Source organism: Hyperolius riggenbachi, chromosome 12 (assembly GCF_040937935.1).
Source record: "Hyperolius riggenbachi isolate aHypRig1 chromosome 12, aHypRig1.pri, whole genome shotgun sequence".
NCBI lineage: Eukaryota > Metazoa > Chordata > Amphibia > Anura > Hyperoliidae > Hyperolius > Hyperolius riggenbachi.
This window is the reverse complement of record NC_090657.1, coordinates 36,839,942-37,083,734: the sequence shown is the minus strand read 5'-3', so window position 1 is coordinate 37,083,734 and position 243,793 is coordinate 36,839,942. Positions and strand designations below refer to the sequence as shown.

Sequence of the window (243,793 nt, the reverse complement as noted above, 5' to 3'; positions counted from 1 at the left end):
ATATATATATATATATATATATATATATATATATATATATATATATATATATATATATATATATATAGCTATCTCATGTTACAGTACACTACAAGTTTTTATTACATAGTGAATTATCTGCACTCCACTCTGGGATTCATCACAGTTTCTCGACATGTGACAGGCAGCTCCCTCCCCCCTCAGCCTCACAAACTGCATCACAGACAAGCTGAAACAGAGCAGGGACGCTGTCTGTGAGGAATAAACAAAGCACACAGAGCCTGGAGGGGGCGTGCATAACTTGTCCCTATTACAACAGAGGCAGCCCATTCCTCTCTGGATCCACAAAGCTTGACAAAGAAAAGAAGATTAGATATATTACAGAGACAGTGCAACTAGAAAAGGCTGCAGTAAGCCAGACCACATTAGAAGAGGTATAGGAACGTATAGGATAGAAGAAATAAGGCTAAACATGTTGTCTCTTTAAGTTTCTTGGAAGTTCATCTAAACTATGGTCATTTAATAAAATGTTAAGAAAGACTAATAGGCAGATTCAGAGGGACTAGAATGAACACCTAAAGGGATGCTTCTTACTATTGTAATGCCCTCACTGCACAGAAGTCAGATGTAACAAAAGAGAGACCACTCCGTAGCTGCTGTTCTGTTACGGCACAAGTCTCTGTGAATTGAAGCCTATATCTCTATTTGCAATATTCCAGTTTTACATGAGGTAGCTGAAAATAATAGCCGCAACCCCCCTCTAAGCCGAGGACACTGTTCTCCCACTCCTTAACCACTGAGCCAGCAGTCCTCCCGACAGTGACTAGGGATGGTCAGAGAAAAACCAATGCCGAGTTGATGCAGAATTATACAAATTGTGCATGCAGCTTGAAAATCGGGAGTCTCAAAAGAATATTTTACTTACCGTACCTTGTAAGGTCAGCTATGCATCATTATAAAGAAACCAAGCTGCATATAACAGTACAGAGGAAAGAACGAGATCACATCCAAACAAAATTCAATGTTTTAATCACAATTTGTGACATGAGAACATCATAACACACAGAGGAAAAACACACATGAAAAATAAAACCAGTATCTCAGCTTGGTAGAGAGACAAGTCCTAACACACGGATCAAAGAACGGGATGGATGGAGACTGAGAGGGTGGTATCGCTCTACATTGTACTGGTGGGAGGTTGGAAATAGTGTGGACAGTGCAGTCTGGTAACGGCTCTTACCAAGCAAATAACTGATGTTATACTCCAGAACAGAATATAAATCTGACCAAACATTCAATGCAAGGTTCCACCAGTGTGCCCCAAAAGCAAGCATCATAAGAACAAAGGACAGCAAAGGTGACATATGCTGCATTCCACCAGAAGAATTTAAGTGTCCCATCTGCTCTTTTTCCGCTTAGGAGGTTCTGGAACTGCAAAACTTTCACCTTTCGATTCTTTGCGGCTTTCACCATCTTCTCGCGGTTCCTTGCGACTATCCCCATCACGGGAGCTCTCTCTACGGCTTTCACCATCTTCTCGCGGTTCCTTGCGACTATCCCCATCACGGGAGCTCTCTCTACGGCTTTCACCTTCTTCTCGCGGTTCCTTACGACTATCCCCATCACGGGAGCTCTCTCTACGGCTTTCACCTTCTTCTCGCGGTTCCTTACGACTATCCCCATCACGGGAGCTCTCTCTACGGCTTTCACCTTCTTCTCGCGGTTCCTTACGACTATCCCCATCACGGGAGCTCTCTCTACGGCTTTCATGAGAGCTTTCTTTTCGACTGTCTCCGTAGCTGTCTCTCCGACTCTCGTCCCGATCACGGGAACCCTCACGTCGCCCTTCGACATCTCGTGAGGTCTCCCTTCGACCGTCACCTTCTCTCCTCCCCTCCCCATTTCGACTGTCCCCATGCCGCCCACCACCGGAATGCCGGTGTCCATCTCCATGACGGTGGCTCTCCCTGTCACCATGGCGATGACCATCCCCGTGCTTTCCTCTTCCATCACTGTGCTTGTCTCGCTCTCTGCTTCCACTTCCTTCCCTGTTACTCTCTTTGGCACTGTATTGGCTGGTAGGGGAGAAACTGGGAGAAACAGGTGCCATGGGAGGATACTGAGGAGCAGGGATGCTGCTGAGTGTTCCACTGCTGGTGAAGCCTAGCATGGTTTTAGAAGAGGATAGAGCAGTCTCCTCTGGTTTTGCTACGCTCGGAGCTGGGGTGGTAGGAACGGAGTTTAAGCTGCCAGCACTTGTCCATGCACCAGAGTTGAGATTAGAGGTTGCCGTTTTCTGTGAACTTGAACTGGCAGCTACAAAATGATTTTTGTATTGAGACTGGAAGTAGGATAAAGAGAGAATGAAATTATTGTATGAACTTGTTATCCTTACTGCACACTGAAAAATAAATGTTGTACTGCTCACCTGAAAAGCAGCCTTCATAGCAGACAATCTGTCTCCCATCGCTCCACCAGTGGGTTTGAATGCTTCATAGTTGCTCATCACACCCCCAGCCGCACGCTCCTACAAGAAAGTGAAGTATGATCATCAATGAAAGGGTCAGTAGGAACAAGAGGGCTTAGCCATACCGCTATACACCCAATGTTTGACAGCCCATGGCAGAAGTAGCAATGAGCAGAAGATCTCCTAACACACATTTTCACTGACCAAGGGAGGGGAAAAAAATAAGGGTTGGACAGGATATAGTGCTGACATCTTCTGCAATACTTCCCATAGTGTATATAGTCGTGTCACTAACTGTACCTCAGAGGAGCTCACAATCTTCTCTACCAGAGTCAGTCATTATCATATGTTCCTGTTGTCTAACACCAATATGGAAGAAAAACCAAGAAAACATGGGGAGAACATGCAAACTCCATGCGGATGGTGTATTGGCTTAGATTTGAACCAGGGACCCAGTACTGCAAAGTAAGAGTGCTAAATTTGTGACAGACAGAAAAGGTACGTTTTTAGCCATAACATGATCTGGTTGGGTGGTCTCACAGACTTTCCCAGGTAGTGTATGGTATAAAGACAGTAAATGGAGAAGCCTCTAAAGGTAACCACATACATCTAGAGATGTATGGGCAGATTCGACCAAGAGACAAATCTCTCTCATCGAATCTGATAAGAGAGAGATCTGTCAGTTGCCCATACACCACAGGTCGATTCCCGATAAATGTTATGCTGAATCGATCCAAAATCGGCCTTATGCTCCGCTACGCTGTTCCTTGCCTCCCTAATGTATGTCCCCCCATGCCCTGTGTGTATACATTACCTCTCCACGGCCTCTGCTTGTCCCCTGCTGGCTTCCGGAATTCCATCTCTGCATAGACACGCCCCACGTAGCCTCCTAGTAAGGGCGCGCATATGTGATGTCACACGTACGCGCTTACTAGGAAGCCACGTGGGGCGTGCGTGTATGCAGAAACTGAATCCCAGCAGCCAGCGGGGGACAAGGGGAGGTCGCAGAGAGGTAATGTATACATTTACACTGGGGATCATTCATTACAGGGGACAGCGTCGGGAGTTTCGTCGCGCTCGTCGGGAAATTGCAGGCCTACCGCTGGGCACCAGATCAAGAAACATCTTGCAATTTTCGTTCCAAAATCGGTCTCACTGTCAGTCGGGCATACACTTGGCAGCACCGAATTTTCGTCCAATTAGATTATATCAAATTGGATAGTCGATTGGCTACCAAGTCGCCTGCTGTGTGGCCACTTTAACTCTGCTTGGTAGGTGACAGATTCTGGCAACCCCACTCAGGTATGATCTAGTATACTGTGGCCTGGGTGGTCCACCCAGCAGAGTCATTCTAAATTGCTCTCTCATGACAAATTTACTTTGACAAAATTTGAGCAGATCATTAATATGTTAAATGTCAAGGTATCGCACCACACAGACTGGCTTTACAAACTTGATCACATTTGCCTTAAAGAGAACCAGAGACGAAGCACCCTCATGTATTTTACCATATATATCAATGGAAACATGACAGTAAACACCTACCCTGCTCTGTGTTTCATTCTTCACTGGTTAGTCTGCCTGTTACCAGCTCTGATAACAATCCCCGACTGAGCATTCAGTCTAGCTTTGCCCCGGAATGATTATACCAGAGTCAATCTTCTGTGATGTCTTTTCAAGCCCAAGCCTGCCCCATTGTGGGTCTGCGTTCCTGCTAGGAAGATACATAGCAGGAAAGCAGAGCCACAAGGGGCAGACTTGCCTTGTCTCTGGTTTTCTTAAAATTGCCTATAAAATTAGATTACAAAAAAGATCTGTAGGTGGGTAAAGAAAGCTGTCCATGTCACACTGACCGAGTGGTCTGCTCCAAGTCCCGGACGTTCTCTATAGCCGAGGCCTCCTCCACCAACATTCAGCTTCTTCCCCTTCCCAGACTTAAAGCGAGACTTCCGGAACCAGGCATTCTGGGTAGCAAAGGAAGAACAGTGGCATCACTTACACAGAAGACATTATTAGATCCAGTTCCCCCTGCCTGGAAGTGACACCTACATATCTGCATTTCTGACAGCTCTACAGGGAATTACGGTCAATAGAAAGGTTACTGCTTGAACTGGGACTGAAAGCAAGATGTGAGCTATCTAGATCGAGTTGCCACCTGGGTCTAGTGGGGCAGAGATAGCTGATCTGTCACAGTCCTCTACCACAAACTATAGTGATATAGCCTGACTGTTAAACCCCAACATATATTCAGGTTCATCTGGCAAAATAATACATTTGGGATGGTTTTGGCTGACAGGCAGCACACCCAGCATGTACTGTCCTGGAAAAGGGGTGGGGTGGGAGGAGGGGCATACATAAGTCTGCAGGCCAACTAAAAGTGTATTGTATATCCAGCTAAATTGAGGCATGAAAACTGCATGGAGTGCTAAAATTAATCTGAAATTACAGACATATGAGGTACAACAATCTGAATGTATCCGTAAATGGCAGTAGCACAGGTAAAGTACAACTGAAGTGAGAGGGATATGGGGGCTACTTTAATTATTTAGGGCAGCACGGTGGCGTAGTGGTTAGCTCTCTCGCCTTGCAGCGCTGGGTCCCTGGTTTGAATCCCCTCCGGCGGTTATATCCGCCAAGGAGGTTAAAAGGAAATAAAAATAGCAGCCTCCATATCCCTCTCACTTCAGTTGTCCTTAAAGAGACTCTGAAGTCTCCTAAAAATGAGGTTTTTACTTTAAAAACCTCTTTAACACCATTACCCCTATTAAAACGATGCATCCCAGCAGCGGAATAAGTAATAAATCACCACAAACTCCCCTGGCAAAATCCACAACTTCCTTGGTCGTGGGTTTTGCTGCTGGAGGAGGCAGAGCTTTGAGCTGTAGCTCTGCCTCCATGTGTGTCAATCAGCGCGCATCTCCGCCTCTTCCCCGCCCCTCTCAGTGAAAGAAGACAGAGGGGCGGGGAGAGGCAGCGATCCACGCATGTAGAGGCAGAGCTGCAGCCCAAAGCTCTGCCTCTATGCGGAAGGAACCCTGCGATGTGCCCCAGGGAGTTTGGGGTGATTTATTGTTTTTTCAGCCGCTGAGATACAGCGTTTTAATAGGTGCAATTATGTTACAGAAGTTTTTAAAGTAAAAACCTAATTTTTAGGACACTTCAGACTCTCTTCAAAGGACTAGTCAGCGTTAAAGGAGTTATCAGGGAAACATGGATAAAGTAAGTGCTACTTACCCGGGGCTTCCTCCAGCCCCAAGCTCCCAGCATGTCCCTTGCCGCAGCTCTCCCAGCAGCCGTTCGCCGCAGCTCGCTCCTAGTCCCCGGCGATGACGTCAGGCCAACCTCCAGGTCGCCGCCACGTGGGCTGGAGCAGAACTACTGTGCCTGCGCAGTCCGCTCCGACGCATGTGGCGGTGATTGAAACAGGCCGACCTGGAGGTCGCCCTTACGTCATCGCCGAGGACTGGGACGGAGCTGCGGCGAGGGACATGCTGGGAGCTTGGGGCTGGAGGAAGCTCCGGGTAAGTAGCACTTGTTTTATTCATTTTCCCTGATAACTCCTTTAAGTATTAAAACTGAAAGAAGCGAACTAATGATTCCATATTGGACAAAGCTGGTTGCAAATGATCTGGTTTTAGTCCATGAACGGATCCGGGGATACTAAACTAACGTAAACATTCGATTGATTATGGGAAATTACTCCAGATGAAATTGGCATAGATTACCTGCATGGCCAAGTCCAGAAGATCCTTGGATACAAACTGGTTGGCTCCTTCAAGATTCCTCACCAAGTCCCCAGCAAAATTGCTGTCTTTCGGCGTCAACAGCGTGTAGGCCACACCCTTCTCCCCTGCTCTACCTGTGCGGCCAATACGATGGGTGTGAGTGTCAATGTCTCGTGCCACATCATAGTTTATCACCGTCTTGATGGATGGAATGTCCAGACCTCGAGCTGTGAAAAGATAGATAAGAGTTCATGGAGAAGCACTCAATGAAATGATAGAACCATCTTTCCCCTAAAATAAGACCTATCTTATAGTTTAAGCATGCTTTAAATATGGCATTCCCTGAAAACCTAGCTGCGCTCCCCCATCTGAAAACCATCTCTCCCCCCCTCCCCCCACCGCTGCTGTGGCCGGTTTACCTCTCCTCTGCTCCATAAACATACATTCGGATCCCCCTGTGGGCTGTGGCTAACACTGTGCATAATTCAGATGCATCAGCAGTGAAGGCAGCTAAACGTGACCACTACAGCAACAGAGCCCGTGTACAGGAAGTGATCTGTTTACTTCCTGTAGAGTCAATGAAAACCAGATGTCAGCCGGCCTCAGGTAAATCTTCTTCCCGGGGAGTCCTAGTGAGATGAGGGGTCCATCAAGCCTCTCTCAAAAGTCCAAGCACAGTAGAAATATTCACACCGGACTCAACCCAATCACGGATAAAAAGCACTTGAGAAAGGGCGTTGGGCCCGAAACGTTGTGCTCCTTGTATGCTGGATCTGCACTTATATGCATTAAAGAAGTTGGATTTTTATCCGTGATTGGGTTGAGTCCGGTGTGAATATTTCTACTGTACTTCCTGTAGAGGGCAGCATTGTTACTGTATAACTTTAGCTGCATTCACGCTGATCGGAGCCCAGGCTGAATTATGCACAGCGCTAGCTGCAGCCTGCAGGGGGATCCGAGTTTCTGGAGAGAGCAAGAAGCAGGGGAGGTAATTCGGTTGCAGCAGCGGCTGCGTGGTGAAGGGGGAAGGTTGTCTGCTACCAGTACTACTACCTGGGGGATCGGGCTATATACTTGGGGAGAGGAGGATCAGGCTATATACTGGGGGATCTGGCTACTGTATGTACTGGGGGGGGGGGGGGGGGGATTCTTGCTATATACTGGAGGGATATGGCTACCGTACGTAATGGGGGGGGGGGGGGGATCTTGCTATATACTGGGGGATCTGACTAAAGGGGGATCTGGCTACTCCCACAAATATCCCCGAAAATAAGCCCTAGCATATATTTTTTAATGAAAAATTAAAATAAGACAGTGTCTTTTTGGGGGGAAACACGGTATAAGCCTAAAATTTGGTAGATGGCCAGGTACCCTCTATGTTTAAGGGCCCTTTTCCGCTAGCAATCACAATCGTTAAACGCCAGCAATTGTCTTTTTACATAATCGCGTTTTTTGCATACGCAATGCACTTGCCTTTTTAAACTCGCTTTAAAGCCGCTCCAGAACGCGATCGCGCTTTGGACAAAAATCGAATCACGTTAGTGGAATATATCTACCGCAATTCCAATAAATAACCTAGCGATTTAAAAATTGCTAGCTGTTTTACGATTCAGCAGTGCGGTGGAAAAGGGCTCTGACACCACATTTACCATGAATTTGATGATATAAATAATCACAGTTATAAATTAAATCTTGTAATTTGTATTTAAAGGACACCCGAAGTGACATGTGACATGAGATAGACGTGTATGTACAGTGCCTAGCACACAAATAACTAGGCTTTGTTCCTTTTTTTTTCTTTCTCTGCCTGAAAGAGTTAAATACCAGGTATGTAAGTGGCTGACTCAGTCCTGACTCAGACAGGAAGTGACTACAGTGTGACACTCACTGATAAGAAATTCCAACTATACGTAAAACACTTTCCTAGCAGAAAATGGCTTCTTAGAGCAGGAAAGAGATAAAACGGGTCAATAGTTTATAGATTTTAGACATACTTCAATGAAGGTTTCATTGAGCAAAAACAATAAAACAATTAAAACTTAAAGTAGATTAAAACGTAAAATAAAACTGTTGAGTATCTTAAAAAGTCATGCTAGGAGAAGGAAGATAGATACAATCGTTTATTTCATTAGTTTATTTTCGCTTCGGGTGTCCTTTAATATTCTTGTTCAGTTTTGTTCACAAAATGTTTCCCAGATGTCTGTTAACATTCCCTGTGCCTCTGATCCTATTTCACCACTTAGCAGCACATTAAGTCAGGCTCGGTTACTTCTAGCAGTTTATATTTGGAATAAAGCTATACATATGAGAGCGCTTAACACTGGGTTAAAAATAACAAATTTGGATCCTACCCATTGCTGTCAACCATAAAGGCTATCTGTATGTCTGTAACACATCTAAGATCTGACATGCCTTTGCCGTTCTTGACTTGTTTCTGGCAAGTTATATCAAGGTATTCTAATAATAGCATCAACTAAGGCTATCGTTATAATTAGGTTTATGACTGCAATAACTACCGGTACTTACATGAATACATTTATCTGCCTCCTTGAAAGAAACGCACCAAAAAACTACACTTAAAGGACAACTGTAGCAAAAGGAATATGCAGGCTGCCATATTTATTTCCTTTTAAGCAATACCAGTTGCCTGGCTACCCTGCCATAGCCCCTGAACAAGCATGCAGCAGATCAGGTGTTTTTGACATTATTGTCAGATCTGACAAAATTAGCTGCGTGCTTGTTTCTGGTGTTAATCAGACACTACTGCAGCCAAATTGATCAGCAGGGCTGCCAGGGAACTGGTATTGTTTAAAAGGAAATAAATATGGCAGCCTCCGTATACCTCTTACTTCAGTTGTCCTTTAACCATGACTAAATGTAGCCATATGCCACCTAATGTGGAAAATGGGTCAATCCATCTCTGATCTGTATCTGATCAGAGAGGGAACAAATCCATCCATACACCGCACATGGATCTTCAATAGATTCCCCCATTAAAGGTATTTTTACTCTATGTTGCACTGCACATTTATTACACAACCACCAAATATATACAAATAAATACTCTGAAGGTACATACACACGTCTGATTTTTCCAAAGGACCGGTCGTCGGACATCAAATCAGGCGTGTAAAAACGGTCGTTTGGCTGATAAGGCTCAAAACCAGCCTTAGCAGCCGAACGACTGTTTGTACACGCCCGATCTGACGTCGAAACGACTGGTCCGAACAATGGCAGTGAACCTGTAGGTCAACAGGGCATTCCACAAATCTCTATATGTCATTTTGGTCCCTTACCAGCTACATCTGTGGCCACCATAACGGGGATGGCTTTCTTCTTGAAGTCTGTGATGACTTTGTTTCGTTCACTCTGGTCCATATCTCCATGAAGAAGTCCCACAGGATGATCCTCTACACGAAGGTTGTTGGCCAGCTCTTCTGCGTTGGCCTTCTTGGTAACAAAAACAAGGACACTGCCTGCTGAGGTGAACTCTACCAGCCTACGGGTCACCCAAGCCCACTTTTCTGGGCCAGATGGGAAAATGTCAACAACTTGTGTGATGTCCTCATTAGCCTGAAGTGTAAAAAGGGGAAAAAAAAGTCATATTGGACCTAAATCAAAGTAGACATGACAAGATGCAGAACATTTACATTGGGATGTGAAAGTTTGGGCAACGTTGTTAATCGTCATGATTTTCCTTTGTAAATCGTTGGTTGTTATGATAAAAAATGTCAGTTAATTCCAGTTAAAGTACGGATGCAGCAATCCGCTCCATAAGTCCCCTACTTTAACTTAAACTACCTTATATCCCTTTCTCTCCCTTTGACCCGTTGTAATAAATGTCATCTCCTAGGTTTAGATTGGAAAACTATGCAATAAATGACACGGCCGACCTCACTGGAGCTTTGGTCACATTTGCAATTGTCAGAAGGTTCGATAAGAGTGGTCTCCATCCAACCATAATTGGTGTAATGAAAGGATGGAGGACTTTCTCTACAGAGTTATGTTAATGTGGATTTCTCCTCTCTCTCCCCCCCCCCCCCCCCCATCTTTCAACTATATCCTTGTATATTATCTAGTTGGTTTGTCATGTTAACAGGTAGTAAACATCGACCTCTTCTGTTATATTTATGAATCATATGCTTACATGTTCTCTGTTGATTGCAAACAACATGTACTTTATTGTCAATCTTATAGGTGAAGTTTGATGCTTAATCTTGTCGCTGTACCTGTACTTTTATATGATGTTTATTCTGATATAAGCTGTTCATTTCTTTTTTGAAAAATTCAATAAAAACAATTGAAAATAAAAAATGTCAGTTAAATATATCATATAGGAGACACACACAGTGATATTTGAGGAGTGAAATGAAGTTTATTGGACTTACATATAGTGTGCAAGAACGGTTTCAATTTGCTCTCAAGAGTAGCAACATGGGGGTCTCAATACAAATCTCAAATGACCTGAAGATAAAGATTGTTCACTATCATGATTTATGGGAAGGATACAGAAAGCTGTCTCAGAGATTTCAGCTGTCTGTTTCCACAGTTAGGAACATATTGAGGAAATGGAAGACCACAGGCTCAGTTCAAGTTAAGGCTCGAAGTGGCAGAGCAAGAACAATCTCAGATAAACAGAAGAGACAAATGGTGAGAACAGTCAGAGTCAGCCCACAGACCAGCACCAAAGACCTACAACATCATCTTGCTGCAGGTGGAGTCACTGTGAATCGTTCAACCTTTTGATGCACCTTACACAAGGAGATGCTGTATGCAGAGGAAGCCTTTTCTCCACCCACAGCACAAACAGAGTTATGCTAAAGCACATTTAGACAAGCCAGCTTCATTTAGGAGTAAGGTGCTGTGGACTACTGAAACTAAAATTGAGTTATTTGGGCATAACAAGGGGCTTTATGTATGGAGGAAAAACAACACAGCATTTCAAGAAAAACACCTGCTACCTACAGTAAAATATGGTGGTGGTACCATCATGCTGTGGGGCTGTGTGGCCAGTGCAGGGACTGGGAATCTTGTCAAAGTTGAGAGATGCATGGATTCCACTCAGTAGCAGCAGATTCTGGAGAACAATGTCCAGGAATGAGTGACAAAGCTAAAGCTGTGCCGGGGCTGCATCTTTCAACAAGACAACGACCCTAAATACTGCTCAAAATCCACTAAGGCATTCACACAGAGGAACAAGTACAACGTTCTGGAATGGCCATCTCAGTCCCCAGACCTCAATACAAATGAAAATCTATGGTGTGAGTTAAAGAGAGCTGTCCATGCTCAGAAACCATCAAACCTGAATGAACTAGAGATGTGTTGTAAAGATGAATGGTCCAAAATACCTTCAACCAGAATCCAGACTCTCATTGAAACCTACAGGAAGCGTTTAGAGGCTGTAATTTCTGTAAAAGGAGGATCTACTAAATATTGATTTCATTTCATTTTTGTGATGCCCAAATTTATGCACCTGCCTAATTTTGTTTCAACAATTATTGCGCAATTTCTGTAAATCTAATAAACTTAATTTCACTTCTCAAATATCACTGTGTGTGTCTCCTATATGATATATTTAACTGACATTTTTTATCATAACGATTTATACAGGAAAATCATGCCGATTAACAATGTTGCCCAAACTTTCGCATCCTACTGTATATCACGCTTTTCTCCTGGCTGACTCAAAGCGCCAGAGCTGCAGACACTAGGGGGCGCTCTATAGGCAGTAGCAGTATTAGGCCGGAGCTGCAGCCACTAGGACGCGCTCTATAGGCAGTAGCAGTGTTAGGCCAGAGCTGCAGCCACTAGGACGCGCTCTGTAGGTAGTAGCAGTGTTAGGCCAGAGCTGCAGCCACTAGGGCAGTAGCAGTGTTAGGCCAGAGCTGCAGCCACTAGGACGCGCTCTATAGGGAGTAGCAGTGTTAGGCCAGAGCTGCAGACACTAGGACGCGCTCTATAGGCAGTAGCAGTGTTAGGGAGTCTTGCCCAAGGTCTCAAGGCTGCTAAACACAAAACTGTTTAGAAAAACATATCTGCCTAGCTGCCATTCTAGTATTCTGGACTGCTAGTCTAGAAAAAAAAAAAAAAGACTATTGTGTCCAGTTTTACAGTTGCAGTTTTTCCTTATAAGGAGCACAGACAAAGGACTCACCTCCCCAATATCTCCCTGCACAATTCGGATGGGGTCAATGAGAATATCTCTGGCCAGTCTCTCAATCTTCTTCCGGAAAGTAGCGCTGAACAGCAGAGCTGTGGAGAGGAAACAGTTCTGAGATCTTTCATATTTATATCACATAACAGGACCGTATCAGCCACTGCATGACCGAGGACTCTCTGCTCTGTGACAGGAGAAATGGCGGTCAAAGCTTCCCCAGGCCTCATCATTTAGGGAACATTTTTTATCGATGTAGAAACATTTTTCTGTTTCTCTATAGAAACATGCAAGCAGGCAGATTAGGAGCAAATAAAGCTTTGCTCTCTAATCAGTATTCTTTTGACGGTGATCAGTGGCTGATAATAATCACAGTACAATGAAGAAAAGAAATCTCTGTAGGGTTTTATAGGTCATTGATCACAATAATATATAAAATATAACACTGCTAAAAAAAAATCAGGTACATAAACAATAAAATATGGATTCCATAATCATGCGAGTACACTTTATACAATGTGCAGCCTAACGCACGTTTCATGGCTATTCTGCTACTTCTTCAGAGGCATAGAATTGTGAGTAGATATCCATGGAGAAAAAAAAAAAGTAATTGTAAGATCTCGTCGCCTATGGCGGCAGAACGCCAATATCCAGGCTGAAGTGCAAGCCTCCAGATCTTGGCAAGGCTCTGATGTCAGTGGAGCGCAGAGCGCTCAACTCCCATTGGCTAGACCGTGGATGCATCCTCAGTACGTGCTCCGCCGCTGTAAACAGTGACAGCGTGGGTGCATGCCGTGTCAACTAACCTGCTGACACGCCGCTTAACTATTGGTTACTTTGGATTCCCTTTATGTTGATTGGTTAGTCCTGGTATAAAAGTAAGGTGAGCGCCCTCAGTCATCGTCCGTGATAGTCTATGCTGAGACTGCGCTCACACCAAGTTGCCTGTCTTGCTGCCGACTTGTGTCTGTCTCTTGACTAGCTTCTTTCAGATTGCCTCATCTTTGCCGACCTCTGCCAGTCTCTGACCACGCTTCTCTATTGTATTATCCATTGCCGACTAAGCTAGCACCTGGATTTCCCCGATTGCCGCCTGGATCGACCTCTGCTTGTTAAAGGATTTGCATGAACTCTGCCTGGACTGACTCTGGCCTGTTATCAACTACGCATCTGTTTAGTGATTGAATACCACAGCCTGCTATCTTTTCCATCATCTGGACTGCCTCAGCCTATAGGCCTAAGGTGACTATCAAGTATACTGTGTTTGCATTGCTCATTGCTGTGTTTGCTGATTGCTGTCTGTCAGATTGTATGCTACATCTGCCTGCAGGGTTTTGTAGTTTATATTAGGCAGGAGTCTTCGCAGGTGTTAGGGCTGGGTTATAGGTCAGTCATATGGGCATACAGCCCTACTCACAGCAGGTGACCAGACAAGCGTGACAGTAATCATAGAAACATTGTTCCAAGGTATTCTCCCTGATGCTCAAAGTATCCACCTAGGGTAGGGCAGAAAACATCTGTGTCAGTCAGCAGCAACTGCTAGTAAATGTGGCAAACTTGTTGATGTCCTAGAGATGGTAGTTGTCCATGTGTACTGGAATGGCGTGCAGTATGGTCTGCATTCATACTGCACACCGTCCTAGTACACATGGACAACTAGAGTTCACTACATTTACTAGCAGTTGCTGCTGACTGTCTCAGACGGAGACGTTTTCTGCCCTACCCTACGTGGATACTTTGAGTACCAGGGAGAATATCTTGGAGCAATGTTTCAATGTTTTTTTTCCTCCATGGATATCTACCCGCAATTCTTTGCCTCTGAAGAAGTAGCAGAATAGCTACGAAACGTGCGTTAGGCTGCACATTGTATACAGTGTACTTGCAGGATTATGGAATCCATATTGTATTGTTGTTTAGGCACCAGATTTGTTAACGGTGTTAAATAAAAGTTATATTTTATACATTATTGTGATCTCTGACCTATAAAATCCTAGAGATTTATTTTTCTTTATTGTACTAGTTGCATATTTCAGGGGAGGCCCATCTCTTGGAGACTCTGAACTTGTCATATATGATCATCGCAGTTACCATAATCTCCAGCTTCTTCTAGACATCATCTAATGCTAGTTACACATAATGCAATTTCCTGCCAGATCCACGGGTTGATCATTTCCGACATCTCCGCTCTACCTACGATTGGTAACGGTATCGTTTTTGTCAGGGCTGTGGAGTCGGTCCAAAAATCCACCGACTCCGACTCCTCAGTTTAGGATTCCACCGACTCAGACTCCTCGACTCCTCTAATTTGCATATTACAATTTTGTTGATTAAAAGTATGTAACATGAAGTTCGTCTCTTAACTGCCAACGCTTAGGAATTTTACAAGACAACTGAAGTGAGAAGGATATGTAGACTACTATATTTATTCCCTTTAGACTAAAACTAGTCCTTGGTAAGAGTACTTGTAAAAGGTACAAACCGGAACAAAGAACATCTATCAGGCCCTAGGCAATGTAAGTGTGGGTACATGTAAGAATGATGTGCAGGTACTCTGCAGGGGAATGAGGAGATTGTAAACAGACAACACCTCTGTGTTCAATGTGCACAGCATTCTCAGTGGATTCCCTGCAGCTCTGTGGAGAGTGCATATGTAGAGTATAGTACTACTGTGTAACAAAGTAAACCTGAGACAGATGAAATTAAAGTTTTATACATACCTGAGGCTTCCTCCAGCCGCCTTCAGGATAATCAGTCCCTCGTTGTCCTCCTCCACCATCTGGATCTTCTGCTATGAGTCCAGGTACTTGAGCCAGTCGGGCGTAGTACGCATGCACACACTCCGCCGCCAGGAGCGTACTACACCTGTGCAGCATTATTGCGCAGATGCAGAATGTTCCTGGCTGTGGGAGCGGCATGCGGCCGGACAGCGCTGACTGGCTGAATTACCAGGACTCATAGCAGAAGATCCGGGTGGTGGAGGACAGCGAGGGACTGATTAGCCTGAAGGGGGCTGGAATAAGCCCCAGGTATGTATAAAACTTTACTTTTCATCCGGCTCAGTTACCCTTTAATTTGTAGTCACCAAACCAAATTTTAACAACATATCAAATTATTTGATTTCATCAGCAAAGGGAGTGCATACATTTGCATAAATCAGCATCAGTGCAGAATTATTTCCATCTCATTGACCATCTCTATTAGTGACACAGCTACACATCAGGCTTTATTCTTACAGCATAGATGTTATTTAGTATATATAAGAGATTCCTGTGTACACATCATATATACAGTCACAATCAGATATGTATATCTGACCTTAAAAATACGGGGACTGCTTTATTGAAGCAGCACAAGTAACTAATTTTGATTGGTTTATTTCATTTTTGTGGACTAAGCACAGCTATTACTGTATATATACTGTATATATATACATTATTTTTAAAAACTATTATCTGAGAAATAGAACATTTTATCATATTTTCTATTTTAATTACAGTTACAAATTCATTAGGAGTCGGAGTCGGTGCATTTTTTCCCGACTCCGACTCCAGGCACCCAAAATTGCCCGACTCCACGACTCCGACTCCACAGCCCGGGTTTTTGTACAGTACTGATCTGTAAATCGATCCCATTATTGAATGGTTGGAGATCGGGCATGTCTGAAATAATCAAAATCGACCCATCGATCTGTCGGAAAATGACATTGTGTGTACCTAGCATAAGGCTTTATTATTAGAATTACTTATATGTGCAGTGACCATTTTAATGCCTGGTACACACCATGCAATTTTCTGTCAGATGGGTCGAATGGATCATTATCTGATTTACGCTCGTTTTTCTTAACGATTTTGCATAGAAACGATTGGAAAACCCATCAGAAAAACAATAGGAAATCAAATCGGACTTGTTAGAAACAATCAATTTGACTCATCTGATGGAAATTGTGCGGCGTGTACCAGGCATAACTGCTAGTGACTTCCTAAATACCATAGGACTCTGTCTCTGATATCCACTGATATAGCACAGCAAACAGTACAAATAAACTCAACAAGCTGCAACAACAATATTTGTATGCTAGCCCGTGTGGTCACATTACACAAGAGTGACAGCTGTTACTGCCTGATCAGTTCTTTCCCACTATGTCACTCAGCTGGAGATCTGCAATGACTGAGGCGCCAGGTGTTACCCGGACCTAATGCTGTTGTGTACTCCAATTAACTAGTGCCTGATGAAGCGAGTTTAAGCCTGCGAAACGCGTTGCGAACCCCCTGGAGTGTACCAATAAATGTATCTTATCTTGAACACACAGTTTGTGTCTGCTTACAGGAGGCAAGTCCACCACTGCCTCCAAAGCACTTTTAATATTTGTTTTTACTCTTTTGGCGCCTCTGGTCCTTATAAAGTTCTATAAATAACCACCCCTGGTGGAGGGGATTACCCCTTTTTCTTCCTGTCTACAGAGAGCGACTTCTTAATCCTGAGTGAGGACAGGACAATCTCCTCACCTGTCCATATAGTGATTGCCTGGAGGTAACCCTGGTTTGTGAGTATAAAATTTGTACTCTTTTCATATATCCATTACCAATACGTACTACACTATATTGGGCTCTCGGGTCCTCTCTTTTCTTATATACCAATCTCCTTCTGGCAGTAATACTTCCAGGCCTACTATCAGTGTCCTTGCTCTGGCTCAGTCAGAGCTGGGGGACCCTCTAGCCACCAATCCTTCCATCTTTAAGAGACAAAACAGCCTCATCTTTTATATTGAGTAAAATGACCTGGTGCTCTTGCATAATAAGCTCAACCTTCTTATAAAAAGGTACCCTTGTGAAAAAAAGCAAGAAGTTTTGAACCAAGAAGGCACTATTTATACTGGCCAACTTAAAAGAATAAAAGTAAGCTTTCGGCTGTGCAACCTTCGTCGGGCTTCAAACCTGTTTGACAAAGACGAAGTCTGACAAAGGTTGCACAGCCGAAAGGTTGCTTACTCTCATTCTTTTAGGCTGCTTTCACAGTGGGACGTTACAGGCGCACGTTGTAGCAGCCTGTAACACATCCCAACTCACAGTAATGAAAAACCAATGGTCTGTTCACAGTGCCCACGTTGCGTTACATAGTAACGCTACACCTTGAATGAAAGTGCAGCATGTTGTGCGTTATAGCGGTTTTAGCCGTGTTAGACTGTTTGCACATGCTCAGTAATGTGGTTTTTTTTTTATTTACTCGTGCAGGAGAGGAGGAGGGGCGAGTCCGCTATTGTGGCCAGCCACATGGCTAATTAATATGCAGTGTAGTGATGGGAAGTTCGGCTCTTTTCAATGAATCGATTCATTGAAAAGAGCCGCACTTCCCATCACTACTGCAGTGTTTACTTCCTGGAGCGGCCGCTTATTGGCTGGCGGGACCACGTGATGCGGAGTGTTCCGATCACGTGGTCTCCACAGTCATTTTAACGGTGCACCGAGAGCGGCATAACGCGGCTTTATATAGTGTCCACCTTTGCCACCAGCAAGCGTTGCGTTAGGGGACGTTATGCGACCTTAACGTCTAAGTTTGAAAGAGCCCTTAAAGAGAGACTGAAGCAACATAAAATGCTTGCTTTTACCTTTTATTTATATTAAGCACTATGGCTAGTGCTAAAACGCTGCATCCCCGCGGCAGAACAAGGTGTTTATAGCCCCCAAATCCCCTGTGCTAATTGCGGGGAGCGCTTACTCAGAGGCAGAGCTTTGGGATGTAGCTCTGCCTCTACGTGCGTCGATCGCCACCTCTCCACGCCCCCCAATCTTCCTTCACTGAGAGGGGCGGGGAGAGGTGGAGATCCGCGGTGGATTGACGCGAATGGAGGCAGAGCTACAGCTCAAAGTTCTGCCTACCTGAGCAGCAACATCCACGATCAAGATAGTTGTGGGTTTTGCACTGTGATTTGGGGGGTATAAACCCCTCGTTTTGCCGCGGGGATGCAGCATTTTAGCACTAGCCATAGTGCTTAACATAAATAAAAGGTAAAAGCGAGGATTTTATCTCGCTTCAGTGTCTCTAAGTTAGCCATTTAATGGTATCACCATGATTCAAAACTTCTTGCTTTTACTGATGGCTAACACGGTACAACACTTGTTGGAAAAAAACAAAAAAAACAAAAACACTGCAAAATAGTTTTGCTTTCTTAGTCGCAATGACTCACCACTAATTATAATGTCAGATGTATCATTTATATCAGTTGTCTACTTATTATTTGTATCATCCAGAACCCGAAGTTGCCCACTTCAGGATCTAGCTGGCCAATACCTGAACTGGCCAACTGACGCGGCCAGTATGCAAAAAAAAAGAAAAAAGCCCTTTATTGCTGACTTTAACTGGCCAGAACGCGATCTAACCAAAGCAAGCCGGCCAGGTCATGAATATCAGTGCAGCGGCAGCTGCGGTGGTGTCTGACATCCCCAGGCTCCTCTGTCCTCCCCATACTGTGTCTCAACTTCCGCTTGCCGTGTTCTCTCTCAGTGACAGCAAAAGAGATGGGGCAGCCCCTCCTAGCAGCAGGCGTGCGTGTGTGTGTGGCCTCTTATTGCAGCCACTTGCTTTGCCGGCATTAGTTGTCCAATTTCTACTTCACAGGGATACACACACACAGCTGAGAGGTGCTGACCCTCTAAAGGCGCATACACACGCCATACTTTAGCAAGAGACAGGTCCGTCAGACGCTCCCGCTGGTCGGCCGTTCTGCCGACAGTAGCACGTGTGTACGTGCTGCCGGCAGACTGATAAGACTGATAAGACTGTTTCAGAACTGTCACAAACAGTCTTACCAGTCTGCCGACAGACTGTAAACACGTCCTACTGTTGGCAAACCGTCCGCCCAGCGGGACGGTCTGACGGACTTATCTCTTGCTAAAGTATGGCGTGTGTATGCGATTTATGTCACAGACACTGTGAAGTGACACAGCGAGTGGAAGTTGGCACTCAGCGTGGAGAGGTTAGAGGAGTCTTGGGAAGTCAGACATCCACATTGCAGCTGCTGCACTTTACTGATTTTTCAGGACTTGGCTGGCCAGCTCTGTCAGGACACATTCTGGCAGGCCAAAGTCCGATTATGCACAGCTATTTGAAAACATTTCCTGTATTAGCCACAGTAGCTGGCTACTTCTAACATTGGCCGGCCAGTTCCCTAAGTGGCCAGACTTCTGGTTTCGGCCACAACATGTAAACTCTGTACATAATAATGATAATACATGCTTTCTGAAATATGTAGACTGAATTCATTGTCTTATTTTTATAGAGGAATATAATAATGAAATGAGTGGCTATTGATGAGACATCACGGTTCCCACAAAAGGTTTAAACGCCCCCAAGGTGAGTTAGATTTTCACTAACAGGTAGATTCACTAATGTGGAAATTGACAATAGCATCTAGTTGCCTATGCGGCATTGTCCTTATAGTGGAAGTCAACTGCAGATAGTCCATGTGCCCAAAAGGCAAGCCCACTTCTTAATGCCAGATGCCCATCCTGATCCCCAGCCTATTTATTTTACAGGTCATATAATCCAACCTGCAGACAGCTGTAGCAAAACTAAAGAGAAGGTTGTCCAAACCCCAGAAAGTGGAAGATAATCCTTCAATGCAAGTTCAATGCTTACTGGTAACTTGAAACTTACTCTGTCGGTCTGGTCTCACATGGTTGGCGATGGATCTCACTTGGTATTCTGTAAAAAAAATCAAAACAGTTTTTTACAACAGTAGAATAAAATGTATCATTCATGCTTTATGACCCGGGATTCCTGTACCTTTCTGACCAAACTGATGACCGTTGCACACATTCTTACAGTTATTTGATTTCCCCTCATAATATGTCAAAAACTTAAAACTGAACTTCTTATCTAGGATGCCTGGATGCAACACCAATAACATCCAACATTTGTGGAGTGCTTTTCTCCCGTAGGACTCAAAGTGCATAAGCATGGCTCAGACCAGTAATTGGTTGACTGGTAAATTGTGGAACAGCAGAAGAATTACCGTATTTGCCGCTGTATAAGACTCACCTAGGTTTAGAGGGTAAAAATCAGGGGGGAAAAAAAAGAAAGGATATACTAAACCTGGTGTGCCCATATTCCAAGAGCGTCTTATAATGTTCTCCCCCAACTGGTGTCCTCTTCTGTCCTCTCATCTGTCTCTTGCGTGTCCCCAGATGTCTCCTCCTGTCCCCTGTTTATCACCAGGTGTCTTCTGTTGCCAAGTGTCCCTGTTCTGTCCTCTGTGTGGCCGCTCTGCCCAGACCCTTGCCTCCTTGTGTCTCCTTTCCCTGTGTATTAGGTGTGTGTCCCCTTCTAACCCGTGTGGCTGCGCTGTCCAGCCCCCTACGTCCAGCTTGACATCACACAAGCGCGGGTCACTAGAGGGGGAAATCAGGACATCGGCGATCCCAGGCGGCATGGATTCGGTACGCGCTGTCTGACACTTCATTTAACATTCAGGGGAACGGAGACACGGACCAGCGGGCGGGACCGAGCGGCCAGCTACACAAGCACGGGTCGCTAGAGAGGGATGCCAGGACATCGGCGATCCCAGGCGGCATGGATTCGGTACGCGCTGGCTGACACTTCATTTAACATTCAGGGGAACTGAGACACGGACCAGCGGGCGGGACCGAGCGGCCAGCTACACAAGCGTGGGTCGCTACAGGGGGATGCCAGGACATCGGCGATCCCAGGCGGCATGGATTTAGTAAGACGCTGGCTGCCACAACATTCACGGGAGCGGAGACACAGAACAGCAGGTGGGACAAAGCAGACACTCAGTGGTCAGAAGGAGGGGGACACATCGCAGTAGAGCAGAGACACTGACAAGGGGGATGGACAGAGCAGAGACACAGACACACGCGGCAGGGAATCCCCAATGTTGCGGCGGGTCGGCGGTTTGCATCAGCGTGCGATCATCAGTTTGGGATTCCCTGCCTTTGCCGTATAAGACGCAGGGACTTTTTCTCCCCATTTTTTGGGGAGAAAAAGTGCGTCTTATACGGCAAAAAATACGGTATACAAGTCTGCGAATGCCAGGCTTTACGGGTGGCTGGATTTGAATAGCTCCAGGGATGGGGCGGTCTGTAGGGAGTTCCAAAGAGTAGGGGCAGCATGACAGAAATCTCCTAGCTCCAAATGGTTTGAGGTGCACTCTGGGAGAGAACAAGTTTATGGAACCTGCTGATCTGAGGTTGTGAGAGGTGTAGTGCAGCTTCAGCAAGTCCTTCATGTATCCAGGGCCCAGATTGTGCAGGGATTTGAATGTCAGCAGTCCAATGTTGAAGAGTATTCTTCATTCTACTGGTAGCCAGTGCAGTGAGCGAAGGATCGGTGTAATGCGACAGTGGCAAGGTTGGTTTGTGAATTCTGCACTAATTGCAGGTGGTACAGGTCCTTGTTTGGAGCATTGTCTCAATGCTATTCGGGGGCCAGGGATGAATGGTGATTATTTTTAATTGAATAGTTCATGCAGAATGGATTTGAAACAATAAAGGCCAACTCCACCCACACATTTTAGTTCTAGGAATGGTTGAAAAGGATTACTATATATTTTAAATGTATTAATCCTGCGGCCTGCTAGATAATTTGTTTTCCCTTCCTGTACAGGGATGGATTCTTTTCACCATAGACAGAGACAACAAGTTAGCTCCCAGCACAGACTGGTCACCTTACCAAAGCCCATGTCAAACATCCGGTCCGCCTCATCAAACACGAGGTAGGTGACACGCTGCAGGTTGGTGGCCTTCTTCTTCACATGATCAATCAGACGCCCCTAAGGAGAAAATACATTTCTAGTCTGGAATGCAGAGAAACTAGCATCAATTGCTCTAAACTAGAACAGCTGTTAAATATTTATTAACAGAAAGTTTCTGATCAGCTGATATTTGCCTGTAGCTCCCATTCTAGTACATAAGGCTCCAATATTATAGCACCGCCAGCCACGACAGTATTGCCAATGGCTAGGCCTTCTGGCAATATAATTCCCGTTTTGTAGTCCCGCAGTTGGCTGCTTGCTTATACTCACCGGAGTGCAGACTACAATCTCCGCTCCTTCCTGCAGAGCCTTGGCCTGTTCCCACATGCTGCCTCCTCCATACACAGCCACAGAGCGCAGATTATATGCCTTGCCAAACCGCTTACATTCACTGTGAATCTGAAACATACAACATGCACCGTAGTTACCATACTGTTGTTTTCATATACCAAGATATCACCAGTGCTTTACAGACTATACCAGAATCATTTATTTCGCCAAGTACAGTGCAGGTTGTACCCGGAATTATTTTTGGCACATAGAGGGTCGGTGATGGTACAGTAGCAGCAATATAGTAAAAGTATACAAGGTAGTCACAGCAATAGCAGAGATATACAAAGAGGTTGTCATATACCTTGCACATTCCGAATTACATATTATATTAGTACAGTGGAGGAGGACCAGCGGGTCCATCTGAGTGCTATGTCGAGCGGAGCTGCCACACTATTCACAGCTTAATATCTGTAACACAATCTTCACCCTCCTGGCGGTCTATTAAAAACCGCCAGTGGGCAGCGCAGCAGGTTTTTTTTTTAAAATCATGTAGCGAGCCTAGGGCTCGCTACATGACAGCAGCTGTGCAGCGGCAACTCCCCCACCCTCTTCGATCGTCCCCGGCGATCAAGCCCGTTCAGAAATCCCGTTCTGAACGGGATTTCCATTAGGGCTTCCCCCGTCGCCATGACGTCAAAGGGAGTCCTGAACCACCCCGCAGTGCTGCTTTGCACTGATTGGCCAGGCAGCACATGGGGTCTGGGGAGGGGGGAGGGCGGCGCGGCGGGTAGTGGTGAATCGGCACCGATCGGTGTGCACGCGCAGCTAGCAAAGTGCTAGCTGCGTGTAGCAAAAAAAAAAAAATTATGCAAATCGGCCCGGCAGGGCCTGAGAAATCTACGTGCGGCGTTACCGCCAGGAGGGTTAATGATCTGTTGACACCTTACTCAGTCACAAATTAACCTGGCAATGTATAATAAAAAAACAGTTGTAATGGAAGGAATTTACTCTATCATTGCCAATTGCGATCAGAGTAGAGACCAGGCCTAACACATTTTCCTGTGTCCAAAGCCTGGCTCCATGGTAAATACTTTTTTTATTTTTAATATTCATCCTGGGTCAGCTCAGTATCCATCTTGAGCTTACTTCTGCATGAAAAACACAATTGTTTCAAGATCACTCTAAAATCTGTCCAAAAACTGCAATCACTCCAAAACCGCTTATGGAATGACTGTAGGTTCAAACAGGTGCATGCTCCTAAGGCCACATACACACATCAGACCATAGTCTTTTGAAAATGAAAGATCACAGACCAATCTTACCACCCTTCATGTAGTATGAGAGCCATACCTACACAGTCTATTCTATGGAGCTGAACTCCCCATCAGACAGAAATCTTTGCAAGATGCTGCACACACAGATGCTGTACAGACACAAAAGATCAGTATCTGCAAAAGATCTGTTCCTGCCAAAGATCCGTTCCTGCAAATTGCATTCATAGTCGGTGAGATCTGCAGATCATCATACACACCTTGTTTAACTGACATTCATCTGCAGATCAGACATTCATCTGCAGATCTGAAAATCCATCCTGGTGGATCTGATCTGCAGATGAATGTCTGTTAAACAAGGTGTGTATGATGATCTGCAGATATCATAGACTATGAATGCATTTTGCAGGAACGGATCTTTGGCAGGAACAGATCTTTTGCAGATACTGATCTTTTGAATGTGTGCAGCATCTTGCAAAGATTTCTGTCTGATGGGGAGTTCAGCTCAATAGAATAGACTGTGCAGGTATGGCTCTCATACTACATGGAAGGGGGTAAAATTGGTCTGTGATCTTTCATTTTCCAAAGACTATGGTCTGATGTGTGTATGAATTTTAAAGAGACTCTGAAGCGAGAATAAATCTCGCTTCAGAGCTCATGGTTATAGCTATAGCGCCGCTAAACGGGGGTCCCTTCACCCCCAAACCCCCCACTGCGACACTTGGTCGCAGACTTGGTCGTTCCTGGAGGCAGGGCTAACGGCTGCAGCCCTGCCTCCAGTCGCGTCTGTCAGCGGCGCATCGCCGCCTCTCCCCCGCCCCTCTCAGTGAAGGAAGACTGAGAGGGGCGGGGGAGAGGCGGAGATACGCGCTGACAGACACGCGTGGGGCAGGGCTGCGGCGGTTAGCCCTGACCCAACCAGGAAGCGCTCCCCCGCATTACGGAGGGGATTTGGAGGATCAGGGACCCCCGTTAAGCCGCGGGATAGCGGCGGTTTAGCAGGGGCACACGTACCCCTGCTATTTATGAGGTCTGAAGCGAGATTTATTCTCGCTTCAGACTCTCTTTAAGTGTGGTCAATAAGACTGAAATTCTGACTTGCTGCATAATTATGCAAATTCTGTATGCAAACATATGTGCCTTGAAAATGGACCAATCAAATTAAACCTTGGTGGGACCTGATTGGTCCATTTGCAAGCTGCATCATTTTGCATTCAAAATATGCATAATCCTGCAACAATTTGGAATTATTTGCATCTCATTGATCATCCCTACTCCTGACTGCTAATTATTTAGGGGGTGGGGCTGGGGCAATGATTTATATACACTTACACGAATGCTGAATTTATGACACACTTAAAGTAGCCTGAAATTCCGACATAACATTCAATAAAAATGTGTTTTCCTGCTTTTTATTACTCATACAGTTATCATATTTGCTTTTGTGCACACGTAATATTGTCTGTCTACAAATTACAAGTTTCCAAAGTGTAGTTCATCATACACTGAAAGCTGGCATTGCATTTTATTCAAACTGCTTTTTATTATATATTAACATCTTCTAATAAGCTTTTCTGAACTGTGTGTGTGTCTGAAGCACAGAGAACTCCTTTTCACTTGTTAGACTGTGTTTACACACATTGTAACAACATTGGAATGTAAACAAAGATACTGTTATCTACAGTTTGGATGCAGAATTGAAGCTGAATAGCAGGACAAAGTGCTTTTGTTTAACCATTTCAGTGATGTTCTGCTTAAAATTTTTTGGGGGGGATAGTAGCTTTCAAGCTGCGAGGAATCTTTTAGAGCCAAGTAGAAATGCTGGCTTTCAGGCCACTTTAATCCATGGCAACGTGTTGATCTAGTGCGGAACTAACAATATGCAATCTCTGAAAAACACTGGAAGAGAATCCATATATGGTTATCCCCCCCGTCAATTCCTAGATCAGTGATGTGCAGCCCGTGTGTCATAGTAACACAGGTAATGTGCCCCATATTATTTTATCAGGAATGTATTCAGTTAGGATACAGATCTCTCATAAGATAGTAGCTAGTCCAAGGATCACAGATACAGCCATTTACATACATTATTATTTAGTATTTATATAGACAAACACAGAACATTTATATCACGCTTTTCTCCTGGCGGACTCAAAGCGCCAGAGCTGCAGCCACTAGGACGTGCTCTATAGGCAGTAGCAGTGTTAGGGAGACTTGCCCAATGTCTCCTACTGAATAGGTGCTGGCTTACTGAACAGGCAGAGCTGAGATATAGCGCCGACATATTCCGCAGCGCTGTACAGAGTATATTGTCTTGTCACTTAACTGTCACCCAGATGGGCTCACAATCTAATCCCTACCATAGTCCTATGTCTATGTATGTATCATGTAGTGTATGTATCAGAGTCTAGGGCCAATTTAGGGGGAAGCCAATTAACTTATCTGTATGTTTTTGGGATGTGGGATGAAACCGGAGAGCCCGGAGGAAACCCACACAGACACAGGGAGAACAAACTCCTTGCAGATGTTGACCTAGCTGGGATTCAAACCGGGGACCCAGCGTTGCAAGGCGAGAGCGCTAACCACTACGCCACCATGAAGAAGACCTATCATGCTCCTTCATGCAAAATCGACCAGAAACTCAACCTGTCCATGTCAGAGGCCAGCAGAGTTCCTGATGATATCAAACTGCTTTGTTCCTAAACTCATAACTGTAATATGAATTTTTGGTGATTTGACAACTGGTAGATAAAAAAAAAAAAAACACCTCAAGAGATATCAAATTCCCTGAATAAGAATCCTGCTTCATTAGTAGTACCTGCTGGCACAGCTCACGTGTAGGACACACAATGACTGCAATGGGCCCATCACCCGGCTGTAGCTCCTTCTGGTCCATAATATGCACCAGTATTGGCCAGATAAATGCAGCAGTTTTACCACTTCCAGTTTTGGCAATGCCAATGAGGTCACGACCACTTAGCGCCACCGGGATGCCCTAGAAACAAAAGGGGAAAAAATAGAAAATATATTAAGTAAATAATGACCTGTTAGTTATGAAAGACCTTAAAGAGAAACTCTGACCAAGAATTGAACGTTATCCCAATCAGTAGCTGATACCCCCTTTTACATGAGAAATCGATTCCTTTTCATAAACAGACCATCAGGGGGCGCTGTATGGCTGATATTGTGATGAAACCCCTCCCACAAAGAAATTCTAAGTACTCCTGGCAGTTTCCTGTCTGTGAACCCTGTTGCATTGTGGGAAATAGCTGTTTACAGCTGTTTCCAACTGCCAAAACAGCAAGCAGCAGCTACATCACTTGCCAGCAGTAAAAATGTCACCATGTGACACCATGACTAAATCATTTATACATAATTATTGTAAAAATGAAGAACTTTTTTATTACATTATTTTCAATGGAGTTCCTCTTTAAAGAAAATCTGTAACAAAAAAAGCCTCCCCTGGGGGGTACTCACCTCGGGTGGGGGAAGCCTCCGGATCCTATTGAGGCTTCCCCTGTTCTCCTCGGTCCCACGACGGCGGCGATAAAGCTCACCGAACAGCGGGGATGTAAATATTTACCTTCCCGGCTCCAGCGCAGGCGCAGTATCGGCTCTTCGCCTCGGAGTTAGGCGGAACTAGACGATCGCTGCCATCCCGCTCTACTGCGCAAGTCTCCTGCACCTGCACAGTAGAGCAGACCCTATCTCCATGCGGAGAGACGCAACAGCGCCGCCGCTGGAGCCAGTAAAGGTAAATGAATCAGAGCTTATCGAGGGAGGGGATTGCCGGAGACTACGGAGGAGCCAGCATTGGACTGCCTGCAGCTACAGGGATGGGGGGGGGGGGGCGAGCCTCATTGGGACCCTGAGGCTTCCCCCTCCCGAGGTGCCTGGGGAACTTTTTTTTTGTTACAGGTTCTCTTTAAAAAACAGCCATCTAGTGAGCTGAACTGGTGCTCAACTTATCAACTCTTAAGCAATATAAAAAACTCAATACATTTTCATGTGCGATTGCCTTGAGAAAAACTCTAGTGAGTACAGGTGTCCTTTACCTCAGAGTTCCCCAGCCCTGTCCTCAAGGCCCACCAACAGTGCATGTTTTGCAGAAAACCACACACATGCACAGGTGGGGTAATTAGTGTCTCAGCAGAGCTGATTAACTACCTCTGTGGATTTTGACAAAACATGCAGTGTTGGTGGGCCTTGAGGATAGGGTTGGGGAACACTGCTTTACCTGGCTTCTTGTACAACAATCCAACATGTTGGAAAGTTCTTGCCCAACACTTATTGCTTATTCTGAAACGGTCACCACAAACAACCACTAATGATCATTTCTGAGTTACATTTCTTGAGTATGTTTATTTATTGTATTTATAAAGCGCCAACATATTATGTTTAAATGGCTCTATGGGTCGCAGTAATATCTGTAGCTTATATAAAAACAGCTAGCTTTTGTATTCCAGAAATCCCAGAAAGAGCAATCACAAATCACAACTTCCTCTGGCTGATGAGTACACGGTTAGGACTCCTAAATGCTACATCTCATGGTGTAGGCTAAAGTCTGAAGTCCCCTCATGCTTGTACATGCTCTAATCATATCGTGTCTTGACTACTGTAACACCCTACTCTGTGGCCTACCAAAAACCAGACTGGCATCTCTCCAGGCATGCATGTAATTAAAGATACTCTAAAGCAGCCTTTCTCAACCTTTCTACCATGGAGGAACCCTGCAAATAACTTTTGGATCTCAAGGAACCCCTGCAAACAATTTTTTGGTCTCGAGGAACCCCTGCATTTATTTTGCAGGAGGCGTGGTCTTTAAAAGTATGTGTGGCTGTTTATTTCACTACCCCCATTACACTGCCACTCATTATACTGTCTCCTGATGCCCCAATTTAGTGCTTCTTGTTACAGTACTACCTATTATAATGTGCCCTATTATACTTCCCCCACGATGAGGGAAAATGCCAAGGAACCCCTGCAGAGTCCTCAAGGAACCCTGGTTGAGAAAGCCTGCTCTAAAGTCTCCTTTCTTACCTTCTTTTGTTTAAAAATTCTCTTCAGCTTTAATGCCAGAGTTAAATCGACGCATCCCTGCACCAGAGGCGTGATTACCTAGAAAACGACCTGCAAAGTTCTACAACTTTGCAGGTCGCAGATCATGCTGCCCTGAAAAGGCAGAGCTTTTCTTCCTGGAGAGGCTGAGCTTTGAGCTGTAGCTCTGCCTCTCCATAATCAATCATTGCGGATCTCCGCCTCCTCTCCGCCCCTCTCAGTGAAAGAAAATTGAGAGGGTCGGGGAGAGGCGGCGATCAGCAGAGATTGACTGCGGAGGAGGCAGAGCTACAGTGTAAAGCTCTGCCTCTTTGAGGAAGTGAAGCCGTGCGTGCTTTGCAGGGCTTATCTTGGGTAAGAAATCACTCCTCTGCTGCGGGGATGCGGCGATTTAACTCTGGTATTAAAGCTGAAGAGGATTGTTAAAACAAAAGAAGGTAAAAAAAAGAGAGACTTCAGAGTCTCTTTAAGGCACCAGGAAATTTGAGCACAGAGCAAACTCAAAAACTGCTCACCCTGCTCTTGCAAACGTCCCGGCGGCGTTAACTACTATTCCCTCTCCAGGCCGCCGTGGGCTTAGGGGTAAACTGTAATGCGGCTGCCGGCTATTGGCAGCAGCTGAACCACACTGGTTTTTATAGTAATTTGGTCTCCGTCTTGATGGGGATGACTATTCAGTGCGATGACTCTTCAGTCACAAGATGACAACTGCCAGATACGGTTCCCTCTGTTTCCTTCATTTATTCCTCTAGATTTTTAGTTTTTTCAATTTCATTTTTAACACATTACACCAGGGGTCTCAAACTCAATTTACCTGGGGGGCCGCAGGAGGCAAAGTCAGGATGAGGCTGGGCCACATAAGGAATTTCACAATCGCGGCGCATCGCCGCCTCTGCCCGCCCCTCTCACTCTTCCTTCACAGAGAGGGGCGGGGAGAGGCGGCGATCTGTGCGGCGATTGACGTCAGGAGGGGCAGAGCTGAAGCTGAAAGCTCTGCCCCTTCCAGGAAATGCCGACGGATTGCCCCCCGGGGCGATTTGGGGGCTCTGCAGCCCTCGTTTAGCGGCAGGGATTCGGCGGATTACTTGGGAGCACTGAAGCGAACTATAAGGAAGCTTTTGCCGGCGAGGGCCACGAAATATTGTATCGAGGGCCGCAAATAGCCCGCGGGCCGCGAGTTTGAGACCCCTGCATTACACCATCTAATAATAATCCTCTATAAACACTTCTTTGAAGATATTGTTTATTTTTGCTTTAGTTCCTTGTATTCTTACAGAACTGACAATAAAAAAAACACAGTTGGGTCACCTGGCACTGGATGGGTGTTGGCTGTGTGTATTCAGACTTCCTGATCTGGTGCATGAGCTGTTCATCAAATCCAAAGTGGGCAAAGCTGCTGGCGGGCCGTGGTGGGGCGGCTCCGGAGACCTGTGTATATTCAGAGGAAAGGATTACACTACTGAGTAATCCTACACGTGCAGCAGACAACACAACCCGCACTAGGCATCCATAATTCTCACCCGCAGATTCAGCTTGTGCTGAAGCTCCACCACCTGTTGGGGAGTCAGAGCTGTGATCTCTTCATGTTCCTCATAAAAGTTCTTCTCGAAAGGGTGATATTCTATCTGTAAGGAAAAGACCGGCATCCACAGTTTAGTTACTCGGAAGAGGATCTTCGACAGGAAACAGCACAAGCTTGTACTCTTTTTTTTTTTCTTTGCAAACAGTCAGCAACTCAACAAAAGCCATGTCCCAACCTGTTAACTTGGCTTCATCAGAGACCTCCTATAGTTGGGAGTAATTTGCATCATAGTTTGCGTTATTTATCTTTATTATATGATAAGACAAAAATAAAAAAAAACAAATACTAAATCCTCAGATTCCAATCCCACCCTCCCTCTACCGTCCCAAGTCCTTTCTAGGCCCCCCCTCCACTTCCTATCTATACCTCATTACTGGCTACAAGGGCCTATTGCTTCCTTTACCATAACAAATAAATTCATAAGGCGGTAGATAACTTCCACCCCTTCTTTCACCTCCCACTTCATTCCTCTTAACACCTCCATTCATCCCTTTACTCATACATTCCCCCCATCCAACCATCCATTCATTCCGAGACTGGCCTCTTCCACCATTAATTTCAAGTTATGACCTACTATTCCATAATGTGCACATTTCTCTCCCTATTCTACAGGTAGGTTGTGTTCTATCTTCTACTTCCTCTGCCACCTCATTGTCTATTCCGTCCTCTAAAATTGTTGTCATCTCAGTTACCCATTCCTGAACAGATGGTGCTCCTTGTGTTTTCCATAATTTTATAATAAGTTTCCTCGCAATCGCTGTTCCTAAGATCAACAGTGACTCCCACACCTGACCCAATCCCTGAGTCACATCCAGTACACCAAACAGGGCCCCCATAATATCGATAGTTAATTGCTTCGTAAACTTAGTTTTTAAAAAACATTCTACTTCCACCCAAAACTTCCTCACTATAGGACACTCCCACATCATATGTACCAAAGTACCACATTGATTTCTACACTTCCAACATGTATCATTTGCTATTAGGCCACTACTTGCCATCCTTACTGGTGTAAAATACCATCTTGTTATGAGTTTGTATTGTATTAATTGAATACTTGTATCCGAAATAATCCAAATTGAATGGAAGATCTTATCCCATAACCTCTTATCCAGTTTTAAGCCCACCTCTTTTTCCCATTTGGCCACATATGCGGGCAATGACCTATGTGAGAACTCATCTAATAAATTATTGATCTTTGATAGTGCCTTTGATGGTCTGAATTTACTCAAAAACCACTGTTCGTATGTGTTTATATCGTGCCTTAACGTTACATTTTTCCTTATATACCCTCTCCAGAAACTACTGAGTTGTACTTTGCTAAAGGTTGTTAACTCCCCTCTATCCAAGACCGATATGATATTTGGTTTTTTACAACCCATGATGTGGATAAGTCTCGTATCTGTATCTAATTTATTGGCTCTACACCAAGCTCTATCTCTGGCTGGAGCAAAATCTGGGTCAGCTGCGAGAGTCACCATTGGAGAGGAACCTTCAGTTAAGTTCCATTGCTTAATTATCCCAGAAAAAATTTCTAATGACGGAGTCAGCAATGGGTGCGGAGTGGATAGAACAGCTCGTTTAATTTTTTGTGGTACCCATGATTCAAATGACTCACGGTGCAGATCGTCTCCCTCCAGTCTTACCCAAGTTCTACTATTATCATCAATTCTCAATTCCAATACCCGTAGTAAGTGAACCCCCACATAATATCTATATATATCCGGAGCAGCCAAACCCCCGTACTTCTTTCCTCTCGAGATCATGGAGTACGACAATCTACGCCGTGTCCTGGACCAAATGAATTTTTGTAATATGGCACCACATTCCTTAAACCACCTACCCGGGAGGGATATAGGCACACACTGCAATCGGAACAGTATCTTAGGTAGAATCATCATTTTAATAATCGCAATTCTTCCCAATATATTAAAAATTGAGCGGTCCCAGTTTTGTAATGTCCCTTTACTTTCCCTCAAAATATTCCCATAGTTACAGTTGTACAGATCCTGCGAGTGTGCGCATACATTCACCCCCAGGTATCTGATCGATTTTTTTTCCCATTGGAACCCGGAGTACTCCTTAATAGCTTCTTTTGTCTGTGACGAACAGCCCAGATCTAAAACATATGTTTTTTGTCGATTTAGTTTGTAGTTAGTTTCTTTACTATATTCGGAAAACAAGTTCAGACATTTTTCCAATGAGTTTCTAGGCTCAGACAGAGTTAAGAGTATGTCGTCCGCGTAAGCTATTATCTTAACCTCTTCATTTCCCACTTTAATTCCTTTTATCTGAGAGTCCAATTGTATGTTCCTAATTAATGACTCTAGACAGAGATTGAACAGCACCGGGGAGAGGGGACAGCCCTGTCGCACCCCATTTGTTATCCCAAATGGTTCTGAGATATAACCATTTACTTTTATTCTGGCTGATTGATTACTATATAATTGAGCTATTCTAGATATAAATAATGGCCCTAGACCAATCTTCTTTAATGTGTTTATCAAAAAGGACCTTAACACTCTATCAAATGCTTTCTCTGCATCTATTGCTACAAGTATTGCTTCTTTTTTACTGGTTCTAAATCTATGTGCGACATCAATGGCTGTATAAATGTTGTCTTTCATATGCTTATTTTTCCTAAATCCTGACTGTTGTTCCCCCAGGACCAACTCCGCCGCCTCTTCCAATCTATTTGTTAATATCTTAGAGTAGATCTTAATATCACAGTTAATGATGGAAATCGGGCGAAAGTCTGAACAATTCAAGAGTGATTTGCCCTCCTTTGGTATTAAAGAGATTATGGCTTCGTTAGTTCTTTCAGAAAATAGCATCTCGCAATCATCTTCATTAACCATTGCACAAAAGAAAGGAGCCAAGGACTCTGAAAATTGTTCAAAGAATTCCAGTGGGAATCCGTCTTGCCCCGGGCATTTCCCCTTAGCAGAGGACTTAATTGCTCTCAGAAATTCTTCTTTCTCTATTGGGGCCTCTAGTGACTCTTTTAGCTCTTTAGTGATATGTGGTATGTCAGTTTTATCTAAAAAAGGACACTCATTTTCTGTTCCCAGACTACTGTTTAGATTATATAGCTTTTGATAATAATGTACAAATGCTGTACCTATCCTTTGCGTTGAAATTTGAAGATCACCACTCTCATCCTCTATTTTTTCAATAAACACTATGCTTTTTTCTTTTTTTAATAAGGATGCCATAATTTTTCCTGATCTATTCCTTCCAATTCGGTATTTTCTCCTAATATCTTTATAATATTTTAGGCATTGATCATCTAATAACTTATTAATCTGAGTTCTGATAGTATTCCATTTTGACCAGACAGGTTCTCCCGGACTTTGTTTAAGAATTCTCTCCAATTTACTATACTCCTCCAATAACTTATTAAGCTCACTTTTTTTTTCTCTTGTTTTCCTTGAGTTTATTTTAATAAATATGCCTCTTAATACGCATTTTAGTGTGTCCCATAGTAACCTATGTGATATATTGGGGGAGCAATTAAATTCAAAAAACTCTTTTATAGCATCATGGATCTCTCCTATAACCTCTTTATCCTTTAGTAATTCTGTCTGTAAACGCCAGCTTTTAGGGCTGTGAATTTCACTAAAACCGTTTATGGACAGTCTCACTGGGGCGTGGTCTGAAAAGGATCTATTACCAATACTTATGTCTACTATGTCTTGGAGTTGGTCCTGGGGGATCAAAAAATAGTCAAGTCGCGAGAACATATTATGCGTTTCAGAGTAATAGGTATAATCCTTAATTCCCAGATTAAATATACGCCAGGCATCAACCAACTTATGGGATTTTATTAAATCCAGGCATACATCCTTCTCTTTTTTTGAAATATTCCCACCCCCCCCAGTGCTGTCCACACCCATATCCATAGCCATATTAAAGTCGCCTCCTATAATTATTTTCCCTTTTCCCCTCTGTTTTACTACACCCAAAATTTTTTTTATAAATTTAGTTTGTCCTTTATTCGGGGCATAAATATTGGCCAATGTCACTGTATGACCTTCGATTTTACCCAATACTATCAGATATCTAGCTTCCCCATCTTTATATATCTCCTCTGTCATAAAATTTAATTTCTTATGGAAGATAATCGAGACTCCTCTACTTTTTTTAACTGGATTTGCATTGTTTATGCAGGTCGTGTATTTTTTATTTAATAGGGATGGGATCTTCCCTTCTCTAAAATGTGTCTCTTGTAAGAAGCCTATATCAATATTGTTTCTATTTAATTCTTCTCAAATTCTTCTAAAATTCTATTCCTCTTTAATGGTGAGTTTGCGCCTCTCACATTCAGTGTTTCAATTCTTAGTGTTTCAATTCTTAGAACATTCATTTTTATTTATTATAGAAAAATTAGAGATCGGTGAGATAGGGGCCAGACCCACTTCATACATACTACCCATTCATTCCTCATGCAGCCAACAGCAAAGTCATTATCAAATGGTCGACCACACCAGATTTCTTTAAGTGGTCGACGTGTGTCTCTTAGACACTCTTGCCCACGCATTGATCTTACAGATCTCAATGCGTTGGCGATAGCTAGGATTGGTACTACCATGGAAGCTTGTACTCTTACCTCTGTGTGGTCTACAGGAGGAAGGGGATCAATGATACGCTTGGTGGTGCTGGCAATTGGGTTGCCATCACTGTCATACTCCAGATTATCTTCCTCTTCCTCAGGGATAAGCCCGGCAGTGGGGTTCTCAGCCATGTACCGGAAGTACGCTTCCTGCAGGGGACAAAATTACCTATAAATGAGTCATCAGACAAACCATTTACATTTTCATATATCTAATTCCTTCTTTCCCAATATCCTTTCAACGTAAACTAGCGCCACCTTACGACTATGCTGCTTATGACATGACAAATACAATCAACATAACAACTGGGGAAATGTCACATGACAGGTATACCGCCTGGGGATGTTAAAGGATACCCGAAGTGACATGATGAGATAGACATGTGTATGTACAGCGCCTAGCACACAAATAACTATGCAGTGTTCCTTTTTTTCCCTTTCTCTGCCTGAAGTTAAATATCAGGTATGTAAGTGGCTGTCTCAGTCCTGACTCAGACAGGAAGTGACTACAGTGTGACCCTCACTGATAAGACATTCCAAGTATAAAGCACTTTCCTAGCAGAAAATGGCTTCTGCGAGCAGGAAAGAGATAAAAAAGGGGAATTTCTTATCAGTGAGGGTCACACTGTAGTCACTTCCTGTCTGAGTCAGGACTGAGTCAGCCACTTACATACCTGTTATTGAACTCTTTCAGGCAGAGAAAGGAAAAATGGAACACAGCATAGTTATTTGTGTGCTAGGCACTGTATATACCCATGTCTATCTCATCATGTCACTTCGGGTATCCTTTAAAGTCAATGATCTCTGGTTCATGCACACGAGTGAAGGCCTGCATCTGGCAGATGATGCTCAAAGTTCCCCAACTATTACATAATTAGATGGGCTTACTGTAGGAACAATAGCAGTTCTTCACCCACAAAGTAGAACTATACTCATACAATCCTGTACAATCCTCCTTTGTTTTGTGTACATCTAGGAAGGTGGCCACTTCCCACCAGAAATAACGGGTCATTGTCAATTGCACAGATGACCACCACCTTGCAGCAGTCTATATAAATGCCGCCTTTTGGACATATCCTTGGGGGGGTGACCATCTGTCTTCTGGAAATCGAATGCCGAAATCAATCTGAGCGATAGGTCAGGTGGCCATGTTGAAGCATTGATATTTGCCAGATGTGATCATTATGATCGAATTGATGGATATTGATGAGCAGTAACGTATGGGCAACCCTTACCGTCGCTTTTTGTATCCCTCATTGTTGGTGCCCAACCCTAAATCTGCTTATCCGCCAAGCGGATCACATAAGTCCAGTCTTATCAGCTGAACGACAGACTGTACACACGCACGATTTGATGTCCAAACGACAGGTCGTTTGCGCAAATCCGACGTGTGTATGAGCCTTTACCCTAGCCCCCTTATCTATCTTTAGTGGCAGTTTTCCTCATTGACATCTAACTTACACCCTCCCTCTCAGAGCCTGACACTAACCATGAAATCCTTGCTGATACTGATGCTCAAACTCTGGAGCAAGAAACTAAGCTGAAATTTCAAAATAAAAACTTATCCGAAACTGCAAAACCCATGCCAGAAATACATGCCACCCCCTCTGAGTATACAGGCTGCTGAACCCACAAAGAGGTCCTGCTGCAAGTTCTGTGCATCAGACAGGAAAGGCCCCTGATGTCACATAGAAGAGCATCATCCCCACTTCAGGCACAAAGGGCTCCCATGTGACACTTCCCTGTGACACAATGTCCTCAGACAGATATGGAATGGAGTGAATCTGCACTGATGAAGTGGCTGTGATTTGTTGTTTTATGGATTATATCTAAGTTTTCCTGCTGTGAGATTGTTTTCTGTTTAAAGAGAACCCGAGGTGGGTTCTAAGAACACTATCAGCACAGAGGCTGGGTCTGCATATAATGCCCAGTCTCTGTTACTGTATTGTCCTCCCCAGACCCCCTGCGCTCTGCTGTCCCCCCCCCCCCCCAAAAGAAACCGCCGTGCTAGCGACATGCAGTGTGGCACTAGCAGGCTGTTTACATCTCCACTCTCGCAGCTTCCCCACCGCCTCTATATCTCGGCTCCCCACCTGCACCCCTTACCTCCAATCAGCGGGGAGGGACGGGATGTAGACGGGGAGCAGCGATATAGAGGAGGCGGGGGAGCGGCGGAGAGTGACAGTGTGGATGTAAACAGCCTGCTATTGACACACTGCGTGTCGCTAGCACGGCGGTTTGATTTATGGGGGACAGCAGAGCGTGGGGGGGAGGGGCCTAGGGGGAGACAGTATAGCAACAGAGGGTGGGCATTATGTGCAGACCCCGCCTCTGTGTGCTAATAGGATTATTAAAACCCACCTCGGGTTCTCTTTAACAATGCGTGAGCAGTATACTAACACTCAGCTAATGGCGGAGACTGTTTCTACAACCAACATAACATGACAGACATTCCACTCAACAACTAATTATTATGCAAGGAAACTCTACAGCTAAGATGCAGGCATGCATAATAGAAACTTGTAGTGAAAGGGTTATGGAGGCTGCCATATTTAAATTCCCTTTAAAAAATGCTCCTTGCCTGGCTGCTGTGTTGATCCCATAATTTCTGAATCACTGACCAAGAATAAAGGGGCCTATACACTGGTCAATTTCAGCCATCGATTGATTATCGATTCTATAGGATCGATCAGAAATCAATTCTATCAAATTCCCCATTCCATCGATTTGCGGATGATTTCGATTTGATCTGGCAGGATGGAAAATCTAGGTCTATCTGCTGCTGGCAGCAGATCGATGGGCCATAGAGTTGCATTGGATCTAATAGTCTAATAAAGCCTCATCTACACGCGTAGATGAGGCTGCGATCCGGCGGCTCAATTAGCCGCCGGATCGCCTCTTCCGCGTCCCCGCGCATACCCGCCGCGTCCCTGCTCGCCACGCGTGCGCCAGATTAGATTCTCCGCTCGTCCCTCCCGGCGCCGCTTATCTTCCGCTCGATTCCTAGCCATTGTCCCCTCGCGGGGAACGAGCAGGGAACCGGCGGAAGATCCGTCCTGTCGGCGCGCTCCCTACCCGCGGGCGATCGACGGTAATTTTCCGCACGGAGCGATCGACGAGATCGGACGAAATGGATCGAAATTCGGCGTGTAGCGGGAACGATGTGACATTCGATCTGGCGGGAATCGGCCTAGTGTATGGCCAGCTTTAAGATGCCCATATACTCGTCAGATTAGCAGCAGATAGATCATCAGATGGATTTCTTATCTATCTGATGTGTTTTTAGAACATTTTTTACTAGGATAGAATTCTAATAGATTTCAGTTTGAAATCTATTGAAATTTGATCTGATGGCATTTTTTTGCCATCAGATTTCCATTAGGGCCAATGCAAACTGATAAGCAATCTCATCAGATCGACCTAGATTTTCCACCCTGCTAGTTCGATGGAAATCCATCAAAATCAGCCGTCGATCTGTCAACGGATTTGCAATTGATTTTGATCGATCGGCCCGAAAATCGGCTGAGTGTATGGGCCCCTTAAGACTGCATGCAGTGAGCTAATCACATTCAGATTTCGATCATAACTCCCTTAGCATTTAATTTTTGCTAGAAAAATATGCAAAAAGTGTTGCATTTTTTTTTCCGACAAGAAAAAAATATGTTTGACAAAATAAAATTATTAAATGAAACAAAGCAAAGACAAATATTTTATGCATATATTTACATTAAAGTGTACCTAAGATGGTTGTAACCGCAGCATTTCTACTTACCTGGGGCTTCCTCCAGCCCCATGTATTCCATGGGCTTCCTCGCCATTCTCCCGGGCTTCTCCCCGCATGTGCGGTCTGGCCACGCCCCTATTGCGCTCCCGTGGCCACGAACGTTCTGCTCTGGCCAATTTACTGGAGCTTACCGCAGGTCAACAGAGCAGCCCCGGAGGACGGAGAAGGAGCCCATGGTGCGCATGGGGCTGGAGGAAGCTCTAGGCAAGTAGAAATGCAGCAGTTTTAAATGTCTCAGATTTCCTTTAAAAATGTACTGCCTGATAGGGATGATCGGAAAGAGCAAATTCCGTTCCGTCGGAATTGCGGAATCCCGCCAGCGCTAAATTCCGTCGCCATTACATTTCCGCGGAATTTTGCAAATTTCCATTCCGGCGGAAAAATTAAAGTAATCGCAAATGAAACCTCGTTTATGCTAAATGGTAGCCCATGAGACCTAGTGGCTGTTCCCCCGGTCATTTTTTTTCTTTTCCTTGTTTTGCAGCAGGAGGCGTCGCTTAAGCCATGGGACCTAACGGTGGTCCCATGGCGGTCGTTTTGGCACCGCAGGAGGTGTCGCTTACAACATGGGATCTTGCGGTGGTCCCATGGCGGTCATTTTGGCGCCGCAGGTGGTGTCGCGTAAGCTTTGGGACCTGGCGGTGGTTTTGGTGCCGCAGGAGGGGTCGCGTAAGCTATGGGACCTGGCGGTGGTTTTGGTGCCGCAGGAAGTGTCTCGTAAGCTTTGCGACTTGGCGGTGGTTCCATGGCGGTGGTTTTGGCGCTGCAGGAGGTGTCGTGTAAGCTATGGTACCTGGCGGTGGTTCCATGGCGGTGGTTTTGGCGCCGCAGGAGGTGTCACGTAAGCTATGGTACCTGGCGGTGGTTCCATGGCGGTGGTTTTGGCGCCGCAGGAGGTGTCGCGTAAGCTATGGGACCTATACAAAATGGTTGGGATAGGGGAGATAGCTAGGGAGCTGGTTGCTAACATAGGATTGATTGGTTTTTGTTAACACTGTAATTGGTACTGAAATAATTCCGATTTTCATGCAGAAATCCGTTTGGGTGGTTTTTGTAAGCCTCTGATTGGTGCAGGAATTCCGATTTTCATTAAGAAATCCTGTTTTCACTTTAAGCTTCTTCTAGGGGCTTTCTTGTGATTGGCTTACAAAATTCCACATTCCGCTGGAATTACGCATCGTTCCGTGGAATTTCCACTATGGCAATTCCGTTCCGATGCGACGGAACCACCAAATTCAGAATGCGGTGAGCATCCCTACTGCCTGATGTGCAGCTGCTGTATGATAGTGTTGCCACTAGATGGCAGCAGAACACTACCCAAGCTGTAATATTCTGTTGCACAGATTTCACTTTCAAATAATAACGGTTTATCAAGTGTACCAAACAAACGGAACGGTTTCTGTATGGCATTCTAAGCTCAAGTAATACTTGAGTTGGGAGGTTTATAAAAAACAAAACAAAACTATAAACAGGTGTTCTGTGCCTTTTACGGAAAAGCTCCCCGCTTATCACTAGTAGAGACAGCCTATGGCTATTCCCTTTGCTGTGGAAGCAACGGTCTGAGAAACCTACAATGGATAAAAGAAAACTACAAGCTTACCTGGTCATCTTCCTCCTCAATGTCATCCCTGATACCCCTGCAAAAAACAAGAGGAGAAACAAACTTCCCTGCACTCAGTCCCAACACCCATTCTTATAACAGCCTACATGTGTGTTCAATGCAATCTATATATCAACAGATGAGTGTGTGCCATGAGCAGGTCCTCAGCATTGTACAGAACCTGGGCCAAGACAATTCATACATACAGGATAACAGGCCATGGCTGTCCTGCAGCTCTTCAGTGCCACATGAATGACAAGCGCACTTGCAGACCAAGGTCACAAAGCTGAAGGTTGCCCTAGCAGTGTTCCCCAACCCTGTCCTCAGGGCCCACCAACAGTGCATGTTTTGTGGTAATCCACAGAGGTAGTTAATCAGCTCTGCTGAGACACTAATTACCTCACCTGTGCATGTTTGTGGTTTCCTGCAAAACATGCACTGTTGGTGGGCCTTGAGGACAGGGTTGGAGAACTCTGCCCTAATGCACTAATAACAGGTGTGCCAAGAAGAATTTGTATGCACACATGCAATCTGATGTGAAAACTCTGTGCAGAACATGGACAACACATTGCTGCTTCCCAATAATATATATTTCTAAGTCACTCGCTTGGGACCAGCAGGTTGACTGGGTTTTCTGACATCTCTCCTCCTATCCTGCATGTAATCCAGATGAGCAATAGAGGGATGGTGTAATTCAGTAGGGCGCACAAGGGATATCCTCTGGTAACCAAGAACCCAGCTCAGTAGGACCTGAAGCAAATACTACACTTTCTTACCCAAGCTGTGGGGGGAGGGGTGGGGCTGGGTTTGGGCTATAAAGCCAGAAGCAGAAGCCACTCCCTCTTTTTCCTTACACCCCAAAGCACAAGGATATTTAAAGGCAGTCAGTGAGGAAATGTGTCCTTTTTCTCACAGTACCCAGATAGAAGATGCTGGAAGTCAGTTCAGTCAAAAAAGACGACATATGGATGGGTCGATTCTAATTTTTTTTACTGGTATTCTAGAGTAACCAATGAGCTACCAGCTCAGCCCACCCGCTACACCAATTATCACAAATAAAGAATCTATGGTGGGGAGGCGGAGCCTGATCATCTAACTCACATACCTCACTCCTAAAGCTCCCTAAAATGTAAGAAAGCAGCCTCCACACCTCATAATCACACATGAATTTTGCCTTTATTGCAGGCGTCTGTGAACTTATACTGTATGGGTTCCTGAAAAACACGGGTACTTTGCACCTTTTAAAAGTGCTTATCTAGGGTAGTTTGTTTGTGCTTTAACCAGCTCCCAGTATATCGGTCAACTGTCTTCTTCACCTTCGTTAGCGTGAATTAGTCAGAGAGCAACCTACGGAATATTATAAAAAGGTTGTCACTGATAACACTTAAAGAGAAACCGTAACCAAGAATTGAACTTCATCCCAATCAGTAGCGGACACCCCCTTTCCCATGAGAAATCTATTCCTTTTCACAAACGGATCATCAGCATGGCTAATATCGTGGTGAAACTCCTCCAACAGTGTAATGTCAGGACCAGGGCCCTGACAGTTTCCTGTCTGTGAACCTCATTGCATTGTGGGAAATAACAGCTGTTTACAACTGCCATAAAAGCAAGCAGCAGCTACTTCCAGTGACATCACCTGCCAGCAGTAAAAATGTCACCACGTGATAAATGTCAGAATGTAAATCAGGGAGAGGAAAGATTTTACAATGGGCAAACACTGACTAAATCATTTATACGCAAATGATTTTACATAATTATAAAAATAAAACACTGTTTTATTACATTATTTTCACTGGAGTTCCTCTTTAAGTATATAAATGACAAAATGTGAAATGGTTATCTCATCCGATGAGACTTCATGGGGTTCTGCTGTCCAGAATGCAGCAGAGTCGTCACACCAGTCAGTATGTGGCATCTGGCACAACTTGTCACACTGACAGCTTGACCAATGAGTGTAATCAGAAGTCCTGTATGACCACCCCTCCTCCGTACCTGGCGTTTTTCTTCTCTTTGTCTTTCTCTTCCAGCTTCTTCAGGTCTCTGGCAGCCTGATCCTACACAAAGCAAAACCAAGGCTTGTGATTCTGATGAGGAGAACAATATCATTTGATCAGAGTGCTGTAGATGCACGCAGAGCTGGACTCTGACAACGCACAGCCCCATTGTCATTATTAAGGGGCCCATACACTCAGCCGATTTTCTGGCCGACCGATCGATCCCGATCGATCGATCGGTTGCAAATCAGTTGGCCAATCGACCGATCGATGGCCGATTTCGATCGATTTCGATGGATTTCCATCGAACTGGCAGGATGGAAAATTTGGGTCGATCTGATGAGATTGCTTATCAGTTTGCATTGGCCTTAATGGAAATCTGATGGCAAAAAAATGCCATCAGATCGAATTTCAATAGATTTCAAACTGAAATCTATTGGAATTCTATCCTGGTAAAAAATGTTCTAAAAACGCATCAGATAGATCATCAGATGCATTTCTTATCTATCTGCTGCCAATCTGACGAGTGTATGGGCACCTTTAAGCAGGAGTGGAATGAAGGTAATGAAAGAGGCCTATCAGTTTGGGTAAGGCATTGGCCAGGAGAGTGTGGTGGAGGGAGTGTTAAGGTGCCCATACACTCGTCAGATTGGCAGCAGATAGATAAGAAATGCATCTGATGATCTATCTGATGCGTTTTTAGAACATTTTTTACCAGGATAGAATTCCAATAGATTTCAGTTTGAAATCTATTGAAATTCGATCTGATGGCATTTTTTTGCCATCAGATTTCCATTAAAGGGAAGGTTCAGGGAGGGTGGGTAAAAAATAAAAATCAATTTCCACTTACCTGGGGCTTCCTCCAGCCCGTGGCAGGCAGGAGGTGCCCTCGCCGCCGCTCCGCAGGCTCCCGGTGGTCTCCGGTGGCCGACCCGACCTGGCCAGGCCGGCCTCTTCTGCGCTCCAAGGCCCGGAACTTCTGCGTCCCACGCCGGCGTGCTGACGTCATCGGACGTCCTCCGGGCTCTACTGCACAGGTCGGGTCGGCCACCGGGAGCCTGCAGAGCGGCGGCGAGGGCACCTCCTGCCTGCCACGGGCTGGAGGAAGCCCTAGGTAAGTGGAAATTGATTTTTATTTTTTACCCACCCTCCCTGAACCTTCCCTTTAAAGAGAATCTGTATTGTTAAAATCGCACAAAAGTAAACATACCAGTGCGTTAGGGGACATCTCCTATTACCCTCTGTCACAATTTCACCGCTCCCCGCCGCATTAAAAGTAGTCAAAAACTGGTTTAAAAAGTTTGTTTATAAACAAACAAAATGGCCACCAAAACAGGAAGTAGGTTGATGTACAGCATGTCCACACATAGAAAATACATCCATACACAAGCAGGCCTGTATACAGCCTTAAGCAGCCCATACACTCAGCCGATTTTCTGGCCGACCGATCGATCCCGATCGATTGCAAATCGGTTGGCCAATCGACCGATCGACGGCCGATTTCGATCGATTTCGATGGATTTCCATCGAACTTGCAGGGTGGAAAATTTAGGTCGATCTGATGAGATTGCTTATCAGTTTGCATTGGCCTTAATGGAAATCTGATGGCAAAAATATGCCATCAGATCGAATTTCAATAGATTTCAAACTGAAATCTATTGGAATTCTATCCTGGTAAAAAATGTTCTAAAAACGCATCAGATAGATCATCAGATGCATTTCTTATCTATCTGCTGCCAATCTGACGAGTGTATGGGCACCTTTACTTCTGAATCTCAAGAGATCACTTGTGTGTGTTTACCTTCTGTCCCCAGCTTCTCTCATGCACTGAACATTACAGGCTTCCTGCAGACAGCTCTGCCTATGTCGTTAATTCCTTAGTATGTGACAGACCAGCTCCTTTCACAGCCTCCAGAGGAGGATTTTTATCCAGCTCTCTTCTATCACTGATAAGATAGCAGAGAAGCTGCTGGCTTATGTAAATAAAACACACACTGGAGTGTGCATAGAGGAACAGTTCAACACTGAAGAACTTGGCAGCCTTCCAGACACAGGCCGACAAGTCTGACAGGGGAAAGATACATTGATTTATTACAGAGATGGTTATAGTAGAAAGAGCTGCAGCAAGCCAGATCACATTAGAATAGGTTTAGGAACTTGTAGGATGGTAGAAAAAACGTTGTAATTTTTGTTACAGAGTCACTTTAAGGCCAATGCAAACTGATAAGCAATCTCATCAGATCGACCTAAATTTTCCACCCTGCCAGTTCGATGGAAATCCATCGAAATCGGCCATCGATCGGTCGATTGGCCAACCGATTTGCAATCGATCGATCGGCCAGAAAATCGGCTGAGTGTATGGGCCCCTTTAGCATTACTACTAAAAAAAATAAAGCTGGATTGGGAAGCTGGATTTTCTTAATGGAGAGGGTAATCTCCGGTGTCGGAGAGTGAGGTTTCATCCCTTAGCAGCTTCAGTAGAGTTATCTCGTTCGAGATCAGGGTGCTGCTTTTGACCTCAGCTGGGAGAACTCATATTGCTGTCAATTCTTGGAATGCTAATAGAAAGTATAGAAACTGAAAACAGTGTTATTGGCTCACACTGCCCCCTAGTGACAAGTGGCCATAAATAACCATTACAGTAGTACTAATTAGAAGCAAGAAAATGTAACAAATAAGAAAAAAGAATGTGCTGAAATAAATTGGCCTGGCGCACTTGCAAGCCTCAATTGGCTGCTTTAAGAGACTGTGAAGCCCCCCCCCCCCCCTTTTTTTTACACGTTTTTGTCATAAAATCCTGTTAAGCATGAATGCCCCTGTTGAATCGCTGCATCCCCGCAGCAGATGTGTGATTTATTACAATACAATAGCCCTGCAGAGCTCCGTAGCTCGCAGGGCTTTACTTCCTCGAAGAGGCAGAGCTATATAGGCTGTAGCTCTGCTTCCTCCGCAGTCAATCTCTGCTGATCGCCGCCTCTCCCCGCCCCTCTCAGTCTTCTTTCACTGAGAGGGGCGGGGAGGAGGCGGAGATCCGCTGAGATTGATTGCGGAGAGGCAGAGCTACAGCCTAAAGCTCTGCCTCTCCAGAGCAGCAGAATCTACGACCCGCAAAGTTGTAGAACTTCGCAGGTCAATTACACAGCAATAAATCCTTTATCTGCCGTGGGGATGCGGCGAATCAAGGGGGGGTACTCATGCTTAACAGTATTTTATGACAAAAACATGTAAAAAAAGAGGCTTCAGAGTTTCTTTAAGGGTTAAAGGAAGGGGCATAGCGCAGAAGTTGCTGCAATGGCCAGGCCTACAGGAAGCACATCACACACAATGGGCTGGGAAGAGGAGGAGCAACGGAGCTCCGCACCATGAGTCAGCAGGCAGGATCTTGAGAACTTTGAGTCTGTCCAGATGCAGCCTTACTGTACTCACAGCTTGGATGGTGGGGATTTTATTAAGAAAAAAGGATGGTAAAGTTAGGTGTGAGAAAGCGTAGATGCAGGTGTCTCCCTGATGCTAGCAAGACAACCAATTAGCAATGGCTAATTAAAATCTTGTTAGTTCCTACCTACCCAAAATTTGTTGGGTAGAGAAAAAAAAAAAAAAGACATGGCTGTACAGACAATTGGCTGACACAATCACAAACAGCTGCTTCAACTTAATATCTGATTGAGGCTTGAAAGGTGGGATTGCTGAGGCTGATAAAGACAGAAACATGCAATACCTCCACTTCTGCCATAAAGGCCTCAAGAGGATCCTCCTCACTGTCAGACTCTGTCTTCTTGGCCAGCATCTGCTGTCTGGTCGGGGAGTTCTCTGCAGGAATGTATGGCAGGTCCATGTTATTGGAGTCCTCTTCCTCATCATCGAAGTATCTACGAAACAACATCATGAAGTGATTTAAAGAAGAACTTCAGCCTAAGCAAACATACTGTCATTAAGTTACATTAGTTATGTTAATTAAAATAGATAGGTAATATAATCTCTTGCCCACCCTGTTTTAAAAGAACAGGCAAATGTTTGTGATTTCATGGGGGCAGTTATCTTTTTGGTTGAAAGGAGGTGACAGGGAGCATGAGACACAGTTCCAACTGTGCTGTGCGCTGATCACCCCTCCCAGCTGATAGGCAACAAGAACAACATCATCAGAAATCCCATCATGCTTTGCACAGCATCAGGAGAAAAATGCCCCGGGCAAATTTTTTTCATGGGGCAGAGATTAGCTCCTGTGCAGTTAAAAATGAGGCTTGGGTAAGAAAAACAAAGTTCTGATGCTGTGAAACTGTTAAAGAAACACCAAGCTTTTTCAGTGCTACTGAGTAGATTTTTAGTCCGGAGGTTCACTTTAAGGTGCTTATGCACACAATTCGGTCGCCTGCAGGGATCGGGACATGCAGCCTAATGACATCATAGGCCTCTATAGGAGCCAATGGCTGAGGTATGCAATTACGGTACAGCGCCGATCATTTCAGCACCAGCACCGCATAGCTACTTTGGGCACTCAGAGTTTCACCTGGGATGCAGCACAAATTAGCTATTAAAAGAAAAAGTAATTTGCCTGCTGGCAATAGCCATCATTCGGTTTCACCCTGCGCCAAAATTGCCAGCGGCGGTAATTAATGTACCCCCAGTAGCAGCTGAACAGCAGAGGTGTAGGTAGGCTTGAACGCTGCAGTGGCAAAAATGATTATACATCACTTTTTTAACGGGAGCCTTATTCTCCAGTGCAGACCAGAAAGGATGAAATGCAGCATGAGATGTTGCTTATGGGCAACAAGGGCAGTGTTCCCTAATACACTTTGACACATGAAGCCCACAGTCACCAATCCTTTCTATAAACGTCATCCCTATCCCTTACGCATTCTCCTCGTCAAAGTTAGCCCTCTTGGATCCAATCTTGTAGAAGGAGGGCAGCTGGGACGTGCCGGACCCGAAGGCAGAAGGCGGACCCTTGAAAGCGCTGTGAGACGTCTGGGGGAGTTTTGGCTCCTCCTTCTTCCCAGTAGAGATGGCAAAACCACCAAATCCAAAACCACGCTTCCCGCTTGGCCCCCCTTTATTCCAGTTCATGGACATGGTGACGCTGCAAAAAAAGAAAAAGATCATCATAATAAAATGACGGCCTTGGCAGTAACCTATCCAGTACACTACCCACATCCACAGCCCCCTGCTGTGCTAATGCCCAGCAAAATAGCAGTCAGCTAGCCTCAATTTCCAGAGACATTGTCTGATGTTGAAGACTACTCATAAACAGATCCTTGGATTTCAAAACCGACTTAAAGGGGCACTACAGAGAAAAATTGTAAAATTTAAAATATGTGCTAACATAGACAAATGAGAAGTACATTTTTTTTCCAGAGTAAAATGAGCCATACATTACTTTTCTCCTATGTTGCTGTCACTTAAAGTAGGCAGTAGAAATCTGACATAAGTGACAGTTTTTGGGCTAGTCCATCTCTTCATAGGGGATTCTCAGCAAGGCTTTTATTCTTTATAAAGATATTCCCTAAAAAGTATTCATACAAAGATACTGGCCGGCTTCCCTGCTCCCTACACCGTTTTTTTGGTAGTTGGACAGAGTAACTGCCATTCACTAAGTGTTTTTGAAAATAAATATATCCCTGAGAATCCCCTATAATGAGATGGACTAGTCCAAAACCTGTCACTTCTGTCAGATTTCTACAACCTACTGTAAGTGACAGCAACATAGTAGAAGAGTAATTTATGGCTCCTTTTACTCTGAAAAAAAATGTGCTTCTTATTTGTATATATTTTAAATTTTACACTTTTTCGCTGTAGTGCCCCTTTAAGGTGGCCATACATTAGATCTGGCCACCAGATCTAACATCTCTATAATCGAAATCTGATTAGAGAGCTTCTAGCTGCCCACACACCCACAGCCAGATTTATGCTGACATCTATTGGAAATACAGTGTTCTCCCCAGCATGCCGGGTCAATTTGGCCAAAAATCGTTTGAAATAATCGATGGGGTGGCCAAGTTGCAGTATCCATCTTTACCAGATTTGATAATTATGATCGAATCGGTCAGATATTGATGCTGAAAATTGTGCCATGTGTGGGCTCAATTAGCATAAACCTCTGAGATGTTTCAATGTACTAATCAATCTTTAACTCTTTTAATCAATAGTTTGTTCAGAGGAATAATAGCAGCTTTTTTTTCCCCATTAAATCAACATTCTTTAACAATATATATATATATATATATATATATATATATATATATATATATATATACACACACACACACACACACACACACACACACAATGAACAGTGTATGATAAAAACTGATGGTCAATGAGAAAGAAGTTTATGCAAATTTATGAAGTTTGAAAATGTACCAATTAAATTCCACCTCAGCAGGATTCCATTGGTCCATTCTCAAGCTGTATACAATTATATAACAATGCAACAACTCTACCACTGATCATCCCCAGTGATAGATACAAGAGAAGTACTGGGAATTTTTGTACTTTGCTTTAAACAAGTGTGTCTCCAGTCACATAAATAGGACAGTACTGCTTTGCATGTGACGAGGATTAAAGAGAAACCGTGACCAAGAATTGAACTTCATCCCAATCAGTAGCCGATACCCCCTTTCAATGAGAAATCTTTTTCTTTTCACAAACGGATCATCAGGGGGTGCTGTATGGCTGATATTGTGGTTAAACCTCTCCCACAGTGTGATGTCAGCGCCTCACAGCACTGAGGTACTGACATCACACCTTGTTGCATTGTGGGAAATAAAAGCTGTTCCCAACTGCTAAAAAAAAGCAGGCAGCATCTCCTTCCAGTGACATCACCTACCAGCAGTAAAAATGTCACCATGTGATAAATGTCAGAATGTAAACCAGGGAGAGGAAAAATTTTACGAGCAAACACTGGCTAAATCATTTATATATAATTATTGTAAAAATGAAGCACTCTTTTTATTACATTATTTTCACCGGAGTTTCTCTTTAAATCCTATAGCCCTAAGCCTACCAATAAAAAAGTAATGCGTGTCCCTAAAGCTAAATACGTTATAGAAATATCCAGGGCTATGGAGTCTGTACAAAAATCCACCGACTCCGACTCCTCAGTTTAGGATTCCACCGACTCCTCTAATTTGCATATTATAATCTTGTTGATTGAAAGTATGTAACAGGACATTCGTCTCTTAACTGCCAACGCTTAGGAATTTTAAAAGACAACTGCAGTGAGAAGGATATGGAGACTGCCATATTTATTCCCTTCAGTCATAGACTAAAACTAGTCCTTGGTAAGAGTACTTGTAAAAGGTACAGGCCGGAACAAAGAACATCTGTCAGGCCCTAGGCAATGTAAGTGTGGGTACATGTAAGAATGATGTGCAGGTACTCTGCAGGGGAATGAGGAGATTCTTCCTCTATTACACATTCTTCATGCACAATCTGAACCAGGTTTATGGGTGATAAACACCTCTGTATTCAATGTGCACAACATTCTCAGTGGATTCCCTGCAGCTCTGTGGACAGTGCATATGTATAATACTACTGTGTAACAAAGTAAACCTGAGACAGATTAAATTAAAGTTTTATACATACCTGGGGCTTCCTCCAGCCCCCTTCCGGCTAATCAGTCCCTCGCTGTCCTCCTCCGCCACCTGGATCTTCTGCTGAGTCCAGGTACTTGAGCCAGTTGGGCGTAGTGCGCATGTACACACTCCGCTGCCGGGAGCGTACTACACCTGCCCAGCACTGTTGCGCAGGTGCAGAATGCTCCTGGCTGTGGAAGCGGCATGCAGCCAGACTGCACTGACTGGCTGAATTACCAGGACTCATAGCAGAAGATCCAGGTGGTGGAGGAGGACAGCGAGGGACTGATTAGCCTGAAGGGGGCTGGAGGAAGCCCCAGGTATGTATAAAAAAAAACGTTCCTTTTCATCCTTCTCAGGTACCATTTAATTAGTAGTCACCAAACCAAATTTTAACATCATATCAAATTATTTGATTTCATGAGCAAAGAGTACATTTACATAAATCAGAATCAATGCAGAATTATTTCCATCTCGTTGACCATCTCTATTAGTGACACAGCTACACATCAGGCTTTATACTTACAGCATAGATGTTATTTAGTATATATAAGAGATTCCTGTGTACACTTCATATTATATACAGTCACAATCAGATGTGTATATCTGACTTTAAAATTACGGGGACTGCTTTACTGAAGCAGCACAAGTAACTAATTTTGATTGGTTTATTTCATTTTTGTGGATTAAGCACAGCTATTACTGTATGTGTAAATTATTTGACGACTATTATCTGAGAAATAAAACATTTTATCATATTTTCTATTTTAATTACAGTTTAAATTCATTAGGAGTCGGAGTCAGTGCATTTTTTCCCGACTTCAGGCACCCAAAATTGCCCCGACTCCGACTCCACAGCCCTGGAAATATCAGTGTACAAAAACATGCAGGATTTGTTGCATCCACACAGACTGCGCAGGAGGTCCTCCATTTAACAAAGAGGCCTCTATGTGGTTGTGCAAGCACACAGCCATGCATATTTCTATAAACTGCTATCCCTGCCTTGTTATTATGTTTTGGGATTGATGCTGTATTTTGAATGGACTACATTGTATTGTTGGTATGCACTGAATCCATGTACAGTATGAAGGACTGGTCACAAAAATGAGGCAGTGCTGTCTAGGCAATGCCAGAGGTCCCTGCACATCTCCATCACGTGGCTGAATAATGCCACTTATTTCTGTTTGTGCCATTTCTAAAATAGCAGTTACAGCAGTAATAAGGGCTACTACATAGCCGGTATTAGTGGGTTATATCTGTGATTGTATTTTCCAAACGCAGCATAAGGGTTTTCAGCAGGGCCGTGGAGTCGGAGCAATTTTGGGTACCCGGAGTCTGAGCTGGAGTCGTCGGAGTCGGGAGATTTTTGTAGCAAATCTGCAGCCCTGGTAAGTATTACACTAAGGAGTCGAGGAGTCTGAGCCATTTTGGGTACCTGGAGTCGGAGTTGGAGAAAGTCATTTCATAAACTGAGGAGTCGGATGATTTTTGTACCGACTCCACAGCCCTGGTTTTCAGCTTCGTTTAGAAAAAGCAAATATATAGAAGCTTATGGCGGAAACATCATGGCTAAAACAGAAACGCAAAGATGCAGTGCGTTGTAGCTGCAGCTTATGGAGGTTTCCTAAACATCATAATAAACATAAGAAGCACAGTGATAACGCTTGTAAAAATGGGACTAAATAACTGCTACATTTGTCGTCATCTTATTTAACTAGCCTTTTAGTACAAATGAACACTTGCTGATTTGAACTCGGCTGTGGCGGATGATACAGACCACCTCAGCAGAGAATCTTGAATGAAACCAGTATGTGTACAGTGGCCACACGACATCTGCTAAAGATCTGGCATACCGGATCTATAGCAACCCCCCGAGCACTGCATCTGTACAGCATTGGCACTGCACTGGTGCCCAAAGGATCAAGTACCCGAACAAGTAGCAATTTTACACTGGGGGGGGGGGGGAGGGACAGCGTCACAAGGACAATACCAGAGAGATTTCATGCTGAAATCGATCGGGAATTCGCCTCTGGTGTATGTGCAGACCACATATCTCTCCCTGATTAGATTTGATCAGTGAGAGATCTGTCTCTTGGTCGATCTGCCCATACATCTTCTGATGTATGGGCATCATTAGGGTGGCAACACACATCATTAAATATTGATTGAATTACCTCCTCACATCTCTTCAGTACACGGGCTACATGGTTCTCAGCCGAGGCAGCCAGTCGGGGCAACCTCTGCCGAATTTAGCTTGTGTACAACAGCCCTATTCCTCTCTGAGAGATCTGGAATGCAATGTTCACCTCCCACTCGCGTGCTGCACGTCGATCATCCTGCCAGCCTTGTGGCAATAACACGTCATTAGTCTGAAGGCTAACAGATTGTCAACACAACAACTTTATTGTTCCACTCTCTGCATCACTCTAAGGTGGCCATACACTGGTCGATTTGCCATCAGATCCGACCAATAGATAGATCCCTCTCTGATCGAATCTGATCAGAGAGGGATCGTATGGCTGCCTTTACTGCAAACAGATTGTGAATCGATTACAGCATGAAACCGATCACAGTCTGTGAAGCTGCCGCCGCCCCCCCCCCCCATACATTACCTGCTCCAGCCGGCGCATGTCCCCTGGTCTCCGCTGTCTTCTTCTCCATGTTCGGCTCGTCCAACTTCACTGAACTTCTTACCGGGGAATTTTAAACAGTAGAGGGCGCTCTACTGCTTAAACTTCCTGCCGGGACAGGAAGTTCAGTGAAGCTGGAGTAGCCGAGAACGGAAAAGGGACATCGGAGACCAGGGGACACGTGCCGGCCGGAGCAGGTAATGTATTGCGTCGGTCGTCGAGCATTCGAACGCCGCTATCGACGCACTCCCGACCCGCCGGCGATCGAGCAAAATCTTCCGCACGGACAGATCGACGGGAACAATTGATTTCGGATGGAAATCGATCGTTCTGTCAGCGTTTTCGCAACAATTTCACAGCAGATTCGATCACCGTGATCGAATCTGCTGTATATTGGCGGGAAAATCGTGAGGTGTATGGGCCCCTTTACAATTGTTTAAAAAGTCATGCAGGGTCCACCTTTATCAAGGCATGTAGACATACAGTGTACGTCTGCATTACCTGATGAATAGAGACCCTGCGAGGCTCCCAAAACAACTGTTGGTGTTATGCAGACAACGGCACAATAAAGTTGATGTGCTGAAGAGTTCATAAGCTCACAAAATCTATCATTGCATATACAGTAAAACCCCCATCATCCATACTCTTCTATGCTTCTTGCAATAGCCAGCAGTTCTGCTGAATCCTCCAAAGGCACCCAATGTGTGTAATGGGAGCTTATGGGGGCTGCAGCAGCACAGCCAGCGGCTGAAAGAGGAAGGAAAAGGATGGCGCCCGGTTCTCTGATAAGCCGCTCCACTGCTCTGCATGGCTGGCAGGGCGGCTTTCTCATGCAACCATACTGTACAGTTATCCAGTATAAGAAAGTCTCCACCTGAGCTGGATAACAGGAACTTGACAGTGTTCTTTTCCGTTAGCCGGGCGCAACCACTAGGTGGCGATAAAACTCCAGCAGTGTTGCATCTTTCCCTACTATCCATGGCGGCCTGGAGGAGGGGGGGGGATAGTAATTAACGCCACCTAGAGGTTGTGCCCGGCTAACGGAATAGTACCCTTTACTGTATCATGACGACAGCCTATCACATTTGTCAGGCACCTGCTGAATATACTGAATACAAACATGCAGTGATTGATAAATTGTAGCCAGTAGGCAAGTGATCCATCTGTACTGAACTGTCCATGTGTACGCACCCACAGGGTCAGCAGAATGAGAATACTTTCAAACAGAATACTTATTTAAGCTCTCATAACAGATGAAAATGGTTTGTACAGGGTGGCACATATAAAGTCAGACCTGGCTGCCTGACAATAATGCAAACAAATAACTAGATGCCGGCCGGTCCCTGCGCACCTGTTACTCGCTCTGAGCATGTGTGGTCTCTGGCTTCATTGAAGCCTATATTTGCTGCCATCTCAACAGACAGAGGTGGGGAGAAAATTCATACTTACCTGGTGGCTTCCTCCAGACCTTTGGCTCCCTGGCCGTGCGCACAGCCAAAGTGTACATGCGCCGACTAGAGAAACTTCAGAGGGCCCTATTGGCAGATCGAGGAGGCCCGGGAGAACGGCAAGGGAGCCAAAGATCTGAAGGGGAGCGGAGGAAGCCCCAGGTTTGTATGAAATCCCCCCCTACCCCATCTCAGGTACACTTTAAAGGGGTTCCGTGGCATGTTAATAAAAAAACAGACTAAAACTTACCTGGGGCTTCTATCAGCCCCTTGTATCTGCCATGTCCCACGCTGTCCTATGCTCATCCGTTCCCCACCGCTGGTCCAACTATTCTAACGCTACTGTGCAGCCGTGGCCGCTCTTCATCAGGACCTTACTGTGCAGGCGCAGTACAAGAAAACCTCGTACTGCGCCTGCGCAGTAAGCTCCCGGAGACATGAGCGTGCACTATTCGTCTTGTTAGAGAAATAATTGACTGCTGGCAGCGGCGAGGAACGGAGGACCGCAGGAGGACGGCGAGGGACATGACAGCTAAAGGGGGCAGATACCAGCCCCAGGTGTCAGTTTGTTTTGATTTTAACACGCCACAGAACCCCTTAAGGTGGCCATACATCAATCGATTTTGGCGGCTGACCGACCAGAGACAGATCTCTCTCTCTCTGATCAGAGAGAGATCTGTTGGCTGCCATACAGTGCAATTCACGATCATTTTCCGCATGAAATCATTTGGGAATCGTCCTTGTGACGCTGCCTCCATCAAATGTTTTCGGTGCCCGTGCTTTACCTGTCCGCCGTACATCTGCATTGGCGCCCCACATTATGTCACATATGCGCATCACGTGGTATATGTCAGTAGTCACGTGGGAACCGAATACGGGAGAATGGCGGACACCGACGGGCGTCGTGAAAGTTAAAGTATTTTAATGCATTGGCACCGGTGGACACATAACATTTGGGATGAACAGTGGGCAAGGGTTTCATCGCTCACAAGATCGCACACCGCGCTCCTGATAGAGTACGGTGGAATAGACTTTCGAGCATGTTTCGAAAAGAGACATTCAACCAGTTTAAGCATGCTTGTGCTGGCACCGATTTTCATCTGATCGCTATATGTATGGCCTCCTTTTAGGGGCCCATACACCTAACGATTTTTCCACCGATATACAGCAGATTCGATCACTGTGATCGAATCTGTTGTGAAATCGTTGCGCAAACGCTGACCGAACGATGGATTTTCATCCGAAATTGATCGTTGATCATTCCTGTCGATCCGTCCATGCGCAAGATTTCGCTAGATCGTCGGCGGGTCGGGAGTGCGTCGATAGCGGCGTTCGAATGTCCGACAACCGACGCTAGCGGCAATACATTACCTGCTCCGCCGGCGCGTGTCCCCGCCGTCACCGCTGCTCCTTCTGCGCTGGGCTCCGGCAGACTTCACTTCTTCCTGTCCCGGCAGGAAGTTTAAACACTAGAGCACCCTCTATGGTTTAAACTTCCCCGGACAGGAAGTACAGTGAAGCTAGAGCCGAGCGCGGAGAAGAAGACAGTGGAGACCGGGGGACTCGCACCGGCCGGATCAGGTGATGTATGCAGGGGGAAGGGCGGCGGCAGCTCCACAGATTGTGATCGGTTTCATAGTGAAATCGATTCACAATCTGTTTGCAGTAAAAGCAGCCATACGATCCCTCTCTGATCAGATTCGATCAGAGAGGTATCTATCTGTTGGTCGATCTGATGGTAAATCGACCAGTGTATGGCCACCTAGTCTTCCTTACAATTCACGTGCACTCCCCCAACTCTTCCCATTCATAATACAGAGCTCCGTTCTGGTAATCGCCTGATCTCCGCCCTCCCCCCGCACATACACAACACGGGCACTCACCGCGCTGCACACGTACCGTGTACCACCCGCAGCCCCCAGCGCCTCCTCACACCTCACCACACTGCGCAGGTCGCACTCCTGACGTCACTTCCGGATTTCCGTTCTCCTGGCTGTGCAGGCTGCACGTCCACGTCACTTCCGGATATCTTTCCCTTAGCTATGCGGTCCGCAGGAGCCATAGTGCTGTTGACGCCTCTGCAAGTTGTCTTCGAGAAAATGGCGCCCAAAACAGAAAAAAACAAAAAAAACAAAAGAGAGAGAAAAGCCGAAATGTATAGAAAATGTGAGAGCCGAGCAGAAATGGCTGCTGCTAGGTGACACAGCTGCGAACATGCTTCTGTACCATAGAGCCTAGGTTCTCAACATGTGGTACGTGTACCACAGGGGGTACTTGTGAGGGCCCTAGGGGGTACTTGTGATGGTTCCAGGGGGTACTTTTCATGGTTCCAGTGGGTACTTCTCATGGTTCCAGTGGGTACTTCTCATGGTTCCAGGAGGTACTTCTGAGGGTTCCAGGGGGTACTTCTGAGGGTTCCAGAGGGTACTTCTGAGGCCAGGGGGTACTTCTGAGGGTTCCAGAGGGTACTTCTGAGGGTTCCAGGGGGTACTTCTGAGGGTTCCAGGGGGTACTCGGCTTGATGAACTTAAAGTGAACCTAAAGCCACACAAAAAAAATGAGATGAACTCTCCCCATCCTGCACCTTCCGTGTCCTTACCCCTCCCCCGTCTCTTTACTTTACCTCCTTTGAGGCCCATGTTATCCGCCTCTATCGTCCCCTCCCAGCCATTATTGCAGTCCTATACCGCCCCCCCCTCCAGTACAATATCGCACTTCCTAGAAAACCTTGCCTCCTGGCTCCCACACATCCTGTCCTCCGACCTCCCAACAATCATCCTCGGAGACTTTAACATTCCAATTGATGAGCCTACCACCTCTGCTGCCACTCAGCTTCTCTCACTCACCAACTCCCTTGGCCTCACTCAGCATACTAATGCCACAACCCACAGTGCTGGTAATACTTTGGACCTAATTTTCTCCAAAGCCATCGCACTTACCAACCTGGACATTACACCATTCCCCATCTCCGACCACCACCTCATCACCTTCACCCTCACTCCATCCAGCACCCCCTGTCTCCCTCCCCAAACTGGACGGTGGCAGAGAGATCTACGCAACCTTGACCCCAATGTACTAGCCACACCCCTCCACTCTCTCTCCTCCTCCCTCCCCAGCCTAACCTGCCCCAACGAAGCAGCAGCTCAATACAACAGTAACTTCTCCGCAGCCTTAGACCATGCGGCTCCCCTGACCTTTCGTACCAACAGTCGCCCCAACCCCCAACCTTGGCACACTGCCCTCACAAAAAAACTACAAAATGAGACACGAGCTGCAGAACGCAAATGGAGGAAATCCCGCCACAACAATGATTTCCTGGGATACAAGACCAAGTTGCAGACGTACCATACTGCCCTCGCTGATAGTAAACAGATATACTTCACTCACTTGATCGCTACCCAAGCCTCCAACCCACGTCGTCTTTTTGCCACCTTCAATGCCCTACTTAACCCCACACCTCCCCCCCCAACCTCCACCCTCTCAGCCACTGACCTATCAAACTACTTTATCAACAAAATTACAACAATCCGGAGGGATATTTCTCTCCTCCACTCTATCGCCCCCGCCTCCCCACCACATCCGACTCCTGCCTCTTTCTCCTCCCTTACCTCCTTCAATCCTGTCACGGTGGAGGAAGTCAACCAGCTGCTGGCAACTTCACCTGCCACTTCCTGCCCCCTAGATCCGGTCCCATCTGATTCTCTGCGCCCACATTTTTCTGATCTGGCCCCTGTCCTCACCCATCTGTTCAACCTCTCCTTCTCCACCGGCATCTTCCCCTCCATATTCAAACAGGCCACTGTGCTTCCCCTGCTAAAGAAATCTTCACTTGACCCTGCTCTGCCATCCAACTACCGCCCAATCTCTCTCCTCCCTTTTGCCTCAAAAATTCTTGAACGCCTGGCCCAACAACGCCTGACCAACTTCCTTAACTCCAACTCCCTTCTCGATCCCCTGCAGTCTGGTTTTCGCACAGCCCATTCTACAGAAACAGCCCTCACCAAAGTGGTAAACGACCTTGCCCTTGCCAAAGCCGAAGGTAAATACTCCATCCTGCTCCTCCTGGACCTCTCCTCGGCATTTGACACTGTCGACCACTCCCTCCTCCTCCACTCCCTGCAGCTAATGGGCATTCAGGACCTAGCCTTAGCCTGGATCTCCTCCTACCTCTCCAACCGCTCCTTCACAACATTTTTCAATGGCTCCTCATCCGCTCCTACACCCCTCTCAGTTGGTGTTCCTCAAGGTTCCGTCCTAGGACCACTCCTGTTCTCACTCTATACTGCCTCAATTGGTAAAATCATCTCCTCCATGGGTTTCAATTATCACCTGTATGCCGACGACACCCAGATATATCTCCACACCCCAGATCTCTCCTCCTCTACCATGGACAAAGTCTCTGCCTGCCTCACATCCATTTCCTCCTGGATGGCTGCCAGGTACCTGAAGCTTAATTTGGACAAGACTGAGCTTCTAATATTCCCACCCCGCACAGCTGCACCCCTCCCAGATCTGCACGTCACTTTTGAAAATACTACTATCCACCCTACCTCCCAAGCCCGCTGTCTAGGCGTTACTCTGGACTCTGAACTTTCCTTTACAGCCCACATCCAAGGTATTGTCAGATCCTGCAACTTCCACCTCCGCAACATCTCCAAGATCCGCTCCTACCTGTCACTTGACACCACTAAACTCCTTATCCATGCCCTTGTCATCTCCCGCCTAGACTACTGCAATTCTCTTTTATCTGGCCTCCCCTCTAACCGTACTGACCCACTTAAATTGGTAATGAATGCGGCAGCCAGACTGATACATTCTTCTCACCGCAGTGCCTCTACAACTCCGCTCTGTAAAGCACTACACTGGCTCCCCATCAGCTTTAGGATCAATTTCAAAATCCTGTGCTTGGCCTACAAATCAGTGCACAAGACCTGCCCGACCTACATCTCTGATCTGGTCCACAGGCACATACCAGCCCGCCCCCTCCGATCCTCCAATGACCTGCGCCTAGTCGCACCACGCATAACTCAGTCACACGCACGATTGCAGGACTTCACCAGGGCTGCCCCTACTCTCTGGAACTCTCTCCCACCAGCCGTCAGACTCGCCCCCACCTTTAATACCTTCAAACAAGCTCTCAAGACTCACCTCTTCACGCTCGCATACCCCCCTACACCAGTATCATAATATGTTCTGTTAGACCCCCTCTCAAAAGACGCACCTATTGTCTCCACCCCACCCTTTAGATTGTAAGCCTCTGGCAGGGCCATCCTCCCTAATGTATCCATCTTGATTATGCAATCTTACTCACAACCACCCTTCTTGTAGACTCGAACAGTCTCTATCTTGACCTATGACACTGTATTGTTATCAAATCATTTGCATGATCTTGTTTTGTTGTGAGTTTCCGTATGTTCTACCTGTATGTTAACCCATTTATCTATTGTGCAGCGCTGCGTAATATGTTGGCGCTTTATAAATACAATAAATAATAATAATAATAACTCACCTGGGGCTTCCCTCAGCCCCCTGCAGCCGATCGGTGCCCTCGCAGCTCCGCTCCGATGCCTCTGCACCCGCCGGGGAACACTTCCGATTTGGCCGTCACCGGCCGACAGGCATGGGAAACCGAGTGATTGTTCGCGTTTCCAGCCTGTATATCGCCCCCTATGCCGCAATAGCAGCATAGGGGGCAATATACAGGCTGGGAACATGAACAATCACTTGCGTTCCCATGCCTGTCGGCCGGTGACGGCCAAATCGGAAGTGTTCGCAGGCGGGTGCAGAGGCATCGGAGCGGAGCTGCGAGGGCACCGATCGGCTGCAGGGGGCTGAGGGAAGCCCCAGGTGAGTTCACCTCATTTTTTTGTGTGTGGCTTTAGGTTCACTTTAACCAAGAATAACAAATTTAGAGTTTTAGAAAATGATAAATCTTATTTAAACAACACCAAATTAGTATTGAAGCTAATTAGAAGCGATAGTAAATGCTTGGAAATTGTTTAGAACCAATTTTCATGTATTACAATAAATAAATATTTGTCAAGGGATACTTGTGATAATGTTTACTATGCATAGCTCCCAAGTGCCCCTCTTTGGGAGCTCTGTCCCTCTTTCCTCCTCATTTGTCCCTCTTTCTGGACTTTGTCCCTCTTTCTATGGAAATATATATATTTATCTACTAAAAAATGTACTTAATTGACTCTAAACTTTATTCCCATCCTATAATTTGATATATTTCCAATTTTCAAATGTTAATATGAAGGAAAATTAACCTGGATAGAAAGGACCAGTGTGGTTTGAGTTATAAAACAACAAATATTTCTTATGAAATCTTTATGGTATTCGTGACTAGAGTTGTGGTGGGGGTCGTGATCAGGGGTGTGGCAGGGGCGTGGCTTAACTGTCCCTCTTTCTCATCTGAAAAAGAGAAGAGGTATGTGACTGCTGCTAGGTGAAGCAGCTGCGTACATCATACCTCCCAACTTTTTGAGATGAGAAAGAGGGACACTTAAGCCATGCCCCTGTCACACCCCTTGTCACACCCCACCACGCCCCTAGTAACACGTACCATAAAGATTTCATGAGAAAAATATGCTGCTTTATAAATCAAACCACACTGGTCCTTTCTATCCTGGTTCATTTTCCTTCATATTAACATTTTGAAAGTAAGAAATGTATCAATTTAAAAGATGAGAATAAAGTTTAGAGGCAAATAAACACATTTTTCAGTAGAGAAATATATATATATTTACATAGAAAGAGGGACAAAGTCCTGAAAGGGACAAATGAGGAGGAAAGAGGGACAGAGCTCCGAAATACGGACAGTCCCACCGAAAGAGGGACAGTTGGGAGCTATGCATACATGTTTCTGTACCATAGAACATATGCAGGGGCGTATCTGGGTAATATAGAGCCTATGGCAAACACTGACATTGTGCCCCTTCCACTCCTGGTCAGAACCCCCTTTCGGGCCCATTCACAATATAAACGCTTTTCTGAGTGCTTTGTGATTGATTAGCGCTTTTGAAAAATCGCTCCCATTCACTTTCATTACAATTGCAGTAAAAATCACAGCGATTTTTGCGTATGCGATCGTGAAATCGTGGCTATTTTTACGCAATTTTTACCGCGATTTTAATGAAAGTGAATGGGAGCGATTTTTAAAAAGCACTAACATACCTCCCAACTGTCCCTCTTTGGGAGCCCTGTCCCTCTTTCCTCCTCATTTATCCCTCTTTCAGGACTTTGTCCCTCTTTCTATGTAAATATATATCGTTATTCAAAGAATGCAGGGATAGCGTGGCACTTCTCCTTTAAGAGGTGTACTACCCCCAGCTTTTGTGCGAGAAATTGTGTATGGGTGGCTAACTTTGTTATTGACAGGCTGCGCTCATTCCAATTACTTGCAGGGACGTGTGCTCCGCTGTAGTATTTTGAAGAAAGAGGCATAAAGTTTGTACATATAGAAACAGATAGCGTGCATCTTCCATCCAATCGTGTATGTTTAATGCAAGTGAACATCATCAGTAACAGTTCTTTCCACTCAGTGGAACGCAGCGTGACCAAGCGTCCAGCAGGACGCGAAACAGCCGTCGCTAGGCCCACATCTGCCCCGCACTCCCACCTCCAATGCTGACAGGTTGACGCACGGAACCACAATCAAGGTATATTGCCTCATATATCTGCATGTTGCACATGGATTGTGTCATTCAAAGAACTGTTACTGGTGATGTTCACTTGCATTAAACATACACGATTGGATGGAAGATGCACGCTATCTGTTTCTATATGTACAATGTAAATATATATGTTTCTCTACAAAAAATTTAAATTGATATATTACTAATTTTAAATTGTTAATATAATGGAAAATGAACCAGGATAGAAAGGACCAGTGTGGTTTGAATTATAAAACAACATATTTTTCTTATGAAATCTTTATGGTATGCATGACTAGGGGTGTGGTGGCGGGGTTATCAGGTGTGGAAGGGGCGAGGCTTAAGTGTCCCTCTTTCTCATTTCAAAAAGTTGTGAGGTATGTATAGATACAAGTGTCAGAGCCGAGCAGAAATGGCTGCTGTCAGGTGACACAGCTGCGTACATGTTTCTGTACCATAGAACATATGAAGGTTGAGAGGATGCCAATAAAGTGTGTGAACAGCTACCTAGAATCTTCCACCCACTCTTTGCTACACTCGCAGAATAACAATTATATTGGGCTCGCTCAACTAGGCATCTAGTGTGTGTACAGCTACCTCCCAAATAGATTAAAGTAATACTGTAGGGGGATAGGGGGAAAAAGAGTTGAACTTACCCAGCACTTCTAATGGTCCCCCGCAGATGTCCTGTGCCTGCGCAGCCACTCACTGATGCTCCGGTCCCCGCCTCCAGTTCACTTCATCGGGAGCAAGGAAGCGGCCGTGTAGGCACAGTGGTTTTTCGACTTTAAAGTCGGAAATTCCAGAAGTAAACCAGAGGCGGGGACCGGAGCCTCAGTGAGTGGTTGCGTGGGCACAGGTAGGTTGAACTCTTTTTTCCCCCACCCCCCTACAGTACTCCTTTAAGCAATCCACCATGAAATATTATTATATTATACTTCATGCGTACAAGGTTTTCTGTACATAATGGGCTCTATTCTCAAAGACTTCCCGCATGTGGTAAAGTACATGCGGGAAGTTTGCGACCAAAACACCGTCAAGTTGACATTCTCAAAATGTTCCTCATGTTTTTTCCGCATGCGGAAAAAGTGCGGTAAAAGTGCGGGATTCATGCGGAAAAATTTCCGCAAAAGTCTGTATTTTCCGCAATAAAAAATCAATTCTCAAAAATGTTCAGGCGCATCACTTTGTCGTTATTTACCGATTTTTTTATCACCTACAAATAGTAGGTGATATATTCCGCATCCCATTGACTTTAATGAAGTCTGGAGGCTTAAAGGACTTACGAGGTGACATGTGACATTATGAGATAGACATGTACAGTGCTTAGCATACAAATAACTATGCTGTGTTCCTTTTTTTCTTTCTCTGCCTGAAAAAGTTAAACATCAAGTATGCAAGTGACAGTTTCTGTCTGGGTCGGGACCGGGTCGGATTGGGTCAGACTATAGAATAGCCCTCAGTGATAAGTAATTACAGCCATAAAAAATGTTTCTGTCAGTAAATGGCTTTTAAGAGCAGGAAAGAGATAAAAAAGGTCAATAATTCATAGATTTGAGCTCTGGCATACTGCAATGAATGTGTCATTAAGCAGAGACAATGAAACAGTAAAAACTTAAAAACTAGATTTAAATATAAAATAAAACTGTGGGATATCTAAAAAAGTCATTTTTAGGAGAAGTAGGATAGATACAATTGTTTTTCTCAGAAGTTTATTTTCACCTCGTAAGTCCTTTAAGGGCTGTGCTTGCTGGACTTTAATTTTTTTTTTTTTTAAACACTTTTTCATGCGACCTTTTTACCGCACGATTCCCGCATGAATAATGGCCGTTTCCGCATCTTTTTTCCCGCATGCGGAAAACATGCGGAAAATATTAGTGAATGTGGAAAAAATGCGGAGTTTACCGCTGGCGGAAATATAGCGGTAACATTTTGCTGTGTTTTTGCCTCTTAGTGAATAGAGCCCTTTGTGATAAAAAACACACGTTCATGACTACACAGTAGAAAGGGAACAGGTGTACACCTTCCAGAAAAATACAACCTGAGAGATAATAAACCATACAGGATAGGTACGTACACACCTTTAACATAAAACTCTATGGACTTTGGTAAGTTCCTGTACATCAGAGGTGTGGTGGTGTGACAGTGCCACAGATAGGCCACATGGCATGAGCACATTATGCTCTTTTGTCCCCTGCGGTGCAGAATACCAATTATTCACCACCCACTATCCCTTCTCCCCTACCTATAGATCAGCACCCTCTGCTCCGCTATAGCCAAACAGCATGGGCTTGATTCACAAAAGAGTGCTAACTGTTAGCACGGCCGTTTTCGCGCCAATTTTCGCATTGCGCGCGATTGCGAATTTTACCGCGAAACGATAACGTTTTCGCGCGAAACCGCGAATTTTACCGCTGAATCGATATCGTTTTCGCACGAAAATTCACGTTTGCGTGCGGAAACGTTATCGTTTCGCGCGAAAATTCGCGATCGCGCGCAATGCGTACATTCCCGCGAAAACACCCGTGCTAACAGTTAGCACTCTTTTGTGAATCAAGCCCCATGTGTGTACAGTGCTTGTTATAAGTACTTTCACAATTTCATAGCTCCCAACTTTCCCTCTTTTGGAGGGACAGTCCCTGTTTGGGAGCCCTGTCCCTCTGTCCCACTTTCCTTCTCATTTGTCCCTCTTTCTTTGTAAATACGGTATATGTATTCCTCTACTAAAAAATGTGTTTGACTCTAAACTTTATTCCCATCCTTTAAATTTATATATTACTAATTTTAAAATGTTAATATGAAGGAAAATGAACCAGGATAGAAAGGACCAGTGTGGTTTGAATTATAAAACAACATATTTTACTTATGAAATCTTTATGGTATGTGTGACTAGGGGTGTGATCAGCGGTGTGGCAGGGGCGTGGCTTAAGTGTCCCTCTTTCTCAACTCAAAAAGTTGGGAGGTATGTTCAATTTTGATTGAGTGATTTATTAGTAAACAATGGGAAACCCTTTGTGTGTCAATAAGCTGGATAGACACAGGGACAAATGTGCCGAGCCATAAGGGCTGCCTGTGGGAGAATGCTGCAGGTGCAGGAAAGTGAGAAAGGCATGAGATGCGGAGCACTTACACTGAGTTGTTAGGGTTCGGCAGGGACACACAAGTAAGGTTATTGGCTGATCATGCACAATGACAGTTCAGCGGGAAGTGCAGACTCTCATGCGGGGCTCAGGGAGCTGTGGAACGTTAACCAAGGACTGAACTTTATTCTACTCAGTAGCGGATACCCCATTTCCTATGATAAATCTTTACTTTTTCTCGAATGGGTCATCAGGGGCATCTGTATGGCTGGTATTGTGGTGAAACCCCTTCCACAGTGTGATGTCATGACCATGGTCCTGACAGTATGCGGTCTGTGAACCTTGTTGGATTGAGAAAAATAACGGCTTTTTCCAACTGCCAAGAAAGCAATATCTCCATCTGCGCATAGAACTCTCAGTAACGAACATTCAGTACAGATCACCTGGCAGGACTAAACACGTCACCACCAGTGATACATTACATAATGTAAATCAGGTAGAGGAAAGATTTGACAATGGGCAAATACTGACTAAATAATCTATAAATATAACTTTAACAGTAATACAGAGTATATGCATATTCATAACTTACAATAAATGTATACATTGGGTGAAAATACTGACATCTAAGGTCAAGGACTACCAAGTTATAATTACAGAAGCTTTAAGATATAACCATAAAGTAGACCTTAAATGTACAAGGAGAGTTTTAAATCTACTTTTTAAGTTTTAAAGGGAACCAGAGAGCAACAAGAAGAAGAAAAAAAGAAAAAGCTTTTATACATACCTGGGGCTTCTATCAGCCCCATAAGCCTGGATCGCTCTCACGCCGCCATCTTCCACTTCCTGGATCGCCGGTACCGGGACCCGTCACTTCCGGCGGACGCGGCCAATTGTCCGCATCACAGGGGCTTCCTCCATACCCGTACACATGCGGCTGCGCAGTAAGCAGCCTCACTCGTACGTCTATGGAGGGAGCTCCGTGTGATGCGGACAATTGGCCGCGACTGGCGGCCATGACGGGACTCGGTACCGGCGGATCCAGGCAGCAAAGGACGGCGGCGTGGGAGCGATCCAGGCGTATGGGGCTGAAGGAAGCCCCAGGTATGTATAGAATATTTTTCCTGGGGCCTCTGGTTCCCTTTAACTGTTTTATTGTTTTTGCTCAATGACACATTCATTGAAGTATGCCAGAGCTAAAATCTATGAACTATTGTCCGTTTTTATCTCTTTCCTGCTCTCAGAAACCATTTTCTGCTAGGAAAGTGTTTTATAGTTGGAATTTCAGTGAGGGTCACACTGTAGTCACTTCCTGTCTGAGTCAGGACTGAGTCAGCCACTGACATACCTGATATTTAACTCTTTCAGGCAGAGAAAGAAAAAAAAAGGAACACAGCATAGTTATTTGTGTGCTAGGCACTGTACATACGCATGTCTATCTCATCATCTCACTTCAGGTATCCTTTAATCATTTCCTGCTCCAGTCAGTGCTGCTTCAAGGATACCCAAAGTGACATGTGACATGATGAGATAGACGTGTTTGTACAGTGCCTAGCACAAAAATAACTATGCTGTGTTCCTTTTTTTCCTTTCTCTGCCTGAAAGAGTTAAATATCAGGTATGCAAGTGGCTGACTCAGTCCTGACTCAGACAGGAAGTTACTACAGCGTGACCTTCACTGATAAGAAATTCCCCTTTTTTACCTCTTTCCTGCTCTCAGAAGCCATTTTCTGTTAGGAAAGTGTTTTATAGTTGGAATTTCTTATCAGTGAGGGTCACACTGTAGTCACTTCCTGTCTGAGTCAGGACTGAGTCAGCCACTTGCATACCTGATATTTAACTCTTTCAGGCAGTGAAAGAAAAAAAGGAACACAGCATAGTTATATGTGTGCTTGGCACTGTACATACCCATGTCTTTCTCATCATGTCACATGTCACTTCGGGTGTCCTTTCAGGTCCCCTCTGATCTTCTGGACAGCCACAAGATCCATGCTGCATACCACTGGCTCTGAATGCACTCTCAGATACAGAAGCACAGAGCGTGCAGCTGCTGGGAAGAACAGTAGAAACAAGACACATCTCTGGAGCAGGTAACTATTACACTTTCCCAATACACTACTCTGCTATGGGGAGATGAAACCTGCTGTTAATTACCCCCAGGCTTTAATAGGAGGCTGCATAAGGATTTTTTCCTAGCCGACTTTTGCCTTTCCTATGAACTTCCCTTTTGAACATTTGTGCATGAGTTTACATATCTTTGCATCATATGCTACAACTAATTTGCATATATTTATTCAGGAACCCATCTTGATCACAGGGACTTCTGGATGGACTTCTCTTCTACAGTGCTCCCTATCAGGTGCGTAACTACAAATCATGCGGCACCCCAGCAAAACTTTGATGCCCCCCCCCCCAATGTCTACACTGTTTCCCCTGGTGATCGTCATAGCCTGGAGCTAAGGGTCATAAGACAAGTGTGGACATTGTACTCTTCACACCCATAACAAGTGTAGCCACAGAAACACCTGATCTGGAGAACTGATCCCTTTATGGCAGGCAGTGAAGTGGAAGTTGGGATCACTTGATAGCTACTGACTTAAAGGGAACCTAAACTGAGAAGGATATGGATTTTTCCTTTTAAAATAATACCAGTTGCCCGACTCTCCTGCTGAACCTGTGTCTCTAATGCTTTTAGCCACAGCCCCTGAACAAGCATGTGCAGAGCAGGTGCTCTGACTGAAGCCAGACTGGATTAGCTGCATGCTTGTTTCAGGTTGTGATGCAGCCACTACTGCAGCCACAGAGGTCAGCAAGACTGTCAGGCAACTGGTATTGTTTAAAAGGAAACATCCATATGCCTCTCAGTTAGGTTCCCTTTAATTGTCTCATTTGTATCTTCACAATTTGCCTGTTTTTCAATGACAGCTTCATGTCACTGATATCCACCTGCCATATTGTTCCCATTTCTATTTGCAGTTTATTGGAATTTGCCTGAGTATAGAATAGATTTTTTTGTTGCAAATGTGCCCCACCTACAATGTGTTGTGACAACACCCCTATTGTGCACAGCACATATCTCCTGAGCCCTTTTTGAAATATGTGTTTTTGTATCTAATGTACTGTATGTGGATGCAGTTTAAAGGGAACCCCAGATGAGAGGGATACGGAGGCTGCCATATTTATTTCCTTTTAAACAATACCAGTTGCCTGGCAGTCCTACTGATCCTGTGTCTCTATTACTTTTAGCCATAGACACTGAATAAAGCATGCAGCAGATCAGGTACTTTGATTCAGCTTTTACTGGATTAGCCATATGCTTGTTCCAGGGTTTTGACTCAGACGTTACTTTTGCCAGAAAATTAACAGGGCTGCCAGGCAACTGGAATTGTTTACAAGGAAATAAATACATTCCAAAAAGGGTCTTTTACTGCCAACTCAAAAAAAAAAAAAACATTGGCCTCAATTCTCTAAAGGCAGTTTGGTAAAATCATTTCGTTTGGTAAAATACCACATTCGGTATTTTACACTTTTTTCTTAAATTCAGGGGCGTAGCAATAGCCATAGCAGCCATAGCAACCGCTATGGGGCCCTAGAGCAGAGGGGGCCCGGGTTGTACTTGATGTTCACTTTTAACTTTTGTTTTGTTTCTCCACCCTCTGACTTTTTCTCTTAGCCCAAGGACTACACTCAATGTATATTACATGGAAATATAAATTGGCCAATAAACTCATATCTATAGGGTAGGGGAAGGTGGCATTACTCAAGAGTACCTAGTTCTGAGTTCCATGAAAGTTTTGCTATGGGGCCCCATAATTTCTAGCTACACTACTCCACTAAAGATTTACCACACGAGGTAGAAGTTTGGTACTTTACTGAACAAACGTGCTTCAATTTGCTAAGCCCTGCTCTTAACCCCGTAAAGAGACACTGAAGCTAGAATAAATCTTGCTTCAGTGCTTATATATAGCAGAGGCATGTATGCCCCTGCTAAAACGCCGCTATCCCGAGGCTGAACAGGGGTCCCTTACCCCCCCAAATCCCCCCCTGCAAAATCTACGACCAACTTGGTCGTAGATTTTGCTGCTCTTCAGGCAGGGCTAACGGCTGCAGCCCTGCCTCTCAGCGCCGTCTATCAGCGGCACATCGCCGCCTCTCCCCCGCCCCTCTCAGCGAAGGTAGACTGAAAGGGGCGGGGGAGAGGCGGAGATACGCGCTGACAGACGCGCTGAGAGGCAGGGCTGCGGCCATTAGCCCTGCCTGAATGCGGAAGAGATCCCAGCAAAGAACGGAGGGGATTTGAGAGGTAAGGGACCCCCGTTTAGCCGCGAGATAGCGGCGTTTTAGCAGGGGCACACATGCCCCTGCTGTGTATAAGCACTGAAGCGAGATTTATTCTCGCTTCAGTGTCTCTTTAAGGACCACAGGCTTTTGCCCCCATTCCCCCCCCCCCTGCCCGCCCCCAGTTACAAGGCTATTTTTTTTTTCAAATAAGTGCTCTGCAGCTTTAATGGCTTGCTGCAGAGCCACACATCCGTCCACACATATTAATCCCCCTTCCCCCTCTTTCTGCCCACCAACAGAGCTTTCTGTTAGTGGGCTCTGATCACTGCTGCAGGTTATTGTTTGTTTGTTTGTTTTTTGTTAATAAATTTATTTGTCTTTTTTTTTTTTTTTAATAAACTTTACTTATTTCTTTTCCCTCCCCTCCCCCCGCCAGCCAATCACCGCATCGGCTGTCATAGGCATCAGCCTATGAGAGCTGATCACTCTTGTGCCTCCCCAGGGGACAGCCGAGTGATACAGCTGTCCCAATACAGCGCTAGAGATTGCCCGAACCTCCGATTTTCGGTTCGTGAACCTTCGCCAAACGTTCGACTCGCGCGAACTTTCGCAAACCGCAATAGACTTCAATAGGGAGGCGAACTTTGAAAACTAGAAACATTTATGCTGGCCACAAAAGTGATGGAAAAGATGTTTCAAGGCGTCTAACACCTGGAGGGGGACATGGCGGAGTGGGATACATGACAAAAGTCCCGGGGAAAAATCTGGATTTGACGTAAAGCAGAGTTTTAAGAGCAGAAATCACATTGCATGCTAAATTGCAGGTCTAAAGTGCTTTAAACATCTTGCATGTGTATACATCAATCAGGGAGTGTAATTAGAGTACTGCTTCACACTGACACACCAAACTCACTGTGTAACGCACCGCAAACAGCTATTTGCGTAGTGACGGCCGTGCTGGACTGGTGCGCACCATGGCGAGATTGCTCTTCCTCAGTGATATCAGGTAATGTCTGACTGCCTTATCAACTTTCAATGGTTCTTTCTCTACCATTGTTAAAGCTTACATCTATTTTTTTAAATACTTGTTCTGCTTGCTGTTCAGTACCTGCAACGAGAATCTTTTATGGAGGGCAAGTCTGCCATTGCTAGTGACCAGTGACCAAGGGTAATGGCCGGGGAATCCTGGTTTGATTCCGGTCCAGAGTGGGAGCCTAAGAAACGGCTACCACCACCACACATCCAAGGAAGGCAACAGGCACGCTGTGGGCAAAGGAGCAGGAACGGCTACCACACATCCAAGGAAGGCAGCAGGCATGGCATGCACGTCCCAAGGTAGTGACCAAAAATAACAATACAGGAGGACTTTCGAGGCCCTGCTGTATATGAGATGAATCAACTTTAAACCCGTTAACGAGAATCTGTTATGGAGGGCAAGTCTGCCATTGTGACCACGGGTAATGGCCGAGGAATCAGGGTTTGATTCCGGTCCGGAGTTGGAGCCTGAGAAACGGCTACCACCACACATCCAAGGAAGGCAGCCGGCATGGCATGCACGTCCCAAAGTAGTGACCAAAAATAACAATACAGGAGCACTTTCGAGGCCCTTCTGTATATGAGATGAATCAACTTTAAATCCTTTAACGAGAATCTGTTATGGAGGGCAAGTCTGCCATCCATTCAAGTGAAAGGTATGCACTGACTGCCAGGTATAATACAATGTGCAGTCAAAGATGCAGTGAAAGGTATGCAGTGACTGCAAACAGCTGTTTGTGTAGTGATGGCCGTGCTGGACTGGTGCGCACCATAACAAGAGTGCAGGTGATGGCGGCTTTCCAGCCCATATGGTCGCCGGTCTGAGGTAGCTGAACGACAGAACAGTGACTGTCCAGCTGATCAATTTGATCTGTCCACAATGAAGCAACGACCTTATTATCTTTGGTGTGCCACCCCCCGAGACACTCACATAGCCGGCGGTCATTGCTTCATTGTGATATGCAAGCCCCTTCACCGCGGCAAGGTAATGATCACGAAAGGGAATGGGCACATGTACATGCCTTTTGTTTTGTTGTTGCAGCTGCACTGCAGCCAGAAAAATTAGGCAGGCATGTACACGCACCAGAAAAATTATTATAGCGGATGCTGCTAGCAGCGGCCTTAAAAATTCAGGAATCTGCCTGGAGTCCTGGACCCTGTTGGTGGTGGCGGAGAAGGCAGTCAAGTGGCGTGCAGGCAGAGATGCTGTGTGGGGAGCGACTTAGTCTTGGGGCAGGCAGCCAGTCACACAGCGTGCAGGCAGAGATGCTGTGTGTGGAGACTGACTTAGTCTTCGGGCGGGCAGTTGAGGTACTGAACACACTTTTGTGACTTAGGCGACTTCTCTTCTCAGTGACAATGCCTCCAGCTGCGCTGAAGGTCCTTTCTGACAGGACGCTTGAGGCAGGGCAAGACAGAAGTTGGATGGCAAATTGGGACAGCTCTGGCCATAGGTCAAGCCTACGCACCCAGTAGTCCAAGGGTTCATCGCTGCTCACAGTGTCTACAGCCACACTTAAGGCCAGGTAGTCGGCTACCTGCTGGTCCAGGCGTGGGTGGAGGGTGGATCCGGAAGTGCTAAGTCGAGGCGTTGGACTAAAGAATGTCCACATGTCCGACATCACCATGAGATCGCTGGAGGATCCTGTCCTTGCCTGCGTGGACATGGTAGAAGGATAACTGGCAGTGGTACCTTTATTGCGTTGTGCTGTGACATCACCCTTAAACGCATTGTAAAGCATAGTTGCTAGCTTGTTCTGCAAGTGCTGCATCCTTTCTGCCTTCAGGAGGGTTGGTAACATGTCCGCCACTTTGTGCCTATACCGAGGGTCTAGTAGCGTGGCCACCTTGTACAGCTCATTCCCCTTGAGTTTTTTATACGGGGGTCCCTCAACAGGTTGGACAGCATGAAAGACGCCATTTGCACAAAGTTGGATCCAGACGTACTATCCATCTCCTCTTGCTCTTCCTCAGTGACGTCAGATAAGACCTCCTCCTCCCCCAGCCTCAAACAATACCACGGGAACGTCGAGCAGCGCAAGCCCCCTGCGACGCCTGCTGCGGTTGTTCTTCTGCCGCCGCCTCCTCCTTCTCCAAAGTAACACCTTACTCATCATCCGAGTCTGACTGCTCTTCCCCACACGACTCTTCCTCCTCCTCCCCCCTCTGTGCTGCCGCAGGTGTTGAGGAAACATCTGGTTCTGTTGAAAATTGCTCCCCCAACTGTTCCTCCCATAACTGTTCCTCTTCACGCTCCTCCACAGCTTGATCTACCACTCTACGCATGGCACGCTCCAGGAAGTAAGCGTACGGGATCAAGTCGCTGATGGTGCCTTCACTGCGACTCACCAGGTTGGTCACCTCCTTAAACGGCCGCATGAGCCTGCATGCATTTCGCATCAGTGTCCAGTTGTTGGGCCAGAACATCCCCATCTCCCCAGATTGTGTCCTTTTACTTTATTTTAGGTACTGGGTGGCGGCTTTCTCCTGATTTAGCAGGCGAGAGAACATGACCAGGGTCGAATTCCAGCGATTCGGGCTATCACATATCAAGCGTCTCACCGGCAAGTTGTTTCTCCGCTGAATGTCCGCAAAGCGTGCCATGGCCGTGTAAGACCGCCTGAAATGCCCACACAACTTCCTGGCCTGCTTCAGGACGTCTTCTAAGCCTGGGTACTTTGACACAAATCTTTGAATGACTAGATTCAGCACATGTGCCATGCAGGGTACATGTGTCAGCTTTCCCAAATTGCGGAAAGGAGATTGCTGCCGTTGTCACACACCATGTTGCCATCTCCAGCTGGTGCAGGGTCAGCCACTGATCCACCTGTTTGTTAAGAGCAGCTAGGAGAGCTGGTCCAGTGTGACTCTCCGGTTTGAGGCAAGATATGTCTAAGATGGCGTGACGCCGTCGTACCTGGCATGCAGCATAGACCCTGGGGAGATGGGGCTGTGTAGCTGGAGAGGAGATCGCAGCACCACTAGAGTTGAACTGCCATTCAGCCAAGGAGGAGGAGGAGGACGATAGCGAAGAGGATGTAGCAGGAGGAGAAGGAGAGGAGGTGGTAGGAGGCCTGCCTGCAAGCCATGGAGGTGTCACAAGTTGGTCTGCTGCACAGCCACGTACTCCCTGCTTGCCATCAGTCACCAGGTTGACCCAATGGGCTGTGTAAGTAATGTAGCGGCCCTGACCATGCTTTGCAGTCAAGGCATCCGTGGTCAGGTGGACCCTTGACCCAACGCTGTGTGCCAGAGATGACACCACTTGCCTCTCCACTTCACGGTACAGTTTGGGTGTCGCCTTTTTAGAGAAATAATTGCGGCCTGGTATCTTCCACTGCAGTGTCCCAATGGCCACAAATTTACGGAAGGCCTGGTAACAGCTGGCGAGCTAACAGTTCCACCAAGCCAGCTGTCAGACGCCGGGAAAGGGGGTGACTGGCAGAAATTGGCTTCTTCCGCTCAAAGATTTCCCTCATGGACACCTGGCTGCTGTGGGCAGAGGAGCAGGAACCGCTCAAGGGCAGAGGCGGAGTGGAGGAGGGTGGCTGTGAAGGTGCAAGGGAGAAAGTGGCTGAAGATGCTGCACCTGAAGGAGGAAGAGGAGAAGATGGGTGGCTTTTCTTTTGTGCGCTGCTTTTGCTCAGGTGCTCTTCCCATTGCAGTTTGTGCCTTTTCTCCATGTGCCTTCTTAAGGCACTTGTCCCTACGTGGGTGTTGGCCTTTCCACGGCTCAATCTTTGGAGGCACAGAGAACAGATGACATTGCTCCGATCTGAGGCAGATGCACTAAAAAATTTCCAAACCGCTGAGCCCCCCTGGGGTGATGGCACTATGGTGGCATCAGCAGCTGACCTTGAAGGGCATGTTGGCTGGCTGTCCATAGGTGGCGATACATGGCGCTAGACACTGCCACCAGCTGTTGCTGATGACGAGCTCCCCCTGCTTCTTTTAGGAACTCGTCTCCTCCTACTCCGCTCTGACTCCCCTCTGAACTGCCCCCCTGTTCATCTCCTCTATTGGGAACATACGTGGGATCCGTATCATCATCACCATCATAATCATCCTGCCCAGCTTCGTTTGCCTCAGACACCTCCAAAACTGCACCAACAACAGGTACTTCATCCTGATTTGGTCCGACACCCTGGAGGGCGGGACTTCACTCTGGCAGAGCAGGGGAAAGAGACTTTTTATGAGGCTTTCTGCATCCCTTTAGATGTGAAAAACGTAAACTCTCTTATACAAAAGAGCTCCCCCTGGTGGCTGTGGGACACACAGAAAAAAAAATAGATGACAACAAGATTAGCTCTCAAAAGAGCTGTTGTGGGATGCTATTTTAGCAATAAGAATCAGCCAGGAGCAAGCTAACAAGCCTACGAGAGCCTAACTAATCTTTCCCTATGAGAGAGTCTGCAGCAGCTGTCCCTTCTCTATTTACTGCAGGCGCACGAGTGAGTGTAATGGCCCGGCGATGCCTGCTTTTTATAACGGGGGGAGTGGCTCCAGGAGGGAGTGTAGCCTGATTGGCTACAATGTGCCTGCTGACTGATGTAGAGGGTCAAAGTTGACCCTAATGGTGCACTATGGGGGTGAATTGAACTTCCGGCAAAGTTCCTGGTTCTCCATGATCGCAAACCCCCGGAAGTTTGCCTGGAACCGCTCGCTGGCGAACCGTTCAGGCCATCTCTATACAGCGCTGACGTAGATTGAAGCGCTCCTAGCGGCGATCACCGCTGGAACACTGATGATGGAGCGGAGCTCAGTCACTCAAGTGGGGATTCGCAATCCCCAGCAAAACACGCCCACAGGACTATATGCCAATTGGCGTTAGGCGGTCCTGGGGCTGCCACCGCGTTCACGCCAATTGGCGTAAGGCAGGTCAGTGGTAAGGTAGGAAGTTGTGTGAGTCGGGGTTTTCTGTCCAGTACATCTGGTACAGCTGCAGCCACCAGGGGGAGCTCTTCTGTATAAGAGAAGAGTATAATTTTTTCATATCTAAAGGGATGCAGAAAAGCCTCATAAAAAAAGTCTCTTTCCCCTGCTCTGCCAGAGTGAAGTCTTGGCTTCCAGGGTGTTGGACGAAATCAGGATGAGAAGCAGGGCTGTGTGGCTCTCCCTATTGGAGGTCAATGTTACCGCATGGAGAGAGCGAGTTATCGGCTGGTCAGAGCTGGAGAAAAATTTTGAACACTTTTGGCCAAATTACCAAATGCCTTAATCTTTGTGAATTGCAATTTCTTGACATTTCTTGAGGTATTTACCGCACAAGTCGGTAATTTACCTCACTAGTCGGTAATATTAATTTTCCGTGCAGTAATAGGTTTAGTGAAATGTAACTTGGGAAAGCGATCGGTAAAATCGTCTGTTTTCAGCATTACCAAATGCGATCGCACTGCTGCGAAGCGCATATGATGGGAATGGCAGAAGTGCTGTCTATGCCGTTCTTGGGAGTTGCACACTATGCACGCTGCTGAAATGCACGCGGCACCGCGTAGAATGGGAATGAGGCCTTATGTTCTACGCTGACCTGTCAGACTGAGAACTAGGAGGATGCTTGGTGCTGTCACCCAGTGACAGCTTTAGGCATTACAGCAAGCTTACCTGGTTCTCACTTGGCTAATTATTTACCAGGTGAGTATGCTTTGCATGGCAGCTGGCTTGCAGCCAAGTTCACCTACATACTCTGGATTAATTAATAGTCTGGTGAGTCTGCTTTGCATCTGCTCTCTGATTGGCTGCCTGAGTTATAGAAGTCCTTTCCAGCCTAGGCGCCATGCCTGTTATGCTATTCAGTTAAGGATGTGCTTTTGAATTGCCCTTAGTGCTAACTAACCTTGGCTTGTTTAAGCTACCTAGTTTGCTGGCTAGATTGACTCCTGATATGGTTTAATTAAGCGTCTGTCTCATCCCCTGGTTTATCTGCCTGTCTGTTGGATGTGCTGTGTATGACCTCTGGCTGGTTCCTGACTTAAGAGTTTGTTTAGCCCTTGGATTAGTTAGCCATCTGACACTCTTGTGTATGAACTTTGGCTCTGCTCCTGGACTCTGTATAAGCTGGGTTTTGGGATGTTTCTTTGGTTACTTTGCCCTCAGATCCAATACTTTGCATGAATAAGTCCCGGGATGACCCAGCCTTACGTTCCCAGTTTTGCTGCAGCTGATCAGATACTCTGAAGGAGGGCCTTGTCAACTTCCCTGTTTCAAAAACTGCAGATATACAGCAGGCCATACATCTGGATTGTCACTTCAGTGAAAGATGGATGAAACAATGATCCTCCTCCAGTGCTACTAGTTCCGGCCATCCAGTGGTTCTCATGTCATGAAACGTTCCTCTGCCTTCTGATGAGCCCATGCAGTTAGGCTCTACCAGACTATCTGAGGCAGATAAGATGAGAAGTCACTCTCTAAAGTTATGCCTGTACTGTGGAGAGGCTGGACATATGGTGAAGACCTGTTCCTGAAAGCCAGTGGTAAACTTCTTCTTCTCTTGCTGAAAAACAAATAGGCTCTGGTAAGCTGTCAGCAACGAAGATGTCGAGGAGGCGTTCTGAAGGTCGGTCTTTATTGTGATGGTTCTGAACATTTTGCCCAAATCTGTTCTCAGAAAAAAGAAACCGGAAGACTTCAGTTCCTTCGTGAGGTCGAGGACGCTCACCTAGGTGGGCAGGTATCTCCTCTTAAGTGTGATTGTATTATGTTGCAAGTGATCATTTCTTATGGCAGTCGGGTTTTTTGGGGGTAAATTGCCAAATTATTTACGCATGTGTGAAAATCTTGGTGAACTTGGTAAAAAGTACAAAATACCGAAGGTGACATTTTACTGACCTATTGCTTTTTACAGATCTGGTCAATGAGAAGCTAATTGTTCGCAGTTGCTGCAGGATTGTAGCCATTTTCAATGCAAATTTATGCAGCCTGAAATGGACAAACTGAATCCTCCTGCCAAAGTGAAGTTCAATTGGTCCATTTTAAATTTACATTGAAAATTCAGATAATCCTGCATCAGCTTGAAATGATTTGCATCTCATTGACCACCCCTATTAATAAGATTCAAATTATTAATAGATGATGCAGAATTATGCACGTTTTTAATGCCAATTTATGCAGCTTGAAAATGGACAAATTTCAACCCACCTCAGTTTCAAGAGGAACTGTACTGAAAATAACGTAATAAAATTGTTTATTTTTTAGTATTCACTTAAAAACTATTTAGTCAGTGTTGGTCAAATAAGCACTGTGTTCAATTCACCAGCCATTCGATCAAACCAGCCGGTATTGTTTGGGGTGCAGAATAACCCAATTCAAATTGCTTTGAAGTCAATGGCGCCAATATGTGTGATTAATAACAAAATCCACTATACATGCTAGGATCAACATTTGTTGGGTATATTAACCTCCTTGCCGGTTATCCCGAGCTCAGCTCAGGGTAACCTGCGCAGGAGGATTTCTCAGGCCCCGCCGGGCCGATTTGCATAATTTTTTTTGTTACAAGCAGCTAGCACTTTGCTAGCTGCTTGTAACACCCGCTCGCCGCCGATCCGCCACTATCCGCAACGACGCGCCGCCCCCCCCCCTCCAGACCCCTTGCGCAGCCTGGCCAATCAGGGCCAGGCAGCGCTGAGGGGTGGCCCGGGATTCCCTGTGATGTCCCGACGTCCATGACGTCATCCCGCCCCGTCGCCATGGCGACCGGGGAAGCCCTGCAAGAAATCCAGTTCTCAACGGGATTTCCTGCATACTCTGATCGCCGAAGGCGATCGGAGTGGGTGGGGGGATGCCGCCGCTCAGCGGCTATCATGTAGTGAGCCCTAAAAAAAAAGTTCCACGCTGCCTCCTTGCCGAATTTTTTTTGACCGGCAAGGAGGTTAAGAGTAAGGGGAAAAAGAAAAAAGGGGAAAGCATTTTTTGAGAAATGGGTGGTTAATGGGCTCTATTCACAATCACAAATGCGGTAAGAGATTTTTTTACCGCTATATTACCGCCAGTGATAATTTCTGCATTTTTTCCACATTCACTAAAAATGTTCTGCATGTTTCCCACATGCAGGAACAATGCGTAAAAAAATTGGGAAACATGCGTAATTACATAGTAAACATGCGGAGACCATGCGGGGGAAAAAAGTGTCCTAAAAAAACTTGTCCAAAAAAAAAAAATGTAAGTCCAGCAAACACAGCACTCAAGGCTCCAGACTCCATTTAAGTCAATGGGAAGCGAAATATATCAAGTACTAGTAGGTGATAAAAAAAATCGGTAGTTAAGTCAGAAATAAGGCCCGGTTCACATTAGCGGTTGTTTGCCAAACGGACCGGATGACCTGACCGGATCCGGACCGGATCCGGATCGGAACCGTACGGTTCTGATCCGGATCCGATCCGGATCCGGTCAGGTTGCATCAGGTGTCCATCAGGATGCGATCCGGATCCGTTTGGCAAAAGTTACGTTAAAAACAAAAAAAATGTTGGGGTCTGGGAGGTCAGCAGAAGGGGGACCTGTGGAATCAGGCCCTCTGCTGTTTAGCACTCACCTCCACCTCCGACATGCTGCCAACATCTCCGGATCCGGATCCAGCTGTGCTGCTCCACTCCAAAATGCTTGCCCATGTGTCCCCATCCAATATCGCCGCAACAATCCCCATAGGAAGTGGGGTAGAACATCCGGATTTCTCAGCCAGTGTGTTGTGCGCTCTCCGGTTCCCATTGGTGTGTATTAGCAGGATGGTGCAGTCCGGCTCCGCCCCGGATACGGCTGCCGGAGGAGCCGGATGAAAAAATAGCGCATGTTGGAACGGAGGCCGGAGTCCGGATCCGGTCCGGCTCCGGTTCGGCAGAACGGACGCATGTGAACGGACGCATAGGCTTTCATTGCTATGCCGTGCGTCCGTTCCGTCCGTTCTGCAAGCGGTGCGGCTCCGGCACGGCGATTCCGGAGGGCCACCGCAAGTGTGAACCGGGCCTAAGGCGCCTCTTTTTTTGTAAATTTAGATTTTTGCAGGAATTACCGACTTTTGCGGACCTAAATAATCATGCGTAAAAATTTGTGAATGTCAAGATGGTCTTTTTTCAGTCGGGAATTTACCGCAAGTGCATTTCCGCATGCGGAAAATGATGGTGAATAGCGCCCAATGTGTGACAATAGGCTTGAATGCGGGATCTATCCTGGGTTGAAGCTGGGATTTCTGGCCACAATTGTGACACAAAGTGACGAAGTGCCAATGACTTATAATAGAAACATTAGAGCTAGAGAGTCAAAATAACAGACCAGAGATGAATTGGCTTCTGTGGGAGACAGATCAGGAGATTCTATGCATCTGACTCCTAGATCAGACATCCATAGATCCCTCTCATGCTTAGAAACCTTGTGCCATACTGTATCACCATGTTTGTCCTTTTATACAATCTTGAATTTCTCCTCCTCATTCGTTTAGTCAACTCTGACTCTTCGTGACCATATGTACTTTTACACACCAGAGATGTCATTCAGTCCATCTTTCAGCTGTTGGATAGGAATGTTCATAGCTTCACATATGCAGTATTTCTATCTTATGCTGGGAATACACGGTTCGTTTTTGCCTTCGTTTAAACCTTCGTTTCGATTGTGCCTTTTGTCCTTTTCGATCCCGAAATAATCAGTCATACGGTTAATATCACCACCCACGGTTTAGTTTTTTTTTCCGATTCTGATGGTTTCGTTTTTCCAATGATCGAAGGCTGCAAAGAAACGAAACGAAAATCCCTTTTTACAGGGACGGACTAGCATAAACGAATGTATAATCGATCTGAACAGCCATCAAGCCTACCAATGGCTCGATTAGATGGATAAAGAGAGATAATATCAAACATGTTCGATCACTAGTCGTTCGTTTTTGGGGTCTATTAATCGAAACTATAATGAGATTATGACTATTTTCACATACGTTTTCAACACTCGATTCGTTTACCGAACGAATCGAAGGTTTAAACGAAGGCAAAAACGAACCGTGTATTCCCAGCATTAGCCTCTTAGGGCTTGTTCACACTAAGAGCGTTTTTGCTTTTTTTTTTTTTTTAAGCACTGGCGATTTTTAAAATCACTTTAAATGCGCTCCTGCAATGTTGCTCTGTGGGAGTGTTCTCACATGAGCGGTTAGCTTTCTTTCCAATCGCAAGCGTGACTCCTGTACCATTTCCTGAGCGTTAGCGCTTCAACGCAAGGTATAGGGAAATCGCAAAGCGTTTCAAAAAGCTCTTTGTAAAGCGATTGGGGTCAATTCATAAAGAATTCCCGTATGAAGTAATGCTCAAAACATCTGACTTTACCGAACACTTAGCAAAATGTCAATCCATAAAAGCTGTTACCACATTAAAAGTAGAGATGGCCTGAACCTCCGATTTTTGGTTCGCGAGCCGGGTTCGTGAACTTCCGCAAAAAGTTCGGTTCACGCGAACCCCAATAGACTTCAATGGGGAGGCGAACTTGGAAAACTAGAAAAATTTAATGCTGGCCACAAAAGTGATGGAAAAGATGTTTCAAGGGGTCTAACACCTGGAGGGGGGTATGGCGGAGTGGGATAGACGCCAAAAGTCCCGGGAAAAAAATCTGGATTTCACGAAAGCAGCGTTTTAAAGAGGCACTGAAGCGAAAAAAAATATATGATATAATGAATTGGTTGTGTACTATGAATAATTACTAGAAGATTAGCAGCAAAGAAAATATTCTCATATTTTTATTTTCAGGTATATAGTGTTTTTTCTAACATTGCATCACTCTATAAAGGTGCCCATACACTCGTCAGATTGGCAGCAGATAGATAAGAAATGCATCTGATGATCTATCTGATGCGTTTTTAGAACATTTTTTACCAGGATAGAATTCCAATAGATTTCAGTTTGAAATCTATTGGAATTCTATCTGATGGCATTTTTTTGCCATCAGATTTCCATTAAGGCCAATGCAAACTGATAAGCAATCTCATCAGATCGACCTAAATTTTCCATCCTGCCAGCTCGATGGAAATCCATCGAAATCGATCGAAATCGGCCATCGATCGGTCGATTGGCCAACCGATTTGCAAACGATCAATCGATCGATCGATCGGGATCGATCGGTAGGCCAGAAAATCGGCTGAGTGTATGGGCCCCTTAATATGTCTAGATTACACAATACTCAGCATTCAAAATGAGTCTTTCAGAGCAGTCTGTGAAGTAATAAATTCTCCTCTGCTAGAGGAAAAGTAAACAGTTCAATTACAGTTCAGATAATAAAAGTCAGATAACAGCCCTCTCCACAACTAAGTTGGTCGGAGAGCTTAATAGCTTTTTTGCATAGAGATAACAACTGGAGTTTCTCAACTCTTCCTGCACTGGAAACAATTAGACTGATGTATCTGATCTTAATGTTTTTTTCTTAGCTGTACTACACATACAAATCATAATATCATCATTTTTTTTTCGCTTCAGTGTCTCTTTAGGGGCAAAATCACATTGCATGCTAAATTGCAGGACTAAAGTGCGTTAAAACATCTTGCATGTGTATATGTTACGGCCAGAACCCGAAGTGTGGCCACTTCTAGTTCTGGCCGGCCACTTCGGGTTCTGGCCGGCCAATGCGCGAAGTGGCCGCAGCGCTGCGGCCAATGTGAGAAATGTTTTGTTGACGCCGTCTCGCCGCGGCCAAATTGATGATGCTTAATTGTAATGAAATGTAGCCGGCGGCAATGTCATAGATGAAGCCGCCGGCTTTCGCGCACTGCCTCTCCCCGATCCCCCCCTCCCTCCTCTCCCCGCCTCCCATTACAATACATAGCAGCCGGGCGGGGACATGCAGCCGGAGAGTCGTTCGTCGCGGCAGGGGAATCCTGCCGTTCCTGCAGAGCGGGGTGCTGGCAGAAGCGATGTCTGCAGCCTCCCCCGCTCTGCTGCCCCTGCTGCGACGAACGACTCTCCGGCTGCATGTCCCCGCCCGGCTGCTACGTATTGTAATGGGAGGCGGCGGCGAGAGGAGGGAGGGGGGGATCGGGGAGAGGCAGTGCGCGAAAGCCGGCGGCTTCATCTATTCTATGACATTGCCGCCGGCTACATTTCATTAAAATTAAGCAAGTTTGTCATCAATTTGGCCGGGCGAGACGGCTGTAAACATTCCATTTCTCACATTGGCCGCAGCGCTGCGGCCACTTCGCATATTGGCCGGCCAGAACCCGAAGTGGCCGGCCAGAACTAGAAGTGGCCACACTTCGGGTTCTGGCCGTAACATATACATCAATCAGGGAGTGTAATTAGAGTACTGCTTCACACTGACAGACTAAACTCACTGTGTAACGCACCGCAAACAGCTGTTTGTGTGTGACGGCCATGCTGGACTGGTGCGCACCATGGCGAGAGTGCAGGCGATGGTGGTTTTCAAGCCCATGTGGTCGCCGGGCTAAGGTAGCTCAATGATAGAACAACGACTGTCCAGCTGATCAAATTTGGTCTGACCACAATAAAGCAATGACCTTATTATCTTGGGTGTGCGCCCCGATCCCCCCCCCCCCCCCCCCCCCGAGAAGACACTCATATAGCCGGCGGTCATTGCTTCATTGTGATACGCAAGCCTCTTCACCACGGCAAGGTAATGATCACGAAGGGGCGTTGGCACATGTACATCCCTTTTGTTGTTGTTGCAGCTGCAGTGCAGCCAGAAAAAATAGGCAGGCATGTACACGCACCAGAGAACTTAGTATAGTGGTCGCTGAATTCAGGAATCCACCTGGAGTCCTGGACCCTGTTGGTGGTGGCAGAGAAGGCAGTCAACCGGCCTGTGGGAAGATATGCTGTGTGTGGGGACTGACTTATTCTTTGGGCAGGCCTGAGCGTGCTTTGCAGACCAGGCATCTGTGGTCAGATGGACGCTTGACCCAACGCTGTGTGCCAGAGATGTCACCACTTGCCTTTCAACATCACGGTACAGTTTAGGTATCACCTTTTTTGAGAAAAAATTACGGCCTGGTATCTTTCATTGCGGTGTGTGGCTTTGCTTTTGTGTGCTGCTTTTTCCTCAGGTGGTCATCCCATTGCAGTTTGTGTGTAAGTGCCCCCAGTATAGGTAGCCAGGTGCAGCTGCCCCCAGTATAGGCAGCCAGGTGCAGCGGCCCCCAGTATAGGTAGCCAGGTGCAGCTGCCCCCAGTATAGGCAGCCAGGTGCAGCGGCCCCCAGTATAGGCAGCCAGGTGCAGCGGCCCCCAGTATAGGCAGCCAGGTGCTGCTGCCCCCAGTATAGGCAGCCAGGTGCAGCTGCCCCCAGTATAGGCAGCCAGGTGCAGCGGCCCCCAGTATAGGCAGCCAGGTGCAGCGGCCCCCAGTATAGGCAGCCAGGTGCAGCGGCCCCCAGTATAGGCAGCCAGGTGCAGCGGCCCCCAGTATAGGCAGCCAGGTGCAGCGGCCCCCAGTATAGGCAGCCAGGTGCAGCGGCCCCCAGTATAGGCAGCCAGATGCAGCTGCCCCCAGTATAGGCAGCCAGGTGCAGCTGCCCCCAGTATAGGCAGCCAGGTGCAGCTGCCCCCAGTATAGGCAGCCAGGTGCAGCTGCCCCCAGTATAGGCAGCCAGGTGCAGCTGCCCCCAGTATAGGCAGCCAGGTGCAGCTGCCCCCAGTATAGGCAGCCAGGTGCAGCTGCCCCCAGTATAGGCAGCCAGGTGCAGCTGCCCCCAGTATAGGCAGCCAGGTGCAGCTGCCCCCAGTATAGGCAGCCAGGTGCAGCTGCCCCCAGTATAGGCAGCCAGGTGCAGCGGCTCTGGTATAGGTAGCCAGGAACAGGTGCCCCCAGTATAGGTAGCCAGGAACAGGTGCCCCCAGTATAAGTAGCCAGGAACAGGTGCCCCGAGTATAGGTAGCCAGGTGCAGCTGCCCCCAGTATAGGTAGCCAAGTGCAGCTGCCCCCAGTATAGGTAGCCAGGTGCAGCTGCCCCCAGTATAGGTAGCCAGGTGCAGCTGCCCCCAGTATAGGTAGCCAGGAACAGGTGCCCCCAGTATAGGTAGCCAGGTGCAGCTGCCCCCAGTATAGGTAGCCAGGTGCAGCTGCCCCCAGTATAGGTAGCCAGGTGCAGCTGCCCCCAGTATAGGTAGCCAGGTGCAGCTGCCCCCAGTATAGGTAGCCAGGTGCAGCTGCCCCCAGTATAGGTAGCCAGGTGCAGCTGCCCCCAGTATAGGTAGCCAGGACCAGGTGCCCCCAGTATAGGTAGCCAGGAACAGGTGCCCCCAGTATAGGTAGCCAGGAACAGGTGCCCCCAGTATAGGTAGCCAGGAACAGGTGCCCCCAGTATAGGTAGCCAGGAACAGGTGCCCCCAGTATAGGTAGCGAGGAACAGGTGCCCCCAGTATAGGTAGCCAGGAACAGGTGCCCCCCGTATAGGTAGCCAGGAACAGGTGCCCCCAGTATAGGTAGCCAGGAACAGGTGCCCCCAGTATAGGTAGCCAGGAACAGGTGCGCCCTTGTATAGGTAGCCAGGAACAGCTGCCCCCAGTATAGGTAGCCAGGAGCAGGTGCCCCCAGTATAGGTAGCCAGGAACAGGTGCCCCCAGTATAGGTAGCCAGGAGCAGGTGCCCCCAGTATAGGTAGCCAGGAACAGGTGCCCCCAGTATAGGTAGCCAGGTGCAGGTGCCCCCAGTATAGGTAGCCAGGTGCAGCTGCCCCCAGTATAGGTAGCCAGGAACAGGTGCCCCCAGTATAGGTAGCCAGGAACAGGTGCGCCCTTGTATAGGTAGCCAGGAACAGGTGCCCCCAGTATAGGTAGCCAGGAACAGGTGCCCCCAGTATATGTAGCCAGGTGCAGCTGCCCCCAGTATAGGTAGCCAGGAACAGGTGCCCCCAGTATAGGTAGCCAGGAACAGGTGCCCCCAGTATAGGTATCCAGAAACAGGTGCCCCCAGTATAGGTATCCAGGAACAGGTGCCCCCAGTATAGGTATCCAGGAACAGGTGCCCCCAGTATAGGTATCCAGGAACAGGTGCCCCCAGTATAGGTATCCAGGAACAGGTGCCCCCAGTATTGGTAGCCAGGAACAGGTGCCACCAGTATAGGTAGCCAGGAACAGGTGCCCCCAGTATAGGTAGCCAGGAACAGGTGCCCCCAGTATAGGTAGCCAGGAACAGGTGCCCCCAGTATAGGTAGCCAGGAACAGGTGCCCCCAGTATAGGTAGCCAGGAACAGGTGCCCCCCGTATAGGTAGCCAGGAACAGGTGCCCCCCGTATAGGTAGCCAGGAACAGGTGCCCCCCGTATAGGTAGCCAGGAACAGGTGCCCCCCGTATAGGTAGCCAGGAACAGGTGCCCCCAGTATAGGTAGCCAGGAACAGGTGCCCCCAGTATAGGTAGCCAGGAACAGGTGCCCCCAGTATAGGTAGCCAGGAACAGGTGCCCCCAGTATAGGTAGCCAGGAACAGGTGCCCCCAGTATAGGTAGCCAGGAACAGGTGCCCCCAGTATAGGTAGCCAGGTGCAGGTGCCCCCAGTATAGGTAGCCAGGTGCAGCTGCCCCCAGTATAGGTAGCCAGGAACAGGTGCCCCCAGTATAGGTAGCCAGGAACAGGTGCGCCCTTGTATAGGTAGCCAGGAACAGGTGCCCTGAGTATAGGTAGCCAGGAACAGGTGCCCCCAGTATAGGTATCCAGGAACAGGTGGCCCCCAGTATAGGTATCCAGGAACAGGTGGCCCCCAGTATAGGTATCCAGGAACAGGTGCCCCCAGTATAGGTATACAGGAACAGGTGCCCCCAGTATAGGTATACAGGAACAGGTGCCCCCAGTATAGGTATACAGGAACAGGTGCCCCCAGTATAGGTAGCCAGGAACAGGTGCCCCCAGTATAGGTAGCCAGGAATAGGTGCCCCCAGTATAGGTAGCCAGGTGCAGCTGCCCCCAGTATAGGTAGCCAGGTGCAGCTGCCCCCAGTATAGGTAGCCAGGTGCAGCCGCCCCCAGTATAGGTAGCCATGAACAGCTGCCCCCAGTATAGGTAGCCAGGAACAGGTGCCCCCAGTATAGGTAGCCAGGAACAGGTGCCCCCAGAATAGGTCGCCAGGAACAGGTGCCCCCAGTATAGGTAGCCAGGTGCAGCTGCCCCCAGTATAGGTAGCCAGGTGCAGCTGCCCCCAGTATAGGTAGCCAGGTGCAGCTGCCCCCAGTATAGGTAGCCAGGTGCAGCTGCCCCCAGTATAGGTAGCCAGGTGCAGCTGCCCCCAGTATAGGTAGCCAGGTGCAGCTGCCCCCAGTATAGGTAGCCAGGTGCAGCTGCCCCCAGTATAGGTAGCCAGGAGCAGGTGCCCCCAGTATAGGTAGCCAGGAGCAGGTGCCCCCAGTATAGGTAGCCAGGAGCAGGTGCCCCCAGTATAGGTAGCCAGGAACAGGTGCCCCCAGTATAGGTAGCCAGGAACAGGTGCCCCCAGTATAGGTAGCCAGGAACAGGTGGCCCCCAGTATAGGTATCCAGGAACAGGTGCCCCCAGTATAGGTAGCCAGGAACAGGTGCCCCCAGTATAGGTAGCCAGGAACAGGTGCCCCCAGTATAGGTAGCCAGGAACAGGTGCCCCAGTATAGGTAGCCAGGAACAGGTGCCCCCAGTATAGGTAGCCAGGAATAGGTGCCCCCAGTATAGGTAGCCAGGTGCAGCTGCCCCCAGTATAGGTAGCCAGGTGCAGCTGCCCCTAGTATAGGTAGCCATGAACAGCTGCCCCCAGTATAGGTAGCCAGGAACAGCTGCCCCCAGTATAGGTAGCCAGGAACAGGTGCCCCCAGTATAGGTAGCCAGGAACTGGTGCCCCCAGTATAGGTCACCAGGAACAGGTGCCCCCAGTATAGGTAGCCAGGTGCAGCTGCCCCCAGTATAGGTAGCCAGGTGCAGCTGCCCCCAGTATAGGTAGCCAGGTGCAGCTGCCCCCAGTATAGGTAGCCAGGTGCAGCTGCCCCCAGTATAGGTAGCCAGGTGCAGCTGCCCCCAGTATAGGTAGCCAGGTGCAGCTGCCCCCAGTATAGGTAGCCAGGTGCAGCTGCCCCCAGTATAGGTAGCCAGGTGCAGCTGCCCCCAGTATAGGTAGCCAGGAGCAGGTGCCCCCAGTATAGGTAGCCAGGAGCAGGTGCCCCCAGTATAGGTAGCCAGGAGCAGGTGCCCCCAGTATAGGTAGCCAGGAACAGGTGCCCCCAGTATAGGTAGCCAGGAACAGGTGCCCCCAGTATAGGTAGCCAGGAACAGGTGCCCCCAGTATAGGTAGCCAGGAACAGGTGCCCCCAGTATAGGTAGCCAGGAACAGGTGCCCCCTTGTATAGGTAGCCAGGAACAGGTGCCCCCAGTATAGGTAGCCAGGAACAGGTGCGCCCTTGTATAGGTAGCCAGGAACAGGTGCCCCCAGTATAGGTAGCCAGGAACAGGTGCCCCCAGTATAGGTAGCCAGGAACAGGTGCCCCCAGTATAGGTATCCAGTAACAGGTGCCCCCAGTATAGGTAGCCAGTAACAGGTGCCCCCAGTATAGGTAGCCAGGAACAGGTGCGCCCTTGTATAGGTAGCCAGGAACAGCTGCCCCCAGTATAGGTAGCCAGGAACAGGTGCCCCCAGTATAGGTAGCCAGGAACAGGTGCCCCCAGTATAGGTAGCCAGGAACAGGTGCCCCCAGTATAGGTAGCCAGGAACAGGTGCGCCCTTGTATAGGTAGCCAGGAACAGGTGCGCCCTTGTATAGGTAGCCAGGAACAGGTGCGCCCTTGTATAGGTAGCCAGGAACAGGTGCGCCCTTGTATAGGTAGCCAGGAACAGGTGTGCCCTTGTATAGGTAGCCAGGAACAGGTGTGCCCTTGTATAGGTAGCCAGGAACAGGTGTGCCCTTGTATAGGTAGCCAGGAACAGGTGCACCCGTGTATAGGTAGCCAGGAACAGGTGCCCCCAGTATAGGTAGCCAGGAACAGGTGCCCCCAGTATAGGTAGCCAGGAATAGGTGCCCCCAGTATAGGTAACCTGGTGCAGCGCCAGTCTTTTTTGTCTCCGCTGCTCACTCTTCTGCTTATCAGGGTCAACGTGTGTAAAGATCCAGCGCATGGAAACGTGGAAGAGGTGAGTCTCCCTTCCCGGCTGCTGCTCTAATTCAATCTGGAGGGCTAATGCTGAAGGGCTCGAGGTGAGGGAGGGAGAAGTCAGGCCCCCTCTTCACGGCTGTGTGCCTGCTGCTCCCCCCATCTGGGCTGTGCCCCGCCTGCAAAAATTGCCCTGTGCAGGCCCCAGAGCCGCAGGCCCCCCTCTAGGTCAGTGGGGGTGGTTGTTATGCCCCTTTATTCAGCATTGAAGTGAAATTAGCAGACAATGGGGTCAATTCATAAAAGGCTGTGCAGGAAAAATATCTTGTCGGGAAAATATCGCATTCGGTATTTTAGACTTTTGTGTGCTAATTCATAAAAATGTTTACAGTTGCGATAGAAGGTCGGGGATTTCCCGAACTAGGCTGGTGCTAACATGAGAAGCTGCCTGAGTTGATACATTTTCTCCTGCAGAGACAGCGTTACAATAAAAGAGGCATCCCCAACTTTCCTTTAGATGTGCAAACTGCCTCTGTTTTCCCTGAATCTGCTCTGAATCTGTCTATTAGTCTTTTTAAACAATCTATTTAATCGCCACAGCTTAGAAGAACTTCAAGAAATGTTACACATGCAGGCTTTCTGATGTGACATATATCCGAAAACCGGTACCTAAGAGGTTAAAAAACAGCCTGGGGTATTCTGGGAAGCCTTGTTTGTTCCGCTCTCGCCGCTGATGCCTGGGAGATCCGTCTCCATTAACTTTTGCTCTTATCCGCTCCCTTATCGCCTCTTCAAAGCAGACAGTAATGGCACGGAGAATACCGCCTCCTCTAATCTTTATGAATTGGCATTTATTGACATTTGCTGACATGTGTTGAGGTATTCAACGCATAAGGTGGTAATTTCACGATGCTCTGGAACTTCAGCTTTTCATGCGGTAACAGCTTTTATGAATGGACATTTTGCTAAGTGATCGATAAAGTCAGCTGTGTTCAGCATTAATTCTTTATGAATTGACCCCAATATGCAACTTGTCCCATTCCTTTGCCAATTGTGAACCAGTTACTCCGTATTCCATTCTAACTGTTGCTTCTTGATTTGCATATAGATTTCTCAAAAGGCAAATGAGATGGCCTGCTATCCCCCATTTCCATGAGAATCTGCCACATGATCTACACAGCCAACAGCTTTTGAATAGTTATAGGGGCACTACAGCGAAAAACTGTACAATTTAAAATATGTGGCCTTGCCTCCCCAGCACAAACACAATGATTCTATATGATCAAAAGTTTTAATAGTTACTCCAAAAATATGCAACGCGTTTCACGGTTCTCAAGCCTGCTTCCTCAGGCAAAAATACAACAGGAGTAACTGTAATAAAAACAAACAAAAACATGCAAATTTGTAGGCAAATTTTGTCAAATGAGATGGCATGATATCCCCATTTCGATGAGAATCTGCCACATGATCTACACACCCAAAAGCTTTTAAATAGTTTATAGCAAGCAGGCCCGGATTTAGGTTACAGGAGCCTATAGGCACAGATGTCCTTGCACCCTAGACTTCACCCTCCATTAACCCATAAACCCCTGCTGAACCTCACTGTAAGTGTGCTGGCTGACCCAGCTGTCACTTCTCCATTACTTCCCTTGCCCATCATCGCTAGCTACAGGTGTCCCATAGCATTAGGTAGCCAGAGGTGCTCCCAGTATAAAATAGCTAGTGGTGCCCCAACTAAAGGAGATCTTGTCAGCAGAATGCCGAGAGCTGAGTGAGTTCATTTACACGCTGCTCAGGACTCACTAGAGAAGCACTAGAGGACGGGGTGTGACGCCCTTCCATCATCAGGTGCCTGTAGGCCGGTGCCTAAATGCCTTATGGTAAATCCGGCCCTGATAGCAAGACATTTTTTTCTGGCATTCCCTTGCTTTCTCTATTGAAAGTTGAAAATCTGGTCCCTTGTGCCTCTTTCTTCTAAAACCAGCTTTGCACATCTGGCAGTTCTTGCTCCATATATGGCTGCAGAATTTTGAGCATTACCCTGCTAGAATGCGATATAAGTGCAATTGTTTGATAATTTGAGCACAATTTGTAAAATATGCTCTGCACAACTGCTACACCTGTAAATGCATGGGTCCCCTTAAAGTGCACTGAAACGCTAAATCAAACGCGCATTAACACATGCGTTTATCGTGCGCTTAAATATTTTGCTGAATGCACCCAATGTGAACGAGGCCTTAGGGCCCATTCACACCTGAGCGGGAATTGTGCGATTCCCGCTCACGGCAAACCGCTAGCGGTTCTGCAAGAACCGCTACACAATGTAGCGAGTGGCAGTGTTCTCACTGCCGCGGTTGCGGTTAGTGATAACCGCAACCACGCTGCATGCAGCGGTTTGACGGCGACGAGCGTTCCGCGATTAGCGATCGTGATTAGCGTGCACAGCATGCTAACTGTGATCGCTCCAAACCTGCCGCAGTGTCCCGTGATTTTTCCGCGCTAATCACGGGAAAATCACTCCCGCAGAATGCCGGCGGTAATCGCCGGCGTTCTGCGGTTTTAAGTGTGAACGGGCCCTTAGGCACAGGTGAAGTTGGTTGTTTGGATAAGGGGCACAGAAGTCAGACTGCAAAGTTTAGTATTAGGATAACTCAGTGTTCAGACTTAGCAGTTTTGAAAAACAACTTTTGCCACTAAGCAAATGCAGTTGGTGAAGACTGGACTTCTGGATGAAGTACAATTAAAGTTTTCTTCTCCTCAAGTTTTAATCATGACCAATTGACACTTGGTTAGAGGATTACTGTCCACATCTGGCCCCTGCCTGGCATCTCTAAGGGGCATTAGAGCAATTGTAATCTTGATTAATCTACAAGGAATGTACAAACCCCTGACCCACATTATCACATGAGCAATCTGCTGTAGTCAGTCTGCTCTGTTAAGTTATTCTGAAAAGGAGCAATCAGTAGAATAGAAAAGTAATCTTATTAATCTGATGAAGGAAAAGCCCTGTGTTAAGGTGCCCATACACTGCGTCGCATTCCCGCCGATATTCAGCAGATTCGATCACTGTGATCGAATCTGCTGTTAAATCGATAACCCAAACGCTGACCGATTTCCATCTGAAATCGATCGATCCTGTTGATCTGTCCCGGCAGAAAGTTTCTCTCGATTGCCGTTCGATCGACCGACGCAGCATAGTGGCAGCAATACATCACCTCTCCGCTGGCGCGAGTCCCCGTTGTCCCCTCTCCGGCTGGCCATCTTCTCTTTACTTCCTGTCCTGTCAGGGGAATTTCATACTGTAGAGCGCCCTCTACTGTTTGAACTTCCGCTAGTCACAGGACAGGAAGTAAAGAGAAGTTGCCCAGCACTAACAGTAGGAACAGCAGGGACTCTCACCAGCGGAGAGGTGATGTATTGCTGGGAGCCGTGGGCAGCGGCAGCTCCACAGATTGTGAATCGATTTCATGCTGACATCGATTTAAAATCTGGTTGCAGTGTACGGGGAGCCAATAGATCCCTCTGTGGTCAGATCAGAGAGGGATCTACCTGTTGGTAAATCTGGTGGCAATCGACCAGTGTATGGCTGCCTTTAAGGTAGCCATTTATCTAGCAATGATGGGCAGATTTGACCAAGACAACACAAATCTCTCTCTTAAGGGCCCCATACATTTGCCGACCAACCAACCAATCGAATTGGATGAAAATTGGTGCTGCCAAGTGCAGGACAGAAATTGGCCGCACGGTCGATCGTGCATGCTGGATGCATGCTGGCGAGATGGACGGTCATCACGTGGAGGCCGACACTGGACAGATATAAATGCACACACTTCATACATTTATACATTGCAGCGGCAGGGCGGACGCGGCGACTCAGCCGATTCCCTGATGATTTCATGCTGAAATAGGACGGGAATTGGCCTGTAGTGTATGGGCAGATCCGACTAGAGAGAAATTTATCTCTAATCACATTCGATTAGAGATAAATTTGTCTCTTGGTTGAATCTGCCCATAATCTTCTAATGTGTGGCCACCTTTAATTAAATCTGATAAGAGATCTGTCAGCTGCCCATACACCACAGGCTGATTCCCGAACAATTTCATGCTGAAATCGATTCAGAATCAGTCTTGTGACGCTGCATCCGACTGCCTTGCCGCCCCAACGCTTTCCCCCTAATGTAGTGTGCCCCGTGCATGTTATACATTACCAGTCTGCTTGTCCCTGCGGGCTACGAGCGCAATTTATTCTGCATATACGTGCGCTATGTGTTTGCCTAGTAACGTGGCCACGTGTATGACATCTGACGTCATACGTGCGCCCTTACTAGGAAATTACATGGGGCGCGGGTTTATGTAGAGCAGAAAGCAGAGGACAAGCGGAGGCCACGGACAGGTAATGTATAACATGCACAGGGCATCAGGGGCACACTTAACATTAGGGGTTTTGTCCCGTTCGTCGATCATTCCAAAATTGCAGGCAGTTACCGCCACGCACCCAATCACGGCAAGTCGGTCCAACATCTTGCAGCATGTGCAATCGATTATGCAACCAATTTTGGGCCAAAATTGGTCACATTGTCGGTTGGGCATGCACTTGGCGGCACCAATTTTCATCCGATTCAATTATAATAATCGGATGGTGGATCGGCCGCCAAGTCGCCTGAAGTATGTAAGTATACTAAGCTTTGTCTCTGCGGAAATCTCAGGTAAGGAAAATTTGGAGTCAAAGCAAACCTGAAGTGGAAAAAAAAAACCTTTATATAATGAATTGTATTGCTAGTACGGATAAGGAATATGAGTAGCAAAGAAAAGTCTCATATTTTTTTCATTTATATAGCTTTTTTTTTGTTTTTTTTTGTTCTAACATTGCATCATTCTGTCACAGTGATGGTCCTTTCACACGGACAGATGGGCATAGCAATAGGGGGTGCAGAGGTAGCGAAAGCGTCGGGGCCCCGAAGGGCCACCCCTCAACTGCAGTATTTGCTCTCTATTCCTGTGCTCATAATAATCACTTCTATAGATACTTTGAATAGTGGTTATTAACCTTCCTGGCGGTAAGCCCAAGCTGAGCTCAGACTATGCCGTGCAGGAGGATATCTCAGCCCCTGCTTGGGCGATTCGCCCCATTTAAAGTGCTGTGCGCGCAGCTAGCACTTTGCTAGCCGTGCGCACAGCTTGATCGCCGCCGCTCTGCGGCGATCGCCCGCACGAAGTGGCGGAAGAGGCCCCCCCCCCCCGCCAGACCCCTGCACTGCCCGGACCAATGAATTCCAGGCAGCGCTATGAGCTGGATCTGAGGCGTCTGACATCAGGACGTCGGCTGACGTCTATAACGTCATTCTGATCGTCGCCATGGCGGCAGGAGAAGCCAAACAGGGGAAGGCGTTATATACGCGTTCCCCTGTTTGCTATAGATGCCGGCGACGATTGCACTAGAGGGACACATGCGTGTTTCATGTAGCTACCACTCTGGCAGCTTTTGCATGAAACAAAAAATTAAAAAAAAAAAAAACAGATTTCTGCCCATTTGGAAAAAAAAAAAAATCAACCGCCAGGAGGGTTAATAACAAACTGTTCCCCTTCCCCCTTCTTGCACCTCCCTTTTCCACTAGCAATCGCTAGCGTTCGCGCTGAACGCTAGCGATTGCAATTCAGCAAAAGAAAAAAATTCCCGGCGATTTCCCGGCGTTTGCAATCGCGATTTTGCTATGCACTGCATAGCAAAATCGCGGCAAAAATCGTTCCGCGGCGCGATCGCGATCAAGTAAAAAACGAATCGTGGTAGTGGAAATTACCTACCGCGATTCCTATATTAAAAAGCAAACCGTAGCGATTTTAAAATCACTAGCGGTTTGCGGTTTTGCGATTAAGCAATCGCTGTAGTGGAAAAGGGCCCTGACACTGTAGTTGTCATAGGCAGGTTTTGGTGCGCCGTATCAATTTCTATGTATAGAGTGCTTGGGGGAGGGGGGGGGGGCTTTGTAAAACTTGCATCGGGGCCCACAACTTAGCTACGCCACTGCACGGACAGTTGAACTGTGTGTTCACCAAGCACTTATTAAGCAGCAGTGAGCAGTTACCAGGCAGCAACAAGCAGTTGAGTTTGACAGGCTGTTCACTGCCTATCAACTGCTGTTAAAGGGCCCTTAGTTTTAAATGCACACCCTTTTAAACTATAAAACAAAGCAGAAATAATGACCCTTTGAACTTTCCAACAGAGCGCATCTCAAGCTGTCTCACTGTTAAGTGCTTCAGAAAACAGGATTGTATTTGACCCAGTAGTGGGTCGAAAAGCTCAGAGAAGCATAGATAAACATCTGCATACATTCACAGTAGTGGTGCGAAGCACATGTGCAGTTCGGGGAAATTGACGTGACATACTTCCTGTCCGGAAGGTAGCGCGTCACTGAGTGGTGGGTGGGATCACGCAGTTTTCCCTCTCAGCGCAGTCTGCCGCAGGGAACAAAATACAGGTAGTGGTGAGATGCGATGCATAGCAGTGGGGTCTTATGCCGCATGAAAATAGCACACGGGCTTTCAGAGTAGTACAACCCACAGTAATTTATACACTGCAGTGTTCTTCCTAGAATTTTTTCCAGCCGGGTGGTATGAAAAAGCAGCCGGGTTTTGGAAGGTTAGGTCGGGTGCCACTAGGTGGGGAAACGCTCCCCCCTCCCCCCAAATTAATTGACAGGCTAGGGCTCTGTCTTTTGTACTGGAATCTCTTAAAGGGATACTTAACTGAAGAAAAATTACGGTAGACCAGTTACTTACCTGGGGCTTCTTCTAGCCCCCTAAAGAAGTCCTCCTGCTCTCTCACCGCCATTCCACACTGCTCTCTTCCTTAGCCCCTCCGCAGCTCCTCGATCATGCTCCTGTGGCCAGGAGTGTTTTGCCTGCAATTTTTAATTACTGCGCAAGTGCAAAACGCTACCGGTCACGGGAACGTGATAGGGGAGGCGAGTGACACATGGCTGCGCATGCAGCGTTCATAGAGGAACACAGCGTGCGGAAGGACTGCAAGGAAGAACAACTACTAAAGGGGCTGGAAGAAGCCCGAGGTAAGTAACTGCATATTTTCCTTTAACAGTTAGTGTCCTTTAAAATTCTAACTACCCTTCTGATTTGACAATGAAACTAGCAGCTTTTCCTATATACATGGGTGGTCCCAGAGTGGAAAAGAGGATTTCTGGGCCACATCAGACATCCCTCTTACACCACCCATGTATATAAAAAATCTTGATAGTTTCATTTTCAAATCTGCAGATTGCACCTGGCTGCTGATTGTAATGTGACTGTCACTCACAGAGGATATTGCTGGCTGTGGCTGTAAAGGGGCCAGGGTGTCTCTCACTAATCACTCTGTGCCTCTGTCTGACCTTGCCATGGGTGAGTCTGTGGCCATCTGTACACTGGATTTCTCTTCTACCCCCCCCCCCCCCCCAACTGCACTCCCTCTCACCAGTGACACCCATTCACTTCGGGCATCAATCAGGGCTGGGGAAGGCAGTGTCAGGACTGCAGAATTGTGGGGTCAAAGGGTCAAGCATCCTAAAGTTCTGGCTGCACTGATACAGCCACCGCTGATCACTAATAAATGCACAGAGCAGGGATAATTTACCCGGGCGCTCAGAGGAGATCAGCCGGGCGGCCCGTCCTGGTAAATGGCTCTAGGGAGAACACTGCACTGTTCTAGTGTTTTAGTGGCCTTATTAAGCTTTAGGTTCAACTTCATTGACGTGTACAATTCTGGTACCTAACATGGATATCCCTTATTGTACACAGTGGTTGCCACAGATCTTGCAGAGATAGCTATGGGACTGTAGAGTGATTTTTCTCATCTACCAGACACTACTTATCTGTTCATCCGTAGTGTCTATATTAAAGGACAACTGAAGAGCGAGTTATATGGAGGCTGCCATATTTATTTCCTATTCAGCAACACTAGTTGCCTGGCTATCCTGCTGATCCTCTGCCTCTAATACTTCCAGCCATAGACCCTGAACAAGATGCGGCAGATCAGGTGTTTCTGACATTGTCAGATCTGACAAAATTAGCTGCATGCTTGTTTCTGGTGTTATTCAGACACTAGTGCAGTCATATAGGTCAGCAGGGCTGCCAGGCAACTGGTATAGCTTAAAGGGATCCTGAACCGAGTACAATTATTTAAAATTAACACATGACGTAGCTGAAAATGAATATTCCATACAAACCTCACCGTCAGTTCCTCTGAGAAGCTCACCATTTCTTCTTACAGTGATCTCTTCCAGTTCTGACCATATTTTGTCAGAACTGAAATATACCAGTTGCTGTCAGTTATAGATCAGCTGCTGTCAGTTACAACTGAATGTGCAAGGTAATGTCCATGCTTCCCTATGGCTCAAGTGGGCGATATAACAGTTTAACAGTGTGCTAACCAAGAAGCTGTTATGGGGTAGTGACCATTTTTAAAATGGAGGATAGAGAATTCCATTGATCACAGTAGACAAATGGGACGCAGGAGAGGAGAAAGAGTTTGAGGAGTAGACTACAGGGAGGTAAGTATGACCTGTGTATGGTTATTTTGACTTTTTATTTTCAGTTCAGGCTCTCTTTAAAAGGAAATAAATATGGCGGCTTCCATAGGCCTCACATTTAGGGTTCCATCCTTGCAGTAGCTGTGTTCTGGGGTTGTCCAAAGCAGAAAAAATATACTTGTTCATATGAAGAATAAGTCTTCTGCACGGCTGGCTGTGGATAAGTCTTATATAATCCCAAATACTTTATTCTTCAACTGTGCCAGCAGTTTGGCTTTAATCCACAAGAGGGCATTATTTCATAACTATTTTACCAATCCACAGCAGCACAGAACATTGCGCTCCAGGACATGGGTTACTCAAGGCTGAATGTACTCTATACATCCTGGTCATTAAAGTTCAGGAAGCATTCAGCTAAATGCAATTTGGAATTGGATATAAAGTGACTAACTATAGATTGAGAGAGAACCATAACCTATGGTCAAAAAGCAACTTATGGTCTCTATGAAGAAAAGCAGTTTATGAGTCACCAATATGTTCTAGGGTTAGTTAATGAGATGAAAATAAATCCACGTTGATGCAGGATTAAGCAAATTTTATATGCAAATTAATTCACATTAATGTTCCTTCAACATGTTATTACTGTACCTGTTAAAGTTGTCTGAAACTCCGACATAACATTCAATAAAAATGTTTTGCTACTTTTTATTACTCATACAGTTATCATATTTGCTTTTGTGCACAATTAATATTGTCTGTTTACAAATTACAAGTTTCTAAAGTGTAGTTTATCGTACCCTGAAAGCTGTCATTGCATTTTATTCAATCTGCTTTTTATTATATATTAACATCTTCTAATGAGCTTTTTCTGAACTGTGTGTGTCTGAAGCACAGAGTTCCTTTTCACTTGTTTTCACTTAGTTTAGACTGTGTTTACACACATTGTAACAAGATTGGAATGTAAACAGACACTGTTATCTACAGTTTGGATGCGGATTGAAGCTGAATAGCAGGACAAAGTGCTTTTGTTTAACCATTTCAGTGATGTTCTGCTGAAAAATTTTTTGGGGGGATAGTAGCTTTCAAGCTGTGAGGAATCTTTTTGAGCAAAGTAGAAATGCTGGTTTTCAGACCACTTTAATTGTTTTTATTTAGCCCTGTTTTTGGCCATACACTGTTTTGTCTTGATCACTTTGCCTCCGGTTCCATCTAATGAAGCAGTCCTTCCCCCTGAGTGGCAATCAAGGCATTGAGGTTTACTCCATCTCTGCTCTCACTTCCCACAATTCACAATGTTTCGCTTCAGTTTCGTTATCCCATGTAAGGTTTAGTGTTTGGTAGCCTCAGCACCGGTTTGATGCGTTGCTATAGTTACCATGCTTGCCGGTGAGATGCATGATTGTGCGCATGCGTGCTGGCCATGTTGACACTCAGGAGGCGTTGCCATTGTACTTTGATGTAAGGACACGCACCCCTGCGTCTGCATGTATGCTGTGCACTCTCTCATTGGCTGGAATAGTGTAGCCAGCCTGACACGCCCCCTCTCTTGTGCTTGCTATGCACTTCACTCATGAACACAAGTCATGGAGTAGTACTGCTCCATAATTTATTCAGGTTTGTGTTGTTTCTTTTGTGAATTACTTTTGATTAGTTACCAATTCCTAACTGACTAGTTGCATATGGCTGGGCAGGAACTGCGTTTGTGACTCATTTCACTCAAGCTTTGACGGCACCTTATTTAAAGGGAACCTGAAGCGAGTAACATTATTTCAAATAAACACATGATGTAGCTGCAAATGAATATTACATACTTACCTCACTGTCAGTTCCACTCAGAAGCTCACCATTTTCTTCTTAGGCCCCGATCACACTTGCGTTTTGGCAAATAAACGGACCGGATCCTGATCGGATCCTGATCGGATCGTGACCTGATCCTGATCAGAACCGTACGGTTCCGATCCGGATCCGGTCCGTTTGTATCAGGCATGCATCAGGCTGCCATCCGGATCCGTGGGCAAAAAATAGCGAAATTTAAAAAAAAAAATGTTGGGGTAAGCAGAAGGTGCACCTGGTGCACGTGTAGAATCAGGTTCCTCCGCTGTAGGCCTCACCTCCACCTCCGACATTCTGCCACACAGCTCCAGCACGTCTGTCACTGCTGCTCCACTCCAGACATGCTTGGCCCATGTGTCCCCATCCGAAATGGCCGCTTGCATACACATAGGAAGTGGGGTAGAACGTCAGGTTTTTGTAGGCAGTGTGTTCTGTGCCTTCCGTTCCCCATTGGTTTCTGTGTTCCTGATGGTGCTGTCAGGCTCAGGTCCGGCTCCGGTCCGGGTGCGTGGGCCAGAGATCCGGACCCAAAAAATAGCGCATGTTGGAAAAGAGTCCGGAGTCCGGATCCGATCCGGCTCCGTAGTGTACGGAACGGACACGTGTGAACGTCCGCATAGACTTTACATTGCTATGCGGAACGTACGTTCCGTTTGTACAGTATGCGGTCCGGATCAGATCCGGAAAATCCGGATAGCGAACGCTAATGTGAACCGGGCCTTACAGTGATCCCTTCCAGTTCTGACAAGACTTTGTCAGAACTGAAATATACAAGTTGCTGTCAATTATATATCAGCAGCTGTCAGTTACAACTGAATGTGCAATGTAATGTCCATGTGTAACGATTGGTGTAGCAACACAGACGTCTGATTATGTGTGATCTGCAGCATCGCCGATAATACAGACACTATACCGGATTATGTGGTGATCTGCAGAATCACCAATAATGCAAGTATAGCTAGCAGAATAGCAAGGTGTATAGTGCTTGGTGCAACAGTAACTGAATAGTATGACTAGACCTCACCAGAGGAGCTGGTGGGTACTATTGGTGAACACCTCACCAGTGACAAGGGCTCACTGGTGAGTAGAATGGTCGGACAGGCTAGGATCAGTAACAGATAGGCAGGAACAGTACAGAGTCGGCAGGCAAGAGAGTAGTGATAATTCAGGCAGAGTTCAGCAACTGAGTCTGATGGGCAGAGGTACAGAATCGATAGCAAGAGCAAGGTCAGAATTAAGCCAGAGTCATACACAGAATATCAAATATACAATAATACAATAATCCTAGTCTTGTGTGAAATCCCTGGTTTCCTCCCAGATCAAAACACACCGGATACTGTCTAAGGTCTGAGCGCTAACACATAAGCATTCGCAACAGCAGACAGGTTGCGAGTGAAAACCGAAGGCTTTTGAGGCAGAGGAGACCCCACGGCCGCGCCCACTCCAATCAGCCAATCCGGAGCGCCGTGAGTCACCTCTGATGTCAGCCGACCAGCCGGTCAGCTGATGCGCCTCCTCCCCACATAACGGTCCTGTCTACGCGCACGCTCGCGCAATACAGCAACCATCTGGGCAATTGACAATCCCGTGCTCGGCGTACTAGACGCCAGAGGAACGGGCGAACTCCCTGAGCAGGAAAGCGAGGCTGCTGCGGAGACACCCCGCGTGCCCGCAGCCGCAGCTTCCGCAAATGTTACACCATGTTTCCCTATGGCTCAAGTGGGTGATATTACATTTTAACTGTGTGCTGACCAGGAAGCTGATATGGGGTAATGGCTATTTTTAAAATGGAGGACGGAGAATTCCATTGACCACAGTGAACAAACCGGACGCAGGAGAGGAGAAAGAGATTGAGTAGTAGACTACACAGGAGGTAAGTATGACCGGTGTATGGCTATTTTGACTTTAGTTTCAGTTCAGGTTCTCTTGCAGAGGGTCCTTAAAGAGAACCCGAGGTGGGATTTTATTATGCTAGTGGGGCACAGAGGCTGGTTGTGCACACTAACACCAGCCTCTGTTGCCCCATGGTGTGCCTCCAAGACCCCCCTGCGCGCCGCTATACCCCCCGCAGTGCTGGCGACACGCAGCGTGTCGCCAGCACAATGTTTACCTAAGCGCGGTCTGTCAGCGCCGCTCCCCCGCCTTCTCCGTATCGGCGCTACCTGCCCGCGTCACTTCCCTCCAATCAGCGGGAGGTGAAGGGACACAGGCGGGTAGCGCAGATAAGGAGAAGGCGGGGGAGCGGCGCTGACAGACAGCACTTAGGTAAACATTGTGCTGGCGACACGCTGCGTGTCGCCAGCACTGCGGGGGGTATAGCGGCGCGCAGGGGGGTCTTGGAGGCACACCATGGGGCAACAGAGGCTGGTGTTAGTGTGCACAACCAGCCTCTGTGCCCCACTAGCATAATAAAATCCCACCTCGGGTTCTCTTTAAGTGGGGGGGTGCTCAAATTTAAAAAAGGAGCCTGTCAATGCCTTCCCCCGCATGCCCCCCACCTCGTTTTTGGCTAGGGGTATTGATTGTTATGCTGCTGAATGCAGATGCTGGGTGCCATGTGGGTTCTGGGTGTAAGTACTGAGTGTCATGTGGATTCTGGGTATGGTTGGGTATCCAGTTTCATGCAGGTGTTGTTGATTGCAAATACTTAGTGCCATGTAAGATCTGGGGGCATGTACTGGATATCATGTGGATGCTGGATGCAGGTACTGGATGTGCCATGGGTGTGAATACTTGGCGCCATGCCTGTACTGGGTGCTGGCTATAGGTGGGCTTTGGGCATCACATGGGTTTTGAATGCAGGAACTTTGGGTGCGAGTACTGGTTAAGTAAGTGCTTGGTGCAGATAGCGGGGGCCATGTGGAAGCTGTGTGCAGGTGTGAGTACTGGGTGCAATTTTAGGCCTGGGTGCAGATACTTGGGGCTTGATTCACTAACCGGCGCTAAGTGTTGGCAAGTTAGCAGTAAAGTCTGTACCAAGCTGCTTTGGGTACCAAGGTCTAGTTTGTATTGGGTGTTTATTTGTAGTGGGTGCTATGCAGTATTGGTTGCTGAATGAGTAGCAGATGGTGATAAACAATAGTGGGTGCCATGTGAGTGCTAATTGGTACAGGGAGCCATGTGAGTGTTGGACATGAGTGAGTAGGGAGTGCCATGTGTGGTCTGGATGTGTGCCATGGGAGAGTACTGTGTCTCATATGGGTTCGGACCAAGGATGGGTACTGCATGCTATTTGGGTGCTGGCCATGGATGGGTACTAGGTGCATATAATGGCTTTGGAACTTGGTGACGTTTGAGTACTGTGCCATGTGGGTGTTGATTATGGGGGTATGGGGGTCTTAGGGGCAAATACTGAGTGCCAAGTGGGTACTGAGAGTGAGTACATGGTGACATATGGGTGATGGGTGCTGGCTAGTGGGGTATTTGTTGTTATGTGGGTGCTAAAGGCAGATGCTGGGTGCCATGTGGGTTCTGGGTGCTGGCACAGGGTGTCATGTGGATTCTGGCTGAATGGGTGTGTATAAACCATCATGTAGGGGTTGATTGCAGGTACTCAGTCCCTTGTGAGTTCTGGGTGCAAGTACTGGATGTCATATGTGAGTGCTTGGTGTGGGTGCTGGGCCCCAACTGGAGGCTTAGTGCAACTGGAACTACTGCAGATGAAACATGTGGGTGTTGGGTGCAGGTACTGGGTATCACATAGGTGCAAATACTTGGTGCCATGCCTGAGTGCTAGCTATGGTTGGGCATTGTGTCATGTAAGTTCTGAGTGCAGGTACTTTGGGTGCTAGTACTAGTTATGTGGGTGCAGATAGTGGGTGCCATGTGGAGGCTGTGTGCAGGTGTGAGTAGTGGGTGCCATGTTGGGGCTGGGTGCAAGTACTGTGCCATGTAGGTGTGAGTACTGGGTGCCAGCTATAGGGTGAAGGGGTGCAGGTATTGGGTGTCATGTGGCTGTTTGATGCAAGGACTAAGTGCCATATTGAGGCCGGATGTGAGTATTGGGTGCAGGGTGCTTGGTGCAAGTACTGGGTGCTTACTATAGTGGGGGTTACTGGTTGAGTGTAATGTATGTGGGAGCTGAATATTGGTGGGATTGTTGTGGATGCAAGGGGTGGGAGATCACTGTGGGTACTGCTATGAATGGCATAGTTGCTGCTAGGGAAGGTAGAGGTCAGTGTGGTTGCTGGGGGAAGGGTAGGTCACTGTGGGTGCTGGGGGGAGAAGTAACTGTGGGTGCTGTGGAAGGTAGAGGTCAGTATGGGTGCTGGAGGAAAGGGAGGTCACTGTGGGTCCTTTGGGGGAGATCACTGTGGGTCTCGGGAGGTAGAGGTCATTGAGGGTGCAGGGGGTGGGAGGTCACTATGGGTGCTGCTATGAATGGCATAGTTGCTGCTAAGGGAGGTAGAGGTCAGTGTGGGTGCTGGGGGAAGGGTAGGCTACTGTGGGTGCTGTGGAAGGAAGAGATCAGTATGGGTGCTGGAGGAAAGGGAGGTCACTGTGGGTGCTGGGAGAAGTGAGTGTGGTTACTGGAGGAAGGAGTGGATGCTGGGTGTTGGGAGAGGCCACTGTGGGAGCTGGCAATGGGAGAGGTCACTGTAGGTGCTGCTTTTTGGGATGGGAGGTCCCTGTGGGTGCTGCGGGGGACAGGAGGGTAGCCACTGGGGGAGGGAAAAATCACTGTGGGTGCTGAGGGAGGGATAGGTCAGTGTGGGTGCTGGGGTAGGCAGGATCACTGCTAGAGCTGGGGAGGGAGAGGTCAATGTGGGTGCTAGGTGGAGGGAGAGGTCACTGTGGGTGCTAGGTGGAGGGAGAGGTCACAGTGGGTGCTGGGGAGGGAGAGGTCACTGTGGGTGCTAGGTGGAGGAAGAAGTCACTGTGGCACTGTAGGTGTTGGGGAGGGAGAGGTCACTGTGGGTGCTAGATGGAGGGAAAGGTCACTGTGGGTGCTGGGTAGGGGAGAGGTCACTGTGGGTGAAAGGTATAGTGACCCAATTTTCGTAGGCTCAACCTGGGACAGGGCGGCGGGGGGGAAGGGCCGTGCTGAAAGATGAGGGGCTGCCGCGCCAACAAACATGGTGCACGCTGACAATGGGCGTGGCCATGACATTCTATGGGCGGAGCTAACGTAATGATGTAACAGCGAGGCATAAGAAAGCAGTGTTTACGCCATGATGTGATCAAACGAGGATTCGCATCATGGGTGTGCAGAAACTGTGTGATGCTATTTAATAGTATACCGTAACCCCAAAGCAGCAAACATAGCCAACTATGACCATTAAATAATAAATGCAGCAACAGTTAGCCCAGACACCAGAAACTAAATGCAATGGGCAACATGTCAGCAGGAAATAACGCAATGTGGCAGCATTTCACCAGAAAATAAATGTATTGTGGGCAACATGTCAGCACAAAATAAACGCAATGGGGGCAAACATATCAGCACAACATAAACGCAATGGGGGCAAACATGTCAGTACAAAATAAACGCATTGTGGGCAACATATCAGCACAAAATAAACGCAATGGGGGCAAACATGTCAGTACAAAATAATCGCATTGCGGGCAACCAGTCAGTAGAAAATAAACACATTGCGGGCAGCATTTCAACACAAAATAAACACATTGCGGGCAACATGTCAGCACAAAATAAATGCATTGCGGGCAAACATGTCAGTACAAAATAAACGCATTGCGGGCAACATGTCAGCACAAAATAAACGCATTGCGGGCAAACAGGTCAGTACAAAATAAAACGCATTGCGGGCAGCATTTCAGCACAAAATAAACGCATTGCGGGCAACATGTCAGCACAAAATAAATGCACCACGGGCAACATGTCAGCACAAAATAAACGCATTGCGGGCAAACATATCAGCACAAAATAAACGCAATGGGGCAAACATGTCAGCACAAAATTAATGCAATGGGGGCAAACATGTCAGCACAAAAACGCAATGGGGGCAAACATGTCAGCACAAAAACGCAATGGAGGCAAACATGTCAGCACAAAAATGCAATGGGGGCACATTTCACCTGGAAAAAAAAGCATGTACTCACCTGACAGAAGTCTCCTCACCGGCCTCTGGTGTGTGTGCAGCTCCCTGGGCTCACAGGCACTCAGGCAAAGCAGGGCTACGGCAAGATGGCGTCCGGAGGCGGAGCCCTGTACTGGAGACACAAATAGTTTCCAGTACAGGGCTCCGCCTCCGGACGCCATCTTCCCGTAGCCCTGATCTGCCTGTGCCTGCTGGAGGACAATGCAGGCTCCTGGAGCGGGGCTGCGGGGAATGAACTAGCACAGCGTCTGAGACGCTGCGGCTAGTTCATGTACGGTGACCAGAGTCCCGAGGCCGGGACGTCCCGCTGCTGAAAGCGGGACGTTTCCCGGGACCTCATGCAGCCTGGGACAGTGCCCCCCCAAGGCAGGACGTGTCCCGGGTAAAGCGGGACGTATGGTCACCGTATGAAAGATGGGTACTGGGGAGGGAGAGGTCAGTATGGGTCCTAGGTGGTGGGAGAGGTCACTGTGATTGCTAGGTGAAGGGAGATGTCACTGTGGGTACTGGGGAGGGAGAGGTCAGTATGGGTCCTAGCTGGAGGGAGAGGTCACTGGGTACTAGGTGGAGGGAGAGGTCACTATGGGCACTGGGGAGGGAGAGCTCAATATGACTCCTAGGTGGAGGGAGAGGTCACTGGGTACTAGGTGGAAGGAGCGGTCACTATGGGTCCTAGATGGAGGGAGAGGTCACTGGGTCCTAGGTGGAGGGAGAGGTCACTATGAGTGCTAGGGGAGGGAGAGGTCACTGGGTACTAGGTGAAGGGAGAGGTCACTATGTGTGCTGGGGGAGGGAGAGGTCACTATGGGTGCTGGGGGAGGGAGAGGTCAGTATGGGTCCTAGGTGGAGGGAGAGGTCACTGTGATTGCTAGGTGAAGGGAGATGTCACTGTGGGTACTGGGGAGGGAGAGGTCAGTATGGGTCCTAGGTGGAGGGAGAGATCACTGGGTACTAGGTGGAGGGAGTGGTCACTATGGGTACTGGGGAGAGGTCAATATGGGTCCTAGGTGGAGGGAGAGGTCACTGGGTACTAGGTGGAGGGAGAGGTCACTATGGGTCCTAGGTGGTGGGAGAGGTCACTGTGATTGCTAGGTGAAGGGAGATGTCACTATGGGCACTGGGGAGGGAGAGGTCAATATGACTCCTAGGTGGAGGGAGAGGTCACTGGGTACTAGGTGGAAGGAGAGGTCACTATGGGTCCTAGGTGGAGGGAGAGGTCACTGGGTACTAGGTGGAAGGAGAGGTCACTATGGGTCCTAGGTGGAGGGAGAGGTCACTGGGTACTAGGTGGAAGGAGAGGTCACTATGGGTCCTAGGTGGAGGGAGAGGTCACTGGGTCCTAGGTGGAGGGAGAGGTCACTGTGAGTGCTGGGGGAGAGAGTGGTCACTGGGTACTAGGTGGAGGGAAAGGTCACTATGGGTGCTGGGGGAGGGAGAGGTCGGTATGGGCCCTAGGTGGAGGGAGAGGTCAGTATGCCACACTAGGATTTCTGTCTGGGCCGTGTCCCAGGCGGGGGCGGAGGCGTAACAATAGGGGATGCGACCCCTGCGGCCACGGGGTGGGGCCAGCTCAGGGGCAGGAGGGGTGGCAACATAGGAAAGTGTGGCCGCACATCGGTGGGGAGGAGGGACATTCCCCCTCCCCTCCCTCACCTCGGGCTCTCCTCTCAGCGCTCCCCTCATGGAATCAGTAGTGGCAGCGGGCGGGCAGCGGTGGCAGGCTGAACACATACCTCATTCATGCCGAAGGTTCCGATCACTAAGTGCTTCATGTTACTTCCTGTGTATACAGGAAGTAGCATGAAGCTCTTAGAGATCGGAGACCTCCGGCGAGAAGGAGGTATGTGTTCAGCTTGCCGCCGCTGCCCGCCCGCTACCACTACTGATTGCATGAGGAGAGCGCTGAGAGGAGAGCCCGAGGTGAGGGGGGGGGGGGATGTCCCTCCTCCCCACCGATGTGCGGCCACGCTCTCCTCCTATGTTGCGACCCCTCCTACCCCCAAAAAGGCCCTGAGCAGGCGGGGGGAGGGGGCCCGTTTTTTTTTTTGTGGGGGGGCACGGGGATTTCTAGTTACGCCCATGCTTACATTGATCCATTCCTGTTCTGACAATATTTTGTCCGAACTGAAATATACCAGTTGCTGTCAGTTATGTATCAGCAGCTGTCAGTTACAACTGAATGTGCAAGGTAATGTCCATGTTTCCCTATGGTTCAAGTGGGCGATATTACAGTTTAACAGTGTGCTGACCAGGAAGCTGTTATGGGGGAATGGCCATTTTTAAAATGGAGGATGGAGAATTCCATTGATCACAGTGGACAAATGGGATGCAGGAGAGGAGAAAGAGATTGAGTAGACTGCACGGGAGGTAAGTATGTCCTGTGCATGGGTATTTTGACTTTAGTTTCAGTTTAGGTTCTCTTTAACCTCTTGACGACCAGCTAACGCCAATTGGCGTAAACTGGTCGTCTGCGGGTTACCATGGAAACGGCCGCTCGATCGAGCGGCCTTTCCATGTCAGTTCACGGAGGGTGTCTCCGTGAACTGCCGGAGAGCCGCCGATGGCGGCTCGCCGGCAAAATGTAAACAGGCGGGGAAGAAATCCCCGCTGTTTACATCATACGGCGCTGCTGCGCAGCAGCGCCGTAAGGCAGATCGGCGATCCCCGGCCTCTGATTGGCCGGGGATCGCCGGCATATGATAGGCTGAAGCCTATCCTTCAATGCGCAGGACGGAAATCCGTCCTGCGCAGCACACAGGGGAAGGGAGAGGGAGGGAGCTGGCGAGAGGGCTGAAAGCGCTGCGGAGGGGGGCTTTGAAGAGCCCCCCCCCCGCTAAGCAACTGCAGCCGGCGGTGATCAGACCCCCCCCAGCAGGACATCCCCCTAGTGGGGAAAAAAGGGGGGTAGTCTGATCGCCCTGCTGCACTCCTGATCGGTGCTGCGGGCTGTAGAGCCCACGCAGCACCGATCAGTGTAAAATCCCCTGGTCGGCAAGTGGTTAAAGAGACACTGAAGCAAAAAAAAAATTGATATTATGATTTGTATGTGTAGTACAGCTAAGAAATAAAACATTAAGATCAGATACATCAGTCTAATTGTTTCCAGTACAGGAAGATTTAAGAAACTCCAGTTGCTATCTCTATACAAAAAAGCCATTAAGCTCTACGACTTTCAAAGTTGTGGAGAGGGCTGTTTTCTGACTTTTATTATCTCAACTGTTAGTTAAATTTTTACTTTTCCTCTGCCAGAGGAGGGGTCATTAGTTCAGACTGCTCTGAAAGAATCATTTTGAATGCTGAGTGTTGTGTAATCTGCACATATTAGAGAATGATGCAATGTTAGAAAAAACACTATATACCTGAAAATAAAAATGAGGATATTTTCTTTGCTGCTAATCTTCTAGTAATTATTCATAGTACACAACCAATTCATTATATCATATATATTTTTTTCGCTTCAGTGTCTCTTTAAGTGTGTCGCATCTCTATATGTTTGATATCATCTCTGTGCCTTGATAAAATGGGATCCTGTGAGGCCTCCAAAACAATTGTTGGTGATTGCGGAGGGCTTTAAAAACAGCTGCCTGGGTCTGGCAGTTTAAGCAAGTTCACCCCAAGAGCTGACTACAAAATGCTAAGTCTCCAAAAACCCTAAAATATCATGGGACCTACAGCAGGCTCTTTGTTGATGTGGGCAGCATGCTGGCGTAATGGATAGTACTCTAGTCTTACAACACTGGGTTCTCTGATCTAATGTCATCCACTATGGCACCATCTGCACAGTCTCTGCATGTTTTTCCATTGTCTGCATGGGTTTCCGTTGGACATCCCCAAAACAAACAGATAAGTTAATTGTAATTAGTTTTACTGTATCATGCTATGAGAAGCACTTCTTTGAGGTACTATGATGCAAGATTGTGTGCTGTGGAAAATCGCTTTGCAATCTATCACCGTTAACTAGTGCAATGCAGCTGTGAAGCAGAGGTAGAAGTGTCATGGTTTGAGGGTAGAGATGGCTCGAACCTCCGATTTTAGGTTTGCGAACCTCGAACGCGAACTTCTGCAAAAGTTTGCGTTTACGTGAACTTTGAGAACCGCAATAGATGGGCAGGCAAACTTTCACAACTACAAACACTAATTCTGGCCACAAAAGTGAAGAAAAAGATGTTTCAAGGGGTCTAACACCTGGAGGGGGGCATGGCGGAGTGGGATACACGCCAAAAGTCCCGAGGAAAAATCCAGATTTGACACACAGCAGCGTTTTAAGGCCATAAATCACATTGCATCCTAAATTGGAGGCATAAAGTGCTTTAAAACATCTTGCATGTGTATACATCAATCAGGGAGTGTAATTAGAGTACTGCTTCACACTGACAGACCAAACTCACTGTGTAACGCACCGCAAACAGCTGTTTGTGTAGTGATGGCCGTGCTGGACTGGTGCGCACCATGGCAAGAGTGCAAGCGATGGCGGTTTTTAAGCCCATATGGTCGGGCTGAGGTAGCTCAATGACAGAACAGTCACTGAGTGTCCAGCTGATCGAATTTGGTCTGTCCACCATGAAGCAACGACCTTATTATCTTCTCGGGTCAGGTATCTTCTCGGGTCAGGTGTGCCCCCCAACACACCCCTGATTGGCTGCCAGACAGCTGACTGTGATGTAGAGGGTCAAAGTTTAGCCCAATGATGTAGTATAGGGGGCGGGTCGAACGCGCATAAAGTTCGCGTTCGATTACGAACGCGAACCAGCGATGTTCGTGCAAATAAGTTAGCATGCGAACCGTTCGGGCCATCTCTATTTGAGGGGTGCTTTTCTGAAGCCAACTCATCATAGAATCTGCCCTGAATTCTATCATGTATCAGAGGGTGCTTGAGGAACATGTTGAGACCACCTGTAAATTAAAGCTGAAGCAAAAACAGGACCCTGCAAAATAACGATTCAAAACATGCCAATAAATCTACCAAGAACTGTCTGAAAATTAAGAAATGGAGAGTCCTGGAGTGGGGGAGTCAAAGCCCAGATGTTAATCCCATTGAGATGCTGTTGGGCAACTTGAAATGGGCAGTACGTGCAAACACTTCAAACAACTTACAGCTGAATTCTGTATTGAGAAGTTGGACAAAGCTTTCTTAGACTCATGTCAGCTACAAGAAGCATCTCACTGCAGTCATTTCAGCCAAAAGGCGTAACGTTGGCTATTAAAGAGAATCTGTGTTGTGAAAATCTTACATAAATGTACCAGGATGTTTGTGGTCTTCTCCTAGCCCCCTCTGTGACATTTTTCTTGGTGATAAAATCACTGTTTTATTCCTTGTTTTTGTAAACAATAAAGATGTCTGCTAAACAGGATATGTCATCAGAGCAGTGGCTCCTCTCAATCCTGCCTTGACTGCTGGAATGTTACTCCACTTGTTGCCTTAGCTGCTTGTTTGGGCTTTGAACTGATCTTTCTGCACTCACAGCTGTTTGAAATGTCACAGCTCTGCGAGGCTGACATGCTGACTGTGAGCGGGACCTTGCCTGTGACTCATACACACAGCACACAGGAGAGCATAGGGGGCGTGGAGGGAGCGTGCATAACTTCTCCCTATCACAGCAGAGGCAGTGCATTCCTCTCTGGGTCGACAAAGCTTGACAAAGAAAAGATTAGATATATTAGAGACAGTGCAACTAGAAAAGGCTGCAGTAGTCCAGAGCACATTAGAACAGGTATAGAAACTTATAGGATAGAAGAAATAAGACTGAAAAGTCTTTTTAAGAGCTAGGGTGTCCTAACTTTTTCCTTAGAATACACATTTTTATCTTTTGAGTAAATCAAGATTAATTTTTCTTGTTTACATGCTATTGTAGAACTTTCCTCTACAGCAATAAATAAAAACCAGATTGGACATCAATGTGAAAAATTCTTATAGGAACTGTAATCAAAATAACAAAATAAAATTGCTTATTTATTTTACAATAGTCATTTTAAAAAAAATGTAGTCGCTGTTTGCTCTTGTAAAATCTTTTCTCTCCCTGATTTACTTTACAGGCAGCAACATCTTTAGTACTGGCAGGTGATCTCTGCAGAATGTTCATTTAGGCCTAGTGCACACCAAAAACCGCTAGCAGATCCGCAAAATGCTAGCAGATTTTGAAACGCTTTTTTTTATTTTTCTGTAGCGTTTCAGCAAGCATTTTGCGGTTTTGGGAAGCGTTTTTGGTGTAGTAGATTTCATGTATTGTTACAGTAAAGCTGTTACTGAACAGCTACTGTAACAAAAAAACGCCTGCAAAGCCGCTCTGAAGTGCCGTTTTTCAGAGCGGTTTGCGTTTTTCCTATACTTAACATTGAGGCAGAAACGCCTCCGCAATCCAAAATCTGCAGCAGCCCGGGAGTATGCGTTTCAGCAAAACGCCTCCCGCTCTGGTGTGCACCAGCCCATTGAAATACATTACCCAAGCGTATCCGCAGCCGCAAGTGGATCGCAAAACGCAGCCGAACCGCTCTGGTGTGCACTAGGCCTAACTGAGACTTCTAAATCCAGTAGAAAAGCTCTCAGGTCTCCCTGAATGCTATGGAGTGGGAGGGAGAGTTCATAATAAATGACCTAAGCTAAGCCTCAGTGGGAGAAGAGGATATAGATGAAATGGGGTCCTAGCCAAGATAACACTTTTTGCCCAGTGCTGATGGTCACGTGGCTTTTATAGCATATTTTCAGCCGTATAAGAAAAAGTCCCTGTGTCTTATTTGGCAAAAGCAGGGAATCCCGACTTACAAACGCCCGCCGATACGACCCATAGGACACGTAGGGGGGATACAGGAGACGACATGAGGACACATGGGGGGACACAGGAGGAAACATGAGGACACATGGGGGAGACACGGGGTACACAGGAGGACACCATTTGGGGGAAGACATGTACAAGATGCTCCTGAAATATGGACACACCAGGTTTAGTTTATTTTTTTTTTCTCCCTGGTTTTGCCCTCTAAATCTAGGTGTGTCTTATTTTCTGGAGTGTCTTATATGATGTAAAATACGGTAATTAGATTTGGTGGGATCTAACATCTACCCAGGTCCAAGACTCTCTCCAGGCCCTAGGCAGCTGCCTAGAATTGCCCTGTGGATGACTCGGCTCTGGGGTGGGTATATACCGATATACTGCAATATATAGCTATATGAAGTGTTACCGTGAAAGTGGGTATCCTGGTTAATTTACTGCATTATACTATACATCATTACTGTTCCTCTTTAATCCCCTTGCCGTTCCAATTACTGTGGCAAGGGGGCAGCACAGCACTTTTTTTTTTATTTTTTTAAATCATGTAGCTAGCCTAGCGCTAGCTACATGATAGCCGCTGACATGCGGCATCTCGCTACCTACTTCGATCGCCTCCGGCGATCTGCGCAAGCAGGAAATCCCATTGAGAACGGGATTTCCTGCAGGGCTTCCCCCGTCGCCATGGCGACGGGGCGGGATGACGTCACAGACGTCATGGACGTCGGGACGTCAGAGGGAATCCCGATCCACCCCTCAGCGCTACCTGGCACTGATTGGCCAGGCTGCACAAGGGGTCTGGGGGGGGATGGCGGCGCGACGGGTAGCGGTGAATCGGCGGCGAGCGGAGGCGATCGACTTATGTACGCAGCTAGCAAAGTGCTATCTGCGTGTAATAAGAAAAAAATTGTGAAAATCGGCCCAGCGGGGCCTGAGCAATCCTCCTGCGCAGGTTACCCCGAGCTCAGCTCGGGATAACCGGCAAGGAGGTTAATAAAGTACTGAATATGTAAATGGGGTGTTTTTTTTCTAGTCTAGCAGATCTACTAACGCTAGAGGTTTTTGAAGCAGATTTCAGAGCAATTCTAGGCATGTTTAGAGACATTTTCTAAACATGCTTATCGTCTTTTGGAGTGTTTTTGTGTAGCAGATTAAAAATATTTTTACAGTAAAGCTGTTACTGAACGGGAGGGGGGAGTGATTAATCAGTGGTTTGGTGATGCAATGTCCTCATTACAGGGACTTTAGTGTTTGAGGATATGTACAACTAACTGGCCTTCTTTCTGAGACTGTGTGCTAGAGTAGGATGGTATGATAAGGAAACACCAACACACATTCAAAGCTATTGTCATATCAAGCACACGCTGAGCTGCTGGAGGTGGGTGGAGGAACTGGGGTCAAAGATAGGAAGCTGTTTGAAGAGATTTGAGAAGACGATGTGATGTAGAGGAGATGCGGATTGGGAGTTGATCAAATAGGACGAAACAAAGAAATAACGGAAGAGGGAGAGCAGCGGTAATGAGAAGGCAGTAAATGATGGGGGAAACATGATAAAAGGTTGTGTGATGGGAAAAGGCAGGACGCATCTATAGCAGATATAGCAGTACATGCCGTAATTGGCTAATTAACCAGAGCCTGCAAATCCGTCTCCGATGGAAGATCAATAAAAAGCTGAAATGATCCAACAAAGTTGACAAGCTGTCACCAGCGAAGGAGCAGATTACACTGAGAGCTGCCGCTACGTACATAGTGAATAATATACAGAGAAGTGTGGAGGTGCGTCCGCGATAACAGACACCACTAAATGAAAGACCACACAACACACATCTCTCCTGCACAAAGCGTACGCCGTATCGGCAGCGGCATACCTAGACTTAAAGCGGAATGAAACTCAGCGTACCCATGGTACAACACCCAAGAGAATTATCAGCTTCATTTAAGCAATCCCATGTTTGGGTTTAATTTGCATCATTGTTTGAATTTCCCTTTATTTCTAATGTATTCATATTTGTCTTGCATGCACAAAATATGTACAAAATTACAAAAAATCTCCTCTCATTTGCTCATTTTTCACAAGACGCTGTAATCCATGGAGGTACCAAACATAAAACATTTATAGGCCTCATCCACTATACAACAATAAAAAAAAATATCCATTCTCCCATTTACTTTCAGTGACAATCCATCCACCCAACTACTAATGCTTTCTGATTGGGCCAAGCACTCCCCAATCCGACTCACCTCAACATTCCTCCACTCACCCCCCCTCCCCAGGAACAGGGACCCAAAGAGCTTTCCCCTGAGCTTTCAGCATTTTCAGTCTGTCTCCGACTATGTATAGTGGCTTCCTCTCATATCACTCCTAAATCTCTTATAGCCTCAGTGGCCGGGGGAGCAAAAGATTCGGAAGTGCAAAATGTACTACACTCAAGAGCTTCTTTTCTCAATGGTATAGTCTAGGTGGACCAGGTATCTCAACCAGGAGCCGTCCCCACCCGCACCTGATCGAGCCCACAAGAGCGGGCCACAACAGAGCCGCCAACCCCGATAGGCAAGACCAAGAGTCAGTGAGCACCATCCTCGCCCGGCACTCCCGTCTAACTACGGAAGGGCATATAAAACGGTGACATACCAAAGTCCACCTGTCCCTCCATTCAGGCCAGCACCAAAGCATAATGCTGGTCCCAATCTGCATCATCCAGAGACCGCCAATGAGCTAGGTTACAAGTTTATTAAAAAGATAGTTTTGCAAAAACTGTATTTTTTATTTTTCTTCATGATCATTATGCCCTCTCCCAACTTTGAAGCAGTTTTACCCAAATGTTTCTAATTTTTTTACTGTACCACCCTTCTTCTATCCCCACTTTCTCCATTATTTACAGCATATTACATACTACCAGCATTTTTTTTTTACTAGAACAGCGTTCAAAGGGTTAAACACAGGAAAGAAAAGCTCAATGCCGGGAAAGCTGGACGCATCCCAACTGGAGTGTGAGAAAAACGCAGAAAAGCCGCCGCGTGTGCTGAAAGCAAGGCGGCTGATTCCGCGTCTAGCGCGGCGGTTTGCACGCGTCTGGTAGTGTGGCAGAACGCGGAAAAGCCGCCGCATGTTCTAACAGCAAGGCGGCTGTTTCCGCGTCCAAAGTGGCGGTTTGTACGCAGCAGCGTGCCTTTGGAGTGGCTGGGTCTGTTAGTCCACATAGATGGATGAAGAGCTACGCGCGCGCGGGCCAGAAGTCAGGACCTTTATACCAGCAGGGGAAGTGTCAGCTGATCAGGACGATCAGCTGATTCCTGCTGGACTCATGATTGGCTGAGTGGCTCGGGCGGGGCAGCAGAGTTCAGCTACTATATATTCTGCTTGCTTGTCAGTTGCTGGTTGTCTGCCATTGCAAACACTTTGTTGAAGCATTCAGACCATAGATCCTTACAGTGTGTTTGAACCAGGTGGACCTGGGAATTCACACTGAGCCAGATTACCTTGTACTATTATTATTTGTTAGACCAGTTCCAGGGTGTTGAGATCAAGGCCCTCACACCCAAGACTAGGGAATTGTGTTATCATTTATGTTTATATTCCAGACTAGTTCCAGGGTGTTGATGATCACGGAACTCACACCCAAGACTAGGGAATTGTATTATCATTTATGTTATGCTCCAGACTAGTTCCAGGGTGTTGATGATCACGGAACTCACACCCAAGACTAGGGAATTGTATTATCATTTGTGTTATGCATCAGACTAGTTCCTGGGTGTAGAGACCACGGACCTCAAACCAAGACTAAGCATTGTTTGATATCTGTTTCTTCCTTGGGAACTATCTCTCTACCTTAAGAGATAGTCTCCTGACCTGCTAGTGACATCCACCCTTCAGGTGTCGCTCCTGTGCAGGTTCCTCCTACCTTCAGCCTGATTCCACCCCTTGGAGATTCTCAGGCTGTTGGAAGGTTCCTGTGTCAGCATAAGCAGTATTCCAGGCTGCTTCTTATCACCTGGTGCATTACTCAAAGTATTACTGTTACACCAAACACTCATATACCTATAGATGTCCTCAGGTTAGCAATATATCTGATTATCGGTGATATTGCAGATCATCAATAATCGGGTATATATCTGCAGTCTTAGTGATACTGCAGATCATCAATAATCAGATTCTCTCTGCGTGCTGACACCAATCGTTACATGGAGATAATGTTATCTTGTATTTAATTGTATCAAGTGAGTAATGTAAACCAACACTTCTCTGACACTGCAAACTCTCCTGAACACAGACAGTCAGAGAGCATTTCTGCTTATATTGTGACATGAGATAGACATGTGTATTTACAGTGCCAAGCACACAAATAACTAGGCTGTGTTCCTTTTTTTTTCTTTCTCTGTCTGAAAGAGTTAAATATCAGGAATGCAAGTGACAGATTCTGTCTGGGTCGGAACTGGGTGGGGCTATAACATAACCCTCACTGATAAGGAATTACAGCCATAGAAAACTTTACTCGCAGTAAATTGCTTCTGAGTGTAGGAAAGAGAGTCAATAGTTCATAGATTTGAGCTCTGGCATACTTCATGGAATGCATCATTGAGCAGAGACTATGAACCAGTAAAAACTTAAAGTAGATTTAAATATAAAATAAAACTGTGGGATATCTAGAAAAGTCATTTTTAGGAGGAGGGGGATAGATACAATTGTTTACTTTATACATTTATTTTTACCTCAGATGTCCTTTAAAGAGACTCAGAAGTCTATAAAAAAGGGGTTTTTTTTGTCTCAGTAATCTGTTTAATAGCTTAGTCCTAACTAAACCAGCGCATCCCCACGGCTGTGAACTAAATAACCCCAAACTCCGTAGGGCACACGGGATCGCTTCCGTGTGAGGCAGAGCTGTGAGCTGCAGCTCTGCCTCTCAGCGCATCTGTCAGCGGAGATCCACCGCTGACAGACGTGTGTGAGGCAGGGCTGCAGCTCATAGCTCTGCCTCACTCGGAAGTACTTAGGGCAGCAAAATCCACGACCAAGAAAGTCATGGATTTTGCAGGGTAGAGGTAGGGTGCATTAGGGGGATTTAAATAGTTTATTGCCGCGGGGATGCGGCGGTTTAGTTAGGGCTAAGCTATTAAACAGATTATTGAAATAAAAAAACATTTTTTTAGAGACTTCGGAGTCTCTTTAAAGCGGACCCAAACCAAACCTTTAATTCAAAATATTTAGTTGCACCACTCTGACACATACAAAGATAAATAAACACTCCTACCTTCAAGCCTATGAGCATTTCAGTGCATGCTTTTCATCCTTCTCTTTCCATAACTAGGGTTATACAGGTCGCAGCTATTACTTCTGAGCTTAGTAGGAGGTTTTAGATCATGGGTGTGTTTGTCATCAGCTACCCTCCCTCACAGGGGCGTCGTCTATGTGAAATCTCACACAAGCTGAGATCATCTCCCCTGTGACATCATCAGTAGCAGTCTGTGTTTTGTTTTTTATCTCCTCCACCGGTCTGCCGGATTCTGTCCTGGCAATATGAAAGGAAGGGAGGGGTTCCTCCAATAAATGTAAAATATTTTATATTTGTTATCATGCAGCTGAAAAAAGGCTGCAATTTCTTATAGTTACAAAATGGATTTTATTTCTGAAATCTTGTATTTTAAAATTTGGGTCCACTTTAAGCTTGGCCTAGCCCTAGTCGATTGATAATGACCACCTAGAGCATAAGAATCTAGCATGTATACAGCAGTACATTTGCATCGGCAAGTCCCACCTGGCAGATCAATTCGGCTGAGCGCTGGCCAAGGACACTGTTCCCCCCCCCCCCCCCTCTTACCCCACCTGCATCAGTATGGTCATTGTCCTCCGCATGAAGGAATCCTGATCCCTGCCAGGCGACAGTCCTTGTATGGATGTACAAGACTTTAGGGACAGGATGGTCCCCTTACAGACTCCATCGTGGGAGATTGTAAGTTGAATTTGTTGTAAGTTGAGTCATGTGTTAAACATAGTAAAACATAGGTAAATGATTTACTTTCGGATAACTTGGATTTGGACATATAGTATAACCTGTTTTTTTCTTTTTTTTTTCTTTGGTTTCAATGTGCTTTTAAAGTGCTTTAAAACCCACGTGACGGTTTACATAATACTGTAACATTTAACAAGAAAAAGTGATAAAGCTGTATTGTGCAATTTGTACTTGGAGACAACTTTTGTATCTCTGAAATGTTGTAACCAATGGTGTAACTATTGGAGCTTCGGGCCCCAGTGTGAGTTTTACATGGGGCCCCAAGCACTGCATTGATATGGAGCCCCAAAACCTACCAAGGACCGCTGCAAAGATGCCCATACATGGTACAATTTTTCATTTTTTTTTTCAATTAGATAATTTAGTTTGATTATTCCTTTAAATTCCTTTAAATCAAATAAAGATTTTTCTAGCATGTCCTAACAGATTTTTAAAAAAAAAAAATGGGATAATCATTTGAATTTCTTGATCAAATTTTTTTTTTCAACTTTCATTCAATTCGATCATTTAGATCGAATAAATGGGAAAATCGAACGGTTTTATTGTATCGTGTATGGGCACCATAAGGAAACAGCTTAGGGATTACCACTATATTCACTGCACATATAGAGTTTACAGCATAGCAACAATGAAAAGCTAATAAGATCGATTTTAAAGTGAACCTCCAGACTAAAAATCTACTTAGTACCACTTAAAAGGCTTTGTGTTTAACAGTTTCACAGCATCAGAACTTTGTTTTTCTTACCAAAGCCTCATTTTTAGCTGCACAGAAGCTAAGCTCCGCCCCATCAAAGAAAATTGCCCGGGCATTTTTCCCCTGATGCTGTGTAAAGCATGATGGGATGTCTGATGTTGTTGTTCTCATTGCCTAGCAACTGGGAGCGGTGATCAGCACACAGGACAGTTGGAACTGTGTCTCATGCTCCCTATTACCCCCTTTCAACCAAAAAGATGGCTGCCCTCATGAAATCAATCGTTTGCCTGTTCTTTTAAAACAGGGGGGGGGGGGGTAAGAGATTATATTACCTATCTATTTTAATTAACATAACTCAAGTAATTTAATGACAGTGTGTTTGTTTAGGCTGAAGTTCCTCTTTAAACACTTCAGTCTATCTGCTGGCGCAACACGCTTCCGCTGCCCCGGAGATCAATGAATGGGAACACAGTTCCCATTCATTGATCTGTTTCTCCGTATGAAAAACCGACGGCATCTCTGAAAAGCCGCAATTTTTCTAAGTCTCACATCATCCCTTCAGTTCCTGTAAGCGAGAGATGAATAAAAAAAAAATCCCTGTCACCATCTGGTGGCCAAATAGTGAAACTACATTCACATATATATTTTTTTGAAAATATACACAATCAATTACATTTAAAAGTATCTGTTTACCTCCCCACTCCAAAAAAAACCCCAAAAAACATTTTTAATAAAAAAAAAATTACAATAAAAAAAAAGTTACCTAAGGGTCTGAACTTTTTTTAATATGCATGTCAAGACAGTATATTACTATAATTTTTTACATTATAAGCGAAGTAAATAGTGATGGACTCAAATTGAAAAAATGCACCTTTATTTCCAAATAAATTATTGATGCCATACATTGTTAGAGGGATATAATGTAAATGGTGTAATAACCGGGACAAATGAAATACGCGAGGTTTAATTATGGTAGCATGTATTATTTTAAAGCTATAATGGCTGAAAACTGAGAAATAATGAATTTTTCCATTTTTTTCCTTAATATTCCTATTAAAATGCATTTAGAAAAAAATAATTCTTAGCAAAATGTACCACCCAAAGAAAACCTAATTGGTGGCAGAAAAACAAGATATAGATCAATTCATTGTGATAAAGTTATTGGTGAATGAATAGGAGGTGAGCGTTGCTCGGATGCATAAGGTGAAACACTGAAGGCTGAAGTGGTTGTGGGCCCCTAGTAGGCCCCTCTGACCCAATATTCTATTTTATACCTTATAAAAAGACCTCACATATATACCTCACATTGCCTGAACTGTACTAGCAAAACCGCAATCCGACCATCACTGTGAATAGTACTGTTCATGCTTTTCCCTTTGATTATTCCCCACATTTTCAATAAGCTCATCAGGACCTGACTAGGTTTGAAGTGTCAAGTACCCCGTTAAGAAATAGACCCAGAAACACATGATTTATGCAATAGACTAATAGAAACCTTAAAGGACCACTATCATGTAAAATCATAAAATACATTCATATTAAAGGATACCCGAAGTGACGTGACATGAGATAGATGTGTATATACAGTGCCCAGCACACAAATACCGTATATTCTGGCGTATAAGACGACCCCCCAACTTTTCCAGTTAAAATATAGAGTTTGGGATATACTCGCCGTATAAGACTACCCCTCTTTCAACGCACACCAAATTAAAAAAAAAAATATATATATATACTAGTGCTATGTATGAACAGATACTGGTGCTGTACTGTATGTGGTACCCAGTATATAACAGGATATAGTCAATTGACTGGTTGGATTGGTAAACTCTCCCTCTTCCTAAGTGGATTGGTCAGCTCTCCTTGTCTCCGTTTATCAGAGCGGTATGGAAGAATAGATTGTGCTGTGCCCATAAAACACGCATCTTTCACCCTTCTGGCCCCGCCCTTGTATCCTATTTACCTCCTTCTCTGCCTCTCAGATCTCGCACATGTGCGCCTGTGCCACTTCACTACAGTCCTCAGCAGCGAGATCTGAGAGCCGGTAACAGGATAGGGTGTATCACCCGGCATCAATGGCACCTGGCGTATAAGACGACCCCTGACTTTCCAGATGATTTTCAAGGGTTAAAAAGTAGTCTTATACGCCAGAATATAATGTTTACTATTTATTCATTATTTATTACTGTTTATTATTCTTTCTCTGCCTGAAAAGTTAACTATCAGGTATGTAAGTGGCTGACTCAGTCCTGACTCAGACAGGAAGTGACTACAGCGTGACCCTCACTGATAAGAAGTTCCAACTATAAAACCCTTTCCTTGCAGAAAATGGCTTCTGAGAGCAAGAAAGAGGTAAAAAGGGGAAATTCTTATCAGTGAGGGCCACACTGTAGTCACTTCCTGTCTGAGTCAGCCACTTACATACCTGATATTTAACTCTTTCAGGCAGAGAAAGAAAAAAGGAACACAGCATAGGTATTTGTGTGCTAGGCACTGTACATACTTATGTCTATCTCATGTCACCTGTCACTTCAGGTATCCTTTAAAGTACATTTCTCCCTGGGTAAATGCACTATAAATGTATTTTCCCTATATTGCTGTCACTTACAGTAAGGAGTAAAAAAGTGACAGATAGGACAGATTTTGGCATGAATCCATCTCCTCATGGGGTATTCTAAGTATCTCCTTTAGCTTTTACAAAAACAACCCCTGGAAATGATCACTACAAAGATTCTGACCAGATTTCCTACCTATTTGAACACTATTTTGGCCATTGGACTGAGTTACTGCCATTCAGTATTTATTTAAAAAAAAAAAAAGAATTTGAGAGTCCCCCATGAGGAAATGGACTGGTCAAACTGATATATCTGTCAGCTTTTTACTACTTATAAATGACAGCAACATAGCAATAAAGTAATTTATAGTGCATTTTACTCTGGGAGAAATCTACATTTTATATGTATGCATTTTAAAGTTAACAAATTTCCTTCCTTCAAAGCAGGGCTGTGGAGTCGGAGTTGGAGTCGAGAAGTCTGAGCAATTTTGGGTACCTGGAGTTGGAGTCGGTGATTTCATAAACTGAGGAGTCGGAGTAGAATAATTTTTGTACAAAATCCACAGCCCTGGTAAGTATTAGACTAAGGAGTCGAGCCATTTTGGGTACCTGGAGTCAGAGTTGGTCGGAGGTTTCATAAACTGAGTCGGAAGATTTTTGTACCGACTCCACAGCCCTGCTTCAAAGCTCTCAATTCCCTGCACTGTACCCTATGACCACCTCCCTGCCACCACCGCAACACACTCATTGGCCTCAATTCACTAAGCCTTATTAAACATTTTATCAAACGTTTGATAACTTACCTCATGAGTAAAATCTAATTTTGAATTCACTAAGGTGTAATATATTTATTGAATGTTTTATCGATAAAAACATTTAATAAATCTATAACACTTTAGTGAATTCAAAATGAGATTTTACTCATGAGGTAAATGATCAAACGTTTGATAAAGAGTTTAATAAAGCTTAGTGAAGGACGTTCTCTCTCACAGACACAGAAGGTCGGGGATCAAATCTCGGCTCTTCCTGTTCTGTAAGCCAGCACCTATTCAGTAAGGAGACCTTAGGCAAGACTTCCTAACACTGCTAATGCCTATAAAGCATGCCCTAGTGGCTGCCTAATATTGTGGTGCGCTATCTGCACACAGCAATAATACCACAGATTTGTGCATCAACCCCAATGCAACTTATTCCTTCCTTTGCGATTGCAGCGTGCTTATGTTTTTACTCCACTACATAAAATGCTAGTGGTTCCAGGTCTCCACCACTGAACAGGGAACCCCATACCCCTTAAAGGGATCTAAGCAGCTCTTGGCTTCAGATAGCTGAAAGGGCTGCCATGTTTCAGAAGCTCAACCCCCTGCTACTTTTCCACTGCCATTACCCAGGATAGGTGTGAAATTTGTTTGCTCTTTGAAGTACAGTGGGGGTTTGTTGGTGGTCAATTAAGTCTAATGAGGTGATTTCTTATCTGCCTTCCATCATCTGTTGCTTCTCCATCCGCAAGTCCTTTCACGGACGGATGAGGGGCCTTATTTTAACCCTTAAATGTAAAAAGATGAGGTAAAATGAAAGGTTTCTTTTTTTTTTTTTTTCCTTAACCTCCTCAGCGGTAACCCCGTGCTGGACACGGGGTAAGCCGCCGGAGGGTGCCGCTCAGGCCCTGCTGGGCCGATTTTCATAATTTTTTTTTGCTGGACGCAGCTAGCACTTTGCTAGCTGCGCCAGCACTCTGATCGCCGCCGACCCCCGCCCGATCGCCGCTATTTGCTGCGGCGCGCGGCCCCCCCCCCCCCCCCCTCCCCCAGACCCCAGCGCTGCCTGGCCAATCAGTGCCAGGCAGCGCCGAGGGGTGGCCCGGGACTCCCAATGACGTCAGTGACGTCGGTGACGTCATCCCGCCCCGTCGCCATGGCGACGGGGGAAGCCCTCCAGGAAATCCCGTTCTATGAACGGGATTTCCTGATCGGAGATCGCCGAAGGCGATCGAAGCGGGCGGGGGGATGCCGCTCAGCAGCGGCTATCATGTAGCGAGCCCTCCTGGCGGTATTTTTCATACCGCCAAGGAGGTTAAACTCGCATTTTTAGAATGCATTTTTAATTTGCTATAGAGCTGCCCTGGGTGTTCAAAATGATGCTCAGTTCACTTTACTGGTAACTGCTATTGCAGCACCATGGATAGCTCAGTACTGATTGCCTCCCAGACCTGCCACTGCTTCTCCAGCACCATAGATAGCTCAGTACTGATTGCCTCCCAGACCTGCCACTGCTTCTCCAGCACCATAGATAGCTCAGTACTGATTGCTTCCCAGACCTACCACTGCTGTTCCAGTATCATGGATAGCTCACCAATGACTGCCCCTCAGATCAAACAGAACTAGCTTCCAATGCTTCCCATCACACATACATCAAAGATGCCTAGCTTGAATTGGCTTGTTAAAAAACATGCCTTTAAGCTATAATTAATTATTTATTCCCAGGCCAATGAAATATAACATATGACTGGTAAAAAAGAACATTAAGATATTTTGAAATGGATAGTGCTTGCATCTCTGCTGGCATAACACACATCAAACATACTGTCCTGTATCTGGTCTTATTTACTAATACATGTGCTGTAACCCAGACTAGAGTCATTCTTTAACCATTTCAGCTCGCAGAGATTTTTCACCTTATGCATCCGAGCAATTTTGACCTCCCATTCATTCGCCAATAACTTTATCACTACTTATCACAATGAATTGATCTATATCTTGTTTTTTCCACCACCAATTAGGCTTTCTTTGGGTGATACATTTTGCTTACAATTTTTTTCTAAATGCATTTTCACAGGAATATTAAGAAACAAAAATGGGAAAAAAATTCATTATTTCTCAGTTTTCGGCCTTTATAGCTTTAAAATAATACATGCTACTATAATTAAAACTTTTTTTTTTCATGTATTTTATTTGCCTATTTGTCTGTTATTACACCATTTAAATTGTGTGCCTATCACAATGTATGGCGCCAATATTTTATTTGGAAATAAAGGTGCATTTTTTTCAGTTTTGCATCCATCACTATTTACAAGCTTATAATTTAAAAAATGTTCGTAATATACCCTTTTCACATGCATATTTAAAAAGTTCAGACCCTTGGGTAACTATTTGGTTTTTTTTGTTTTTTTATTGTATATTTTTTTTTCAATTAAAAATTTTATTTGGGTAATGTTTAGTGTGGAAGTTAAACAGTTAATTTTAAATGTAATAAAGTGTGTTTATTTTGTTAAAAAAAAAGTATGTAGATGTAGTTTTACTATTTGGCCACAAGATAGCCACACTGAGTTTTTTATTTGGGGGGGTTCTTCCTGGAAGCGAGAAGCTGTTGTTTTTTCTGCTGGGGACTTAGATCGATGAATTGGAACTATATTCCCATTCATCGATCTCTGGGCTAACGGGGGGCGGCAAGGGAGCATGCGTGCGCCGCAGCAGCAGCACAGCAGCCGCCTGGACGTGAGGATCACCACCAGGCAGCATAAATGGTCAATATGCATTTCAAAGTGTAACTGAGTTTATTGAAAATTTGAACTAGGCGCTACAGTACTTCCTTACTATTCAGTACATACAGGAAATGTGCGTTTATTCAGACTTAGGAGCAGGAATTAGGATGAAATATGGCCCTAAGCAAGATAGCAGTTTTTTGCCCACCACTGATGGTCATCTGACTTTTTTGGTAAGACTTGGTTGGGCTAACATCCACCAGGCCCATAGACTCTCTCCAGGCCCTAAGCAGTTGCCTAGAATCACCTTGTGAATGATTCAGCTCTGCTCAGGACACAGTCTAATGTACATTGAGAATCTTGTTAGTCATGTTCATTCCCTGCTGTAGTTTTTTTTTTGTACTTATAAGTTTCTGCAGCTAAATATTTTGTTGTGAAATTTGGGCGTAAGGTTTGAAGCAATTGAGCTGAAGAAGTTAATAGCAGGCTCTGTGGGTACTGCTGCTACGTAGTTTAAATCATATCACCGTTCTGGTTAAAAAAAAGGGGGGGGGGGGGCACAGTCTGAATTCCCCGACTGGCAGACAGCCAGGGCCGGATTTACCATAAAGCACTGTAGGCACGTGCCTAGAGGCGCCTAATGGTAGAAAGGTGTCTCACACTGCTCGTCGAGGGCCTCCCTCCCTTCTTCCCTTCTTTCCTATTCCAAGTACTGAGTGCAGTATAAATGGATATCCAAAAGGATAAAATATTCTAAAACTTTTAAAATGAGGAGGCAGAGGTGGACTTACCTCCTCCAAGCAGACACACACGAGTGTTGTGTATATACAAAACAGCAAAAATGTATTGATCTGAACAGAGGCGCAGAGCTTTGCACCAGATCTATTTGAGGTTTATGCTCAGTTTCTATTGCCCGATGAAGCCGGAGATGCCCGCGAAACTCGTTGCACTTGCACTTTCTGGAGTATATAAATACATTTTTGTTGTTTTGACTATACACAACACTCTTGTGTGTTTGCTTAGGGGAGGTAAGTCCACCTCTGCCTTCTCTTATTTTAAACGTTTTAGAATGTTTTATCCTTTTGCATACCTCCCAACTTTTTGAGATGAGAAAGAGGGACACTTAAGCCACACCCCTGATCATGCCCCATCACACCCCTAGTCATGCATACCATAAAGATTTCATAAGAAAAACATATGTTTTATAATTCAAACCACACTGGTCCTCTCTATCCTGGTTCATTTTCCTTCATATTAACATTTTAAAATTAGCAGTAGGGTATTAAAATTAGTAATATATTAATTTAAAGGATGGGAATAAAGTTTAGATTCAATCAAACATTTTTAGTAGATAAATGTATATATTTACATAGAAAGAGGGACAAAGTCCTGAAAAAGGGACAAATGAGGAGGAAAGAGTGACAGGGAGACATGGGTTCCCAAAGAGGGACTGTCCCTCTAAAAGAGGGACAGTTGGGAGCTATGCTTTTGGCGCCTCTGTCTGCTTATACAGTTCCTGAGTCCACCCTTGGTGGAGGGGTGTTGCTCCTTATTTCCTCTCTACAGAGAGTGACTTCTTAATCCTGAGTGGGGACAAGTCTAATCTCCTCACCTGCTGATGTAGTGGTTCCATGGACGGTAACCCATGTTTGTGAGTATAGATAGATACTTGTCATATCCACATACAAAGTACACTATATTGGGCTCTCGGTGTCTCTATTCTGTGTCCTCCTAGTACATAAAGGTGGTAAAATTGGTCATTGATTGACCAATCATAATTGAGTGTGTATCAGGCTTTCGGGTATTAGCATAGGCAGCCTATGAGTCAGAGCCTCCTTTAAATTTACAGTGAATTCCTAGAGTAATAGAAGACCTAAGTCCTCTATGTGGATACACGAAGCTGTCACTGATGCACAGTGCTGGTAGTATAGGAACAGACAGTGATTGTCACAGGACTGCCGCTTTGTGCATGGTGATCTGTTCCTTTGCTCATGTGTGCTGGATCTAAATGACAGCTGCAGTCATCCACTGAAAGGATGAAAGGGAGAGCCTCTGTCAGTGTAACGAGCTGCATCGCCAAACATGTATGGAGTAAGATAATGAATGCTCTTACCAGATACAGACTAGCTAAGTAAAGACAGTGAATGAAAGTTGCCCTATCCTATCATTTGTGGTCAACTTGGGCAGCTACCTGAGCTGTTAATGTATCCCATGATTCCGTAACTTGACCTGGGTTGGAGAAAAAGCAGTCAGGTAGGTTGACTTCTGTGTCTGCCAATAAATCCTCTGCTCCATTAATGAACAGACAGGCTGAATCTGACCATGCCTCTTCATAGCTGAATCACTGGCCCTTGCTGGCTGCAAAGCCTTGCGGGCTATTGGACTGTGTCAGCTCACAGCAGCCCTTACCCTTCTGACTCTATCGAGACTCATCACAGGGTTGCTCTCAGAATTTGCGAATTCGAATTTACCCGTGATCACGGGTAGTTTTTTATGAATCCAGAAGAAACCGATCACGAATTCGAATTCGATTGTATCCAAATTTTACTTTCGAATTCAGCTGTTAAACCCGTGATCACGAATACGGATTTAGCTACCGTCACCCCAAACCCGCCGACTTTAAGGGTTAATAGCAAAGCCCCCTTAACCCTCTGGGGGATAATCCCGAGCTGAGCTCGGGGTAAGCCGCCACAGAGGATTTCTCAGGCCCTGGTGGGCCGATTTGCATAATTTTTTTTGTTGCACGCAGCTAGCACTTTGCTGATTCGCCGCTACCCGCCGTGCCGCGCCGCTCCCCCCCCCCCAAGACCCCGTGCGCAGCCTGGCCAATCAGTGCCAGGCAGCGCTGAGGGGTGAATCGGGACTCCCTCTGACGTCACGACGTCGATGACGTCATCCCGATCGTCGCCATGGCGACGGGGGAAGCCAAACAGGAAATCCCCGTTCTGAACGGGATTTCCTGTTTGCTTTGATTGCCGGAGGCGATCGGAGGGGGTGGGGGGATGCCGCTGCACAGCGGCTATCATGTAGCTAGCGCTAGGCTAGCTACATGATTAAAAAAAATTATAATTAAAAAAAAATGTGCTGCGCCGCCCCCTGCCGATATTATTGTATCCCCCAGGAGGTTAAATGCCAGAATTTTCAAAAAGATTTAAACATTTAAATGCCGGTCAATGACAGATCGTGGGAAATATTTCCCAGCAGTTAATAGCAAAGGCCCCTTACATCCTAGCAACACCAAACTTGCAGGATATGTTAAAAAGATAGTGGGAAACAATATTTAAAAAAAAAATAATTTTTATTTTTGGGGAATGTTCTGAGTGCCAGAAGATCAACAAGACTGCCTGGCAACTGGCATGGTTTACAAGGAAATAGATATGGCAGAACTCACCTCTGGATCCCTTTAAGTATCTAGACTTGCCCCCAAGTATTAGGTGCCTAGAAGAATCTCAAAATCTACTTGATTTTGGTGCTACTTGCTTGTGGTGCTCCTGACTGAAGAGAGATCTGATCAGTGAATTGGAGAAAGCAGGGTAAGTAACCTCTTATTTACACTCACCAGGACTCTGCATAGGGAAGAAGGGAGGGAGACACTTGGGGAGGGGAGTGATGATGATCAGGCGCCTGTAGGCACATGCCTACAGTGCCTTATGGTAAATCCGGCCCTGATCAAACCAGAAGTGTTGTGCTGCTCAAGGCAGTGCAATGCTACAAAGCCATTGCTCTCCTACCCAACCCCTCCTGCACAGGCCCTTTGCATGGACATTTTCCAGCATGTCTCATCAGGTTTTTGATCATTAAACTGGCCCAAATAAATCTAAAGTAAACTGATCAGATATGTTGGGGCAATAGTAACTCTGAGAATCCCCCGTGAGGAAATGGATAAGTTCAGAATTGTACTTCCTATTGTGACAGCGGATAACCATTTAGAATGCATCTTACTCTGGAACAAATGTCGCGCATGCGCGGCCCAGCCAGGTGCACTCCCCATCACGCTTCTGCAGCTGGGAGCATACTGCGATTGCACAGTATTACTGCGCAGGCGCAGAATACTCCCAGGGATAGGAGCTTGACAGGGAGCATGCCTGGGATGCGTATGCTCAAAGGAGCGCGATTTGGCAAGGGACGAGCGGCCTCAAGGGGGCTTAAAGAAAACCTGAACTGAAAATAAAAAGTCAAAATAACCATACTTACCTCCTGTGTAGTCTACTCCTCAACCTCTTTCTCCTCTCCTGCGTCCCATTTGTCCACTGTTATCAATAGAACTCTCTGTCCTCCATTTTAAAAATGGCCATTACCTCATAGCAGCGCCTGGTCAGCACACTGTTAAACTGTAATATCACGCACTTGAACCATAGGGAAACATGGGCATTACCTTGCACATTCAGTTTTAACTGACAGCTGCTGATATCTAACTGACAGCAACTGGTACATTTCAGTTCTGGCAAAATCTTGTCAGAACTGGAAGAGATCACTGTAAGAAGAAAATGGTGAGCTTCTGAGAGGAACTGACAGTGAGGTTAGTATGTAATATTCATTTGCAGCTACGTCATGTGTTTATTTTAAATAATTTTACTCGCTTCAGGTTCCCTTTAAGGAAGCCCCAGGTAAGTATGGAACCTGACGGGAAACACGTTTTATACATGCCTAGGGCTTCCTCCAGCCCCCCCCCCCCCTGCGCAGATCGCCCTCTTGTCAGTGTCCAAAGTCTCCTGGATCCTCCTGTAGGAGCCCTGTTCTCTTTGGCCAGTCGGCACAGTGCGGCCAAGCGCGCTCCCCATCTCCCTCCCGGTGGCCGGTAGCGTTCTGCGCCTGCACAGTAATACTGTGCAGAAGTATTACGCAGTGGAAGCGCCCCCGTCTGTGTGCTCGTGCCATGCATGCGCAGCCTGGCCAACTGGAAGATTGTACACTGCCGGACGATCCAGGAGGCTTTGGATGGCTGCGAGGGAGCAATCTGCGCAGAGAGAGCTGGAGGAAGCCCAGGTACATATAAAACATAATTCCCATCGTCTCAGGTTCACTTTAAAAGATTGACCAGAATGATTAATAGTGGACCAGTGGCATACCTAGGGCATTTGACACCCGGTGTTGAGTATTATAAGACACCCCCCCCCCCCCCAAAGAAAAAGGAAAAGAGCGAGTGAGGCATACTAAGAGTGCTACGGGACGTACTGCCTGGTATAAGTTTCCCAGTATAGGTAGAAATTATAGTTTCCCCAGTATATGTAATAAAGTTGTCCCCGGTATAGGTAGCTAGTATAGTTTCCCCCAGTATGGGTAGCAATTATAGTTTCCCCAGTATATGTAAGAAAGTTGTCCCCAGTATAGGTAGCTATTATAGTTTCCCTCATTATAGGTAGCTATTATAGTTTCCCCCAGTATAGGTAGTATAGATTTCCATAGTATAGTTGCGCCCAGTGTAGGTAGCATAGTTGCGCCCAGTGTAGGTAGTATAGTTGCCCCCAGTGTAGGTAGCATAGTTGCCCCCAGTGTAGGTAGCATAGTTGCCCCCAGTGTAGGTAGCATAGTTGCGCCCAGTGTAGGTAGCATAGTTGTGCCCAGTGTAGGTAGCATAGTTGCCCCCAGTGTAGGTAGCATAGTTGCCCCCAGTGTAGGTAGCATAGTTGCGCCCAGTGTAGGTAGTATAGTTGCCCCCAGTGTAGGTAGCATAGTTGCCCCCAGTGTAGGTAGCATAGTTGCGCCCAGTGTAGGTAGCATAGTTGCGCCCAGTGTAGGTAGTATAGTTGCCCCCAGTGTAGGTAGCATAGTTGCCCCCAGTGTAGGTAGCATAGTTGCCCCCAGTGTAGGTAGCATAGTTGCCCCCAGTGTAGGTAGCATAGTTGCCCCCAGTGTAGGTAGCATAGTTGCCCCCAGTGTAGGTAGCATAGTTTCCCCCAGTATAGGTAGCTATTATAGTTTCCCCCAGTATGGGTAGCAATTATAGTTTCCCCAGTATATGTAAGAAAGTTGTCCCCAGTATAGGTAGCTATTATAGTTTCCCTCATTATAGGTAGCTATTATGGTTTCCCCCAGTATAGGTAGTATAGATTTCCATAGTCTAGTTGCGCCCAGTGTAGGTAGCATAGTTGCCCCCAGTGTAGGTAGCATAGTTGCCCCCAGTGTAGGTAGCATAGTTGCCCCCAGTGTAGGTAGCATAGTTGCCCCCAGTGTAGGTAGCATAGTTGCGCCCAGTGTAGGTAGCATAGTTGCCCCCAGTGTAGGTAGACAAATAGACAAGACAAATAACATTTATATTGCGCTTTTCTCCTTGCGGACTCAAAGCGCCAGAGCAGAGCAGCAGCCACTAGGGCGCGCTCTATTGGCAGTAGCAGTGTAAGGGAGACTTGCCAAAGGTCTCCTACTGAATTAGTGCTGGCTTACTGAACAGGTAGCATAGTTGCGCCCAGTGTAGGTAGCATAGTTGCGCCCAGTGTAGGTAGCATAGTTGCCCCCAGTGTAGGTAGTATAGTTGCCCCCAGTGTAGGTAGTATAGTTGCCCCCAGTGTAGGTAGTATAGTTGCCCCCAGTGTAGGTAGTATAGTTGCCCCCAGTGTAGGTAGTATAGTTGCCCCCAGTGTAGGTAGTATAGTTGCCCCTGTATAGATAGTATACTTGCCCCCAGTGTAGGTAGTATAGTTGCCCCGGGAGGGAGAAGCAGCACAAAAAGGATGGGAAGCACGGACAGTGGCGGGGAAGGGGGCCAGAGCCCCCCTCACCTCGGTCCCCTCCTTCTGCTCTCTCCCCCTCCATATATGCAGTGGCAAGCAGGCGGGCGGAGAATTACTCACCTGACTTCTGCGTTCCAAGCGCTGGAGTGCAGGGTCACCGTCCCCACAGGTCGCCACCTTCAATGCCGCCCACTGACCTTCAGCTAATCAGGAAGCACAGTGGGCGGCATTGAAGGTGGAGACCTGTGGCGACTATGACACTGCAATACACTGCTTGAAACGCAGAAGTCAGGTGAGTAATTCTCCGCCCACCTCCTTGGTGCCGCATATATGAAGGGAGAGAGCGCAGAAGGAAGGGGACCCAGGTGAGGGAGGTTGGGTTGCAGGCCCCCCCTCCTCGCCACTGTCCGCGCTTCCTCTCCTCCTTGCGCTGCTTCCCAGCTCATGGCCCCTGTGGGGAGTCTTGGTGACACCCCCTCCCTGTCAGTCACCCGGTGTGCCACGCCCCCTGCCGCCCAATGGTAGGAATGCCCCTGTCCTGGACATGATTGTTGCAGGAGGAGGAAATGATGTAAGCAAGTAATTGAACTGATTAGCACATGTGCTTGCCACATTATAATCATTATCATTCAATAACCTGTACACCATAGCTCCCAACTGTCCCTCTTTTGGGGGGACAGTCCCTCTTTGGGAACCCAATCCCTCTGTCCTTCTTTATTTGTCCCTTGTTCTGGACTGATGTGCAGATCTGTGTAAATAGTTTTATTCCCTGAAAAATGTGTTTAGAATCCATTAAAGCGGGCCTAAACTCAGAACTTCCTCTGCTCTAAAAGATAACAGCATAATAACCTTTAAAGAAAAACATTTTTGTTACAGCTGATACAAATTTTGCCATAAATCTGCAGTGTATCTACTTCCTGCTTTCATGGAAGCAGACTTTGTTAAAGGATACCCGAACTGAAATGTGACATATGTGTGTGCTAGGCACTACACATACACATACATGTGTATGTGTAGTGCCTAGCACACAAATAACTATGCTGTGTTCCTTTTTTTCTTTCTCTGCCTGAAAGAGTTAAATATAAGGTAAGTGGCTGACTCAGTCCTGACTCAGACAGGAAGTGACTACAGTGTGACCCTCAATGATAAGAAATTCCAACTATAAAACACTTTCCTAGCAGAAAATGGCTAATGAGAGCAAGAAACAGGTAAAAAAAAAAGGGGAATTTCTTATCAGTGAGGGTCACACTGTAGTCACTTCCTGTCTGAGGTAGGACTGAGTCAGCCACTTACATACCTGATATTTAACTCTTTCAGGCAGAGAAAGAAAAATAGGAACACAGCATAGTTATTTGTGTGCTAGGCACTGTACATACACATGTCTATCTCATTATGTCACATTTCAGTTCGGGTATCCTTTAAAGCAAGTCTGAAAGTTTGAATAGAATAAAAAATACCTAAGAAGGGGGGAAGGCTCTGGGTCCTACAGAGCCTTCCCATTCTCCTCACAGTTCCCGCGTCCCAGCGCTGGATACCCGGTTCAAATTTCCCACCGTGGGAGGCTTCCGAAGGCAGGCTGCTGTGTACTGTGAGTGCGCAAGGGAGGGCACCCAACACAGAAGAGAGCAGGCTATGATCCATGGGTCATAGACTAACGAGGAAGACATGAGATGACTGGGAAGGCTCTACAAGCCCCAGATCTTCCCTCTCCTTAGGTGAGTATCTGGTTTTTTGTTTTTTTAACAGGCAAAGGCCTCGATTCATCATTGTCTTTGAGATAACTTTTTCCAGTTTGTTAAATTACCAAATTCGAAGTTTATAGATTTCTAGTTGTAGTCATCAAGGTTTTTCCGCATTCGATGTGAATTCGATAAAATATCGATAACAATTCGGTAACCATTCTAACGTGTCGATATTTCCATTTTACAGCGGTAATTTAACACAAGGCCACAAGATTCCCTTGGAATTGTGGGTAAAAAGGCAGTCCTTTGAACACCACGTAGCAACATTCCGAATAGGGCTTAACACCTGGACCAGGATTCTGGAAGTGGCTTAGGACAATCCCACAATTTCACCAGCTACGGCTTGATAGGAGCCTTTTCTGAAAACATGTAGTGCAGCTAGCAATTTAGTTAACCCTGGCAATGCCTGTGTTCTCTTACAAGATGATTCAAGAGAAATGCAGATGTCCTGGTATAGAAAATAAATCCATTCTCTTACAAATTGATATGGTTCTAGACCTTATTCTTGCTCTTCTGCGCCTTGGAATCACTCTCAGCTGATACATAATCACTTCACATGGCTCCATCTTCTCTGTCAGCAATGATCTGACAGGAATAACCACAGAGCAGTGAAGGAGATAACTAATCCTAACTGTAACGCTAAACCACGCCCACTTTCATTTTCATGAATTGCACTTTCTTCCGTTTTATCGCATCATTGCCGATTACCGAATGCTCGCTAACAGCTGTAGATAACTTTAATGAATCCTGAATTCAACTTATCGAGTTCGGTATTTTACCAAGCTGTCAGTAATTAATTCAATAAGTCTTGATGAATCGAGGCCTAAATTCTTTAAAGGGAACCAGAGATGAACGTTTCACACAAAATAAACATATCAGTTGATAGCTTGTAAAGAATAAATGCTCTACCTGATAATTTTGCCGCTCTGGTGTGCCTTTTTTAGTGTTTTTTATCCATTATTGCTCCAGGAAAAATCAAATATGGCCGCCGGCTCATATCACTTCTGCTTCCAGGTTATGAGGTGTTCTGGATGTGCTGTCTAGGCTATATGAGACTAGGCTGCTATCTAGGCTAAATGCAGCCTTTCATCTATGTGCTTTCATATTGGTATGATCTGCCTGTAGGAAGTGTCACTGAAAATAACTGCATTTTCATTCCTATGAGAATCTAGTGCACACAGAGCACACAGGGATCATATTACAGCCACAGAGCTTCTCTCTCAGGAGCAGCCCCCTCCCAGTCATCACAGCTCTCAGTATGCAAAGCAGAAGATCTAAGCCAGGAGGGGGAAGGCTTGGGCTTGAAAGGACTTCACAGAAGAGTGACTCAGCTATAATGATTCCAGGTCAAACCTCGACTGAATTGTCGGTGGATTCTTATCACAGTTGCTAATAGACTAATTAAGCAGATAACAATGAAACTAAAAGCAGGGTAGGTGTTTACTGTCATGTTCCCACTGATAAATGTAATAAAATACATGAGGGTGCTTCATCTCTGGTTCTCTTTAAATTCATACAGGGTACATATCTGTTTTCCTTCTGTCCTGTGCAGTACGGGTCCACTTTAAATTGATATATTTCTTATTTTTAAATGTTAATCTGAATGATAATTATGAACCAGGATAAGAAAGAACCAGCGTAATTTGAATTATAAAACATATTTTTTCTTAGGAAATCTTTATGGTATGCGTGACTAGGGATGTGCCAGGGGCATGATTAGGGGTGTGGCCTAAGTGTCCCTTTTTCTTATCTCAAAAAGTTGTGAGGTATGTGTACACACTTGTTTCTTACCATCGTTGTACGTCGGTCAGTGTAATTTTATGAATGATTGAGAGCGAACTCTCACAGAATGGCCTAGCGACAATTTTTATCTTCTGTGTACGTAGCTTAGCTCTAGCTCCAACCCATGAAAATAAAATCAGAATGCTGGATGTTATTTTTAGCTTATCACTATGTTCACATGAGAAGATGGCTTCTGTTTATGCAGTGTTGGACAGTGTAAGCATGCTTGTCGATGCACCCATCTATAATTGAATAGCCAATCCTGCTGACATCGTATTTCCGCAGCAAGCTCTACAACATGCTACATGCCATTATCCGCGGTGTACAGAGGACTGAAGTGCAGATCAGTGTTTCTCTGCTGCCTGTTGTCATCATTTCCAGCACACATGAAAGAGCGATAGACAAAAGGATTGAGTAACAGCCCCTGTCACCTCCAGACCCCCGCAGGCTAGCAGCCAGGGGTCCATACTGATCAATAACATCTCTCATCTCCTCCCTCCTATCCTCAACATACTGACAGTTAATTAGGAGGTATCAGATCAGGGAGCCACACAGAAAGGGGCGTCAGGTCCCTGTGTATATACTACAGTGTAATGTAATCAGTAGGTGGAATATAGATTCCCTAAAGTATACCTTACTCTATAGTATAATGCACAAAAAGAGCTATTTTTAAACTTCCTGAAATCCAGCTCTTCATAGAGGACTGTGTTCTTATACTGTGCATCATGTATAAGAAAACTAGATTATCGATAAGCATTGTGCATGGAGACTTGTGTGGCAATGACGTAGCTATAGCCCTCAGCGCCGTAATGCAGAATTTGGACCCCACATTAAATGTGCTCCTTCCCACACCAGTATAGTAGCCAGATGTGCCCCAGACTAAGTTTTTGGAGGCCCCATGCAGCCCATAATATGAGTCCCGTCCCCCCCCCCCCCCCCGAAGGGAGCGGTGTGCGAAGTGTCGTGTTGAAAAATAGGCGTGGCCCCACCAATGAAGTGGGCATGGCGATGGCATGAGTGTGGATCGAAATATTAGCAAAATACAGGTAGTCCTCCAGGTTAACAAATGAGATAGGGCCTGTATGTCCACTTAACCTGAATCCATTCTCTATGGTCCCCCACTCTTCTCCCTGTGTCCCTTTTCTCCCCCTCTGTCACCTGTTTTTGCCTCCCTTGTCCCCCTCTGTGTCACCTCATGGCCCGTCTTATCTCTGTTTTCTCTGTGCCTCTTTCCACCCCTTGTGCCTCTTTTGTGCCCCTCTTGTCCCCCTTTGTGTCAGCTCTTGTACCTCTGTCCTAGCCATGTATAGGTGCCCCCCTATAGGTATCCAGGTATCGGTCCCCCAGTATAGGTAGCCAGGCAGAGGTACTCCCTGTATAGGTATAAGTGGTGTAGCAATAGGGGTTGCAGAGGTTGCGACCGCATCGGGGTCCACTAGGGGCTCTTCTTCATCCATCTTATTAGCTTTTTATTGGTGTTATGCTGGAAATGAACACCTCTATGTGCTTTGAATAATGGTAATCCTTAACAAACTGTTTGCTTACTCTAAATGCAGCTCTCTGAAACGGCAACTGCCTTTGATAGGTTTTGGTGCTAGATATCAATAGAGTGCTTGGTGCCCCATGTAAAACTCGCACCTGGGCCCCAAGCTCCTTAGTTATGCAACTGAAAGGTATCCAGGTATAGGTTGCCAGGTACAGGTGGTGCCCCAGTATAGGTAATGAGCTAAAGGTGCTGCAGTATAGTTTCCAGGTACAGGTGGTACCCCAGTATAGGTAGTGAGTTAGAAGTGCTGCAGTATAGGTTGCCAGGTACAGGTGGTGCCCCAGTATAGGTAGCGAGCTAAAGGAGCTTGCAGTATAGGTTGCCAGATTGTTAAAGACTTACGTAACCCTGTTCTAGCGTGGATTCGTCGGGCTCTCCTGCTCTCCCCACACTCTTCTCCTCTCACCGCGTCTTATCAACACGGTTACTTCCGGCGGCACAGCTGACATCATTAGGCGTCGTCATGTAATCATGGAGACAGGACGTGAACCTGGCGGTGGTGATAGGAGGAGAGAGCGGGCCCGGTGACGGGACAGTTCTGGGACTGAGTGCTTTACAGGTGCATTGATGGGCTATGACCAAGCAGTGCTTTCTGTTGCTATGGATGGGGGGGGTGGGGGGGGGGGGGACAATCATGTGGTGAACCGTGGAACAGTTTCTGATGGGCAGGATGAGGGAACAATGCACTCATCCCAGATGATCCAGCACTTTGGATCGTTCGGCAATATATCAGGGTGGCAGTACACACCAGATTCTCAGCAGCACCTGCCTGAGTTTAGTGTGTAAATAAGGCTTGAGTCAATGCTTAAAGGGACACTTAAGTCAAACAAAAAAAAGAGTTTTACTCACCTTAGGCTTCCAATAGCCCCCTGCAGCTGTCCGGTGCCCTCACCGTCTCCCTCCGATCCTCCTGGCCCCGCCGGCAGCCACTTCCTGTTTCGGTGACAGGAGCTGACAGGCTGGGGACGCGAGTGATTCTTGACATTCCCAGACACATTAGCACCCTCTATGCTGCTATATGGTATATGATATATGCTATAGCAGCATAGATGGCGCTATTGTGGCCAGGAACGCGAAGTATTACTCGCGTCCCCAGCCTGTCAGCTCCTGTCACCGAAACAGGAAGTGGCTGCCGGTGGGGCCAGGGGGATCGGAGGGAGACGGTGAGGGCACCGGACAGCTGCAGGGGGCTATTGGAAGCCCCAGGTGAGTAAAACTCATTTTTTTTGTTTGACTTAAGTGTCCCTTTAACATCAGAGGTTTTGGCCCTAAATTATTAGCCACTCTGTGTGCAAACAGGTTTTCATTCTTTCTGTTGCTAAGTAATTCATCTTTTATGAAGGCAATCTGAAAAGTGGCACCTCACCTGGTGACCCAGAATATATTGGCGTAAAAAGATGCAGATGAATTTTGTTGTTCAAAAGCACTAATCTAGGTCCTCATCATTTTTGGCCTTCTTCAGATAGTTAGGTTGATAGTTGCTAGTTGCCACGGTAATGTTATGTGGAAGCTGATTGGTCAGCCCATATCACTGTGATGGTCTGCTGTTTGGTGGAACGTAATGCTTATTTGTGTGCGATATTTCCTTATCTGGAGTAGAGAAAACGATCGTGCATGGATATATTTTTAGCTATTTACCTCATGAGAGGACAGTGCACCTGGTGTATTGAAGCTGTTGCAAATCTCTGTGGTACGGCTGTGCCATTAGGGATGAGTTCTCAAATGTATCAATAATAATCATATATAAAATCATTTAATCAGGACTATTCTCCTAGGTGAGATTTTCACAATTTACCAAATAAAATGCTTTTTAAACCACCAGCAAGCAAGAAAATACCCAGAATCAGGGGTGTTAGTATGATCCTAAGATATCCGGGGCACTTTTTTGCACTACAGACAAAAAATGGGTGTGGCCACACACCATAATGTGGGTGTGATCATGAGTGGAGCCACATTTATCTGAACTTAAAGAGGAACTCCAGTGAAAAAAATGTAATTAAAAAAAAGTACTTAATTTTTACAATAATTATGTATAAATGATTGTCAGTGTTTGCCCATTGTAAAATATTTTAAATCCCTGATTTATATTCTGACATTTATTACATGGTGACATTTTTACTGTTGGCAGGTGATGTAGCTGCTGCATGCTGTTTTGGCAGTTGGAAACAGCTGTATACAGCTATTTCCCACAATGCAATAAGGTTCACAGACCGGAAACTGCCAGAAGTACCTCGGTACTCAGAGCTTCTTGTGGGAGGGGTTTCACCACAATGTAAGTCATTCAGCGCCCCCTGATAATCTGTTTGTGAAAAGGAATAGATTTCTCATGTAAAAGGGGGTATCAGCTACTGATTGGGATAAAGTTCAATTCTTGGTCGGAGTTTCTCTTTAACAGCGATCTAAGTAGGCCTGCCCAGCAAAATGTTGCCTGAAGCCCCCCTCTCCATTAATACACATATCACTTTGGCAGTGCCACTTAAACATAACTAGGCAGTTACCTGGCACTACTAGCTTTCTGCTGTGTGGGTTGGCCTGGTTATCTGGCAGTTCCCCCCATAGCATTACCTGACCTTCTAGTGGACCCCCTCCCATGCTCCAGCGGGCCTCCCATTGAGCTCCCTGCATGCCCCCATAAAAGCACCACAGCACCCAGCATTCCCCCATAGAGGCTCCAAAAGATGTCTGCAGAATCTGCAGACCAAACAGCCAGAGGTGAGTCCTGCCGCCCGCAGCCTGACTCTGCCTGGAGGCTATCCGGGGCACCCCAGAAGAGATCCGTGGCACGTGCCACTGATCTTTGTGGCTGGCAACACCCCTGCCCAGAATAATTTTGATAGTACTTATTCACCTAATGTTTGGTACTTTTTCAATCGCAGTGCTGAAATGTTGTTTTAAAAAGGTGTAGAATTATCTCCTAGGCGAAAGCGCGGGAGAAAAAGTGAATTGCGTATGGGCCATTGTGTATTTCTGCTGAGTATAAATAACCAATGATATTGTACAGTGATGCCCAGGAAAGCACAATTCCTCCATATACATGAGAAAATGGCTAATCATGGCCTCTGGTCCTGATGTGTATATTAACTAGAGGAAAACAAAGAGGCTTGATTTTTGTGACGGTCCCAACTAAATTATTTTATATATGATTAACACATTTGAGAACTAATCCATAATTGCACAGCTGGGCCATCATGTGGTAATCTGGTCTCACCCTGCATACATTTGAAATGCTGTACGCTAAGTTAGGCAATAGGCACGGGCGGCTTTAAACATAAAAGATGAATTGCGGTAGTAGAATATCGGTAAATTTACCAATATTCTACAACCTGATTGAGATAGTGAAATATCGGCAATATTTGCAACTTCTCCCCTACTCTCACACAGAACCCTTCCCCCCCCCTCCCCCAGGGCAACTAACAACCTATATCTCAGGCAACGAACAACCTACCCCCCTCAAGCAACTAATAACCATCCCACCAGGCAACTAACAACCTACCCCTGCTAGTAAAAAATAGCCTGCCCCATCCCCAACAACTAACCTCCTGCAGCCAAAAATCAGCCACCCGCTATGGGAACTGCTATGGGAGCAGCTACAAATCCCGTGCTATTTATAGCCACAGCTCCCATAGCGGGCGGCCCCAGCTCCTGCTATTTAGTGGGCACCCATTTTTTACTGCACAACTATTAACTGCTCCACTCATCCTTTCCACAGTTTGTATACACCAGGTACATTGGCCCCTTATGAGGTATAGAGCTAAAAATAAATCGACAAACTGTTTTCTCTACTCCAGATAAGGAAGTATCAAACAGATATACATTAGGTTCCAGCAAACAGCAGACTATCTCAGTGATATAGGGGTGACCAATCATCAGATTCCACATAACATTACCGTGGCAACTGACACAACATCATCAACCCAACTGTGAAGATAGAAAAAGGCCAAAAATGATGAGGACCTAGATCATTAGTGCTTGTGAACAACAAAATTCATCTGCATTTTTTTACGCCAATATATTCTGGGTCACCAGGTGAGGTGCCACTTTCCATATTGCCTTCATAAAACTCGAATAACTTAGCAAAACAGACATAAAAAAAACCTGTTTCCACACAGAGTGGCCTCAGCATAGCAATTAAGCCACCTCAGGTATGTACATAGGCATGTCCTTGTACAGTTATGTGACACTTTTATTCCATGGGTGACTGCTTAATATAGCACAGAGCAAAGGTGCATCATTAGCTTAGCTGGTAACCGAAACAACTTGGCAGATGGAACAGACAACTTTTCAGTAGTATTTATGCATTTGTATGGCACTGTGATATTCTGTAATGCATTCATGTCACTAACTGTACCTTAGAGGAGCTCTCAACCTAATATTTGCCATAGTCATATGTCTTTTTCCCAATTACTATATATCAGTCTGATATATAGTAATTGGGAAAAAGTCCTTTCAACTGGAAAGACAAACATTATCCTTAATAGGATGTAGTGCACTACACCCAAAAGAACACTTAAAGGGGCACTACAGCGAAAAACTGTAAAATTTTAAATATGTGCAAACAGACAAATAAGAAGTACGTTTTTTTCCAGAGTAAAATGAGCCATAAATTACTTTTCTCCTATGTTGTTGTCACTTACAGTAGGTAGTAGAAATCTGATAGAAGTGACAGGATTTGGACTAATCCATCTCTTTATAGGGGATTCTCAGGGATATATATGTATTTTCAAAAGCACTTAGTGAATGGCAGTTGCTCTGTCCAACTGCCAAAAAACTGTGTAGCGAGCAGGGAAGCTGGCCAGCATCATTGTTTAAATCCTTTTTCAGGAATATCTTTATAAAGAATAAAAGGCTTGCTGAGAATCCCCCATGAAGAGATGGACTAGTTCAAAACCTGTCACTTCTGTCATATTTCTACTACCTACTGTAAGTGACAGCATTATAGGAGAAAGGTAATTTATGGCTCATTTTACTCTGGAAAAAATGTACTTTTTATTTGTATATGTTTGCACATATTTTAAATTTTACAGTTTTTCGCTGAAGTGCCCCTTTAACCCTCCTGAGCCTGTTGGGCATGGCACTCAAGAGGCTTTGCTAGCCTCAGGAGTTCCCCAGTATAAATCTATTAGGTTTAGTGTCTTTACTACATGTTAGCTAGCGCTAGGCTAGCTACCGGTACTAGAGGTGTCTGTCCACCACCCCAATTGCCCCCGATCCCCATGATCCAGCCGCTATATACATACCAAGCCTCTATCCAGCGATTGCCGCAGCCTCCCCGCACAGCTCTGGTCTTCTCTATGGGGAGGTTCGGGACTACGCATGACGTCGGTGGCGGGTACATATCCTCACTAATACCCAGATACCAACCCAATCGTAATCTCAGATCTGCTCGTGATCTTCTGTTGTCCTCCTCTAGAATTTCCTCTTCATGTTTACAAGATTTTGCACACGCTTCACCCCTCCTCTGGAACACATCCATCACTCGGCAACCTTTGTTACCTTTAAACGCTCTCTAAAAACTCATTTGTTCCGACAAGCATCTGCGCTACCTTAGGGCCACTTCCCTTTGTCCTAAGACCAAATTGCAACGAGACTGCTATGGACTTCAGTTATGGAGGAGTCTCGGCGGCGGCCCGGAGGTAAGAAGCCGCACCACTCTGCTATGCCTGCGGAAAGACCAGGGGGGACAGAGGGACACAAACGCACACTTCAAAGCTGCCAGACATCATTGTTGGCACGCTGGGGGGTAACATGGCCACCTGATTGTGCATGTGGTAAGCAAAAGAAACCACGCCATTTTGCATAAGTCTGCGGAGACACTCGAGGGGAGAGGCTTCAAAGCTGCCAAACATTCTTCTTTGGTGGCATGCTGGAGGGTAACACAACTACCTGATTGTACCTGCAGCACTGAGCACAGGAGTGGGGGAGAAGGGGGCATGGCAGGCAGCAGATAGCTTTTTCTTTTACACTATGATGCAGGGTTGTTGTTAGGATCCTCAGAGATCCAGGGCAAGTTTGGGCACTCCAGCCGGAAAATGGGTGTAGCCATGCACCAGAATGTGGGTGTGGGTGGAGCCAAATTTACATGAACGTAACAGCAGTCTAAGTAGGCCTGCCCAGCAAAATGTTGGATGAAGCCGCCCTCTCCATTAATACAAAATGCAGCATATCCCATAAATAGGCAGTATCACTTAAACATAACTAGGCAGAGTTACCTGGCTTCTGTGCTGGCTGGTCTGGCTTTCTGCTGGACAGGCTGGTCTGCTGTCAAGTGGGTTATCTGGCAGTTAGCCCAAAACATTCCCTGACCTTCTAGTGGACCCCCTCCCTTGCTCCATTGGGCCTCCCATTGAGACAATACATTTCCCAGCATGCCCCCATACAGGCATCACAGCACCCAGCATGGCACCACATCACCCAATATGCCCACATAGAGGCACCACAGTACCCAGCATACCCACCATTGAGGCACCACAGCTGACCTGGGGACATCCGGGGCACCCTAGATTAGATCGGGGCACATGCCACTGATCTGTAGGGCTAGCAACACCCCTGCTGTGATGGGTGCTGCACTCGGAGGTCACTACCTGGAGGGTCGTGCAGCCTTCAAAGCATAGCATTTTCTTTTACCATATATTGTAGTGAGGGCTGCATCAGGAGGGGGAGGCACTAATGACTATCCTGAAGTCCATAAATGCACCCTCTTCCCTCAGCTTCTGCCAAAGCAACAAATGCAGCACAGTGGAGCACTCTTAACATTTTTCTGAGTCTTGGATTATCATTTCCAGCTGCACCAATACAGCATTTCCTACCCTCGGCTTATACTCGGGTCAATCATTTTTTCATGGTTTTCTATGTAAAAGTTAGGGGGTCGGCTTATACACGGGTCTGCTTATAAGCGAGTATATATGGTATGTGTTCAGATGTTTTGTTAAATATATTGAAAATTCTAGATAGCGCTAAAAGGATCACTCCTTTTTGACTCTACTGCATAGAGGCTAAAGATGCATTCTTCAGCTTTATATGGTAATCATTTCTCATTGTATGCCATGTTTTTGGATTTTTTTTTTTGTACGAGGTTTTGATTCTTCTTTTTGAAGTGTCTGTACTCGAGCATCTTTTTCAAAATAAAAATTATACATTAAAAAAATCTTTATTGCACAAGGAGACAAAATAATTTCCCTTTTTAATTTCAAAAAATAAATTCAAAATATACAAATATCGTACAGCAAAACAATAACTTCTTCATGAGGCCAATAAAATTGTACTGTCTGACTTGGAGTAATAAGTATATACTGTGTTTCTAGGCAACAACACTAGTTTTGTTTTGGACAATGCCTGCCCTTCATCAGGCCTCTTTGTACTAAAATTATTCTCCTCAGACCAAATCTGTACGAAAACAACTGTTCACATATTCTGCGTTTTGGAACGCATGGAAAGAGCACAGAAAACGCATGTATAAAAACGCATGCGTTTGTACGCGTTAGTGATGCGTTTGTATGCGTTTTTTCTATGCGTTTTTTTCCCAGAGAAAACCAAGCGTTTTTGATTAAAGGGGAAGTAGTTTGTAAAGTTTTTTTTTTTGCATTGTAGGTGGTGATGTCATTTCCTGGGTGTGGGTTGTGAAGGTGTTGTCAAGGGGAAAGGAGTTTGCTGGTGTGTGGTGAGCGAGAAAATGTATTTTTTAGCAGGTTTAGCTTTGATTATTATCATTGCGATTGTTACCAGGAAACAAGCAAAGCACAGGAGGTACTGGGTACACCCTTTATTGACGGAGAGGAGAGAGAAGGGCCAATTTTGGACATTGTACAATGATTTGCGCAAGCACCCAGATAAATTTTTTAGTTATGCCCGCATGTCTATTGTGAGGTAAGATTGTTATCATTTCTATTTCTTTCTGTATGTCGGCTGCAATTGTATGTAACACAAAATAAGCAATTGTGCTATGTTTGTAGTTTTGATGAACTTTTGCAAGAGCTATCTCCTGAGCTTCAACGTGAGGATACCCATTTCCGGCGAGCAGTTCCTCCATGTGAACGACTTTTGGTGACTTTAAGGTAAATAACCCAAGTTATTCCTTCCTTGCATCCTCCTTGTGTATGAGACATTACTACTCACCTACTTCACTATGTTTGTGTATTGCTTTCTCATCATTTCGTCAAGTTTTTTTTATACCCTCTCATGGTGTGTTCATGAAATGTTTCCTTCTTTATCATATAATGTATGAAGGCCCCTCCCCCGCCTCCTCCCCACAAACACAAAAAAATGTGATAGTATAAAAATTTGTATCCACTTCCCCCTCTTATTATTCCACTTGCATGTCTGGTGTCAGTATTCATGCTGTAAATGGAAATGATTTATCAAGGCAGATATACAATCAATTTTACTTACCTGTACATTCCTCCAGGGTCACTATTCCAGCATGTCCCTTTTCACAGCTGTGCAATCATCCCTTGTACGCTAGTTCCTCCCCTTCACCATGTATGTTATGCTGCTGACTTGCAGGTAGGGCTGTACTGAATCTGCACAATAGGCGGTGTCAATCACAGGTACGTGTTCCACAGTGTACTGTTCAGTCATTGTGAGGCGCACTTGAGGCTGAATAACATCGGCACTACATGGGCAGTACAGGTTTGTGTGCAACGGATGTTGTAGTACCTGTGTTCTTGAAATTGCGGCTTCTGGAAACTTTGGGTCATTTTCACATTTGTACATAAACATAAGTCCAGTAATTCCTCCTAGCATTTGGTAATGCTACTGCAATCCTGCACATCCTTGTATTAATGTGGTTTGCACCAGCCACCATTTGTAAACATTTATAGTAATATTCACTATTAAAGGGAACCATAGACGAATGGTCATTATAAATAGAATAAGCTTTTATACATACCTGGGGTTTCTTCCAGCCCCATAAGCATGGATCGCTCCCACGCCACCATATTCCGCTTCCTCTATCGCTGGTACCGGGTCCCGTCACTTCCGGCAGATGCGGCCAATTGTCGGCATCACAGGGGCTACCTCCATATTCATACGGCTGTCCAGTATGCGGTATCACGAGTACGTATTTGGAAGGAGGCCCCTGTGATGCGGACAATTCTCCGCGTGTGCTGGGCGACCGGCGGTAATGACGGCACACGGTGCAGACGGATCCAGGCAGCGGTGGTCGCCAGCATGGGAGCTATCTGTGCATACGAGGCTGGAGGAATGGCCAGGTATGTATAAAAGCTTTCCACCAACGTCTCTGGTTCCCTGTAAGGGGCCCATACACCTAAGGATTTTGCTGCTGTTGTACAGTAGTTGGACAATACTGCACCCTGTATTTGTGAAACTTCCTTAGCAGTAAAAGTATGTGATGACACAGGTGTGGATGCTGCAGCGGAGAAGCGAACAGCATACACAGTGTGACTTGCGTGTGCCGGAGCAAGTAATGTATGCAGGGTGGAGGAGGGAACAGCAGCAATGCAACTGAGTGTGATCTGTTTCATGCTGAAAGTGAAACACAATCAGTTTACATGTAATGAATGTATAAGATCCCTTTCTGATCAGATTCGCTCAGAGAGGCATGTATGTTGTGTCTCTTGATATGCTGTCAAATTGAGTATTGTGTGTGTACCTTTAGCTTCCCTTTATTCAGTATCGTCTCATGTGGTATCCCTATACCTCACCCTCTCCATTCAATGTATCTATTTACTTACCTTTTCCCTAGATTTCTGGCCTCTGGACAATCGTATAGTGCCTTACATCTGGAATTTAGACTCGGTAAAAGTACTATCCAGTCCATCGTTCTAAGTACGTGCAAAGTTATTTGGCTGAAGCTGCAACCCAACTTTATGAGATTTCCCGATAAAAAGAAATGGATGGAGGTGGCTGATTTGTATTGGAGAAGATGCAATTTCCCTCATTGTGTTGGTGCAATAGACGGAAAACATGTCCGAATGGTATGTCCACCTTGCAGCGGGAGTAATTTCTACAATTACAAGAAATTTTTCTCTATTGTTTTACTTGCTATCGTTGATGCAGACTATAAATTCTTGTACATTGATGTTGGGTCATACGGCAGCAGTTGCGATTCTGCAATTTATAACCGTTCTAAATTTGGAAGATTGGTGCAAACTGGACGTTTAGACTTGCCTGACCCAAAACCATTGCCAGGGATGAGTGCTCCAAGTTACCCATTTTTTTTTGTTGGGGATGAAGCCTTTGGCCTATCTACGTACATAATGCGGCCATATTCAAGTCGAGCTATGAATGGAAAGAAAGCAACATTCAACACTCGCCTAAGCAGAGCACGCAGAATGGTTGAATGTACTTTTGGAATTCTAGCAGCGAAATGGCGTATTTTCCAAACATCATTGCACATGGCGCCAAAAAATGCTGTGTGTGTGATAAAAGCAGCGTGCATCTTGCACAACTATGTCAGAGAGAAGGAGGGTGTGAATCTAGATGAATCGGACACCCCAATAAATTTGTCAGCTCATCGTGCTGCTCCAAGACCAAACAATGATGCGATACAAATGCGAGATAGCCTTGCAGATTATCTTTTTTCGGTCATAATAAATCTATGGAGAGATTGGTATAAGTCATGAAAATTTGCCTTGCTGAGCATGCTTTATTTGAGTGCAAGTAATTAAATACTTATTGGCACTATTACTAAATTACTATACCTGGCCCTTCATGTCTTCTCTGTGAATTGTTTTGTTATGTGATAGGATTTTACAGATATTGATGTTTACGTAATCTGTGTCACTGGGGAGTTGTATTTTAAGGTGTTTATCTTGAGATTGTGTCTCGGTTTCATTTTTGTCACTAAAAATACTCCGTATCAGAAAACTTGGTCTGTTTTTTTTAACATAGATTTTTTTTTTTTACTTTTATTGTACTTTATATCAAAAAATATGCCTGTATGACTCACTTAACCACTTGCCGACCGCACACTCATAACGTGCGTCGGCAAAGTGGCAGCTGCAGGACCAGCGACGCAGTACTGCGTCGCCAGCTGCAGCCTAATTAATCAGGAAGCAGCCGCTCGTACGAGCGGCTGCTTCCTGTCAAATCACGGCGGGGGGCTCCGTGAATAGCCTGCGGGCCGCCGATGGCGGCTCGCAGGCTAGATGTAAACACAAGTGGAAATAATCCGCTTTGTTTACATTTGTACGGCGCTGCTGCGCAGCAGCGCCGTAAGGCAGATCGGCGATCCCCGGCCAATCAGCGGCCGGGGATCGCCGCCATGTGACAGGAGACAGCCTGTCACTGGCTGCACAGGACGGATAGCGTCCTGTGCAGCCGGATCTCCAGGAGGGGGCCAGGTAGGAGAGGGAGGGGGAGGATTTCGCCGCGGAGGGGGGCTTTGAGGTGCCCCCCCCGCCACCCACAGCAGGCAGGAGAGATCAGACCCCCCCAGCACATCATCCCCATAGGGGGGAAAAAAGGGGGGCAATCTGATCTCCCTGCCTGGACCCTGATCTGTGCTGGGGGCTGCAGAGCCCACCCAGCACAGATCACTCAAACCAGCGCTGGTCCTTAAGGGGGGGTAAAGGGTGGGTCCTCAAGTGGTTAAAATAGACGTTAGAAGACCATTGTTTTGTTTCCACCTATAAATCATATACCTACGTTTTGTGTTCAGTAAACCCACCTCACTGCAGATACCTAAGTTCTGTGTGCAGCGAACACCCCTCAGAGCATTTAATTGTTGTATGTGATTGATGGCCTATAAGGTAATAATTTTAACTACCGAAATATGTGTTGCACACTTACCATTTTTCCATGTTACCTCTACTGAGGTAATTACATTCCTCCCTTACGTTATTGTATGCAGTCCACCACACACACTGCCAAATCCTTCATGTCTACTTCTAAAATACTGTACATCAGGTAGTACATACTTACCTTTTTACACCCAAGACACAAAATGAGTGTAAGGTACTGTTAGCCAAACACATATGTACAATAGTATGTGGCCTATTTTTGTTCACTGTAGTGAACATTGGTAAGCAGTGCATTCTTATCTCTAACATAATGGCCTCGATTCATAAAACTGCCTGCGAGCGGGGAAAGTCGAGCGGGGAAACACCGCTGTCGGTATTTCCGCCTTCAGGGTGGTAATTCATAAAAATTTAGCTACTTGTGATATACGTGCGGAGATACTCCGCTGTAGGCAGGCGTTAGGCTGTCGGGAGACGTGCGGAAACAGGGGAAGCAGGCGGAATCCCTCCGTGCGGTGTTCTCTCTGCAGCTGCTTGGGAGGTCTGTCCCATTCACTGCAATGGATTCCGCACGCTTCTCGCCACATCAGAGGTAGCGGTAATACCCGTCCGCATACCGCTACCTCTAATCTTTATGAATTGACATTTGTTACTGTTGCTGTGATAATCACCGCGCAAGGCGGTGATTGATCACTCTGCTCGCAAATGTCGGCTTTTCATGCGGAAAAAGCCTTTATGAATGCATATTTTGGTGTGTGGTCGGTAAAGTGAGCGTTTTTTTGCATTTCCGAATGCGGGAATGCTTTATGAATCGAGGCCAATGTTGTATTAAAAAATACAATCAAAATAGTTCAACCGAACTTTTATTGTCATGCAAAAGTACGTCCTAAACAACAGGACAGAATATTTGTAAAACCAAAAAATGGTGTACTTTATAAAAGTTACAACAATTGTCTTTCTAGACAGAACTTGTTCCAAAAACAAAACTTCAAGATAGTTTTTTCGGAATTGTCCAAAAACATAACATACAATTGAAACAGTTGGGTGTTGCAAACAGTATCACAGCTACTTACTTAATACAGTATTTCTCTAATAATTTGTACCAACCTAAATTGGTGTTGACTTTAAATGCATATTTGCATGCAAATGTAAATAACCTTTGCTGGTAAAGTAGTTGTAACGGTAGTAACAGGGCCGGCCCGCCCATGAGGCGGGGTGAAACTTTTGCCTCAGGCGGCACTTCTGGGGGGGCAGCACCTGCCCGTCCGTGGGTGTGGGGGGCGCCCGAGCTTGAGGGGATAGCGGGCAGGAAGGGGGTATTGGGCCTATCGGCGGGGAGGGGGGTCGGACCCCCCCCCTCCCTCGCCTGGGTCCCCCGTCCTCCGCTCCCCTCCAGCTTTAAAAACTTCCGTGCTGGCTGCAGCTATGTGTAAAAGAGGCAACAGGCGGGATCACTCACCTCTTCCTCATTCCAACGTGTGCTCCACTGACGTCACTTCCTGCGCCACAGAAGGAAGTGACGTCAGTGGAGCGCAGGCTGGCCTGGAACGAGGAAGAGGTGACTGATCCCCGCCCGTTGACTCTTACACATAGCTGCAGCCAGCCCAATATCCCCTTCCTGCCCGCTATCCCCTCCAGCTCGGGTGGCCCCCCCACCCCCACGGGGGGGGGGGGGGGGGGGGGGGGGGCGGGGGCGGCGATTTAGTTGAAGATTGCCACAGGCGGCAAAAAGTCTAGGGCCGGGCCTGGGTAGTAATGAACCATATAACTGACTGTCTGCTTGACGTGTCAATAATCAATAATCAACCATTGTAACGTTGTGTATACACATCAGATATAATTTTTGGGAAATTGAAATATCGTAGGACAATTGCATCCCCTTCCATGTACTATGAGAGCACATACTGTACATAGTGTATTGTATGGAGCTGAGAAACTCATTTTAGAAAAAAATTTCACAGGATGCTGTTCACAAAAAATGCTGTACACAATGAACACATCTGTATCTCCTTAAGAAGTACTCCTGCTAAAGATCAGTTCGTTCAGAAGGCATGCTTAGTGTATGATCTCTGCCCATCTCATAGACACATTGTTTAATGAACAATCATCTGAAGTTCACATCCAGCAGGATGGATCTTCAAATCTGCAGGTGAATGTTTATGAAAGAAGGTGTGTATGAGGATTGGCAGATATCTTACACTACAATCGCATGTATCAGGAAAAAATCATTTGCAGGAACAGACTTTGCGAAGATAGTGAAGTGTTGTATATGTACAACGTCTTTATGTGCATCATCTGACAGCGATTTTTATCGGATGAATACTTCAGCTCCTTACAATACAATATGTAGGTATGTGCTCTCGTACTACATGGGACAGTGTAACATTGCACTGTGATTTTTAATTTTCAAAAATGTATTATCTGATGTGTGTAACCACCTGAACGTAGGCACCTACATATTGAGCAGATAGTGGGGTTCTGGTGTATTTGAGACATTAATAAGTGCTTAAAAATAAATCTTACCACAACCACTGAACAAACAAAACCAAATATCATTCAGTATTGTAATGATTTGTAATCATGTGCGAAAGTAAAGAAAATAAAGTGCTTTTCTATTTTTCTAAATGTTCAAAAAACAATAAAACACTAAATTATTAGCTAAACATTAGCAATTACTTCGGCTGAGGGTCCATGAAACAGTACTGGGTATTACAGTACTAGTTGTGCATGCATGTTGCTACATGTTGCCTTTTGCACAGAGTACTATGTGTAGCATGAGTACCACATGTTTGTGTGTAAAATTTAGAAAAGTAGTACATGTGAATGAAAATTTATGCTAAACGATTAATTTGTGTGTAGTAGGCCAATTAAGCCTTCCATTCACCACCACGTGCAAGGGTCTCAGGTCTCTAATCAACCCCCCCCCCCCCCCCCCACTGTGTATTTGTTGAAGTGGAAGCCATCACTGACTTAGAGAGCATCATCTTTTTTGCGGTACTCAAAATGCCCTGCGTCCATCAGTGCAGAGGTCAACGTCCCGATGTCATGTGAAGTCACGTTTCAAATAATGACGGGAGCGGTACCTTTGTACAGACTTTACACACACATTCAAGGTGCCAGTACTGGGAGAATACAGAGAACTGCGCTTTGATGGCTTCGACTTTAGCAATTCCATACATGGGGAAGAGGTAAAGAGAGAGCAGGCAAGTATCAATGTGTGTACTCAATCTTCACTTTTCTCTTAAAGAGACTCTGTAACATCAAAAACCTCCCCTGGGGGGTACTCACCTCGGGTGGGGGAAGCCTCCGGATCCTAATGAGGCTTCCCACGCCGTCCTCTGTCCCACGGGGGTCTCGCTGCAGCCCTACGAACAGCCGGCGACAGACCCGACTGCAGATGCAATATTTACCTTTGCTGGCTCCAGCGGGGGCGCTGTGGCTGCTTTCGGTACGGAAATAGACGGAAATACCCGATCTCCGTCGGGTCCGCTCTACTGCGCAGGTGCCGGAAACAGTACAGCAGACCCGACGGCGATCAAGTATTTCCGCCTATTTCAGAGCCGACAGCCGTCAGAGCGCCTGCGCAGGAGCCGGGAAGGTAAATATTGACGTCACGGCTGCACGGAGGGCTGCAGCGAGACCCCTGGGGGACGGAGGACGGCATGGGAAGCCTCATTATGATCCGGAGGCTTCCCCCACCCGAGGTGAGTACCCCTCAGGGGACGTTTTGTCGTTACAGTTCTTCTTTAATACAGGAAGCTTTGAAAGCAACACACAATGTAATGTTAAACACTTGTATGCATTCTTAATAAAAACAAGAAACAGTTTTTACAAAACATAACGTAGTTATCAAGTACACCATCCTAATGTCTAAATGTCGGTCAAATATAAGGACTCAGTGAGAGACGATGCAATGTGACTGAGTGTGCTTTGTCCCTGACCACCCATTTCAACAGCTTCTTTGGAAATTGTTTGTCCCCAATTTTGTGCAACTTCTCCACCACCAACTGGTAGCATGTACTGAGTAGAATAGTTATGCGGTGTGGGTCGCATATATGGAGCATTTTGACACTCATTGGGTGGGCGAAATTCCTGTTGAGTATGTGCCTGCCCTGTGTAACTCAAATGTGAATTATAGGGAGAGGTAGGCCTCATTGTACTATCACCTTGTACTGCTGTAGTTGTCATACAATGTTGAGTATACCTATAATTTCCATAATCTATGGCTACAGGTTGATTATGCACTGGAGGTGGGGTTCTAACCGAAGCCTGGGTGGATGTATGGCTTTGATCCTGTTGAGTTTCTACAGAAACACAACTTTGTATGGCATCTGTGAGAGCATGACGCAATCTGAACATGTTTTGTTGAGGAACAGCCTCAATCATCGGTATCAGGCTCATTGCTAGTGTGTATGCTGCATTTTTCTCCCTTTCCATAGCACTCATCACAGTTTTTAAGGAAGTGAACAGTTGTTCATTATCGTTTTTTTTGGTCTTTTTCATCAAATGTACACTTGAGCTACTTTTACTTGCAGCAGGTGCTGCATTGGTAGCAGAGGAATGAGCGTCCACACTCACTGGTTGTGTTTGAGAATCAGAAGGGCTTTGGGATAACACAGAAGCATCGGCTGGAGCATCGGCTGGGTCTATATTAGAATTGTCTTCATCCGAATCAAGATCCACACAAATGTTGTCTTCAGTCCTGGAATTAAAATAGTAAAATAATTATTTAATGCTGCAAGGTCTGGAACACATCTGCTTCAAAGTTTGCAACTGAACACTATTGCCCAACTTGTTATTACGTATCATCATGTGTTCCACTGATTGAATTTTTTAAAACAATTTTATTAATGTACATCTCAGGATTTGCAGTGGTTTTGATCATACAGGGCTAAATTTACAACAAGGCCAGATAGGCCATGCCCTACAGCGACACAGCATGAAGGACTGGTGGGAAGCAGATGTCACTAACAAGAAAGGGAATGGTCAGCTACCTACTTATTTAGGAGGGAGGTGATCATTTATTTAAGGGAACCATAGGCCCCAGTAAGAAGATTTTAAACATACCTGGGTCTACCTCCATCCCCATACGCACGGATCGCTACCACGCCGCCTTCCTCTGCTGCATGGATCCGTCGGTACCGGGTCCCGTTATGGCCGTCACTTGACCAGTCGTCCAGCGGACGTGGCCAATTCTCCACCTCACAGGGGGCTCCCTCCATACAAGTACGCATGTGGCTGTCTATTGCGCAACCGCATGTTTAGGGGTATAGAGGGAGCCCCTGTGCGGCGGAGAATTGGCCGCGTCCGTCGGAAGTGACGAGACCCGGTACCGACGATAGAGGAAGCGGAATATGGTGGCGTGGGAGCGATCCATGCTTATGGGGCTGGAAGAAGCCCTATACTGCATGGATGCGTGCCATGCCCTTTTTCATAAAGATGAAGCGGAGGAGAGAATGCAGCAACCGGGAGACTTAAACCGGCTAAATCACTGGGTTTCTTGGGGGAGGGGTTAAGAGGGAGGGGGGCAGAGGCCACCTTCACATACATATATGGCAAAGTTCGTAAAGCAACGTTATACTTACGGTCGTAATTCCACACAGTTTCGCAGAAATTCTAGGTTCTTTTTGAATTTGTATGGATTCCGCCGTGATGCACCGGACCCACTTCTGGACTCCTCCACCTCAATCTTTAGATCTTTAATGTATGCGTCTTTTACAGACCTCCAACGTGTTTTCACTTCCAGCACTACGAGGGGGAAAAAATGAAATTTTGATCAATACAACTACAATCGCTAACAATAATTAATTCACATAAAAACATTTGTTTGCATACTAGCAAGCATGGTCATTCGGACGTTAATGGCGATGCTGGTGGTATTATACTACATCTCCACTTCGATACATCATACACTCCTCTATTTTTCAGGTTAGGGAGATGATCACCAAAAGACCTATATGCAAAACTGCAGCCCCCCAGCCACACTGTTTCCCCACATAGGTTTGTGTAATGTATCTCCTGAGCCAGCGTGACTCTGCAGCAGCAATTTGAAACACAGGTATGTGTGATGGTGGGGTGGTCACTACCTAGCATGAAAATTTGGAGAGTGTATGCTGTGAGGAAGAGGAGAGATTTACTATTGTACCACCAGTAGCATAAGTACATAGGAACTGTGGACACACAGTCTCCTACTGCGCATGTTGGGTAGCGCAAATTAACAGGCAGCATAATCAAACACAACACTGGAAAAGGTAATGTACTCAGTGGGGGACACAGACAACAGTGGGCCCCTGTGCAAAATTGCAATTGTGGGCCCCGTCCAAAAAATGGGTGTGGCTATAACCTGCGGCACACACAGTGCGACGAGGCAAAAAAAGAGGTGTGGATGGAACATGCGATGCAAAAACAAGGGCGTGCGAATGACCGAATGAGGGCAGAGCTAACTGTAATTTAATGCAAACCCGGGGTGAGGGTTTATTTCTTTTTAAACAACACTAGTTGCCTGGTGGCCCTGCTGATCTATTTGGCTGCAGTAATAAACTGAATTACACCAGCAACAAGCATGCAACTAATCTTCTCTGTTCTGACAATATTGTCAGAAACCCCTGACCTGCTGCATGCTTGTTCAGGGTCTATGTTTGAAAGAATAAGAGGCAGAGGACCATCACGGCAGCCAGGCAACTGGTATTGCTTAAAAGGAGAGAAATATGGCAGCCTCAAGATTATTCTCACCTCAGGTTCCCTTGAAAAGTGCAACGCAAAGACAGTCGGCCCAAGTTTTGGTCACCCTTTCCCCAGAAAATTCACATAATTGTGCAGGTTTTCTCAAGAAAAAACGTGCAATCAAGTCGACAGATATGCCCATAAAAAACATGCAATCATGTCGGCAGATATGCCTAGAAAATACGTGCAATCATGTTGCAGACCGGACCAGAACATACACCTGCTAATAGAAATAAAAACAATGAAACATTTACTCACCTGCAGCAGCAGACCTCCTGTCCCAGCCTCCATCCGACGCGCAGCTCCCATGGGTGGTTGGGTGGATAGGTAGCCTGGTGGGTGGGTAGGTAGCCGGGTGGGTGGTTAGGTAGTCGGGTGGGTGGGTGGTAGGAAGCCTGGTGGGTGGTTAGGTAGTCGGGTGGGTAGGTAGGTAGTAAGCATGGTGGGTGGGTAGGTAGCCGGGTGGGTAGGTAGCTATCCGGGTGGGGGGCCCGACTCCTATCCTCCCCCCCCCTTCCTCACCTCGGGGGGCCCCTCCCAGTATGCGTGGCGGGTCTCCAGATAGGCGCTAGAGGCTCAGCCGCTTGGTCTCCGATATGTCTCCAACTCTATATACTGCTCGCTACTTCCTGGTTTAGTAGCGAGCAGTATATAGAGTTGGAGACATCGGAGAACAAACGGCCGCTGAGCCTCTAGCGCCTGCCTGGAGCCCCGGAGACTTCCTGTATTTGCAGTCTCCCGTCGCGCATACCGGGAGGGGGCCCCCCGAAGTGAGGAAGGGAGGGAGGGAGGATAGGAGTCGGGGCCCCCAGGGGAAAAAAAAATAAAAATAAAATATACAAACAAAATACTTAACGGACTCCTGAAGCAACGGAACTTCAGGGGCCCTCATGCAGCGCACGGCCTGCACGGCCGTATGTCCGCCACTGAATGTACTACTAATATATTGCAATGTACAACGGAAATTGGAATACTGCTACAGATGCACTCCAGACCATTGGTATGTAAAACAATTACAAACAAAATACGGCCTCAAACTACACAGAGCATACACCAATGTTGCTGGATATTCTCTCACAATGCATATATTGATTACTCTACAAACCAATCCATTACCCATCCCCACCAATGCTGCAATCTGAAGCAACTTTTCCTATTCTCTTGTTGAGCAATCAACGCACACAAAACAGGCATGTGGCATCAGCTTCACACACAATGCACTATTTAATAAAGGACAGCAAATGACCCCACAATCAACATGTAGAAACATTTCTGCATATTACCCCCACCCCACAACTTATCTGCCAGCTGTGTACCTTTAATAGCACATGGAAGCAGCTTCCCAGAGAATACAATAAAAATTTCACCATGTCATAATACCAACAAAAGAAAACAAGATATACTTACTAATTACTTCTCTCTGCAAATCGGAATAGCTGTACCAATGTTCAGCATAGAAATGCTCTGCTATTTCCATCCACACTGCCCTCGCATGAATGAGATCTTTATAACGACTGTGACCCTTATCATAAAGCTCAGGGTACATCTGTACCCTCACAATGAGGTCCTCTGTGGAGAAAGCTTTCTCCGGGACCTCCACACTGCTTTTTTTAGCAGTAGCTTTGCCGCGCCCTCCCCTCTTCTTTCTCGTCGCCATTTTGGAAAAGGAAGTGCGACTAGAGAGGAAACTCAATTGCATTCTGGGAACCGCAGCTGAATACGCGTACCAAAAACCGCAACACCATGCGTTTTTATACGGATCCATTCACTTGCATTGAGGTCCGTTTGAGTGCGTTTCTCTGCGCAACGCACAGATCTGCATGCAGGTATGCGGATTTCCATACGCGTGCGTCTAGAACGCACTGATGTGAACATGTGCAATACTAATCATTGGTATCCTTTTCTATGCGTTTATGAACTCCGTACGCGTTCTTCCAAAACGGATACCAACGCGCCTTGGTGTGAACGGGCCCTAAGCGTTATAGGGCATCTGAACCAACCAGATACAACCATACACCATCCCATTGGCCACACCAAAGAACATGCTGCTATGGGGAGTGTGATTCAGTTCACCACTATGGAAACATTCACATATCACTCCTACCTATAGCCCCCACCTCCCTTCTGACACCCTTCAGCATAGATCAGGCAAATAACAGGCAAGTCCGCTCAATATTTCAGTCATATAGATTTTCATTATTTTTATTGAATCTTGCATGTACTCTGTTAATATTGTGCAGTGTATGCCTACCTGAAGTCAACATGGTAGCAGGGAAGACCAAGGGTTGCTGCAGCTACTGCCACTAATGTCATTCCAGCTTGATGTCATAGGCCAAAAAGCTTGTTTTGCCAAATGTAAGGAGATACAAGACATGGTTGTCCAGTGAGTGGATATGGCTGGAGGGGAGGAGGTAACTGTGGCGGAGTGAATATATAAACTACATGGAGCGTTCAGGGAAATACTTAATTATGGAGATGAATATAACCTGATGATATGATAAAATACATAATACCTGGGTACCTGCAGTAAAAATGCAAAGTTATTTTCCAAATCTGTAACCAAGAAATAAAGATGCAAATACTTCAGTTACTAAGGGTGTCTAAAGGAAATTCTCAAGTCAGGAGAAAGTCAGTTTCTTAGCTTGGGTATGCTTCAGGTATGCCTTAAAGCAAACCTGAAGTGGATAATTACCCAGGAAGACTATAGGATATTAGAAGTCACTGTGGTTCTCCTTCAGGGAGGATCCATGTCACCTATGTGATCGGGAGACACCCGGGGCCAAAAGGTGCAGTATTGTGCAGTGTTAGATGGAACCAGGGCCGGGCCGAGGCATAGGCTAGAGAGGCTCCAGCCTCAGGGCGCAGTGTAGGAGGGGGAGCACAATTCATTCAGCTGTCATTCCTAATTGTGTTTGAAACAGAAAGAAATAAGAAAAGGGGATACATAGCAGTGACTGCAAGCCAGATAACTAGATATTAAGGTGTTGGGGAGGTTGTGGGCCCTGTGGCGCCTCTTAGTCTAATAGCAATCAGTGTGTGACGGCTGGGGTGGCAGGGATGGAGGGGCGCACTTTGGTGTCTCAGCTTTGGGTGCTGGAGGACCTTGTCCCGCCTCTGGATGGAACTCTAAATTTTAGAGTGATTAAACTCACAAAGATGTGTTGCAGTTCCTGGAACCACCATGCATCACCTGTGGGAAAATTACCCTCCCCGCTCGGTAGTCCAGGACAGGTCCTGCTGGAACTGGATGGTCGCACTCCTAGAGTACTTTGCAATTGTGGGTGGCACGACAATAAAGGCTGAAGACCCCTCCAAAAGAGGTGTGTTTGACAACACGGGGGTTTGGAGGTGCCCACAAGATTAATTGGGAAAAGTGTATGTATAATAAAAAGGTATCTTATAACTTTAGAAGAAAAAACCCACCGAAAAGTTTGCATTTTTAAAATTTTAGGCACAGTTATAAAGACAACGCGTTGCATGGATCTTTGCCTGCTTCCACATGTTGAACTGACCTGAGGAAGCAGGCCGAGACCCATCTGTGAGATAAGATACCAGATATAGAGATAGATAGATATATACACTTTCCCCAAAATTAAGACATCCCCCATAAGTAAACCCTAACAGGAATTTCCAGCATGCTTGAAATATAAGCCCTACCCTTAAAGTTAGCCCAAACTGCAGTAAGGGGAAAGTATGGCAACTTGTGTTATTACTGGAGACCGGGTAGGAGAATGGCTCCATCATTGGGCCAATCACTGCACTAGCTCAGTGAGTGCAGTGATTGGCCCAATAACAGAGCCATTGGCCCGCTTGTGGGACCATCAGCTCTAGGTTATGTAGGTAGGTTCCCCCAGCATAGGTTACATAGGTCGTTTCCCCCAGTATAGGTTATATAGGTAGCTTCCCCCAGTGTAGGTTAGATAGGTAGGTGCCCGCAGTATAGGTTAGATAGGCAACTTCCCCCAGTATAGGTTAGATAGGTAGGTTCCCCCAGCGTAGGTTAGGTAGGTTCCCCCAGTATAGGTTAGATAGGTAGGTTCACCCAGCGTAGATTAGATAGGCAGGTTCCCCCAGCGTAGGTTAGATAGGCAGCTTCTCCCAGTATAGGTTATATAGGTAGGTTCCCCCAGCATAGGTTATATAGGTCGTTTCCCCCGGTATAGGTTATATAGGTAGCTTCCCCCAGTGTAGGTTAGATAGGTAGGTTTCCCCAGTATAGGTTAGATAGGCAGCTTCTCCCAGTATAGGTTATATAGGTAGGTTCCCCCAGCATAGGTTACATAGGTCGTTTCCCCGGTATAGGTTATATAGGTAGCTTCCCCCAGTGTAGGTTAGATAGGAATGTGCCCGCAGCGTAGGTTAGGTAGGTTCCCCCAGTATAGGTTAGATAGGTAGGTTCACCCAGCGTAGATTAGATAGGCAGGTTCCCCCAGCGTAGGTTAGATAGGCAGCTTCTCCCAGTATAGGTTATATAGGTAGGTTCCCCCAGCATAGGTTATATAGGTCGTTTCCCCCGGTATAGGTTATATAGGTAGCTTCCCCCAGTGTAGGTTAGATAGGTAGGTTTCCCCAGTATAGGTTAGATAGGCAGCTTCTCCCAGTATAGGTTATATAGGTAGGTTCCCCCAGCATAGGTTACATAGGTCGTTTCCCCGGTATAGGTTATATAGGTAGCTTCCCCCAGTGTAGGTTAGATAGGTATGTGCCCGCAGTATAGGTTAGATAGGCAGCTTCCCCCAGTATAGGTTAGATAGGTAGGTTCACCCAGCGTAGATTAGATAGGCAGGTTCCCCCAGCATAGGATAGATAGGTAGGTTCACCCAGCGTAGGTTAGATAAGTAGGTTCCCCCAGCGTAGGTTAGATAGGTAGGTTCCCCCAGCGTAGGTTAGATAGGTAGGTTCCCCCAGCGTAGGTTAGATAGGTAGGTTCCCCCAGCGTAGGTTAGATAGGTAGGTTCCCCCAGCGTAGGTTAGATAGGTAGGTTCCCTCAGTATAGGTTAGGCAGCGTCCCCCAGTATATATTAGAGATAGGTAGGTTCCCCCAGTTTAGATTAGATAGGTAGGTTCCCCCAGTATAGATTAGATAGGTAGGTTCCCTCAGTATAGGTTAGATACAGGGCCGGCGCTACCATAGAGGCAAAGGAGGCAGCTGCCCCAGGGCCCCAGAGCTTGTAGTGGCCCCCAGTGGCTACAAGAGGGAAAAAAATTTCAAATCGGCCTTATAGTTTTTGAGAAAATCGATTTTAAAGTTTCAAAGGAAAAAAAATACACATTTAAAAACCTGCCGACTTTAATGGTTAATAGCAAATCCACCTTAAATGCTAGAAACCCTAAATTTGCAGGATATGTTAATGAGATCATTAGGAATAAGAGGAAAAAACAATTTTTCAAAAAGACCTTATAGTTTTTGAGAAAATCGATTTTAAAGTTTCAAAGGAAAAAAGTATACTTTTAAATGCGGTAAATGTCACTTTTAGTAGCAAACCTAACGATAGTGTAATTTTACATGCATCAAACGAAAGCGCAATAAATTTCCTGACGGGGTTTCCAGGGGGTCTATACGCAGCCGCAGCGGTTTGGCCAGGGATCGCTATACAGCCGCAATATGGCTGTATGAAGATCCCTGGCATTTTTTCCTATTTTCCCAATTTTTTTTTATGTTTAGAGTGTAGGAATTTTAAAAAAAAAAAAAATTATGTGTGGTCGCTCCTCCTAAAACATTTTAACCCCTTGTCCCCCATGCAGGCTGGGATAGCCAGAATGTGGAGCTCCGACCGATTGGGACTTCACACCCTGACTATACCCGCTGCAAAAAAGGTCCCCTAATGTCGATTTTTGTTCCGGGGTATATGTTGGGGGGGGGGGGGGGCAGGTTTATTTTGCCCTGAGGCCCCATTGTTGCTTAAACCGGCCCTGGTTAGATAGGTTCCCTCAGTATAGGTTATATAGGTAGGTTCCCCCAGTATAGATTAGATAGGTAGGTTCCCCCAGTGTAGATTAGATAGGTAGGTTCCCCCAGTATATGTTAGATAGGTAGGTTCCCCCAGCGTAGATTAGATGGGTAGGTTCCCCCACTATATATTAGATAGGTAGGTTCCCCCAGTATAGATTAGATAGGTAGGTTCCCCCAGCGTAGATTAGATAGGTAGGTTCCCCCAGTATAGGTTAGATAGGTAGGTTCCCCCAGTATAGGTTAGATAGGTAGGTTCCCCCAGTGTAGATTAGATAGGTAGGTTCCCCAGTATAGGTTAGATAGGTAGGTTCCCCCAGTATAGATTAGATAGGTAGGTTCCCCCAGCGTAGATTAGATAGGTAGGTTCCCCCAGTATAAATTGGATAGGTAGGTTCCCCCAGTATAAATTGGATAGGTAGGTTCCCCCAGCGTAGATTAGATAGGTAGGTTCCCCCAGTATAGGTTAGATAAGTAGGTTCCCCCAGTATAGGTTAGATAGGTAGGTTCCCCCAGCGTAGATTAGATAGGTAGGTTCCCCCAGTATAGGTTAGATAGGTAGGTTCCCCCAGTATAGGTTAGATAGGTAGGTTCCCCCAGTGTAGATTAGATAGGTAGGTTCCCCAGTATAGGTTAGATAGGTAGGTTCACCCAGTATAGATTAGATAGGTAGGTTCCCCCAGCGTAGATTAGATAGGTAGGTTCCCCCAGTACAAATTGGATAGGTAGGTTCCCCCAGCGTAGATTAGATAGGTAGGTTCCCCCAGTGTAGATTAGATAGGTAGGTTCCCCAGTATAGGTTAGATAGGTAGGTTCACCCAGTATAGGTTAGATAGGTAGGTTCCCCCAGCATAGATTAGATAGGTAGGTTCCCCCAGTATAGATTAGATATGTAGGTTCCCCCAGTATAGATTGGATAGGTAGGTTCCCCCAGTGTAGATTAGATAGGTAGGTTCCCCCAGTATATGTTAGATAGGTAGGTTCCCCCAGTATAGGTTAGATAGGTAGGTTCCCCCCGTATAGATTAGATAGTTAGGTTCCCCCAGTATACGTTAGATAGGTAGGTTCCTTAAGCGTAGATTAGATAGGTATGTTCCCCCAGTATAGATTAGATAGGTAGGTTCCCCCAGTATAGATTAGATAGGTAGGTTCCCCCAGTATAGATTAGATAGGTAGGTTCTCCCAGTATAGATTAGATAGGTAGGTTCCCCCAGTATAGATTGGATAGGTAGGTTCCCCAGCGTAGATTAGATAGGTAGGTTCCCCCAGTATAGATTAGATAGGTAGGTTCCCCCAGCGTAGATTAGATAGGTAGGTTCCCCCAGTATAGGTTAGATAGGTAGGTTCCCCCAGTATAGGTTAGATAGGTAGGTTCCCCCAGTGTAGATTAGATAGGTAGGTTCCCCAGTATAGGTTAGATAGGTAGGTTCCCCCAGTATAGATTAGATAGGTAGGTTCACCCAGCGTAGATTAGATAGGTAGGTTCGCCCAGTATAAATTGGATAGGTAGGTTCCCCCAGCGTAGATTAGATAGGTAGGTTCCCCCAGTATAGGTTAGATAGGTAGGTTCCCCCAGCATAGATTAGATAGGTAGGTTCCCCCAGTATAGATTAGATAGGTAGGTTCCCCCAGTATAGATTGGATAGGTAGGTTCCCCCAGTGTAGATTAGATAGGTAGGTTCCCCCAGTATAGGTTAGATAGGTAGGTTCCCCCAGTATAGGTTAGATAGGTAGGTTCCCCCAGTATAGGTTAGATAGGTAGGTTCCTCCAGCGTAGATTAGATAGGTATGTTCCCCCAGTATAGATTAGATAGGTATGTTCCCCCAGTATAGATTAGATAGGTAGGTTCCCCCAGTATAGATTGGATAGGTAGGTTCCCCAGCGTAGATTAGATAGGTAGGTTCCCCCAGTATAGATTAGATAGGTAGGTTCCCCCAGTATAGGTTAGATAGGTAGGTTCCCCCAGTATAGGTTAGATAGGTAGGTTCCCCCAACAAAGATTAGATAGGTAGGTTCCCCCAGTATAGATTAGATAGGTAGGTTCCCTCAGTATAGGTTAGATAGGCAGCGTCCCCCAGTATAGATTACATGGGTAGGTTCCCTCAGTACAGGTTAGGTAGGTAGGTTCCCCCAGCGTAGATTAGATAGGCAGCTTCCCCTAGTGTAGGAGGGGGCACTGGGAGGAGCGGCACGGGGGGGGGGGGGAGAGGGCAGTTAAAAACCCACCTGTCTTCAGATCGCCGCAGGCACAGCTTCCATGTGCTTCCAGCTTCCTCCCCGCGGCGTCCCTCGCATTGGTAACAGCGCCCCCTGTGATGTCATCACAGGGGGCGCTGTAACCAAGACGACGGACGCCAGGGGAGGAAGCCAGAAGCACATGGAAGCTGTGCCTGCGGCGATCTGAAGACAGGTGGGTTTTTAACTGCCCTCTCTGGCCAGTGCCCCCTCCTGCCAGTCAATAAATCCGGGGCACCATGGCGACAGGTTCCCGGCCGGTGCCACGGATCAAAGGCCCTAGCGACGCCCGTGTACATACATAGACCTATAGGTGCGTACACACGCACTACTAAATGCAACGACGGGTCCGCTGGTCCCTCCCGCTGGGCGGTCTTTAGGCGAAAATATGCGCGTGTGTATGCGCTGTCGGCGGACTGTTAAGGCTGTTTCTGAGCGATTCGCTGAGTGGATCGTTCAGAAACCAGCCTTATCAGTCCGCCGACAGACTGTACACACGCCCATACTGTCGGCTAAAGACCGCCCAGCGGGAGGGACCAGCGGACCCGTCGTTGCATTTAGTAGTGCGTGTGTACGCACCTTAAGACTATAGTAGGGATTAGATTGTGAGCTCCTCTGAGGGACAGTTAAGTGACAAGACAATATACTCTGTGCAGTGCTTTGGAAGATGTCAGCACTTCTACCTGCCTCCCCCCCCCCCCCCCCTCCAGCTTTTCCTGCGCCGGTCCTCAATGATCCTCCGTTTCTCCACCACCGCTTAGTTTAGTTTCTGCCGACTGATCAGTTGGCAGTCCACTGCGCCTGCATCCTCGTACGCGTTCACATCGGCCAGAGCCTCCTGCACAGGCGAAGTACAAGGTTTACTCATACTGTGCCTGCGCAGGAGGCCCTCGCCGATGTGAAAGCGTACGAGGATGTATCTGGCCAGGCAGGCACAGATGACTGCTGATTGATAAGTCGGCGGAAACGAAACTAACCCATGGCGGGGGAATGGAGGATGGCTGAGGAGGACCAGGACAGGCACAAGGACGGCTGTGGGAAGCTGGTAGAAGCCCCAGGTAAGTGAAACTCTTTTTATTCAGTACGGTTTAGGTTCACTTTAAGGTGGGACTGCATGTTCCGCCTGTTCTCTTCATAATACTTTACTTTTCCGTGTTTGCCATTCCTTCCAAAACCCTGTATTTTTGCAGCATAAATAAAAGTATTTAACTGCTGGGATGATTGGCCTAAAAGCTGTATTGTGTGTCGATCCTTCTACCTGATCACCTCTATTAGCATGTCTCACTACTTACGCTGCATTCCTCAGTGCCTCCTACATACACTGTACTCTCAAATCAGATAACACGCGTCTTCTATAATTAGCTGACACCAAATGCAATAGATTCTAAATCCCTTGTGACAAACTATCCTCCTCCAGATACTGTATCGCTGTTATACAGCAGCTTGGCGTTCAGGAACCGTGGTTCTCAGCATGACTGTGCCAGGAGTGGTAGAATCAAAGGGGACCTGTACTCTTGCACAGGACTGGAGGAAAACCCAGAGAAATGAACCCTGAATGTATTTAGAGAGTTTTGCCTGTCTTAAACCCCCTCACCTGTGACTAATCACAACTGTAATTTGATCTCTGTTGTCAGCAAAGGAATCTCAGCAGCCTCAGCAGAGCAGCTAATTTGTAAACACAGGATGTTAACTCTGTGTCTACTTCCATGATAGCAGGAAATAGGCACACTGCAGATTTATTGCAGGAGTTCTGTGTGCTGTAACAAAGAAGTGCTTTTCTTTTAAGGTCTGAAAGCCAGTATTTCTACTTTGCTCTAAGGGCTCGTTTCCACTATTGCGGTACGGAATCGCCTGGATTCCACCGCTGATGAAATCGCATGCGGATGCGATTCCCCATGCGTTTTTTGCCGCGAATTCGCATAGGTGAGGGTATATGCGATTTTAACCATGTCACTGCCTGTGTGAATTTACATTGGTACCTATGCGATTCGCGGCAAAAAACGCATGGGGAAATCGCATGCGATTTCCCTATTAAATACATTGCATGCGATTTGCATGCATTCCACTCGCAGGCGAATTCTGCGGCTCTTTTGTGCGTTTTTTCACCACTGAAAAAACGCACCTCAACAACGCTACAGTGGAAACAGGCCCATCCACTTGCATTACATGTGCGAATCCGCATGCGTTGGACGCATGCGGATTCGCGATAGTGGAAACGAGCCCTAAAAGATTCCTCACAGCTTGAAAGCTACTATCCCAGAATTTTTTTTTTTAGCAGAACATCACTGAAATGGTTAAATAAAAGCACTCTGTCCTGCTATTCAGCTAATCTGCATCCAAACTGGAGATAACAGTATCTTTGTTTACATTCCAATGTTGTTACAATGTGTGTAAACACTGTGTAACAAGTGAAAAGGAACTCTCTGTGCTTTAGACACACACACAGTTCAGAAAAGCTCATTATTAAGGTGTTAATATATAATAAAAAGCAGTTTGAATAAAATGCAATGCCATCTTTGAGGGTATGATAAACTACATCTTGGAAACTTGTAATGTGTAAATAGACAATATTACTTGTGCCAAAAGCAAATATAACTGTATGAGTAATAAAAAGTAGGAAAACACATTTTTATTGAATGTCATGTCGGAGTTTCAGACCACATCGATATGTTATTACTTATCTTTTAGAGCTAAGAGGACGCTATAAGTTCAGGTCCGCTTTAAAGAGGTCACAGGAAGAATGTCTTTTTACGGCGGATTGTGTAGTAAATATAAAATGACAAATGTGGAAGAGGGGCCAAGTTCATCACAGTGGAGGCTTTCAGGTTTTTCTCATCCTTAGTATTTTTCTGTGGCAGGGTGAAGACTGCTAGTCCTGAGTCCACCACTACAGTGGCGTAGTGGTTGGCACTCACCTTGCAGCAGTGGGTCCGTGGTTAGTACCCCAGCCAGGGCACTATCTGCACAGAGTTTGTATGTTCTCCTGTCTGGGGGTGGGTTCCTCCAGGTAGTCCGGTTTCCTCACACGCCCCAAATACAGATAATTGCATTCCCCCTAAATTGGCCCTAGACAATGATGGTCATATGATTGTAATGTGGTATGAGCGCTCCTCCCAAGTTAATATTCAGTGTTTATGCTCCTTAAAGGATACCCGAAGTGACATGTGACATGATGAGATAGACATGTGTATGTACAGCGCCTAGCACACAAATAACTATGCTGTGTTCCTTTTCTTTCTCTGCCTGAAAGAGGTAAATAGCAGATATGTAAGTGGCTGACTCAGTCCTGACTCAGATAGGAAGTGACTACAGTGTGACCCTCACTGATAAGAAATTCCCCTTTTTATCTTTCTTGCTCTCAGAAGCCATTTTCTGCTAGGAAAGAGAATTATAGTTGGAATTTCTTATCAGTGAGGGCCACACTGTAGTCACTTCCTGTCTGAGTCAGCCACTTACATACCTTCTCATCATGTCACATGTCACTTCGGGTATCCTTTCAAGTATGCTATAGGTTGGATCACTCAACAGTATGGGGGATATCACCACCCTGAAAGAATGATTTAAAAGTCTTGTGTAGCGCTCACACCCCTTATGCACAAACAATGTCCAGCAATATGTATGATAAATATATAGTCCAAACAGCTCTTCCTGCTTAGAATCCAATTACAGATAGTACAAAACACGCTCACCAACGTTAATGGCTGACTCAATCACAAATCAGCATTTACGCTCTATTTGGACAGGACAGGTCCCCTTGTACCGATCAACGTCCTCCTATATGAGACTTCGAAACAAAATTGGACAGACCATAGCATAATCCAGGAGCTTCAGGCGGCAAGCGAGGAGACGCATACTGAACGGCGGTGAGGACGTCCTGTGATTTTCATACAATGCGCATATGATTTTAGCAAATGTGAGTGCACTTTTATGTCTTATAATAGCTAATAAATGCAGAGTTACACTCTGGGAACGTTTTTTTTTTTAGTTTTTAAGGGAATATTGCTTGGATCCGAGCAAGTTTGGAAACTAACATCGATCTAAAGCGCTGTGTGCTGGTCCTGCATGGTCAGCATTTGTATCTGGTAAACCTGCATTTTACTCTGTGACGCTGGTGCAGGCATGCGGTGCGGAGGGGTGCACTGACTTTTGCACGTGGAGGTGTTGGTGAAAGCTAAACATCGGGTATCTGAAACTGGATTATGCTATGGTCTGTCCAATTTTGTTTCTGAGTCTCATATAGGAGGAAGTTGATCGGCGCAAGGGTACCTGTCCTGTCCAAAGAGAGCGCAAATGCTGATTTGTGATTGAGTCAGCCATTAACGTTGGTGAGCGTGTTTTGTACTATCTGTGATTGGATTTAAAGCCGGAAGAGCTGTTTGGACTATATGTTTATCCTACATATTGCTGGACATTGACTTTTAAATCAATGATGGTCATATGACTATGGTAGAGATTCAGTTGTGACTCCCTCTCTAGAGATAGTGACAACAAACATCATTTGTAGAGCGCATTGCTCTCATAGGACTTAAAGTGGCAATAGCATGGCTCAGACTAGTAATTGGCTGAATAAGTAAGTTGTTTTACAGTGGAAAAATTCTTTAAAGAGTAACTGTCAGGCTGCAGAAGCTAATTTAAACCTCTATTCTCCTGTGTTAAACAGTTTAGAAGGAAGCCAAAAAGGCATTAGTGAAGATAAAAATCTCTCTTACCTTTGATGTGTGCTTATCAGCAAAGCTGTTAGACCCAAGCAGGACACAAGCCGCATACTATACTGCAAAGCATTCTGGGGCCCTCCCCTCGGCTGCTAATGAGAAGTTACAGCAGCTTGTAATCAGTCCAGCGAGTAGCACTGATAAATCTCCGGGCAGAGTACACTGCAGGAGTCCACTATTTTTCCTAGCCACATGGCTCATTAATATTCACTGCACACTGTGTTATTCAGTACGAGCTTTTCTGTGATCAGGAAGCAGGCAGGACATGACGACACAATTGGCTTCATAGAAGACAGACAAACATGGAACCTGCCATGAGCTGTCAGGAGCATCATTCTCTGCATATAATATAAAAAAATTCTGTGAAATCCAAACGTGGACAGTGAAATGCATATGTAATGTAAGTACAGCCAATCTTTAGCTACTGATATATGTGTTTATTTTCTCTGAGACCTTATACCTAACAGCTCCTCTTTAAGTCTGCAAATGCCAGGCTGGCTCTTCAGTCTAGATTTGAATAGCTCCAGGGATGGGTCTGTCTTTACTGGGTGTGGTAGGGAGTTCCAAAGAGTAAGGGCAGCATGACAGAAAGCTCTGGTTCCAAAGGTTTCAAGGTGTACTCAGAGTGACTACGTTTATGGATCCTGCTGATATGAGGTTTTGAGAGGTGTGGTGCCGTTTCATCAGCTTCTTCATGCATCCAGGGCTCAAATTGTGTAGGAATTTTAATGTCAACAGTCCAATCTTGAAGAGTAGTCTCCAGGTAGCCAGGTAGTACAGGTTGCCAGTGCAGTGAGCAAAGAATCTGTGCAATGTGACAATATATATTGTGTGAAGCACTGTGGAAGACGTCGGTGCTATATAAATACTAAAAAATTGTGTTTTGACATGACAGCGGCTGGCCGACATCAAATGAGAAAGTTTCATTTTTTGGGAGGTGGTGGATGAAGAAGCCAAAGGCAGGCCATTGGTACCCACACAGATTCCAATGTTTTATAACATTTGCAGTTTTAGAGAACCAATTACCATAACGTTTGAACTACTTCACCCCAAAGTGGTTTTTACCCTAACAGACAAGAGCGATTTTCTCCTTTCAGTGCTCATCCCTTTCATTTGCCAATAGCTTAATCACTACTAATCACAATGAAATTATCTAGATCTTGTTTTTTTCACCACCACTTAAAGCGGAACTGTAGAGAGAAAAAAAACAGTTTCACTTACCTGGGGCTTCCCCAAGCCCCCAGCAGCTGTCCTGCCCGAGTCTCCGTTCCCCCGCCACGTCCCGTACCTCGACTTGTAAGTCGATGCCAGCGCAGCCCTGTCAAGCGTATCCTTTCTTCGCGTTCCCCTCTGCAATAGCGGGGAACGCGGAAAAAAGGATACGCATGGCCAGAGCCGCGCGGGCGCAGTGGCCCGGTGGCGAAACCGAAAGAAGCTGGTGGTGGGAGAACGGAGGCTCGTCGAGAAGCGGCGCGGGACAGGTAAGTGAAACAATGTGTTTATTTTCTCTCTACAGTTCAGCTTTAAGCTTTTTGGGGTTGATATTTGTTTTCAGTAATTACTTTATTTTCTATGCATTTTAAAGGGAAAAACAAGGAAAAATGAAAAATACACGATTTCTCCAATTTCATCCCCTATAGTTTTAATATAAACACTACTGTACCAAAGATTTTACCTGCCTATTTGTCCTGGGTATTACAAGATTTTAATTATTCCCCTACTTCAAAGTATGGTAACATATAGGGCTTGATTCACAAAGTGGTGCTAACCTACTTAGCACGTCTAAAGTCTTTAGACGTGCTAACCAGGGTGCTAAGTAGGTTAGCACCGAATTTCTGAATCAGATAATTCGGTGCTAACCTACTTAACACCCTGGTTAGCACGTCTAAAGACTTTAGACGTGCTAAGTAGGTTAACACCACTTTGTAAATCAAGCCCATAGTATTTTGAAATAAAGGTGTATTTTTTTTTTGGGTGGGTTTTTTCTTTTCACTATTTTCACGTGCACACGCACGGGAGCGCTCAAGGGGGGGGGGGGGGGGATGCGCACGTGCACAGTGACAGCAGCACTGTCTGACTTATAAAAACGTCCTGGAGCCATTAAGAGGTTACATTTCCTTACCTGGAAATCGGACAGTGAAAGAAAACAGCTTACCACACAGTGAAATGGCTCTACATGAAGGGAAATTCAAATGTAATGTTTTACTGTTAGGTTACTACTAAAGGTAGCCATACATCTAGCGATGGGCAATATCGACCAAGAGACAAATCTCTCCCTGATCGAAACTGATTAGTGAGAGATGTGTCTGCTGCCCATACACCGCAGGCCGATTCCTGATCAATTTCATGCTGAAATGCGTCTTGTGACACTGCCTCACCAGCCCACCACTGCCCCCCTCCCCCCTTGTGCCCAGTGCAGTATACATTACCTGTCCGTGCCCACCAATGCCTCCATTCATACATATGCCCCACATGGTGAGGTTACACGTGGGGAGGGTGCATGGACTGAGCCCAGAGCCAGCGGTGGACACGGACAGGTAAAGTATACTGCATTGAGCACCGGGGTGGTGGTGGGGGGGGGGGGGGAGGGGCATATTGGACATTGGGGGGACAGTCAAGTGTTTCGTCACCCACCCGATCGAACACAACGGCCCGACATCTTGCAGCATGTCCGAACCACATGCTTGACCATAATTTTTATGGTGGCAATTTGAAAGATCCGAAGTTCCAGTCACCATTCCCCAGTTGGGCAAGTGTCTGGGACTCGGTGGATAAAGGGGAAGCTTATTGTCTGTGACCTGAGCTGCTACTCTCCATCACTGCTGGCCACTCTTAGTCTGACTCCGCCCTCGACCCAGCTTCAACCTATCAGACCTGGAGGATGGGGGGGGGGGACTTCATTACATCACATGTGGCTCAGTGATGGCTGGCAAGTCAGAGAAACCCCAGGGCCACAGGCACAGAGTGGCCGACCTCGCTGAAGAATAATAAAAACTTGGATTGGAGGGCAGGGAGAGACAATGAGGTATGCACATTGTGTGTGCTATGTAATTTAACCACTTAAGCCTATCTTGACGAACATTCCTGTCCAGATAGGCTGAGCTTGCTACCGCCGGCTGTTAGCCCAACAATCAATGAATGGGATTATAGCTCCCATTCATTTATCGAAGCCCCCTCAGAAAAACCGACAGCCTCTTATCAGAGGCTTTTTGACTGTGGCCATCTTGAGGCCAAATAGTATAACTACACCTACATCTCTTTTTTTATTAAATAAATAAATAAATTATTTTATATTTAAAATTAGCTTTTTACCTCCCACACCAAAAATTAGCCAAATACATTTTTTTATTTAAAAAAAAAAAAACTATTAAAAAAACAAAACCCATAGTTATCTAAAGGTCTGAACTTTTTAAATATGCATGTCAAAGGAGTATATTAATCTAATTTTTTAAACTATGGATTGTAAATAGTGACGGATGCAAATTGAAAAAATGCACCTTTATTTCCAAATAAAATATCGGCGCTATACATTGTGATAGAGACATCATTTAAATGGTGTAATAAGCAGGACAAATGGGCAAATAAAATACATGGGGTTTAATTATGGTGGCATGTATTCATTACAAACTATAATGGCCAAAAACTGAGAAATCATGCTATTTTTCCATTTCTTTATTAATATTCCTGTTAAAATGGATTTAGAATAAAATAATGCTTAGCAAAATGTACCACCCAAAGAAAGCCTAATTGGTGACGGAAAAACAAGATATAGATCAATTCATTGTGATGAGTAGTGATAGTTATTGGCAAGTGAATGGGAGGTGAAAGTTGCTTAGATGCAAAAAATGAACAACCCTGTGGGCTGAAGTGGTTAAAAAAAGCAACAGCAAGGTCTTAAGGTGCCCATTAATAATGCAATATTACCGAACAGCAAACCTGTCCGATCCATTAATTGTTATTGGGAAGAAATTATAGGAAAGCATCCATTTGGCCCCACACCACAAATGGAATAAAAATAACCATTCCGATCATTTCAAATGGAATCAATCCACAAAACAGATTGATAAAAGGATTAACAAATTGTAGTCTATTGGCACCGTCAACACTGTCCAATCCAATCAATTGAAAGGTTGATCGTTCGTAAAATGGAATCGTTAATAAGCATTTTTAAATGCACTGATTACTGGAACCGATAAAAATGTGTATGTGGTGGGGGGTTGCTGTTTGTCAAGGGGCGGCTGGTGATAGTGGCCTTGGGTGGTAAAAAAGTACAAATCCAGCCCTGCAGCCAATGGTATCCACCACATTGCAGATGGAGAGTGCTTGGTGCAACCATCTACAACGCTAAAAAAAATACTGTTGGGCAGCCAAATGGTGCTTTTATAAGAGCAACTTGTGTAAAGTCATTCAGAATTTAAAATGTGCCCTTCATTAAAGCAAATATGCTGTCTTCAGCCACGCAAACATATTCTCTGCTTTCAAATCTTCACAGTCCCATAATCCCAAACAGCTGTTCAATATCTTAATGCTGTACTCTGTCCTGCCTCTCTCCCTCCTCCAGCCTGTTCACCAGTTAACAACTTTGCCACAACAAAAATATTAGAGACAGCATTGCCTTTCTGTTTTGACCCATCTACCATTTATTGCTCTAACACATTTCATTCATTTAAAGTGAACCTCCAGACTAAAAATCTACTCAGCAGCACTGAAAAGGCTTGGTGTTTAACAGTTTCACAGCATGAGAACTTTGTTTTTCTTACCCAAGCCTTATTTTTAGCTGCACAGAAGAAAACTGCACAGGCATTTTTCCCCTAATGCAGTGCAAAGCATTATGGGATTTCTGATGTTATTGCTTTCCTTCTGCTGTTTTGGTGCAATTTTTTTTTTTTAAATTTGAGATATGAAGCCTAGCACGTGCAGCTGGGAGAGGTGGTCAGGGAACAGGGCAGTTGTACCTGTATCTCATGCTCCCTGTCACCTCCTTTCAACCAAAAAGATGGCTGCCCCCATGAAATCACAAACATTTGCCTGTTCTCTTAAAACAGGATAGGTAAGAGATTATATTACCTATCTATTTTAATTAACACAACTAATGTTTTAGGCTGAAATTCCCCTTTAAAGAGGAACTGTAGTGACATAATGAATACAATTGCTTACCTTTTACAATATTCACTTATAAATTGTCAGTGTTTGCCCATTGTAAAATCATTGTAAATTCTTTCTTCTCAGGTGTTGACGTCTTTTGAATATAGATAGTAGACAATCAGGCACTGTAGCAGTGTTAAATTAATTTATTCTATGTTCAGATATTCAGCAGTATATTCCAAACAATATTCTGTATATAGTGGTAGGTGAGTTAGTCAAAATCACATAGTTGTTGCCAGGGCCGTTTCTAGCCCCGTTCAGCCGGTTCTGCTGAACGGGGCGCCGATGAAAGACAAATTGGAGGGGCGCCAGGCAGAAGGAGGGTGTGACGTCACTGCTGGCTGCTCCTAGGATCCGGTGCAGCGCTGTGCGCACCAGCGCGATCACCGGCTTCCTAGCTTACTAGCTAGATCCTTCTGGGCGGCGAGCGAGCGCTCCTGCGTGTTGACGTCACGTGACAGGAGCAGCCGCGCTATGATCCTGTCACGGACGTTTCCTGTCAGCAGTGTGTGGCGGAGGTGGAGTCTTTTTGGCCACTCGGTGCCACTGCTGCGCCTGCTAGTGTGTGCCCAGCCTTGCCCTAGCTGCCGCTGCTTGCCGGCTAGCACCTCCGGACCCCCCCCACCGATCCTTCCAGTCCAGACTCCAGATTTGCACCTTCCATGATGATGGACACCATCATGGTAAGTAGGCAGGCAGTCTATGTACTGCACTGCCAGGCAGGATCTCTCTTTCTGACGTGGGGGAGGAGGGGGGGGGGCGCTCTCTCTTTTTGCCCTGGGCTAAAGTCAGAGCCCACCTGACAGACTGGCTACAATATACTGGGCACATATATACACCTGGCTACATAAGTCTGGGCACATATACACCTGGCTACATATACTTGGCACATATACACCTGGCTACATATACTTGGCACATATACCCCTGGCTACATCTACTGGGCACATATACCCCCTGGCTACATCTACTGGGCACATATACCCCCTGGCTACATCTACTGGGCACATATACCCCTGGCTACATATACTGGCACATATACCCCTGGCTACATATACTGGCACATATACCCCTGGCTACATATACTGGCACATATACCCCTGGCTACATATACTGGGCACATATACCCCTGGCTACATATACTGGGCACATATACACCTGGCTACATATACTGGGCACATATACACCTGGCTATATATACTGGGCACATATACACCTGGCTACATATACTGGGCACATATACACCTGGCTGGCTACATATACTGGGCACATATACCCCTGGCTACATATACTGGGCACATATACCCCTGGCTACATATACTGGGCACATATACCCCTGGCTACATATACTGGGCACATATACCCCTGGCTACATATACAGGGCACATATACCCCTGGCTACATATACTGGGCACATATAGCCCTGGCTACATATACAGGGCACATATAGCCCTGGCTACATATACTGGGCACATATAGCCCTGGCTACATATACAGGGCACATATAGCCCTGGCTACATATACAGGGCACATATAGCCCTGGCTACATATACTGGGCACATATACCCCTGGCTACATATACTGGGCACATATTCCCCTGGTTTGTTGGTTAGTTGGTTAGTCTGTTGGCTTGTTGGTTAGTCTGTAGGACTACTCTTTTTAAGTGTATTGCCTACCTTTATACTACAGTTCTCCTGTATCACCCTGCCTGCACCTTTTAGTGAAGTGTTGTAATTTATTAAAAAAAATAAAAATGGTGAGTTGGTTTCAAGAAGCCTTTTGGCATGATTTCACTTAGCAGCTCTGATTTTGGGGAAGGGGAAGGGGGAGGGGGAGGGTTGGGAGGGGGGCATATTTTTGGACTCTCGAACTGGGTGAAATTTAGCCTAGAAACTGCCCTGGTTGTTGCACACACTGACAAAAATCAACATTGGTTTTGTCCTACCAGTATTGAGGCAGATGGCGGTGGGTGCAGGGCAAAAGACGGGCAGCCAAACGGCTGTTTCGCACGACGGTGCTTCTTCCAAGACTGGTCCACGCTAATACACAAAAACGTTCAGGTTTTATTTCCTGTATCACGTGATGGGGGCGGGTTACGTCATGACATCTGTGTTCCCCATATGCGTAAAACGTACACGTCCAGAAAAAATATGCGTTCAAAACAGAACGTCATAAAAACGTCAAATCGTACGCATCATGCGTGCCAGTGTGGAATGCAGTTCGCTGATGCGTAAATTCCTACATGATACATTTGGATAGACGCATTCATCATTCCGATAAAGGGAGAGACATATTATTCCCTTAAAGCTGTATCGCAATAAATGTAGACTTGACGGGCGCCTGATTGGCTGCTATGTATACATTGAATCAAATGTGCACGTGTCAGGCGGTGGAAGAAAAAATATATAAAATGGGGAAAAAATAGGGAAAATGTGTTTTACTGGACAGACAGCCTTGTATATTACAGGACACGGTTTATACATTAAACAGCTATCATTACAATTGGAGTGCAGTGAATAGCCAATAACAGCAATAACAATAATATTTCTATAGCGTTTTCTCCCTGGGGACTCAAAGCGCTGTGACCCTGCCTTATGCAGTCTCAAAGGCTTGGGAAAAGAGGTGAGTTTTTAGCCTTTCTTTAAAGCTGTCCAGAGAAGGAGCCTCTCGTACTGATTGTGGAAGTGAGTTCCATACAGTAGGGGCTGCATAGGAAAAGGCCCGAGCACCAAATGTTAAGTGTATCCTGGGAATAACCAGCTTCATCTTGTTGGCAGAGCGGAGGGTGCGTGGAGGGGCATAAAGTTCCAATTGATCCGCTATGTATTTGGGTCCCATGTGGTTTAGAGCCTTGAATGTCAGCAGGCAGATCTTAAAATGGATTCTCCATTTTACTGGCAACCAGTGAAGAGTTTGCAGTACTGGGGTGATGTGTGCGCTGCGGGGGGCATTGGCTAGGAGTCTGGCTGCAGCATTCTGTACTAGCTGTAAGGGGCGCATAACCTTATCTGTAGATCCGATGAACAAGGCGTTGCAGTTGTGTATGTGGGAGCATACAAATGCATGAACCAGGGCAGATAGGTCTTCAGCTGGGATAAGGTGTTTGATTTTCGCTATATTTCTTAGATGGAAGAAGGAAGACTTGACGACAGCTGATACCTGCTGTCTGAGTTTTAGATTTCCATCCAGGATCACCCCAAGGTTTCGCACAGTCTTTATACTGTACGGTATCTCCCCCAATTGCTAGTTTGACGTGGTGAGCGTTTTGAACTTTACCCATCATGTGTGGACCACCTACCACCAACACCTCTGTTTTGTCAGCCTCAGACAGCTGGTGTTCATCCAATTTTGTAAATCCACTAGACACGCATTTATGGTTGCTGATGGGTCTTGGGTGCCAGGCTTGAAGGACAGGTACAGTTGTGTGTCATCTGCATAACAATGGTATCCTAGGCCATAGTTCTGGATTATTTTGCCCAGTGGGAGCATGTAGACTGCAAAGAGTAATGGTGATAGTACAGAACCCTGTGGAACTCCATAGGCAAGTGGCACTGGATTAGAGCAGGGTGTGTCCAGACATACTTGATGTGTCCTGCCAGATAGGAAGGTCTGAAACAAGCTGAGAACAGTACCCTTTAGGCCACAGTAATTCTTCAGTCGCTGGATAAGTATTTCATGATCCACAGTATCGAATGCTGCAGACAAGTCAAGAAGAATTAGAATTGAGCAATCACCCTTGTCCCTTGCAGTAAGTAGATCATTCATTACTCGGACTAATGCCGTTTCAGTGCTGTGCCTTTTCCTGAATCCTGACTGAAAAGTATCAAAGATGTTGTTATCTGTAAGCCTGGCTTCTAGCTGTTTGGCGACTGCTTTCTCGATAACTTTTGATAGGAATGGTAAGTTTGCCACAGGTCTGTAGTTGGTCACAGAATCAGGATCTAGTGATGGTTTCTTCAAGAGGGGTTTTATGATTGCTTTCTTTAGTTCTTCTGGGAAAAGTCCACTTTGCAAGGAGCACTGAGTGATTTTGTGAAGTGCTGGCCTGATCAGCTCTGGGCACTGCATTAAGGATCCAGTTGGGCCAGGATCCAGGTCGCAGGTAGTGGGGCGGAGACTTTGAATGAGAATTCCAAAATCTTCTTCACTCAGAGTGTCAAAGACTTGCCATGGTGGTACGGTAGTAGGCATATGCAAAGTCCAGTGGTCAATTGATGTTGTTGGTGTAATGCTGGCACGGATGGCAGACACCTTGTTTGTGAAGAAGGCAGAGAATTCTTCACACCTTTCCCTGGAGAATGTGGTTGGGGCTATTAGGCAGGAAGGATTGCAGAGTGACTCCACTGTGTGGAAGAGTTGAGCAGCTCTGTTGTTGGCTGTAGATATTTTATGCGAGATAGTCTGATTTTTTTTCTTGGTTATTGCGTGTTGGTATTGTCTGAGGTGTTGAACTAGGCTAGATTTGTGCACCTCAGACCCTGATTTACGCCACTGTCTTTCTAGTCTGCTCCCTTTCTTTTTTAGATCCATGATGGTTTTGTCAAACCAATTAGCTTTCTGCTTTTTGGTTGCTGATTTGGTGCGCAATTGGGCAATACTGTCAAGAGTTTCATACAGGGAGTGCAGAATTATTAGGCAAGTGGTATTTTTGAGGAATAATTTTATTATTGAACAACAACCATGTGCTCAATGAACCCAAAAAACTAATTAATATATTAATATCAAAGCTGAATATTTTTGAAAGTAGTTTTTAGTTTGTTTTTAGTTTTAGCTATTTCAGTGGGATATCTGTGTGTGCAGGTGACTATTACTGTGCATAATTATTAGGCAACTTAAAAAAAACATATATATATATATATATATGTATGTATATATATATATATACCCATTTCAATTATTTATTTTTACCAGTGAAACCAATATAACATCTCAACATTCACAAATATACATTTCTGACATTCAAAAACAAAACAAAAACAAATCAGTGACCAATATAGCCACCTTTCTTTTCAAGGACACTCAAAAGCCTGCCATCCATGGATTCTGTCAGTGTTTTGATTTGTTCACCATCAACAGTGCGTGCAGCAGCAACCACAGCCTCCCAGACACTGTTCAGAGGAGTGTACGGTTTTCCCTCCTTGTAAATCTCACATTTTATGATGGACCACAGGTTCTCAATGGGGTTTAGATCAGGTGAACAAGGAGGCCATGTCATTAGTTTTTCTTCTTTTATACCCTTTCTTGCCAGCCACGCTGTGGAGTACTTGGACGCGTGTGATGGAGCATTGTCCTGCATGAAAATCATGTTTTTCTTGAAGGATGCAGACTTCTTCCTGTACCACTGCTTGAAGAAGGTGTCTTCCAGAAACTGGCAGTAGGACTGGGAGTTGAGCTTGACTCCATCCTCAACCCGAAAAGGCCCCACAAGCTCATCTTTGATACCAGCCCAAACCAGTACTCCACCTCCAACTTGCTGGCGTCTGAGTCGGACTGGAGCTCTCTGCCCTTTACCAATCCAGCCATGGGCCCATCCATCTGGCCCATCAAGACTCACTCTCATTTCATCAGTCCATAAAACCTTAGAAAAATCAGTCTTGAGATATTTCTTGGCCCAGTCTTAAGGTTGCAGCTTGTGTGTCTTGTTCAGTGGTGGTCGTCTTTCAGCCTTTCTTACCTTGGCCATGTCTTTGAGTATTGCACACCTTGTGCTTTTGGACACTACAGTGATGTTTCAACTCTGAAATATGGCCAAACTGGTGGCAAGTGGCATCTTGGCAGCTGCACGCTTGACTTTTCTCAGTTCATGAGCAGTTATTTTGCGCCTGGTTTTTCCACACGCTTCTTGCGACCCTGTTGACTATTTTGAATGAAACGCTTGATTGTTCGATGATCATGCTTCAGAAGCTTTGCAATTTTAAGAGTGCTGCATCCCTTTGCAAGATATCTCACCATTTTTGACTTTTCTGAGCCTGTCAAGTCCTTCTTTTGACCCATTTTGCCAAAGGAAAGGAAGTTACCTAATAATTATGCACACCTGATATAGGTTGCTGATGTCAGACCACACCCCTTCTCATTACAGAGATGCACATCACCTAATATGCTTAATTGGTAGTAGGCTTTTGAGCCTATATAGCTTGGAGTAAGACAACATGCATAAATGATGATGTGGTCAAAATACTCATTTGCCTAATAATTCTGCACTCCCTGTATATCGTGTTGTTGTACTGGGTTACTAGAGTGTTGGGGACCATTTGACTGTGGAGCAGATTTGTAAGATCCAGGTTGGCAGTTATCCTCTCCGGTGTTAATTTATTCAGGGGACGAATTATTTTGATTGTTTCTTTAGGGAGCTGCTTGATAGGGTGATGTTCAATAGTAAACTGTATTTTGATGGTCTGACCACACCACTGGGGTTACTGTTATGTTACTAATGTCCATTCCAAGGTGGAACAGTAAGTCTAGCGTATGCCCTCTTCTGTGGGTAGCAAATTTTACAACTTGTGTGAAGCCTAGTCCACCCATGAGACTTATTAGTTCATTTTACATCTTGTGATTGAGTGTTATCAGCCCAGACGTTGAAGTCACCAAGGATGATCCATCTCGGATACGACAGAGTCAGCATGGTCAGAAGTTCTGAGAATTCCTGTAGGAAATACTATAATTCTGAAACAGTATACAATGAATGCTAATTACCAAATCACATTAATACAATTCAAAATTTACAAAAAGAACAAGAAATCCATTGATATTCTCATTTTAGCATAATTACATTGTGCGGGCAAGATATCCCCAGGAGAAACTGAATCCTATTGCTTCAAGAAAAAGGCCAAGTCATTATAATCGTTAAAACCTAGAGGGCCGAGAGCTTCATTTTTAATAAGCACAGATTTTCTTCTTAACGAACAAAGCACAGTCCCCTCCCCTACTCGGGGGTCATAACTTGCACCAAGCCACAGAACCTTAATACAATCGGATTGCCGCTATGCATGTGGTGAACATGTTTAATTAACCTGGTTGATCCTTTTCCCTTTTCAATGGAACGCCAATGTTCCTGGACCCGCTCCTTTAAAGAGAACCCGAGGTGGGATTTAATTATGTTAGTGGGGCACAGAGGCTAGTTGTGCACACTAACACCAGCCTCCGTTGCCCCATGGTGTGCCTCCAGGACCCCCCTGCGTGCCGCTATACCCCCCGCAGTGCTAGCGACACACAGCATGTCGCCAGCACAATGTTTACCTATGCCTGTCTGTTAACGCCGCTCCCCCGCCTCCTCTGTATCGGCGCTACCCGCCTGTGTCCCTTTCCTCCCGCTGATTGGAGGGAAGTGACGCGGGCGGGTAGCTCCGATACGGAGGAGGCGGGGGAGCGGCGCTAACAGACAGGCAGAGGTAAACATTGTGCTGGCGACACGCTGTGTCGCTAGCACTGCGGGGTATAGCGGCGCGCAGGGGGGTCCTGGAGGCACACCATGGGGCAACGGAGGCTGGTGTTAGTGTGCACAACCAGCCTCTGTGCCCCACTAACATAATTAAATCCCACCTCGGGTTCTCTTTAAGGGGCGATATAAAATCAGCCGCTGGGGCACCACAGAGCACCACAAATTGCGGACCATATGTAATGAAATCTCGCACTGTCCATTGTATTGGACCTAACCGCACAAACGTGTCAGTGTGCATAAACTGGCAGTGCAAGCAGTGGTGACATGTGGTTGCCCTTCGTCCGACACTTCTGCAGCCAGTTTTCCATGGGGTCTACGGTGCTCTCACTCCTGGTGTCCCCAATTGTGCTTGTGCGCCTGAATGCCTCCAGGGGAGACGATGGCAATATAGACTTCAAGATGGGATCTCTAGTTAACAGAGACCAGTTCTTTTTCATCACACTGATTACAGTATCGGCCATATGGGTAAACCCAAATGTGAATGCAATTTTATCCTTCATGTTGACATCTTTAGTTCTGCAATCTGTGCGGAATGTTCGTTACTGAGAGTTCTATGCACAGAGGGAGATATTGCTTGCTTGGTGGCTGGAAACCGCAGTTATTTCCCACAATGCACTGAGGTTCACAGACAGCAAACTGTTAGGACCATGGTCCTGACATCACACTGTGGGAGGGGTTTCACCACAATACAGACCCCCCTGATGATCTTTTTAAAGGGGAACTAAAGAGAGAGGTATATGGAGGCGGTCATGTTTATTTCCTTTTAAAGGGAACCTAAACTGAGAGGGATGTGGATTTTTCCTTGTAAACAATACCAGTTGCCTGGCAGTCCTGCTGATCTCTTTAGTTGCAGTATTGGCTGGATTACAGACCTGAAACAAGCATGCAGCTTATCCAGTCTGACTTCAGTCAGAGCACCTGATCTGCATGCCTGTTCAGGGGCTGTGGTTATTATTATTAGTATTAGAGACACAGGATCAGCAGGAGAGTCAGGCAACTAGTATTATTTTAAAAGGAAAAATCCATATCCTTCTCAGTTTAGGTGCCCTTTAAGCAATACTAGTTGCCTGGCAGCCCTGCTGATCCGCTGCCTCTAATAGCATTAGCCATAGCCCCTGAACAAGCATGCAGCAGATCAGGTGGTTCAGTGGTTCAGACTTTAAAGTCAGATCTGACAAGATTAGCTGCATGCTTGTTTCTGATGTTATTCAGATACTACTGCAGTGAAATAGACCAGCAGGGCTACCAGGCAACTGGTATTGATTAAAAGGAAATAAATATGGCAGCCTCCGTATACCTCTTACTTCGCTTCCCCTTTAAGAAAAGTTAAAGATCTCTCGTGTGGTATGGGGTATCAGCTACCCCCCCCCCCCCCCCCGTGCCATTTCTTTAGTCACTCCTTCTTACCTAATTTTCTAATTTTTCATCTTTTTTACCCGTTTTCACTTTTTTTTATGTATCCTTTCTACTGTCATTTTCCCAGCTCATCAAATGTGCATTTGTCTTATCAATTCTGTCTACTAGCATGTCTCTTTCCCACATTTCATCTAAACTGATTATACACAATTACCGACTTGGTTGACCATCTCTTTACTAGCTTACTGTTTCTCTGTCCTAACATGTGACTGAAACTAACCTCACTAAAGTGACCAAAAAATCAAAAGGTCTACTCTATGCTCATTCTTCCAGATTGGTTTCCAGCATTTCTTATCAGCATCCACTACTGCTAACCTAAAGTTCTCTAATGGCATTGCCCCATCGATTGCTGTGCTAACCTCACATGCCGGCCGCATCGAAGAGAATTTCCGTTCTGGAAACAAACCTCTCCTGATCTGCTCCAGTCACCTCCTTTTCCAACGGCATTGTAGGATTCCACATCAGCATATTCTCTCCTCTGGAACATCCTTACATAATCCATTCAACACTTACCATCCCTCTCAAGCTCCTCAAACAGCCTTCATTTATCTTTTCAACAAGAGTAAATAAAGGGACCAGGCCTTGTGTGTACAGGGGGGCCTGAGATGTAAGAGGGCCCCATCTACTACTTTACTCCTCCTGATAAAGAGGTCCAACCTTCAGATCAGGTGTATTTGTATGTACATTGTGCAGTGCTGATATTAACCACTTCACCCCAAAGGGGTTTTTACCCTAACGGACAAGAGCGATTTTCACCTTTCAGTGCTCCTCCCTTTCATTTGCCAATAGCTTAATCACTACTTATCACAATGAAATGATCTATAGCTTGTTTTTTTCAGCTCCAATTGGGCTTTTTGGGGTTGATATTTGTTTTCAGTAATTACTTTATTTTCTATGCATTTTAAAGGGAAAAACAAGAAAAAAATGAAAAAATACACTTTCTCCCATTTCATCCCCTTTAGTTCTAATATAAACACTGCTACTGTGCATAAAACCCACACATTTTATCTGCCTATTTGTCCTGGTTATCAGAAGATTTTAATTATGTCGCTAGTACAAAGTATGTTGACAATATAGTATTTGGAAATAAAGGTGTATTTTTTTCAATGGTGTTTTTTTTTCCACTATTTTCACGTGCACAGGGATGCATGTGCACACGCGGGAGCACGCACACGCACAGCGGCAGCAGCACTGTCTGACTTATAAAAACATCCTGGAGCCGTTAAGAGGCTCTAGCAAGATGTTTTTTTATAAGTCAGCATATCATTAAGTGGTTAAAGTCTCCAGCAGCAAGACCAGAGATGGATCAGGGTGTAATCTGGCCCTAGGCAAAGTAGTAGATTTGGGGCCCCCTTGTGGTCCTTTTGGTAAGCTGAAGTGGAGAGAGGTCAGAGAAGGTGGCAGGTGGACCCCTTGACACCCACTAAGCTCCAAGCACCTGCCTAGCTTGCCTGGTGATGATCCTGCCCGGAAGTCCGGAACAAGACCACTTAGAATCGCTGTATCAAGGGTACAACGCCGCAAATGTTGCACTAAACATTTCCTGCATATATACACTACCAGGTTCTCACGCTACTGATGTGCAATATATATATATATATATATATATATATATATATATATATATATATATATATATATATATATATATATATGCCAATCACAGAACTCGAAAGCATTGGAGCATCAGAGATTGCAGAATTATTCCATGGAAGTCGAATGCCTAAGGTAATATAAGACCAATCAGAAGACTCTGATACTACAGAGTTTTTCCAAGTCTTGTGATTGGTTTAATATTTCTGTGGTTTTTCCGATTTCTTACGGAAAAGTTTTGCATTCTCTGATTAGTCCAATACTACCCCTTTTTTAAAAAAAAAATACCTAACTTTATTAACAAAAATGGCAAAAAAAAAGATTTTGCCTGTGCGTGTTGTTGTGAAACATGTACCGTATTTTTCGGACTATAAGACACTCCTAGGTTTAGAGGGCAGAAATCAGGGCAAAATATACTAAACCTGGTGTGTCTAGGTTGGGTGCCGGGGTGTCTTAAAGGCCTTTCCCAATAGTGTTACACAACACTCACACCCACTGCCCCCCAAAGCTACACTACACTCACTCCTGATGCCCACCAGCTATGTTACACTACACTTACCCCCACTGCCCCCCCCCCCCCCAGCTACACTACACTCTACACTAACCCCTGATGCCCACTAGCTATGTTACACTACACTTACCCTCACTGCCCCCCCCCTCAAGCTACACTACACTCTACACTAACCCCTGATGCCCACCAGCTATGTTACACTACACTTACCCCCACTGCCCCCCCAAAGCTACACTACACACTAACCCCTGATGTCCACCAGCTATGTTACACTACACTTACCCCCACTGCCCCCCCCCCCCAAAGCTACACTACACACTAACCCCTGATGCCCACCAGCTATGTTACACTACACTTACCCCCACTGCCCCCCCCCCCAAGCTACACTACACACTAACCCCTGATGCCCACCAGCTATGTTACACTACACTTACCCCCACTGCCCCCCCAAGCTACACTACACACTAACCCCTGATGCCCACCAGCTGTAAGAAACTATACGTTGGTTGCTATTGGCAACAACACACCTTTATTCCGGCACCAGCAACTCATTAGTAAGAGCTGCAAACACGACTCATCACAGCAAGCAGTATAGGAGATAGAACTTCTTAAGCGTCTTCAGAGTTTAGGAGTTTATTCGGTCAACAAATATACAGTACAGTTCGTTACATCTTAGCAAAGCAGATTCTTCTGTACTACGTCTTCTTGGCGTTACAGGCTCTTGGTCCCATTCCTGGTGAATGGTAATCAGTCTTTATCTTCTGTCTATACTACGTTACATCTATACTACGTAGCCCAGAGACCTATCTCATATATCCGGTTCAGCACTGCAATGCCGAGAATCTCATGCATCCGAGCAACGTTCACCTCCCATTCATTCGCCTATAACTTTATTGCTATTTATCACAATGAATTGATCTATATCTTGTTTTTTCCGCCACTAATTAGGCTTTCTTTGGGTGCTACATTTTGCTAAGAATTATTTTTTTCTAAATCCATTTTAACAGGAAGATTAAGAAAGAAATGAAAACAATTCATTATTTCTCAGTTTTTGGCCATTATAGTTTGAAATTAATATAAGCTACCGTAATTAAAACTCATGTATTTTATTTGCCCATCTGTCCGGGTTAATACACCGTTTAAACGATGTCCCTATCACAATTTATGGTGCCGATATTTCATTTAGAAATAAAGGTGCATTTTTTTCAATTTGCGTCCATCACTATTTATAAGCTTATAATTTTAAATAATATAATAACATACTCTCTTGACATGCATATTTAAAAAGTTCAGACCCTTGGGTAACTATTTATGTTGTTTTTGTTTTTTTTATTGTATTTTTTTTTTTTAATAAAATATGTATGTGGGTAATTTTTGGTGTGGGAGGGAAACTCCTAATTTTAAATGTAAAAAAATAGAATTGTTTTATTAAAAATGTATGTGGGTGCAGTTTACTATTTGGCCACAAGATGGCCACAGTAAAAAAAAGTCCTGGATGCGAACGATCTCGCATCCAGGAACTAAAGTACACGGAGAAGTTTCCTGGGGGGCAGAAATACCGCGCTCTCTCACTAGAAAGCGTCGTTTTTTCTGCGGGGAAATTAGATCGGTGAATGGGAATTATATTCCCATTCACTAATCGGGGGGCTAGCGGCGGGCGGCGGGTGCGCGCCCGATCGCGTGCACCTTGCGACAGAAGCAGCAGTGCCTATCTGGACGAGGAAGCTCGTCCAGATAGGCCGAACTGGATATACAACATACAGTTATAAAATGACACAACATAAATAGATAGAAGTCAAGGGTTGGAGGCCAGCAAAGAGAAGTGGTGTCTCTTCAGCCTGTGACCCCCGTTTAATACCGGTCACCAAAAAGTTAAATGTGACATCATCTGAGCCATCCTCCCAAACCGACAATTGGCTCAGACCCCTTGTGATGTCCTGACACAGACCTACTTAATTATTATTCCGAGTGCTTTTTTACCCTACATACAAGGAATGCCATGTTTGGTAAATATTGGCTATGTTTACCTTTCTGCCGTCTAACGGTCTGGGGCAGATTAGGCCTGTGGCCTTTCACCAGGGACATGCCCCAGACATGTTCCTGGGAACTGCTTGCATCATCTCTTCTGCGAGAAACCCGTCTTAAAGGTATATTCTGCACACCAAGCCTTTTACCTAAACTCATGCCAAATAACTGAGGCCTACTTAAATTATAACACCAGCTATGTTACACTACACTTACCCCCACTGCCCCCCAAGCTACACTACACACTAACCCCTGATGCCCACCAGCTATGTTACACTACACTTACCCCCCCCCCCCAAAGCTACACTACACTCTACACTAACCCCTGATGCCCACCAGCTATACTACACCACACTTACCCCCACTGCCCCCCCCCCCCAAGCTACACTACACTCTACACTAACCCCTGATGCCCACCAGCTACACCACACTAGCAGTGGAAGATCTCACCTGATCCTGCTTCTACTCTCCTCTCCTCCTCTGTCTTGGTCAACTTTGTGGTGTATGCTCTAGTCCACCAAGGGCTCTGTCCTTCACACAACACACCACTGGCTGCCACCCACCTCCTCCCCTCAGGGATGTGCTGCCGCACATCCTGCCGCTGTGAAAGTGCCATCCTTTGTGCTTTTGGCGTCCTTCCTACTTACTGTTGCCCTGACACTGTTTGACTTGACAGCGCACGTACACCACATGTCATGTGTGACAGGGTCACACAGTGACAGGCCAACCGTAACTAGGGTGGACGCCATAACCAGGAGGGACAGCAGGTGTACAGAAGGTTGATGCGGCGGCTGCAGACGGAGACTGAGGGAAAGAGAAGCAAGGCGGCTGTGTACGTGATGTGTGAAGGACGGCGACCTTGGAGGACTGGAGTGTGTACAGTGGCAGGATGACCAGAGGAGGGCAGTGTGGCAGCAGGATCGGTATGTGCTTCCCTGTGCACTCTGCACTGTTTATTTAGAGTATAAGACCCACCAACTTTTTCCCCAGTAAAACAGGGTAAGTCACAGGGCGTAACTAGGCCCCACCGGGCCCCCCTGCAGAATTTCTGAGCGCCCCCCAGGGCCCCCTCGGGGGCCGTTTTGTGGGGGTTGGAGGGGACACAGCATGAGGGGAAAGCCATGGCCACATTCGGTGGGGAGGGGGGCGTTCCCCCTTCCCTCCCTCACCTCGAGCTCTCCCCTCCAGCTTAAATTAGTCCGGGCAGCGGCAGGCAGCAGCAGGTAGCAGACAGATACATACCTTCCGTGCGCCCCGGCGTGCGTTCCTCTCTAGTCTCTGACGCAACTTCCTGTTATACAGGAAGTCGTGTCAGAGACTGGCGAGAGGAACGCACGCTGGAGCGCACGGAAGGTATGTATCTGTCTGCTGCCCGCCGCTGCCCGGACTCTAATTTAAAGTGGAGGGGAGCGGAGAGCCTAAGGTGAGGGAGCAGAGGCTGCAGGCCCTATTGTTACGCCAGTAGGTGGATAAAATTAGTGCTACAGTATCAAGCTCAGGGGGGGAAGCCATGAAATATTATATATATGGCGTACCCAAGGGGGCCTATAAATGATTATATCATGGATTCTAACGTCTCTGCCACCAGTAAAAAGCGAATTCAGAAATGGCAACACCTGTCTTTCACGTATAGCCGTCTATGTTGAGCTTTAAAGAAAACCTGAGAAAAACCTCCGCTGGGGGGTACTCACATCGGGTGGGGGAAGCCTCCGGATCCAATTGAGGCTTCCCTTATCCTCCTCGGTCCCACGGTGGCGGCGATAAAGCTCCCGGAACAGCAGGGATGTAAACAGTATCGTCTCTCCGCTCGGAGATAGGCGGAAATATCCGATCGCTGTCAGGCCGCTCTACTACGCAGGCGCAAGTCTCCTGTGCCTGCGTAGTAGAGCGGACCCGACGGAGATCGGCTATTTCTGCCTATCTCCGAGCGGAGAGCCGCAACAGCCCCCCCGCTGGAGCCAGGAAAGGTGAATAAATTAGCGCTTGTCAGCCTTGTCAAGGGAGGATTCCAGAACACTTCGGGGGAGTTAGCGCTGAACTGCCTGCAGCTACAGGGATAGGGGAAGCCTCATTGGGACCCTGAGGCTTCCCCCTCCCGAGGTGAGTACCCTCCAGGGGAACTTTTTTTTGTTACAGGTTCTCTTTAAGGTGTCCATTAACGGTATAATTTTTCATCAGATGCGATATTTCGATGCGATTTGAACGATCGTATCGGAAGGCAATTATCAATTGTTCCTATTAACTGAACAATTTGGGAAGGTTTTACATTCAGATTCGATCAGAAACTTTCGGATCAATAATTTTTGCTTTTTCCGATCAACCAAAGAATCGTATCAGATCGATATGTGCCACACATGGCGCAGTTTTCTATACAATTAAATTCTAAGAAGATTGAATCTGAAGGAAAAATTGTACCGTTAATGAGCACCTTTAGGAAGACTATGAGGCTACGTTCACAGTGGCTGTTGCATTCCCTGTGAGAGTAGTAATGCAATGCAAAGGATTGAGACAGCGGGGCTGCAGGTTATGCTCGCATTGCATCTGGTACAGTGAAGCATCCAGTGTAAAGTGTGCTTCACTGTTAAAGTGCACATGTAGTGTTAACTCACTGCATACAATGTTATGACGATGCAACCCATTATAGCGCAACGCTCCCGCCACACTGTGAACACCACATAAGTGATGCATCGCAGTGCATCAAACCACGTTGCAAAGCATCCATTACACCGCACCACAATCACAATGCACCACTGTGATGGTGACCTAAGGGTTAGGGTAGACTATTGCAACTCTCTGCTCTGCGGCCTTCCTGGCAGCCAACTGTTCAGCCCCGCTACAGTCTATCATGAACTCTGCTCCAGCCCAATTCCGCTCTGCCAGTCCCTTCACTGGCTGTCTGTCACACCTCATCCATCTCTCCTCCCGCTTCTCCAGCCCTATCTCCCTCTGCCAGTCCCTTCACTGGCTGCCAGTTACACCTCATTCACCTCTTCTCCCGCTTCTCCTCCCACTTCTCCAGTCCTATCCCCCTCTGTCCCTCCCCTCACTGGCTGCTAATCACACCTCATCCACCTCTCCTCCCGCTCCTCCAGCCCAATCCCCCCTCTGTCACTCCCTTCACTGGCTGCCAGTTACAGCTCATCCACCTCTCCTCCCGCTTCTCCAGCCCTATCCTCCTCTGTCACTCCCTTCACTGGCTGCCAGTTACACCTCATACACCCCTCCTCTTGCTTCTCCAGCCCAATCCCCCTCTGTCACTCCCTTCACTGGCTACCAGTTACACCTCATCCACCTCTCCTCCCACTTCTCCAGCCCCATCCTCCTCTGTCACTCCCTTCACTGGCTGCCAGTAGTGCTGCTCGAATACCCCTCTTCAAGATCCGATTCGGATACCCAGATATCCGATCCGGGTCGGATATCCGAGTTCAAATTTTTCCGATCCGAATCGGATATCCGACCCTAGTTTCCGGGATATCCGGGCAAATTCGGATATCATAAAAAAACTGAAGTGGCCTTTAAATTGCTTTAAAAACGTTTTTAGGGTATATGAGGCATGTACCATCATGGGGAACACTAATTGATGATGTGGGGACTTAAAATCCCCCCCCCAAAAAAAAATGGCTGTCAATTAACATTAGGCCTAGGTTCCAGACAGCGGTCGTACAGCCCACATTGTGTACAAAGTCCAACCGCCCAACTGGGACATGACAGTTTTCAGCCAAGACACCTCCCAAAAATTATGCAGCAATTGTGTTTTGGGTTAAATATAGGTGGTATCAGTGGCCTGTGGCACCCTGGCCTGGCCGTGGGAGCTGCACAGGCAGCAGGAGCAGGGCAATGCAGCAGCAGGTGTAACGTGTGCCAGGAGCATGCCGGACCTGGCACGTTGCAATTGTCACTTAGCACATGTCACGTGGCACTTGCCAAGTGCCACAAGACATGTGCCTAGTGACAGTCAGACAGCAGAGGAGAAGACACTAGTGCACACTAACTGTCACACTGCTACTGCTCACAGCACAGCAGTTCTGTAGAAAGCTAACACAGTAGTACTACTACTCTAAACAACTACTAGCAATGACTGCAATACTACAGTACTTACTACACAATAACACAGTAATCCTATCCCCTATTCCATAACCTATAACTAAGGCTAATAGCTGACCAGCAGGCAGCAGCTGGCCTGGTCTGTGCACAGACACATAGCAGCTGCCTGCAGCACACACTCTGACTGTCACACAAATGACATCAAGCTAATTAACGATTTAACAATAGTATAGTGATAGTAGTGAAGGGGTTAATCACTGAACAGCTTTAGGTTTATAACTGTGTACAGCCCTTGGTAGGCCACCAGCACTGGAGCATGTCTCTCAGTGAGCATTCAGCAAGCTAAGACAATATGTCTCATCATGGCAGCCCTCCTTATTATACAGGGGGGCTGGCCAGTGTTCCTTTTTGTGATTGGGGGCCAGGGTTTAGGCTGGGAGCCCTCTGATTGGCTCAATGAGGTCAGGTGGGGCTGGCCAGGGTTCCCCTCTGTGATTGGTTGCTAGGGCTTCTGCTGGGAGCACTCTGATTGGCTCCAGGACTTCATCTCCATAGTTACAGTATTTCGGATCCGGATGTCCGCGGATATCCGCGTTATGCGCCAAATACCTGCAGATAGCTATCCAGATTTGGGCCCAGGTATCCGGAATCCGAATCCAGTTGGATAGCATAAAAAAAGTTCAGATCTCCGGGTTACCCGGATATCCGGAATCCGGATGAGCAGCCCTGGCTGCCAGTTACACATCATCCACCTTTCCTCCCGCTTCTCCAGCCCCATCCCCCTCTGTCACTCCCTTCACTGGCTGCCAATCACACCTCATACACCCCTCCTCCTGCTTCTCCAGCCCTATCCCGCTCTGTCACTCCCTTCACTGGCTGCCAGTCACACCTCATCAGCCTCTCCTCTCGCTTCTCCAGCCCCATCCCCCTCTGTCACTCCCCTCACTGGCTGCCAATCACACCTCATCAGCCTCTCCTCCCGCTTCTTCAGCCCCGTCCTCCTCAGTCACTCCCTTCACTGGCTGCCAATCACTCCTCATCCACCTCTCCTCCCGCTTCTCCAGCCCTATCCCTCTCTGTCACTCCCCTCACTGGCTGCCAGTCACACCTCATCAGCCTCTCCTCTCGCTTCTCCAGCCCCATCCCCCTCTGTCACTCCCCTCACTGGCTGCCAGTTACACCTCATCAGCCTCTCCTCCCGCTTCTCCAGCCATATCCTCCTCAGTCACTCCCTTCACTGGCTGCCAATTATAACTCATCCACCTCTCCTCCGGCTTCTCCAGCCCCATCCCCCTCTGTCACTCCCCTCACTGGCTGCCAGTCACACCTCATCCACCTCTCCTCCCGCTTCTCCAGCCCTATCCCGCTCTGTCACTCCCTTCACTGGCTGCCAATCACACCTCATCCACCTCTCCTCCCGCTTCTCAAGCCCTATCCTCCTCAGTCACTCCCTTCACTGGCTGCCAATCACACCTCATCCACCTCTCCTCCCGCTTCTCCAGTCCTATCCCCCTCTGTCACTCCCCTCACTGGCTGCCAGTCACACCTCATCCACCTCTCCTCCCGCTTCTCCAGCCCCATCCTCCTCAGTCACTCCCTTCACTGGCTGCCAATCACACCTCATCAGCCTCTCCTCCCGCTTCTCAAGCCATATCCCTCTCTGTCACACCCTTCACTGGCTGCCAGTTACACCTCATCCACCTCTCCTCCCACTTCTCCAGCCCTATCCCCCTCTGTCACTCCCTTCACTAGCTGCCAATCACACCTCATCCACCTCTCCTCCCGCTTCTCCAGCCCTATCCTCCTCTGTCACTCCCTTCACTAGCTGCCAATCACACCTCATCCACCTCTCCTCCCGCTTCTCCAGCCCTATCCTCCTCTGTCACTCCCTTCACTGGCTGCCAATCACACCTCATCCACCTCTCCTCCCACTTCTCCAGCCCTATCCCCCTCTGTCACTCCCTTCACTAGCTGCCAATCACACCTCATCCACCTCTCCTCCCGCTTCTCCAGCCCTATCCTCCTCTGTCACTCCCTTCACTGGCTGCCAATCACACCTCATCCACCTCTCCTCCCGCTTCTCCAGCCCTATCCCGCTCTGTCACTCCCTTCACTGGCTGCCAATCACACCTCATCCACCTCTCCTCCCGCTTCTCCAGCCCTATCCTCCTCTGTCACTCCCTTCACTGGCTGCCAATCACACCTCATCCACCTCTCCTCCCACTTCTCCAGCCCTATCCCCCTCTGTCACTCCCCTCACTGGCTGCCAGTTACACCTCATCCACCTCTCCTCCCGCTTCTCCAGCCCTATCCCCCTCTGTCACTCCCCTCACTGGCTGCCAGTTACACCTCATCCACCTCTCCTCCCGCTTCTCCAGCCCTATCCCCCTCTGTCACTCCCTTCACTAGCTGCCAATCACACCTCATCCACCTCTCCTCCCGCTTCTCCAGCCCTATCCTCCTCTGTCACTCCCTTCACTAGCTGCCAATCACACCTCATCCACCTCTCCTCCCGCTTCTCCAGCCCTATCCTCCTCTGTCACTCCCTTCACTGGCTGCCAATCACACCTCATCCACCTCTCCTCCCACTTCTCCAGCCCTATCCCCCTCTGTCACTCCCTTCACTAGCTGCCAATCACACCTCATCCACCTCTCCTCCCGCTTCTCCAGCCCTATCCTCCTCTGTCACTCCCTTCACTGGCTGCCAATCACACCTCATCCACCTCTCCTCCCGCTTCTCCAGCCCTATCCCGCTCTGTCACTCCCTTCACTGGCTGCCAATCACACCTCATCCACCTCTCCTCCCGCTTCTCCAGCCCTATCCTCCTCTGTCACTCCCTTCACTGGCTGCCAATCACACCTCATCCACCTCTCCTCCCACTTCTCCAGCCCTATCCCCCTCTGTCACTCCCCTCACTGGCTGCCAGTTACACCTCATCCACCTCTCCTCCCGCTTCTCCAGCCCTTTACCCCTCTGTCACTCCCCTCACTGGCTGCCAGTTACACCTCATCCACCTCTCCTCCCGCTTCTCCAGCCCTATCCCCCTCTGTCCCTCCCTTCACTGGCTGCCAATCACACCTCCTCAGCCTCTTCTCCCGCTTCTCCAGCCATACCCCCCCCCCCCCCCTGTCACTCCCCTCACTGGCTGCCAATCATAACTCATCCACCTCTCCTCCCGCTTCTCCAGCCCAATGCCCCTCTGCCAGTCTCTTCACTGGCAATCAGTTACACAAAGGATACGATTTAAAATTCTTACTCTCGCCTACAAAGCTCTCCACAACATGGCTCCTTCCTATCTTAATCATCTTATTTCCAGATACCATCCTACACGCAATCTCCGCTCTGCTAACAATATCCTTCTGTCTTCTTCCCGATCACCTCTTCCCACTCCCGCTTACAAGACTTCTCTCAATCCTCTCCTCTCGAACATTCTTTCCCTCAACACATCCGCCACTCACCCACACTTACTATTTTTAGGCGCAATCTAAAAACTCACCTCTTCAGACAAGCATACTCTCCTACCTAGGACACTGCCCACTAACCACCACTTCTACCACCCCACACACAGATTCCCTTTACCTACTGTCCTATACCTTAAATGTTTAGACTGTAAGGCCTTTTGGCCAGGGCTCTCTTCCCTTTTGTCTAACAATGCTGTGTAATGGCTGTACATACCCCCCACCTCTTGTAAAACATGTAGTTAATTTGTTCACTGTATTAGCTGTTATACCCTCTTGTCTTGTATTGTATACTCTGCATTGTTATACCCTGTATGCTATTGTACAGCGCCACGGAAGATGCTGGTGCTATATGAATCAATAATAATAGGGTAAGTACAAAGGCTAGCCAGGAACTCTGATGAAAACTCATAAACTGACCCTAGCAACGTGAGCTGTGCTTCTGCTGGCTTTTAGATATAATCGCTTACGAAACATCTGTTTACAGTGGGAGCTATAAATATAAATGAGACATGAATTTAACTGTTATGTTCTCCTCGGTTCCAGGGAATCGTAATTAACATGCCTCTGTTCTTGCTGTTTTACCAGTCTTTTACATCAGGTACAGTGGTTGTTTTTTTTTTTGCTCTGGTGGGTGTACAGGGGCTCAGACCGCTGGCAGGGACCCGCCTCGCTCGCTGCTAATTTAGACTAATTAAGGGTAACTAAGTAAGGAAAGAGGGGGTAGATCCCAAAAGACACCCTAGCATTGAACGGCCGTGCAGGGAGTTGCTATAGTAACAGGTGAGAAGTGACACAAACTCCAATCGCTACTTCTTACTATAAAAAGCCAAGCGGATGAGCAGAGAATTCTATGGGGGCTGAGAAGAGCCTTTAGAACTGAATTTTTAAGAAATGAGTGCAATTGTACAGGTTTCTTGGAGGATAGATACAGTAAGATAGGGTAGATAAATCTGAATACCACCTAACGGCTCCCATACATTAGTCGATTATCAGCAACAAATTCATTCATAATGATCAACTCTAAGATGCCTCGACATGGCCACCCGAATGACCTATGGCTAAAATCAGTCGAAAGGATAATTAGGTGTTCTGGAAGACCTCGGTCGCAAGTGCTCTATTAGGTGCTTAGCGGTGAGGGGCGAAACAATAGCCCCTGCAAGGTATGCTGCCGCAGGAGGGCCCTTAGGGGGAGAAGCCTGAGGGGGGCTCCTGGCTCTGGGGCACTCCAGGGCCATTTTTAGGGGCAGGAAGGGAGCAGCAGGGAGGGGCGCCCGAACCCCCTCCTCACCTCGGGCTACCATCAGAGCTTCCCCCACCAGCAACGATAGCTGGGGGGGCATCCAAAATTTTGCATGGGGGCCCCGTGATTTCTAGTTATGCCCCTGTTAGCAGTAACAGCATTCGATTTCCCTATGACCAACGGACCCCCAGGCAGTCTCCCCCCAAGCGTATGTGCGGGCTCACCTGTCATGCTGGCGCGACTCTGTCTCCTCCTGTGTTCAGTGTCTTTGGTCACTGCGAGTGCCTGTACCATGTGACACCAACTCATGTGGTGACATCACTACATGCTTCAGTGCCACATGGTACAGATGCTTGTGGCCCGTCTAGCAATGGGACATTGTGTGATGGTCAGCAAATTTGACATTTGTGGTCCCGCTCCCATCTGGGTATGATGCAAAGTAACAATGCGAAACCAATCATTGAACTTCATTTCAATCAGTAGCGGATACCCCCTTTCCCACGAGAAATCTTTACCTTTTCTTAAATAGATCGTCAGGGGGGTCTGTGCGGCTGATATTGTGGTGAAACCCCTCCCACAGTGTGATGTCATGACCAAGGTCCTGACAGTTTGCTGTCTGTGAACCTCGTTGCATTGTGGAAAATGGCACCTTTTTCTAACTGCCAAGCAAGCAGTATCTCCATTTGTACATTGAGCTCTCAGTAATGAACATTCCGTACAGATCACCAGGCAGAACCAAAGTTGTCACCACCAATGATAAATGTCAGATTGTAAATTAGGGACTGGAAAGAATCTACAATGGGCTTACACTTTAAATCTACAAATTAATATTGTAAAAAATAATCATTTATTTAATGTTGTTTTCACTATACAGGAGTTCCTCTTTAAAGTGGCCTGAAACTCTGACATAACATTCAATAAAAATGTGTTTTGCTGCTTATTATTCATACAGTTATCATATTTGCTTGTGTGCACAAAATACAAGTTTCCAAAGTATGATGATCTTACCCTGAAAACTGTCATTGCATTTTATTTAAACTGCTTTTTATTATATTTTAACATCTTCTAATTAGCTGTTTTGAGCTGTTGTGTGCTTGAAGCACAGAGAGCACAGAGCTCCTTTTCACTTGTTACACTGTGTTTACACACATATGTAACAACATTGGAATGTAAACAGATACTGTTATCTACAGTTTGGATGCTGATTTGAAGTTGAATAGCAAAAGAAAGTGCTTTGTTTAAAGGGGAATATAACCCTGCATTTCAACTTTGCTCTAAAACATTATTTACAGCATATTATATGCAAAAAGCATTTTTTTTTACTAGACCAGCATTGGAAGGGTTAAACACAGAGGTTTAAAGTTCCATGGAGAGATATGCAGAAGTTCAGATTGTTACATTCTATTTAGTTAAATGTATCTATTGAGAAATGTTACACACTCTTTGGCTGTCCTCCAGCTCCTTCTCATGCTACGTACACACATGCGACAACGATCGTTCGTTGAAAACGACGAACGAACTTTTAATTGATGAAAGAACGACCTATGTAAAGATAGTTTTAAAAAGTGTGTAACGATCTGATCGTTAGAACGAACGTTACATCATGTAAAGCAACTATTGCGCCTGCGCATAAAAATGAGAAGTTTCACAGAGAAATAGTGAAATGCGCATGTCAAGCCTAGTACGAACGACCGTTTCCAACGATGTACTACTTTTGCAAACGATCGTCGTTGGTTAAAATCCGCCGAGACAGAACTTTCTTTTGTAGCGATTTGGCTCGTTGCCTTAATAGTCGGTGGTTCGTTTTTTGTAACGATCGTCGTTGGTAAAGATCGGGGAACGATCGTTACAAATGACTATAGTCGCATGTGTGTACGCACCTTAAGTCAGAGAGAGTGAGTCACATTCAACACTTAGATACATTTATGTAAACAAAATGTATCTATGTCAGCTTCGGATGCGTCTGCAGAAATCTCCAGGAACTTTTAAAGCTCTGTGTAACCCTTCCAATGCTGGTCTAGTAAAAAAAAAAATGCTGGTTGCATATAATATACTGTAAATAATGTTTTAGAGCAAAGTTGAAATGCTGGGTTATATTCCGCTTTAACCATTTCAGCCCGCAAGGATTTTTCACCTTATGCATCAGAGCAATTTTCACCTCCCATTCATTCGCTATTAACATTATCACTACTTAACACAATTTATTGATCTATATCTTGTTTTTTCCGCCACTAATTAGGCTTTCTTTGGGCGGTACATTTTGCTAACAATTATTTTTTATAAATGCATTTTAACAGGATTAATATGAAAAAAATGGAAAAAATTCATTATTTCTCAGTTTTCGTCCATTATAGCTTTAAAATAATCCACACTACCATAGTTAAAACTTATGTATTTTATTTGCCCGGTTGTCTTGGTTATGACAGCATTTAAATTTTGTCCCTATCACAATGTATGGCGCCAATATTTTATTTGGAAATAAAGGTGCCTTTTTTCCATTTTGCGTCCATCACTATTTACAAGCTTATAATTTAAAAAATAGTATACCCCCTTCAAATGTATATATAAAAAGTTAAGACCCTTAGGTAACTATTGATGTTTTTTTGTTTTTTTATTGTAATTTTTTTTTCCATTAAAAATTTTATTTGGGTAATATTTTGTTGTGGGAAATAAACAGTTAATTTTTAATGTTGTTATATGTGTAAATTGTAATGTAAAAAATAAGTAGATGTAGTTTTACTATTTGGCTACAAGATGGCCACATTGAGTTTTTTATTTTCTCCTTGTGGTTTTCGCTAACCGGAAGCACAGGGGGGACAGGGAAAAAATTTTTTTGCAGGAAGACTGAAGCCTCTAGTTAGAGTGCTTCGGTTTTTCTGCTGGGGACACAGATCGGTGATCGAGAACCATGTTACCGTTCACTGATCCCAGGGCTACCGGGGGACAGCACTGGAGCATGGGGGCGCGCCCGCGATCACGTCCGGGCGGCAGAAATGGTTAACCATTTCAGTAATGTTCTGCTAAAAAAAAAAATATTCTGGGATAGTAGCTTTCAAGCTGTGAGGAATCTTTTAGAGCCAAGTAGAAATGCTGACTTTTAGACCACTTCAAGACGTATACGTAATAATGGGTCCTCGGATACCCCTTTTTAATATCCGAATTGATTCGGATCCGGATACCCAGATATCCGAATCGGAAATATCCAAATCCAAACTTTTTAGTATCCGAGTAAACTACTCGGATATCCGAACCCCATATCCTGGAGTTCCGGCCGGATTCGGATATCCAGGATAGAAAACCGTAAGTGACCTGAAAATGGCTTAAAATGCTTCCAAAAGTCTCTTCAAATGGCAAAAAAACCTTTCGGAGGTCTCTCTCTCTCTCTCTCTCTCTCTCTCTCACTCTCTCTCTCTCTCTCTCTCTCTCTCTCTCTCTCTCTCTCTCTCTCTTTCTCTCTCTCTTTCTCTCTCTCTTTCTCTCTCTCTCTCTTTCTCTCTCTCTCTCTTTCTCTCTTTTTCTCTCTCTCTCTCTCTCTCTCTCTCTCCTTCGAAAGGGATTTTTGCCATTGAAGGTGATTTTGCCTTCTGCTCGGATATCTGAACTAACTATTCGCCCAGATTTCGGATTTCAGATGGGAAATCAGAGTTTGCTCGGATAGTCTATTCGGATTTTAAAAAATATCCGAATTGCTATTCAAAGTTCGGATAGTGGAAAAAGTTCAGATTATCTGGGTAGTTCGGATATCCGAAATCTTGCTGAGCACCACTGTCCGTAATGTTAAGATTTCCATCTTTCACAAGAACTTATTACTTATACGATCAGTGATATCCATAAAATCCCTTCGCATAGTGAAAATCCATCATTTTACAGCTGGAGGTTGCAAAGATAGGTTGTTAATTCTGTGTTTGTAACCACATTGGGATCAGGGTGAAAAAAAACCCAGTGCCTAGAAAAAAGTTATACTGTGAGAGAACGCGGAAAAGCCGCTGCGTGTGCTGACAGCAAGGCGGCTGGTTCCGCGTCCAGTGCGGCGGTTTGTACACAGCAACATGCGTCTGGTGTGGCTGGGTCTGTTAGTTCACACAGATTCAGGAATACGCGCGAGCGCATTGAAAGGCAGAACTTTTATGATGGCCAAGGGGGGATCAGCTGACCTGGCTGATCAGCTGACCTCAGAGCAAGTAGCTATTGGTCTATCACTTAGGGGTGGAGCCAGAGAGCGCTACTCTATATATAGTTACTGCTGGACAGTCACAAGTTGTCTGCCGTTGCGAACACTACGTGGAAGCACTCAGACCTTAGTCAGATCCAACAGTGTGTTTGAACCAGGAGGACCTGGGAATTCACACTGAGCCAGATTACTACTGTGTTATTATTGTGTTATACTTCAGACTAGTTCCAGGGTGTTGAGACCACGAACCTCACACCCAAGATTAGGGAGCTTGTGTATTATTCTGTTATACATCAGACTAGTTCCAGGGTGTAGAGACCACGGACCTCACACCCAAGATTAGGGAACTTGTGTATTATTTTGTTATACATCAGACTAGTTCCAGGGTGTAGAGACCACGAACCTCACACCCAAGATTAGGGAACTTGTGTATCATTCTGTTATACATCAGACTAGTTCCAGGGTGTAGAGACCACGGACCTCACACCCAAGACTGGGCATTGTTTGATATCGGTTATGACCTATTGCTTTCCTGACTACCTCTCCGCTCGCTGATTTGGTACCACGCATATCTGATCTTCTGTTGCCAATCCTGCCTGCCTTGGATAACGAATCAGCCTTCTGTCTTTGTACTTTGTCTGTCTGTGTGTTGCCGACCTGGCTTGCCCGACCTCGAGAGCTATCTCTCTCCCTTAGGAGATAGTCTCCAGATCACCTAGTGACATCCACCTGAAGGTGTCACTCACTCACTGGTCCTTCCTACCTTCAGCCTGAGACTCCACCCCTTGGAAGATCTCAGGCTGCTGGAAGGTTCTTGTGCTTCTCAAAAGAGCAGTGTTGCCCACACTGCCAAGGATTACCTGCTCATCAGGTGGATTACTCAAAGTAAATACTGTTGCACCAAACACTCACGATACATACAGGTGTCCAAAGGTTAGTACTATATCTGTATTATTGGTGATTCTGCAGATCATCAATAATCAGGTATATATCTGTATTCTTGGTGACACTGCAGATCACCAATAATCAGATTCTCTCTGTGTGCTGACACCGATCGTTACATATACCTTTTTTTTAAAAACACAACAGAACTTTTGTTTGCAAGCATAATTTGTTCCGCAAACATGCTTGTAATCCAAAGCACTCTTGCAGTACATGAAAGTGAATTTCCCCATAAAGATTAATGGAAACTCAAATGATTCGTTCCACAATCCAAAAACATTTATAGAAAAAGTTTAATGCAAAGTACTGTGCTGTATAAAGTAAAATACAAACGTGAAAGACCATCACCTTCAAGACTTTGCTAGGTTTGCAGACTGCACCTACTGTAGTAGGGAGAGGGAGGCAGGATGGAATCCTGCCGCTTACCCACACACGCCCATACCCACATATCCATACCTCCCAACTCTTCCGCTTTTGGAGGGACAGTCCCTCTTTGGGACCCCAGTCCCTCTTTATTCCTCATTTGTCCCTCTTTTAGGACTGATGTACAGATCTATATAAATATGTACACACACACACAAACACACTCACGCACACACACACGTTGGTTCTGTCTACTGGGCCCTAGTGGTTCTATGTTGCGTGGCCCAGAATTGCGGTTACTAAGGACACAACAGTGATGAACTAGGAGGGAGCTGCTAGTTAAAGCAACTCCCCAAATGACTTCCTGTAAGACCACCCAGACAGATCCAGATGATAAACATAGATGAATCATTTCCAGACACAGTGGGAGGGCGAGAAGGTTTATTCTCCCTGGGATCATTTCATATTGGGCTTAATACAAGAATTTCAGTTTGTGGGACATTCCTTTTACAGACCCACAAACTGGGCTCTATTCACAAAACTTCTCATAAATGTTTTATTTATCACCTAGCTGATAATAATAACCTTTTAGCACATTTACAAGCAAAATAATTACTAGTAAGTTGTTCCTGATTAACTTAATTTCAATATTACTTTTCTTACCTTAATTGGATAATATTTTTGCTCTTTGAGGGATTAAAAGTAACATAGATAAGGTGAAAACAAAAAAACGGGTGAAAAGGCTTTGAATCATTGCCCATTGTCACACTGACAGTGTCTTGATAGGGGGTGCAGAGGTTGCGACTGCATCGGGGCCCTTGGGCCAAAGGGGCTCAGAGGGGCCCTCCGTCAACCACAGTATTAGCGCTCTATTGGTCCTGTTCTGGTAATAATCATTTCTATAAATGGTTTGTAGTAGTAGTAGTAATCATTAACAAACTGTCTCCACCCCCTTCTTACACCTCGGACACTGTAGTTGCCATAGGCAGGTTTTGGTGCACCGTATCAGTTATGTATAGAGTGCTTGGAGGGCCCCATTATAAACCTTGCACCAGGGCCCATAGCTACGTCACTGGACCTGAACCATCTGTGCCACCTATGGGAGAACCTTTAAAGAGTAACTGTCGGGCATAAAATAAAAAATCAATTATTTATTTTTAGCTGGTAAACAACTAATGATGATGCTAACCCGGCAATCTAAAAGTTAAAATCACTATTACTTTTCTTGTTGATGAATCATCATTCCCCAGTTTACATGACTCTTATTTGATACACAGAAAATTTGGTACACAAGAGAAGTTGCAGGGCATGCTGGGTTGTCTTTTTTTGCTTCTCTACTTCTCCTCAGACTTAACTAATGCAGCCTGATTGGCTGAAGCCTCTTTCCCTCCAGTTTTCCCCTCCCACACCTCTGTTCCTCTCTGATTGGCCAAAATTTCTCATGCTGAAACAATGCACTTTCTATAGTGAAGGGCAGGCAAATCAGGCAGAGGAGACTAAGGGCGGATATTACATCACGACTGGCCAATGGCATCCCTACCATAGAGCGCAGGGGGGCGGGGCGCACCGGGCGACAGACACCCAGGGGGGTGTCACCATGACCCCCCACAGCAGCACAGCAGGAGGGTGAAAGCAGCGCTAGAAGGAGGGGCTGTGGAGGCAGCGGTGGGGAGGGGGGAAATATCCCCCCCCCTCCCTCACCTGGCACCCCTCCTTCTGCCTCTCTCCCCCTCCATAGATAACTTTCGGGAAGTGCAGGGGCGGCCGGAGGCGTGCTGAGACTTACTCACCTAATTTCCGCGTTCCAAGCGTGGAGCGCAGCGGCATGTCGTCACAGGTCTCTGTCTTCAATGCCGCCCACTGTGCTTCCTGATTAGCAGAAGCACAGTGGGCGGCATTGAAGGCGGAGATCTGTGACGACATGACGCTGCCACGCTTGGATCGCGAAAATGAGGTGAGTAAGTCTCAGCACGCCACCGGCCGCCCCTGCACTTCCCGACGGTTAGCTATGGAGGGGGAGAGAGGCAGAAGGAGGGGTGCCAGGTGAGGGAGGGGGGGGGGATATTTTCCCCCTCCCCACCGCTGTCTCCACAGCCCCTCCTTCTAGCGCTGCTTTCACCCTCCTGGGGCATTTATACTGGGGGCAACTAAACTAGCTATACTGGGGGCAACTAAACTAGCTATACTTACTGGGGGCAACTATACTGGCTGGGGGCAACTATACTAGCTATACTTACTGGGGGCAACTATACTAGCTATACTTACTGGGGGCAACTATACTAGCTATACTGGCGGGGGGAAAACTATACTGGTGGGGGGCAACTATACTGGCTGGGGGCAACTATACTAGCTATACTGGCTGGGAGAAACTATACTAGCTATACTGGCGGGGGCAACTATACTAGCTATACTTACTGGGGGCAACTAAACTAGCTATACTTACTGGGGGCAACTAAACTAGCTATACTTACTGGGGGCAACTAAACTAGCTATACTTACTGGGGGCAACTAAACTAGCTACACTTACTGGGGGCAACTAAACTAGCTATACTTACTGGGGGGCAACTATACTAGCTATACTTGCTGGGGGCAACTATACTAGCTATACTTACTGGGGGCAACTATACTAGCTATACTTACTGGGGGCAACTATACTAGCTATACTGGCGGGGGGAAAACTATACTGGTGGGGGGCAACTATACTGGCTGGGGGCAACTATACTAGCTATACTGGCTGGGAGAAACTATACTAGCTATACTGGCGGGGACAACTATACTAGCTATACTTACTGGTGGCAACTAAACTAGCTATACTTACTGGGGGCAACTAAACTAGCTATACTTACTGGGGGCAACTAAACTAGCTACACTTACTGGGGGCAACTAAACTAGCTATACTGGCTGGGGGCAACTATACTAGCTATACTGGCTGGGGGCAACTATACTAGCTATACTGGCTGGGGGCAACTATACTAGCTATACTGGCTGGGGGCAACTATACTAGCTATACTGGCTGGGGGCAACTATACTAGCTATACTGGGGGCAACTTTACTGGCTATACTGGGGCCCACTATACTAGCTATACTGGGGACCACTATACTACCTATACTGAGGGCCACTATACTAGCTGTACTGGGGACTACAAGACAAGACAAGACAAGACAAATAACATTTATATTGCGCTTTTCTCCTTGCGGACTCAAAGCGCCAGAGCAGAGCAGCAGCCACTAGGGCGCGCTCTATTGGCAGTAGCAGTGTAAGGGAGACTTGCCAAAGGTCTCCTACTGAATTAGTGCTGGCTTACTGAACAGGCAGAGCCGAGATTCGAACCCTGGTCTCCTGTGTCAGAGGCAGAGCCCTTAACCATTACACCATCAGCCAACTACAATACTACCTACACTGGCTCCTGGCGCTACCTAAACTAGGGGGCACCTCTCACTACGTAAACTATCTAGGCCAGCCAGCCCAACATCACCACCAGCCAACCAGCCCAGAATCACTGGCAAAAAGGTCACAGTATCACCCCCAGTCAGGCCAGCATTTACTTCAACCAGCCAAGCACAGCCCAGCATCACTGCCAGCCAACCCAGCCACAGCATCACCGCCAGCCAGGCCACAGCATCACCGCCAGCCAGCCACAGCATCACCGCCAGCCAGCCCAGCCACAGCATCACCGCCAGTCAGGCCACAGTATCACCGCCAGTCAGGCCACAGTATCACCGCCAGTCAGGCCACAGTATCACCGCCAGTCAGGCCACAGCATCACCGCCAGTCAGGCCACAGCATCACCGCCAGCCAGGCCACAGCATCACCGCCAGCCAGGCCACAGCATCACCGCCAGCCAGGCCACAGCATCACCGCCAGCCAGGCCACAGCATCACTGCCAGGCCTTTCAGTCCACACATCATCCCCAATCCAGCCAAAAACAGTATTGCCAGCCAGGCACAGCAGCCAGTAGAGGAGAACTCAGAAGCCAGGTGACAGGTGTCTACCATATTAAGGGGGCATTCTGCCCATTTATGTGAAATGCTGTCTATTTATGTGCCTTATGACTGCTGAATTTGTCTTGTTGGGTGCCTCAAGATTTCTGAATTTGTCTTGTTGGGGGCCTCATGAATGATTGCTGAATTTGTCTTGTTGGGGGTCACATGATTGCTAACTGTGAGACTATGGGAAAAGCTGAATCATAATCATATGAGACAATAGCGTTAAACCTACTTTTTTAGCCTTTTAAAACAGAAAATTAAAACTGGGGGGAGGGGGTTTCTAAAACAATACATTTTTCAGGAGTAGGATGGATAAAATTGTTTATCTTCACAGTTTATTTTCAACTTGGATATTCCATAATGTTCATGTATGAGTTAAAACGTTTGTATGTAGTTTAAATTTCTGTTGCCACTTTGCGATAGATAAGTGACTTTTGGGTTGCAGTTTGGGCACTCGGCCTCCAAAAGGTTCGCCACCACTGTCCTAATCTAATGTCCCACCATTGCTAAGTTCATGTAAATTTGTCTCCACCTGTGACCACACCCACATTTTGGTCCATGACCACACCCATTTTTCAGCGCAGCCGCACAATGTAGCCCCATTTTTCGGCTAAGCGCGCCACACGTTGTCTTCCTGATTGGGGGGGGGGGGGGTGTCTGTGGATAATCAGCACCGGGTGCCAAATACCCTAGGTACGCCACTGCGACTGGCTTCAAAATAGCCACAGTAAATATGGAAACTGTCTAGAATAGGATTCTCTACTTTTCCTTTATAAAATTTACAGGAATCCTAATGTGGACAGTACAATACATGTGTTATGTAAGTAGAGCAAGTATTTATCTACTTATATATTTGTTTTGTTTTTTCCTGAGATAGTATGGCTGACAGCTCCTCTTGAAATAAAAAGCTGCAGAGGTCTTCCTCTCCACTGCTACCAAGACAGCCTTTTGACTTACAGGACATATGGGAATGTTTCTGGTTTCCTTGTTAGCTGCATGGCCCAGTCCGGTAGTATATTAGAGAGTAAATTAAAGTTAAATTAAACACAGAACCAATAATCAGCGGGTTATTCCATGCAGTCTTTGCTTTAGAAACCACTAATGCAGGTGCCAAGAATCTCCAGAGGGACCAGTTTACAGAAAGCTTCTCCTCAACTTGTGCCATGAACACAAACTCTGCTCTTCTATTTCCATATTTTCCAGCTCAACTGCCCATCCCCCTTGGCACACGCAGCCCTTCTTGCTGCACTCTAGAATAGTTTGACTTCTATGTTTAATACAACTTTCAAGGTGAATTTATCAAATTATAATTGGATTGAGATTTAGATAGGATTAACATTTGTAGTGTATGCCCTTAAAGGTGGCCATACACTTATAGATTTGCAGCAGATTCAACCATGAGATAGATTTCTGTCAGATGCCTGTCAAGTCGAATCTGACAGGAATCTATCTGCTGTGTGCCACACACTAGGAACAGATTTCCAGATTTTAGATTTTTGAATGAAATCTATTGGAAATCGATCTAAATGCATTATTGGACCATTACATCCAATGCAACTCTATGAGCTATCCAGCAGCAGATCGACCTAGATCTTCCATCCTGTCAGATCAAATTGATCGAAATCAGCCACAGATAGATCGACCAATCGATTGGTAATTGATTTCCGATTGATCAATACGATCGAATCTATCAATCAATCGAAGACTGAAATCGACCAGTGTACGGGCCCCTTATCTCCTTTTTGTCTTTCAAAGTCAACAGCAGTAAAACGGTGTTAAAACTCTTAAAGGACACTTGAAGTGAGAGGTGTATATATAGACTGACATATTTTCTTTTAACCTCCCTGGCGTTCAATTTCCCCAGGATGTCTGTGCAAAAAGTGATAAAATTAATTTGTATAACTTTTTTCAGTGCAGAAGAGTATTGATGTGTATGCACGTATATACTGTTCACAGCATGTTTTGTATGGACGAATATATCTGTCAATACTGCTAGGGAGTAAGCAATACCAGTTCCCTGGCTGTCCTGCTGATCCTCTGCCCCTAATACTTTTAGCTATAGACCCTGAACAAGCATGCAGCAGATCAGGTGTTTCTGACATTTTTGTCAAATCTGACAAGATTATCTGCATGCTTGTTTCTAGTTTTATTCAGACACGATTGCAGTCAAAATAGTTTAGCAAAGCTGCCAGGCAACTAGTATTGTTTAAAAGGCAAAACATGGCAGCCTCCATATATATTTTGCTTCAGGTTCCCTTTAATTTGGACTACCTGTCAATTAGTGAAAATTGGAGAAGCAGATAACGTGACTGACATATCCAGAGAAATGTCAACTCAAGGAACAATAAATTCTGTCTATGAACTTGTTTATCTATCTTAGTTAGCACAGCAAGGAATACAGAGATGACTATTAGCAAGCACATTTAACCACTTCAGGACCAAATTAATTTTCACATATCAGCACTGCTCCCATTCATTTGCCAATAACTTTATTACTACTTATTACACCTAAATGATCAGGACAAATTAGGCTTTTAGTGTGTGATAATTTTGTTTGGTAATTACCCTATTTTCAATGCATTTTAAAGGGAAATGTAGAGAAAAAACTGAAAAACACACTATTTCTCCATTTACATCCATTATAGATTTACAATAAACAGTGCTAACTATAAGTTAAACCCACTAATTGTATTTGTTTATGCATCCTGGTCATAACAACATTTAGATTATATTCCTAGCACAATGTATGGTGACGATATTGTATTTGAAAATAAAGGTGTCTTTTTTTTCTGTTTTTCGTTTTTTCATTGTACACTATTGATGATTATAAGACCTTATTTGCGAAAATACTAGTAATATACCCTCATGGCATACATATTTAAAAAGCCAAGTTTCTAAGGTAACAATATATGTTGTTTCTTTCATATTCTGTTACTTTGTTTTCATTTTAGAAGTCTTTTATTTTGGTACAGCATATGCAAAAATGTAATCGTCTTTGATTCAGTTTGCGACTAAAAAGAATACACAAGACATGGGCCTCAACCCTAAAACGTTCTCAACTCTATTCTACTACTTATCACAGTTAAAATGGTACTACATATGTCTCTTGTAGTTTTGCTAAAACTTTCCCAAATTTGATCATCATTTAGAAAATTACTTTTTTTTTTAATCTTGAATTGAGTTTGTCCGTACCTGTTTTTTAGGCGATGTGTGTCCAAACTTTAGGACACACCAAAATGTATTCTACAACTCGTCTCGGTTAAAAATGATACCACATGTGCCTCATTTAGTAACAAGCTGGTGGTGCACTCTCCACAACTACGCATTAAGCGTCTAAACTGAAGTTGAATGGAGGTGCACAATTAGGGGCAGATAATTCATATGCACGAAAGGAAAAGAAAAATGTTTAAAAATGGACTACAGTAAATTAAAAACGTGCATTATTTATTCAATGCATTAGAAGATTCAGATTGTAGCATATATTTGTTTACAGAGGCTTCTTTTTTAAAGGACGGGAATATTAGCATTTGGTCATCTGTAATTTGAACTTGTACTTGAACTTGCTTCTGAATAAATCTGAGATTTTGTCTTGAGAGGAAAAAAGGGGGGAAATAATAATTTGGTGCTCATTTTGTTCAATGTCAGCGTGTTAGAATGTCAGTGGTAGAGCGCTGAGCTGCTGCCACTGTCAGCGCGTGATGCCTCAGATAATCTCCAGCCATCTGCCTGTCACATGGCTCATTAGCACTGCTCTTTGACCCCTCTGCCGCCGCCGCTGTTCATTGATATTTGCCATGGTGGCATTTGGTCGCAAGAAAGCAAATTAAATAGATTTGCTATTGCGCTTCCTGTCCCTTCTCAAGCGCGGATCTACTAGATAGAACTTAGCTTAAATCAGATCATTAATTTCTCTGACAATGAAAGAGAAAAAAATAGGTGTAACCCAGGGCAACATAATACCGAAGAAGAAAACAAAATGCTATTTTTGGTTTGAAAGGGGGAAAAAATTGTAGATGCAGCCTTGGAAATTTGAGTGGTGATCAAAGTGGCGTTAAAGAAAACCTGTAACGAAAAAACCTCCCCTGGTGGGTACTCACCTCGGGTGGGGGAAGCCTCTGGAACCTATTGAGGCTTCCTCCGCCCTCCTCTGTCCCATGGCGACGGAGATAAAGCTCCCCGAACAGCGGGGATGTAAATATTTACCTTCCCTGCTCCAGCGCAGGCGCAGTATCGGTTCTCCGCCTCGGAGATGGCAAGTCTCCTGCGCCTGCGCAGTAGAGCGGACCCGAGAGAGATCGGCTATTTTCGTCTATCTCTGTGCTGATTGCCGCAACAGCGCCCCCTGGAGCCAGCAAAGGTAAATAAATCAGCGCTTGTCAGCCTTGTCGAGGGAGGATTCCAGGACTCTTTGGGGGAGCCAGCGCTGGATTGCCTGCAGCTACAGGGGAGGGGGAAGCCTCATTGGGACCCTGAGGCTTCCCCCTCCCGAGGTGAGTACCCCCCAGGGGAACTTTATTTTGTTACAGGTTCTCTTTAAGTGCTGTACGGTATTTAAAGGGAACATATGGTGTAGTGTAAAAGGAACTTGAAGAGAGATGTATATGGAGTTTGCCATATTTGTTTTCTCTTATAAAATAAAACAAATTGCCTGGCTGTCCTGCTGACCCTCTGCTGCTAATATTTTTAGCCCCGGGCCCTGCTGCAAGCACGCAGATCAGATGCTTCTGACAAGATTAGCCACGTCTGTTTTTGGTGTGTAATTCAGACACTGATGCCACAATGGCCAGTGGGACTTCCAAGCAACTGGTATTGTTAAAAGCAAATCTAAAACAAAAATAAACTTAGGAGATAATGAATTGTATGTGTAGAATGGATAATAAATAGAACATTAGTAGCAAAGAAAAATCTCAGGTTTTCCAGTACTGGAAGCGATAAAGAAAAAAATCCTTAAGGTGGCCATACACTGGTCGATTTGCCATCAGATTGACCAAGACCTTTGTATACCTGTTCTGTTCAGTGAACCTGCCACTGCATACCTGCTCTGTTCAGTGAACCCGCCACTGTATACCTGTTCTGTTCAGTGAACAGTTTGGTGTAAATAACATTTATATAGCGCTTTTCTCCTGGCGGACTCAAAACGCCAGAGCTGCAGCCACTAGGACACGCTCTATAGGCAGTAGCAGTGTTAGGGAGACTTCCTCAAGGTCTCCCAGGGTTTGAATCTCCCAGAGACTTGCCCAAGGTCTCCCAGGGTTTGAATCTCCCAGAGACTTGCCCAAGGTCTCCCAGGGTTTGAATCTCGTCTCTGCCTGTTCAGTAAGCCAGCACCTATTCGGTGCTGGTTTACTGAACAGGCAGAGCTGAGATTCAAACCCTGGTCTCCTGCATCAGAGGCTGAGCCCTTAACCATTACACCATTCAGCCACCAACAGATAGATCCCTCTCTGATCGAATCTGATCAGAGCATGGTGACCACGTACGATTTCGGACAGAAATCGATCATTCGGTCAGCGTTTGCGCAACGATTTCACAGCAGATTCGATCAGTGATCGAATCTGCTGTATATCGGCGGGGAAATCGTTAGGTGTATGGGCCCCTTTAAAGAGAACCCGAGGTGGGCTTTACAAATCCTATTAGCACACAGAGGCTGGTTCTGCATATAATGGCCAGCCTCTTTTGCTATATTATCTCCCCCGCAGCGTGTCAGCAGCAGGCTGTTAACATGTACACTGTCACTCTCCGCCGCTCCCCGCCGCCTCTATATCGCCGCTCCCCGACCACATCCCTTCCCTCCCCGCTGATTAGAGAGAAAGGACGCGGGCGAGGAGTGGCGAAATAGGAGGCGGGGGAGTGGTGGAGAGTGACAGTCTACATGTAAACAGCCTACTGGCGACACGCTGTGTCGCTAGAGATGGTCCGAACGGTTCCCAGCGAACTTCCGGGGCTCGCGATCGTGGAGAACTGCAAGCTTTTTCGGAAGTTTGGTTCGCCACCATAGTGCATCATGAGCGTCAACTTTGACCCTCTACATCACAGTCAGCAGGCACATTGTAGCCAATCAGGCTACACTCCCTCCTGGAGCCCCACCCCCTCTTATAAAAGGAAGGCAGTGTCAGGCTTTTCACTCACTCGTGTGCCTTCAGTAATTAGAGAAGGGATAGCTGCTACAGACTCTCATAGGGAAAGCTTAGTTAGGCTCTTGTAGGCTTCTTAGCTTGCTCCTTGCTGATTCTTATTGCTTAAAAAGCACCCCTCAACAGCTCTTTTAAGAGCTAATCTTTTTCTTGTGATCTATTTTTTTTTTCTGTGTCCCACTGACACTTGTGTTGCATAGACAGCCTTGCTAATTCCTACTGTGTGTGCCACTGCCAGGCCCAGCACATTCAGTGACTCCTACCTGTGTGTGTGTGACAGGTGCACATAGTAATACCCACTGCATATACCTACCTGTTGTTCACTGTGCACCCACCCACCTACGTGAGTGCATGCAGTGTGATATACCACTCCGTGCATACCTGTTAACTGCACCTGTGTGACTGCACATTGTATTACTCAAGTCAGTGCATACCTTTCACTTAAATGGATGGCAGACTTGCCCTCCATAACAGATTCTCGTCACAGGTAGTAAAGTCGATCAGTGTCATATACAGCAGGGCCTCGAAAGTCCTCCTGTATTGTTATTTTTGGTCACTACCTTGGGACGTGCATGCCATGCCTGCTGCCTTCCTTTGATGTGTGGTAGCCGTTCCTGCTCCTTTGCCCACAGCGTGCCTGTTGCCTTTCTTTGATGTGTGGTGGTGGTAGTAGTCGTTTCTTAGGCTCCCACTCCGTACCGGAATCGAACCCTGATTCCCCGGCCATTACCTGTGGTCACCATGCTACTGAGAAACCATAGAAAGTTTCACACAGTTGAATGAATGGCAGACTTGCCCTCCATAACACATTCTTGGCAAATGCTTTCTATTTGGTTCATCATGCGATGGGTCAAGGGTCCATCTGACCACAGATGCCTGGTCTGCAAAGCACGGTCAGGGCAGGTACATAGAGTTGGGCCGAACCTCCGATTTTAGGTTCGCGAACCGGGTTCGCGAACTTTCGCGGAAGGTTCGGTTCGCGTTAAAGTTCGCGAACCGCAATAGACTTCAATGGTTATGCGAACTTTGAAAAAAAAAATTTATGCTGGCCACAAAAGTGATGGAAAAGATGTTTCAAGGGGTCTAACACCTGGAGGGGGGCATGGCGGAGTGGGATACACGCCAAAAGTCCCCGGGAAAAATCTGGATTTGACGCAAAGCAGCGTTTTAAGGGCAGAAATCATATTGAATGCTAAATGACAGGCCTAAAGTGCTTTAAAACATCTTGCATGTGTATACATCAATCAGTTAGTGTAATTAAGGTACTGCTTCACACTGACACACCAAACTGTTCACTGAACAGAACAGGTATACAGTGGCGGGTTCACTGAACAGAACAGGTATGCAGTGGCGGGTTCACTGAACAGAACAGGTATACAGTGGCGGGTTCACTGAACAGAACAGGTATGCAGTGGCGGGTTCACTGAACAGAACAGGTATACAGTGGCGGGTTCACTGAACAGAACAGGTATGCAGTGGCGGGTTCACTGAACAGAACAGGTATACAGTGGCGGGTTCACTGAACAGAACAGGTATGCAGTGGCGGGTTCACTGAACAGTACAGGTATGCAGTGGCAGGTTCACTGAACAGGTATGCAGTGGTGGGTTCACAGAACAGGTATGCAGTGGTGGGTTCACAGAACAGGTATGCAGTGGTGGGTTCACTGAACAGGTATGCAGTGGTGGGTTCACTGAACAGGTATGCAGTGGTGGGTTCACAGAACAGGTATGCAGTGGTGGGTTCACAGAACAGGTATGCAGTGGTGGGTTCACAGAACAGGTATGCAGTGGTGGGTTCACAGAACAGGTTTGCAGTGGTGGGTTCACAGAACAGGTATGCAGTGGTGGGTTCACAGAACAGGTATGCAGTGGTGGGTTCACAGAACAGGTATGCAGTGGTGGGTTCACAGTACAGGTATGCAGTGGTGGGTTCACAGAACAGGTATGCAGCCAGGGACAAGCTAAGCCTAACTAATCTTTCCCTATGAGAGACAGTGCAGCAGCTCTCCCTACTCTCACTAATGCAGGCACACGAGTGACCGTAATGGTCGCCGCTGCCTGCCTTTTAGTAGGGGGGAGTGGCTCCATGGGCTAGTGTAGCCTAATTGGCTACACTGGGCCTGCCGACTATGATGTAGAGGGTCAAAGTTGACCCTCATGGTGCATTATGGGGCGAACCGAACTTCCGTGGTTCGCCTGCGGGACGCGAACCACGGAAGTTCGCATGGAACCGTTCGCAGGCGAACCGTTCGCCCCAACTCAGTCTCACCTGACCCATCCATCCAGCTATATGCTCCCTTGGCAGTGACCAGCCTGGCTCCGCGCATGTAGCCTGGGAGAGCTGGATGGGCAGTCTCATCTCGCCCATCCATCCAGCTCTCTATGCTCCCTTGGCAGTGATCAGCCTGGCTCCGCGCATGTAGCCTTGGAGAGCTGGAGGGGCAGTCTCACCTGGCCCATCCACTCCATCTCTCTATTCTCCCTTAGCAGTGACCAGCCTAGCTTTGTGCATGTAGCCTGGGAGAGCTGGATGGGCAGTCTCACCTGACCCATCCATCCATCTCTATATGCTCCCTTGGCAGCGACCAGCCTGGCTCTGTGCATGTAGCCTAGGAGAGCTGGATGGGAAGTCTCACCTGGCCCATCCATCCATCTCTCTATTCTCCCTTAGCAGTGACCAGCCTAGCTTTGTGCATATAGCCTGGGAGAGCTGGAGGGGCAGTGTCACCTGGCCCATCCATCCAGCTCTCTATGATCCTTTGGCAGTGACCAGCCTAGCTTAGTGCATGTAGCCTGGGAGAGCTGGAGGGGCAGTGTCACCTGGCCCATCCATCCAGCTCTCTATGATCCCTTGGCAGTGACCAGCCTAGCTTTGTGCACGTAGCCTTGGAGAGCTGGATGGGAAGTCTCATCTGGCCCATCCATCCAGCTCTCTATGCTCCCTTGGCAGTGACCAGCCTGGCTCCGCACATGTAGCCTCGGAGAGCTGGATTCTAATAGTGTTGCCCTGGGGAACAGACAAAATGGACACAGCCCAATCAATACTTAGATGATTTGTGTTATGGAGACATCCTGACCTCTGCCCCTGTCGCTGACCTTATGCGATAACAGACAGTAATTACTGAGGGATTATTATACAAGACAGCGCAAGCAGGGGGTGAACAGAAAGAAGGCGCTGAATAGGATAAGAGGATGTTTGGTTAATGAGCAGTTAATACAATCTCCTCAGTTTAATGCTACTTCCAGACCTAATTACACACACGGCAGATGGCCACTGTCCCCCTCGTGTCCAGAGTGTCACCGCTGCCCTGCTATGACCAGAACAGGCCTACCTGTGGGAGCAGCTCGTCGCTCTGTCAAATTAATGCGCTAGTGCTGGAAACATCGGCTCCTGATGCAAGTAAATTAATTTTCTGTTTATACTGATTTCAACGTGTCATCGCTTCTAACGCGATTTGTTTAAAAGCAGAACTGATGTCAGATAAATGAATAAAGCAGCTCTGTACCCAGCCAAGTCACACCATGATGTAGATCGGATCAGTGACTGAGCAGTGCTGCTCAGTGGTGTAAGGAATAGGGGATGCAGAGGTAGCGACCGCACAAGGACCCCTGGACCAGAGGGCACTTCTTTAACTGCTTTATTAGCTCTTTATCGGTGCTATGCAGGTAATGGCTACCTCTATATGTGCTTTGTCAGTTGTAACCAGAGCTGGATCATCCACAATGCAACTCTAGGCAGTTGCCTAGGGCCTGGAGAAAGTCTAGGGATCTAGTGGATGCTACCCACCACCAGGGCCGCCATCAGAAATTTTGGGGCCCCTCACACATCAGGCCTGGGCCCCCCTCCCTGGGCCCACCCACTGGTTGCTATGCCAGCCCACTAGCCACCCCACCCACGTGTCCATGCGCGAAGTGCACTGCGGCAAAAAATGTGCATGGCTCCGACACAAAAGTGGGTGTGATCATGGCACATTGTGGGTGGAGCCAAATACTAGCAAAATACAGATTAGTCCCTGGTTAACAAATGAGATAGGGACTTGTAGTTCTGTACTTATCCTTTATCCATTCTCTTTTGTCCCCCTCTTTTCTTCCTGTGCCTCTTTTGTCCCCCTCTGTCTCACCTCAGTTTGTGCCTCTTTTGTGTCCCTCTGTGCCACCTCATGTTCCCGTCTCATCTCATTTCTCCTTGTGTTTCTTTTGTCCACCTCTGCTCCCCCTCTGCCTCTTTTATCCCCCTGTGTTACCTCTTGTCCCCTTCTGTCTCAGCTCGCCCCCCTGCCCAAGTCAGGTATAGGTGCCCCCAGTATAGGTATCCAGGCATAGGTGCCCCCAGTATAGGTATCCAGGCATAGGTGCCCCCAGTGTAGGCAGCCAGGTATAGGTTCCCCCAGTATAAGTAGCCAGCTATAGGTGGTGCCCCGGTATAGGTAGCCTGGTATAGTTGCCCCCAGTATAGGAAGCCTGGCATAGCTGGTGCCCCAGTATAGGCCAGCATTATACAGGTGCCCCCAGTATAATTATTCAACTATAGGTGGTGCCCCGGTGTAGGTAGCCTGGTACAGATGCCCCCAGTATAGGTAGCCTGGTATGGGTGGTGCACCAGTATAGGTAAGCCAGGTACAGGTGCCCCCAGTATAGGTAGCAAGCTATAGACACCCCAGTATCAGTAGCAAAGTATGGGAGGGCAGGGTCCACAGAAGTCCTGGGCCCCTCACTGCAGTGTCAGTTGCCCCCCCCCCCCCCCAACCGATGGCTGCCCTGCCCTGCCCACCACCAAATCTTATTAACCACTTGACGACCGCAGTGTTAACCCCCCTCTCCCCCTAACGACCAGGCTGTTATTTGTTGTGCTGGGCTGTGCAGGCTTTTCAGCCTCCTGCACAGCCCAGCTATGGAGCCCAGCGATCAAACTCATCTCCTTTTTTTGTCCCTGAGGGGACATGCCGCCAGAGGTGTCTGATCGCTGTGGCAGTGTTTTGTTTTGGGTTTTTTTCAGCCTCTGACGCAGTTTCTCCCTCCCTCCCTCCTCCCCCCCTTCCCTCCTCCCCTCACCTCCTCCCCATCCCCTCCCCTCCTCCCCTCGGTGCTCAGAATTGAACAGGACGGCGATCCGTCCTGTTCCTCCTCTCATAGGCATGAGCCTATGAGAGGACGGCGCTCCCCGGCCAATCAGAGGTCGGGGATCGCCGATCTCGTACAGCTCTGCCGGGGACTGCAGCACTGTACGGATATAAACAAAGGGGATTTATTTCCCCTTTCGTTTACAAACAGCCTGCTAGCCGCGATCGGCGGCTAGCAGGCTAATCACGGAACTCTGTTCCGTGAAGTGGTAGGGAACGATCACGCAGCCGTTCCCTGGGAAACTACAGCCCCAGGACTTGACGCCGTGGCCACGCCCATCGGCATTAGGCGGTCCCCAGGTAGTTAAAGAAAACCTGTAACAAGAAAAGTTCCCCTGGGAGGTACTCACCTCGGTAGGGGGAAGCCTTCGGATCCTTTCGAGAATTCCCCCATCCTGCTGTGTCCCACAGCGGCGGCGAAAAAGCTCCCGGAACTGCGGGGATGTAAATATTTACCTTCCTGGTTCCAGCGCAGGCGCAGTATCTGCTCTTCGCTCGGTGATAGGCAGTAATAGCAGATCGCTGCCGGGCCGCTGTACTGTGCAGGCGCAAGTCTCCTGTACCTGTGTATTAGAGCGGATCCGACGGAGATCACCTATTTCCGCCAATATCTGAGCTGAGATCCGCAACCGTGCCCCCACTGGAGCCAGGGAAGGTAAATATAGCAAGCCTTGTCAGGCTTGTTGAGCCAGGATTGCGGGACACTTCGGGGGAGCCAGCGCTGGATTGCCTGCAGCTACAGGGGAGGGGGGAGGCCTCATTGGGACCCTGAAGCTTCCCCCTACTGAGGTGAGTACCCTTTAGGGGACTTTTTTTTTGTTACAGGTTCTCTTTAAAGTCAGGTGACCATCATCGGTGGGCATGAACTATCTTGCCTAGGGGCCCCATTTTGTCCTAATCCTTTTCTGGTTGTAACCATTAATAGGCTGTTTTCCTCACCTGCGTACACTTCTCTGACACTAGAGCTGTCCCCTCCCCTGCTTACATCTCTCTGACACTGCAGCTGTCCTCTCCCCTGCTTACACGTCTCTGACACTGCATCTGTCCCCTCCCCTACGTACACCTCTCTGACACTGCATCTGTCCCCTCCCCTGCTTACATCTCTCTGACACTGCAGCTGTTCTCTCCCCTGCTTACACCTGTCTGACACTAGAGCTGTCCTCTCCCCTGCTTACACCTCTCTGACACTAAAGCTGTCCCCTCCCCTGCTTACATCTCTCTGACACTGCAGCTGTCCTCTCCCCTGCTTACACCTGTCTGACACTGCAGCTGTCCCCTCCCCTGCTTACACCTCTCTGACACTGCAGCTGTCCCCTCCCCTGCGTACACCTCTCTGACACTAGAGCTGTCCCCTCCCCTGCTTACACCTCTCTGACACTAGAGCTGTCCCCTCCCCTGCTTACACCTCTCTGACACTGCAGCTGTCCCCTCCCCTGCGTACACCTCTCTGACACTGCAGCTGTCCCCTCCCCTGCTTACAGGGAGCCAAACGTAAAATTTGCACTGGGGCGAGAGCTCCTAAGCTACACCACTGATGCTGCTTGAACCCTGTCTATTGTAACTGTTATCTCCTTTCCTCTACTCACACCACACTGTCCTTCTGTATACCTGAAATCAGGGTCGGACTGGGACACTGGGGCCCACCAAGGAAGTTTCAGCCTGGGGCCCGCCCCCTCTCCTCCTCCTCCCCCCCCAATCCCCTCAAAATGCAATCAGATTGGCAGCAGATATCCCCACTAAATCCAATCAGATTGGCAGCAGATATCCCCCCACAAAATGCAATAAAATTGGCAGCAGATATCCCCCCACAAAATGCATTCAGATTGGCGTCAGGTTTTCCCGCAAAATGAAAGCTCCCCCCAGCTTGGAAGGGGGGGGGGCAGAGGGCACAGAGCGGTGGGGAAGGGGGAGGCCTCCCCCCTCACTCACCTAGAGCCCCCCCCTTCCACGCCCCCCCGTTAGGTAGGCAGGTGTCTCAGTAGTCCCCCAGGCAGGAAGGGGGGGCAGTGGGCACAGAGCAGCAGGGAGGGGGAAGCCTCCTCCCCCTAACCTGGGGCCCCCCCTTCCGCGCTCCCCCCTGTCCAAAATTGCAGCCAGCAGTGGCAGCAGCGAGCGCAGGAATCACTTACCGTCCGAGAGGATCCAAAAGCTCTGCGTGCTGCTGCTGGTCCGGTCTCCTGCACTGCACTGTCCAATCACGCTCTCACAGGAAGTACTGCGAAAGCGTGATTGGACAGTCAGTGCAGAAGACCAGACCAGCGGCACACAGAGCTATCGATCTCGGACAGTAAACTATTCTGGACTGCAATTCTGGAGGGTGGGAGCGCGGAGGGGGGGGGGGGGGGGCTAGGTGAGGGAGGGGGGAAGCCTTCCTGCCTGGGGGACTACTGAGACACCTGCCTACCTAACTGGAGGGGGGGAAGCAGAAGGGGGGGCCCTAGGTGAGGGAGGGGGGAGGCTTCCCCCCTCTTAACTGCTCTGTGCCCTCTTTCCCCCCTTCCTGCGCTTAGCCCCTCCTTTTCAGCACTGGGGCCCCCAGGAGGCGGGGTGGCTGGGGCCCACCGATGGGACCATCGGCACTTCGGCGGCTCAGTACGAGCCTGCCTGAAATGTCTTGATATTACTCCCCTCGTCCTGCTGTAGTACAATGAAGGAAATGGAAATCACTAGCAGTACGCAAGCTATAACTCTTAAAGTGGATCCGAGATAAACTTTTCTTCATTGCATAATTGTGTTCCTTTCATATAGTTTATATGGCTTTTCTCAAGACAAATACTTTTTTTAATTTGTTTTAATACTATAATTCCCTATAAACTAAACAAGCCTTCGCCCACAGCTTCTCCAGTGCCTTGGCACTTTTAGACTCATGTAGCAAGGGAGGAGGAGGTTACTAGCCAGTGATTTCAGATGCAGAGGGGAGGAGGGGAGTTAAGTTTTCAGAGGCTGAGGAAGGCTTGCCTGTTGGGCAACCATAGGCGTTGCTAGCCCCAAAAATCAGTGGTACGTGCCACGGATCTATTCTGGGGTGCCCCGGATGTCCCCCCAGGCAGAGTCAGGCAGTACTCATCTCCAGCCGTTTGGTCTCCAGATTCTTCTCTTTCGGGCTTCTCCCCCTAGTGTCCGAGAATGAATCAGATGCTAGAGCTTCTAGCGTCTGATTCTCAGATGCTAGGTGTGAGAACGCGGAAAAGCCGCCGCGTGTACTGCCGGCAAGGCGGCTGTTTCCGCGTCCAGCGCGGCGGTTTGTCCGCAGCAGCGTGCGTCTGGTGTGGCCGGGTCTGTTAGTTCACACAGGTTGAGGAATACGCGCGCTGAGAGGCAGGACCTTTATGACAAACGAGGAGGGATCAGCTGACCAGCTTGGTCAGCTGACCTCAAGGCAAGTGACTATTGGTTGATCACTGATGGGTGGCGCCAGAGAGCGCTGCGGTATATATAGTCACTGCTGGTCACTTTCAGGTTGTCTGCCGTTGCGAACACTTACGTGGAAGAACTCAGACCATAGTCAGATTCAGTGTGTTAGAACCAGGAGGACCTGGGAATTCACACTGAGCCAGATTACCTCTGTTATTATTGTATTATCATTCTGTTATACTTCAGACTAGTTCCAGGGTGTCGACACCACGGACCTCACACCTAAGACTAGGGACTCTGTGTTGTCATTCTGTTATACTTCAGACTAGTTCCAGGGTGTCGAGACCACGGACCTCACACCCAAGACTAGGGACGCTGTATTATCATTCTGTTATACTCCAGACTAGTTCCAGGGTGTAGAGACCACGGACCTCACACCCAAGTCTAGGAATACTTTGTACCATCATATTATACTCCAGACTAGTTCCAGGGTGTAGAGACCACGGACCTCGCACCCAAGACTAGGCATTGTTGATATCTGTTATGACCTATTGCATTCCTGACAATCCCTCTGCTCTCTGATTCGGTACCTACGCATATCTGATTATCTGTTGCCAAACCCTGCCTGCCTTTGGATACTGAAGAGATAGTCTCCAGACCTGCTAGTGACATCGACCTTCAGGTGTCACTCACGCACAGGTCATTCCTACCTTCAGCCTGGGACTCCACCCCTTTGGAGGTCTCAGGCTGCTGGAAGGTGTTGGTACTCTTCAAAAGGCGGTATTGCCCATACTGCCAAAGACCATCTGCTCCTCAGGTGGTCTCATTCAAAGTGTTTACTGTTGCACCAAACACTCACACTATATAGGTGTACAGAGGTTAGTTATACTTGGATTATCAGTGATTCTGCAGATCATCAATAATCAGATTCTCTCTGTGTGCTGACACCGATCGTTGCACTAGGGGAAGAATTTAATTGCCAGCTACAGAAATAAATTTAGAACTCTTGAAGAAAAACTTGCAGATATCCTGTAAATCATACACCACCATCAGGAAATATTTTTGTTACATAGTTTTTTTGGCATTGCATCATTTTCTAATATTTGCAGTGTACACACAACTCAGCATTCTAAATGATTTTACAGAGCAGGCCAGTGAACTTTTAACCCCTTTTCAACAGTGAAAAAGAAAATACAATGACTGACAGTTGAGATAACAAGCTTCATAGGATAGAGCTCTCTGCGACTTTGAAAATCGTAGAGCTCAGCTCAATGGCTCTTTTGCATAGATAACTAGAGTTTCTTAACGCTTCCTGTACTGGAAACAATATTAGACTTATGTCTCTGCTCCTAATGTTTTATTTCTTAGCTGTACTACACATACAATATATTATATCATCATGTTTTTCCCGCTCCAGTGTCTCTAAAACAGAGAACACAGAAAGATTACAGGAAAACACAATACCATAGAGGTCATTGCAGCACTTTACATTTAACAGTGACATCTCGAGGTTGCTTTACTATACTGCAGTTTAAATAATACTGTCAACCTATTCAATGGTTACTTGCGTGTGAGGTCGGTTGACATTCCCTCCAGGACACCTTGTGAACCGGGCCGGATTTGTACTCTTTACCACCCAAGGTCGCTGTCACCAGCCGCCCCCTTCAGTATAGGTAGCCAGATGACCCCTTCCCTCTGGTATAAGTAACTTGATGACCCATCCCCCCCTCCTCCAGTATACGTGGCCAGATGACTACCTTAATACCTCCTATTCCTACTTTCCCCCTTTCAGTATAGGTAGCCATCTTGCCTTCACACTGCAGCAGCCATCAGTGTCACTCATTTCATTTCTCAAAGCTCGTCTCCAATGCCAAAGCTTCCTTTTCCCCTCTGTCTCCAATGCTGCCGAAGTCCGTAGCCGCCCACCACAATCCAAGTGTACACAGAGAGCATGGTGGCCGCTGGCAGTAGACTACTGTGGTCAGGCGCTTGCCTGATCTCCCGGCATTGCAGCATTTGCAAGCTTGCAAATGCTGCATAAGTTGAGCCTGCTGCGTTGGTGCCCTTGCTCCTGTGGTGCCCTAGGCCATGGCCTAGGTGGCCTTGGCTGAAATCCGGCCCTGCTTGTGAATGCAGCACAACTGCACTACTAGAAACACAAATGTATTTTTGCCTTCCGAAGATCCCCGTTTTAATTGTGATGCTAATAATTTGTATGCTCCTATGTTCTTATTGGCCTGATAAGTCAATAAGATTGATGTGGGGCTTGAAGAGGCACTATGGCGAAAAATTGTAAAGATTAAAATATGTGCAAACACAGACAAATAAGAAGTATGTTTTTTCGAGAGTAAAATGAGCCATAAATTACTTCTCTCCTATGTTGCTGTCACTTACAGTAGGTAGTAGAAATCTGAAAGAAGCAACAGGTTTTGGACTAGTCCATCTCTTCATGGAGGATTCTCAGCAAGGCTTTTATTCTTTATAAAGATATTCCCTAAAAAGGATTTAAACAATGATTCTGGCCAGCTTCCCTGCTCACTGCACAGTTCTTTGGCAGTTGGACAGAACTGCTATTCACTAAGTGCATTTGAAAATAAATAAATCCCGAATCTTCCCATGAAGAGATGGACTAGTCCAAAACCTGTCGCTTCTACCTACTGTAAGTGACAGCAACATAGGAGAAAAGTAATTTATGGCTCATTTTACTCAGGAAAAAAAATGTACTTCTTATTTGTTTGCACGTATTTTAAATTTTACAATTTTTCACCATAGGTGTCCCTTTAATAATAGTCCCCATGACCCCCGCCTTTGTGCAGCTAGGAGGGGCACAGGAGCGAGAGCTGGCTGGCGGGTCCAGCAGAGAAGCAGAATGTTATACATTATCTACTCCCAGTCGCGATACAGGTCCTCTTCACTTCCTGTTCAGTTTACAAGTGCTGTCACATGACATAGGGCTGAAGCCACATGGTGATTGGCTGGCTTGCAGGGCACTTCCAAACAGGAGGTGAAGAGGCTCCTTCATAGTCACCCAGAGCAGAGGGGGAGGTGGCTTACCTCAATGACAACTTTATATAACAATGGCATTTATTATGCACTGGCAACGCGTTTTGTGGCCTGAGCCCACTTCCTCAGGCCACTTGTAGTGCCAAAACACTGTCTTGCTGAGCAAGGAGCGCCTTTTATATGGGTTAAGAGTAAAATATTTAGCTCATCCGTAAAAACTGAACTGGTGCACAGAGTTTCTGCCATATCTTTCAGTAGATGGATGCATTAAAATAACTATCGGTTTATAGGTCAAGCACAGGTCAGGCATTAGAAGCACAGTTCTGACTCGTAGTGCTGGGTTGCAAAATGTCTGGACATTAACATTCAAGTACACGCATTCATCTAGTCCTGTATGTCAGCCTCATTAGTTGAATGCCTTACGCTTTACAGATCTGTTTTGCGGTATGCTTCACCAGTGTGCATGTTCCCCCCACACAAGGGCAAGAGGATAACTTGGTGGGCGATTCATTCTGACAGCACTCTGGATATGAAGGGAGCGCAGTAAATGAGCATACGCCTCAAACGCAAGCAGGGTATAGACTTCACAAGCTTAAATCTCACCAAACATACATTTGAAAGGTAAATGCTTAAAGCAAACCTAAAGCAAATCTAAGAAACAGATACAGAATATATAGCAAAAAAAACTAGTCAGAGGAAAGCCGCAGGGAAAACTGTATGTATACTTATTCAGTATTTCCAGAGGTTGGAGCAGTGTTACAGTAAGACAAAGCAGCTTTGGACCATGAAGCCATCCATCCCGTTAAAATATGTAATGTAGTAGGGGTATCTTGGCAGCGTCCAGTGAAAAATGGCGCCGGCCAAATAATGGCGCCAGATCGCAGACGATAATGCCTTTATAATCGATATTTTTCGTTTAAAAAAATTTAACATTTTTCCCTTTTTATCTTTTAAAACGATATTTTTTGTTTTTAATAACTTATTTTTTTCGTTTAACAGTTCCGTTTCTCTGCTTTTAAAATGATATTTCCCTGCCTCTCAGCTCCGTCTATCAGCGCGCATCACCGCCTCTCCCCCGCCCCTCTGAGTGAAGGAAGACTGAGAGGGACGGGGGAGAGGCGGAGATGCGCGCTGATAGACGCGCGTGAGGAAGGGCTGCAGCGGTTGCCCTAACTCAATCAGGAAGCGCAGCCGGCGCTGTACAGAGGGGATTTGGAGGGTAAGGGATCCCGTTTAGTCGCTGGATAGCGAAGTTTTAGCAGGGGCACACATGCCCCTGCTAACTATGAGCTGTGAAGCGAGATTTATTCTCGCTTCAGAGTTTATTTAAAAACGATATATATTGTTGGGATGAAGAGAAATTACAAACGGAAAGACCCAAAAAAAAAAAATTAAAACGAAAAACATAGTTGTGGTTAAAAATATTAAAATCATAAACGAAAAACATCGTTCGGGAGCACTGAACATATAACCATAAACGATAAATATCGTTTTTGAAGTCGGCGCCATTTTTTAGCACTTTAAAACGATAAATAGCGAGCGATAGCAGTTCTCTATGGGCGCCTTTTTTTAACTCCGATGCCTGGCGCCATTTTTCATCGCCCCCATCTTGGCACCCTAGAGGAAAAGGCACAGGAGACAAAAGACAGGAGCCCAGTAGTGTAGTATGTCAGTTATTGGTGAAATGGTAATAAGTAAGATGCTACTCACAAAGGAGGGTTGCAAGGGGCAACCGACCACAGGTAGCAGGTGGAGATCAACAGACCCGACTCCAATCGGGGGTGGTCCTGGATGGACCTGGATGTGGTCGCTCTCTTGAAAAAAATGGACAGGTGTCCACCGTGGTTGAAACCACGGATGTTCTGTCACCACCCAGTGCAGTTTCTAGGCTAAAATGCACCCAGGGCGAGGGTGTAAAAATTGCGCCCCCCCCCCCCCCCCGAAGCAAGGTATGGGTGCCCGCAGTATAGGTTAGCCAGGTCTAGTTTCACTTAGTATAGGTCCCCCCAGTATAGGTAGCCAAGAATAGGTAGCCCAGTATAGGTAGCCAGGCATAGGTAAGCCAGTATAGTTGCCCCCGCTATAGGTTAGCCAGGTAGGTGCCTCCAGTATAGGTAGGCAGTATAGTTGCCCCCAGTATAGGTTAGATAGGCAGGCGCCCCCGGTATAAGTTAGATAGGTAGGTGCCCCAGTACAGGTTAGCTAGGTGGGTGCCTCTAATATAGGTAGCCAGAATAGTTGCCCCCAGCATAGGTTAGATAGGTAGGTGCCCCCAGTATAGGTCATTTAGGTAGGTGTCTCCAATATAGGTAGCCAGAATAGTTGTCACCTGTATAGGCTAGCTAGGTAGGTAGGTGCCCCCAATACAGGTTAGATAAGTGCCCCCAGTATAGGTTAGATAAGTAGCTGCCCCCCCAGTATAGGTTAGATAGGTAGCTGCCCCCCCAGTATAGGTTAGATAGGTAGGTTGCCCTCAGTATACGTTAGATAGGTAGGTGCCCCCCAGTATAGGTTAGATTAGGTAGCTGCCCCCCCCCCCCTTCCAGTATAGGCTAGATTAGACAGGTGCCCCCCAGTATAGGTTAGATAGGTAGCTGCCCCCAGCATAGGTTAGATTAGGTCTGGAGAGGCCACAAAGGCTGGGGCCTTGGGTGGCTGCAGCCCAAGGGGGCACCTGGACATGAAATAGGGGTTAATACATATGAAAGAGAAGGCTGCAAATAGGGAACAAATGGAACTGGAAGCTGATGCCCGAGAGAGCTATACATGAGCAAGGCTGCTGTACATTGTGTATTGGTTAGCGCTCTCGCCTTGCAGCGCTGGGTCCCTGGTTGGAATCCCAGCCAGGTCAACATCTGCAAGGAGTTTGTATGTCCTCCCCGTGTCTGTGTGGGTTTCCTCCGGGCACTCTGGTTTCCTCCATCCCAAAGACATACAGATTAGTTAAATGGCTTCCCCCTAAATTGGCCCTAGACTGCTACACGATACATACATAGACATAAGACTATTATTATTATTATTATTATTTAGTATTTATATAGCGCCGACATATTACGCAGCGCTGTACAGTGTATATATATATATATATATATATATATATATATATATATATATATATATATATCCATATATATATCTTGTCACTAACTGTCCCTCAAAGGAGCTCACAATCTAATCCCTACCATTACCATATGTCTATATTATGTAGTGTAAGTACTGTAGTCTAGGGCCAATTTTTTTTTTAGGGGGAGCCAATTAACTTTTCCGTATGTTTTTGGAATGTGGGAGGAAACCGGAGTGCCCGGAGGAAACCTACGCAGTCACGGAGAGAACATACAAACTCTTTGCAGATAGTGTCCTGGCTGGGATTCGAACCAGGGACCCAGTGCTGCAAGGCAAGAGAGCTAACCACTACGCCACCGTGCTGCCCACTATAGCAGGGATTAGATTGTGAGCCCCTCTGAGGGACAGTTGAGTGACAAGACAGTATATATATATACTCTGTACAGCGCTGCGTAAGATGTCAGCGCTATATAAATACTAAATAATCATAATAATTGTTACACATGGAAGAGGGGGGCTGCATATGGAATTAGGTAATCTGTGCACACATTATTTACTGAAGCGAACACCCCCCTTTGCCTGTAGTAAGAGCTAGGTGTGTAATATTGTCCAGTTCCTGGAGCTCTGCACATCCATGCAGATTGAACATTCAGGTATAACTTCTGTTTGAAAGCGCTGCCATGTCCCCGCTGTACAAATTGAACGTAAGTATACTAGTGGCTAGCTGCATTCATTGTTTCAGATCTACATTCAAAATTTTTAGATTAGAATTAGTACATAATTTGCATCTGTTTTGCATTCAGGGTGCGTTTCCACTAGTGCGGTGGGAAATCGCCGCGGATTCTCCGCGGACGAATTCGCATGCAGGAGCGAAATCGCATGCGGTTGTATGTGAATTTTACCACGAATTCGCATACGATTTCGCATGGATGACGCTGTGTGCGAATTTAACCATGTCAGTGCCTGTGTGCTTTTTCATTGATTCCATGCGAAATCGTATGCAAATTCGCATGAAAAAACACCATGCGAATTCCCTATTAAATACATTGTATGCGAATCGCATGCATGTGTGCGGTGTCCGAATTCGGATGGCTCTGCTGAGCAGATTTTTCCTGCACAAGAAAACACTCCGTTTTCCTGACAAATGGACACAGGCTCATTCACTTTTATTGGTTATGCGAATTTGCATGCGGGGAACGCATGCGAATTCGCGTTAGTGAAAACGCACCCTCAAGGCATGTATTTAGCCCCAGTGGGGCTCTGCATGCCTCCGTTGGTTTACATTGCAGGTGCAGCCTTGAGTGCTGTAATTTGTCTGTCTGTCTGCTTGATGTGATGTGTATACCATTTATGATTAGCAGTACAAGGAATATTAGGTTTTTATTGCTAGACTAGTGTTAGGGCTTCCCCAAAGGGGTCCATCATCGTCGTGGGGAGGTCTATTAAGTAATAATCTGTGCACACATTATTTACTGAAGCTAACACCCTCCTTTGCCTGTTTTGAGCGCTAGGTGAATAATATTGTCCAGTTACTGGAGCTCTGCACATCCATGGAGATAGATCATTCAGGTACTGTATAACTTCTGTTTGAAAGCGCTGCCATATCCCCCGCTGTGCATATGGAATGCCGCTGCTGTACATGGAAAGTTAGCTCCAGCATTCTTGGCCTAAAGGCAGAAAAGTATATATCTGGCCTTGTTTCTGGAGTATTTGTACATGGGGAGTAGTTTAAAATCTTTTATTTACTTAAAGAGAATCTGTATTGTTAAAATCACACAAAATTAAACATACCAGTGCGTTAGGGGACATCTCCTATTCCCCTCTGTCACAATTTCGCCGCTCCCCGCTGCATTAAAAGTGGTTAAAAACAGTTTTAAAAAGTTTGTTTATAAACAAACAAAATGGCCACCACAACAGGAAGTAGGTTGATGTACAGTATGTCCACACATAGAAAATACATTCATACACAAGCAGGCTGTATACAGCATTCCTTTTGAATCTCAAGAGATCATTTGTGTGTTTCTTTCCCCCTGCATCTCTCATGCACTGAAGTTTCAGGCTGCTCTTTTCTTCCTGCAAACAGCTTTGCCCTTGTCTGAATTTCCTCAGTATGTGAAAGCCCAGCCAGTTCAGAGGACAATTTATCCAGCTTGTAAAAGATAAGAGAGAAGAGAGAAGCTGCCCTAATCTAAATAATACACAGGCAGTGTGCATAGAGGGGCCTGGAAGGGGGAGTTCATAGCAGAACCACAACACTGAAGAACTTGGCAGCCTTCCAGACACAGGCCGACAAGTCTGACAGGGGAAAGATACATTGATTTATTACAGAGACTGTGATAGCAGAAAGTGTTGCAGTAAGCCAGAACACATTAGAATAGCTTTTGGAACTTGTAGGATGATAAAAAACAGGATGCAATTTTTGTTACGGAGTCTCTTTAAGAATGAGGGTTTAATCCCACTTAAAAAAAAAAACTCATTAATTCAACTCTTAGTTAATGATTTTGATGTTATAATAATTTGAAACTGACCATGCCTGTTCTATAATACAGAATAATACACACACAGAGGTAATAAAGGATGTTTCGTCAGTATAATAGATACTATTAATCATTACAGCAGAAGACCGGGAAAGAACATGCATTGACATTCACTCTGAAAAAAGGTTTTTCTCCAGTTCAGTCAGAAGATATCTGTGATCAGCGAAGGCATCAAGACTCAGCGGCGAAGTGACCCGCCTCTCCTCCGCACCTCATTCCGAAAGAAAACTTGGTTGCCACGGAAACCCTGTTCTGGCTTGTTATTGTCATAGAAATCATCAGCAAATTATTAGACATGCACAATCCGCATTAATGAGATCTCAAAGGCAGGTGCAGCAGGATGGGGTGCGGAGGAGAGCGGGTGTTTGTGGGCGTTTGAGCTGCCATTTCAAGTATGGTGAAGGTAAGAAGAGTGGTCACATGAAGGTCTCACAGAAGTCGCCACAGAACAGTCACCTAGGGTCAGCTGACAAAGTTTGACGTAAACGTGTTCATGGCAACCAATAAGGCTTCCTAATTCATTTAGCACAGGAAAACTGGAAGGCGGCCACAGGCAGCAGCTACCGCAGCTCATTTGAAATCCAAGTCAAAGATTTATCACTTTAAAAGTTTTGCTGCGTTAATGGGGCATCCTGTGTTATACACTTGACCACCTGTATAACACAAGACTGCGAGCCAGGGTACTGAGGATTGCAAGTGACCTCTCTCACCCAGGCCACTGTTTTTTCACCCCACTTCCACGGGTCGGAGACTCCGGGCCATCCCCACCAAGACCAACAGACACAAGAACTCTTTCTTCCTGATGGCCGTTAGCCTCCTGAACTCCCTTAACATTCTACCACCCTCTATCAGCGCCCAACCACCCGCATAGGAGCGCTAGACTTCAGCAGTGTTGTTTTTGAAAGATGAATACTGAGCTATATGTATATTTGTGTATGTTTATATTGGAGTATGAGGTATTGTGTAGTTTTATTTTTAGCTGCATGTGGGTATTGCTGTAATGATCCAGCACCTCAGAAAATGAATTGTATGCTAATACATTCAACATTTCAGAGCCACTAAGGACCCCTTTGTCAAAGAACACCCCAATTCTGGCCGGCTTGCGCACCTGTGCATGGATGAGGCTTACAATTTAGCACAGATAAATGGAGCAAGCTGCATGCTACCAATGCACAAGTATTGCTGTCGGAAGTCTGAGAAATGTATCTTGGTGATTCTGTAACAGCATGCACCCCATTAACATTAAGGGACCCTCTAAAAAAATATAATTTGAAAGCGATGTCTTTCCCTTGTTGCCTCAAAGTAGTTTGAAAAGGCCTTTCCCTACCGATAGTGATGGTCACGTCTAGGAGAACTCATGGAGAAGCATGTGATTTGTTTGATCAGCTGATAGATTTGCAAAGCTCTGATTTGCAGTTATCACATCCTGCTTTAGCACAAGCTCATGACTAGAAAATCAGGTACTTGCATGTCTATCACCTCACCTAACTGATCACATGCTTCTCCATGATTTCTCCTAGACATGACCATCACTAATCAGAGACTTGCATATCTATCACCTGACCAGACTGATCACATGCTTCTCCATGACTTCTCGAAATGCTACTCACTAATCAGAGACTTGCATATCTATCACCTCCCCAAACTGATCACATGCTTCTCCATGACTTCTCCTAGACATGACCATCACTAATCAGAGACTTACATATCTATCACCTCACCAAACTGATCACATGCTTCTCCATGATTTCTCCTAGACATGACCATCACTAATCAGAGACTTGCATATCTATCACCTCACCAAACTGATCACATGCTTCTCCATGATTTCTCCTAGACATGACCATCACTAATCAGAGACTTGCATATCTATCACTTGACCAGACTGATCACATGCTTCTCCATAACTTCTTGACATGCTACTCACTAATCAGAGACTTACATATCTATCACCTCACCAAACTGATCACATGCTTCTCCATGACTTCTCCTAGACATGACCATCACTAATCAGAGACTTGCATATCTATCACCTGACCAGACTGATCACATGCTTCTCCATAACTTCTCGACATGCTACTCACTAATCAGAGACTTACATATCTATCACCTCACCAACCTGATCACATGCTTCTCCATAACTTCTCCTAGACATGACCATCACTAATCAGAGACTTACATATCTATCACCTCACCAAACTGATCACATGCTTCTCCATGACTTCTCCTAGACATGACCATCACTAATCAGAGACTTGCATATCTATCACCTGACCAGACTGATCACATGCTTCTCCATAACTTCTCGACATGCTACTCACTAATCAGAGACTTACATATCTATCACCTCACCAAACTGATCACATGCTTCTCCATGACTTCTCCTAGACATGACCATCACTAATCAGAGACTTGCATATCTATCACCTGACCAGACTGATCACATGCTTCTCCATAACTTCTCGACATGCTACTCACTAATCAGAGACTTACATATCTATCACCTCACCAACCTGATCACATGCTTCTCCTAGACATGACCATCACTAATCAGAGACTTACATATCGATCACCTCACCAAACTGATCACATGCTTCTCAATGACTTCTCCTAGACATGACCATCACTAATCAGAGACTTGCATATCTATCACCTGACCAGACTGATCACATGCTTCTCCATAACTTCTCGACATGCTACTCACTAATCAGAGACTTACATATCTATCACCTCACCAACCTGATCACATGCTTCTCCATAACTTCTCCTAGACATGACCATCACTAATCAGAGACTTACATATCTATCACCTCACCAAACTGATCACATGCTTCTCCATGACTTCTCCTAGACATGACCATCACTAATCAGAGACTTGCATATCTATCATCTGACCAGACTGATCACATGCTTCTCCATAACTTCTCGACATGCTACTCACTAATCAGAGACTTACATATCTATCACCTCACCAAACTGATCACATGCTTCTCCATGACTTCTCCTAGACATGACCATCACTAATCAGAGACTTACATATCTATCACCTCACCAAACTGATCACATGCTTCTCCATGATTTCTCCTAGACATGACCATCACTAATCAGAGACTTGCATATCTATCACCTCACCAAACTGATCACATGCTTCTCCATGATTTCTCCTAGACATGACCATCACTAATCAGAGACTTGCATATCTATCACTTGACCAGACTGATCACATGCTTCTCCATAACTTCTTGACATGCTACTCACTAATCAGAGACTTACATATCTATCACCTCACCAACCTGATCACATGCTTCTCCATAACTTCTCCTAGACATGACCATCACTAATCAGAGACTTACATATCGATCACCTCACCAAACTGATCACATGCTTCTCCATGACTTCTCCTAGACATGACCATCACTAATCAGAGACTTGCATATCTATCACCTGACCAGACTGATCACATGCTTCTCCATAACTTCTCGACATGCTACTCACTAATCAGAGACTTACATATCTATCACCTCACCAAACTGATCACATGCTTCTCCATGACTTCTCCTAGACATGACCATCACTAATCAGAGACTTGCATATCTATCACCTGACCAGACTGATCACATGCTTCTCCATAACTTCTCGACATGCTACTCACTAATCAGAGACTTACATATCTATCACCTCACCAACCTGATCACATGCTTCTCCATAACTTCTCCTAGACATGACCATCACTAATCAGAGACTTACATATCGATCACCTCACCAAACTGATCACATGCTTCTCAATGACTTCTCCTAGACATGACCATCACTAATCAGAGACTTGCATATCTATCACCTGACCAGACTGATCAAATGCTTCTCCATAACTTCTCGACATGCCACTCACTAATCAGAGACTTACATATCTATCACCTCACCAACCTGATCACATGCTTCTCCATAACTTCTCCTAGACATGACCATCACTAATCAGAGACTTACATATCTATCACCTCACCAAACTGATCACATGCTTCTCCATGACTTCTCCTAGACATGACCATCACTAATCAGAGACTTGCATATCTATCACCTGACCAGACTGATCACATGCTTCTCCATAACTTCTCGACATGCTACTCACTAATCAGAGACTTACATATCTATCACCTCACCAAACTGATCACATGCTTCTCCATGACTTCTCCTAGACATGACCATCACTAATCAGAGACTTGCATATCTATCACCTGACCAGACTGATCACATGCTTCTCCATAACTTCTCGACATGCTACTCACTAATCAGAGACTTACATATCTATCACCTCACCAACCTGATCACATGCTTCTCCATAACTTCTCCTAGACATGACCATCACTAATCAGAGACTTACATATCGATCACCTCACCAAACTGATCACATGCTTCTCAATGACTTCTCCTAGACATGACCATCACTAATCAGAGACTTGCATATCTATCACCTGACCAGACTGATCAAATGCTTCTCCATAACTTCTCGACATGCCACTCACTAATCAGAGACTTACATATCTATCACCTGACCAGACTGATCACATGCTTCTCCATAACTTCTCGACATGCTACTCACTAATCAGAGACTTACATATCTATCACCTCCCCAAACTGATCACATGCTTCTCCATGACTTCTCTTAGACATGACCAACACTAATCAGAGACTTACATATCGATCACCTCACCAAACTGATCACATGCTTCTCAATGACTTCTCCTAGACATGACCATCACTAATCAGAGACTTGCATATCTATCACCTGACCAGACTGATCAAATGCTTCTCCATAACTTCTCGACATGCCACTCACTAATCAGAGACTTACATATCTATCACCTGACCAGACTGATCACATGCTTCTCCATAACTTCTCGACATGCTACTCACTAATCAGAGACTTACATATCTATCACCTCACCAAACTGATCACATGCTTCTCCATAACTTCTCCTAGACATGACCATCCCTACCCACCGCTGTATACCTTTTTACCATTTAAAGCAAACAAAAAAAGCATATTCCCTAGAGGTATGATAGGTGACCCATATAATTTTGCTGCTCTGTGCGGTAGCAACACTCCAGGAGGCTGAACGTGCCATTAGATTTTCTTTCCATGGACTCCATGGTGTTCATATTCAAACTCTGGTGGAACCTAGACATTTGGGGTTGTTTAGCTGAAAAGTAGTCAAAATTGAGCATGGCTATGTTCCAGCAACCCTACTAGTGCACATTGAATTTAGCCACATCCAGTGAGTCAAAAAGAAAAAAGTGAGCCAGACCATTGATGACCACTCGTATTCATTTATTCTATTCACTCTAGTTCACCCCAGTCTGGGATAGGTGTAATAAACTCCAGGGGCAGAGAACTGGGTATTTAATTGGGTGTAAGCAGTTCTGTCTACGTAAAGGTCCATACAATGATCAGCACAGTGGCACAATGGTTAGCGCACTCACCTTACATCGCTTGGTTTGAATCTCAGCCAGGTTGCTATCTGCACGGAGTTTGTATGTTCTCTCCGTGTCTGCGTGCGTTTACTCTGGGCACCCTGGTTTCCTCCCACATCCCAAAAACCTACAGATAAGTTAATTTGCTTCCCTTTAAATTATCCCTAGACTACGATACATTCACTACACGATACATAGACATATGACTATGGTAGGGATTAGATTGTGAGCTCTTCAGAGGGACAGTTAAGTGACAAGACGATATACTTTGTACAGCGCTGCGGAAGATGTCGGCGCTATATAAATACTAAATAATAATTCAATGTTTAACTGGAGGGCTGGTTTGGTTGCGACATAACATTTTGGAATGGTTGAATGCAGCATTTGAACTTTACATGGAATCTCATGGATCGATGAACTTGCATTTGAAGTTCTGCTTTACGGTGTATTGTTACATGGAGGGAGCGCATATGGTCAAGCTGTGTTCTCGCTGCTTTCACCATTGCGTGAGGTCAATGGGAATGCAATGTAAACATGCTGCCAAACCTCTCATAAATGAATCCTAAATGTACAATAAATCCTCATAAAACAAAAATAACATTGCCCTACAACCATCCTTTCTCCCAGGCTTTGTTTATCTCGCTTTTGAGTGTGATGCCCCCGATTCCGTAAGGTTTATGATGAGCAGAAAGCTGAACGGCAACAGTTAAATAATAGGGGCTCTCTAAGGGTTTTAGTATAATGACATTCACTTATTTTTGTTGTTGCCAGCAAAACTCTGCAAAGTTTCTTGCTTCTTAGTTTTCCTGGTAGGACATGTCTGCAGACTCCACATCTGACCTACATTTCACTGGGTCAGCAGCGACCTGTGCTGTGACTGTGCTGAACTTCTTAATTAGGGATTCTCATGAAACATTAACAAGCCGCTGTTCCATAGGACCTCAACTGGGGTGTGTGGGGACCCTGGCCTGCTCAGCTCACACAAACAGCAGGATCAAAACGCTGCTAGATGGAGCCAGGCATTTCTGAAGCAGCAAAAAGCTGAATCTCGGCTAGAGGCCTTATTAGACACTTGCCTCACAGCTCTGAGAATCCTGTCTGACAATAAGCTGCAAAATAATGCAGACTAAAAAAGATCCATTGCCTAAATCAACACATCTCCACTCCTGCAGCACAATAAGCCCATAATGTCAAGTAAATGTAGCAGCGGTTATGGAACGATTTGTCATCTGGGGTCATGCAAGGGTCGAAAATTTAATATATGAATTTCTGCACAAATTGGTCATAAAATGTGATCTGATATTCATGTAAGTAACAACAATAGACAACCACAGTCTACTTAAACCAATACCACACAAATAATTAAATGTTTCCATGTTTTTAGTGATCACACCATGTAAACTTTCACAGTGCAGGTGGAAAAAGGTATGTGAACCCTTGGATTTAATAACTGGTTGAACCTCCTTTAGCAGCAATAACTTCAACCAAACATTTCCTGCAGTTGCAGATGAGACGTGCACAATGGTTAGGAGTAATTCTTGACCATTCCCCTTTACAGAACTGTTTCAGTTGAGCAATATTCTTGGGATGTGTGGTGTAAATTACTTTCTTGAGGACATGCCACAGCATCTCAATAGGGTTGAGGTCAAGACTCTGGGCCACTCCAGAAGGCGTATTTTCTTCTTTTTAAGCCATTATGCTGTTATGTTGTTGATTTACTTCTATGCTTTGGATTGTTGTCCTGTTGCAACACCCATCTTCTGCTGAGCTTCAGCGGGTGGACAGATGGCCTTAAGTTTACATGGTATGTTCAATAAAAATATGGAAACATTTCATTATTTGTGTGGTATTAGTTTAAGCAGACTGTGATTGTCTGTTGTTGTGACTTAAAGATCAGATCACATTTAATGACCAGTTTGTGCAGAAATCCATATAATTCCAAAGGATTCACAAAATGTTTCTTGCTACGGTGTGTGTGTGTGTGTGTGTGTGTGTGTGTGTGTGTGTGTGTGTGTGTGTGTGTGTGTGTGTGTGTGTGTGTGTGTGTGTGTGTGTGTGTGTGTGTGTGTGTGTGTGTATAGTCTAACTTTTTGGCTCTATATACCACAATTTATTTGAAATGGAACATACACAATGGACCTATACTGGGGGCACCTACCTATCTAACCTATATGGGGCACCTACCTATCTAACCTACACTGAGTGCAACTATACTGGCAATCTATATTGGGGGCACCTACCTATCTAACCTATATTGGGGTACCTCCCTATCTAACCTATGCTGGGAGCAACCTATACTGGGGGAACCTATAGCTAGCTACCTATACTAGGGACAACTAGACATGGCTAACCTATAATGCGGGCTCCTATAACTGTCTCCACTTGGGGGGGATTTTTATACCCTCGCCCTGGGTTCAATTTAGCCTAGCAACTGCCCTGCATTAGAGTATGACTATGGTAGGATTAGAGTGTGAGCTCCTCTGAGGACAGTCAGTGACATGACTATGTATTCTGTAAAGTGCTGCAGAAGATCTCAGTGCTATATAAATACAGTATATAATAGTAGTTAAAATTAGACGATGTTGTTTTATTATCTTCGTGGGACAAGGGTGGGAGAGAGATGGACAAAAATAAGGGGTTGGAGAAAGAGAAGAGAGTGGGGGAAAGGGAGAGAAGGAAAGGGATTGGCAGGATGCCCTGTAGACATTCTGGTGTCTCAACAACTTGTGCCTGACCCCAGATACTGAACCAGCCCTGGTCTGAGGGGGATTCTGGGCTCCAGTAAACAAGCTCACTTCAGATTTCATACATGAGGGAAGGCAGTGAATACCAGTCTTCCCAGTCTACAGTCCATCCTGTTGTTGCTTTGCCATCCCTGGTTGAAATTATTCACCCTGCTAGGTTGAAAAGTTCTTCAGCATTCCTCGGGCAACCTTCGGATCTAATGATATCCCTGAGTAGTTCCAAAGACGAGCGCGTCCTTACTGCATACACGCGAGTCTGTTCTCACGCATGCGCAGTCAGTATGAATTCGCTCTTTGCAACTACTTGGGGTCACAAGTAATTCCAAAGGCTTCCCAAGGACTGCCAGCGATCTAACAGGATGCATAGCTTCAACTGGGTATGGCGCAAGAGCAATGGGACAGACCAAAGACTGGGAAAGCCCTATGGTAACCAGAGCCATCCTTCTACTGGGTTTTTGAGATCTAAACTAAATATATATTTGAGACTGAGGTCAAGCTATTTACACATTATTGGTTGTGATTAGGGGTGGGACGGCGAATCCACGAATCCCTCGAATATTGAGAAATATTCGAGATTCGTGGATTCAAATCCCGATGCAATTTCCCCCTAAACGAATCCGCCGATCCCGCTGCATCCCTGCACCACCGCCGATCCCCCGCTCGTCCTATTCCGACCCCCCCCCCCGCGCCTCCTCCGCTCGCCGCTTGTATAGATGTGACCATTGGCTCACCTAACACCTGCCCTGGATTCCCTACCTGCCGCCAGCGCAGAGCCGCAGACCTCTTGCTTCCTCCTCTGTTCCCCCTAGTGATCTGCTTTTGCATACGCGTCATCACTGAAGCGCCGGGAGGGTTACTAGAGGGAACAGATGAAGCAACAAGAGGTCTGCGGCGCTGCGCTGGCGGCAGGTAGGGAATCCAGGGCAGGTGTTAGGTGAGCCAATGCTCACATCTATGCAAGGGGCGAGCAGAGGAGGCGCGGGGGGGGGGGGGGGGGTCGGAAGAGGACAAGCGGGGGATCGGAAGAGGACGAGCGGGGGATGCAGCGGGATTCGGCGCTGGACCCCCTTGTTAGGTGAGCCGATGCTTTTTTTTTCTTTGTAGGGGGTGAGCAGAGGAGACGCACAGAGGGAGGGGTACCCTAGCTAGCTACACTGAGGATCCCTATACCTAACTAGCTATACTGATAGTCCCTATACCTAACTAGCTATACTGAGGGTCCCTATACCTAACTAGCTATACTGAATGCCCCTATACTTAACTAGCTATACTGAATGCCCCTATACCTAACTAGCTATACTGAGGGCCCCTATACCTAACTAGCTATACTGAATGCCCCTATACCTAACTAGCTATACTGAGGGTCCCTATACCTAACTAGCTATACTGAATGCCCCTATACCTAACTAGCTATACTGAGGGCCCCTATACCTAACTAGCTATACTGAGGGCCCCTATACCTAACTAGCTATACTGAATGCCCCTATACCTAACTAGCTATACTGAGGGTCCCTATACCTAACTAGCTATACTGAGGGTTCCTATACCTAACTAGCTATACTGAATGCCCCTATACTTAACTAGCTATACTGAATGCCCCTATACCTAACTAGCTATACTGAGGGCCCCTATACCTAACTAGCTATACTGAATGCCCCTATACCTAACTAGCTATACTGAGGGTCCCTATACCTAACTAGCTATACTGAATGCCCCTATACCTAACTAGCTATACTGAGGGCCCCTATACCTAACTAGCTATACTGAGGGCCCCTATACCTAACTAGCTATACTGAATGCCCCTATACCTAACTAGCTATACTGAGGGTCCCTATACCTAACTAGCTATACTGAATGCCCCTATACCTAACTAGCTATACTGAGGGTCCCTATACCTACCTAGCTATACTGAATGCCCCTATACCTAACTAGCTATACTGAATGCCCCTATACCTAACTAGCTATACTGAAGGTCCCTATACCTAACTAGCTATACTGAATTGCCCCTATACCTAGCTCTAGCTATACTGAGGGCCCCTATACCAAACTAGCTATACTGAATGCCCCTATAACTAACTAGCTATACCGAGGGTCCCTATACCTAACTAGCTACACTGAATGCCCCTATACCTAACTAGCTATACCGAGGGTCCCTATACCTAACTAGCTACACTGAATGCCCCTATACCGAACTAGCTATACTGAGGGTCCCTATACCTAACTAGCTACACTAAATGCCCCTATAACTAACTAGCTATACTGAGGGTCCCTATACCTAACTAGCTATACTGAGGGTCCCTATACCTAACTAGCTACACTGAATGCCCCTATACCTAACTAGCTATACTGAATGCCCCTATACTTAACTAGCTATACTGAATGCCCCTATACCTAACTAGCTATACTGAGGGTCCCTATACCTAACTAGCTATACTGAATGCCCCTATACCTAACTAGCTATACTGAATGCCCCTATACCTAACTAGCTATACTGAATGCCCCTATACCTAACTAGCTATACTGAGGGCCCCTATACCTAACTAGCTATACTGAGGGCCCCTATACCTAACTAGCTATACTGAATGCCCCTATACCTAACTAGCTATACTGAAGGCCCCTATACCTAGCTAGCTATACTGAGGTCCCCTATACCAAACTATCTATACTGAATCCCCTTATACCTAGCTATACTGAATGCCCTTTTACCTAACTACCTATACTGAATGCCCCTATACCTAACTAGCTATACTGAATGCCCCTATACCTAACTAGCTATACTGAGGGCCCCTATACCTAACTAGCTATACTGAATGCCCTTATACCTAGCTATACTGAATGCCCCTATACCTAACTAGCTATACTGAGGGCCCCTATACCTAGCTATACTGAATGCCCCTATACCTAACTAGCTATACTGAATGCCCCTATACATAGCTATACTGAATGCCCCTATACCTAGCTATACTGAATGCCCCTATACCTAGCTATACTGAATGCCCCTATACCTAGCTATACTGAAGGCCCCTATACCTAGCTAGCTATACTGAAGGCACCTATGCCTAGCTAGCTATACTGAAGGCACCTATGCCTAGCTAGCTATACTGAAGGCACCTATACCTAGCTAGCTATACTGAAGGCACCTATACCTAGCTACCTATAGTGTGAGCACCTAGCCTGCCTACCTATACTGTGGGCAACCATTCCATGGATTTGTTAGATTCGGGATTCGAAAGGTTTGAGATATTCGAGAACCTTTTTAGATTCGGATTCGTATTCGGATTCGAAGAAATTGTGGATTCGTCCCATCCCTAGTTGTGATAATAGTCTTTAGTATGTGACTAGAATTTCAGGCATGTTTAAAGTCCTTAAAACATCTAAACACATTTTATACTGTAACAATAAAAACTAGCATACTGTAGCTAAGCAGTTCTCCCACGTAAACACAAACTTCATTAACAATGCAGACCATAATTTACTGACAAAAGCATTCTTAGCTGATAATCATTGTGTCACATTGCTCCCTTGGACTTTCCAGAAACGGCAAAATAATGACTTATTTGATGAGGTTTTTACTCCTACAAATTAATCCTGAAATAAGTAGATCATGGAAATTACACAGAGTAATAAAAAAAAAAACTGTTTAGGCATGTTAGGACAGTCCCTCTTTGGGAGCTCAATAAGTCTGTCCCTCTTTCTTCGTCAGTTTCAGGACTGATGTACACATCTATGTAAATATATGTATTTTTCTACAGAAAAATGGATTTGACTCTAAACTTTATTCCTATCCTTTACATTGATATATTTCTTATTTTTAATGTTAATATGAAGGGAAATAAGCCAGAAAAGAAAGGACCAGTGTGATTTCAATTAGAAAACATATTTTTCTTATGAAGTCTTTATGGTATGCTTGGCTAAGGGTGTGCTAAGCACGTGATTAAAGGGGCACTACAGCGAAAAACTGTAAAATGTAAAATATGTACAAACCTATACAAATAAGATGTACATTTTTTCCAATGAGCCATAAATTACTTTTCTACTATGTTGCTGTCACTTACAGTAAGTAGTAGAAATCTGACGGAAGTGACAGGTTTTGGACTAGTCCATCTCTTTATAGGGGATTCTCAGGGATCTATTTATTTTCAAAAGCACTTAGTGAATGGCAGTTCATGTCCAACTGCCAAAAAACGTTTAGGGAGCAGGGAGGCTGGCCAGTATCATTGTTTAAATCCTTCTTCGGGAATATCTTTAGGAAGAATAAAAGCCTTGCTGAGAATCCCCTATGAAGAGATGGACTAGTCCAAAACCTGTCACTTCTGTCAGATTTCTTACTTACTGTAAGTGACAGCAACATAGGAGAAAAGTAATTTATGGCTCATTTTACTCTGGAAAAAGCGTACTTCTTATTGTTTGCACATATTTAAAATTTTACAATTTTTCACTGTAGTGCCCCTTTAAGCGTATGACAGGGGCATGACTTAGGGGTCCCTCTTTCTTATCTCAACAAGTTAGGAGGCAGGGCAGTTTCTAGGCTAAATTGGGCAAGGATGTAAAAATTGTATTGCGGTATAGGTTAGCCAGGTCTAGTAGCACCCAATATAGGTAGCCAGCTATAGGTCCCCCCATTATAGGTAGCCAGGCATAGGTGCCCCCAGTATGGGTAGCCAGTATAATTGCCCCCAGTATAGGTTAGATAGGCAGGTTCCCCAGTATAGGCTAGCTATGTGGGTGCCTCCAATATAGGTAGCCGGTACAGTTGCCATCAGTATAGGTTAGATAGGTAGGCACCCCCAGTATAGGCTAGCTAGGTAGGTGCTCACACTATAGATTAGATAGGTAGGAGCCCCCAGCAGGGATGCTCTCACGAGTAATCACAAGTGTGTAAACACTCAAATACGTGATTCAATTGAGCATTAATTAGCTCAGGTGTGCGGCGGGGATATAAGGGGTTAATTACCCATAATTCTGTGTCCTCCCCCTGCACTCCAACTAGCTTGCACACGTCCTATGGGGGGGGGGGGGGGCACGACAAAGGAGTTCAGTACAGTAAAGGTGCCCATACACTCGTCAGATTGGCAGCAGATAGATAAGAAATGCATCTGATGATCTATCTGATGTGTTTTTAGAACATTTTTTACCAGGATAGAATTCCAATAGAATTCAGTTTGAAATCTATTGGAATTCTATCTGATGGCATTTTTTTGCCATCAGATTTCCATTAAGGCCAATGCAAACTGATAAGCAATCTCATCAGATCGACCTAAATTTTCCATCCTGCCAGCTCGATGGAAATCCATCGAAATCGGCCATCGATCGGTCGATTGGCCAACCGATTTGCAAACGATCAATCGATCGATCGATCGATCGGGATCGATCGGTCGGCCAGAAAATCGGCTGAGTGTATGGGCCCCTTAAGGCTATAAATATCCCTGTGGGTAAGGGCAAACTCAGCACAGTGAGGATCGCCGATGAATGGCACATGCTCAAGTGAACATACAGATCCTCATGCAAATGCGCTTGCTGCATCAAACCACACCCCTACTGGTCAGCTGACCTCAATTTAACCACCCTATGGCCTTCTAACGCAGATTGGGTGCCCAGAGTGGCTCGGTTGCTCCTCAGTCACGCTAAATGGCCACAGTGATCGGCCTGCCAGCAGCTGGTTAGTGCTGGCAGGCTGTATTTTGTATATATTAGATGAATATTTATATAGCGCTGACATCTTGAGCTGACATCTTGCTCTGACATCTTGCTCAGGACGGCACAGAGTATATTGTCTTGTCACTAACAGTCCCTCTGATAAGCTCATACCCTAATACCTGCCATAGTTATATATTTGTATGTAGTGTTAGTGCCAATTTAGGGGGGGGGGAGGGGGGGCAGACATTAAAAAAGTCCAAGATTCAGGGCTTTTTCAATAATTAAAAAAAAAATCACAGCATCAGTCACATAGCACCAAAAGAAAGCTCTATTTGTGAGAAGAAAAGTAGGTAAAATTAATTATTAATTTGGGTGCTATGCTGTATGACCGAGCAATAAACTGTTAAATTTCTGAAGTGATAAATTGTAAAAAATAGCCTGATCACTAGGGAGGCATAAACCTGTGGTCCTCAAGAGGTTAAATATCATGCTGGGCATTATGGGTCAGAAGTTTGGCAGTGAGGAATCGCATAGGTTTCCTAATGCTGGCAGTCACAAATATGCAAATCCCAATGTAAAACATTATTCCTAATTAGATTGCATGAGAACAAAGTATCTAATAAAAAAAATCTCATGGAAACCACTCCTCCCGGCTTCTCTGGCCCCCAATTAGTGTTGGGCGAACAGTGTTCGCCACTGTTCGGGTTCTGCAGAACATCACCCTGTTCGGGTGATGTTCGAGTTCGGCCGAACACCTCATGGTGTTCGGCCTTTTAAGTTCGGGTTCGCCCCGAACTTCTGTATGCCCCCGAACAGGGCCGAACAGGGCCCCTGTTCGGGCGAACAGGGCCCCTGTTCGGGCGAACAGGGCCCTGTTCGGCCGAACAGGCCGCAATACGGCCCCCCTATGGGGTCGCAGGCATAAGGGGGGAGCATGCCCCGATCGCGGGGGGGGTCGGAAATTCCCCCCACCCCCTCCGCTAGCGCTCCCCCCTCTGCCCGCTTCCCCATTCAAAAGTTTCAAGAAGTACCTGTATAGCGGATGGCCTGGCAGTGGGCGGCACTGTGGAGTGAGGAGGAGGAGGAGTCCGGAGAGTGACGAGTTGAGGGAGGCCGGGCAGCGGGCGTGAGGTCAGAGAAAGGGCGGAAGTTCCGCCCTTTCGCTGACCTCACGCCCGCTGCCCGGCCTCCCTCAACTCGTCACTCTCCGGACTCCTCCTCCTCCTCACTCCACAGTGCCGCCCACTGCCAGGCCATCCGCTATACAGGTACTTCTTGAAACTTTTGAATGGGGAAGCGGGCAGAGGGGGGAGCGCTAGCGGAGGGGGTGGGGGGAATTTCCGACCCCCCCCGCGATCGGGGCATGCTCCCCCCTTATGCCTGCGACCCCATAGGGCCCCCAAAATAGGGATGTTCGGGAAGTTCGGGGTTCGGCCCGAACATGCCGAACATCTCGGCCATGTTCGGCGAACTTTCCCGAACCCGAACATCCAGGTGTTCGCCCATCACTACCCCCAATCAATTTTTCTCAATTGAAACGTAACTGGGAAAAGTTATACTTTAATCAAATGAGCATGGTAGGGGGTACAGTGTTTGGCGGCACATGATTGACAGCCATATAGCTGTGTACCAAGCTAGCATTACGAATAATCTAACGGGAACCTAAGGCCAGAGGGATATGGAGGCTGCCATATTTAGTTCCCTTTAGACAATACCAGTTGCCTGGCAGCCCTGCTGATTATTCTTACATCAGTAATGCCTGAATCACACACCTGAAACAAGCATGCAGCTAATCTTGTCAGGTTTTTGTCAGGAACACCGGAGCTGCATAATTGTTTAGGGTCTACAGCTAAAGAAATTAGAGGAAAAGGATCAGCAGGACTGCCAGGCAACTAGCAGTATTTAAAATAAAATAAAATTTCATCCTCCATATCACTCTCACTTCAGGTTCAATTTAAAGGGGAACTGAAGTAAGAGGTATACGGAGGCTGCCATATTTATTTACTTTTAATCAATACCAGTTGCCTGGCAGTCCTGCTGGTCTATTTCTCTGCAGTAGTATCTGAATAACACCAGAAACAAGCATGCAGCTAGTCTTGTCAGATCTGACTTTAAAGTCTGAAACACTTGATCTGCTGCATGCTTGTTCAGGGGCCATGGCTAATAGTATTAGAGGCAGAGGATCAGCAGGGCTGCCAGGCAACTGGTACTGCTTAAAAGAAAATAAATATGGCAGCCTCCATATACCTCTTACTTCAGTTCCCCTTTAAGACAGATTTCTGCTCAATTGTAATGAACAGAGCCGGATCATCCACAGGGAAATCCTAGGCAGCTGCCTATGGCCTGGATAGAGTCTAGGGGCTTGGTGATTGCTAGCCCATGCCCAAATCTAACTAAAAAAGCCAGGTGACCAGCAGTGGGCAAAAAGTGCTATCTTGCCCAGGGCACCTGTATTATCTTAATCTTTTTCTGGTAATTAATGTCAAACAGTGCAAAGTGCTAATCCAGGGAAAAAACTTCTAGGGAAACATTGGCCTGGCAAACATCTTATAGTGCCGTTTTTTATTTTTGGCAAATTTGATTGGTTTGCAGTTTGTACAGTTCACACACGTGCCAGCCTGATCTGATTGATGTATCGGTTGTGTGAACAAGGATAGATAGTAGAAAATATTTTTGAAGAGACAAAAAAGTTTCAAGATGATCTTACATTTTAATGTATCAAAAAGTTCTTTTGTAAAAACAAAGCTCAAATCTTCAAATGGATTCATCTTTGTAAACAACATCCCATTATTAGATACAGAAAACATGAGGAAGTATGCAATTGTTTAGAAAGGCCTTTCTAAACAATCAAATGTTTTCTGTATCTAATAATGGGATGTTGTTTACAAAGATGAATCCATTTGAAGATCTGTAAGCTCTGTCTTTACAAAAGAACATTTTGATACATTACAATTTAAGATCATCTTGAAACTTTTTTGTCTCTTTAACCTATTTTGGTTCCTGGACGTAGAAACTACGTCCAGGAACCATGAGCGCTACCACGCGCTCCCGCGGCCGATCGCGCGCGTGCACGCGCGCTCCCGGCCCGCGGTTCGTTAGCCAGGCAATCAGTGAATCGGGCTACGGTGCCCGATCACTGGTTCCTCTCCCCCGCTGAAAAAGCGACAGCTTCTCTCGGAAGCTGCGCCTTTTCTGGCTGTTCCCTCCCCGATGCGTCACTCTAAGCGTGTGTTACGCTTAGAGTGACGTCATGTAAACAAACTCATGGCCGCCATCTTGTGGCCAAGAAGTAATACTACAACTGAAAATTAAAAAAAATGAAAATCAACACACATTTACATTACAAACCTATTGTTTACCTCCCACCCTCCCAAAACTACCCAAATAAAATGTTTACTATAAAAAAAAACCATTACAATAAAAAACAAACAAACATGTAAATATTT

General features: G+C 46.0%; 2 protein-coding genes and 2 long non-coding RNA genes across 5 annotated transcripts; 2 read left to right on the top strand and 2 right to left on the bottom strand.

Annotated features, from left to right (window-relative positions):
- Window positions 1-991: 991 nt before the first annotated feature.
- DDX42 (DEAD-box helicase 42) lies at window positions 992-55,925 on the bottom strand. Of its 2 annotated transcripts, none has more exons than XM_068263694.1 (18): window positions 55,820-55,925; window positions 47,124-47,348; window positions 45,990-46,140; window positions 42,270-42,331; window positions 40,275-40,311; window positions 34,888-35,040; window positions 30,217-30,321; window positions 30,005-30,124; window positions 26,457-26,633; window positions 22,365-22,493; window positions 22,013-22,112; window positions 19,979-20,026; window positions 12,326-12,423; window positions 9,468-9,744; window positions 6,172-6,398; window positions 4,300-4,410; window positions 2,408-2,506; window positions 992-2,320 (listed from the first exon to the last, which is right to left on the bottom strand). In XM_068263694.1, the coding sequence occupies exons 2-18, from the start codon at window positions 47,339-47,341 to the stop codon at window positions 1,367-1,369; spliced, it is 3,066 nt and encodes a 1,021-aa protein (XP_068119795.1). In that variant the 5' UTR covers window positions 47,342-47,348; window positions 55,820-55,925; the 3' UTR covers window positions 992-1,366. The 2 variants fall into 2 exon arrangements, with proteins under 2 accessions (XP_068119795.1, XP_068119794.1); XM_068263693.1 differs by having other exon boundaries at window positions 55,804-55,905.
- LOC137542065 (uncharacterized) lies at window positions 55,926-226,862 on the top strand. Its single transcript, XR_011025340.1, has 4 exons — window positions 55,926-56,172; window positions 66,614-66,748; window positions 66,957-67,017; window positions 226,577-226,862. It is a non-coding gene; the product is annotated as an uncharacterized lncRNA (long non-coding RNA).
- LOC137540800 (uncharacterized) lies at window positions 143,409-145,751 on the top strand. Its single transcript, XR_011025051.1, has 3 exons — window positions 143,409-143,494; window positions 143,581-143,682; window positions 145,332-145,751. It is a non-coding gene; the product is annotated as an uncharacterized lncRNA (long non-coding RNA).
- LOC137541912 (uncharacterized) lies at window positions 151,177-155,707 on the bottom strand. Its single transcript, XM_068263486.1, has 3 exons — window positions 155,458-155,707; window positions 152,913-153,075; window positions 151,177-152,029 (listed from the first exon to the last, which is right to left on the bottom strand). The coding sequence occupies exons 1-3, from the start codon at window positions 155,705-155,707 to the stop codon at window positions 151,198-151,200; spliced, it is 1,245 nt and encodes a 414-aa protein (XP_068119587.1). The 3' UTR covers window positions 151,177-151,197.
- Window positions 226,863-243,793: the final 16,931 nt, after the last annotated feature.

Bases quoted from the DNA above. Each gene is read 5' to 3' on its own strand.
- LOC137541912 (XM_068263486.1), bottom strand. From the start codon at position 155,707: ATGGCGACGAGAAAGAAGAGGGGAGGGCGCGGCAAAGCTACTGCTAAA. The intron at 153,076-155,457 runs GTAAGTATATCT...TCCCCCTCGTAG, and splicing joins TTTGCAGAGAGAAGTAATTA to TGCTGGAAGTGAAAACACGT. The intron at 152,030-152,912 runs GTAAGTATAACG...TTTTAATTCCAG, and splicing joins AACTGTGTGGAATTACGACC to GACTGAAGACAACATTTGTG.
- DDX42 (XM_068263694.1), bottom strand. From the start codon at position 47,341: ATGTCCATGAACTGGAATAAAGGGGGGCCAAGCGGGAAGCGTGGTTTT. The intron at 35,041-40,274 runs GTAAGCTTGTAG...TGTCCCCTGCAG, and splicing joins TTGAGGAGGAAGATGACCAG to GAAGCGTACTTCCGGTACAT. The intron at 12,424-19,978 runs GTAAGTTTCAAG...TCCTCTCCACAG, and splicing joins TGTGAGACCAGACCGACAGA to CTCTGCTGTTCAGCGCTACT.